The sequence below is a fragment of the Momordica charantia genome (genome assembly GCF_013281855.1).
Source record: "Momordica charantia cultivar OHB3-1 chromosome 3 unlocalized genomic scaffold, Mcharantia_2.0 BLBB01000003.1, whole genome shotgun sequence".
In the NCBI taxonomy this organism is placed as follows: domain Eukaryota; kingdom Viridiplantae; phylum Streptophyta; class Magnoliopsida; order Cucurbitales; family Cucurbitaceae; genus Momordica; species Momordica charantia.
Window position 1 is genome coordinate 16,407,504 of NW_028275161.1, and position 244,498 is coordinate 16,652,001.

At 35.4% G+C, this 244,498-nt stretch overlaps 31 protein-coding genes and 1 non-coding gene across 62 annotated transcripts; 17 read left to right on the forward strand and 15 right to left on the reverse strand.

The window, feature by feature from the left end:
* The first annotated feature begins 2,225 nt into the window (after positions 1-2,225).
* On the forward strand, positions 2,226-5,345 carry LOC111012746 (ras-related protein RABB1c). The gene is made up of 6 exons (XM_022287000.2): positions 2,226-2,481; positions 2,630-2,769; positions 3,499-3,581; positions 4,250-4,454; positions 4,622-4,690; positions 5,002-5,345. The coding sequence occupies exons 1-6, from the start codon at positions 2,436-2,438 to the stop codon at positions 5,092-5,094; spliced, it is 636 nt and encodes a 211-aa protein (XP_022142692.1). The 5' UTR covers positions 2,226-2,435; the 3' UTR covers positions 5,095-5,345.
* A 665-nt stretch (positions 5,346-6,010) lies between these two features.
* LOC111012750 (Tetratricopeptide repeat (TPR)-like superfamily protein) lies at positions 6,011-9,849 on the reverse strand. Of its 8 annotated transcripts, none has more exons than XM_088121673.1 (3): positions 7,175-9,849; positions 6,592-6,743; positions 6,011-6,358 (listed from the first exon to the last, which is right to left on the reverse strand). In XM_088121673.1, exon 1 carries the CDS (start codon positions 9,621-9,623, stop codon positions 7,590-7,592), a length of 2,034 nt encoding a protein of 677 aa, XP_087977799.1. In that variant the 5' UTR covers positions 9,624-9,849; the 3' UTR covers positions 6,011-6,358; positions 6,592-6,743; positions 7,175-7,589. The 8 variants fall into 8 exon arrangements, with proteins under 8 accessions (XP_087977799.1, XP_087977800.1, XP_022142701.1 ...); XM_088121674.1 differs by having other exon boundaries at positions 7,171-9,849; XM_022287009.2 differs by lacking the exon at positions 6,592-6,743.
* A 2,300-nt stretch (positions 9,850-12,149) lies between these two features.
* LOC111012656 (putative galacturonosyltransferase 4) lies at positions 12,150-16,800 on the forward strand. The gene is made up of 10 exons (XM_022286884.2): positions 12,150-12,303; positions 12,392-12,502; positions 12,593-12,627; positions 12,710-12,751; positions 12,865-12,985; positions 13,088-13,257; positions 14,117-14,385; positions 14,618-14,975; positions 15,069-15,644; positions 16,192-16,800. The coding sequence occupies exons 2-10, from the start codon at positions 12,403-12,405 to the stop codon at positions 16,465-16,467; spliced, it is 1,947 nt and encodes a 648-aa protein (XP_022142576.1). The 5' UTR covers positions 12,150-12,303; positions 12,392-12,402; the 3' UTR covers positions 16,468-16,800.
* A 2,229-nt stretch (positions 16,801-19,029) lies between these two features.
* On the forward strand, positions 19,030-32,534 carry LOC111012565 (sodium/hydrogen exchanger 6). 2 transcript variants are annotated; one of them, XM_022286736.2, is made up of 22 exons: positions 19,030-19,353; positions 19,512-19,563; positions 19,671-19,730; positions 19,834-19,858; positions 19,980-20,065; positions 20,168-20,279; positions 24,181-24,243; positions 24,333-24,352; positions 24,429-24,526; positions 25,420-25,448; positions 25,547-25,578; positions 25,698-25,745; positions 25,826-25,886; positions 25,997-26,094; positions 26,199-26,274; positions 26,369-26,388; positions 26,734-26,831; positions 26,932-27,041; positions 28,131-28,220; positions 30,913-31,007; positions 31,096-31,181; positions 32,176-32,534. In XM_022286736.2, exons 1-22 carry the CDS (start codon positions 19,155-19,157, stop codon positions 32,196-32,198), a joined length of 1,581 nt encoding a protein of 526 aa, XP_022142428.1. In that variant the 5' UTR covers positions 19,030-19,154; the 3' UTR covers positions 32,199-32,534. The 2 variants fall into 2 exon arrangements, with proteins under 2 accessions (XP_022142428.1, XP_022142429.1); XM_022286737.2 differs by lacking the exon at positions 19,512-19,563 and having other exon boundaries at positions 19,212-19,353; positions 19,595-19,730.
* Positions 32,535-35,073: 2,539 nt separating this feature from the next.
* LOC111012572 (mediator of RNA polymerase II transcription subunit 11) lies at positions 35,074-38,723 on the forward strand. 2 transcript variants are annotated; one of them, XM_022286749.2, is made up of 4 exons: positions 35,074-35,269; positions 37,373-37,434; positions 37,543-37,659; positions 38,286-38,723. In XM_022286749.2, exons 2-4 carry the CDS (start codon positions 37,381-37,383, stop codon positions 38,469-38,471), a joined length of 357 nt encoding a protein of 118 aa, XP_022142441.1. In that variant the 5' UTR covers positions 35,074-35,269; positions 37,373-37,380; the 3' UTR covers positions 38,472-38,723. The 2 variants fall into 2 exon arrangements, with proteins under 2 accessions (XP_022142441.1, XP_022142440.1); XM_022286748.2 differs by having other exon boundaries at positions 35,075-35,269; positions 37,338-37,434.
* A 6,330-nt stretch (positions 38,724-45,053) lies between these two features.
* On the forward strand, positions 45,054-48,161 carry LOC111012573 (serine/threonine-protein kinase D6PKL2). 2 transcript variants are annotated; one of them, XM_022286751.2, is made up of 3 exons: positions 45,054-45,217; positions 45,843-46,913; positions 47,092-48,161. In XM_022286751.2, exons 2-3 carry the CDS (start codon positions 45,946-45,948, stop codon positions 47,966-47,968), a joined length of 1,845 nt encoding a protein of 614 aa, XP_022142443.1. In that variant the 5' UTR covers positions 45,054-45,217; positions 45,843-45,945; the 3' UTR covers positions 47,969-48,161. The 2 variants fall into 2 exon arrangements, with proteins under 2 accessions (XP_022142443.1, XP_022142442.1); XM_022286750.2 differs by having other exon boundaries at positions 45,848-46,913.
* LOC111012574 (U-box domain-containing protein 33) lies at positions 46,983-49,892 on the reverse strand. Of its 5 annotated transcripts, none has more exons than XM_088121611.1 (5): positions 49,675-49,892; positions 49,125-49,567; positions 48,792-48,910; positions 48,588-48,706; positions 46,983-48,467 (listed from the first exon to the last, which is right to left on the reverse strand). In XM_088121611.1, exons 2-5 carry the CDS (start codon positions 49,495-49,497, stop codon positions 48,221-48,223), a joined length of 858 nt encoding a protein of 285 aa, XP_087977737.1. In that variant the 5' UTR covers positions 49,498-49,567; positions 49,675-49,892; the 3' UTR covers positions 46,983-48,220. The 5 variants fall into 5 exon arrangements, with proteins under 5 accessions (XP_087977737.1, XP_022142444.1, XP_022142446.1 ...); XM_022286752.2 differs by having other exon boundaries at positions 49,659-49,892; XM_022286754.2 differs by having other exon boundaries at positions 48,588-48,697; positions 49,125-49,888.
* A 12,416-nt stretch (positions 49,893-62,308) lies between these two features.
* Positions 62,309-66,917, forward strand: LOC111012577 (Sec14p-like phosphatidylinositol transfer family protein). Its single transcript, XM_088121790.1, has 11 exons — positions 62,309-62,595; positions 62,717-62,745; positions 63,473-63,556; positions 63,637-63,690; positions 63,785-63,862; positions 64,428-64,481; positions 64,588-64,647; positions 64,724-64,819; positions 64,968-65,069; positions 65,316-65,396; positions 66,238-66,917. Exons 1-11 carry the CDS (start codon positions 62,541-62,543, stop codon positions 66,550-66,552), a joined length of 1,008 nt encoding a protein of 335 aa, XP_087977916.1. The 5' UTR covers positions 62,309-62,540; the 3' UTR covers positions 66,553-66,917.
* A 231-nt stretch (positions 66,918-67,148) lies between these two features.
* On the reverse strand, positions 67,149-70,149 carry LOC111012576 (weak chloroplast movement under blue light protein (DUF827)). The gene is made up of 3 exons (XM_022286756.2): positions 69,984-70,149; positions 68,937-69,155; positions 67,149-68,806 (listed from the first exon to the last, which is right to left on the reverse strand). Exons 2-3 carry the CDS (start codon positions 69,111-69,113, stop codon positions 67,295-67,297), a joined length of 1,689 nt encoding a protein of 562 aa, XP_022142448.1. The 5' UTR covers positions 69,114-69,155; positions 69,984-70,149; the 3' UTR covers positions 67,149-67,294.
* Positions 70,150-72,618: 2,469 nt separating this feature from the next.
* Positions 72,619-72,814, forward strand: LOC148212471 (U2 spliceosomal RNA). The gene has a single exon (XR_015790027.1). It is a non-coding gene; the product is annotated as a U2 spliceosomal RNA (small nuclear RNA).
* Positions 72,815-73,848: 1,034 nt separating this feature from the next.
* AACT1 (Thiolase family protein) lies at positions 73,849-81,835 on the reverse strand. 2 transcript variants are annotated; one of them, XM_022286849.2, is made up of 15 exons: positions 81,696-81,835; positions 81,580-81,623; positions 81,379-81,477; positions 81,112-81,285; positions 80,919-81,024; positions 80,062-80,200; positions 79,810-79,887; positions 79,660-79,725; positions 76,986-77,071; positions 76,537-76,636; positions 76,351-76,461; positions 76,218-76,259; positions 75,870-75,956; positions 74,950-75,035; positions 73,849-74,109 (listed from the first exon to the last, which is right to left on the reverse strand). In XM_022286849.2, exons 1-15 carry the CDS (start codon positions 81,770-81,772, stop codon positions 74,070-74,072), a joined length of 1,335 nt encoding a protein of 444 aa, XP_022142541.1. In that variant the 5' UTR covers positions 81,773-81,835; the 3' UTR covers positions 73,849-74,069. The 2 variants fall into 2 exon arrangements, with proteins under 2 accessions (XP_022142541.1, XP_087977747.1); XM_088121621.1 differs by lacking the exon at positions 73,849-74,109 and having other exon boundaries at positions 74,946-75,035.
* A 3,577-nt stretch (positions 81,836-85,412) lies between these two features.
* Positions 85,413-86,358, reverse strand: LOC111012655 (protein C2-DOMAIN ABA-RELATED 11). The gene is made up of 3 exons (XM_022286883.2): positions 86,094-86,358; positions 85,883-85,981; positions 85,413-85,779 (listed from the first exon to the last, which is right to left on the reverse strand). The coding sequence occupies exons 1-3, from the start codon at positions 86,202-86,204 to the stop codon at positions 85,507-85,509; spliced, it is 483 nt and encodes a 160-aa protein (XP_022142575.1). The 5' UTR covers positions 86,205-86,358; the 3' UTR covers positions 85,413-85,506.
* A 1,990-nt stretch (positions 86,359-88,348) lies between these two features.
* On the reverse strand, positions 88,349-109,406 carry LOC111012617 (binding protein). 3 transcript variants are annotated; one of them, XM_022286831.1, is made up of 33 exons: positions 109,078-109,403; positions 107,789-107,992; positions 107,510-107,691; positions 105,250-105,376; positions 104,944-105,162; positions 103,991-104,207; positions 103,474-103,619; positions 103,219-103,364; positions 100,951-101,100; positions 100,798-100,846; positions 100,527-100,718; positions 99,351-99,533; positions 97,356-97,510; positions 97,151-97,277; positions 96,903-97,052; positions 96,754-96,813; positions 96,429-96,565; positions 96,195-96,312; positions 95,880-96,014; positions 95,607-95,803; positions 94,134-94,290; positions 93,856-94,002; positions 92,888-92,980; positions 92,141-92,803; positions 91,894-92,001; positions 91,399-91,478; positions 90,665-90,716; positions 90,451-90,537; positions 90,312-90,349; positions 89,843-89,905; positions 89,609-89,763; positions 88,880-89,322; positions 88,349-88,792 (listed from the first exon to the last, which is right to left on the reverse strand). In XM_022286831.1, exons 1-33 carry the CDS (start codon positions 109,168-109,170, stop codon positions 88,751-88,753), a joined length of 5,115 nt encoding a protein of 1,704 aa, XP_022142523.1. In that variant the 5' UTR covers positions 109,171-109,403; the 3' UTR covers positions 88,349-88,750. The 3 variants fall into 3 exon arrangements, 2 of the variants coding, with proteins under 2 accessions (XP_022142523.1, XP_022142522.1); XM_022286830.1 differs by having other exon boundaries at positions 100,527-100,724; XR_015789714.1 differs by lacking the exons at positions 88,349-88,792; positions 89,843-89,905 and having other exon boundaries at positions 89,182-89,322; positions 89,609-89,792; positions 100,527-100,724; positions 109,078-109,406.
* A 4,845-nt stretch (positions 109,407-114,251) lies between these two features.
* Positions 114,252-122,238, forward strand: TRM10 (tRNA (guanine(9)-N1)-methyltransferase-like protein). 3 transcript variants are annotated; one of them, XM_088121503.1, is made up of 5 exons: positions 114,252-114,636; positions 117,851-117,946; positions 118,433-118,874; positions 121,103-121,462; positions 121,841-122,238. In XM_088121503.1, the coding sequence occupies exons 1-5, from the start codon at positions 114,617-114,619 to the stop codon at positions 122,051-122,053; spliced, it is 1,131 nt and encodes a 376-aa protein (XP_087977629.1). In that variant the 5' UTR covers positions 114,252-114,616; the 3' UTR covers positions 122,054-122,238. The 3 variants fall into 3 exon arrangements, with proteins under 3 accessions (XP_087977629.1, XP_087977628.1, XP_087977630.1); XM_088121502.1 differs by lacking the exon at positions 114,252-114,636 and adding an exon at positions 116,413-116,431; XM_088121504.1 differs by lacking the exon at positions 114,252-114,636 and having other exon boundaries at positions 117,550-117,946; positions 118,017-118,874.
* Positions 122,239-123,516: 1,278 nt separating this feature from the next.
* Positions 123,517-130,336, forward strand: ADA2B (ADA2 2B). The gene is made up of 13 exons (XM_088121505.1): positions 123,517-123,952; positions 124,716-124,771; positions 124,969-125,147; positions 125,498-125,563; positions 125,704-125,829; positions 125,909-125,984; positions 126,385-126,448; positions 126,532-126,590; positions 126,697-126,786; positions 127,363-127,585; positions 127,765-127,975; positions 128,605-128,847; positions 129,848-130,336. The coding sequence occupies exons 1-13, from the start codon at positions 123,903-123,905 to the stop codon at positions 130,037-130,039; spliced, it is 1,635 nt and encodes a 544-aa protein (XP_087977631.1). The 5' UTR covers positions 123,517-123,902; the 3' UTR covers positions 130,040-130,336.
* Positions 130,337-132,468: 2,132 nt separating this feature from the next.
* LOC111012652 (uncharacterized) lies at positions 132,469-133,479 on the forward strand. Its single transcript, XM_022286880.2, has one exon. The coding sequence runs from the start codon at positions 132,663-132,665 to the stop codon at positions 133,302-133,304; it is 642 nt and encodes a 213-aa protein (XP_022142572.1). The 5' UTR covers positions 132,469-132,662; the 3' UTR covers positions 133,305-133,479.
* Positions 133,480-134,327: 848 nt separating this feature from the next.
* LOC111012651 (two-pore potassium channel 1) lies at positions 134,328-137,944 on the forward strand. 3 transcript variants are annotated; one of them, XM_088121360.1, is made up of 4 exons: positions 134,328-136,611; positions 136,756-136,963; positions 137,048-137,093; positions 137,566-137,944. In XM_088121360.1, exons 1-2 carry the CDS (start codon positions 135,728-135,730, stop codon positions 136,895-136,897), a joined length of 1,026 nt encoding a protein of 341 aa, XP_087977486.1. In that variant the 5' UTR covers positions 134,328-135,727; the 3' UTR covers positions 136,898-136,963; positions 137,048-137,093; positions 137,566-137,944. The 3 variants fall into 3 exon arrangements, with proteins under 3 accessions (XP_087977486.1, XP_022142569.1, XP_022142570.1); XM_022286877.2 differs by lacking the exon at positions 137,048-137,093 and having other exon boundaries at positions 134,330-134,890; positions 134,976-136,611; XM_022286878.2 differs by lacking the exon at positions 137,048-137,093 and having other exon boundaries at positions 134,330-134,890; positions 135,222-136,611.
* Positions 137,945-140,958: 3,014 nt separating this feature from the next.
* SVR7 (pentatricopeptide (PPR) repeat-containing protein) lies at positions 140,959-143,341 on the reverse strand. The gene has a single exon (XM_022286821.2). It carries the CDS (start codon positions 143,230-143,232, stop codon positions 141,118-141,120), a length of 2,115 nt encoding a protein of 704 aa, XP_022142513.1. The 5' UTR covers positions 143,233-143,341; the 3' UTR covers positions 140,959-141,117.
* An 836-nt stretch (positions 143,342-144,177) lies between these two features.
* LOC148212472 (Heavy metal transport/detoxification superfamily protein) lies at positions 144,178-145,716 on the reverse strand. Of its 2 annotated transcripts, none has more exons than XM_088121362.1 (3): positions 145,386-145,716; positions 145,190-145,277; positions 144,178-145,099 (listed from the first exon to the last, which is right to left on the reverse strand). In XM_088121362.1, the coding sequence occupies exons 2-3, from the start codon at positions 145,260-145,262 to the stop codon at positions 144,444-144,446; spliced, it is 729 nt and encodes a 242-aa protein (XP_087977488.1). In that variant the 5' UTR covers positions 145,263-145,277; positions 145,386-145,716; the 3' UTR covers positions 144,178-144,443. The 2 variants fall into 2 exon arrangements, with proteins under 2 accessions (XP_087977488.1, XP_087977487.1); XM_088121361.1 differs by having other exon boundaries at positions 145,405-145,715.
* Positions 145,717-153,314: 7,598 nt separating this feature from the next.
* Positions 153,315-154,193, forward strand: LOC148212473 (uncharacterized). The gene has a single exon (XM_088122234.1). It carries the CDS (start codon positions 153,315-153,317, stop codon positions 154,191-154,193), a length of 879 nt encoding a protein of 292 aa, XP_087978360.1.
* Positions 154,194-159,993: 5,800 nt separating this feature from the next.
* On the reverse strand, positions 159,994-161,447 carry LOC111012549 (uncharacterized). The gene is made up of 3 exons (XM_022286718.2): positions 161,275-161,447; positions 161,076-161,163; positions 159,994-160,847 (listed from the first exon to the last, which is right to left on the reverse strand). The coding sequence occupies exons 1-3, from the start codon at positions 161,290-161,292 to the stop codon at positions 160,297-160,299; spliced, it is 657 nt and encodes a 218-aa protein (XP_022142410.1). The 5' UTR covers positions 161,293-161,447; the 3' UTR covers positions 159,994-160,296.
* An 18,139-nt stretch (positions 161,448-179,586) lies between these two features.
* Positions 179,587-184,120, forward strand: OPT3 (oligopeptide transporter). Its single transcript, XM_022286810.2, has 6 exons — positions 179,587-180,292; positions 180,539-180,636; positions 180,820-181,389; positions 182,518-182,773; positions 182,883-183,065; positions 183,165-184,120. The coding sequence occupies exons 1-6, from the start codon at positions 179,783-179,785 to the stop codon at positions 183,777-183,779; spliced, it is 2,232 nt and encodes a 743-aa protein (XP_022142502.1). The 5' UTR covers positions 179,587-179,782; the 3' UTR covers positions 183,780-184,120.
* A 769-nt stretch (positions 184,121-184,889) lies between these two features.
* Positions 184,890-188,238, reverse strand: LOC111012688 (SNF1-related protein kinase regulatory subunit beta-2). Its single transcript, XM_022286922.2, has 4 exons — positions 187,536-188,238; positions 186,750-186,928; positions 186,489-186,651; positions 184,890-185,538 (listed from the first exon to the last, which is right to left on the reverse strand). Exons 1-4 carry the CDS (start codon positions 187,770-187,772, stop codon positions 185,212-185,214), a joined length of 906 nt encoding a protein of 301 aa, XP_022142614.1. The 5' UTR covers positions 187,773-188,238; the 3' UTR covers positions 184,890-185,211.
* A 3,947-nt stretch (positions 188,239-192,185) lies between these two features.
* MTACP3 (mitochondrial acyl carrier protein 3) lies at positions 192,186-197,262 on the forward strand. 7 transcript variants are annotated; one of them, XR_015789811.1, is made up of 5 exons: positions 192,186-192,404; positions 195,097-195,165; positions 195,301-195,508; positions 195,676-196,104; positions 196,339-197,262. XR_015789811.1 is itself a non-coding variant. In XM_088121866.1 (5 exons), exons 2-3 carry the CDS (start codon positions 195,308-195,310, stop codon positions 195,865-195,867), a joined length of 393 nt encoding a protein of 130 aa, XP_087977992.1. In that variant the 5' UTR covers positions 192,186-192,404; positions 195,301-195,307; the 3' UTR covers positions 195,868-195,892; positions 196,084-196,104; positions 196,339-197,262. The 7 variants fall into 7 exon arrangements, 2 of the variants coding, with proteins under 2 accessions (XP_087977992.1, XP_087977993.1); XM_088121866.1 differs by lacking the exon at positions 195,097-195,165 and having other exon boundaries at positions 195,676-195,892; positions 196,084-196,104; XR_015789809.1 differs by lacking the exon at positions 195,097-195,165 and having other exon boundaries at positions 192,187-192,404; positions 196,339-196,678; positions 196,747-197,262.
* Positions 195,985-197,011, reverse strand: LOC111012615 (uncharacterized). The gene is made up of 2 exons (XM_022286823.2): positions 196,738-197,011; positions 195,985-196,634 (listed from the first exon to the last, which is right to left on the reverse strand). The coding sequence occupies exons 1-2, from the start codon at positions 197,009-197,011 to the stop codon at positions 196,288-196,290; spliced, it is 621 nt and encodes a 206-aa protein (XP_022142515.2). The 3' UTR covers positions 195,985-196,287.
* A 12,672-nt stretch (positions 197,263-209,934) lies between the features above and the next one.
* LOC111012550 (Homeodomain-like superfamily protein) lies at positions 209,935-213,238 on the forward strand. The gene is made up of 2 exons (XM_022286719.2): positions 209,935-210,478; positions 211,938-213,238. The coding sequence occupies exons 1-2, from the start codon at positions 209,967-209,969 to the stop codon at positions 212,716-212,718; spliced, it is 1,293 nt and encodes a 430-aa protein (XP_022142411.2). The 5' UTR covers positions 209,935-209,966; the 3' UTR covers positions 212,719-213,238.
* On the reverse strand, positions 210,507-218,519 carry LOC111012663 (uncharacterized). 3 transcript variants are annotated; one of them, XR_015789680.1, is made up of 4 exons: positions 218,324-218,519; positions 217,999-218,158; positions 217,079-217,189; positions 210,507-211,367 (listed from the first exon to the last, which is right to left on the reverse strand). XR_015789680.1 is itself a non-coding variant. In XM_022286892.2 (3 exons), exons 1-3 carry the CDS (start codon positions 218,324-218,326, stop codon positions 217,143-217,145), a joined length of 210 nt encoding a protein of 69 aa, XP_022142584.1. In that variant the 5' UTR covers positions 218,327-218,483; the 3' UTR covers positions 216,878-217,142. The 3 variants fall into 3 exon arrangements, 1 of the variants encoding a protein (XP_022142584.1); XR_002601609.2 differs by lacking the exon at positions 210,507-211,367 and adding an exon at positions 214,022-216,665 and having other exon boundaries at positions 218,324-218,518; XM_022286892.2 differs by lacking the exon at positions 210,507-211,367 and having other exon boundaries at positions 216,878-217,189; positions 218,324-218,483.
* On the forward strand, positions 214,501-216,748 carry LOC111012662 (structural maintenance of chromosomes protein). Its single transcript, XM_022286891.2, has 5 exons — positions 214,501-215,064; positions 215,200-215,418; positions 215,741-215,839; positions 216,080-216,181; positions 216,272-216,748. Exons 1-5 carry the CDS (start codon positions 214,501-214,503, stop codon positions 216,476-216,478), a joined length of 1,191 nt encoding a protein of 396 aa, XP_022142583.2. The 3' UTR covers positions 216,479-216,748.
* A 1,483-nt stretch (positions 218,520-220,002) lies between the features above and the next one.
* On the reverse strand, positions 220,003-225,797 carry NAR1 (ferredoxin hydrogenase). The gene is made up of 12 exons (XM_022286966.2): positions 225,447-225,797; positions 225,128-225,263; positions 224,860-224,930; positions 224,261-224,414; positions 223,871-224,057; positions 222,282-222,408; positions 221,656-221,833; positions 221,512-221,561; positions 221,248-221,419; positions 220,704-220,830; positions 220,478-220,569; positions 220,003-220,359 (listed from the first exon to the last, which is right to left on the reverse strand). The coding sequence occupies exons 2-12, from the start codon at positions 225,251-225,253 to the stop codon at positions 220,207-220,209; spliced, it is 1,437 nt and encodes a 478-aa protein (XP_022142658.1). The 5' UTR covers positions 225,254-225,263; positions 225,447-225,797; the 3' UTR covers positions 220,003-220,206.
* Positions 225,798-226,892: 1,095 nt separating this feature from the next.
* Positions 226,893-229,296, reverse strand: LOC111012747 (CASP-like protein 2B1). The gene is made up of 3 exons (XM_022287001.2): positions 228,604-229,296; positions 228,089-228,221; positions 226,893-227,350 (listed from the first exon to the last, which is right to left on the reverse strand). The coding sequence occupies exons 1-3, from the start codon at positions 228,825-228,827 to the stop codon at positions 227,099-227,101; spliced, it is 609 nt and encodes a 202-aa protein (XP_022142693.1). The 5' UTR covers positions 228,828-229,296; the 3' UTR covers positions 226,893-227,098.
* A 7,331-nt stretch (positions 229,297-236,627) lies between these two features.
* Positions 236,628-238,585, reverse strand: LOC111012685 (PLASMODESMATA CALLOSE-BINDING PROTEIN 5). Its single transcript, XM_022286920.2, has 3 exons — positions 238,425-238,585; positions 237,572-237,823; positions 236,628-236,898 (listed from the first exon to the last, which is right to left on the reverse strand). Exons 1-3 carry the CDS (start codon positions 238,498-238,500, stop codon positions 236,864-236,866), a joined length of 363 nt encoding a protein of 120 aa, XP_022142612.1. The 5' UTR covers positions 238,501-238,585; the 3' UTR covers positions 236,628-236,863.
* A 4,820-nt stretch (positions 238,586-243,405) lies between these two features.
* On the forward strand, positions 243,406-244,093 carry LOC111012637 (NADH-ubiquinone oxidoreductase). Its single transcript, XM_022286860.2, has 2 exons — positions 243,406-243,656; positions 243,748-244,093. Exons 1-2 carry the CDS (start codon positions 243,503-243,505, stop codon positions 243,894-243,896), a joined length of 303 nt encoding a protein of 100 aa, XP_022142552.1. The 5' UTR covers positions 243,406-243,502; the 3' UTR covers positions 243,897-244,093.
* The last annotated feature ends 405 nt before the right edge of the window (positions 244,094-244,498 follow it).

The window sequence follows — 244,498 nt, forward strand, 5'->3', positions numbered from 1 at the left end:
TATAGGCCTATTTTCACGTGTCCTAGTAGGAAAGTAACGTTTGACACACAAAAAAAAAAAGAAAAAAAAAGGACAGTCTGATCAAGTTTTGAATGCCTAATCAAATCTGAAAATATAAATTAAAAAGATTCTATTTTTATCAAAATCATTTTCAAACCTTAAAAAAAACTACACAAAATTACGAGAATTTGTTGGGGGAATTATTGATAATAGATGTAATTGGATTAAAAATCGAGAAAACAAATATCTAAACAATTAGGTCGAGGCACAAGTATCTCGCTCTCTTAAGGAGATTCAAACATACGGTATGTTTTTATTTATCAATCATCGGTGTTCTCTGACATATCTACTCTACGATACAACAACCTAACTGAAAAATCAACTAGAGGTTGAAAGTCTCACAACAAATAACACATTTTTATTCCAATTACTTTTAAAATAGTAAAATAGAGAAGTAGAGAAGAAAAATAGAGAAGATTTTGGTTATAGGTTGTGTTTTGACTTTTGAGAGGTATTTATAGGAATTTTAAATCTAGTAACTTAATATAAAATTATTAAATTTTTAATATCTCATTTTTAAATATATTATTTCAATAATCAATAAGATCATTCCATCCTCAACTCTTGAATTAAATAATAAAAAGAAACTCATAATTAATTACTTAGTAAATATTAAAATGTTACAACCAAATTTTGTTGTTGCGATAAAGAATAAAAAAAAAAAGAAATGTAGGGATTACGTTTATATTAAATTTAAAAGAAAAACAAGTGTAAATATATATATATATGAGGCGGGGAATTGAAAAAGAAAAACGGTGTAGAAAAATAGAAAAAAAGAAGAGGGAAGGATTTCAAAAGGCCCGATAGATTTTAGACATATTAGGTTAAAAATCAAACCAACTAATTATTTAAAAGTGCAATCATTTTGGGTATATAAAAAAGGAAAAGTTTTGGATTCATTGAATTAAATATATTAGAAAATAATCGATTCATATTTATATATAAAAAAAATTGTTTGCAATCATACAAGGACTACAACAGAAAAATAGCATATATTAATACGATAGATTTATACATATTTAGTAGAAGTTGATATATTTTCTTAGTACAACATGTCGAGTGGGAATTCTAACTCACGACCTTTTGATAAGACACAAATACTTTAACTAATTAAGCAGTTAAAGCTACGTTCAGATTGACTAGTAAGAATTGATATACACACGACAACGTTTGAAACCTTTAACTAAATTAGGGTTAACTTATAAGTTTTATCTTTATAGTTTTAAAAGTTTCAATTTCTGGCCAATAACTTATTTAATTGGTCTCTATAATTTAATAAAACTTCACTATTTCCATCCATTTTGGTCAATCACAAATGTCACGTCATTATTAATAATGATGAAATTATATATTATTAAATCTAAAACCAATTACAAATTTACACGTGTCCCAAAATGTAAAAAAATTGAAAAGCAAAAAATGACAATTTCAAATAATGTCACGTATCTTTCTTAGGACATCATATATTAATCAACTTGGATTATACTAAAATTGGGCCCAACATAAAATAAATCCAAAACCTGTTAGATGGTAACTTGGCCCAAAACTCAATATTTCCTTAATAAATGAGTTATCTATAGCCACATGTTGGATTCAAAAGTCATTAACACAAACTCACTAAAGTAATTGAGTCCATGACCCAAACAAACCTCAAATTCAAAGGTTGGGTGAAAAATTACTCAACGTCACACTCACTCAAGTATGGAAAACTATATAGATAAAGGAGTCAGAATTCATGATGAACAAAAAGACTAGAAGATTTAAAGACCTTAAAAGTGCACAACACTAAACTCGAGAACAAATATTCTAAACTTCAAGTCAAATTCACAACAACTTCATGAAGCATATATTTTTAGTTGTAATCTATCATGTTAAAAGTGAACATAGCTCAACAGTAATTGGTACAATTTCAAACTACTAAGAGGTTTTAAGTTCAATCTCACACCTCATATATTATAATTATAATAAAAAGAAAAGTAACCTATCATAAAGTTTTGATTTGTAATTTGACCTTAAATTACTCTTTATACTAAGAAGAAACCTTAAATTACACGAGACGAAATTAAATTATTAGAGTTCGAGATTAGAAGATGAATAAAAAATCACAAAATTGAGTGAAGAATATAGAAGGCTCGAGGAACGATAAAGTGGTGAATAAAGTTTGTATATTTATAGGAATTGCCAGCGAGGCTCCTCCGCCTTCAAAGTCAGAACTCCGAAGAGATCGTAATTGAATCCAACACGCAGCGCCATCGTTGCAACTCTGCAACTCAAACTCCATCTCTACGCTTTCTCTTGCGTTTCCCTTCTTCCTTCCGCCGATTCCCCGTCTCAGCCCAATCCAAGTTCTCTCTCGCCGCGGATCTCCAACCGGAATGTCATACGCCTACCTTTTCAAGTACATAATTATCGGCGACACTGGTACGCCTTTTCGATCTGATTTCGTTTTCAATTATTCATTGATTTTGTGGTGATTGATCTGTCTGTCTCTATGATTCGATGGTGTATGTGACCGCTTCGATTGAATGTTTCTTGCGAGTTTCGTAACTGAATTGTGCGTTTTCTCCAGGAGTTGGAAAATCATGTCTTCTTCTCCAGTTTACGGATAAGAGATTCCAGCCTGTTCATGACTTGACTATTGGTGTGGAATTTGGTGCCAGGATGATCACCATCGACAGCAAACCAATTAAGTTGCAAATTTGGGATACGGTTAGCTATCTATCTCTCTGTCACTCCCTTTGTAGTTTTCTATGGAACTCTCCCGATTTCAGAACTCTAGATTTCAACTGTGCCGCTTATCTATTAAATGACTTGTATTATAGTTTCGTGAATTAGTATTTTGTTTTATGTTAAGATCCATTTAGATGAAATCAATTGTAATAATATTAGAGAGAGAGAGACAAACGTGTGCTCTGCTGCTATAAGCTTGCATCTTAATTCAAGTGAAAGGAGCAAACATAACTTATAGAAACAGGAAACCTCCCTTCGTGATTCCTCTATAGGATCCATATTATACTATGCTATTTGTACCTTTCTTTATACTCGAAACAGTATATCATTGTAAAGTGGTGTGAATTTAAGAACACTATCTATATAAATGTTCTCTAAGCTCAAGTGCTCTGCTTAAGCTTAGAGTACGCGTACATGACATTGGATGCCTATTCTACAGATTAATGGGTATTATTCAAACTTACAATCTGCTTGTCGTGTAATGATTGTCACTATTGAATCAACACCATGTGTTGCTTTTTTCTATATATTATGTTATATATATACGTATATATATATGAGATAATTATGGTACAAAATTTGGTCCTTTCTATTGGTTCATTAGTGTCTATAATTGTTCCTTTGATTTAGATTTGTGGTTTTCTTTAACGTTCCATATCATTTTTGTTTAAGTTTTTCCAATTCTGAAGTTTCCCAAAAATATAACAGGCTGGTCAAGAATCCTTCAGGTCTATTACGAGGTCCTACTATAGAGGGGCTGCTGGTGCATTGCTCGTCTACGACATCACCAGGTCTTGTTACCTCTTGATTCCCTCTTGACTTAATACTACTGTCTAGTTAATAACTTAGCGAGCTATTTTGCACATCATCCTCCCCTATGAGCCATTGGTATGGGAATTATTGTATGAATGATCCTCCAAAGTATAGCCAAGGACACTACTGTTCCTTTTGCAATTCATGATCAATCTTTTTCAGTGCACCTAATTTCCATTCTACAGTCATCTAGAAGTTGCAATATAATTTGTGTCGAGTGAGATTTTGTGAAATCGCTCAGTCACAGGGAAACCATGTATTCATGATAGTGCAAGGCCAAAAAGGTATTGGTTGGTGGAACTGACCAATATGGTAGCCAGATGCCGTGCAGATGATACTCTAGTAGAAGTTTGGGTAGACAGTATATAGTATAAGCATCTTTTTTTGGTGTTTGCTTCTGTTTATTTTTGTCTTATATACTTATGGGATTCTGGGAATAAATTTAGCAAGACTGTACTTCCTAAATGTTGCGATCACTCAGGTTTGACAACAATTCTGACCTGTGCAACCGTGTGAAGGTGTGATTCAACCTTCTAATTTAATTTGATGGATTGGATAAGCTGAAATGGCTATTCGTGGTTTCAAATTCTTGAGCCAATGAATTATAACAGACAACTTACGGTGATGTGGCTATTATACTTTTCAGGAGGGAGACCTTTAATCACTTGGCTAGCTGGCTTGAAGATGCAAGACAGCATGCTAATGCGAACATGACAATAATGCTTATTGGTAATAAGTGTGATCTTGCGCACAGAAGGGCCGTCAGCACAGAGGAAGGGGAGCAGTTCGCAAAGGAACATGGTTTGATTTTTATGGAGGCCTCTGCTAAAACTGCTCAAAATGTTGAGGAGGTGAGAGAATAATCATAAGTATCCTTTCACAAAGTTTTGAATCGGTTACTGGTCATCTCTAAAACATGACATGAAGATACCATTATAACATCCATCTATTCAATATATTATAACCATTTTCAATTTGTGTCCCACAATTTACGTGATGATCAATAACTTTTTAACAGGCATTCATCAAAACTGCTGCAACCATATATAAGAAGATCCAGGATGGAGTGTTTGATGTATCTAATGAGGTATTGCATCATGCCTTAACTTGTACTTTTACCATTACATATTTTCATTTCCTCTTGCATGGTGGTGATGAAACTGCATTTAATTGCACACGGTGTTTTGAGATTCACCTTTGTAAAACCTGAAGTGGTAATGAAAGTTGTCTTGCCGCCAGAATAATTGGACAGTGTTTGCTTGGCCAATGACAACATTTAACCATGTGAATACCTTAAATGACAGAATTTAGATTCTAATGTTCAGTTTGTTTTAACCAATGGATAAACTGCAATAAGATATCTTCTAACCGAAGCCATATTTCATCTTTTATGTGCAGTCATATGGGATAAAAGTTGGATATGGTGGAATCCCAGGGCCATCCGGAGGCAGGGATGGTACTTCTGCTCAAGCTGGGGGTTGTTGCAGTTGAGTCTTGCTGCTCAAATCGAGTACGTCGTTTTACATTCTCTTTAAATTCCTTTGTCAATTACGAGTGTCTCAAGCCCCCCCTCCCCCTCCAAGGAAAAAAAATGGCAAAGAAAAGGAACCCGTTTTAGGTTAATCAGGTATTTGTATAATCATTTGATATGTTGTGCCTTTTTCTTACAATAAGCTGATTGTGTCTTGATCATATTTGATTGTAAAGGTAAATTCATACTAATGCATGATATTTGTGACAAAGTTTCATAGTTTTAATAAGTCGAGTTTATAGAGGTAGAGTTAGCACTTGAATTTGTATAATATTTGTTTGATAGTGTGGTATGTAAAAGGTATATTTTATAAGACTAAATTTATACAACATAAATTTATAGTTCGAAATTAACTAATTCACAAATCGAATATAGACTCAAAATGGGGAACTAACAAATTATTATTATTTATTTTTTTTTTTTGCTTGAACGGTTACAGAATTTTTGTTCCCCCAATACAAATTGGAGTTGCTTAATGCTTATCTTATGAGAGTTAGAGCAATAAATAACTTTAATTTATTAAAATTGAAGGAGCTTATCTCTATGAGAATCAAAGCAACGTAGAATTTTAATTGATTTTTTTAAAAAATAAAATGACTCAAAATGGAAAACCTGTTATATGTGTACTCCATATTTTTTCTCAATAGTTTGAATTTTGACCTTGGTAATTTATGCCTCATCCATTGAGCGTGCTCGAATGGGAGTGTATTCCATGTTTTAAAGACCATTTTTTAATAAAACAAAGAAAATGTTGTATTGCGTTCCAGCATTCCATCCTTAAAAATCCATTGATCTTCGTCGTAACCTAATTTCAGATCTCGAACCAAGTCGATATCAAAAAGAACAGAGAAAAATCTCGAACCAAGCCTCAGGAGCTGAGAAAAATATATATGAGATCATATAATTCATTTTTCCACCTTCAAACTCGAATTGGGTTCACATATTGTCTCAAAGGACAAAATCAAACTTGAAAGGAATGGGCGTACACGATGTGACATCAAGTATGTATGACCTGTGGAAATACACTACAACCATGGCTAGAAAGTATGAACCATTATGTAAAGAATACAGGTGGGTTACAAATCTCTTATTCTGTCATCAACATAAGCAAAACAACTCAGGAAAAAAAAAAGAGTGTAGTTAGAAAGAAGAATTTCAGGGTCACAAATCTCTTATACTACCATCGATCATCTCCACCAGCATTAAATTCCTTGTCAGTCTTCACTGAATGTCAGAACAGAACAGAAACAAATTCCTTGTCAGTCTTCACTGAATGTCAGAACAGAACAGAAACGTATTAGTATTGTTCATTATTTTTCTTTCAAATTTGGAGTATGCCAAAGTAGGAAAAAAATGAATGAGAAAAAAGGCAAAAGATTTAGATTAGCTATTTATTTATTTATTATTTAAACCGAAAATCAAAGCTTATTATAGTTGTAAGAAAGATTTTCACTCACCGTCTAAAAATCCTTACGATATCCAAAATGAATGAGAGTGTGGATTTCAAATCACATTGCTCGAGATCCAATAACATGCAACAACAAAGTCGTGGTAAGGTGGTAACTATAACTATCTTGTAGGGGTGTAAATACTTCCGCTAGAATTTAGCCTGAGAATCACGCATATACAACCAGATTGATACACAATAATCAGTTGGCTCATGAATTGCAATTAATACAAGAAAGACATAGAACAGCTTTCCACTTCTTTTCATAGGGGAGGGAGATAAGGCATCAGCCAAACTCATAGCAGACTAGAGATTCAAAACTCTTCTCATAATGGTCTAAGTATTTACAGAGAAAGTGATAACTATCCAAAGAGTCCCAATTGGGAGCTATAAAATTTCCCTAATGTCTAGGTATTTGGTCAAAATGCATCGTAATTTATTATCATCAATCACTGGCTTATAATTTTGTTCATTTATCATCTCATCCAATCCATTGTATTCTTCTAGCACATAGCATTAACTTATCATAAAAATGAGAGTTTAAATTTGTTGCAAAATTGAGGTTGAAGAAGAGAATTATGTTTCTTACCCACCTTTGGATCTTGAGCTTCTTGATGAGTTTGATCTCTGAGGTTTCCACTCATTGAATTCCATAGACTTCTTTTCAGAATTTCAATAACCCTGAGTTTTGAGTAGTCAAAGCTCTCCCGAATTCTATTGAAATACAAATTCTGCCTCGAGAAGGCTTGCATCAGGCTCTGCAACCAACCGCTTTTAGAAATAGGCACATCGCCCAATGGCTAAGTAAGGGAGACAGCAAAGATTTTAAGTTACTAAAATGAGAGCTTGAACACAAGTTCTTGAAGGATATCTCCAACTAGTTGCTCCTCCTTGGGTTCTAAACCATCAGATCTCGGTAATGAAGAACGTGCAAGTAAAAATGTTGTTCTTCTGCATGTTACCAATAGCCTGGAACTGGAACCAGTTTTTCCTCAAGCATGTTACCGTTTACCAATAGTCCCTGCATGAACATAAGCCAACAAGGAAATGGTGAAATCTATTGGTATCTCTTACAATGATTTCTCTCCTCAAGACTTTTGAAGCAAACTTGAATGCTGAATGGCAGTCACCACATATTCTAATGTTCTTCTTAATCCTAATGGTAAATCCAGGAGGCGTTTTCAACACTGAAAATGCTAATGCTAGCTTCTCACTATGATATTGTAGCTTTACTTCTCTATCCTGCTGGTCCATGAAGAAAAGCACATGGCTTGTGTCTGGCACATACCCAATCTCTCTAATCTTCCCACTAATTTTCTCCCACATCCTCTGGATTTCCTCTCTCATTGGATGTGAATCATCATTTGCCACAAACATATGGACTTCATTCTCAATTTCAACCCAACTACAAGCAGGTTCTTTCTTAACTCCACTTTCTTTCATCATCTTCCTTACATTTGCTGCATCATTCAATCTACCAGCAGAAGCGTAAATATTAGACAACAATACATGAGGACCTGAGTCATGAGGGTCGAGCTCGAAAATCCGTTCGGCAGCATAAACGCCCAGATCCATATTCTTATGCATCCTGCTAGCACCAAGCAAGGCTCCCCAGACAGCTGCGGTAGGTTTGACAGGCATTTCCTTTATGAAGTTGTTGGCTTCATTTAGGCGCCCTGCTCTACCTAGAAGATCAACAACTGTCACATAGTGTGCAATTTGTGGTTCTATCTCGTAGTTCTTCATCAATTCAAAGTAATATTGCCCTTCATCTAGAAGCCCGGAATGGCTACAGGCAGTAAGAACAGAGAGGAAAGTAATTTGATTAGGTTGAACTTTGACCTTCAGCATCTCTTCAAACAGCTGTAAGGCTTCAACCCCCAACCCGTGTTGCGCATATCCGGATATAATCGAGTTCCACGAAACAACATCCTGTTTAACCAACCTCTGGAAAACCTTCTTTGCATCCTTGATGCTGCCTGATTTGGCATACATGTCGATGAGAGTGTTTCCAATGTATGCAATGGGCTGTCCCCCAGACTTTATAACATGGGCATGAACCCATTTCCCCTGCTCCAAAGATCCAGAGCTGGCACAAGCAGAAAAAACGCTCGAGTATGTAAAATGAGTAGGTTCAAGATCCTGTCTTAGCATCTGCCAAAACAGCCTCATCACATGCTCCCCTTCGCCCTTCCGGGCATGACCAGCAATCAGAGCATTCCAAGACACCACGTTTTTCCCAGCCAGCCCGTCAAAAATCGCTTTGGCTTCTCGCATATGCCCGCACCTAGCATACATATCCAGCAGTGAACTTCCCACATGAACATTCACATCGTAGCCATATTTGAGAGAAAATGCGTGAAGTTGCCTGCCATGGTCATCACTGGGGCCAGTTCCAGAAGCCTTCAACAGGCTAGACAAGGTAAACTCGTTTGGCTGGAAGCCCTGATGGAGCATCTGCGGGAACAAAGCCAGAGCCTCAGATGCTAGACCACTCTGAGAAAAGCCACTAATCATCACAGTCCAACTAACCATATCTCTCGTAGGCATTTTATCAAACACGTTCCGTGCCTCCTCGACACTGCCACATTTCGCATACATGTTTAGAATGAAATTCTGAAGAACCAGATCACTCTCGAAACTAGAACCCTGGATGTGGGCGTGAATGACTCTGCCCTGCTTGAGTTTGCGCAAATGGGTGCATTTGTTCAGCATTTTACTGTAAAGGGTTCGGTCGGGTTCTAAAGAACCATGGTTGAGGAGGTCCAGAACGTACAGCCCAGTAGAAGGAGTGGAAGTTTGAGGAGAAATGTGGGTCTTGCGGAGAAGGTCTTCATCTTGGAGGACGCCGTTGAAAGGGGTGGCGGCGACGGCGGCGTTCCACTCTCGGCCTTCCGCCGTATCCGATTCTGAGAAGGCACAAGGAGCCGCCGGACCTGCGCCGTAGTTTGCGGCGAAGAAGAAACATTTTAATGGTTTGAGTTTTGGATCAGAAAACACTAAATTCTTCAGAGAAGACAGAGAAAGTGGTGCAATTTTCATAATCAGGAAACTTCAGGAGGTGCAATTCTTCTCATAATAACGAAACAACTCACAAGCTTGTAGGCCGTAACCAAAATCATAAATTATTCAAGGCTTGATGGCTTATTATGGATGGGGAAATTGCGCAATTTTCAAATTTAAAATTTCTTTCTGTTGAACAAGATGGAAAATTTGACTGTAGAGAAAATCTGGTTTAATGGTCAGAAGAGAAATATACATATATTATTGTGACATGATTATTAATAGGGGGTTCAGGGTTGACTTCCACCCCATTTTTTGACCCTAATATCTTTAAACATTTGTTTATATATATATTGTCTACTTAGGTGAAAAAGTAAAAAAAAAAAAAAAAAAAAAACTTTAAAAAGTTGTTTTTAAAATGGTAGAATAAATCAAAATAAATATAACTATATATATAATTTTCATGGTGACTACAAAATTTTTTATGGTGACTACAAAATTTTTTTTTAAAATTTAAAGTTACTGTAGAATAAATAGTCAAAATAAATATAACTATTTATATTTAAAATTAACCGGCACTTATTTTAGATTAACTCTGGATCTAATCCATAGAATTTTCATTTATTGGAATGCAACCCAACACAAACAAGTTTATAATCCAATCCAAATCGTGGGTTGGATTGAATTGGGTGGGATTGATTGATTTTTTCAAGTCATCAGATTTTTTTAACACTTATAATTATTAACTCAGTGTTATATAATTAGTTAAAACGCATATTTTCGATCAAAATGTCATGAATTCGAATCTCACTCCTATATATTGTATCAAAATTTTTTTCTTTTTTGAAATTTATGGAACCTATCAATTTTAAGGGTTTTTTAAATGATAACAACTAATTAAACACAATCGTGAAATATTAGAGATTTATTGGAAATAGAATGATCTAATAGGTACAAATTTAAAAGTTTAATTTATAACGTTGTAAATACTATTTTGGTCCACCATTAATTAGAAATTTAGCTTTTCGAGACATTTTAGTCTCTATAATTTTAAATTTAACCATTTTGGTCTAATCACTTTCATTTTTATCTCAATTATTTTTATCATATAATTTTAACACTGACACTCTATTTACTAATTTTTTTTAAATATATCCACACATTTATATTAATAAAGTTTTTAAGGTATATAAGTTTCATGTTAAAATTTTACAAACATAGATTATATTGGTCAATTTTTTAAAATACAAATATTAAAATAGACGTTTTGAGAGTACATGTACTCGAATAAAAAAAAATGGAGTGCAAGTGACCAAAATAATATTTAAAATTTTTTATAACCTATTATTTTTATTGTTTTATTCAATTTAACTAGCTTACATCTGAAATTTTGAATGGTAAAAAAAAATTGCAATTAAGCTTAAAAATACACTATTTCACTAGTGGCTTATTCCATTAATGGCATTAAATTATTTAGAAATAAAAAAAATGTGAAAACTGAAAAGTAATGGGACCGAATAATTACTGAATTTAGTGATGAATGACGTGGCATCCCTTTACTCGCTCTTCCTCCTCACGTTTCCATTAATGGCCTTCGCCGACACGATTATACAAAAACAATTATTTCAAAACAAATAAAATATCATTTTCAAAATTCAAATATGTAAACTAATTCACGAAATTAGAAAACAAAAAATCATGATATTTTTTTTCCCTCTTCCTTTTTGCAAAGGCATGATATTTTCTTTATAGGATATACACATTATTAATTTTATTTTATTTCTTTTACATTAAGAGGAAAATCATTTTTTAAAGCCATTTATCAGTACACTTCAACTATATTATTGGACACAAAGGGCTCGAATCTGGATTTTGGATGTCAACACGCAAACCTCTTGCCACTGCACCAACACTCAAAGGTGAAAAAAAAATCGTATTATGAATTGATATTAAAATTGAACTTATAATTTCTTTAGTTTAATAATATGTAGATTTTAATTACTCTCAAATTGCTAGTTTAATGAATTGATATTACATTAGGTTTAAATCATATTATGGTCATATTTTGATATACAAAGTCGTTTTGAATATTGTTTTAATTGTTCTATTAATTTTTATTTTTAAACAAAACATAAATTTAATAGGTATATTTTTAAAAATATACAATACACATATTAGTTTTATTTTATTTTTTAAAATATAACATGATTTTGACTTTTATCCATATATTTCATATGTTATTTGAATATGAATGGAGTATTTTATTGCTGTTTATGTAAATTTTAAATGATTTGTTATATTTAAAAAATACATATTAATATTACAATGTTCACGTAAATAAAATATTATGTTAAGAAGTTATCAACTAAAATAAAATATTTAAAAGTAAATAGTCGATTGATTTATTTATTTGAGGAAGTGCTTTATACCTAAATATATATGTAAGATTTGAAAAAAGAAAAAGAATATTATAAAAATAGAACCAAACCTAAATAATTAAAAGTATAATGTAATCCTCCGTGTGTGTGGCTCCTTATTGTCTTTATTTCTATTTTATCGTTTATCAAAAGAGAAAAAAAAAAAGGAAAAATCAAATTCCATCACTCTCTCTCTCTCAATGTGCCGCATTTTTTCTTCCAAGTGAGAATTTCTTGGTTCAGAAGGAGAAAGAAAAAAAGTTTCTCAATAAAGAAATTGGTGTGGCTATGGTTGATCTACGGTAAGGACCTGAATCGCAATCGCATCGTTTTGAATTACGCCGCCGTCGCCGTCTTCCTCTCATTTCTCTTTTGAAATCTGACCGACAGAGGGAGTGACAATGGTGGTGAGGAATTTGGTGCTGTTTATGCTTTTTGTGACTGTCATTGCTCCGATTCTGCTTTACACTCATCGTCTCGGATCCTTCAATTTCTCCTCCTGTAAGTTCTATGCTCGATTGGATTTGGTGTGGCTTTCTTAGCACTTCGCTACTCATTTTCGCTATTTTTTTTTTTTTTTTACTTCCTCAGCGAGAGGCGAATTCCTGGAAGATTTTTCGAGTTTTGTAAGTGGAATTTTACGATTTTCACTCTACTTTGTTGAATTATCTGAATAACTTATATGCATTGTTATCTTTTCCTTCACAGACTCTAAGTGGTCATTCTGAACACTTGAATATACTTCCTCTTGTAAGTAATTTAGTGTTTTGCTTTCCCATTTCTCCAATTTCAGCTTCCTACTCGGCTTATTTCTGGTTTGAACTTGTAGATCTTTACTTATTTGGTCTTATTTCTTGTATCAGGAATCCTCTAGGACTCTTAAGGAACCCGTTGGAACCGTGTACTCTAACAATATAGCTCATCCAGAACATGATTTGTCCGCTGCCGGGCAGAATTCAACCGATGTCCAAGGCTCAGTTCAAGGTGTTTGTTCAAATCTCTTTTTTTATTTTTTCCTGTTCTTAATTGCAAATTTTATCTATATGTCTCTTGTGCTTATATTTTCTCCAAATCTTATCGTTAAAGATTTGCAATTACTGGAATCGCGGGAGCATATATCTGCTCGCGCACTGTCCACCACGAATGAGAACGTTAGTTCTAGTACAGAGAATCCCATCAGGCAGATCACTGACCAACTTGGGCAGCCGAATCTCAGCAAAGGCATTTCGGTACAATCTGGCACTAATAGTGTGAAGGTAGAAATCTCTACAGAATTCACTTGACAGATGCAGAAATTCCTTTAATACCTTCTTAAAATTAGGCGAAAATATTTTCTCTGTTAAATTTTGGGACCATTTTGGAACTAAGACATCTTCGCTCTCTTAACATTAATAACGCAAATGGGTATGATAATAGAGAATAGTGCTTCCTTTCATCATGTCTTGCATGTTATGAATTGTGGATGGAGAGCGGATTCTTCTTCTTGAATTGTTTTTTTCTTTTTGTTATTAATCAAATTAATTCTCTCGTTTTTTCTCTCTACCTGTTTGTTTTCGCTGGATGATAGTGCAATATCATCGATCAAAATGCAAGGTCTTTAGATTTCTTTAGATAAGTTGATTTTGGTTTGCTAACATGTATATTTCACGATTCTTTGTTCTTGACCAGAATGAGTACGACATATAATAATTTCATATTGTTCCAAGGCCTTAATGACAGACAAAATGTTAATCTAATCTTTACTGGATCAATTTGGCTTTTTATGGATAAAATTTATATAAGGCTGTACCGCTGCAAGTATGCTACTGAGTCAGTTTGCTAGCTTAAGGATTCATGATAGTTTTGCTGTCTCTTGCAAGTTTATGATTTTTGATTTAAATTATTTATTATTTTTTAACTTTACAATCTTACTATTTACTAAATAACTTCGATAGTTATTTGAAGTTATTATAGCTTACAGCTCTTTATGATGGTCTCTGATTTGAGTGGTAACTGCTAGGTTGATGTAATGATTTTCTTTTTAGAGAGAAATATATTCAGCGTGCATGTATACATTTCCGTCTCCAGTATCTTCGTTTTTACTCCGCCCCTTCCTTTCTGTGGCTTGATTTCCAGGAAAGAAAGCGTGAACAACAATCCATGCAATCCACTGACAAGGTTCGCAAGGCAAGAGAATCATCTAAATCAGCAAAAGATGAGGATCAAGTTGCTGCACCAAATGCAAAGGTTCAGTATCTTAAAGATCAACTTGTCCAGGCAAAACTATTTCTTTCCCTTTCAGCCACAAGGAATAGCGTTCACTTTATTAGACAACTACGTCAACGGATGAAAGAAATTCAACGCATTCTAGGGCGTGCAAACAAAGATTCGGAGCTACCTAGGGAGTAAGTGCATTCCTCTGGAGCATGTTATTATATGGCATCTCTCAACATTTTTATATTTCATCTTGTTACCTTTTGACATTCTACATTCATTAAGTTCTCTCTCATTTACCTCCCTCGCAATTTTCGGAATGGAGAGATTATATTATATATATAAATTGTTGGAAGGAAAATATTGCATCTCCCTTTGGAAATTTCTAGCTCCACCTCTAACTACGTACCTTGATGAATGTAGTGCTCAAGAGAAGTTAAAGGCCATGGATGAAACATTGACCAGAGGAAAGCAGATTCAGGATGACTGTGCTTTGATGGTCAAAAAGGTTCGGGCTATGCTCCAGTCCACAGAGGAGCAGCTACGAGTGCACAGGAAGCAAGCATTGTTCTTGTCTCAGTTAACGGCAAAAACACTTCCTAAGGGCCTTCACTGTCTTCCCTTACGCCTGACAACCGAATACTATAGCTTGAATTATTCTCAGCAACCGTTTCCCAGTCAAGAAAAACTAGAAGACTCCAGTCTGTTTCATTATGCATTATTCTCAGATAATGTATTGGCAGCAGCGGTTGTTGTAAATTCGACCATTGCTCATGCAAGGGTATGTATATCTTCTACTCATAAATATAATTGTTCTCTGCTTCTAACTTTGCTATTACATCGAAACTTATTTTATTTCACTGCAATTTGACAGGATGCCTCAAAACATGTTTTCCACATCGTAACCGACCAGCTCAATTATGCTGCAATGAGGATGTGGTTCCTAGTTAATTTGCCTGGTAAAGCAACTATTCAGGTTCAGAGTATTGAGGAATTCTCATGGTTAAATTCAAGTTACAGTCCAGTTCTCAAGCAGTTGGGTTCTCCATCAGCAATAAATTATTACTTCAAAGCTCACAGAACCCATTCTGATTCAAATATGAAGTTCCGGAACCCAAAGTACTTATCCATTCTGAATCATCTCCGGTTTTACTTGCCAGAGATATTCCCAAAACTGAAAAAGGTGCTGTTTTTGGATGATGACATAGTTGTGCAGAAAGATCTTACTGGCCTGTGGTCTCTTGACCTAAAGGGGAATGTAAATGGGGCAGTGGAGACTTGTGGAGAAAGTTTCCATCGTTTTGATAAGTATCTTAACTTCTCAAATGAGCTCATATCAAAGAATTTTGACCCTCGTGCTTGTGGTTGGGCATATGGAATGAATGTATTTGATTTGGAGGAATGGAAGAGGCAGAACATTACTGATGTATATCACAAATGGCAGAAACTCGTAAGTTTTCAAATATTGCTTTATCTTAAACCTTTTTCCTACACAATAAATCCGCTCCCATCTGTCTGCTTAAATTTTATCTTTTGCTTCAAATGCTGGTAACAAGAACTTTCTTTTAACCAAGTTGTTTCGCACTATTGTGGCTTGTTATTTTGTGGATAAGTTGATCAAATTTCATATATGTAAATTCTCCAATCCACTGCACAATTTATGTTTTGTTTCTATTTGAAAATTATGAGAGCGGCATCATAGGAATCATACTTTACTCGATTTTCTTCTCAATTATACGTTTTAGTGATTGTCTTGCCGTGATGATATCCTCTATAGACTCTGGTAGAATTAGAAGATGGATAAATAGAAATGAGTCCAAAGGAAATGTCGCATAGGACACGAAAAACCATTGAACTGTTATACTGTCCGTAAAAGGAGAGTGGTTCTCTTATTCTATTGATATTACAGTATTTCCATGGTCGTTTTTCTGCAAGTCTCAAACTTTACATGGATTCTATCTTAAATTCTAAATGCTTTCCATTTCTTTTTGCACCAGAATCATGACAGACAACTGTGGAAGTTGGGAACCTTGCCGCCTGGTCTTATAACATTTTGGAAGCGCACGCATCCTCTAGATCGATCCTGGCATGTTCTAGGCCTCGGATACAACCCGAACATCAACCAGAAGGAAATTGAACGAGCTGCTGTCATACATTACAATGGAAACATGAAACCCTGGCTGGAGATAGCCATACCCAGGTACCGTAGCTATTGGATGAAGTATGTCGATTTCGACCACGAGTATCTGCGACAGTGCAATATCACCCCATAACAGGCACCTCAAATCTTTCTCCTGGTAGCAACAGAATCATATAGTTCCACAGGTGGCATTCTTTTCCCCCTCCTTTTGTAAATTATTCACTTTTAGGTCAATTCTTTTTGTAGAGATAAGCTTTTGCCATCATATTATCAGTTCTTATATTTTTGCATAATTTGTATTGTGGGTAACTTGGATCTCAGATCAGATCTGGCTCAATATGTAAATGGTTGAGAGTGTTTTGTTTTTCCTTCAAATTTACTGAGTGGTGATAGTGTAAGGATCCTTGAAGGAATTGTAATGTGTACATTAAATTTTAGAAACAAGTAAGGTACTAATTGTGTTTTATTCTGTGACTTGTTTGGCATTTTTATGTGTCATGTGATGATGAATTACTCTAGGGGTCCCCTTCTTTATGTATATTTCATGATTTCTTATCGGTAGAATAATTTGTTTCTCATAAAAAAAAAAGAAAAAAGAAAAAAATAATGGATCTGTTCATGATGCTGAAATGTTCTCAACAGAATTTATATAATTAACTTCCATCAAATTGGTTCACAGTTGTTAATTTTTTTTTTATAATTATTGGATGTGCATTAGAGCTCGGTTAACTAAGAGTTGGTTATCGTTACGTTCTTGTTTATTGTTTATTGTTTTTCATTTCTTCCATTTCAGAAACATAATCATTTGACAATTATTGGTGTTGCTAATTTCTCATTTTTAAAAATGTTTTTAAAATTGTGTATAAATCTTATTAAAAAAAAAGTTCTTCTCTCTTGTTTTCTCATGTTTTTTTCTAAATATAAATAAAAACATTATTTTATAGTTCTTGACTTATAAAATACCTTTTAAGTATTAAAAATAAATATAACATATAAATTTTGGATATTTGATTTGAAAATTATTTTTCATATAAAAGTTTATACATAATAATAAATTGTTACTAAACAGTCTCTCTCCCTTTTTTTTTTTTAATAATAAGAGACCCTGGAGAGATAGAAGTTAGGGCAAGATAAGTTAAGAGATAATAATGTAACGAAGATGATCAATTTACTATCAAAATTTTTGTTGATGTGTAAATGTCGAGGCCAATCGAACTAGATGATCTGAATTTTACCCGATGGGTTATTAATAGGGGAAAGACAAATTCTTGACTCGAACGGCTGGATCGAAGATGAACTGCATAAAGAAAATGTGAGCTAATGCCAGCGAGGTGCCGGCATACACTCTGATGCTTAAGTCGGTGTAAGAGCTGATAAGAAGAACGAGAGATAATTACATAGAAGTGTAGTGAGTTGTGTTGTTGTACCTCAATTGGATTGGATTGGGATCTTCGTAGGAGGAAGATTTATTTCCTTCCAAGCAATATGGTTGGGCTAAGATGTCTACGGTGAAGGTGTGCACACCATGTTGGGTATGACACAAAGGTGGGTAGGGTAGTAGGCCGCCATGACGTGCGCTTCATGTTCTAGCAAAGGTAGATGCGGTGATCACAAAGGAGGAGGGGCACGAGGCCGCTTGGGTCGTGCTCGCTTTGCGCGGAGGTCGCGCTCCTTGCATTGAGAAGGGGCACTGCGGCCAATTGAGGTGCGCTCGCTTGGTGCGGAGAAGGATTGTGCGGAGGTCGCACTCCTTGAGTTGAGAAGGGGCACCGCGGCCAATTAGGTCGCACTCGCTTGGTGCAGAGGAGAGTTGTGCGACCTTGGTGGTGGCGTGTGTATGCCACGTTGGGTGCACAAGTATTGGGTCGATTGGTCGTTGTGGTGGTGTGGTTGCCACGCTTGGGGCGCACAGGTTGGGGCGATGGGCCACGTGGTGGCATGTATGTGCCACGCTTGGTGTGCACAGGTTGGGGCGATGGGCCGCAGTGGTACTTGCCCGTGTAAGACTTTTTCATAACATCCCGACAACTTTTATATTTATTCATGTAAAAAATCGGAGAGGCCTATGTGTTATTCAGATGAGTGATCGTCAAATGAGTGAGCTTGCAATAATGAGTCTCGATACCAGTGTAGTACACCACCTCGCCTAATATTTTCGACAATTAGTTAGTAATCATAAGAGAGGAGAAATGGTAAGCACCTTAGTAGTTCAATGACGATCAAGAAGGACGCATAACGTGCAGTGTGGTAGGATCCACTTACATATGAACTCTAATGGGCCGTTAGGGGATAATCATGATGCGTGGTAGCACCTTTGTCGCATGCCACCTAATCCACTGCACAGATCTTGCAGTAGAATTTGTCGCATTTAACTTGTATGTCTTTGCCAAAATTAATTACGCTCCCTCGATTGATATGTCTGTAGGTAGTTTGGTTCCCACTGCGATTGAGCTTCGCACATTTTTTGTTAGATTTTCACCCTAAACGAAACTTATTATACAAGGGAAAAAAAAGGTTAATGAATATGGGTGCACAATTAATCGACTAAAATTGTAATTAAAAAAAAAGGAAAAAAGAATGAATGTAATTATTTATTGGAGTCGGAATAGATAAATGAAGAGCTGTAGATTTTCGAGGAGCTGACTTTTCAACTCTTGTTGTTGTTGGCAGACTTGGCGTCATCTACAACAATAACAACAATAGAACAAAAATTTATAAAAGAAAAAAAAGAAAAAAAAAGAAAGAACCGATACCGAAGAACAAGCCAGAAAGTTCTGATTCAGCAGACGATCGGCGACAGCATCGGAAGAAAATCCATCCATGGGCATGGAGGACGAAGCACAAATTATGCTCATCTCTCCGGCGGAGCCCAAAAGTAGTCCCGGCAAGGACCAACAAGCCGCCGGAGTTGGCATCCTCCTCCAGATCATGATGCTCGTCCTCTCTTTCGTTCTCGGCCATGTTCTTCGCCGGCATAGACTCTATTTTCTTCCCGAAGCCAGTGCTTCTCTTCTCATCGGTATCTTTTGTTGAATGCATTCAATTAACCCTCCAATTTGTTGTTTGCTCTTCTTGATTTTGGACACAGTTCACGACTTACTGTTGCATTTTCCTATAATTTGCCTTCTTTTATCGCCTCTCCGTTTTCTCCCTTTCCTTTATTCACTTGTGTGTCAGGTTTAATCGTCGGCGGGCTTGCCAACATTTCGAATACTGAAACTAACATCAGGTTCAATTTCTTCCTTCTTTCCATCTCCCAGTGGCGAGGTCTCGTGTGGCCGTTTTGCGAAACGGAAAAATGAGTTAGCCAAGTTTCCTCATGTTGTACTTCTGCAGGGCGTGGTTCAACTTTCACGAGGAATTTTTCTTCCTTTTCCTTTTGCCTCCGATCATATTATATCCTTCACTGTCGTCAAATTTAATTGCAACCCAATTAGGTTATTGTTATTATTATTATTCTTTGGGTTCCCCATTCTGTTTCCTTAACTCTTTTGCTTACTCAGTCAGGATTTAGTCTCTCACCTGTAAGTGCAAACCCTCCTACAAATGCTTCCACGTTTCCCTTTAATTAGGATGAGTTGGTTGAGAATAGTGTTGTTGTCGTGGCCTTATTATGATATTTACTTATTGTTGCTGGTTTTGTAGAAGCCTTTCTTCTCAAACTTTGGGGCAATTGTGACGTTTGCTATCCTGGGAACCTTTATAGCCTCGGTTGTTACGGGTGTTCTTGTGTAAAGCTTTTCTCTTCCCTTTTAATTGCAAAAACTTCGTGTCATGTACACCTTACAATTTTAATTTATCTCACTATAGTGCGGTTGCTCCTTCTGTTGCAGTTACCTCGGGGGCTTAATGTTTCTCATGTACAGGCTTCCTTTTGTCGAATGTCTTATGTTTGGTGCTCTTATTTCGGCAACCGATCCTGTCACTGTCTTGTCCATATTTCAGGTGTTCACATAATGTTTTTTTCCTGATATTTATTTATTTTGAGTAGAACAAACGTGGGGTGAAAATTTGAACCTCTTGACAAGAGACTTGTAGATGCTTTAACTGTTTAGCTATGTACACATAAATCCACTTTTTTTTTCCTTCTATAAAACATGAGATATAAGGATTGTGGAAGACATCGAATTGTATTCACACATGATACAACAATTCTATGAAAAATGATCATACCTGTCAGTCCTCTATCTCTATAGTAATAACAACTCTCTTTTGACGCGTCAATTGGACTAACTTTTTGAAAACTTGTTTGACCTTGAGTGGGTTGATATCTTATCTTTCCAAACTATTCTTCTGGGTCCTAGAATTACTTCAGATCATTGGCTGGTGTGCTTGGATTAAGGTTTTGTTAAGTGGGGTGCTTGCCCATTTAGGTTTGAAAACATGTGGCTCTCTCATCCGTCGTTTAAAGTTTTGATTCCTGAGTGGTGGAGTGTCGAGGTTCCTGGAAGATGGGAAGGTTTTTGTTTTATGAGAAAGCCGAAGTCCCTTAAGGGATTGCTGAAAGAGTGGAATTCCTCGATCTTTGGAGTCATCCGGGTGAGGAAATTAGAGATTTTAGAGAGTTTGACATGTTGGAGGACGAGGGCGTTTCATCGACAGACCTTAGGGAGGAGAGACTGTCCTTGAAAAGTGTCTTTGAAGAGATCCTTCGTAAAGAGGACACAAGTTGGAGATATAAAGCCAAGGTGAGCTGGGTTAAGGAGGGAGACTGTAACTCAAAGTTGTTCCACAACGTGGCTAACGGGAGGAGGAATAAGAATGTTAGTGACCATTTGGTGACCGAGAGTGGGGACGTTTTGAAAGAAGATTTTGAGATAGAAGTTGAGGTGGTTGCTTTTCTGGAGGGGCTGGATTGGAGTCCTATTTCAAATCATGATATGGAAGGCTTGGAGGAGATTAGGAAAGTGGTGTTTGGTTCTAATATTGATAAGTCTCCTAGCCATGGCTAACAGTAGGAGGAATAAGAATGTTATTGATCATTTGGTGACCGAGAATGGGGACGTTTTGAAAGAAGATTCTGAGATAGAAGCTGAGGTGGTTGCATTTTCCTCAAAGTTATACGCCCTTGTGGCTAGTCCTAGACCTTTTCTAAAGGGGCTAGAATGGAGTCCTATTTCAGATCAGGATAGGGAAGGCCTGGAGGAGATTAGAAAAGTGGTGTTTGGTTTTGATATGGATAAGTCTCCTAGCCCCGATGGTTTTTTACCAGAACAATTGGGAAAGGATTAAGGAGAATTTGTTTAAGCTGTTTCGGGAATTTCATGAGAGGGGAGTTTATTGATACGTCCATGAACGAAACTTATGTTTGCTTAATCCCTAAAAAAGATAATGCATCCAAGACCAAAGAGTTTAGTCCTATTAGCTTAGTTACGAGTCTATATAAGATTATTGCCAAAACTTTGGCTGATAGACTTGAGAAAGTCTTGCCAAGTACCATTTATGACTCACAAGGCGCCTTTGTTGTAGGGCGTCAAATTTTGGATCAGGTGCTTATCGCCAATGAGGCTATTGAGGATTATAGGAAAAGGAAGCAGGATGATGTCATCTTTAAGATTGATTTTGAGAAAGCTTACGATCATGTCGATTGGGACTTCTTAGATCAAGTGTTGTGGAGGGAGGGTTTTGGCTTTAAATGGAGATCTTGGATTTGGAACTGTATAAGGTCGGTTAATTTTTTTATCTTGGTTAATGGGAGGCCTAGGGGGAAAATTAAAGCCATTAGGGGTCTGAGTCAAGGAGATCCCCTGTCACTGTTTCTTTTCATCCTTGTGGTGGACATTCTAAGCAAGCTGGTTTCTTCAAGTGTGGATAAGGGGGCTTTGGAGGGCTTTGCTGTGAGAAGGTGGAGGACGAGTTTATCCTACCTTCAGTTTGCTGATGATACTCTCTTCTTTTGTTCGGGGAAGGAAGTTTCTTTTAGCAATCTGAACATCCTTATGTCTTTTTTTGGGGCTATTTTGGGGCTCAAGATTAACAGAGGCAAGAGTTCACTTTTGGGTATTAATTGTGATCCCTCAAAACTTCTCTTTTGGGCCTCCCTGGTAGGATGCGAAGTAGCGGATCTCCCATCTTATTTAGGTCTTCCCTTGGGTCATAATCCTCAGTGTCTTTTCTTTTGGACGATATTGGAGAAGATTCAGAAGTGCCTATCCTTGTGGAAAAAAGCTTTTTTCTCTAAAGGGGGGAGATTAACGCTTATTCAATCGGCGCTAAGTGGGATTTCCTTGTACTACCTCTATCTTTTTAAGGTTCCATTTCAGTTAGTAAAAGTTCGGAGAAAATTATGAGAGACTTCCTTTGGGAAAGGGTGGACAAGGGAGGTGGAGTTCGCTTAATTAATTGGGAGGTTGTTTCCAAATTGTTGGAGGCGGGGGCCTAGGTATCGGGAATCTGAGACTGAGAAATGACACGCTTTTGGCCAAATGGTTGTGGTGGTTCTTTCAAGAGTCTAGTGCCCTGTGGCGTAGGATTATCGTGAGAAAGTATGGGCCGCACCCTTTGGGCCGCAAACGCAGGGCTTAAGGTTAGTGCTAATAACCTCTGGAGGAGAAAAGACTACCTCCCCTGGCTTTCCTTTCTTCTCCTGATTTTTGTCTTGTTCAGTTGGAGATGGTCATGATGTCTACTTCTGAGAAGACCTGACCTCTAGGTGGGTGATAGACCCCTTTATTCATTATTCCCTCGTGTGTATCATTTATCTAACAAGAGGTTACATTCGGTGGCCTTAGTGTTAGATTCAAGGGGGATTGGGTTGTCACTTTCTTTAGGCCTTGGTCGGTATTTGACTGACAGAGAGTCTTGGGAAGCTGCTGAGTTGCTCCTTTTGCTCATAGGTGCTCCTATTTTTCGAGATAGAAAGGATTCTCGTGTTTGGTCCCCTAGTCCATCGAGTGTTTCCCTACTCTTCCCCTCTCTGCCCCGTTGTTTGCCTCGCTTTGGAAAGTGAAATTCCAAAGAAAATTAAGTTTTTCATGTGGCAGGTCATACCTGGGAAAGTTAGCACCTTGGATCGTATTCAAATGAGCTTTCCATTCTGTTTGGGGCCGCAATGGTGTGTTCTTTGGAAGAACGGTTCGGAGGATCTTGATCATCTTTTGTGGCATTGTTCTTTCTCCTAGGGTATTTGGAGCGGTTCTTTGAGATCTTTGAGGTGGCTTGGGTCCGTAATAGGGATTGTAGGACTATGTTGGAGGAAATGCTTTTGTCTTCTCTTTTTCATGAAAAATGGAGTTTTTTGTGGCAAGCTTGTTTCATAGTTATCTTGTGGGGGATTTGGATCGAGAGAAATGATAGAATCTTTAAGGGGGTGGAAAGAGACAAGGAGTCTGTTTGGGATCTCATTAGATTTAATGTCTCTTTATGGGGTTAGTTTCGAAGTCATTTTATAATTATCAGTTGGACTTTATTCTTTGGATTGGACCCTTTCTTTAGTTGGGGTTCTTCTGTGCGGGCTGTTTTTTTTTTTTTTTTTTTTGTATGCCCTGGTTCATTTGCTTTTGTTTTCATTTGTCTCAACGAAAATTTTGGTTTCTCATCAAAAAAGGAAAAAAAAAACTATTCTACCTTTCTTCTCAATCGGAAATGTGTCTTATCTTTTCGAGAAGTAAAAGTCCAACTAGATTCAGAGTTTCCCAGTAAAAATTTTGAGAATATGTATATTCTATGTATCTAAAAATGTACTTGTAAGTTGTAAATACATAAATTATCACTGTATGCTATCAATTGAATTTCATCATGTTTCTGCTTGACGTTTCATTGACTTCATATCCTGACTGTTAAATTTTGTATATAATATATTGTTTTAATCATAAGGTAATTCATCACTGTCATGTTATAATTTTAGGAACTTGGAACAGACGTGAACCTTTATGCTTTGGTGTTTGGAGAATCTGTATTGAATGATGCCGTAAGTTTTCCATATTACAGTAATTTTTGATCTTGGTTGAAGATTGACTCTATTTAATATTTCTGGTTCTTGTGTTGGATAATTGGCAGATGGCAATTTCTTTGTATAGGTATGTGAAGTAGTTGATTGGGTTTTTGCATTTCCTATATTATTGAATTTATTCTAATTAGTGTCATTTTTCACAGAACAATGTCCTTGGTTAGAAGTCATGCTTATTCTGGGAAGAACTTTTTCGTGGTGGTTGTTAGATTTCTTGAGACTTTCGTTGGCTCACTGTCTGCAGGTTATCTCTCATATCTTGTCCTTAAACTATCTTCTTCTGCTCTCTGTACTTCCACATCTCTTATATGCTACAATTTTAGAGAACTCATGAAAGCCGGTACATTAATATCGTTGTGCATCTATTTGGAATTTTGGATACTGATAATAACTCTAGTTTGTTTCAAAGGGAAAAATAACTCTAGTTGATGTAGTGAGAGCTGGCATGTGCTGCTATTAATAGCTTGTTGCAAGTTACTTCAGTGTAGGTTTATGTTCAGTTGGTACTGATTTTTGTTTTTAGTTTATTGGTTTATGAATTAGTTGAGTAGTAACTGTTAAATTAAGAGTTTACTGTTTACTTGAGTTACTTTGTTATGAATTGGTTAAATGGCATCTTGTATAGGGTACTAAGTCTTTGTTCACATGATATCTTTGATTTGGGAAAAAATTTATCCAGTAGTCTTGGAGGAAGGGAGAAGCATGGACAAATAGTCTTCCAACACTTAGGCTCAAATAATTTATTAAACCTACTCCTCATTTCCTTTGAGTATAAGATGGCTTGTTTAATAAAGCAAAGATGTCAATGATTTGGAAACCTTCCAAGACTAGAACTCTCGCAAAACAGGATGCCTTCCAGCGCTAAACAGGCTCGTAATTAGTCTCAACCACAGATCCTCTAGAAAGATCAACTCTCTTGTTGTAGTTAATGAAGACTTTTGATATACCAAAATAACTATCAAAGCATCAGCATTTTTTGAAGGACTATTTTCTTGTACACTTCAAAATTCTCCGGCTGTTTACTGAATGACCTTGTTTTGTAACTTTTTTGACCAATTAATTCAGCTATCTTGATTATTGAATAAATAAGAGGAAGTTCTCAAGGATACTTATCATGTCATGCCTATGGATCTGCAGGTGTTGGAGTTGGATTTACCTCTGCATTGATATCCTTTTATGATCAATGTTCTCTTTGTTGCCTGTAGCTATAGTTTTATTAATATTCCACTTTTCTGATGTCACGTTGAGCCTTAATTCTCAGAACCTTTTTAAGTATGCAGGCTTGGACATTGATAAGTAAGTGCTACACACTTTAAGAGATTGTCGATGACCAAAGTTAACACTTTTTTTAATGAAAATTTACCATAAGGTTCTTTGAATATTCTGAATCTGAATCTACTCGTTGCTTTGTCCAGTCTTCAAAATTTGGAGTGCTGTCTTTTTGTTCTTTTTCCGTATTTCTCGTAAGCAATCTTCTTTCCCCTCTTAAGTTTATTATAGCTACCTTTTACATTGGAGTTTAGTATGAGATGTCTTACTACAGGTACATGCTTGCGGAAGGTTTTGGTTTGTCTGGTATTGTATCAATATTGTTCACAGGAATGGTAAGTAGAGATGACAGTTTTCTTTCCTTCTTTTCTTGTGTTGTAGTTTTATACATCCATACTAGTTGTTGATATATCATATATGTATAATATTCGACGTTCTTTATTAGGTGATGAAGCATTATACATATTCGAACTTATCAGAGTCTTCACAACAATTTGTTGCGGAATTTTTTCACTTGATATCATCTCTGGCAGAGACATTTATGTAAGGAAGACATGACCAATTTTATCTAGCCTTAGTCAGGCATCCTTTATCCACTTGACATTCATAAACTTATTTCATAGTATTTTTTGGTTTTTGTCTTCCAGATTTATATATATGGGCTTAGATATTGCAATGGAGCAACATAGCTGGTCACATGTTGGATTCATTTTTTTCTCGATCGTATCCATATCTTTGTGAACAGTCTACTTTCTCTGTTTTTCTTTCTTAATCTTAATTTCTTGTGGTTCCTTAATCAGCTCTATGCTCGCTTCAGTTATTTATTTGTGTTGCAAGGTATTGCTTCTGATTTTGCTCTCTTATTCGCCAACCTTGGATCATTAAATTGTCGCACTAGTTCGCATCTTTGGAGATACTATTCTCTCTTTTAAGTTTTCAGATGAAGTTCCTTATCTGCATCTTTGCATGATATTCTTATTTGATACAAACCAATTGGATAGCCTTTTTATAATTCATTTAGTTCTAAGTTGAGTTGAGAGGATGGTTTATCCGTCATGTACTTTGGTGTCCCTTTTCTCTATCAATATACTGTTTATAATAAAAAAAATTTATTTCTCGTTCAATTTAGAGGTTCATATTTGTGTGCTTGACTACAGTATTTTGTGTTATATTATTTCTTAGGGCTGCAAATGTCTTTTCTTGTGCATATTTAGTCAACTTAGTTCGACCTGCACATCGAAAAATACCTTCAAAACATCAGAAGGCACTTTGGTATAGTGGTGAGGAGCAATATTTGCTATTCATTTATTTATTTAATGTTGTTCGATGGGATGGGTCCATTATTCAATTATAGTTCTAATGTGTTGAAATGTTGAGTAGGACTTCGTGGGGCTATGGCTTTTGCTCTTGCTCTACAATCGATCCATGATCTTCCAGACGGACACGGGCAGACAATTTTCACTGCAACTACTGCAATAGTTGTTTTGACGGTGGGCAATCCAAGTTTTGTCATTAAGATCAAATTTTGATGAATGATTCTGTGTAACTTCTTTTCAAAAAAATATATTTCACTTTACTTTTTTTTTCTCTCTTTTTGAGTACATATATTTCACTTTACTTAATGGTTATAACTATTAAAACTTGAATTTATCAATCATAGAAACTATTGTGCTACTGTGTCCCACGTCCTTCTTGTTGTAAGGATGACTTAGAGTGTTGCCAATGTTCCTGTATAATGCTGGAGTGCAGTAAATAGCAGCTTAAAATAGATTCAATTATTGTAGATTATTAGCTGGAGAACTGCTAATGCTGAAGTTCCAACATGCGTTTGCCTAAGAAGTGCTTAAGATGATTAACTCAAGGGACCCCATCCATTGGGTACAAAAAGAATGGAGTGGATTGAAGGGCATTTGAGATATTCTGAAAGTTATGAGGGGAATGAGCAGAGGAAGATGGAGAGTTGGCTGGCGAATGGATAAATCTGCAGGCTTTAGGGAGGAGGAAGTTCCCAAAAAATTCAATATTTTCAAGAGATAAGGAAGATGGATTGGTTGAGAGGGGGGTGTTGCCGAAGAACGGATATAAATTTTTTTGACACGATACGCCTGGAGATTAACAAAGAACTTTTATTTGCATTACTTCGCCTTTTTTGATGCAGAACTTTCCATCCATTTCTCTTAAGTAATCAGTTCGTTTTTCTGTGGTAAATTTTTAAACCCTACCTTTCCTAATTTGTCCCTCCCTCAATTTTCATTCCCTTCCAAGAGGAAGAAAAAGGAGATAGAAGGCTCTTGATTTGGCGTTGAGAAAAACAAAAGGGTAGCTTCAAGATTATTTAGTGAAAAAAAATCTAATTAGAAACATTAAACTTAAAACCCATAAGCTGCAATTGGCACCTATCTCTAACCAAGAGGTCACGAGTTTGAATCTTCCACCTCCTTTATTGTACAAAAAAAAAAAAATAGTCCCATAAATATCATATTGTAACTAACCTTCGTCTCCTTGCTGACCTTCCCAATGGACTTATGATGAATCATATTATTCGGTTTTTCTCGTCACTTTCTTTGAAATATTTTCAGGTGTTACTTATTGGAGGTTCAACTGGTACTATGCTAGAAGCTTTACAAGTTGTAGGTGATGGTGATGACCATGAATACTCTTTGACTGAAGTAAGTTGTATGAATTTTGCATTTTTGACTTTTTTTTTTAATTTTAAATTTTTATGTCTTCATTAATGATCTTAGATACACAGTTGTTTTAGTTACATGCATGAACTTTATGGGAAGTAGGTCTTGAACCTGGTTGTGGGTGTATTAGCTTCTTTTTTTCCTTGATAAGAGACAAAAGAAGATATATACTAATAAAACAGCTTGGAAAACAGCCTAAATGTCGGGTATAGAGAAACCTCCGCCTCAAAAACTAATGAGTAATAGTCCTCCAATCATTAATGATCATGAAAAGGCTATAATTACATAATAGTTTTGGATGGTTAGTAGCACAAAAAGAATCAAAACGAGACTTCGAAGATCCTTTGGTTTTGCTCTCTCCACAAGTGCCATAAAAGACCTGTAGCAGCACAACTCAAAGAATTTTGATCTTTCCTTTTAGGTTCCATCCTCTCGAAGCTTCTGCCAACCAATCTTCTATTCTATTGGGGAGACTGAATTGTACACCCACTTCTTTCAGAATAAAAGACCACCCCCCGATGCAAAGGAGAAGTTTAGAATGAGATGGTCTAGAGATTCACCTTCTCTGTGACATAAGCAACACATTGTGGGAGATTGGGAATTTTCTTTCTAACTTATCCATTGTGTTTAAGCATCTGTAGGCCACTCCACAAAAATTGCTCGACCTTCTTAGGAATTTTACACGAGGCTTAGTATAGGAGACCTTACGTTTCTAGGCATAAGAGCTAGCTTTAGGAACACTGATTTGGAGGAAAACAGCCCCGAACTCTCTAGGCTCTAGACCGTTTTATCATTTCCACCTCCCATCACAAAATCATTGATGTGGTTGTATTAATATTAACCTTTGTTTTCATTTGGTATATTGAGGTTTGTGAACAAATTCAGGGAAAATTTTGGGAAACTTCCATTTCATAAAGGATTGGGAAGTAGGTATATTGAGGCTTGTTTGGCCATTCTCAGCGTGATTTCTTATAGGAATGGGAAGTAGGTATGTAACATGGCTTTGTTCTTTTGGCTCAATCTAATATACTTACTGTCTATTCTGAAAGAAGGAAAATTGCAAATGAAAATATTGTATAGGGGTTCTAGCCTAAAGACTTTGATAAGTTCATGAGTGGGTTGCCCATCCAGTTTACTAATTCCAAGTGGGGTGAGAATATTTGGAATGGTGCATTTTGAGAAGGGACAGTAAGAGTTTAAATAAGAGGGGAGCAAGTAAAAAAGGAAGGCTATACATGTACTTGTAACCATGTATTCAAAACCTTACACAGTTTCTGATTTAGTTATACATAGTGGGACCGTGGGAAGAGGACAAAGCATAGTTTAAAAGAGAGAGTTGGAACTTGGGAGGTGTGAAGAGTGTATTTAAGTTTTAAGTTGGTATAATGCTACTGTGATAGGAGAGATTAGCCTCTGAAGTGCCTGTTGATAATTTTATTTCCTGGGAATTAAATTTTTTCTATATTCTTTCTTTTTTGTGATTTGGTCCTATGGGTGTTCAACCCGACAACCATAAGAACTGAGCAACCCAATCCGAGCTGTTGGGTCAAATAAATTCTTGAGTAATTTGGAGTTGAAATTTAAGAGAACCGAATGTTCAAGTTTGTTCTTTGGTTGCAGAGTTTTAGGCTTGGTTCAACTCAAACCGACCCAAACATTGTAAATTTTTTGTTGTATTTGTTTAGTTTGTTCTCTGTGTCGGGAGCAATTTTCACACACACACACACAAATACTTCCCTTCACTTCTAAGCTTGAAAATTTGTAGAAATCAATATTAAATGGGGAGGATTGACAACATAGGGCTTCAGATACGACGTCTTGCTCTCATACCATCTTAAACACGGTTAAATCACCAATGAAGGCTTTTAGGTTCATTGGTGATTTAAAATGTTTAGATGCCTTAGCAATAGTGATGGCACTTGTAATAATGGCCAATAGCCTAGTTTAGTTAGAGTCCTAATGGGCCAAGCAAGGCGTTGTGTTATTCTATGGAGGAATTTTACAATGGTATAGACCAGAAAAGTAACTTCCTACACCAAAGATGGTTAACCAAGTTATTGGGCTTCGAGTTTAATATTGATTGCAAACATGACTTAGAAAATATAGTTGTGAATCCACTTTTTGTTTTCCTATTGAGCTGGGAACTTTGTTGTAACCGTTTCACAGGGAAATTAGTGAAATAAGTGGAGTAGGACATTTCTTTTATGGGTTATAAAAAACGATGGAACAAGGTTGGTGGTACTCTCCATGTGGTCTGTATTTCCTCATTGAAACTGTGTGTTGGGTAATGTTAGGCATCCTATGAAGGTAGATTTAGAGATATGAGTAGGGTAACTAAGGGCATATTGATCATTACCGAAGGAATTTGTGAGTAAGAGGTGGTTATAGATAGAGTGAGAAAGAGAGGTGAAGGCAAGCAATTGTTTAATTGTTTACTTATCTTGGAAATTATCAATACAATTTCTATTTCAATTCTCTAGTTTTTATAATATTTCCTCGGAATGTTCTCTGTTATGTTATTCATGTGCTGGAAACAAGCTGGGGAATGGGTCTGCTGTCTCCCTTTTTCCTTTTTTTTTTTTTTTTTTTTTTTTTGAGGAAGGGTCTCCTGTTGCTACAGTAATAGTTAATGAAACTCAACACCTTTTAACCTTTTGTTTCCTCTTTCTCTCAGAGCACTGATGCTAGCAATGGCTACATTGCTCCTTATAATGATGAAGGGTCATCAAGGAGCAGGATCAAAATGAAGCTTAAGGAGTTTCATGAGAGGTGACATGACATCTAATATCATCCTTTCATTTTTAGACTTCTCTGTTTATTGAATCATCATTAATGAAGCTCTCCCTTTTTTCCTCAGCACTGCATCATTTACAGCTTTGAATAAGAACTACCTGACCCCATTCTTTAAGAGTCGCAGTGGCGATGACGAGGAAGATGACCATAGTAAGAATGACTTGATTCAACTCACTTAGTTTATGGTTCGAACAGTTTGTTACTTTGTGTATGGTTGAGTTTTGATGCACGATGCATCAACGAATTTTTTTGTAGGTTTTTCTTTTTTCAAAACTTCCAATATATGTTTTGTCATTTCCTCTCTTTTTTTCTCTTTTTTTTCCCTTTCATCATGGATAATATTATCATTTTCTTACTTGTTATTTGAAGAATGGCATTTTAAAGATGAAATATTGGAATGACCACATCCTTTGGAGCTGTTAGTTTGCCCAGCTCATTTGGGTGCCTTTTTAAAAATCTTTTGGGGTCTCTTTGGAGAGATATTGTCAGGCAGCGGTGGACGTGTTGTTGTATCCTCCCTTCTAGGATAAGGAAAATTCTCTTCGGCAGTCTTTTTTTCTCGCTATTTTGTGGTATTTGACGGGAGACAAATAGTAGAGTTTTTAGAGCGGCCACTATTTTGTGGTATTTGACTGGAGAGGAATAATAGAGTTTTTAGGTACTGAGACATCTTAGGAGAAGGTTTGAGACATTATTAGATTTAATGCCTCTTTATGTGAATGATTTTCTAAGACATTTTGTAATTATCCGTTTGGTGTTATTTTTTTCGATCGGGTTCCTCTTAGCGGGTAGTTTTTGTATGCCCATACCATCTGCTCATCTCTCTCACTGTGTTGCACATTGATTCCTTCCTCACTTCAATCACATTGATAAAAATTCCACTAGCCAGCTTCAGAAAGCCTTTTTTTTTGGACTTGGTCAACATAGCCATTTTTTTTCCTTGCGGAAAATAGTGGAGAACTTAAAACTGCATGCCCTTTTATCTATCAAGGTTGGAATAATCTGTTTTAGGATCGTAATCGCTGTTAGAACAAATGTTGTACTAGAAATGTCACCAGAAAACACTTCGCGTAGAAAACTTTATCATTATTTAGCTTCATATCGAACTGAACTGACACGATTCTGACGATTCTTCCTTCAATAGGTGCACCAATCCGTGGTTCTTGAAAGCTGGTCTATGGCATGACTAACAATCGTAAAATGTAGTATTGAGAAAGATCATACGAGCTGGAGAACTTTGTGAATACTGTAGGCATCCACCCTGAATCAGCTAGAGGTGAATCGGTCGAGCGTGCAGATTGGAACTGGAAGTTTATCTTTCGACCGAACGATTAAGATAGTAGCGAATTTTTTACATAGCTTCTGTTCTGAACTGAATAAATGAAGTGGAAAGGTTGGCTTTCAATCGAATGATTAAGATGGTAACGAATTCATGACATAGGTTCTGTATCAACCAAGTGGAGAAGTTGGTTTCTTATAGTATAATCGCTGCCTTTGATAACACTTTTTTCTTTTTGGTTCTGGAAAAATAAATATAAATATGTTTGGTAATTATTTTTTCTAAAATTTTAAATTAAGAAAAGTAAATATTGATATGAAAATTAACTTTTTAAATTAAATATTTATTCCTTATGTTAATATTTATTTTCTTAATATTGATATGAAAATTAACTTTTTAAATTAAATATCGCTTAATATTTATTATGCATTTTGTAAGTTAAAAATGATAAATTAATATTTTTATATATGTTTTAAAAAAAACTGAAAATGAGAATGAAAGAAACAAGAAACTTGATTTAGTTTCTTTTCAAAATTTCTCGACATGAATGGTTATTAGGTGCTTATGTTTTTAAAAAACAATAAATACCAAATAGATTCCTAGTTACTTTAGTGTAACACATATTCGACTTCTAGACTTCAAACTTTAGATTCTGAAATGCAATCAGTCCAGAAGACAAAGATTTGTTTTCTTTCTCTCTCTTGGCGTTTGATGATTTGTCGTAGAGTTTGGTTAGGAAGAAATTATTTTAGAGGGTAGAATAATGTAACTGGTAATTTTAACTTATAAAGATATATAAGTTTAAAAATTATATTTCGAGAAATTATTAGAAGAAACTTAAGTTGTGAAGGTTGCATGGCATTAAAACTTAACTTTATCTTTTTGAGTAAATGACTTACTTTTACCTTTTACTGTTCATTCGATGATCAAGAGGAGAGCGGGAGGAGGGAAGGTGGCAAATCTTTGAAAAAAGAACTTTTTACAATGATAATGTATTTAAATTTGAGTTAAAAATGTATTTAAAAGAATAAAAATAATAATAGGATAGTTTTAGAATTAATCACAAAAATAATAAAATGTACGCAAATAAGACATACTTAATTGCATCATACAAGCGAGGTTTTTGAGTATACTTATAGAGGTTTACTGATTCTCTTGATAAATCTCTAGACAAGACAATAATTGATGTCTGAAGCAATCTTATCACTTTGAACGGTTATTAGGATGTGTTGAACTTTTATATTTATAGTATGTGTTGTATACTGGATTCAATCTCTAATCTTTATCCTCTGATTCTTTCCCTCGAACTTGATGTGAAGATTGAAATGCTTGTTCTTGAATTTGGATCGAAGTTATATGTTCTTCAAGTCTTCAAGTGTTCAAAGTCTTCAAGTTGGTCTTCGAATCTTCAAGTCTTCAGAGAGTTTTCAATTTGGTGTGAATTCTCTCAATTCTGAAATTCTGACCTTCCAAAATGAATGAAGTCTCTTCTATTTATAGAGGTTTCCATAGGCTTTGGTGGGCCATCGGGCTTGGGTAATTTTGGGCCAAGCCCAATTCTTTTAAATGGATTTATTTAAATTTAAATATTAATCCACTTTATTTCATAGTAAATTGGGTTTTGGGCCAAGATTGTGAACCAAATCGATTCCAAGCCCAATACCCATATGACCCAATTACATATTTTAATTGTCAAATTATCTTTAATTTTAATTTAGGGTTAATATATAATTAATCCCTAAATAAAATAGATAATGACGTGGCCGTTTATGATTGGCCCAAATCCTTTTCAAAAGATAAGATTATGATAAGATGTACCAGTAAGATAGGGTCCCGCTTGACGTTATCTTAAAGGAATCTTAAAAGGTTGAAATAAAGATGCATAAAATATGCCTATGGACATAATTATTACAAACAAATTACTTGACAAAAGCAAATAAAGATAGATCTGCATTATTTTCAAGTATCTTCTGTCTTGTCGTCGAGAAGATAGTGGTAATGACGTCACCCAATCTCTTTTGATAATTCACACATAATATTCTAGGTTTTTAGTGTGCCTTCTCCTCTTAGGGTTGAAACCACTAAAAACGGTTAAACTCGTGACTTTTATGTTTCTTACCATATTGAATGTGGGAGTGAGAAGCCCAAAAATAAAAGCGTGTGAGAAAAAGAGAAGTAAAAAGAAAAAAAAGAGTTGAAAATCGTACAATGTAGAATTCCAAATCTTTTTATATTTTTTAAAACTAAATATAATTAGATATAGTAATTTTGTAATTAATTAATTTGAACTTTTATTTTGAAAGCTCAGTAATCCGAGTTTAAAAACAAAAATAAATATTTTAAAATTTAAACTAAGTATAAAGATTAAAATAAATAACTTTCAAACAATCATTTTAGTTGATTTACTTTCAATTTTTATTATTTTAATCTATATTTATACTTCTAAAACGTCTAATTTAATTTTGTACGTAAGGTGGCTAATTTGATATATATATTTGTAAAATTTTAACATAAAATTTATACCTAATAAAAACTCTTTAATACAAATTTACGATGACATACTAAAAATATGATATAAAAAAATATTTAAAAATAAAAATAAAGAAAAAAAATAGTCACTTTCTAAAATTCAAATATTAAAATCCACGTCATAGAAATAAAAAAACTAAAATAATCGAAGTTGAAAGTACAATAAAAAATTTTAAAAGTACAAAAAAAAACAAAATCAACCACATTAGAACAATATTTAAACCTCAAAATATTTATTTCAGTTATTTCTGTAAGTTGCAGCCCCCTCTTGTCTCTCAAGTCTTAATACGCCGGATTTCCTCCGCCTCTGCGATTCCCGTCAGCAATCCCTCCACCGTCCTTCACCGCATCAGCTCACCCGCCGCCGCCGCCGTCATTTTCATCTCTCAACCACAGCACGTTGCAGCTCGCCCCACTTGGTTCCTAAATAGTAAGATTCACCATCTCTAATCTTGTAGTTCTTTTCATATCTTTGATTTATGCTTTCTGCAACTCCAATTTCCATTAATGTTGGGAAAGATTAGTTCTCAATTCGGGCTTTTCGACTGGCGAGCTTTTGGAAGATTCATTGTTTGACTGGACTGTTTTAATCATGGCAATATTACCGATTTTCGTTAATTTTATATTTGGGGTTTTGTTCCGTTGGTGTCAATATGTTGATCATCGTAGTGTTTTCTTTTTTTTTTCTCCCTTCTTCAATCTGTAAAGATTAGTTAGATTGAAATGCTCGTAAGTACTGGACAGAAATTAAGACCACCGAATCCGTTCGGTTAAACCCAGTTATAATTTGGAAAATGGTTTGGGTTGGTTTGCAGTTTAACATCATTATTTGGTCTTTCGTATTTGTTAAATCACCATGGAAACTTGACAAATTTAGTCATTTATCAATAAACACCCCTCACATGTAGGCTTGAAAAGTTGCAGTAGTACACGGGTAAACAAGTGGTAATCAATGGGAGGGAATGAAATTACAGTGTTCGAATACAGGTTCTCCCACTCCGATACCCTATTAAATTACTACTAAACCCAACCAAGCTTTGAAGACCCTGACTTCTTATATGATCCTATCATTTATCAATGTTTTTCATATAATTTTTGCAATTGTATGTTCTTAATACTAATGCGGATGGTGTTATCCTCGGACTCTAAACGGGTTGAAAGTTAGAGAATAATGACCATCCTTTAAGATAAACAAGGTAGATGAAGTGATTTAACGATAGAGTAAGAGGGGAGTGTAATTTTAGAAATGGTTACATTTCTGTTAATTATTTGGTCTATTCAGTTAGGTTGTCGAGTCACGTAGCTGACGCGTGTTCATTTTTGAGGTCTACTTATATTCAGCTTGTACATGGCATCTAATGGATGAATACATTTAATCCTTGTCCTCATTTCTCTCCCTTAGTTATATTATATAATAAGAGAAAGACGAGGAAGATGTAATTTTGATGAGTACGAAGGAGGAGGAAAGCATGCTACATGTGCAAGAAGGCTTTCTAAAATTTGTGAATTCTATATGATCTATATTTATTCTTAAATCACGAAGTTAATATGCTTTGTATATATTTGTATATTTATGCTGGTGAAATTAAGGTAGTATGCTAGAAATATGACACTTGGCTTCAAGTACATTGCCATGTGCATATATGAGTTTCAAAACTTTCCCTTGGAGTTGTGTGTTATGTGTCTGTGTGCTACATGCTTATTATTTTGATAGGAACCAGATAATAAGACTTGAAAATTAAAAATACAGCAAGATACAAGTACTTCCAGGCATTGGGACCCTCCTCAAAACTAAACCACTCCAGTATTGCCTACCTTTCATATGCCTAATCTTTCTACTTATAACAATTTAACCATAAAAAATTCCTAATAGACTACCTTGATAATTACCATACAACCCCCTTGCTATCAAGTTCTAACATATTTATGTAGCATCAAATGAAATAGTTCATATGATCAATCCAAGAAGGCAACTGCAATCTTTTTTGTGCTGGAGATGGAGATGCTAAATACCTTTTAGTATAAACAAATTGCTCACTGACTTTTTCTTTTCCAGAGGCGATCTGTTTTTATTTGTTCCATATTTTCTTTCACTTTATTTCTGATTCCTTATTTTACATTTCATTCTCTTCCTTTTCCCTATAAATTTTATCTTCTCGGATGTTCAATCATACCTAAAGACTATGGTTGGATGCGGCTCCTAATTTGGTGTTCTTTCCAAAAGTTTATTTGAATTAAACTGATTAGGAAATGTCGTCAGTCAGGAAACTTAGACTTATATGTCATTATTTTAACAATTTAAGTTTTTAAGAGATCATTAAATTGCTTCTGGCAAAATTGAGGTTTACTCATATGCCATAACATTCAAAGAGTGTTCTTTACATAAATCATATTATTTCATGTCTCAATGGCTTCTTAAGTTTTAAAGTAAGATGCCAACAGTTATGAGGATGCTATTGTAGCTTTCTTTATTGATTATTTAATTTTATTTTGTTCAGAGATTAGTTAGTTTAAAATCCTCCATTTCCAGCAGAGCTCTTGATGGATCCGCTGACCCAAAATACTTCGTTACAACGACTTCAAAATGTGGAGAAGGTTGGAATGACTTTCCATACCTGAAAATTTTTGTTTCTAATTCTTTGCCTGGTCTTTTATTGAAACACTAGATTTCTTTTGACCAACTTTTGCGTTTTTCTCCTGCAGAGAATTGTGAGGGTCTTGGAGCTAGCAGGGGGAGTTATGGAAGAGCTTGCCAACCCTGCTGGTCCAAGAAAGGAATTTGTTAACAATCATTGCAGTGAGTTCATGCAATTCATCAAGGTGAGACCTCTGTTGATTTTTCAAATGTGGATTTGATAACTGAGATTGATATCTCAGCTGGTAATGCTTCAAGGTAGAATTAGATTATCCTGAACATTCGACCATGCATTAGATCGTTCACGGTAACTTGAAATTGTTATGATAAGCTGAAACCCAACCAACTGGTTCACAAAATTGAACTTTGTTTAATTGTTGCTTTTAGAGAATGTTATTATGTTAAATTTAATCCTATTAGCAGTCCAGATGAAATTTGATTACGGAAGGGGCTCTCACTTGTAACTAATTCCTGCACGGAAAAAATAGGGAATGACTGTAGAGAATAATTGAAAGATAATTGTTTTGGGGTTGGTTTGTGTATTTTTAATATTGTTAAAGATGGGGCATCATTGTCATGATTTGGTGTTTCATGAGCGACGATAATATTACCAATTTGAGTTCTAAGTAAGAGTATGTTTTGGGCTATACGTTAAAAACATTTTTCGAAAATTTCAAAAGCACTCATTTTTTCTTGTTGGAAGAAGCCATACTTGTTTCTCTGCCCCTCCTAGTAAAGTAAGTGTTTCCATTTATAACCATATAAATGCACTCCTAGATTCCACCTAAAATCTCTTTGAATTTGAAATCAGGATATCCAAGTTACGTTGCGGGATGAAATCAAAAGTGCATGTGAATACCGTCCATTCGAGAAGTGTGATTATAGTTCAAGGATAACCAATGAACTTTGCTGCAAGAAACTAGAATACATGATCTCAAAGTTGGATGGAATGAAACAAACTATAGATGAATATCAAGTGAAAGTGGAAGATGCTTGAGGCACTTGGATGAATAAGGATAGGAAATTGATAAATCGTGTAACTTGGGGAAGGGATGGCTAGACTATCTTTTTTTTTTTTTTTCCTTCTTCTTATAGTGATCTGTGGTATACTCTGTATTTTCTATAAGTTGTCTTATTGGACGTATTGGTTCTCTCCATCTGTTTAGATCGGGTGCCCGAGTCACCTGGTACTCGTTATTGATTTTGATCTTCAAATTATTGATTATAATTTATATCTACCTTCTAGTTACGGTTTGGAACTACAAATCCTATTCATTAGTGTGGTGGAAGAGGATAACTTTTTCCATTGAGGCAGAAAACCCCCTATAGGAGTGGCAGAGCAAGGCTCTTCTAGTTTGTTAGAGATGACACTATTTTCCTTTTCATTTGCTTAGTTTTGGTGCTTTATCTGTTAGTTCTTCATGTTCTTCAACCATTACGGGTGACCATTGGTCCAAAGAGATTTGGATAAGGTGAGATAGAATGAGTTTAATCCCCATAATAGCTATCTACCTTAGGAATTTATTCCTATGTACTTTCCGACACCAAATGTCATAAGGTCAGGTGGTTGTCCCGTGAGATCAGTCGAGATACGCATAAGCTGGTCTGGATACTCACGTGTGTGTATATATATAAAGGGGCTGATTCTTCTAAGGTTGTGCTTTTTTTCCCCTTCTTTTTTTTTTATTTCTCGAAATTGATGCTATGTGGCTTATGCTAATAGATTTCTATGATTGTGGCTCGTTGTTAAGCTGTGCAACACTATGATCAAGACAGGGTTCGAACTTGAGACCTCAAAGTAGGTGGTATTCCAAGGTCCAAACATTTGCCACTACGCCATCTTTTGGGGATTAAGTTTTGCTCATCACATAGAAGACATTTTAGAGAGATGTTTTTATCATTGAGAAAAAAAGTAGGTAGACACGTAATCTTTGAGAATAATATTCTCCCATTTTCTCTTTCAATTTTTATGTATTTTTTCCCTAAATTTTTTGCAGGCCATGGCTATTTCTTCTCTCTTTCCTAAAAGTTTAAGAACATTCTATACCATATGCCTACATCTTAGGGTGTGAAAAGTTCATTATAGCATTCGCTTACAACTTCCCTTTGAGAGAATATTAGCAACACACTGTATATACATGCACCTTGTCTGGAAGAATTTTTTAGCTTTTGTACCACAACCGTAATGACTTGTATCATCAAGTTTACCTGTGGAGATAAGATTCGACTTTATATTAAAAGTGTAATCAACATCCTTAGGAATAACCTACAACTTGTATTTAGTGCCCAATCGAACATTTCAATTCCTTATTTTTCAATGTCATAATCACTTGTAATGTGTATGAATATATATATAACATGCTTTCATTTGAAGTTACATGGATAGATATGCAACACTATTGCCCACTACCTATCACCACATGGATTGTAACTTATAATTAGATTGTCTCTAGATCGAATCTGTTATCTCGTTATATATTTTGTCACGTGTCCATCGGACATTTTCTATCTATGCTTGGTGTTCCTTTGACAATGGGTATGTAGCATTGGGCTACCTAAATTGAAGGGGGAGAAGGGAAGAATGATGGAAAGAGTGAAAGAGAGGTGGACAGATGGTGTTTAGAACATAGATCTGACCTACTTTTGTCTAATTTTGATTTGAATCTCTACCTATATTTGGGTTAAGTAATAAGTTTGCCATGTTAGCTTGTTTTGTGGTACACATATTTAGTGTTGACATGTCACCTAATTACTTAGTTTAGTTTGCTTTGGATTGTTAATAAGGGCAAACTAGGTTTTAAGTATTATTTTTTTCGACTTTGGTTCATTTTTGTTATTGTACTTTGGGAACATCCGTTCTGGTTCTCCTACTTTTAATTTTTGTTCATTTTAGTTTATGTATGTACTCTCGAAATGTCCACTTTGGTATTTGTATTTTAAAAAAGTAACCATTTTGGTTTACATTAAAATTCTAACACAAATTTTATGTACAATGAAAGGTCTTTAATACAAATTTATGGTCACATTTCAAGAAATTTAGCGAGTGGAGTGATATGCTGAATTTATAATTTAAAGAAATGAGGTAAAAGTGAAAACGAATGGATCAAAATGATCACTTCAAAAGTTAAGTACTAGTACAAGAGATAAAAAATTGTATTTAAATCGGCAAAATACATAGGTTGCGCATGGTAGTAGATTTTTTTGGTTGCCGAAGCAAGCATAGTTCAATGGTAACTGATATATATCTCTAACCAAAAGGTTGTGAGTTTGATTCCCACCCCGCATGTTGAATTATTATTTTTACCTTACTCCTTGTATAGATATTGTATAATCAAACCTTTCACAAAATAAAGATATATTTATATACTAAAGTTTTTCGAAATAAAATCTAGCCAACAAACATAGCTCAACGATTAAAGATACGTTTGCCTGTTTTAGAAAATCATAAATCCCTACTTCGAGTATGGTCTGCACACAAAAGTAAAAGCGAGTAGAAATCTTTTAGATTATATCAAAACTTAAAAGAGAAAGGAGAACCTTTCTGAATACATAAATTTTTGATAAAAGAAAAAATCTAAAAAGGGGAGTTTTGAACCACTTGACAAACATGGAGTAGCAATTAGATTCAATCCTAACTAATTCTTTTAAGCTCATTTTCTTTCTTTTAAATGAGAAGTCAGCATCAGATTGTGACCTCATACAAAAAGGATATGCAATAATAATATTGATAATCACTTTATTTTTCATTTTTCCTTTTCTTTTTGGGGGTAATTGGGACCTCAATACAGCCATGTTCTAATCCCCTTTATGGGTTGTTCACTTGTAAAAAACAGGCTGTTTGTTGGATTGGATTAGCCCACCATGAGAGAAAATTTCAACTCCCTCTCCCTCCCTCCCTCTCCCTCCCTCTCCCTCTCTCTCTCTCTCTCTCTCTCTCTCTCTCTCTCTCTCTCTCTCTCTCTCTCTCTCTCTCTCTCTCTCTCTCTCTCTCATGGGCATGTGATATGGGGTTAAGTGATCCAAATGGGATGCCCTGTCCCATCAACAAGGGGATGAATGGGGGGCCATGGGCCCTCCTTGGCTTGTGTTACACCAACATAACCTACCAATTGGAAGCTTAATCTACAGCTTGACGGGTTAGGACATCTAGAGACAGCACGAGCGATATAAAACGTTTTGTAATTGTTACTGTTTCTTGTTTCTCATTTTTAAGAAATGTTTCGAAATTGTGTACTATTTTGGTAAGAGACGAGTATTTTGTTGATAATATGGAATATACAAAAGCTTGCAGGTCTGGATTACAAGAATGTATTTCAATTAGAGATAAGATCATTCAGATTGTAGCTATTGAAAGGGAATTATACCCACCAAGATCTAACACAATAACTCTATAAAACAAAAACATATGAAGGGAAGAGATGTGCAATTGAAGATCCTATTATGTAATTTTTTTTTTTGAAACAACAAAATCAAAGGCTTGTTTGGCCGTAACGTTTCTGTTTATCGTATCTTATTTTTCATTTTCAATTTGTGAGAAACGTAAGCGTTTGGTGAATATTGGTGTTTCTGGTTTCTCATTTTTAAGAAACGTTTCCGAAACTATATAGAAGTTTTAGAAACGACAAGATCAAAGTACTTGTTTGTCGAACATAATTTTTAACTAATAGAATGCATAATAAATTTACAAAATTTTTACTTTTTAAATTTAAAATTTTAGAGAATAAGAAAGAATAAATAGTTACCAAACATGTTTCTTTTTCTATTTCCAATTAAAAAAGAAAAAAAACCAATGACTAAACATAATTATATATTTATTTATTTAGACAAAGAAAATAAGAAATCAAATACAATAACCAAGAAATCAGAACGTTATCAAACAAACCCGAACCACCAAAATGTCATTGTTGATGATCTTAAATATGGGGAGCCCCCACCCCCACCTAGCTAATTTTTCTATCAATCCTCCATCACTTTGGTTATAATCTGTTTTATTCATTTGGACCACCACCATTTAACACCCACTTTAATTCTCTCTTTCTCTCTCATTTTTGTGTCATCCATTTAATATGTATGTCATCCATCATTGTCACCTACATTTTTACACATTCAATTAATTCTCTTATTTACCCCTTCCATTGTGTAGGGGAATTAGGGGGATTTTGTTTTACATATTTATGAACTTTCCAAAGTGTCTATATTACTCTACTTGTGAAATTTGCATTAAAATACCATTTTAGTTTTATGGTTAATTTTTCATTAATGACAATTTAACCGATCATGAGTTTCGCTTAGCGGTGATAGCACCAACAATCGAAGTCGAGCATACGTACGATGATCTTCATGCGTGAATAGTAAGGCAATAGATGATGATGAAAAAGGACGCCGCATCTGGATAGGTGGGCGAAATGGATGAACGAAGGGTGCTATGCCATGAAATGAAGAATATCCCGAGTCTCGATTTGATCAAAATTTTGATTTTACAGATTCAGAATGAGAAACTGTCATCCCATTCAATCGAATTGGGATGCCCCGTATCTGACATGTCACTTGCTTGTGTAAGACAACAAAATGCGCCTCGAGGTTAAAACGCACCGACATATCAAGATCCATATTCAAATTAGTTTCTTGTCCTGGTTAGAGGCCACTGTATTCGAGCCAACGGGTCCGAAGTAGTTGTCTCTTTCTTTCTATTACGAACGACACGCTTTGCCTGCTCCCTTCCCGTGTCCAGTAGCCCTCCTGTCCAAAGCGAAGAGAAGGCGAAAAAGCATTGTCAGTGTAAATATGATTATCTCGTGAGATTAATTGAAGTTCGCGTATGGGTGGATACTTAAAATAAATCAGTTGAAGGAATTTTTTTTTTACTCTATCACGAAATCAGACACTTGGTCTACTAACATGTAGCTTTGAATACTAGATTGAATAAGCATACGTTTACCAAGTAAAACAATAAAACATGTCTTCGCGTTAAGTTTTTGTTAAAATGTTTTTAATATATTTTTTTTTAAATTTGAAGTTGGTTAAAATAAGATGGCTAAAAGTTTTTAAGAATAAAATGAAAAGCAAAAAAGTTTGAGCCATGTTATCAAAGATTTCACTTATAAACTTGAACATAACTTAAGACGACATATATATTCGAGCAAAGAATCGTAGATTAAAATTCATTTGTCATTCACTTGTGTGAAAATTTGAGAAATTTAAAGAAAACAGTAAAATAAAGAAACACAAGAATTGACGTGGAAAACTCTAAATTAGAAAAAAAAAATCACGACCCACAAGGAAAAAAATCCACTATATGAAAAATTATTACAATCGCATAGATTTCTCCCCCGACCCCAATTACACAAAACACACCCTCAAAATAAGTTCAGTTAATTAGATCTAGTATACTAGACTTAAATTATTTCAATTACGATGATTACAATTCAAGTACATGAGTTCTTTTATAGTAGTTGGAACACAGCTACTCCTTATATATTTTCTACGTGGGACAACTTCTACTACTTGGTGAACATACTCTTTCCTTGTATCTTTCCGATGTGGTACAAACTTCAATTATAATATTTTTGCCAAAATTCAACACTTTTTTTTTTTAAGGAGAAGAAAAGGTACATGTTAAGTATATAAATTTTTGTTTTCTCTAAACAGTAAAATATAAGTACAAACAATCTGAATAAAAAATTAAAGTCAAATAATGAAAGGATGAGGTTACATTAGAAAAGAAAAATCATACCTTCTATCCTTCTTATATTTATATTCTTATTCTCGCCCCCAAAATTTAGGACTTTTAACCCAAAAAAAAAAAAAAGAAGAAGAAGAAGAAGAAGAAAAGGAAAAAAGCCAAGCAAAAAGAAAGTTTCTTCTCTTTTTTTTCCCCTTTAATCTATACATGAGCAAATTGGATAGCTGAACTTTATGCTCTTAGAATGGGATCATGGGGCTTAAATGAAAGTAGAAAGAAATAAATGAATTACAAAAAAAACAAAAAATGTTAAAAAGAAAAACTTTTCATCAAAATAACAATTTAGTTTATGAACTTTTATGAACTTTTGTTTGTGACGAATTAGTTTTTGTACCGTTATATTTTCAAATTAGTAATAATTTAGCCATTAAAATTTAATACGTTATAATTTAGTTCTTGTAGTTTAAAATTTGTAAATACATTTGACCTCTCGTCATTTATACCTCTACTCATATATGTGAAACTCTATTAAATAACAACAAAATTTTTCGCAATAAAAACTAAATCATTCTAAATTAGACATAAAAAAGGAAAAAAGGGATAATGGGTTTAGGAAAGGCAAGGTTTTTATTGGGAGAAAAAGAGAAATTTGGGGGAATGGAAGAGAAAGAGAGTGGTTTTAATGATTTTCACAGAAATGGAGGATTTTGGTTTGTGGGCAATGGCATGGCATGAGTCATGAGAGACAGCTGCTGGACATCAGTCATTTGGTGATTCGGACCCCTTTGGTTCCGTTCCGGGACAAAATACCGATGGAAAATTATTATTCATTTCCAAACCAAAACCCAAAAATTTAAAATAAAATAAAAAGAAAAAAAGAAAAAGAGAAAACTTTGCTTTATAGCTTTGACCCCTCTGCCCTTTTCTCTCCCCTCTTGCTTTCTCTCTCCTTTCCGAGCTCTTTCTACAGTGCTTTTGCTTTCTTCCCCTTTTCCATTGTCAAGCAGCAGCAGCACCAAAAGTGGAAGCCTCTGATTCTCCCCTCCATCCCCTCTAATTTGGTACTCTTTTTGCTCTCTGTTACTCTTGATTTTGCTCTTCAGTTTCTTCTTCTTCTTCTTCTGGTTTTTGCATCTGGGGTTGTGTTTTTTGCTGTCTTGGATCTGTTCCGAGGCTCCACTGGAGAGGCTCAAGGTTTTCTTTTCAAGATCTGGGGTTTCTCTGTTTTGGGTTCTTCTTCTTTTTCTTCAAGCTGTTCTTGGGAAGGGAAGATATGAGTTGGTTCTAGTTTGATTGATTTGAAACTTCCACAGAGACGCTTCTTTTTCTTCTTGTTTATTGGCTAGGGTTCTTGATTAGTGCTCTTCTGTTGCTTTGTCTTTGAATCTTGTGCATCTTTTTGGTTTCTTTTGCTTATTCATTATCAATTGGTAAATTTTCGTCTTCATTTTGCTTTGCAAATGGAGAAAGCTGACATTTTAGGTCTGTTTAGTTGATCTGTAATAGGATTTATCTGAGCTACCATGAGTAATTTTTAGTAGGTTTCATTGTACATATTTCCTAAATCCTTGGAAGCCCTGTTAGATGATGATGATGATGATTTTTTTTCCCTTTTTTTTGTGTGATGATGTTGATTTATGTCATTGGTGATGGATTTTTAAGGTTTGGTTATTGTTTTTTATGAAGTTCAGGACATTATTCTCTGGATGGGAAGACAAAAGACACGAGTAATTGGTCATCAATGAATTGTCTCAAATCCGATTTGTTTTGAAGCTCATTCTTGCCTCTGATGGCGTCGAAAACGGGTTCGAAACCTTCTGCAAAGCAAAATAAGGTGATAGCCGATGTTAAAGCGACCGATGCAAGCGATCTAAGGTCCTTACCTTCACAGGCTTCATTGGAAAACAAACTTGGTTCAGCTCTCTCTGGAGATGTATCAAAAAACTCCATACAGAGATCCTCGAATCGGTCTACCTTGACCGATGTGTCTAGTGCTAAATCTTCGAGTTTGAATCCTAAAGAGTCTATTGAGTCTTGTACTCAGAAAGTGAAAGAAAGTTCCTCAAAGCCTGGCCCGAAGACGATGAAAGAAGGAGATCTTGCTCTTGGTGGGACTCGGGCCGCGGCAGAGGACTCTATAGATCAAGAGAAGAAAACATCAGAATGTGGGAGTGGGAAGGACAGTTCTGTTTCTGCTGCCAAAGTAAGTGATGGGACGAACAGTCTTGCCAAGACCAGTGGAAGTGCAAAAATCAGCGACCGTGTCGAGTTAGTCGAGAGTGGCAAGAGCAGTATGTGTCGAGGAAGCACGAGTAGCGATATCAGTGATGAAAGTACCTGTAGCAGCTTCAGTAGTAGTATCAGTAAGCCTCACAAAGCCAATGACTTGAGATGGGAGGCCATCCAAGCTGTACGTGCGAGGGACGGGTTATTGGGATTAGGCCATTTTAGACTGTTGAAGAGACTGGGTTGCGGGGATATCGGAAGCGTCTACCTGTCGGAGTTGAGTGGCACTAAATGTTATTTCGCAATGAAAGTCATGGACAAAGGGTCTCTAGCAAGTCGGAAGAAGTTGCTTCGCGCTCAGACCGAACGAGAAATATTGCAGTCTCTTGATCATCCATTCCTTCCCACATTGTATACCCATTTCGAAACCGATAAGTTCTCGTGCTTGGTGATGGAGTTCTGCCCCGGAGGAGACTTGCACACTCTAAGGCAGAGACAGCAAGGGAAGCATTTTACCGAACAGGCAGTGAAGTATGTTCACTGCTCTCCAATTTTCTTGAATCTTCTTGTCAATTTTGTTGACTTTCATATGCATCATCATATAATACATTGAGAATGCTAAGAGTAAATTTCAACCTGCAAATGTTTTTGTACTTACATATTTCTTTCCATGCTTAGAAATCATTAAGCTTATGGTATTTTGATGCAGATTTTATGTAGCAGAGGTCCTTCTAGCACTCGAGTATCTTCACATGCTCGGGATCGTATACCGAGACCTTAAGCCTGAAAATGTTCTTGTGAGGGAAGATGGACACATAATGCTTTCGGACTTCGATCTTTCCCTAAGATGTGCTGTTAGTCCGACGTTGGTGAAGGGCTCATGTTCTGAGTCTGAACCCTTGAGAAAGAATCCTGTTTATTGTGTCCAGCCGGCTTGTATCGAACCTTCCTGCATCCAGCCATCTTGTGTAGTTCCCACGACGTGCTTCTCTCCCCGAATCTTTTCTAGCAAGTCGAAGAAGGATAGAAAGCCCAAGACTGAAATAGGAAACCAGGTTACGCCATTGCCAGAGCTCATTGCAGAGCCTACAGAGGCCAGATCAATGTCATTTGTTGGTACACATGAGTATTTGGCACCGGAGATCATAAAGGGTGAAGGTCATGGAAGTGCTGTCGACTGGTGGACTTTCGGAATCTTTTTATACGAACTGTTGTTTGGAAAAACTCCTTTTAAGGGATCTGGGAATCGAGCCACGCTATTTAACGTCGTTGGTCAGCCTTTGCGGTTTCCTGAATCACCAGTTGTAAGTTTTGCTGCTAGGGATCTCATCAGGGGCTTGCTTGTCAAGGAACCACAGCATAGATTAGCTTACAAAAGAGGGGCAACTGAAATCAAGCAACATCCATTTTTTGAAGGTGTCAATTGGGCATTGATACGATGTGCTTCACCACCTGAAGTACCGAAGCCTGTCGAGATCGAGAGGATACCCTCAACAGCACCTCCAGTCAGTGGAAAAGCTGTAATGCCTAGACCTGGTCCTGATTCCAAATCGCCCGATAATTATCTCGAGTTTGATTTCTTTTAGTAATGGTACACATGATGAACGGCGTTCTCAGAAAACAGGTTTGAATCATTCTGCCGAAGTCGAAGTTCAGTTATTGATAGATGGGGTGATGAATTGTACTTGTTTTTGCCTGTCAACAATTTCAATTTTCTCTTTGCATAAGTTATTGTATGTACTTTTTGCCATCTAAAGCTTGAGAATAGTTCACTGGAAACCAAGGGTGTCTGCTAACACAAGGTTAGCAGAAAATAGGAGACATGAAGATGATGGAGTTTAATAGCCAAAACACCTGCACCAAAAGAAACTGTTGTGGCGATATTTTTTCTGCATCCTCTTGATATCGAAATTTTCATTGTCGCTGATGTTCGGAGAGAGGATGTTCGATGATGAAGACGACGACGACTCAATCATTTGGTAGGTAGCTTCCTTTCCTTCACATATGATTTTCACATCACAAAATTCTCCTGCATTCTGCAGTACTTGTCTGGCCAGCGCTCCTCTTTTAGACCTCCATTTTCTTCTAGGTTCCAAATTCACAAATTCAGCAAAGAGAATAATAACATTTATTTGAAGTTTGAACAGTTGGGTTTTGAAACTTATGATTATTTTGCCTTGTTTGGAGAGAGAGAGAAAGAGAGACCTGGTTTTGGTGCTCCCAAGTATCAACTTCCTTATCTGGAAAATGGAAATAAGATCAAGAATTGCCTTGGCCACCATATCACTCTCAATCATCACAGCCTCCACTTTAACCTGTTCAAACTTTGTGAAATTTTGTTGTTAAAACTGGGTCATAAATCAAAAAACTGGAAAATGGAGATGCATTGAACGAAAGTTGAATGTCTACCTCAGCAGCAGAACATGTATCAACAAACTTGCGAAGAAATTCTGTCCTCTTTGCTCTCTCTTCGGCCATGTGCCTCTCCACTAGCCTTGGACTAACTTGGCTCTTCGGAAGCATTCCCACTTGATGATAAACAAAACGGGCAACAATTTTAGTCACCTGAAAGTGATTATTCTCTCCATTTGATAACAAAACAGAGCAAGATCATTCTGCAGATTACTCAAATAGCTTAAAACCAGATTTCTTTCGCATCAAATTCTACTGATTCTCAAGTTCAGGAAGAACCCTAGAAGAAATCTGAGAGAGAGAGAGAGAGAGAGAGAGAAGAGGGCATACGTGGGCTGGGCACGAATCGGATCTCAGGGAAGATGTGCAGAAGATAGACGACAGTGGAGGGCAAAACAGCGAAGTTGAGAGTCCATTTCAAGGCGTCCATACTGGAATCGATGTTATCGCCAATCCCGACGTAAACGCAGTGGTTCGATTTGCGAAAATCGAACGAGAACCAGCTTCCCTCGAACTCGCACTCGCAATCGTCCTCCTGTTTACGATTCGATCGCACCTCAATCCCGAGCTCGATCTCGAACAGCTCGCTCGATCCCCCCTCTTCATTCTCGCTTAAGCTTCGATCGAATTGGAAATTCTCACTCCCGAAGTAGTGCTTCCTCGTCGATCCTTGATCGTCAGAATAAATTCCTCCTCCCATCATGTTCGATTCAAGTTCCGCCTCCACCCAACTTCCTTAATTTCTCAGTTGTTGAGATTCGCATTCCGCAGCCCTAATTATAGAAACAAGAAACAGCGACTATGGAAGGTAGAACAGAAAAGCATGAACAATGACGAGGAAACTGAAATTTCAAATTTGCGTACGATTTTTACAGAATACTTTTTTCATCAAGTCGTCTACTCGATTCTGACGTAAAAGGGTTTGGATTGAACATGAAAGGAGATAATATTATGATCAATAACTTGTTGAATTTGATTTCCTCCATGGGAATTTGGGCGGTTGGTTTTTTATTTTTGACTTTCGTCTTAGGGACTGAGTCAAACCAGAAGGTGTTTGACTCTGCTCTCCTCTGGCGGGCCTGCATGACGCCATCTGGCACCCATTTTTATTTTCCTTTTATATTTTTTCAGATTAAATTTGAATCGAATAACTCATTACAATTTATATTTAATACATCTACGAATTTTCAGTTTTGTGTATATATTAGATTCTTGAGATATATATTTTTAAATATTAAAAGATTTAGTAGATACAAAATTTATAATTATGGAACTTTTATTTAATTTTTTAAAGTTTATAAACCTATTAAATATAATATTGAAAATTAAAAGACTTATAAGATATTTCTTGAACTTTAAATTCTAGACTTATTGTTATTGTTTGTTGAGAATGAGAAATAGTTATATTATTAATTTATATTTAGGTATAATTAATAGTCCGTGACCTACATGAAAATGATAATATGATAATGTAGGTTGATTGTACATTACTCATTGAAATTGAAAAAAAAGATAGGCATTGTTTAAAATTCTAAGAAAAGAAGTAGGATATGAGATTAAAATAAAATTTAAGCTCAAGTAGAATTATTTTGGTCTATATATATGAATTATTTTGGTATATATATATTTTTTGTTCTATTTTGTTGAAAGCTTTTAAAACGTCTATCTTAGTTTTTATTAGCATTGGTATTATTCTAGCATCAATTATTTAATTAATACTTTAACCAATGAAAATGTTGTAAATAGTTTGACAAGTGTCATACATATAATTTCACATAGATATATTAAAATGTTGGCATGGTATTCATTGAGGTAACTTAGGTTAGTTAAAATAGGTATGGAGTAGAGTAAAAATTGATGGTAATAAAAGAATAATGATTATTTGTTCATTCTTTCGAAAAAAAAAATTATTTGTTCATTGTTAGAGATTGAAGCAAACGTTTAAAAAAGGTAAAAAATCAAAATAGAATAAATGCGAGAATTCCTGAGTAAAATGAAATTTAAATTCTTCTTTCTTACTCTTTTTTAATTATTATTTTGATTATTTGTTTTAATAGAAATCTCTCTCTTTGATTATTTATTTTAATAGAAATCTCTCGCCCCATCTCTATTGAAAGAATTCTGGATGTTATTTTCTTCATGGAGCTCATCCTAGATAAATGGGGTACATGAGATAGACGGGGTAGAGAATCCTCGTTTGGGCTCCCTGCAGAGTAGGGGTACGGAACAGCATATTGTATCACCTAAATCGGGACGAGCGTGGTGAATACTTTCTCATCCCCACCCCCATTATATATATATAGAGAGAGAGAGAGAGGGGCTAATGAGTGGATAGAATTAGGCTCGTTCACATCTTTTATAGTTTTTTTTTCCTCTCAGAATTCTCCTATTATATTTTTCCTCATATTTATCCTACTAGGTTCTTCCTTCCCTATATATATGTCCTCGCCTCATTTCTTTTTTGAAATAATTTGTATCATGAATTATGAGACGTTTTTAGAAAATTTAACAATTTCCCTTTTCAAACGAGTACTTCTCATGAAAATTTAACTATTCAAATGAATATTTACTATCGAGAATTAACTTTTAATTTGAAATTTCTTTAAAATAATAAACGATCCATCGGCGCAAAACCCCAACTCCAATCTCCGTAAAATTTCATGGAAATTTTGCAAGAAGAAAAATGATATGGAGCTAGGCAGGGATAGGGACGGGGAAGCCACATCGTTGTCCCCGCCTCACTCCGCCCCGCCCCGATAACACTCTAAGAGTCAGCATTATTCATGATGTGTGTGATGTGTGTGAGAGAGAGAGATTTAAATAATAAGAGTGGAAACATAATATATGGTTAGCATGGTTCATATCGTATATGAAAGGGTTGATAAATGGAATATCCGAATATGTAATTTAGTGGACAATTTTCAACCACAAAAATGTTTTTGAATAATATAATAAAAGTCAATCCAATGATTTCTATTATTCCGACATTAAATGATTTTCAAAACTACAAACTTCCCCTCAATCTTTACAGTTTTTTTTTAGTATTCAATCTTTACAAGGTTAGAACATACTTGGAATATTAGTGTATTTTAATCTTTCAAAATTGTTAACCGGTACGAGTTTACAAAGCTAGAGGTCCTTCTAGGATTCTTGCAAACATTCACAAAAGTGATTAATTTACTAAATAATACCAACCAAAAGTAGGGTTGGAAGGATGAATCACTCTTAGATCATACTTAGAGTCTATGATGGCCACTCCTACATACTAATACGACCCACTCCAGAATTAGCTTGATCGAGACTAATCCAATGAATCGATTTAACATCAAACCTAAAGCAATATTTGAAAGAGACAACATCAAATGTGTTAAGGAACAAAAGTTCTTAATTTCAATATGGATGAATCTTAATAATCTCTATAACAAGAGCATTACAAGTCTTTAAATAGGCCAAAGAGTTTTTCAACAAAGAAATACCAAAAGTCTTTCAAAATGCTAATTAATTCAAATTGAAGAAAATAAGACATGCAATTTAAAACTTAGTTGCACATCGACCTAGAAGCTTAAATGCATCACAAAAAACGTAGAATTGCTTTAAATTGTCTTGGAAATCTAATGTAGGAGTCGTTGCATGTGATGACAACATTTGACAAGCTTTGACTTCAAAAACTTCCCAGAGGCGGTGTAATATGCCAAGGCACCTTGTTCATAATACGGCACACCTTTTTGTCATTCGTGCCCTCTCTCAAAATAGACAACTTTTCTCGTACCATCTATGCCCAATTCTCTTCTTGACTCATTAAAGTAACATTGTAAATAAATTTGGGCTCAAAACTCTTTGTTGGTTCTTGTATATTAGCCAGCTTTTGAAGATGTAGTGTGAAAGCCACTTGAATCTTCTTTGCATTGCTTCCTATAATTGTTCCTTTGTGTACATGTAATTGGTCACGAATGGATTCGTATAAGTGACGAGAGACAACAATATAAGGTAATTTTCTTATCAAGTTCAATCACAGATCTTTATGGATGAGAATCAAAACTATATGTTTATATTTGAGTTTCTATAATCTTCACGATTAACAAGTTGATATCTACTTTGTGGGATGTTTATAGACCCATAATTTTAGTTTTATTTAATATGCCTAATAAACAGGCAACATCAGCCTAGGTTAGGATTTTGCAATATTACTAGCGAGTAGTGTTGATGACAATTAATTATTTTGGTAATAGAAGTGTTACCGGGACTGGGCAGACATTTTCATTGAGAGAGGGATATAAATGTGGTGTGAATGGGTGAATGGGACGAGAGAGACTTGAACTTTGAAAATGTGAAGAAATTGAGACAACGTTGGGATCCCTTAAAAATATTATTTTAGCCTCTGTACTTTCAGTTCCGGTTCATTTTGGTCCATGTATTTTGAAAATATTCATTTTAGTCCTACCATTAAACTGCTCTTAAATAATTAACAGATTGATGATGTGTCATTTCTCCTCAGTTTTTTTTTCAACATAATTTTTTATTCTCCCCTCAGGCTTGCAAACAAATTTTCGGGGATTTCCACGCTCCTCAACGTCGTTTCTCTATCTTCGACTCTGCATCAATTTTGATTTCTTTCGAATCTCCAATTTGTTCAGTTCAGGAAAAAATAATCACCCAGATCTTAAACATTAAACCATCTCATATTTTTGTTCAGTTCTGTTTTCTCCTGGCCGAAGCCACCACATCAATTTGGACTCCTAGATACCGATCCACGAGCAATTGAATGGCTGGAAAGAAAAGGAAGTTCCTGTCGGAGATCACGCGGGAGCACCACTGGACATATCCCTGGAGTTTTAGACCCAAAGTGGTAATCTCCACCATGTGCCCAGGAAATTTCAAAAACACATAGGGAGGCACTGATCCAAGTTTTTCTTTTAATGAAAGTAGAGATTTGAAATAAATCAAATTGTTGTAGAGATGGAAGATAGAGAAACGACGATGGAGAGAGTAGAATTGCAGAAGATGATATTTCGTGAGTCGGGGAGAAGAATGATGCGTTAAAGAAAAAAAAAGTTTTAACAAACCAAACACTGATTCGTTAAATATTTTAAAAATGTAGGGACTAAAATTAATCTTTTAAAAGTAGAATGAACCATTTTAAAAACGTAGGGACTAAAATTAATCTTTTTAACTAGAATGAACCATTTTAAAAACGTAGGGACTAAAATTAATCTTTTAAAAGTAGAGAGACCAAAATAGTATTTTAACCTAAATTTTTTAGAAACAGGTGTTAAATTTCAGTAGACATGTCACACATTTTCATATATCTATGTATTCGATATCGATATGAAAGATGAATCAATATGTTCATAGTATTTATGTTCATGGTATTGTATAAAAGATTGACAAAATATAAAAGAATATCAACAAAATATCATTATATAGTATTAATATTAATAATTCTTAACTAATTAAAAAAGTGTAGAAAGTCTATTTGATCATTTAAATGATTTGTTATGAATTTTAAATTTTATAATTTTTCAAGAAGTATCTATCGACATCTTATCAATATTTGCATCGACATTTTCATAAAATTGAGACATTGACAGTTCTGTCAACGCATTGACATTTAAAATTTTGGTCGTAAAATTGATCGGTTAGTCGAAGAGGTTATTTTTTGCCACTCTAATTGACTAGGATTTTTCGAATTTTTCAAATCTTAATATTCACAGCAAATATTTGTACAACCTTTTCTTGTGTTTGGATGACAATAAAATTATCATTTCTTAGATGCCATGAGACGGCGAAATTGCCTACATTTTTTTGGAGGCAATAAGGTTGATTCGAGAGTTGCTCGATAAAAATCAACATGTGCATAGTTGAGCGGTTAACACATCTTATTCATTCTCCAATTGAATCAATCATCTTCATATTCATGGTGTGTTTGGGAGTGATTTTGACATACTAAAATTACTTTTGTTATTGTCAAAATCACTTCCTTTTCTATGGATCATGTTTGGTAAATTAGAAATTTGATTTTTGAGATATACTTAAATGGTGATTTTGAAAAATCAATTAAACTTAAATCTCTTTTTCAAAATTACTAATTCTACCCTCGCTTCATCTAGAGTATTAAAAAGAAAAGAAGAGGCTTAATAAAAAGTAACTTCCTTAATTTTTACTTTGATTGTCTGAACTTTCATATCATTTCAATTTCACAACCTTCCAATAATAGTTAGTAAAATTATGAGTTGTCAGTATGATTTTGAGGCAAGAATATAATCAATCAAACTTTATTTTATTTCCTTATCAAAAAAATTTCCTTCCCCATACTTCTTTCCTTAAATAAGTATTTTTTCACCAAAAAATTGATATCAATTAATGGCCATATCAGCCTAAGACAACCACCTATTTCTTTACAAAATCAAGACTATAATTTTAAGGAATCTTACTTAAATCAAATCAATCATTATCGAAACTATTCACTTTTAAAGCAATTAAGAAATATTGACTTAAGAAAATAAAATAATAAAAAAAGGTTTTGAACTTAAATACTCTTTTGCCCACTTGAGATTTTTTGCCCATCAAATTGCATGAATTTCTCAACTGCCATTTCCTGAACAAATAACCATCCTTTGAATCTAAATTATATTTAACACAACCAACAGCTTAGTAATAATTGATATATATCTCCAATTTGTGAGTTCGATCTCCCACTCCACATGTATTAAAAATAATCTAAATTATATTTTAATTAGTCTAATATGATGTGGAAATTTAAACTCACTACATTAAAAAGATTTCTTAGTACCGCGACTAATTTTTTTTTTTTTTAGAAAAATACCTCAACTAGTTGAATTATATTTAAATTATTATTATTTTTAATTTCAAACGAAGGACAAATTGACGGTACCAAAAGTTGTTTAGGTTTTGTTTGATATCTACGGAATAAGAATGTAATGGATGAAAATACAAAATAATGCAATGGATCACATGTGATCCATGTCTTTCTTGTTTTTTTGATCAAAAATTTAAAAATACTGGAATAAGATAATGCTTTCGAAAAGTGGATCACATGCAATCCCGAAGTAAGTCATCTACTCATGCACATGCATTTTCATTTGTTCTCCATATGCTCGCACTTTTTTTTCCTTTCTTTTCTTCTCGATCGCTTATTTTGTACTATTGTTGGATTGATGGAGCAAAATCGACGTAAGGATCGCATCGGAATGAAAAATGGTAAAAAATAGTCGAAGAAGCGGAGCGGCATGCCATGGAAGCCAAGGAGGCAAGCACCACTGTGCTGGATGTTGTCATGATGAGGGGCATGCATGAACTTTTCTGTGTTCGTAGTGCCATGACGCTGTATCGACATTATAAATATAGCCGTTTCGCGGTTTTAGATTTTTTTAGCCGAAATTTGGAGTAGATTTACGGCGTTTTAGAGGTAGAGGCTCGAGATTGTTGGCAACATAAGGACAGAGCTAAATCGACATCATTTGGGGTAATTAGATCTTGTTCTATTGTGAGTTTTTCATTCATGTACCTGAGTATAGTGTGTTAGAATATTAGCCAGATGTTTTTGTTGTGATCTCTTAAGGGTGAATATCTGGGAGAGATATTTGTGAACGTTTGTACCAATCTCATATTAGTGAACTTACATTTGAGCTGAAGACTGGATATAACCATTGTTGAACAAATCAGTATAAAATTTTTTGTGTCGTTTTTATTCTTTTCCCTTTAATATCTTATTGTTTGTGATTGGTTTTTGGTTTGCTGAATATAACTATGAAGGGAAATGATTAGATCTTTCATCTTCGTCCAAATGTTAGAATTAATTTATTAATTTTTTTTAGGTGCACAACAATTTATTTGGCAGATAAATTAAAGGTATTTAACAAACATATTAAGTAATTATGTAAAATTATGAGTTTGATAAAAGTTGAAAAGAAAGTATGACCGGTTATAGCATATACCATATCTTCTAGAATCAACCGTTTAAATAGTAACGACTCAATAAATATCTATCAATTTCCACTTTTTCAAATAAAAAAAAAAAGAGAGATAAAGCAACTCATTCCAAATTTGAGGTGTAAAAACTACCAAGACAATTGGTTAAAACATACATCATCAATCTGAAGGATGGAGGTTCGAATCCCGACCTCCACATATTTACATTATATATATATTAAATTTGTTTTACATTAATGAACCAAGATCCAAACATTCACATATTTCTTCAATTGGATCTTAGTTTTCCTCCATGAATAGATCTTGACATAATTGTTTGTGTCACAAACTTTAATAGACTTAGATCTACAAGTAGTAGGTTATAATTTTCTACCCTAACCTATTTTATCTAATATATAAATTAAAATGAAATATATAAATTCAGGCATCATTTTTATTCATGTCTATAATTTAATTTTTTAAAAAAAAAAACAAACTTTGCCTATACTATACACATAGATTTAATGAAATTTTCTTCCTCAAAAGGTATCATTACTCCTCTTATTGGATGCAATTTTTCTTCTCATAATATAGTCCATCATCATTAATTTGTCTAGCTTAGTTTAAGTTGTGATAATAAATTGTACTCTATTATGAGTTGGTTGCCCATGACTAAACTAAAGTCAATAGTTGATAGGAAAAAAATTGAAGTTAGAACAAGTTATTTTCAATGATTTGGTAGGACTACTATAAATATACAAGAAAAACATGTCAAATATGCAGTTTCTATGGTAAATACTAACATATGTACAATAAGAATTTTTCTTTTCTTTTAGTTCGATAATACGTGAGTAGAGATTTGAACTTCTGACCTTTTAATTAATGATATATGTCTTAACTAGTTGAGTTCGACTAAAACTCCTAAATATAAGATTAATAAAATCTCTCATGAGCATAGTGAAGTAAAATAAAATTAGAACTTAAAACTAACCGACAAAAAAAGGAAAAAAATGTCTTTATCGTGTTACTTAATTAAAAAAAAGGTTATTATATGCTTTAGTCTTTAACGTTTGAATATTTTTTCAATTTACCTTCTATATGTTTAAAAAATCTCATATAAATATATTATGTTTTTAATATTTTTCAAGTTAGTTCCCCATCGTTGGTAAATGTTAAACTTCTAATGATAAATTTACAGACGTGGATTGACAGTAACTTTAGAGGGAAAAAAAGGTCATCTAAAAAAGAAAAGTTTCAAATTAACCCTCTCAATTTCTACAAATTTTATAGAAATTTCTAGTTTCTTTTTTTAATCTTGATTGATGATTTTTTAAACTCTCTTCCAAAATTTCTGCCAATTTACTAAGCGTCATGCAATGTAATAATTTATCATCAATCAATTTTTACAACCAATAGCGAGAAACTAAATTGAAAATTTTTAAAACATAAGATACTAAATTGAAACTTCTTAAAAATTGGAAAAAAAAACTCAAATATTAGAACACTAAAACATTTATTTAACCCTAAAAAACAACTTTAAGGGGTAGTTTTTGTTATTATTATAATACTATTAAATATTGTGTCAATACTAAATCATGTTTTTAATAATAAAATTAAAAGTTAAAAGCGATACCTCAAACTCTTTTTAAATATATTGTCAACATGGTATAGTTGATGGGTAAACTACATTTATTTATTATTCAAGTTCAAATTTTCATACCCTATACTAAAAAAATTATTATTAAATTCTACAAAATTAAAAGACCACAAATTAGGAACAACTAGTAATAAAAAAAAATCCAATCAAATAAGTTTAGCACAAGAGGGCTCCACTTTGGAGTTTAGACCCCAAAATTTTCTATCATGAAAACTTTCCAAACCTACCTCAATTAATATATTGACTTTTTGTGCTTTTAAAAAATAATAATAATAATAAATGAATTAGTTATTTTCGAGCCGACAATTCCTAAAAAATTAAAATTATTTTTATAAAGCTATAATTTTGAAGAAAAAAAATTATCGAACTTTTATTGCAAGAAGCATTTAAAAAACTATATTTTAAAGTAGCTCACAAATAATAGGTAATTCTTAGAGAATTTCATTTATTAATCTTGGTCAATTTTAATTTTATATTTTCAATTTCATCTTAATAAGTCCTCAATTCAAGTGGGGATGAAGATGGAGATAATTTTGGTTCATTTTAAGATTGTGTTTCCAAAATGTTTGTTTTAGCCATCTATTTTTAAAATATGATCATTTTGATCTCTTAATTTTAGTTTTTATCACAATTTTAACACGACATTGCCTTCGATATATTTTTTGAAATGTAATTATTATTTTATATTAAACAGTTTATGTTATGTGTAGAATTTGTGTTAAAACTTTACAAATAGGGACCAAAATATTCACTTTTTAAAAGTAGAGAGACAAAAGTGAACCTTTTAAAAGTACTGAGGACTAAAATTGAAAAAATATGAATAGAACCTGGAAGTACATGGATCACAACACAACAGTATTTTAATCTAAAATTTCAAATATTCTATTAATAAAATTTTGTGTGATTCATGGTTCAATTGGCCAATCATATAAATTTAGGATACAGTTCGATAAAATCAATATATATATATATATATTAGAACTAAAAAATGAATTTTGATTGATGTAAAAATATCTTTCAAAATGCAAACAATCTGTGTGGCTGCCGGTCCGAGTTGAAGAGTCAAGAGTCCAAAAACACCTAAATTAAAATCGAATTTGAACACCAAAAATAATAATAATCATAATAAAACAAAGTAAATGATTTGACACGTGTACGGTCTAAATTTATCGGACCACGCCCTCCGCAAACCCCAACGGCTCTCCAAACCCAATCAAATTTTATCACACGTATGACATTTCCAGTAAGTAATAAATTTTATTAAATACTAAAAACAAAGATAGATGACGTATCTATTAATTAATTAATAAACTATAATATATAATAACTATTATATTATTTTCACTCAAATAATAAAAAAAATATTATATTCTCTTTTCCATTAAAAACAAAGGGAAAAGCTATTACGTTGTCCTATCGATTTATTTCATTATCAATCAACAAGTTAGTCTATAATTGACTTTTAAATAGTAAATTATTAACAAAAGTATGGTTTATTTTAATATTCAACATTTTTTTGTTTAGATTCGGTTTCAATTTGATTTTTATGATTTTGAAAGTTTTAGTTGAATTGATAAATCTCATAAATCATTTCTGTTTTTTACCTACCTAAAATTCTATCAAATTTTTTTCTTTTTCTTTAAAAAAAAACATAATTCATAAAAATTGTCACATATTCAATATAGTAATAATTTATAACAATATAGATGCTTTGTAATATTTGACTAAGATATACGAACCAAATTGAAAAATTTCAAAACAACATAGATCAAATTAAAACTAAATCTAAACTATATGAGTTAAATTAAAATTAAACTTAAGTTAAATGGATCAAATTGATAATTTAATCATGAAAATATTAAAAAATGTATTTTAATAAAGAAATAGTATAGTTTTAAAAAGAAAAAAAAAGGTATAAAATTTCACTTCTCATCTAATTTGTCAAAAAGGGAAACAAAAAAGAAAAAAACATGGGCGTCTGAAATCCACGTGGCATATGGGCCCCAAGACGATGACACTTTAAATTCTCTTTTATTTCCCCCTCCTTCTTGACATGCTTGCCGTCTTGATGCTTTTAAAAGATGATAAAAGTCATCATATCTCTACTTTTATTATTATTATTAACTTTTACTTTTTTGGTCGAGCATAGTTTCGATCATAATAATTATCTCAAGTCAAGAGGTTGTGGTTTCGATCTTCCAACCCACATATTGTACTAAATTTTTATTTTTTATTTTTTTGACTTTTTGTATTTAATAGAAATATAAAGAAAATAAAAATATCTCAATTATTATGGATATTCTATTCAACTTCATGTAAATGGCGATTGAAATATTAATAAAATGTAGATTTTGATCGATATTCGAAGTTATAAAAATAAAACATCATGAAAAATATATAAATAAAATAAACATTTCATAAGTTAAGAATAATTAATATTAATAATTTGTCTATATTGACATTTTATTTATAATTTTCATATTTCGTTGATTTTTTTGCAATATCATAGAAATGTTGATTTACCATTCATGTCGATATCGCACCCATGTTGATAGATATTTAATACCATGATTCTAAATTAGATGTCGACAACTTTCTTTTAAGTTACAAATTTCTGTGTCAACATGAACATAGCTCAGCAGTAATTGATACCTACTCGTTTTATGTTTTCTTCTCTTCGTCTCTTCTCTACTTTATCCTAACTTTAATTATTTTAGATTTTGTTTAGGTGTTTGAACACTTATCAATAGAAATATTTTAAGCAAAGCAACCGTGTGTTTCATTGAAATAATTTAAGTTAAAATTTTATTTTGGTCTCTAAACTTTTTTACTTATTTTCTTTTAGTCCTTATATTTTCAAATGTTTAAATATAATCTCTAAATTTTGTATTAATAACCTATTACAACAAGAATCTAAATCTTATTTTTTTATTGCTAAAAACGTGATGAAAGAACTTCTCGAGCCGAGATATATATATATATATTGGCCTCCTTTTTATTTTTGAAATTAAAAAATGTTTAAAATAAACTTATAGGTATACCGTATGTGACAATGACAAATGATCTGACTTTAGTTGGCTAATTCCTATCCACACCCACCCATTTCATCCCTTGAACTCTTACCAATATGAAATCAACTTTAATTAAATTATTGTCTTCATTTTCAATGTAAAAAATTTTGCTTATATATATAAATTTTCTTTTGGAAAAAATATTTTATGTTTCTAAAATATTAGCTAGGGATAACCCACATCCATAGTGTAATTATATATATTAGAAACAAAACGTCAATTTTAAGTTTAATAAAAATAAAATTAATAAAGATTGATGTTTTAAATCTTCATTTTTATTACCATGAAATTGATTATACCAAAATGTGGAGGGTGAGGATTGAACATTTGACCTCAAAAAGGTAATACATCTATCTAGTTATGTTTATGTTTGGATGGAAGATAAAAATTTAATTTTCAAATAGGAAGTTATATATAAAATATTAAAGTATGAATACAAAAGTGTTATTTAATTAATTGTATTTTTATAAGCTACTTAGGAATTTTTCTTTCCTTAATTTGTATTTGCACTCTTAATGGCAAGTAATTTCAATGAGGCTAAATTACTATTTTAATTCGATTGTGTAATTTTCCTATGTCAAATCTAAAAAATGTGTCAGGGAAGAAAATTATTAGTATATAATAATGATGAGATGTATCAAGATATTTAACCCATTATGTGTGTCAATTATATTTAACTACGAAATTTAAAAGACATTGAAGATTTATTATACCTTTTTTAAGAGTTGAGGAATACAAAAAGGAAAAAGAAAAAAAAAATTGTCTTTCTCTCTCTCCTTTGACTACTTTTGGAGAGAGAGAGAGAGACGACTTGGACTTGGAGGTGGAGCTGCCATTATTTTGACCACTCTCCCATGCCTCTCTCTTCGGTGTCTGTCATAAAACCAGACGACGGTATTTGTCCTCTGTATTTAAAATCATGTAAGAAACAGCCACCCAACAATCAATTTTTTCATAAATAATTATTGAAAACGAAGAAAATCGAGAGAAGAACAAACCCCCAAATTTTTTTTTTTTTTTTTTGGGGGTGGGATATAGATATTAGCATTCCTGTTTTTCCTCCTTGATTTTCCCCACAGTAGAGGAAAAATGGGGATCGGTTCTGAGGAGGCGATCCGGCAGCTCCAAGCTTTGATGGATCAGGGTTAGCGCCAAATTTTCTTCTCTTTTCTGTCGCTTCTTCTACTCTAACTTCTTATTTTCTTCGTTGCTTGTGTTTAATTCTTCTCTCTCTCTCTCTTCCCCTTTTTTTCATTTAATGCCAGTTGAGGAGCAATCGAAGTGCACTTTTCAGGTTCGCATTCTCTTCATCCTCTGTTTATTGACTCCGATCTGTGTGTTTTCTGCGAGTTTCAGCTGCTCCATTGTTGCTTTCGTTCTTCTTTTTCTAGTTTTCTTCTTGTTCTTTAAGTGGGTTTCTGGGTTTTGCCCGTAATCCGTTTTACTTCAAGCAAGGGAAGGTTTAGTGTTCATCATGGGGGCTGTGCTTGTTGACCCTACTTTCAATCATTGCTGGGTTGGATTCGTTGATTTGAGAGATCAGCGAGTTAAGAACTGGAAAACATTTAGATGGTTCTGTAAAATGAAAGATAATAAGCTTGTTTGCTGATATGAAATAAGTTTGAAGCTATGTGGTGCGGTGCAGACCTGTCGGCTGGTTCTTTATAGCAATTTGTTGACCTCATTGACATTTGATTTGGGATTGTTTGAGCAACTTATGTAATTGATTATGAGTAGCTTTATTGAGATCGAAAGCATGTTATGTTATCTGGAGCTGTTTAAGTCCCTTTCATCTGAAATATTTGAGGGCCAAAATTGGGGGTTTGGGATTGCTGCCGAGATTGGGACAGTGTGGTCGGTTCTCGTCCGAAAATTATGGGGTGGAACACGAATCATTAATGAATGTGATTTGAATTTCAAAAGGATTTAAGATGCGATTTGCTTTATCTTCTCATATGGAACTCATGAAGCTATTCTACTAGTTATCGACAGCTTATGGAAATCTCTGTGTATGGTTGCAGAATGTTCATCAAGGGTATCTGGCCGAAACCTTGGAGCGATTTCTGAAGGCACGGGACTGGAACATTAGCAAAGCCCACAAAATGGTTAGACATGATTCACTAACATTCCTACAGTACTGATCAGTAGGTTGTGCTCAACTTGATGTACCTTTCTGGTATTGCAGTTGGTAGATTGTTTAAACTGGCGAGTAGACAATGAAATCGACATGATGTTAACAGTAAGTATTTATCCTTCTTAGTTATCAAGCTTTTCGCACATTGTGAGTTGTCCCCGAGTTCTTGCTGTATCCATTCATTGCTCTTCCTCCACAGAAACCCATAATTCCCGTCGATGTTTACAGAGCCGTGCGTGATTCTCAGCTCATAGGACTTTCGGGTTACTCAAGAGAGGTGCATACTACATTTCTTTTAAAGTGTTTTTGAGGTTAAGTCTTGCTAATAGTTAGAGTTATTCAAAACTTAAGAAAATGAAAATGGAAGGGACTATGCTGGAAACTCGATGCAATCTAGCATCTAGGAGAGTATTCTCCAAGAACCAGTAATTGAAACTCTTTGTTAATATCTAAAAGGCCTACCGATATAAGAGATTAACTACTAATCAATTGAACTACTAACAAACTACTAATTAACAAACTCAAACTAAAAGTTATAGTAACTAGTAACTGCTGAGTAAGCTCCCATGGGGCAGCCCCGTTGGCAAAGGCATGCAGCCTCCTACTTAAAGGTCGCATGTTTGAACCTTCAGGTAACTTTAAAAAGAAAAATGCTTGATGCCTCTCAGGTCTTGGCCTTGGGCGAGCGCAGGTGTCCTTCGATACAGGGAAGTGAAGCTTCGGTTTTGGGTCATAAAAAAAAAATAAATAAATAACTACCGAGTACTCTACATCAACACTTTTCTAGCTCTTGCTCTTTCTCTTTTCCTTCACATAAGTAATTTTCCTTTCCTTTCCTCTAGGGCCTACCAGTCTTCGCCATTGGTGTTGGACTCAGCACATTTGATAAAGCATCTGTGAGTATTATTATGGAATATATAGTATTCTGCTGATAAACCATCTTCTGCACATTTAAGAAGTGTTATATATGAGTTTTTTATTCTTCTTTTGTTTCTATTACAGGTTAACTACTATGTGCAGTCACACATTCAAATCAACGAATATCGGGATCGTGTAGTCTTGGTGAGCTTTAGAGTTATGGATATCATCTATGTTTCCTTTCCTTAGGGCACTGTATTGACCTTTATATCCATTGTAGCCTTCTGCGTCGAAAAAATACGGGCGGCCTATCACAACTTGCGTGAAGGTATTAGACATGACCGGTTTAAAGCTGTCAGCACTGAGTCAAATCAAGGTAAAAAGTTTTGAAGTCTAAGGTTCAAAGTTTGTTCTGGATGACGAATCAAAGTTCAACAGAACCTTTTTCACTACCCGATTCATATTTTTGTGGGAACTTCTGAATTCTTTGATATTCAGTTGCTATTGTACTTGAATTTTTGCAGTTATTGACGATCATATCAACGATCGACGACTTGAACTATCCGGAGAAGACGAATACGTATTTCATAGTAAATGTCCCTTACATATTTTCATCTTGTTGGAAGGTAAGTGGATATAGTTGGTCCCTACAATTTTACTTCCCAGTTTTTCACAAAAGGTAGCTCATGTTTATGTGTAATTTGTATCTCCATTTTGCCAAAGCGAGCATAGCTCAGTGGTAATTGAAATATACTTTAAACCAAGAGGTCGTGAGTTCAAATCCCCTCTCTATGTTGTACTAAAAATAGAGAAATTTGTATCTCTATTTTTTTTTTATGGTATTGTTGGTAATATACCTGATTCCCTTGCAGGTAGTTAAGCCTCTGTTGCAGGAGAGGACTAGGAAAAAAGTGCAAGTTTTATCAGGTAGTGGAAGAGATGAACTGCTGAAGGTAAGTTGTTCTGGTTGCTACATGTTTTTTGAAATTGTTAGGGTTTCTTTTGTTAAATTTTAAATTTTTAATCCTTAATATGTGGTTGGGTCACTCGATTTACTTCATCTAATTGAATCCGAACTTGCTAACTGGTTAAATTAATAACCAACAAATAACCCAAAATTCAACAGGAAAAATTCCTAAATTTCAGCCCGCCACAAATACATCAAACAAGAAAATGTTCAAACACAACACAAACGTCAGAGCTCAGTTAAATCAAATGTCAAACACAATAGTAAATAGTCTCCGAACCACAAAAACTAGCACATCGAGCCACAAATCTCCGAAAGACATAGTAACTCAAACTAAGAGAAGGTATTAATTTTACTACTACTTAGTCAAGTTTATAATTTAATTTTAAGAGGTAAAACTTTAAGTTTAATATGATTCACCTAGCTAACTAGGCAGGTAAAAAATGAACAACGCTAAATAGTTTAAACACAACGCTAAATAGTCTCGTCTTATAGACAAAAACTAGCATACATAGCTGCACGTACGGCCTTACTTGAAAAGATCTACTCTATAGGTCGAACCGTGTCCTTGACTACTAAGATAGCAGAACGTATTACTCAACATTTATAAAGGGGTGTATTACTCAACATTTATAAAGGGGTGTCCTCTATCGTCAGCTCGTAACTTGTCAACATACATATAAGGTCCCATCAAGTGTCAAAATTTTGGATAGATTTCATTTTGATGAAAATGAATTGTGTTCGTATTATATACTTCTCGAGTGATCCAATGTCTTTGATTCATTCTTGTTCAATAACAAGGGAGCTGAATTTTATGCTTTATGTAGATAATGGACTATTCATCTCTCCCACACTTCTGCAAAAGAGAAGGCTCTGGATCATCTCGTCATTCACCTAATGGAGCTGAAAATTGCTACTCTCTGGAACATCCCTTTCATCAACAACTCTATAGCTACATCAAGCAGCAATCGATTCAGGAATCTTCACGACCGATCAAGCAAGGATCCGTTCATGTGAATCTACCCGAACCAGCTGCAGAAGGAACTGAGATCGCCAAAACCATCGAGTTAGAATTGCACAAGTACGGGAACGGAAACGGAAACGGATTATCCAACTCGCTAGACAACCTAAAAATATGTTGAATGATGCCTTCTACAACTTGAAGCAACAGAAGCCGACTCTCCATTTCATCAAGATGTTGAAGGCTGCTGAGCTGAAAGTTCATTTTGGAAGCCCTGCCAATGGCATTAAACATGGCTGAAAGTACTACTACTCATTAGCAGTTGGCAATAGTTCCTAGAAATCCACATATCAAAAAATATATTGTATGTAATTTCACATATGGGCTGGCTAAGGAGTTAAGTTCCTTCCTAGCTTGTCCTCTCCTCTACTCACTGTTCTTCAGTCAACTCCTTGCTGCACAGGCCATTTCATTCACTGAAATGTTGCTGTCTACTAAATTTCTAGGCTTCTAATGATATAATAAATACTATCTTCACATCCAAAAGCTTGCTTTGTGTTCTTCTCTTGATTCATTAACATTTTGACAGTCCTCTCTCCTGTTGGTAGCTTCAGAATTGAAAATAGGACATTTCACTGTAATTTTCCACCCATTGTGTTTATTGGGCAGTTGTTTGCAACTTGAGTAGAAAGTGAAAAAGGTTCATTTTTGTTTAGTGGGTTCTCTTTCTTTCTCCCCATTCCTTGAGAATCAAGAATATATTTGCTTGAATTTGCATCAGCTAGGTTCTTTTCATTTTACAGCCATTGAAATGTACAGTTGCTCAAGATTGATGTCCAGTTTTGTTTATATCATTCAACAAGATGCCCTGAGAACAGATTTAACTTTTAGAGTTCTAATCCTACTTTTGTAGCATTTGAATGCTAAATGTAAATATGTCCAGAAGTAACTTGAGGTGGCACATGTTGTTCTTCCTGGCGCCATCGCCGGAGTTCACCTTCGACCACCATTTTTGCAGCGTCTGCCAGTTCTGCATTCTTTAGCGCCGTGTCTGTTGCTGTCTTCATCTCCTCTATCATTTTGCAGGTGGCCTGTAGTTTCATCATCGTTTCACTTTGCCTTGCATTGATCATCTGCAACTCGGCCATGCTGTTTGCCTCCTCCTTGTCTGCTAACATTTTAGATTCTCTGACCTTTCTGCTCAACGATTCGAACTCGTCCACCGTCAGTTTGATCTGCGACGTAGGCTCGGAGGCTGCAGCAGGGTCGGGGGTCGGTTTTACGGCTATATTCTTCATCTTCTCAAGGGCTTCCTTCTCTGCTGCTTTTGCCTCTTCAGCCTCTTTCTGCACAATCTCTAGTTTACTCTCTGCTTCCTCTGCCGCACATCTGCTAGCTTCGGCATCTCGCTTAAGCTGGGCGGCTTCTTGCTTCATCTGTTCGGCTTCTCGCCTTGCAGTTTCAGCTTCAGTCAGCAGTTGTAGGAGCTTCAAAGTCTTCTCTCTTCGTTCATGTAACGTTTTTTCTTCTTCATCAAGTCTGTTATGCAGTTCCTCTCTCTCATTCTTCACATTCTCCAGTTCCAGTCTCAAGGAACAAACTAAGGTTCGGAGAGAGGTTTCTTCTTCAGAAATTTGCTGCAGAGTCTTGGTAGCTTCGTGAAGCTCAGCAGTCACAGCTCTCACAGCATCCATTTCAGAAGCATGGGCCTTCTTCATCTTCTCTTGCAAAACCTCAATCTCTGCAGTTGTTTCTATAAATTTTTCCTCAAGAGATAAGGTCAGTTCAGGATCGATTTCCTTCCGAAGGATCGTCAGATTCCTCTCTGCTTCTTCCTTGGCGGTCTTGTAATCATGGAAACACGCTTCTTTCTCGGCTAGAATCTTAAGCTGCGCGTGCTGTGCTTCCGTGGAAACATCTTTGAGATGTTCGATGGACTCCTGCATTGCGGCGATTTGCTTCGAAAGTTCAACAACCCTATCGCTGTTGAGATTCGCCGATCGTTGAGCCTCGGCGGCGAGCTGGAACGCGGCCAATTTCGATTCCAATGCCGCATCAAAATCCTGGCGGATTTTGGTGAGCTCTTGCTTAGAAGCATCGAGTTCGGCGACGGTGATCGCGTACTCACTTCTCGCGTAGTCCAGCTCCTGTTTCCAAGCGCCATTCCCGCCGCCGCCGAATCCGAGCACCTTCTTTGATTTAGCGACCTCAAGCTTCTTGGCTTGAATCTTTACAGCTTCTGCAGCTTCCATGGCGGATTTCATGGACTCGTTGATGGCACAGAGCTTCGTGGTTAGCTCCTCCTGCGTTCTCTTCGCCCTCTCGAGCTCAGCATTCGCTCTGGATTTTGTGGATTCCGCACTCTGAAGCTGTTGTTTGATCTTGCTGAGCTCCCTCTGTGCCAGCAGAAGCTGCGTTTCTTTTTCCAGTACATTCTGTTCAAATTTAGCCGTCAAAATTGTTAAAAAATAAAACGGTAAAAATAGTCATTTTCTAACCAAAAAAAAATTGAAAGCAATTTTGAAAGTATGGAGACTAAAATAGTATTAAAGGAAATTTTTTTACCTCGGACGAGAGTTGTTTGGTCCTTTTAACGGTCTGTTTGTCCTTAGAAACAGCAACTTCTCCAAATAAACTAACAGCAGCTTTCACAGATTGAAATGGTGCTCTTGTGTCTATTTCTCCCACCTCTCCCTTTGGAGACCCAGACTTCTGCTGATCTTTTATGCGAATGTTCGACATTTTTTCCTAAAAAAGTTATATGTCTCTTCAAAATCTTTTAACCTACAAAGCAAGGAAAAAAAAAACCCATTTTCTATCAAATTTCAATCTCTACCTTAGTCGAGATATGCATAAGCCGATAACGAGATCATATAGTTGGCACACGGTTGTTTCTTTTCGACAAAAATGTAACCATGATATGCGTTTCACATAAATACATCGAGTTGTTTATACCATTCTTCCAAGGAGAACTTAGTCTTGGTTTGACCTTTTTAACTTCATGTCCGATGGGAAGTCGAACGTATACATTTTCTTCCAAAATAGCAAGGGGATAATGTATCTCGATATCTATTTATGTTGTTTCAATATCTAAACATCAAACAACCGATCATATATATATTTTTTTATAACTGTGAGTGTCCATGCCAATTTACGCACGCACCTCGACTAATTTCACAGGATAGCCACCTGAACCTACAATATTTGGTTTCGAGAAACACATAGGAATTAATACTTAAATAGGTAGCCGTTAAGGGATTTGAACTCATTCCCTCTCAATTTAGCCTAGCTCTTTTATACCAATGAGCCACCCATGATGGTTACCAAACAACCGATCATATTTTGCGCTAAACTCAGTGATGTTTTCCGTTTTATATTTTCTTTCTAGTTCCTAATTTTTGGACCACCAAAACCACAGCCCTTTCTCACCACAAAGCTAAGTTGATGTTAGCGAACCATCAAAGTTTTTGATATCATTTGATGTTCATCTAAGTTTCTTCAAGAAATTGAGACGATAATTTAGTGCCTTATTATCTAAACCCTAGATCTAATACATGTAGAACAATGTGCAAATCATGGAAATGGATAAACAAGAGAGAAAGAAAATCTCACCAATATTTAGAGCGATCCAGGTATGGCGATTGTTCACTGCATTGTTCATGAAGAACACACGTCCTTCAGCTTTGGAAAGAGACGGTTGAAGGTAATTAATTATCCCTTAAGATTATTCTCAGCAATCAACAAAACTCTTTAATATTTTAGTGAAGACACCATGGAGAAGCCCAAATCCCCTAAATTTGTCTTTCTTGTTGGATGCTTTGAAGGTGAATATAACAACTAATACCTATTTCTAGCTTAAAACTCAAATGCCTACAACCTCTCCACAACCACTAACTAATTTATGGTTTAAAATGATATATAATTTACAACCAAACATTTTTGGCCAATTCATTTGTGGTTAAATTACCACAAATCCTAAACAATTTTAGCTATGAGCAACCCCTTTAATGCTTGTCTTCTTAATCTATAATGAAGTAAAACTAGAATCAAGAGCATGTTGTATAACTCGAACGGATATGTAGTCAATCTAAGCACAGTTCGATGGGTAGTAAAGCTAAGCATAGCTCGGTTAAGACACTTATTTTCAACTAAAAAAGTCGTGAGTTTGAATCTCAAAGTGGGTGTGGGAACGAAACGCTTCCAAAAGCGACCCTATCGAATTTTCGGCGGTTTCCTAGATTGAAGTAGTCTTTCATCATCCTACCAAATGAAAGAAGTCACTATCAAATAGCGTGACTTTATTAGTTTAGTTTAGTAAAGTCAGGCTCCAAAAAATGAGAGTTAAGCTGTGGTGCACTATGCTCGACAACTCATGCAATTTCTTGGCGCTTCTCATTTCAGTGATTACGAGGTTGCAAAGAGGGAAGTAGGACTCCTATTGAAATGCTTTCCCTCCCTCGAAAGGCAACCAACTTTCAATACGTTTTGTTACGTTACACTGTCATTTTTCCAATATCATTGAATAGCATGGTCTGGAGCTAAGGTAACTTAAGTGGGAGAGCCGTGTTATATGGGTGACATTATTGCACGGTACAGAGAGAGCACTTGTGTATGTGATGTCACATGTTGTACTAAAGAAAAATATCGAATCGATTGATAGTTTATTTAAATTAGAATAATTGTATCTTATTTATTTATTATCATTATTAATATTTCTTTGTATTTCATTCGAGTCGAGGATAAATGACCAAAAGGAGAATGTTTCCAACCTCAATTTAGGCAATACACATACTTTAGGGAATATGCTCTAAAAAAAATATTAACTCGCTAAAGCGAGAATAACTCAGCAGTAATTAAAATATATGAAGAGGATGTCGATCCACACCCCATTTATTGTACTAAAAAAAAAATTACTAAGTTTTACTTTAGCATATGAAAATTTGATAAATGTTTGCGTTAAATATTTAAACAAGTTATTTATTTTTATAGCTACAATAAGCATTGATATAAAATTCTCAATAAATTATGACGACAAAATAAAAACTTATTATATTAAGATAAAAATAGTTTAATTTTTTATTTTTATATGACTAAATGGAGGGTAGATGAGTAATAATTTTCTTTTAAGTGTTTAATTCGGGACTTGAATAATAAAAGTAATGTGACAACATGTATATGTATATATACCCATAGGATAATGTGTAATATATATGTCACACTTATAAAAGCTACCCTTGGAAAAGGATGGCTGCCCTTTCCTACATCGACACTAATATTTTGTAAAACTTTTGTCAAACGATCACTAATACAACAAGCAAAATTATTTTGACAAATACCACACCAAGTAAAACCGACAATCTAAATAGACATAGAACCAAGATTTTAAATGTTGATATCCATAGAAGTGTTGAGGTCTCAATTTTACTAAAATGTTGATCAGAAAAATAAAAATCATAAAAAATATTAGACTTATTAGTCTTTTCACTATTTTTAAATAAGTTAAAATTTCTTATTATTAATATTATGTCTCTAATAGTACTATTTTATTTGTTGATGTATATGCATACATATATCTTTTATTTTGTTGATTTTTTCACAATATAATGAAAATGCCGATTCATCTCTTACGTCGATGTCGAATTTATGAATATAAAAACATCATCATGTGTGTTGGAGGTAAATTTAACAATCGACACATGGACATTCCTAATTAGTTCGGGGTCACCAAAAAGGACAAACAAGACCATCCCTACACACCTGAGAAGGAAATTAAAGCTCCACCGACCTAAGTAATTCAACCTTAGGTCCGACCACCGACTTGGGGGCCCGACAACCGTAACCGTCGGTCAAAACGACTCCAATGACTTTGTATACCTCACATTTCAGATACGTTATTCTGATACGAGAACGACTTGCCATTAACTTAGGTGTCGGAGTGTTTGTTCCTTGTGCAAGTCCTACTGTCTCTAAAGTTGCACATCGACAGTTCGTTCTAGTTAGCTCTGATCGACCAATGATATTTGACGGAATACTGCATCAACGTTGGATGGAAGTTTAATAAGATGCGTAAAACAAAAATTATTAAACTTAAAAAATATGTTAGGAAAAATGTGACCAAAGTCAAGAAAGATAAAATAAATTGGGTTTGTAAGGGAAGAAGACTCCGGGGTTAGTCCCACATCGGTTGGGTGCAGAAACCAGGAGTGAGAAACGACTATAAAAGTGATGGTCGAAAGCGAACCAAATCATACCTTTCTCGGCCTTTTGGCTAAGATCAAGTGTAGTATCTGTTCTTATCAGTTTAATATCTGATACGTGGGCCATCGGCCCACATGATATTAAATTTATTTTTCTAGGGTGAGGGCCCACCACAATAGCTTGCTATTGGGGCTTTCGCGCGTCGCCTAATCGTTGCACTACTGCTTGGGCCTGGCGCACCCCTCCATTTTATAGTCCAAATCATTTTGTGGCCCATTGAATATATTTTTGCCTTTATCGATAAGAATGTTATTGTATTTTTGACTTGATAAATATTAAAAAATAAATATAACAATAAATTTTTCACCTGTTTGAATTCAAAATCTTAGGGAATATCTCTTTCAATATAAAGAAAGAACAAGTTACCAAACGCCGGTAATAATATTCGAAAATTGAATTTTCACATGAAACATTTTTACTTTTTTTTAGTCTCGTGATTTATTCCTTATCATAAAAATTTTTGTTAAATTTCTCATTCATTTAGAGCGATAAACCGTGATTTATTCCTTATCATAAAAATTTTTGTTAAATTTCTCATTCATTTAGAGCGATAAACCGAAAGACCAATTGTGTTTATAAATTAATTACAAAGATTATAAATTACAAAGACAAGATAAAAAAATTTTATAGTCTTTACTAAATTAATAGTAAAGACTAAATTAATACTTAATTTTGATATAAATTAATTACAAAGATTATAAATTACAAAGACAAGATAAAAAAATTTTATAGTCTTTACTAAATTAATAGTAAAGACTAAATTAATACTTAATTTTGATAAAAAATTTTACAGTAAATTGTTACAAATTTTAAACTGTAGGAACTAAATTATTAACAAAAATAAAGTTCAATAACTAAATTGATACTTTAACAAAAGTATAGGACTAAATATGTTTTTTTTGACTAAATATGTTTTTTAACCTAAAATATACATAGTACCAAATTCTACTGCTTTGCTTCATAATTCATGTTGATTCCAATACATCTTAAATGAATAAACGGAAGGCCTCTAATCTAAAAACTTATTAACCAAAATTTGAAAACAAAAAAAAAAGTTTGCTTTTGTATTTCGAAATTGGGTTAAGAAATCAAATATATATTTTTTAAGGTGAGAAACATACCATAGAAATTGTGAGAAAGCGAAGATGAAAAACAAAGTCGTTACTAAATCTGAAATTAAAATTAAAATTAAAATTAAAACTACAGTTAAAACAAGAAATAGAAACTAAGATATTTAATATTACTAGTGAACAGCCTCCACAACTTTATAGATGCACAAGCTTGGGATTCAGAACGAAACCATTTATTACACCAAAAGAACAGACCTTATTTTTGGGTATTAAATATGATGTACTAATTTCTCCTCCTTCCATAAGTGTATAAAATGAGAGATATTACCAAACAGCTATATGTCTTTTGAGAAGACCAATTTGGATTGGATCACAGCTTGGAATGTCGAAGTTTTGTGGCTTTGGCAGGCCTGCAAAATGTAAACTTCACTCATCATTTACCAAAACTTGGGTCCTTTCCATTGAGAAATATAATGTCATCAGAAGAGAGGCAAATCATGAAGCATTTAGTTAATATCTATAAAGCCTTGGAATAACACTTCACAAGGAACAAAATAGTCAAAGTTTCAAAGAGTTCCCTTGTGTTAGACATGAACAAAAGCTACAAAGCTAAAACTTAAAAAGAATCAATTCTACCATCAAAAACAATTTTTAGAACACAAGGATGCAGAAGTACAACCTATAGAACATAATCAACGGATCTTGTTCGAGTAAGGTTGTATTGGAAACAAATATATTTCTGTAATGTTTCCACATGCCTATATTTCTGTAATGTTATAGAACGTTTGTAAACTTGTAAGCTTATGTTGATTCATATATTAGGTATGCAATCCAATCGAAGTCAATGCTGCAAATATATAAGCAGCTTTTTCATAGAAAACATCAAGCTCTAATCCAAAGGAATACGGGATCTCAAATGTTATTGAGCTCGTCATCTTTTAATACATTTATAACCGTCAAGGGTAATAGGGTTACTCTGTAGTTTCATGAGATTAGCTCAAACGCCATACTTATGAAGAAGAAAAGGAGACCACTTCTAATAAGTCATCTACATTAGATAAACCTGCAATGCTATGAAGCTCAATGGCTATTGAAAATGACTTTCACTAGCTTTGTTTTCTATAACCAATCATAGAGAAAAAGTGTTCCATAAAACATCAGGAACTTAAGACAACTTATTAGCTACTAAAATAACAGGATAGTAGATTCTCCAAAAATGGCACATTTCCTTCTAAGTTTAAAGAGCTTACATGAGTTCAAGAACAAGAGCAGAAGCCCCTCCACCACCATTGCAGACAGCACCAATCCCATACTTGCCATTTTTGTGTCTTAGTACCTGTATCAAAATGCTCCTTATGTAAGAATAACTGTAAGATATAGCAAATAGTGAAAAAGGTAAGTATGCTCTCCTCTCCCCCTCTCCCTTTACTGAATCTTCCTGTTTCTGCCGGATTTAGATCATTCTCGGTCCCTTTTTAGCTAGCTGATATCGATTTTATTATAAGTGACTTATAAGCTTAAGATGGAAGTTAGTAGTTGTCAGATTGATGGAAACTTCTTTTGTATATGGGTTGAAAATGATTTATTTAATCTGGAAGATGTTTCGAGACAAGTTCTGGTGCCTCTCCATCCTTTCCAATTTTTGTGGTTTGAACAACATATGGATCGTTTGACCCATTCCCCTGTTCATTCTTGGTTTTCCTTCCAAAATCATGATGCTTTGGATACTTGTCGGCTGCAAAAGTTCAAATCTAATCAATCCTTGTATTTGGAATGGGTGGTTTGGCCAACGACAGGAGGAAGGAAGATTGCAATCATCCCAGCTGGTCCAGAAATGTCGGGGTGGAAAAAATTCTGGTTTATGTTGAAAAACTTCTCAGTTCGTACTGCAGAGGAGCAGATGAGGCTTCAGAAGAATTTAAAAGGAACGGTTAAGGTTGACCTAGCTCGGAAAGATATAGCAATGAGTGGCGGTAAATATTGGTCAAATGCACTCCCTCTTCTAGTAGCAGCATTCTCGGTCTCTCAAGGATTATAGTTATTTAAGCAAACATGACGAGAAATATTGAGAGATAAAAAGAGAACAAGAGATCAAGGAAATTATCTCTAACAACGTAACCAAGATTTGAGCTCCACTACAACCCAATCTGCAGGGAGAGACAGAAATTACCCCCAATAATGTGACCAAAATCCGAGCACCACTACAGCCCAATGGGTGACCCAAAGATACAGCTCCGCCATGAGCATTAACTCTGTCCTGTATTCAACAAGCACAAAATAAAGAAATAAAAAACTAATTTGATTTTCTTTCCATGTATTTATATAAAATGAGACAACAGCATCGGACACTAGTAACAAACTACAGAATGAGCCTACTACTACAGACAAAAGGCTTATGTCCAACAACCTACTTTCATTTTCAGGAACCAGGTTGTTAACCAGACAACAGTGCACAATTAGTTGAACTTTGAAGAATACCAAATGCATGATGAATTTAACAAATGACAAGAGGGCTCACAGGATTAAGACCAAGCAGCTTCTGGTTTGCAAGAGCCACAACCTGACGAGAAAAATTGTAGCAAGTTAACAACAAAATAATGCATGATGAACTATAAAATGCAGTTGTAGTGAATAAGAGCACAAGTTCTTACGGAAAAGGCTTCATTTATTTCATAATAATCAATTTGAGAGGCATGTAAACCAGCATTTGAGATAGCTTTTGGAATTGCAAGGGCTGGAGCCGTTGTAAATAATTCAGGCGCCTGGTAGTCATTTTATCTGTTAGCCACATGATCTTAATCCAAGACGAGAGACAACAACACATAGAACTTAGCTACCTGAGCTGCATCAGCATATCCTTTAATGAAAGCAATTACTTCCAAACCAAGTTCAAGTGCCTTCTTCCCGCTTACCAGCACTAAAGCAGCAGCACCATCACTGTCCAAGATCAAATCATCAAATACAATGCAGCTCATCAACGGGAATGTGGAAAGTAAATTTCTTAGCCTAGGCACTGCACAAATCAATCGCTGGAGAAAATAAACCCATTGACACTACCGTGTCTTCCCAAAACTTTCTGATTTGAGCAAGTTTTTTCTCATGTGCTTAAAAAAGAAAATAAAAATAATAACAAATAAATAAATGAATAACAATGATCCACATTATGCGTTTCTGCATTCAGTCCATCATCTCATGGGGAAAAACCAAAGAACCATAAGTGATCTCTTAAAGTACAAAAAAAAATAATTTGCAGCATATATACAAATACAATTACGGGAGAAAGAACCTTATGATAGAAGCATTTCCAGCAGTAACAGTGCCACCATCCTCTTTAAAACTTGGTCTGAGCTTCCTTAGTTTTGCAGCATCGAACTAGCAAGCCAAGAAAATTGGAAAACAATGAGAATTAGTATTTAGCCAAAAAGGTCCATAATCAGCAAAATGGAAGTTCTCAATATTTCAGAAAACTAGTGATCTTTCCAGAATAGAAAGGTTATTGACAAAAGTTAAGAAAGAACCCTCTCTCTCCCATAATCCACTCTCTTGGATTCATTCTTAGTTTTTTAGCATTAAACTAGCAAGCCACAAGAAAATTGGAAAACAATGAGTAGTATTTAGCCAAAAAGGTCCATAATCAGCAAAATGGAAGTTCTCAATATTTCAGAAAACTAGTGACCTTTCCAGAATAGAAAAGTTATTGACAAAAGTTCAGAAAGAACCCTCACTCTCCCTTAATCCACTCTCTTGGATTCCTTCTACACACAATCTGAATACCTCCTTCCATTTCTACGCTAACATTTTACTCTTCTTTCTGTTCAATCCTGCCTCTCACAACATACTCCTATAACTAAGCAACCGAGTTTTTTTTCCCTCCCTATGAAACAGAAAACTTTCATTAAGATCAAAGCCGAAGGAACCTAAAAGCCAAAGAGACAAGGAGTCCTCTCACCGTAGAGTAGGGATCAAACAAAACACCTCCAATCTAAATTAATGATAAGAGTACGGTAACCAGAAAAAGAATTGTGAAATCACTCCAATTTGAGGCTTTAACATGTACAATCTCACCAAAAATTTACAAGATTTCTATACTTGTTGAAAATCTTGTTGTTGCCCTCCTTCCAATGCAGCCGAAGAACAGCTCTTGAGGAATTTGACTAGAGACTCTAGCTTTACCCAACCACCAACCTAAGAGGATTTCTAGAAGCCAGAAACGAATTTTCCTAGGAGCACACCAAGCCAAACCAAAATTTCGACAAAGGAAATTCCATCCTTTTGAAGCAAAATAAAGTGAATAAACAAATGACTCGTTTGGGTTCTCTTTATTTGACACAAAACAGACTTGAGGCAGCAAAGTCACATGGCCTTTTTTTTCTCTTTTCTGCAATCTATCTTGTGCATCGAGTCTCTTGTAAGCAACATCTAAAGGGAAGTTTCCACCACTCACTAATAGTCCTTTTTTTTCTTTAATTAAAAACAAGCTTTCATTGAGAAAAATAAAAGAAAAATACAAGCCTCGCAAAATTTAAAAAAAGAAAAAAAAACCACCCCTCCAAAAGGAGTCCCAGAACTACCTATGCATAAATGGACTCCAATTCAAAAGAATAACGTCTAATGTAACCAAAGCCCACAAAGAAGGGCTAAACCTAACCATATCTCACATCTTTTCCCAAGATTTCTCAACCCCTCTAAAAATCTATCATTCCTCTCAAGCCAAATCCTCAACAAAATAGCGAAGAAACAAGTCTGCCAAGAGGACTATGGCCTTATCCGGAAAGACGGATTCATGATAACCTCCTCTGTTGACAACAATCTTTGCTACGCACCTCGTGGATCTAGGATCTCAAAAATTGTCACAAAGCTACTCCATAAAAGCTTGTGCGAACGAACAACTCCACAAGAGATGGTCAAGATCCTTCGTTGCCTGTTACGAAGCCTACATCACTACGAGCCCACCCAGCATCAAGGAGGAATGCCTCTAAACGCAATCCAAGGTGTTAACCCTCCCCTGCAAGACCTGTCACACGAATAATTTAAACTTCTTGGGGGATCTTTACCAAAGAGCGAAGAATGAATGGGCCTCAGTTGGGGACGAAGGGACACATAAGATCTTAAATAAAGAACTGCAAGACAAGCCCTCCAAAGGGTTAAGGGTCCAAAAGTGGATGTCCCTCCTCCCTGAAATCACCTTAACATTATCCAAAATCGAAAGAAGGGTTGTCACTTCTGTCGTCTCTCTATCCGACAAAGGACGACAAAAGCCCAAAGAAGGGAGCCTGAAGAACTGGAGGAAGGGATGTAAGAGGCTACCAAATACAACCTCTCATCAATAGACGAGGAAACATAGCACAAAGAGGCTTGTCTCCTATAAGTTATAGCATTCCATAGGATTTTAGAAAAGGCCTTAAACCCACGAATTGAATCCCACTCAAAAGGGTGTGAATGGTACTTGCTTGCAATGATCCTATGCTATAAAGCGTTCGGTCTCATAAAGAAGTCTTCTCTTTAGAAATAGAGTAAATATTAGAAAAGGCTAGTCTAGGAAGGGATCGGCGATATGTTCTCACAAAGTCTGAGATTTTAGTCATTCCCAATTTCAAGCAGACTCCTAGAAACCACTAGTTCTTGTTATTTCATTCCAGGAGCAGTACCCTTTTTTAGCCTCCAATTTGGAAAACCAACTACAATCCTCCATGGCAAATGCTTCGTTCTAATTTCAATTCTCCCTATCAACTAACAACCATCATGAGCTCAATCCCCGTAATTAATTCTCTACAATACCCTCACTACTTTCTATGTGAGAGTTTGATCATTGCTCAACTAGTTGAGATCTATATCCTCGATCAAAAGGTTCAAATCTAACTAAAAAAAAGTGAGAGTATCTATATAATACTGGGTGCTTATCAATTACTTGTATAAAATGAATATTGCAGACCTTTTTACTGTTGTTAGTTACAACTTACCTTTCCCAAGCTTTCATCCTTGTCACAAATTGTGGATGGCTTCCCTCTTCCGGAAGAAACTTTGACCTACAATATCCAAACCATTAGTAGTGTTTGCTTTATAATATAACAGACTTTAGAATGCATTCATAGATGGAATAGCAGCCGTACCGGAGCTATTTCCCATGATAATATACCACTATTTTGTGCAGCAAGTCCTCGCTCAAAGCTCTTAATAGCATATGCATCCTATTGAGGAAGAACAAGAAAACATAAAAGAGAGTTAAAAAATAATAATAATAACATTGATGACATAACTAGTATCTAAAAGAAATTTATGTGCCGACAAAATTGCCAGGTTAAATTGAACCAGTAAAACTTAAATACTAATACTGAGTGAAACTCCCCAATGGTAAACTCTACCTGCTCTTCTCTTGTAATGGAATGCTGGCTAGCACATATCTCAGCACAAACACCCATAGCGAAGTCATTGTAAACATCCCAAAGACCATCTTTAAGCATGCCATCTACGATGGTATCATTTCCAAATCGGGACCCTTTTCTGATCATAACTTTGAGTCAGAATAAAAAGTAGTTATTCCTCTTTGAAATACAAATGCAAGCAATTGCACAGCACAGTGCACTAAACAAGGTTATTGGCTCCAATGAAAGTGGAGAATCAAGTATAACCATTATCTTTAAAGGGTGAATGAAGAGTAGAGTAAATATCACAACAATAGTAAATATTAGTTAAAATAGCAATCAGCAATCCATAAACCAAAACATAACATACATGATACATGCAAAGCATTCATATTAACTCGCTGGACCAAATTGGAGCCACACATAATCAGAATCTATACTCCATGGACAAAAGGCAGAGAATTCTCATTGATTATCTAATCTGTACTCTTCCTTCCAACTATAGCATGAGATATTTACATCAGTTGAAAACAAAATATAGATAATCAGTTAACTAAGTTCCTTCTTTCTTTTTTGTTTTTTTAGTACAGTACGTGGGGTAGTACGTGGGGTAGAAGATCGAACTCACAACCAATGGTTGGAGGTATATTCCAATTACCGTTGAACTATGCTCGCTTTGGCAATTAAGTTCCTTCTTACATTGAAGTAATCATGTTTTCCTTCGTATCCTTGGATTAAACGTCATAAGGGCAGCAGCAAGAAGAAAGGAAGGTTGGCAACCATGGCAACTTCATAATGCTTTTCTAATTGAAAAGAAAAAAAAATTGAATGAAACAAAAGGAAAAAAAAAGGCCAACCTTACTTCTTGGAGATATTTTGGCGCATTAGACATACTTTCCATACCACCAGCAACAACAACATCATTGAGACCTAACTCGATTGTGTGCGCTGCAATCATTGTCGCTATGACAATAAAAAAATGGTGTCACTCATTTTGCAGGCAGTACTCTTAGAGAACAACAAACACACATTTGATGGATGAAGAAACACCTTTCATGCCCGATGCGCAAACTTTATTGATAGTGGTGCAAACAACAGAGTTCGGTATACCAGCGCCCAAGGCAGCTTGCCTAGCAGGAGCTTGCCCCAAATTTGCACTTAGAACATTTCCGAAGAACACCTCTTGCACAAGAGAGGGATCAACATTCGCCCTCTTAAGGGCACCTATACCCATCATAACACTTCAATTGATAACTCAAAACAGGGCAATACGGAGAAAACTTGGGAACTGCAAATTAAGACAGGAAAAAATTATACATTCAATAGCTATGGATCCAAGCTGGGTAGCCGAGAAAGATGAAAGTGAACCAAGGAAGCCACCCATTGGCGTACGGGCAACACCCACAATACAAACATCTGCGCCAACACAAACACCAATCAAAACATTGAGAATTAGTTGATGATTGAAATGAAGTGAACTGGGATCAATGAGAATCAAATAGACGTGAATTGAAGAACCTCGGGGGTTGATAGAATCGGATGAAAGAGGAGCCATGAAGAACCTGTAAAAAGAGAGTATAGTTTCAGTTTACTTACATAAGGAATTCAGAAATGGAGAAGAAAATGGCGGTTACCTGTGAAAACGATCTCGAGACAGAGAGAGCGATGGCAGGTGGTGAAATTTAGAGGGAGAATTGGAGCTAGATGACATGGAAGTTGGGAGAGCGTGGTTATCCAGAGAGTGGCGTGTCCATTACGTATAAATTATAATTAGGGATAAGAGGATTACGCAAATAAGGATTATTGACAAATAATGTATTTCGCTATTTTTTCTTCCTACACAAGATATACATCAATTATCGAGAAACTTGCTTCTTTTTAAGATATTAAATTTTCATCTAATTTTTCTTTAAAATTAAATTACAAAATTAATATAGTTAATTAAAAAAATAATTCCAAAGTAGGGTAGATAACTCGTGTATTACTCGTGCATTTGCTGCGATTTATGTCATAGGGGAATCACGAAAAAATCGTGTCGTGTGTAATACATACGATTTTGTGCGTTTTTGCTTTCATTTTATATTAGTAAGGGCTCAAATTATAAATCATGTTTGGGGTGGTGGTGTATTCCTTCCCATGGTCTACTTACTTGGCTTATGTTACAATTCCTTTTACTGTTTATTCTTTATATATTTACTTATAATTAAAAATATTTTAATTCATTTTTAATTGTATCTAAAAATAGTTAATCTAAATAAGAAACTAAACAAATTATAGCATCATATTATTTCACATTTCATATTTGTAGATATTAATTATTAAAAAGTAGGATTTCACTAAAAATTTGCAACATATAAAAATCTAATTATTTAAACATTTTTTTACATGATTTAAAATGATATTTTTCTTTTCTAAAAAAATATAAAGAGTAAATAAAAAATTACAACAAAGAAATAATTAAAATTAACAATTTTTTTTTTGTTAAAAAAGTATGAAAGAAATATGACTTTGACTAAAAAATTGTTAAGATATAAAACTCTAAATTATTTAGAATAATTTTTTTTACATAACTTAAAATAATATTTTTCTTTTTTAAAAGATATACAGAGTAAATAAAAAATTTACAGTAAAGAAATAGTTAAAATTAACCATTTATTTTTGGTTAAAAAATAGAAAAAAAAAGTGCAGACATGAGGTTTGAACTCGTTTGGCCCAACTTTACACCAATAATAAAACTAACTTATTAAAAATGTAAAATAGTAAAAAATTGTGTACATTGTATGTGATCCCTGCTACTTCAGATCTATGTCTCATATTCTTAAATTGTATATACTCTAATTTTATAATTTCTAATTTTTTATTATTACGTTGAAAGCTACATTATTTTTGTAATTCCTTTTTAAATTATATTATTTATAAGATTAACTTTTATATTTTTATTTCAAAAAAAACTCCTATATTTTACCATTTCTTTTCTAAAATATTTTTAAATTAAACACGCGTATAGTAGAAGTCAATTTAAAAACCATTTTACAGCTGCTTGAGAATACATATTATTTACAAATGAATCTTTATGCTTCATTTTCCCTTCTTTTCTAAAAGAATAAAAATAATTAATGTTTTAAAATAAACTTTTTTAACTTTTGAGGAAATATTCCTTTTAGAAAGAAAAGCAAAAAGTGAGAGGTAAAAAATATATTAGAGAGATAAAAGTTTGGAAAATGAAACAAAATTTGAGAGAGAAATTTCATATCAATATACCTGATTTTCTTTTTTAGATGTTTTAAATTAAGTGTGTTTTTGGGAATAATTTGACCATGGTTGGAATCACTTTTAGTCAAAATCATTACCATTTTAAAATAATTTGTTTGGCAATAATTCTCAAGTGAGTTTGGAAAAATCAAAATAACTTTAAGTGATTTCCAGTCAATTATTTGGAAGGTGATTTTCAAGTGATATTTTTATTAAAAAAATCAATAAACAATTAGTTTTTAAAATGATTATTGTTTTAAATTTTAAAATTGGATTTTTATTTCACCTTAAAATTTGAGAAATAATTTTTTTTTAATTGCTAAAATTTTTGTCACTCCCTACCTTTATCTATTCACTTTAATTTTTGTCTAAAACTTTCATAATGTATCTCTAAATTTTTAGTTTTCATGTAAGTTTATTTATATGTCTAAAATTTTTGCCTCTTGCCTTCTAAGATTTTGTTCCTCTCTCACTTTTCTTTTCTAAAACTTTTGTCAATTTCTTTTTTGAATTTCAAATATTAATTATTAAAAAATCACTTTTAAATTATACAAAAATCACTTAAAAAAGTATGTAACCAAAGATTAAATAATTATATAGTTATCTTTTTCTTTAATTTTTTTTAAATCACTCTACTTAGATTTTATTTTTTGGTTTCACCAAAAACACTAATTTACAGTAAGGAAAGATATTGGCCTTCACTTATATACTCATGAGATTCCTTACCGTCGATGTGACACTTTGATCACATTCACAACACTGCTCTTCCCATTAAGTAGTCAATCAAAACATAGTTTAGTGAATAAGTTATTATATTAGCATTCTTTGATGGTTAGTTCATCGTCTTTACAATCGTTAAACCAAAAATAATAATAAGTAAATGCATGAACTTGTACCAAAGTTTTTTTTTAACCCAATTTTTTGTTTATTAGACCAAAAAAGGATATGCCTTACAAATGGGGTTATCTACCTTTCATCTAGCTGCGATAGCCACAAATCACAAGAGATCGCTAAAATGGTTAAAGAATCAGTGAGTAAGCAATAGAATTTATTTTTTTAGGGCTTTCATCGAAGTATAAAGTTTCATCGTTTCATCACTGCAGAACCGCGTGATTGATCCATCTACGCTATTCCCTAATTGAAGTAAGTTGGAAAGCCTTCAGAGCCTCAGCCCCTACCTTTCTATTTCAAAAAATGAAAGCTGACTAGCAATCGCTCGTTTTTCTTATTAACATGGGATTGGATGTTAATAATGAAAGACAGAACATCTATTAGAAGGCAGGCAATCCCCGGGAAATTCCTATCGATTTCCGATGGATAACAATCCATCTTTCTCGCTTTCGCTCTTTTTCCCAATCAACCGCGAGGGTTCCAAGCATGAGAACGCAAGCGCCGGAATCGAACAAAACGTCTGAACGTCCGAGGACGAAAGAAAAATGCTTTGCGGGGAACTCGTTTCATGTCGGCGTATTCGTGCCGATTAGACGTCGGCCATGAAATCCATCACTATACCGAGCAGATCACGGGCATTCACATCTCGGTCAAACGAAACTATGCGCGATTCGCGAGAGAATCGCCTTCAGCAAGGTATGGCATTCAAGGTCACGATGTCTCTACCTTGATAGTGATCCTTTCAACCCAAGCTTTATTCGACATTCAGTCTCTTCTCTTCGATCTTGCATTGATTCACAACCCTTCTTAGTATCTTTTGATAGATATCCCACATGAAATCCGCAATGAGGATTCCAACCTCCTCGAGACCGTATTGATATTCTAATAAAAGATAGACTTAAAAAAAAGTTTAGGGTTTAGGCTATCCAAACTTGTTTTCTGACAAAAACTAGTTAGATTCTTTGTTCAATATTCTCTTATCTTATATTTTAAATTTCAAATTCAATCATTGTAGACACGTATTGTAATGATTTTAGTTCTTGAAGGTGGACATATCGAACCAATCCACTTGAGTCAGGATCGAATTGATTACTTTTTAACTTTTTTTTTCTCTAGTTTTGAGTCCAATGAATGCGGGGACGGAGGATTACCTTCAACTAAATTTTAAAAAATTAAAAAACAAAAGAAAAGCAAAAAAAAACAAAAAACAAAAAAGTGGTTTCTTATTACTAATACCCTCTCAAATTTCCCCTTTACAAATTTTTGCAGCCCTAACTTTTTTTTTTTCTGAATTTGATCTATTCATTCTTCAAAGTATTTCAGTCTCACTTGAATCTCTCCGGACTTCACTCCACAGAGCCGCAGCCAAACATCTTGCACCACCTCGCCGTCGATGCACCGTATCGTACACTCCTTCGCGAAGCAATCGTCGGCGCCGGGAACCACCTTCCTCAGCTCGCCGGCGGACATTTGCAGAATCTTGCTCAGCCGAGTAGCAAATTGAACATGCTGAAGGTTGATGTATGCGCGTCCCATCTTGTCGTCAGGCTTGAAGAGATCTTTGTCGAACACTTCCTGCGCAAGGATCGGCTTCGATTGTGACAAAATTGGAGGCGGATAGCGAAACAGAGAGATCGATCGACGTCGATCGAGCGAGCGAAATTGGAAAATAACTTACGAAGTTTATGAATCCAGGAGCATCGGAGCCGAGCGTGAAACTGAGTTCTTCGTTCCATACGGGATTCAGGCAACTTCTGATGACTTTTGTTTTCGCTTTCTGTATCGGAAGGAGAATCGCGAGTAAGATGATTATCATCAATGGCGAAAGCAAGTACGAAACGAAATCTGGAAGAAAAGACGACGGCGTTGCGAGATTGAGAATTAATTACCTGCTTCCCCAATTTGACGACGACGTACGGATCGCTACTCCTGAAATCTCGAATCACTAGACTCTTCCCTTGAATTATGACCACTTTCAGCCGTCCCGTAGGCTCCGCCATTGTTTCTGAACTTTGAATCGAGCTTGAAAAATGGAACCAAAGCTCGTCGTCTGGAGATGGATGAACATGAAGAGATTACAGATCTATTTAACACAAAACCAAAACCATACAGGTAAATCAGTATGAATCTAGTTTTTTTTATTTTATTGGCGAACTGAAAGGATGGAAATCCACTCGCCATAGTGATGAAATTCCGCTTATTAGTAACAAAAGAAACAAATTAGATAAACAGAAGCTATTTTTCGGTCAAAATGGAAAAATATAAGTTCAGAGAAGAACTACTGATCCTAAAATTGGTTATCAACCGACGATTCGTGTTCCCTAAACCATAGATTTTCCGTTCTTTTTTTCAAACTAATTTTGATTCACTACTTTATATCATTCCATTACTTTTTTCTTTTTAATAACATTTCATTATTTTGTAGTAGATACTTTTGGTTAAATTAGTTGATGTAATTTCAATATTTTTTTAATTTAAATATCTAGGCTTTAAATTAAGTTTATTTTTGTATTTTTTTTCATAGAACAATACGTTGAGGAGGGGATATCAATTATTTCTAAGCTATGCTCGCTTTGGCATTTGGCAATATGATATAATTATAACAAGGAGAATTTAAATGTCAACTAAAATAACAAACATAAGGAGAAGAAGATGAATTGCAAAATGGAAAAATATTTAATTAATTAACTAATAATTAAACAATATAATTAATAGAGATTCAAGTTTTGAAAATATAATCATCATTAAATTATTGCCAATATTTACGTGAAATGAACATCAGTAAAGTACAAATATAAAATAACGTAACAAATATGGAAGAAATTAAATTAAGGTAATTTGATAACAAAAAATAAAAACAAAAAATCCCCTCTTTTAAACCTAAAAATTTAAAAGTGTAAATAATCTCGATAGGAAAATACCCTCTACAAATAATTTCTGAATAAATAAAAACAGCCCAATCAAACAAACTTACAAAACAAAGTCTTCATTTTAATAGAGTATAAAATCGAAAAATAGTATTGTTAATAATAAGAAAAGAAAATAATTCTTCCTTGATTCCTCTAAATGATTGATACAAGGCTATATAAACAGCAGTCACACAAAGAAGAAACTAAAAAGAAATTCTTGCCTATTAGGATAAAGAAATACTTACCTATTAGAACAATAAAACCCTAACCTAAATAAAATAGGAAACATTTAAAATAAAATAAACTATAATTTAACACTCCCCTCAAGCTGGTGAATGAATATTTTCCATTCCCAACTTGTTAACCAAATGCTCAAAGTTGTTGTTGTTCAATCCTTTTGTAAGAATATCTGCTATTTGATTGTTTGTTGGTACAAATGGACTACATATGAGGCCGCTATCTAACTTCTCTTTTATGAAGTGTCTATCAACTTCAACATGCTTGGTTCTGTCATGTTGAACTGGATTATGTGCAATACTGATGGCAGACTTGTTATCACAATAAAGTTTCATAGGCCCTTCCCATGGAATCTTCAAATCTTCTAAAATAATTTTTATCCACAGTAATTCGCAGATGCTCAATGTCATTGCTCTAAATTCTGCTTTTGAACTTGATCTTGCAACTACATTTTGTTTTTTACTTCTCCAGCATTGATAAAATCACACCAATCTAAGATGATCTGCAAAATAAGATAGTGTAGCAAAAAGTATAACTCTGTAGCGTAACCTAAATAAAATAGGAAACCTTTAAAATAAAATAAACTATAATTTAACAAGTATCCATCTTAATACTCTATTAAAATGAACAGATTTTGTCAATTTTAGTAGATTTTGACACAAAATCAACCTTTAGCAACCTAAAATCATCCTATTGCAGAGCAGGTTTTTTGCAAACAAAAATAATAAAAGCAATAATTTTAAGAAAATATCAATAAAATATATTTTTGTAAAAATTTGAGAAATAAAAAAAATCGTAAAAAACATTTAAATTAACAAATAAACATTTTTCTATTTAAAAATAATTAATATTAATATTAAATATATATTCGTGATATTTTGTTGATATTTTTTATATTGTGTCCATTTTTTTCTTTTTTTTTTTGGTAATAGAATGAAAAATGTCGAACCTATAGATACATTGGACATGTCATATTTAATACTATGATCACTACTACATTAAAATTCAACCATGAATACATTATATATTGTAACATGTATATTGCAACTATACATGTGACACTTTTTAACATATGAATCAGAAAGGTCATATAAAGGCAGTAAAAAAAGAACAAAAGCATTATCATAGGAATATATGCAGAACACCTAATTATCTATCCCCTACTGCAAGATTTCTTAATATTTTGATCCCCTAAACGTGAGAAACTGTGACTGCTATGTTACATTCTACATGTAGCTGCTCTGGAGCAACTGGGTCAGTATAATCTATCTGTCTGTCACATTTTTTTACTGAAATTGGCATCCACTTAGCACCTATGATCTCGATGCCCCACGTCGTAGCCATTGGCCATTCGAAATTATTCGACAACTATACTAGCGACTGAGCAACTTTGTCCCTGTTCATCTCAAGCCTCGTTTTCCCGCTCGATGCTTCCATTTGCTCTGCATTAGATAACAAATTGTGATGTAAGCTTATTGAATTGCTTGAATTGCATTTGCTAACGGTAAGCCTGGTTAGTTGCAACTTACAAGAGGCTCCTCGTCAGATAGTTCCTCAGCCTTGCCTTTCTGCTCCTCTATGGGAGTACTTTGTTCGACTATGGTCCCTTGATTCTTTCCAGAATCGGAGTCGCTGTTATCGTCGTCATCAATGTTCTCTCTCGAACTAGATTCGTCAGCTTCCTTGTCTTCTTTATGAGCTTTTTCATCTCTTGCATTATCAGCATGTTTCTCAGAACTCTCAGGATCCTCATCAAGTTCATCAACAGCAACATCGGGTTTCTCTTCTTCATCATCAACATTAGGTTTATCCTCCTCATCATCAACATCAGGCTTCTCTTCTCCATCGGATTCCTCAATATGATGATCTCCTTCACCACTTCCTCTCGAACCGGACTTAATTTCCCGGTCGGAGTCCTCTCGGTCTGTGAGCTCCTTGTTGAGAGTCTGTGTGTGCTCCCCTTCAGAATCACCTGGGATGTGCACAATGAACTCTCAGAAAACCATGAAACAAATAAAATTCACATTCTTTAAAATGAAAAAACCAACTTTCATTTAGGAATAAATCAAAGAAAATAAGGAAAGCCCACGACAGAAGGAGCACGAGAACATTATGCTTATATGAATACTTGTACAAATTATTTGTTTAAAGTTGAATATGATCATTTCAACGATGAGATGCATAAACTTAACTTTCTTTCATGGTACAAGAATTATATAAAAGAATTTCAACCTTGTGGGAAAGAAAAAGCGTTTTACCTGAGTCCATTTCATCATGTACATTCGACCTTTTGGCAATTCCAGGGTTTGAAATGTCTGAACTCACTTTCTCGCCAGCATCCGAAAACTTGATTTTTGATGCACCATTTTGACCAAGCTTTAAATTTTTCTTTGGGGTCCTTTTTCCTTTCGTTCTGGAACACAGTACAATGTCATCCAAGAGCTATATAACAAAATAGAAAGCAAGCAATATCAGTATAATGGGTCACTCACATTTTAAATGGTTTCTTAATTGAATGCGAACCACCAGAATCTTTATTCTTCAAGCCAAGTTTACTGCAAAATAATATACGTAACATAGAGAAAAAGACGTTGTATGGTACGGGATAGGCAAGAAATGTCAAAACAACATTTGAAATCTGTTCTTGGAGACCAATTGACCCAATGCTTTTATGAGGAAAATTTTGCAATTTTGCAATCCCTTTTTTGTATAGTTAATTGCAGGGCTCCCCTGGTTTCGGGCTTTTCTGGACGGGTTTTATTTGTAACCCTTGTCTTGTTCTTTTGTTCATGTGTTCTCTTTTATTCCTTTCTTAACGGAAGTTTGGTTTCTCATTGGAAAAATAGTAATAATAACCGATTCGAAATCTATTCTTGGGAACCAATGAATCCTAGATCGTCTTTAACATCATCTTAGTTTGGTCTGATAAAAATTGAAAGACTTCTGAGAGGTAGAACTTACACTTCAAAGGAAGGAAGACTCCTTGACAGTTTTAGTTTCTGTAAATATCAAAAAGGAGAGATAAAAAAACCTGTGTTCTCATAAAAGATGGTCCAACAATTTGTGGTAATATGAAAGAGATGGGCTAAAATTCCAATACCTTTGAAGACTTCTGATCACTGCCAATGATCTCCCACCGCTCCTTCTCCAATCTGAGAACTTCAACATCTCCATCATCATATAGAACCTTGTATATTTTCATCATTTAGTGAAACATATTTAGAGGAAAAAAAAATAAGCTTCAAATAATTGGGTGGTCAAGCACCAAGAGAAAAGAAATCAGAGAAATGAGATGGTAAGATAGTGCAGCCTACCACGTGTTTCCTTTTTATTGGGTCATAAGACTTCACTGTGCCTTTATAGAATCTGAAAATTGTAATAATGCAATACGTCAGAAAAGTGGTGTGATAATAATGACTTTATAAAATAAATCGCCAAATAAAACATTATCAGTCATCAAAAGAATCGTCTAGGGGACTGCTGAGATTGTAATAAATCTTCACAGTAAACAATAAAAATGGAATAAAAATATCAATATTAAATGGACTTGAAAATTAATGTGTTTTCTCGTTTCTTTTTCATGCCGCCATCAAAACCAACAAGGAAAGGAAAGGGGAAAAAATCCTTAAGATAAATTCAAGAGGAACATGATGAACGAGGAACCCAGTGGTTTAATTGGAATTATTTTCTTTTTTTAATAAGATAAGAAATTGGGCTTTCATTGAGAGAAAATGAAAGAATATAAGCCTGACAAGAGGGGACCGACCTATAATAAGGGACCCCAATCTAAAAGAATAACAACTAACTCATTGGTATATATTTCTAAATTGAATGCGTTCTTAAGAAGTGCCTTAAATGCTCAAAAGGACACTTTCAATCTAGAAATGCATGAACATTGAAGTTTCATGTAAATTCAAGACTGATGTGCAACTATAAACATGGCAATGAAACGAGGGAAATTTTGTTCAAATGTTGCTTTGCCTCAATAAAAAACACAAACAAGACGAAATTATCCTTTAAGCAAGAGACAAATAAGATAGATACTCACTTTTTATCCATAGGCCACCAAACTTTAATTCTGCATCCGATTAAGTCTTCGATATCATTTTCACCATACTTGAACATGCACTACATTTAGAAACTGTCAGGTCGTGCACCATATAACCTTAGCAAGAAAATGGTAGTATCTTAAATCCCTAAATACACTGTATAGACTTGGTCAAGCTAAGCACTGCAGTTTGATACATAGAAGATTAGTTATCGACACACATGATTAAGACTCAGAAATCAAAGGGTTTTTTAACAACAACCATTCCTCGAAGTCTTTTTTTTTTTTTAAGAAAGTGTCAAGTCTTAATTGGAATACTTTTTGTCTAGGTTTTCAGATGCGGTTTCATCTTAGTTGTTTACTTTGTATCTTTTCAGTTTCTATTGGTTCTTTTTCTTTTTCGCCCCCTTTGGGAGTTCATATATCAATAAAAAGTTTGTTTCTTGTTAAAAAAAAATAGACATCATAGTTCGATTAAAACGCATATCAGCAAACCTTTGCTAATCCTGCGATGCTTCTTCGTTTCCTCTTCTTGATGGCCCCACTTAAGGATTTCAAGTTATTTGTGTTGTTCTTATCAACCTTTTTCAGCACACTAGAATGCTGCAAGTTAGAAAAAATTGGGTGTAAGTTGATCCCAATACTCACGATATTTTAAAAATAATAATAAATAAAACAATGCAAAAGAAATTGTCAGACTAGGGGGAAAAAGATGAAGAAGACAACATAGTTAAGATGCCACCTTGACATCAAGGTCACTGAAATCTTCAAGGTCATTTTCCTGATCAGAATGACTCATGCCTGAGCCTTTGACTTTGGGTTTGGCAGAGAAACCCGTAGCCTTTTTCAAACTTGAGACCAATAACTCTGACTCACTGTTTCCACCAATCTTCTTCTCCTTGGATATATCATCATCAGAACCATGGTTGTTACCCATATCAATTTCACTCGAATCTAGTGGAGAAACTCCTCCTTGAAGTAAGGTGTTTCCTGCACCCGATGAACGTGCCTTTGATCTACTCTTGGGTCTAGCACGACTACGATCAGATGATGACCTTTGATGTTTAGGGACTGGAAGAGATGTTGCATCGCTAGTTTTTCTTTTTCTGCTCTTAGACATTGCATCCACATTTGTTCTCTTGCCAGGTAAGTCTTCATGACCATTGCTTGGTTCATGCTTGCTAGTAATCCCAATGCTACTCAAATTGATTTCCCTCACCATTGTCAAGATATCAACATCATTTTCAGCGGTTTTCTTTTCAACATGTTTCTTCTTGACCTTCTTGTTCCTTTTTTCCCTCCGTCCATGGGATTTTAAACCTTTTATCATTTTTCCAAGAGGCACATCATTACCATCTCTTTCACCTTTATTCTGTACCACATCTGCAGCAGCTTCTGTAGAAACCTGATGTAATGAAAGTAGTGTTAGGATTTAGGAAGCTAAAGTAACATGCAACCATACATATGAATTCATGGTGATAACATATACCGCCTCTGTTGCTTCTAACTTCAGTGACTCAAAGTGAGCCAAAACATTTTCATCAACCAACCACGTTTGTGCTTCACCTTCACTTTCACCAGCCTGGCAAGTACATTTAATCACATCAGCAGACAATTACAAAACCACAATGCATGAACCGAGTGTAAAGCCTCCACTTTTATTTGGAGCAAGAAGGTTGCACTTTTGGATCAGATTTGGATTCCTTGTGTCATTAACATCGGTCATCCAGCATTAGCCATGACTACATTTATTATGAACTAATCCCCAATTCTCAACATTGTTACCATACTTAAGGAGAATATTGTGTATATAATATGAATAAATAAATAGACACATTGCATTTAGATCCACTGTACGTTCTTTTTCTAACAATACCTCGCAATCTAGCACTAGTATTTATATTAATTTAAAAAATAATAATAAGAAACCAGCTTTCATCCAGACAAATGAAAGTATAAAAGGACGGGCCAAGAACAGCTCAAACAACAAAGCAAAATAAAACAAAAGTCAAGTACAGGAGATTGCTCCAATTGTTAAGAATTATAAAAAAAAGATAGTTTTGAAACTCCTGATGAGGTGATCCCAGTGAGAGGCATTGAAATGTGTCGCATTCCTAAACCGGCTTCTCTAAATTTCTAAGAATTCTCTTATTTCTCCCAAGCCAAGTATATACAAAATAGTGATAACCCAATCCCATAAACCCATGCCTACATACCGTGCTTCCTAAAGGTTTGTAGATAGGAAATGACCCAGCAGATTTCCTTTCTCAGCAACAACAAAATAATTTTAAAGAGAACTATAAACTAGAGTCGCCTAGTTTTGTCCATTCTAAACAAAATGGACCAAATATTTTTCTTTCAAATTGATGTAAAAGCACAATACTTTGCAAACTTGTTGAGTAAAGTATACATTAAATCAAATCAGAACAAAAATTTCAGGCAGAAGCTTTAACTTACAACAGATTCATCTCCTTCTTTCTTTTCCTTCGTTTTGTACAGCATGGCAGGCAGAGAAACTGAATCAGTCAATCCTTGAGAATCATCCTCTTTCAGGGCCAATCTCTTCATGATTGACAATCCGAGATCACAAATTGCATATGAATTCTGAGAAACCAAAGATAAGATTATCAGATGTGGTTGTTGTCAGTCCTCTTTCGTTAAAATATTGAAAAAATAAAAGAAAAGAAAAGAGAAATGGGAGAACAGAAGCCAGCAAGACATCTATGTCCCCTAACCTTTGACTTTGCTGCATCAACTATATCTTCACTATTTTTAATACTATGAAAGATGGAAAAAATGGCAGATATATTTTCCTTCTCTTTGGTGGTATTAGCCTCCGACTTGACATCATCATCTTTATGCACTAGAAGAGAAAGAATAAAGTGCAAACGCCTGAAACATACAAAATAAGTCCAAAAAAAGATGATTATTACAAATGTAACTCAATTGTAGACAGATGATTTAAGGAACTAACTTACAAGACACTTTAAATAAGTAACACAAACCCTTGATTCAGGGTTAATACACGTTTATTTAATAGAAAACAAACTTTGTATTGCAGAAAAAATGTAGGCAGAAAGGGGGGAGGGATGTAAGGTGTTGTCTGTGCTCCTAAGTAACTGGAACTTCAAAAAGCTTCTGAATGGTATTTACAGTAGCAGAAGAATGGTTACAAAATAATCCATCAAAGGAACTCAAAATTAGTGGAAAACATCAGATAAATAAGATAAATTTAAAGGAACTTCAATAAGATCAATTGTACCAGAAAATGCCCCCTCGTGTTTTGAAAAATCCTAGCAGTTCTTTTCGAGCATATGTTCCAGAGAGTGCCTAGGAGTGTTCCACCAAAGCACAGACACCTGACCCAAGGGTAGCCCACTACCCACTTCATAAAGAAAAGCCAAAACATCCTTGAGCAAGCACTACTGGAGCCCAAAGGAGGAACCAAAAGAAACCCAAATTTGCAATCAACCCGGCAATGGGTTAACAGGTGATCAATGTCCTCACCAGAAGAATGGGAGTCAACACAATTTTTGAGGGAGCACAGCGTGATGAGGGTTCCTCCTTTTGAGCTTTAATGTTAGTGTGAATAATATTGAGGATGAGAGGCCAAATGAAGGCTTTGACCCTCAGACATTCAGAACTTCCAACAATATATGCTGTTGGCATAGTTCTCTCAAAAATAAATTGCTAAAACCCGTTGGCATATATATAACACAGTACCCGTACTAAAAATTAAAAACATAAAAATAAATAAATATATATATATATATATAACAGTACCCTTGCCCCTTTAGAGAAAAAGTAAGGGCTGTCTTTGTGAAGCTTTGAACCTACATTACAGAACGTGTTGGAGGATTTTCTGGTTCGAGGTATTATTTGGCATCAACCTCCATGGTGAAAATATTCTGCATCGAGATAATTGTCGCCGTTTTATATGGGCCATTTGGATTGAAATGAATTATAGAATCTTTTAATATAGGATTCTCTTCTCAATAGTTGTTGGACCAAATTATTTTTCTGGTTTCCAGATGTTGTAACCTTTCTAAGAGTTATTTGTAACTCCTCTGGCTGCTTCAGAGGATACAATTTCCTGTCTATTTTGTAATCTATGTTTCTCATTAAGATACCGTTTTGTTTTCAACAATATATAAACACGCACACACAACCCCAGAATAAATTTAAGTGATGTTGTGAGATAAGCTTACCTGTATACTAGTTCATATTCTTTGACATCCTTGCATTCATCAACATCTGGACATGTATGATGAGCAAGAGCATGAACCAAGTATGTTATTATGTATTCAGGATAAGCTGTTGTTGAATTTGTTTCGGATTGCATTGACAATTGTCGTGCTTTAGCTTGGTGATGCATTTGAATAATATCAGCCAGATTCTGTTTCTCCTGATAATTCAAATAATACATGAAATTAACAAAAATAATTGAAATTCTTACCATAGGCAATCAGATGTGTAACTACCTCGTCGAACTCAGATGGATTTGAACCAGTTATGTTAAATAAGAATGCACATGCATATTTTGCATCCAACATTCTGTCCTTTATGTATTGATGAACTTTGCTCAAGAATGCTTTCCTAGCTTGAGGAAACGTTATCTGCAAGACACCAGAACGTGCAAAAGGACCAATTAATCTTACATTCACAAACAAACCACTTCTTCAGCATGATAACACCAAGAATAAGTTTCCATACTACCTCATATGAGATGTGACTACATCAAGAAGTTAAAAGATTAAGTATGCACAGTATGAGAGCACAAACTTTGGTGGACTTGCCTCTGATGTTTTTAAGGTTAAGTGAAAGATGTTAATTGGCATCTTGTCATCCCATTGCTTCGACAGTCGAAGAATTGCCTTTGCAGAAGCAAGCTTTAAATGGGCTTTGTCAACTGAACTGTAAAGCAAGAAATACTTTAGTAACTTTGAAGCCTCATACAACATGTGCTTGTTATACAAGGCACTGCTAGACTGTAATGTTTAAAAAAGGTAATTTGATATTGAAATTACTACCTTGATTCAATATCCTGTGATATTTCTCCATGGGCAAGTATGTTACCAAGGATCTCTAGAAGATTGTTGATTTCAAGACGGAGGTGAGCATCCTTAACAGGTAAATAGCTCTTGACCAATGTCTTAATGGCAAATATCTGTTACTTGGGAAAAAGGAATGACCCAGTGAGCAAGGTTTTAAGAGAAAAAAAAAAACAAAATATCAAAAGTTTGTGTTATCTTGTGAAATCCTTGATGGAAATTAACAGTTATCTTCAATCTCCCGAAGGTTGAAGCAATTGTGCTTGTGTGAGAGAGGGAGAAAGAACAACTCAAATTGACAAACCTTTAACAAGCAAAGTTCACTTCTATTCTCCCAAGATGTTTTTGCATTATCTCCCACTTCCTGAAATAGCAGGGTTAGAAATCACAAATCTAATTATCGTCAAGTCATACACAAGGAATAACAGACAGAACCAAGTGAGGGAAGCTTACGGAATTGCATTTGAGAATGTTGTTTCTAATAAACTCTTCAATTTCATTCTCTCTGGTTTCAAAAACAGGCATTGCTGTCTGAGCTATACATCCCAGAGACTGAAGTACAGCAGGCAAATGACTCCTTTCCTCAAGCATGTCCACAAGCCTCTACAAATTTTTTTAAGGAGTTTTAAATGATGCAAGGACATGAGAACATTTCTTTTGAAAAATGATTATAAGTTGCTTCATGAAAAGCTGAAACAAACCTTGTATAGGACAGAAAGTGATTTTAGCCCATCATCTTTTGTTATAGCTGCCAACGCATGTACAGCATACTTGGCCTGTCTTCTAGTACCTTCTAAGCACAGCCGCTCTAGAATCAGGTCTATGGAGCTGGAGATAGATAACAGGAAGATGGGTAATACAAATTCTAGTAACCAAGTTCTAACAGGGCAAGCTCTTCAGCTATACCTTGATGAGACAGCCAGTTGTTCTCGGATTGTACCACCAGCTTTTGCCAAAACATGCAGAATTCCTTCTTTAATTGTCTCATTGTCATCTTTAAGAAAATTGATTAGCTCCTCTTCGGACCCACTGAATAACACAGGACTGAAACGTGCAAGAATCTGTGAAAAATTATACGGGAGAATTTTAATCATAATCTTTTTACGAGAGAAAACAAAGAATAGATCATGGAGGTATATACAAAAGAAGAACAAGATGAAACGTTGTCTTAGAGTGAAAAAAAAGAAGAGAGAGAACAGAATATTATTAAAGGTGATCACAAAAAAAAGTGCAACAAAATCTCAAGAAAGCAAATTTATCTCAAGCCTCGTCTCAATTATCAGATTTGTCTTAAGAAGCAATGTTTTAAAAGGCTAAAGGCGGCCTCGAGGCTTTTTCTCTTGAAAAGGCGAGGCGTAAGCCTCAAGACGGTATGAGGCGTAAGCCTCAATTTTAATTAAAAGAATTAAACAAATCCTAAATTTGTGTGGCCAAGTATTACCAAACATAATAGTTATATAAAATTATCAAAATATCCACCTGTTACTTGTCACTCAAAAAAAATTCTAAAAAAACATCATAACATCACTACTATTATCACCAATAGAACTTACTTATTCTATAAATTGTTGTCTTCAATATTTTTAAAGTCTAGGTAGTAAAAGTAGTAATAGATTGAATTGTTACACTTACAACTCTTGCTTAGGATTCCACAAAAAAAACCTTGATATTTTTTAAGAATTGGAAAAATTAATACTATTCTTGTAATCATTACACGAGGCGTATACTTTAAGCCTCAGTGCGTTTTCAAAGAGGCGTAAGCCTCTTCTATGCGAGGCGTAAGCCTCTTATAGTCCAAAGAAGGCGTAAGACTTGAGGCTAAAAGTTAGAGCCTTGCCTCGAGGCGGGCCTCGAGGCGTAAGCCTCAAAAGCCTTTTAAAACATTGTTAAGAAGTACATTAGTTCCTTTCAACCCAGAGGACCCGACAAAGCATTGCATAGCACCTTGTCAAAGACCTTCATTCAGTCAATACTCCAAAAACATATCCACAGAGCAGACAGTTAAGTATCTTTAAGCAATCCCTAACGAACATTGAACTGTGATAAGGAGGTCATACCCTTCTTTTATATATATATATAAATAAAAAACATATCTACAAAGCAGATAGTTAACTATCTTTAAACAATCCCAAACGAACATTGAACTGTGACAAGGAGGTCGTACCCATTTTTTATATTATATACAAATAAGGAGCTTGTACCATGAAATCACACTTTTTCGACAAGGAACTAAACAACGCTTTTTTAAAGAAGTTAAAAAGAAAATTTGAAGTAATATTCCTCCTCTGTCCATTTCTTTCAACACTTTTCCTTTTGGCCAAGAAACCGACCATGTAGAAGTAGAAGTATACAGCCTCTAGACCGAACACCGCTTCCCCTCCATCTTCTTGCTTATAAGATATATAGATGTGACAGTGTTCTAATATCTAAAGTTGATCTTTCGTGCCCTTCTAATATATTGTTTCAAGTGCTAGCATTCCATGAAGAGGAACTCGGGAACGGACTAAGCCTGTGTACCAGAAATTGCAACGTTCCACTAACAAAACTAATATTCCTAATAACCTTCTAAAAGTCACGATTAATAGAAATAATTTGAAAGGAATCCAGTTTAACATCAAAACTCATGACTCCCCTTATATCGTGAACCAATATAGACAGCTAAGCTAAAGCATGATCTTTGATCCGTTGAAAGAAAAAATATAGCAAATTATTTGAGCACATAATTAGCACAATTTTTAACACATTGAAATAACATTACGCTGATGCCTTAAACACAAACACAATGTGAAATTTTGTCAGAGAGGTTAACCACTAGGCTATAGTACAAGAAAGAAGGCAATGATATCACAGAGATCATGCATCAGATACAAGATGAAAGATAAAGCCATGATGGGTTTTTACCACTAACATAGTCATAGAAGATTTGAGGTCTTGCATGCTGCCAGCAGATTTTTGAATCTCCGCTTCCTGAAGGATTTCTTTTACATGTTCCTTGTTGAAAAGTAAATAGGAACACTTCACAGATAATGAGTTCAAAAAATCATACAAGCGGTGTTTCTCACCCAGTATTTTAAGCAACTCATCCTGAAAGCATAGAAGACAAAGCAAGAGTCTCATTCCAAATCTTTCATTGAAAATCTAAACCAAATGCAGATTCCTCAATATATCTAATAAAGTATATGGAAATTTCAGTTTCAAAATAAGCAACTAAACCCCCCACAAATGCAATTTTTTAGGATAAGTTTGATGAAGAGGCAACATTAACAATTAGAAGGGGTCGAAATTAGTTGGGAGAACCGTGTTTTTGTTTTTCCCACTTGGAGTGCCTTATGTAAGGGTGTCTTCTAATTATGGTCTTTTCATTTGTGCCAGTTGGAAAGGTTTTCTGCAGGCTTTTTCCACACATTTTATTCTTTCAATTAAATTTTTTTTCTTATTAAAAATAAATAAATAATTCAGCCCTTCAAAGAGGCTACAGCAACAATCGCTTTGAAATTGTTGAGGAAAAAATAGGTCATCTTGTAGTTTTCTCCTTTTTAGTACATCTTGTAGTTATCTGATGAGCTTATCTGTGGTATCTTCTCGTATGACTATTTAATTCATTGAAATATTTCTTTAGTGGTCTTTTTATTAAAGACAAATTGAATTAGGTGAAGTAGTGAAAAAATTTTGCACAATGGAATAAATAACCATCAATTAACTCAGCCCTGAGGTAGGGTGAAGAAATAATATAGTAAAACTGTCAAAATAAAAAATATAGGGCAATTGCTACACTCTTTAGCAATCGAAGCTCAAGAGGCATAAAACTCAGCTCACTCACTCCTGAACCTCTTTTAAACACTCCCTCTTATCTTCAAACATAAATCTGTTCCTAGTTTTCCACATCCCTCCAAAATTGAATGAAAGCATCACGTTAGGTTGTTTTGGCTCTAACCTTGGTAATGTGAGCAGTTGATCTTCACAAGAGTATAAGTAATAAATAAAAGGTGGAGATCCAATATACGTTTAAGACCAAATACCACCCATGCTCGGCAAGGAAAGGATGTTTAAATGCCTATATGGTACTTTGTTACTCACCCGCATGTTGCAAGCTTGATGGAAGTTGGTATTTGGATCAACAAGATTACTTAAAATCCTCCAGACATTGGCATCTTTCAATTGATCAAGAATCTGAAAATTTTCCTCAGACTTTGCAGGATCAGCAAATGACCGAGACATAATTCGAAAGCCAAACAGTATTTTCTTCTGGGTCTCAGGAACATCACCATCCTGCATCTTAGACCAATCAACATCTCAGACTCTTCCCATAATTAGAGGATAAAGTTTCATGCATGGAAGATTCACAAACCTGGTTCATCTGCCTAAGAGACAGGTACCTCTGCATCTCTTGCTGTAACCTGCAAAATTCAAGAAGACCACAATGAAAAATCTGTGTATCATCTGTCGTTTACTTAGACGTGCTTACAAACTCACTTGAGGTCTTTGGTCTCAAAATCCATACCTTTGTTTTTGCTCCAGAATCTTCTCGAGAGCCTTTAGTTCAACTTTGTCAAATGTTGAGAAGACTCTGAGCAAATGTTTAACTCTATCCTTCACTGGAAACTCAGATGGGAAAAGTGACCCACAAAGAACAGATTCAATAATATCAGATCTGCAAATCATAATCTAAAAATCAATAACCCGAGATCAAGCTCATCCATGCACTCACACAACACAAAATCAAAAAAATAACGGAGATCCAAAACAGAGGAGAATAGTTGGAAATGTAATGCTTATGGCACCAACAGCTAAAAATATAAAAACAAATTATCTAACATAAAAATAGGTAGCAGTTCCTTCAAACAACTACAAACCACACTTTACTTCAAAAGCTTGAAGCATGCAACAGAGAAAGAGAAATTGATCTCGTTAACCATCACAGTTCGACAAATATACTCTGGTATTATGAAAACAATTCAATAGTTATTATTAGCTGTCTAAAAGATCAGCTAAGGACCTAAAGCAAGACTTGATAATTTATCTGTATGGATTCTTTGGAATCTCATCAAACTAATAATTGAAACCCTTATCATTATGGCAATAGAGTGTAAAACATGTTGATTAACGAGACACAGAAGGACTACTCATAGCCTAGTTTGTTGTATATGGGAATGAACTCATTTTTTTATTTACAAGAAAACAAACAACAAAGACTTAGATTTTTTTCTTTTTTATAAGAAAAACCATGCATTAGAACAAAAGAGGAGCAACAACCTAAGGGTGGGGGCCAAGGAGGCCCTCCCCTAAAGAACTACCACATTACAACTTTCCAATCTTGAGAAATTAAGGTTATCCTACAATTACAAAAGAATCTCCTATGAGAAGGCACCAAGAAGCCGTAGTAATTTGTACATATTCACAAAGTTTTCACAATGGAATAAATAACCATCAATTAACTCAGCCCTGAGGTAGGGTGAAGGAATAATATAGTAAACTCTTTGGTTCCTTTGGTTCCTTCCTATGGTTCCTTTGGTTCCTTCCTTCCAAATACTCCAAATAAGAACTCGACCAGCACAACTCCAAATATTCCAAATAAAAACAAAGACTTAGAGTATGTATTGGTCTCTGAGTACTAGGTCATTTTCCATTTAGACACTAACCTTGAATTACGTGTAGTGTAGGTGTGCTTCAAAGGATTTGAATCATCCATAGTGATTTGCCCAAGGTCGAGTTTGCAAGCTTAGATTGAGGAAGTTGCATTATGACGGTCATTTACTTTGATAAATTGGTTTCTTTGCTGATTTGTGGAATTTATTTTTGAAATTAAATGGAGAGCTTTTTTTTTGGGTACTGATAGCAAGTGGGAGGAGGCTTGAGGTCTACTGCACTTTAAAAACTCTGTTTGGGCTTTTTTTTTTTTTTTTTTTTTAGATAAGAAACAGAGAATTTCATTATCAAAATGAGGATGTAGGAAAGAAAGGGGAAGAGCAAACCCCAACGCCAAAAGTTACAAAAAAGGTTTCCAGTTGGCATTTAGTCTCATAAAACTATAATTACAAAACAATTTATCAATGAGGCACCAAGAAGAGACAAAAGTATGAACAACTTCCCAAGATTGGGCTATAGAATTTTTTCTCCCTTTGAAGATTCTTTGATTCCTCTCATACCAAATCCTCCAGGCCGTTGCAACCACTGCATTACACCAGATAATGAAGACTCTTTTTTTATAAGAGGATCCAACTTAACAACTGAAAGAAGGCCTCTTTACAACTTTGTTTGGGCTCATTCGTTTGATATATTTTGTAATCATCCTTTTTGTTTGATTTCAAGCACAACAATTACGGTTTTTTTTTGTAATTTTTTGTACTTTCTTTATACTCTCATTCGTCTTAATGAAATTTGGTTTCTTTATTTATACTCTCATCCTGTGAATCAAGTTTTCACTATACCAATTAGGGTTGTTTATATAGATTCTGCAAACATGTTGCAACTAATAGATATTGTTATACCAAGTTTCTCAAGCGAATTTAAGATATTTTCTTATCACAGTTTGAAGCTTCTGTTTCTATAACTTCGTAAACTTTTGGTTTCCTACGCATCACAAAACTGGCTCCACTTTTTTTGGTTACTAACATATAAAACACAATGTAATCCATTCAAAGTAGCGTTCCAAAATAATGTTCATCAACACTAAACAATAGTGCTGGAATGGACTACCACATGTTCCTGGAAAATGAAAAGACTGTGTAAATTTGCATCTTGTGTTATAAGACAAATACATTTCACTGACCTGAAATCCTTGTCATAAAAGCATCTCAAAATCCTCCCAGGAATCCAAATGAAATCGTCAGGATTGGATGGTTCAGTAGATGATTTCACAGAATAGACCCTGTATATCTCAGCTAGCCTCTCCATTGTATATTTTTTAACAAGTAGCTGGGATATCCAAAGAATGGGAAGATATATTGAAATTCTTCATGAATAATCAAGATATCAACAACATAAGTTTAAACATCAATAATAACTAGAGAAGATGGCTGCGTACAGATTTATCTCGAAGACGTTCAGCAACCAGCTTTATAGTATCAAGTGGAATTGCATTCAAGGAAAGACATGCCACATCGCAAATTACAGCAACAACTTGTTTTCGGACATTTTCATCAAAGTCCAACAGCCGGTCAGAGAGGGCAGCTATAGAAGGCCAAACCAGATAGAAATCAGCCAAGGCTAACTAAGTAGAAGAATAGTAGAACTTCTATATCTTCCTTACGGCCTTCTTTTTTTTTTAAGAAAAATTAGAAATGGATGTAAATCTTTCCTCCTCGAAACTGCAAATTGTTTGACAAAGTATTAAACTTATAGGTGGAAAATTAGAGGAAGTAATCGAAGAATTGTTCTATGCCAGCAACGGAACTACAACGTAATCTTCCTTATGGTCTTCAAACACTAAATAGTTCTGTAATTATCCATCTTTTTTATTCATCACAACAAAAGAAAGCACCTCATGACCTTTGTCCTTTTTTAAGGGTAAAGAAAGAAAATGTATAAATTATGATACTCACAAATGATTTCAGATGCTTCATCTCTAAGAGGATTTGACAGTAGACAGCTCTTCACGTGCACGAGGACAGACATACGAACCTCAACAATCCTATCTGTCAGTCTTTTCAGAAACTCTGAGAAAACTGGCTGAAAAACTTCAGATATAGAAGAGCCGGGAAGAGAGAACAGATCTCCAACCAATCCCACAGCCTTTAGACGAGTATCCAGCTCATCAGTCTGCAGATATTTTTTGGTATGGATAAGAAGAAAGTAATCAGTAATATAGAATACATATTTAAGTGTGTATGTACAGAAACATATGGCATGAATAAAACCGTCCTCTTTTTTTTCTTTTTTACAAGAAACACAGACTTTTATTAACAATACCATCCTTGTTCAAGGACTAAACACAAAAGTTAATTACAAATATGATAGTCGCTTATTTCACATTTCTGGTGGGTATTTTGTTATTATTCTTGCTCCTTCAGATCTCTCTAACCTCAAAAGTGACTATAAATCATAATAGTGCAAGCATACTGACAAGTGACAAGGGATCTTCACAATCCCTTAAGCTAATGCTAACTGACGAAGGATCTTGAGAGCTAAAAGAAAATAAGAGAGAGGATGTATGCATGGCTTGGGCGAGGGTGAATATTCCACCTCTTAAGAAAGCTTTGAAGGCATGTAAATTACAATACTTTTTTTTATAAGAGTGTAAATTACAATAATTAATATACCATTCCACACATGAGATCGCGGACAGACTTGCTACAAAAGTAATGGTGATCATGTTCAAACTGCCACTAACAGAATAGCAGCTGAATCACATAACTGAAGTCACCAGTAGAGAGTAATTACAAGTAGTTACAATGAGGTACAAAGCAAGCCATTCTGTTCACTCATAATTTTTGGCTACAAAATACTGAAATAAACAGACAAGTGAACTAACAAGAGTCACCAATAGATTAATTACCAGTAACTCTCCTATGAGGTATGGAGCAATTCCTGATAGGATCTGAGGGGCACAGCGATATATGTCATAAATAACTTCATGGTAATCAATCAGATTATACGGTGGTTTGTTATCTCCTGACATTGAAGTTACAAGAAACTGTTTTACGGCAGCTTCAAGTTGTCCAGCTGAATTCTGTATGACATTCATGGCAAGCCTCCTTGCAGCCGAAGAAACATTCTGGAATTCAGATCATGAAGCATCATTTCTGTAACAGTGTAACCACATATTCAGCAAATTTCATTTCCTCGTAAGAAGGCTACTTACACTTTTATTGCGACCTAAAGTAGATAATAGGGTAAATAAGAGTTCCTCTCTGATGTCCTCACTCTCCTCTAAGAGAACAACCATTATAGTTTGCATTGATGAGAGAACACTTTCAGGATGGTCCTCCCTGCATTGGACAATTATAATTAGTTGCATAGAACATATCCTGAAAAGTTGATACATAAAATTTAGCACATACGTTACAACTCTAACAATTTCTATATGCAAATAATATTGACATTTCATTCAAGCTAATTATCTATTGGTCAAAACAGAAAAATCCAGCAACACACAGCAAATGCCGTTAAACCAACCAGACAACAGACAGAGTCAAACAGCAGGAGAATGCATTATAGTTCATTTTTTTGCAACTCTGTGAGCAGCAATATAAAATGATAGGATTCAAAGAAGAATTCTCATTAAGTTTGTTAAATCAGAGAAAGGACAAGCTAACCAAGGATGCTTTCAAAAGGCTCCCAACTGTCCTATACAATCCTCATGTTATACAATGACTATCGTTAGAGTATTTATATTAGTATATTTCATATTATTGTAACATTCTTTATTAATTTGTCCTTTATCGTCCTTTTACATTCCTACGTCAACCTTGTATATTTCTCTATATCTATTCTTTAGTAACGATAAAGGAATCATCAGATTCTCTCACACCTTAGTTTCTACAACTATCATCCTCTTCCTTAGGCTATTTATCTTCTCTCCGATTACTAACTGGTTGACTGCACTCTCTCTCTTACAATACCAACCTACAACTTAATGATCTTTTGGCATTCTTGGATCTTCCCGGTCATGTGAAGTGTGGTATGGGCCTATGGATATCCTATCCCTAAGAATACACCTTGTCCTCAAGGCAAAAGTTATGAAATTGCTCATTAATATAGTGAAAGGTTCTAAAGTTGCATCAGATGAAGGAAGAACTTCCACTGTATTAAAACGTCAACAAATATTGGCGTTATCTGTTTTGTGGACTCCCAAAAGAAACTGTGGTCCCCGTGGTATAAATAGGTCATCAATCAACTATGAGGGCAAAGCAGAAGGGTGTTGATTAGCCCCCAGGGTCTTTCTTAACTGGGAGGCATGGAACATTGGATAAATATGGGCCTCTAGAAGAAGATTTAGTTTACAGACCACCTGCCCACCGGTGCCTACCTTAAAGGGACCATTGAACTTAGGATCGAACTTTATAACGCCTTTTAGCCACAGAATCTGAATGGTTGGAGTTTGAGGTAAACCCAGTTTTCATAAAATTGTACATCATACCATGTAGAGGATGTATAATGTCACATTTCCCAATGTATAATTTCTAAGTCACATTCGTCCAATCATGTCTCCATTTTCACCATTCCAACAAATCGACTTCTCTTATACCACTTTGATAGGATTCAAAGAGAAATGCCAATTATCTGATTCCTATTGAGTATCACTGTCATCCTCACTCTTAGGCCATTTACCTTCTTTCTTCTATGACTAATTGTTGACTGCACACACTCCCTCTCTTCTAATAACAAACTACCCACTCATGCTCCTTACAACATTTTCTTGCACACCTCACGTTTGCCTAATATCCCTAGAATTCTTGGATCTTCTAGGATATGTGAAGTGCCTTGGGGGACTATCATCAGAAAACCTTAGCAATTAAAAAGATGTTTACTCATTAGGTGGATAATTATTTAGCACCAACCAAGAAATAGCAAACTTTTACATGCTATAAGATATATGTACATTTGAAGCTTAACCATGCTAGACACAAATCAACATGCTCATGGAAAAGGTAAGTACAAGAACTCAACTGTATGAATAACACATCATTAAATTAAAACAAGAAAGCCCAAAAACTATGAGATCCTATAGTTCCCATTTTTGTACATTCTTTCTATTTTTACAATTTTTCTTAATATAGCTGTGACGAACGGTGGACAACCAATATAAAAATGTGTACTCAACTACGAACAAGAACAAGGCCTACGTAAACCAAACTTCATATGTAATTTAAAAAGGTATCCAAATGATACCATTTGTGATTATCAACAAGTTTCAGGTTTCCTATAAAAAAAAATGATACCATTATTCAGAAACTGCATATGACATAATTTACATAAAAGCATATATATCAAGTAATCATCACTGGATCAATTGAACCATGTTTTCTCAATGCATACTATGAATAATATCACAATCATTACAAGATGTCCATCAAAGCCAATTTAAATTGAAACTATTAAAACTATCCAATTAAGCAAACCTGGCAACAGCAAGAAATGTGCTGAACATTTCATTGACCAGATCATCACAATCAAGGTCCAACATTACAACACACGACCTATACTTAGCAAGGGTCTCCAAGATGACAACTCTCCTACCAAATGAAGGACCATTAGTATCGTTTAATCCACTAAAAGTGCCCACTATCAGGTGAAATATGTCCTGCAAGCATAGGGACTTAAATTAGACCACAGCACAGTTGAACAAACAAATCAGATTTAAGAAGTATACAATCCCATCCCATCAGTTAGAAAATCACCTTTAATACATCATCGCTATAAGGAGCTTCTGGTGCGGTTATTCGTGTTATTTCACAGATACATGTTGCAACTAGAAGTTTGACATCTCTATCTTGATGTTGAAGCAATTCTGGCTTGATAATAGCATCGATGAAAGGTTGCATTGACTCCAAAATTGAAGGTGACGGGGACTGATCCAACTCAGAAAGATATCCTGCAGCTTGCTGCAGATTGAAAAATAGCAATTGATGGCATACATAAATCATATAGTAATTTAAAAAAAAAAAAACCAGTGTACTTAATAAGTATGATTTTCAAACTTCAGTTCGTAGCATTGCCAAATAGGGACTCTATAAACGTCTGTTCTTAGCAACTAACCGTAAAGCATAGAAGTAGAACTATATTCTTTAGCACTTCATTAGTATATGGACAAGTAGAAAATCTAGAGCAAACGGGGAACACACTCGAATCAGGCATAACTGTGAACATCGTGCATAATGTTTCCAGCAAACGAGCTAATGGTCCCATCGTCCTTACCAACAAGTTTAGTATAGATGTAAGCTCGGAAGAAACTTACATTTACGTGGCTTACTATTGCCTCCAAATACCAAGTAGTGTGTTCAATTATATAGAGAGAGAGTGAGAGAGCAGTTTAAAGAGTTGAGCAAGTTTACGTAAAGTGTACAATAATAAAACAATTCGTAAAATTTTGAAGCCAAACTACTGACTAGATCCTGCATGCATTACAATCCATTAAAAGCCGACAAATTTTCACTCAGAAAACCTAGATCCTACTTAGTCAAAATCCCCGGAGCTTAATGCCAAACTATAAGGTCGAAAGAATAACTATTTGCTAATTGTGCTCGGAGACGGCCAAGAAAAAAAGTCTTCAAGAATAATTCAGGGCATTTATCGGGCATGATCTAGCCCAACGTCCTCAATTGAAGACACAACAAAGAAGAATCTTGACTTCTCACAAATCCCCCATTATAATTCCGGAAAGTACAGAAATTGAAGCCCAGAAGTCGAAAATACCCACTCTTAACGAACGGGAAAAAAAATCAACAAACGAAACAAATGGCTCAGCAAACCATCCCAAATTACAGAAAGGAAACTCGAGCTTCGATTATTCAAGCCAAGACATCCAAATTCCGCAAAACAGAAAGAAACCCACAATTCAAAACACGAGTCTCATCTTACTCCAGTTTCCCAGCTCTCCAAACAGAGGGAAAACGAGCGTGAATTTTGCTCAAAGCTGAACAATTTTGAGAAGCAGAAGAGGAAGTAGCAGAATTAGAGCAATGGGTACCTTCAAAAGCTTAATTAGAGCATCTTTAGAGGCGGGTGGAGTCTCGAGCTTGGATCCCACCTCCCTGAGCTGCTGCTGAAGCTTGTGAGCCATGGCCGGAGTCGGAGAAACGGTAGCGTTCGCAATCTCAGCGCAGCAGAGGGTGTTTCATGGATGGTCAAAAGGGGGAATAGAGGGTTACTCGAACTCTGCAACTCTGAAGCTCTCTCTCTCCTCGCTCTTCTCTCGCTCTTCTCTCTCTCTCTCTCTCTCTCTCTCCCTCTCCCCCCCGCTCTCTTCGCGTCTGTCTCAGTGGCTATCGGGGCAAGACAGGATGCGAAATAAGCTTTCTGAATGTGAACGAAATTTTGACGAAATAGCAAATATCGTGAAGTAAAGCCCGATTAGTTTTTTGCACTTTGGTCCTTTTAGTTCCTTTAATTACTTTTTTAACCCCAAAATCCGCCCTCTCCATTATTGTAATTAAGAAAAATGGGCATTTACAAAGAACAACTATTTTTTCGATTTTTCCCACAACAAAAAAATCAGAAATAGAGAAAAATAAATGATAAATATATAAATGTTTTTTAGTTTGCCATGTAGTCAATTAAAAGTTTTAATTTATATCTGCCGTTTATTTCTTTTTCAATAAGTGGAATAGATATTCAAACTCACAATCTTTTAATGAGACATATATTTTAAGCATTTAAGTTATGATCAGGTTAGTAATTGTTATTAAACTTTCAAATTAATTGACAGTATGATGATGTACGGTTGAAATATACATAATTATTTTTATTCAAACAAAATATAATTTACCCCTCAGATTAAAAGCATCAAATTATATATAATTCTCATTCATAAAATTACAATTTTACTCATTCAAATATTATTTTTTTAGTACATACTCATTAAAACATTGTTGGTTGTTATTAAAAAAAAAGTTGACCCATTAAGATATTTGTAGTCTAATATTGTCAAATAACTCAAACAAATTACTAAATTTCAGCTATGGTAAAATCTAAATTGAAAAAATAAATTAATACGATCAAATTAAAATTATATTAAATATTTTAAAGATTGAGGACTAACTTTAAAAAAAACATTCAGGACTAAAATATATATTTAATCTAAAATAAATATATATTTTTAGATATATCATAAAGTTTTAAACTTAAAAAAATCAAAATGAAACTCGTATTCAAAATATAAAATACGAATATCACACTTTTTCTATATTTGAAAAAAAAAGAGTGAAAATTTGTGATGCTTTTTTAAATACTTATTAAATTTATGCTGTTGAATGAAATTTGTAAAAAGAATGACAGTAAAATTAAAACTTTCAAAATATTAAGGGAAAATTTGAAACTAACACATATACAGAGGGATTTTGTATAATTTATTTTGTTTTTATTTCGTCATTTATTTCAAATCTGTTTCCGACATTTTAAGATAAGGAGGTATAACAAAAATTACTAATGGATAGTTTTTTCTCTTTTCTTTTTCCGTTTTTCTTTTATGAAATAAATTAAAAGATTATAGTAAAATTTAAACTCTTAAAACATGAAACAATATTTAACTCGTCTACTTTTCTTTTTTACACAATAAATATAGATATACGGGATTGGACTTTGAAGGACCATTTATCTGTAATTTTAGATGCCCGAAATTTTAGATGTCCAATCTCTTTAGATAGTTATATTTATTTTTTAGGAAAATTAAATATTTTGATAACTACGTTTGTTCTTAGAATTTATTTTTGGAATGTTATAAATTTATGTAATGTTTCAAAAATATCATTTATAATATATTTATATAATTTATATATTAATTTAATATAATAAATTTGTTTTAATTAATTTAGTGTTTTTTTTTATATTAACTATGTATGTATTAATTTTTATTTATTGGTTAAAATCCATATTAATATAAGACTTTTTTTAGTTATTAATATTAAATATAAATTTTATTTTAACTTTAATATTTTTTCAAAAACAATTATATAATTAATGTGTTATGAGGTGACATTTATTTATCATTTCATCAAATTATATTTTTAAAAAAATAAAAATATAAAATATATGTTGGGTTTTAAGAAAATGTTGTTTTAAAATTAAGATAATAAATGTTATTGATATAATTTTTTCCAAATATTAAAAATAAATTGAGATATTGTATAATTTATTTGAAGTTTATTTTATATGTAAATGTAACAAATAAATACACTTAATTGCATAAAGATATTTATTAGTAAATGAGTACCATTGATCTATTTAAACTATCAAGTTAAAAATAAGGATATAAAAAATTTATGAAAAAAAATATATGAAGAACGAATGACAAAAATGTAAAGAGGAGATGTCCTCGACATGAGAATCTTGAAAACCCATGTTTTAAAAGAACATCTAAATCGAATCAAATGTCTTTCGTATGGGCATCTTAGGATATTCGAGCATCTCGAGATAATCGGACATCTTACATTACCACAAAACAAAGGTGGGAATTCAAATACTCATCTGACGAGAATCTTGAATTCTCACAAAAATGAGTTAGGTCAAATGTTAACTAAACATGTATATTTAAATTAGGGCATCTCGCATAATTTAACAACAAAATAAAAATAATCCAATTATATTTTTTACCCTAATATATTTTTTGTTAGTATATTTTAGCTACGCAATATTTTTTACTCTCGAATTTTCAAATTAAGAAATTATGCCTTCGAAGTACTAGTTGTTGCAAATAAATTGAATGTTATAAATGTGCAACTTGAAACATGCACAGCTTATGAACGAAAAAGGTTGTCTTAATTAATATATTTCGACTATTCAATGGAGTGGTTAAAGTTAAGCATTCGAATTTCTTATTTTAATAATTATACCACAAAATTTTTATTTTAAAAACTTGGAAACATATAGTATTTATATTCATTGCGAAGATGTTATTTTTAATTAAATAACTATAAAATTATAATTAATGGACGAATCAAGATCATGTTCAACGTTTGTTTTTTGATTAACCGACCAATAACACTAGCATGTGACGAATTGAGTGTTGTTTATAAGAGCGGTGCCAAACACTATATAAATGATGCGTAGAAATACAAAGTTAGATAGTTGTTTGTCATATGTCCATAGTTAATTAACTTTGAACCTTAGCAATTTGTTTGATGAATAATGTTAATTAATTGTGCATATAAACAAATCTCATATGTTGGTTGATAATTCTATTCATTATACAATAATGATGATGTTATATGATCAAAGGCAGAAATATTGGACCCAACTCGAACGTAATTCAACTAGGTTTTTATTTTTTATTATTTTTTTAGAAACATAGGTGAACTAGTTAAGATAAATATTATAAAAAAAAAAATCTAAAAGTATTATCTCTTTTAAAGATTTAAAAATATATTTATACCAACCAAGTCTAGTTGGAAGAAAGAAAAACAAAACAAAGAAAAGTCAACCGTGGTTTTTTCTCATCCGTTTACTTGACCTTGAAAATTACATACAAAATGGCCTTCACAATTTCCTTATTCGCATCATCTTCATCTTCTTCGAAGTCAAATCAAACCCCTTCCGATAACTATAAGTCGCCGGAAAAAAGAACACAGAGAGCCACCGACGACGGCGACGGCGACGGCGATGAGATCCTCATATGTGGCCCTCATGGTGATGGCTATGACATTCTTCAGCCTGTTTTATAATTTTAATGGTCGTTGCTATTGTTCTTGCGGCGGCGGCGGCTGCGGGTTCAGTCGAGGGTGGGAGGAGCTGGCTCTGGCTTTTGCGTCTGCAGCTAATGGAGATCACTTGAAGAAGAATCGTAAAGGTTTTTACAGCTTCACCCTAGATATATATGTTTATTTAATTTTCGATTTTTTATCAATTTACATCTCAAATTTAGATATAATCACAATTTTTTACTTTAAAAGTAGTGTTAATGAGATTTTATTCCGATAATCATTTAAAAATTTTGTTCTCTTTGGGTTGAAAAGTTTGTGAATTTGGGAAAGTAGGGTTTTATATTATTTTTTTTATTAGAATTCTTAGGCGAGTCAGTGGAAATTGAACCAGAAATAGAAATTAGGAAAAAATACATTTTTTATCCCTGAAGTTTAGGATATGCGTCAATTTGGTCTTTAAAGTTTCAAAATGAACCTTTTTAGTCTTTGAGATTTTGGTACGTGCGTTAAGTTTCAAAATGAACATTTTTTGTCCCTAAAGTTTGAAAATTTGTTCTGCCCCTGAGTATTCTTTGGCTATTAGTTGACTTAATGGAAAAATGACCTTGGCCACGCCATTTTACCGTTAAGTCAACTAACGGTCAAAAAATACCTAGGGACCATTTAGAACAAATTTTCAAACTTTAAAACCAAAAGTGTTAATTTTAAAACTTAATGATTAAATTGACACCTACCCAAATCTCAAGGACCAAAATGTTCATTTTGAAATTTCAGGGACCAAATTGACACCTACTCTAAACTTCATGGACCAAAAATGTATTTTTCCCTATAAATTATTTATCGGTTAAAACCATATTTGATCACTGTACTTTTGCATTTAGTCCATGAACTTTAATATTATAACGTTTAGTCATTGTACTTTTAAATGGATAACAATTTAGTGAACTTTAGTATGTAACAATTTAGTTCTTAGTTTAAAATTTGTAACAATTTAGTCCCTATGGTAACTTTCTTTTGGCAAAATTAAGTATTGATTTTTATCTTGTAATGATTTACCAAATATGGTTTTCTGTTTTTAAAAACAAAAAACAAAAAAAGGTTATCAAACATATATAGTTTTTATTTTATAAAAACAAAAAACTAAAAACAGGAAAAACCAAAAACAAAAAACTAAAATAGTTATCAAACACGTCCGGAATTAAATCAATTAAATCGTTACTTTTGAAAGTCAAGGATCAAATTGTTAGTTTTGGATCAAAGCATAGAGATCAAATATTTTTTTTAACGTAGATACTCTCTCGATTCATCGTTTTTGGTGTCTCAGAAGAAGGATTTTTTATTCATTAATCTACAAATGTAAAACCCATATATACAGACAGATTATCGGGCTTTTCTGTTATAATGGGCCATGTACAATTGGGCAAGCCCAATTAGTGATTACACTTCGACATAACTAACCCAGAAAAACAATCCAATTTGCTCCTTTCTTCGTGCCCTCAATCCCATTGACATCCGACAAATTTCTTTTAGGATATTGTCTTCTTCCACTTCATTCAATGACCACAACCCTGAAAAACCGACCTTTCAATCGCGATTTGTTTCCCGACCGTGTGGCTCAAATCCGCGGATTTCTTTATCTTTCTTTTCTTACGTGCATTTGTGGGATTAAAGTCATGTGCATCTCCTTGATCTCTCCCTGTAAGGACCCCTTTTACGTAATTTCTTTCCCACTGTGACCTGCAGCGACAATTCGGATGCGAATGGCGGGAATCTGGGAGGACCCCAGTTCGATTGTGTAATGCAATTATGGAATCTGTTGAAGATTAGGGTTTCCAGCTTTGAATCTTCCAGTTTTCGCCGAAGTGGTCGTTTATGCAGCCGATTGATCTCGGGTAAGTTTCTGATGCCATGTGCATGTACGAACAGATTGTTGTTTTGTAAAAGGATTTGGCATTATTGTTCCGACATGTCGTTGTCAGGTAGTGGTTTGCGGGAAATTGGTGGCTTGTTAATGGCGAGTGGTAAGGATTTAGGCAGGTGGAAGCCAGAGAGTGAATGTTGGTTCCTTGGCAATATCTCGAACATCCCTTTTCTTGACTGTTAATTTGTTCTGTTCTAAATAAAGAAAGACAGCTTTCCTGTCTAAATTTTAGCTATGTTCGTGAAGGAATTCTCATGAAAACCTAAACTTTTAAACTCATTTATTATCTGTGTTTATTGTACAGGTCAAACACTGTTTATTTATTGATTTCCCATGAACTTTTGTCAAAATGCCAGAGGAAAATCATTAAGCTAACTGGGGAATTAATGGTACTGCCTATACAAAATCGTCAGGCCTCTTAGTATTTGCTTTCCAGCATTTGATGATAAATGTAGGATTGCTGTTGCTTGCATTGTATTGGTTTAGGTTTCATGTTATGTCCAAGAACACTAATTCTTTTTTGGCGGAATTGGGAAGTGCTTGAAATTGCTTTGGAGCTAATGCTCTCAACATCTCAAATGATAAATAGGCTGTGAAAATTGACGATATTGATCTTGTATAACGTGACTAAGGAGGGTAAGTTTCACCAGTTTTTGCTTGTGGATTAGTATCATTAGATAGAAATTTTTTGTTGGAAAATTGCTGTCTAATGTTAATGACCTCGAAAGTGTGCTGAAACATAATCTCTTCCGAGTTTAAAATCAGCAGTTTTAGCCTCGTTAGGAATAGGATATCTTCATTGATTTTCTGATGGACCTTGGTGATGTTGAGCAATCCTTGCTTCCTAACCTGGCCGATTCTGGTAAGAGGAATGCTCTCCAGAGAAGAAAATCTGCCCGTCGTGGTAGTTTTTCACAATTGGTAGAAAATAACAATCAACCACAAATTTGTGATGAAGTGTCTCATCAATCTACGATTGCTCAACAAATCAGTTTTAGGCAAGTGTTTGCTCTTCCGGCCACTTATTAAAGACTAGATCCAATTCTAAAATTTCCAAGAATGAACTTGTAATTTAACTAAAAATTTTAAATTTAATTCCGTGTCTAATATTTTTCAATTATGCAAATTTTCATTGATGGCTTATGGTAATTAAATATAGAGATCAAATGTGTTTTTTAACCTAATACTCTCCCGATTCATCGTCTAGAAGGATTTGTTATTCATTAATCCATGAGAGGCTATTTTGAAATCTTAATTACATGAATGTCTTTAGGTTTCAAAATTTACACTTTTAGATATTTGCAGTTAGAATTTTATTTTAATACCGTTTCTACCTTATTTATTGTTTTTTATTTTATTATAATTTTTAAATTTTAAAGATTTGAATCCTTAATTTGTAATTATATTCATTTAATTCTTGTGGACCCCATTCAAAATTTCAACCTTAATTCCTCAAATCTCTCATTCAAAAAAGATTTTTTTTCTCTCACCAATTAACAACTAATTTTGTTAAATGAATATTTTTGCTACCGATTCTCTTTCCTCGTTTGCTGCCGAATTTCTCCAGCCACCGTGCAAAGCTGATTTTCTTCACCGTTGTCTTCGTTTCCAAGGTGCAAAGACGTCAGCTGCCAGACCTTCATTTTCCATCTTCAGGGCTTTTATGAACAAGGTATTTATTTCTTTTGCACGTTTCCAACGCCGTTCATTCCCGTCGACATCTTTGCAGGTTTCCAACGCCGTTCATTGTACACCAAATCAACGAGGTATTGATTTCTTCTTCCCCAGACACTTCCAAACCTTCAATTTCCGTCGCTGAATAAACTTTCTGTCGACGTCTTTGGACGTTTCAGACGTCGTGCAACGTGTTCCTCGTCTCCTGTCCCCTTCTGTTTATACCATGGGTAATTAATAGTCTTCTGTTGAGATTGATATATATGGAGATATGTTTTATGTATGTGTACAGAAAATGGAAGTTCAAAACGTCTCACTGTGTTAGTATTCTTGATTATATTCGTGTATATAGGTATATATTGTATATGTGAATATATCTTATATGTGTATACATATATCTTATAGTTCTGTAGAAATGGTCTTCCATACCATTTGTAATTATTAGTCTTCCGTTAAGATTGGTATATATGGGGATATATTTTGTTTATGTGTATAGAAAATTGAAGTTCTAAATGTCTCATATTCTTAGTATTCCCGATTATATTCGTATATATTGTATATGTATGTATATCTTATATGTGTATATATCTTATAGTTGTATACAAGATATAAACGCATATATCCTATAGTAATGTAGAAATGATCCTCCAAAACTGAAGTTTTAAACATCTCATGGATGAAGCGAAAAAAGTTCTTAGATTTTGAATTTGGGAGATTTTTGGACGGGATTTGGAGATATTTTGGGAGGTTATGATTTCAATTTTGGGGAATTTAGAGTTTTGTTTTTAATGTTTTAGTATTTTAATTTGTTTTGGAAAGTATCATTAACCTAAAATTATGGGATCTAAATTATAACCTTCAATTAATCAATTTTGCATATTAAAATGAATTTAAAATGAATTTGTAAATACAAGAGGCTATTTAAGTAATTTATATGATGGGTTGGGGAATTTAGGGTTTTGTTTTTAATGTTTTGGTATTTTAATTTGTTTTGGAAGGTATCATTAATCTAAAATTATGGGATCTAAATTATAACCTTCCAATTAATCAATTTTGCATATTAAAATGAATTTAAAATGAATTTGTAAATACAAGAGACTATTTAAATAATTTATATGATGGGTACCGTCATAAATAAGGTTGATACATGACAAATATATAAATTATATACGTCCCATTAATTAGGATCATTAATTAGGATCTTTAAATAGCCTGCAATTATACAAATGTAAAGCCCTTAGATTATATTATTGGGCTTTTCTCCTATAGTGGGCTACACTTAGTGATTACACTTAACACAACTAACCCAGAAAACCATCCAATTTGCTCCTTTCTTCGTGCCCTCAACTGAGTTTTCCAGTTTCTTCGATCATCACCAACGGCAAATCGCTTCGGAATTGAGCATTTGTAGCACCCCAAAATCCCCAATCAATGGTGCCCTTCTGCTGGGGCACTTAATCTCGCTATTTCTTCGTCTCCTCTAATGATATATGCCAATTGCTGTTGAACAGACACTTGCCCAGCAGTTCGGAAGCTTCGTTTGATTTCCCAAATCAAATGGGTCGCTCTCGGGGAAACTTTCAGTCCGACGAGGATCCCACTCAGAGGTTAACAAATTTCTTCCCTTTTCTTTGTATTTTTATAATTTGTATTGTTTTTGAATGAGAATGTTTGCAGCTGAAGTTTATGAAGATACCCTTTGTGTGTTCGTTCGAGTCTTACAATATTTCCCGGGGAGAAGCAAATTAGTATTTTGGAGTTTATAATGGGGAAATAATATGTATTTGAATAGTTGAGCATTGCGTGAATGGAATGCTTTCTGCATCGATCAGAGTAGCACACCAACCTTGTTTACTTCTACTGTACTATCTACTATTTGGTTTGCTCTTTAAATCTTTGGAAGTTGGTTTCTCATGTATATCCTATGTCTAGTATTTATTTGCTGATGCCAGGCTCGGTTACTTTGGCCTGTTGTGAACCCCATTGGTGACTGTAGATTCATATGCCATGTTCTTTTCTTTGATTTAACCTTTTCGTGAAGTCTTTATAAGTTTTTGAGTCTAAGACATCTTATATCCGATCAATTACCCTAGTGGAGATGGAACTGATACTTGGGAACAAAAAATGGAGGCCGTAGAAAACGACCATGGCGCCAAAATGGATCCCCTTTCCGCCTGCCAACCTCCAGAGCTTCCCCTCTCAAAGAATGCCAGGAAGAAGCTACAGAAGCAACAACGATACGAAGCGAAGAAAGCCGAGAAGAAAGCTCAGGCAAAAGAGCAGAAGAAGAAAGACATAGAGCGAAAGCGAAAGGAATGGGAGGAGATGCTGGCGAGCGTTTCGGAGGAGGAGAGATCGAAACTGATCGAGTCTCGGAGAAGTCTGAGGAAGGAGAGGATGGGGAAGAGGTCGGAGGAGAGGGAGAAGAAGATGGAGAGGCTCAACAGGGCCAAAGATTGTGGCCAGAATATTGTCATCGACCTCGAATTTTCTCACCTCATGACCCCCTCTGAGATCAACAGTCTTGTTCAGCAGGTTTTTCTTCTTACTCAATTGTTTGTGTTGCAATGCAAGTACCCAGCAGTTTTCTTAACTTTTATAATTGTATTAATTATGTCTAGTAGATGGGATCAACGGGTCTTTTTATATGTATATTTCTTCCATATAGCATAGGTTTATTTCGAAAGTTTGATGGTCGAATTATTGTTACGGAAAATTGTGGTAATTCCTAGTTGCTTGAAATGTAGTTTCTATGCCAAATAGCTTGACAAGTGCAGGCTGTTGCAGATACGAAGTTAGCTTCAGTAGTTGATGATGTGAGGATTGATTGTTTCTTAGAAGATCATGAAATGTTACTTTGAGTCAACATAAACGCGCACTCAGTAAACATAATTAATCTGAAAATTTGATTTTCTTTTCTCCCTAACATTTTAGTTTCTTTCTTGCAAGAAACAAAAGACCCTTTCGGTAGCCAAAAGGTTAAACTAAGTTGGATTCTCCCTATATCTTATGATTTGCTGTTTATGCATCAAAATGCCCACAATTTGCTTATAAAGTGTGTTGTTCACATTCTTTATTCTTTCCTTCATGATCTTTATTCAGTTCCCAGCCAAACTCAGTTGGGTACATGGTATACTCATAATCCATCACTTGGAACATATCACAAATTTATTGCTACAATTCTTTGAAACTTCTCCAAAATTTCTTGTTGTAGGTTACCATTTCGAGAGAGAAAATTTCCTGTGGCTGTTTGCAATAAGAAGGCAAACAACACATATAATCCATAATTTTTCTTTCTGAGATGGAGAAGCATATAATCCATAATTTTTTTTCTGAGATGGTTTCTGCTTCTCCTATTAAACCCATCCCACATTTAATTCCAGAAGCATGTGGAAATACGATGTTGATGAGAGGTCCTAGGATACTACTGTGGCTGTTACAAGGAGATACTTTCATTGCAGTCGGGTCAAAATTCCTGAAATCCCTTCAATCAAAGAAAGAAACACAACCTTCTTTGCTCCTTAAATCTGTTCAAACCCTCAACCCCACTAGACCATCTTATGGCTGAAAATAATGATCATGCCAAGGGTTCTCTGGGTGGCACAAGGTTAGGGATTTTTAACCCCACATGGCCATCTTAAGGCGTGTGTGTGCCGGCCTGGCATGCCCTCTCCACTGTTGTCTTTGGGGTAAACCCTTAATTCCCTCCCCATTCTGCAAGAATGATTAGTGTATCTTTTCCTATTAGAGATATTCTCCTCCCAACCAAGTAATCATCACCTGAAATTTTTTGAATAGTTTGGTATTAGATTGCACCGAAGACTGAACCTATAGACTTGGAATAATCACTCAACCACTGTACGGATACCTAGTTGATAGAGAGTGCAAATGAACTATTACTTCCTGATTCATAAAGCCTAGGATGGATGCCTCCATATCTACTATCCACATCGATCTTAAATCAATCAAATGCATGACTAACCCCACCCTTCCATCTAAACTCAAAACCATGGAAATCAATGGAAGGGCGGGAGACAAGAGAATGAAGATTAAGAAGACTAGGATGAGTGCGGGCGTAACAGCAGTCATCCTTTGCAAAATTCAACTTTCTATGTGTATAGTGAAAATGTAAATTTGTAGGTTGAATTTAGCTCTGAATCATATGTTATACTGGACTCCCATTGGGAGACGATGACTGTATTGCACCTAGCCACCTAGATACTTGGTACTTTACTTCTACAGTTATAATAATGTACATGATTAGCTGTTTAACATTCTCATGCCTATTTAATAATAATACACTAAGATGCAACGTTTTTTTGGTATTTTTATTCATACATTAATATTCAAGATTCAGAAACAACAACTATCATTTCGTGAGGTGAGACTTTTTCCTTCTTTTAGACTATTCCTACATCGCTAAGACTTTTTTGAAATACTTCATCATCCCTATTCCTACATCATTTCGCATAGCTCATTTGTTGTTGTCTTTGCATTAAGTGATGGTCATGGTTATGCTTTTTTTTTGGTACGTTGAATAAGGATTTTTTTCAGTTTACAAATTGGATGGATTTGGCAACAAGGGGAGAGGCTACAAAGGATTCACTTCTGACTAGTCTTGCTAAACATTTTTATGTTTTATCCTCATCGGCCTTCATTCTTTCTTTGTTTGTTAACGCTTGATTAACTTTGTAAGAAATGATGCAATGATCATCTCCTACAATGCCAGTTTTTTGAGTATCTTTATTGGGTAAAACCTGCAGATAATGTATTGCTATGCCGTGAATGGAAGATGTTCTTCTCCTGGTCATCTCTGGTTGACTGGGTGCAATGGAGAAATGGAAACCCAACTGCACAGGCTTCCGGGATTCGATAAATGGATCATTGAGAAGGAACACAAATCATACATAGAGACTTTGGAAGATCAGAAGGAGAATTTGGTGTATCTCACAGCAGATGCGGAAACTGTGCTTGACGATCTTGATCTAAAGAAAATATATATTATTGGTGGGTTAGTCGATCGCAACAGATGGAAAGGGATTACCATGAAGAAAGCACAAGAACAGGGAATTCAAACAGCAAAACTTCCAATTGGAAGTTACTTGAAGATGTCTAGCTCTCAGGTATATCTTGGTCTTTACAGGAAAATCACATTTATCCGCATTACATAGGAACTACATTCTCTTGTGCTGGACATATATAAAATGTCAGATCAGAAATCTAAGTCTGAACTCCATTCCTCCTTCCAACAACTGAAACAGTATCATTAATAGATAATGGGGAACGAAAAACAAATAGGAGATGAGGCATGAACCTGCCACAGGGATTACAAAAAGTTCCTCCTAACCAAATTTTGTAGGGGTGTGAGCAGGTCGGTTAGGATCGATTTTTGGGCAAAACCAAGATATCTCAGCCTATCAGCTTAGGATTAAGAATTTACTTCTTATACTTTAGCAACTGTTCTCTGACAACATTTTGGATGTTTTCCATTTTATTTCAAGGTCCTGACTGTGAATCAAGTCTTGGAGATTCTGCTCAAGTATTTGGAAACAAGAGATTGGAAGGCTTCTTTCTTTGAGGTTGTTCCTCAAAGAAAAAGATGTGAGGCTGATTCTAATAGTGACCCTGCTGTAGATGAAGAAAATGGAGAGAAAGATGGCGAGCACGAGACGAAGAAGACGAAGTGTGATGAAATATCTTCAAGTAACCAGTAATCCATATTTTGTGTCGACTCAAACGAAATGTGAGATCGAAATTTATATTTCCGTAGTCTAAATTTTAGGTTCTTGTTAGTTGAAAACATTCGATTTTTTCACCATTTTGAGTTTACGATGCTTACAACACATTGAAAAATGAAGATGAAATTTTCAGAGTAATATGAAATTTTTTTTAGGGCTTATTTATTCTATTTAATTTTAATTTTGATAACTTACAAATTGAGTTAAAGAGGCTACTTGTTTACAGTAGACATAAACAAATAAAATAAAACCCCATATTTTTGCATTTCTTGGGTAATGATATCAAATGAAAAATACACTTTTAAAGCTTGATTTAAGTCTTGGACCTTTGAAGTTTAAAATTCTGACATGTTTATTTTTAAGGTTTTGAAAGATTTTGGGTTTGTAACCTGTTATTGTTGTAGTTAACATAAATATGTAGGGAGGAACCAGATATGAAAAAAAAAAAAATGTAGGGACCAAATTTGAGATTTTTTAAACTTATAAATTGTCCAATTTTTTTTTCTTTTTTTGACAAGTAATTGTCCAATTTTTAAACCTCAAAAGATCAAAGTGTCCCACTTAAAACAATTCTCAAATATAAAATCAATTTCAGTTTCAATAACTATTCAAAATTTGTATAATTTTAATCTTTTGTTATAAAATTTTGAGTGGTTTGAGCCCCTATTTGTAATTTGATATTTTCAGTGTCGGGCTCCAAGTTTAATATATATTTTTTTTATTTTATGGATGGAAGATTTGAATATATATTTTGTTGAAGTTGTCTTAAATTGAAAATTAAATAAAAATAATCAAATTTTAGAATAAATATGAATTGCTTCCATAGCATAGTGGTAGTGTGTTTGCTTCATAAGCGAAGGTCACGAGTTTGATCCTTGCTTGGAGCTATTTTTTTTCAAGAATTTTTTCCCCTAATATAAAGACTTCAAAACTACTAAGGATACATTTATTTATATTCTATTTTCTAACAAATAATATTAAGGTTATAATAAAAACTCTTTAATACAAAATTACAATTATATTTTAAGAAATTTAATAAATGAACTGTTGTTAAAATCCCGATTGAAATAAAATGAGATGAAAATTGAAAATATAGACATTAAAATTAGTATTTTCAAAGGAAAAATACTTGATTTCTTATAGAGACAAATCTCGTCATTACCGTCTTCGAACATTTTACAAGTAAGAAGGATACGTACCAAAATCAATACAAATGATGAGTTGTGAATTATTTAAAGGTGATGCTCCCCTCTAAGTAGCTACAAATTTTTGTTTTGAAATTATAAAGTTCTAAAATGAATCAAATGAACCCAAGGAGTAGTTAAAGTGTTAAACCTAAAATTAACTGATTCTCAAGTCATGGATAAACAGGTGGGGAAAAAAAGAAGAAAGAAAAGAAAAAACAATATTAGAACGAGGAAACAGAATTAAAAGGTAGTTAATTGACCGTAATAGATACTCTCTCAATTCATCGTTTTCGGTGTCTCAGAAGAAGGTTTTCAGAATTCCACTGTCGGAATCGCTTTCCTTCTCCTCTTACAAACACACCCTTTTATCCACACCCCCGACTAACCCAGAAAAACCATCCAATTTGCTCCTTTATTCGTGCCCTCAACTGGGTTTTCCAGTTTCTTCGATCATCACCAACAACAAATCGCTTCGGAATTGAGCATTTGTAGCACCCCAAAATCCCCAATCAATGGTGCCCTTCAGCTGGGGCACTTAATCTCGCTCTTTCTTCGCCTCCTCTAATGATATATGCCAATTGCTGTTGAACAGACACTTGCCCAGCAGTTCGGAAGCTTCGTTTGATTTCCCAAATCAAATGGGTCGCTCTCGGGGAAACTTTCAGTCCGACGAGGATCCCACTCAGAGGTTAACAAATTTCTTCCCTTTTCTGTGTGTTTTTATAATTTGTATTGTTTTTGAATGAGAATGTTTGCAGTTGAAGTTTATGAAGATACCCTTTGTGTGTTCGTTCGAGTCTTACAATATTTCCCGGGAGAAGCAAATTAGTATTTTGGAGTTTATAATGGGGAAATAATATGTATTTGAATAGTTGAGCATTGCGTGAATGGAATGCTTTCTGCATCGATCAGAGTAGCACACCAACCTTGTTTACTTCTACTGTACTATCTACTATTTGGTTTGTTCTTTAAATCTTTGGAAGTTGGTTTCTCAGTATATCCTATGTCTAGTATTTATTTGCTGATGCCAGGCTTGGCTACTTTGGCCTGTTGTGAACCCCATTGGTGATTGTAGATTCCTATGCCATGTTCTTTTCTTTGATTTAACCTTTTCGTGAAGTCTTTACAAGTTTTTGAGTGGAAGACATCTTATATCCAATCAGTGTTTGTTTTCTTGTGTACTATTAATTTTATCATTATGTTTATGTTGATTTATTTCATGTTTTTACGTTTTCAAGATCTATGTTCACATTTGTTTTTAGTTAATAGCAGATATATCATTATTCTTGCCTTCCTTCTCTCCGTTTTCGTTTTGGGTGATTTGTGTGGCTCGTTTCGAGGTGTTTGTCTCTTCGTTTCTACTTCTCTTTCTATCTTCATAAATTTCTTCTTTCTTTTTCTTGGTGCAATATGGTGTGTGTTTACCTGAAATTCCATTTTTTATGTTGCAGATCTAGGAGAAAAAAGAATTCCTCTAGTGGAGATAATTTGGAATCTACAACGCCAGGTGATTTTCTACTCTAATTAGTTGTTTCTGCAAAAAATGGTTATGCTGGTTCTTCCTGTACCTTGTTTCCTTCCACCTAATAAGACTTGATTTTTATCTACAAGTCTACCGTATGTAATCAAAATCTTGTTTACTCTTGCTTTGAATTTTTTATTTGTCTCACATTTTTTTTTCCTTTAAATTATTTTGGGAGAAAGGTCAAGGAACGAGTGAAGGGAAAAAGGCATTATACCACTGCAATTATTGCATTAAAGACATTACAGGGAAAATTCGCATCAAATGTGCCATGTGCCCTGACTTTGATCTTTGTATTGAGTGCTTTTCTGTTGGAGCTGAGCTGACACCTCATAAAAGCAATCACCCATACAGGGTTATGGTAAGCAAGGCCCGTAGTAGATTGAATTCTCTGAAGTATGATAAGCTTATTTTTAATGACGTAGTTGCATGGGAGATTGGGTTATTGATAGAGCAATTAGATGCAACTGAGTTTTGTTTAAAGTGAAAGCTGGTTTAACCTGAGACTGAGGTTTTGGAGATTTTCTCTAATTGGAAGTTACCTCTATTGGTTTCTCTCTGAGTAGAATTATGTTCTAAGTTGAAACAAATGATGCACTTAAACAACACATCGTAGCTTCTACAGAAGTTTGGAAACATTATAGTTACTGCTGAATTTCAGTTGAACCCTAAATGCAAATGCTTTTCTTGAACGTGTCTTCATTTTGATAGGATAATTTATCTTTCCCACTCATTTGCCCAGACTGGAATGCAGATGATGAAATACTACTTCTAGAGGTATACATTTTTTTCCTCTAAATTTCCCTTACAGAGCTCTCCTAAAATCATGTGTCAGCTTCATATCAAGGTGGATAGGGTATGTGTGCTAACTTCCCTGCATTTTCTTATCGCCTGTATATTTTCTTTTCATAATTTAGGGGATTGAGATGTATGGCTTCTGGAATTGGACTGAAGTTGCTGAGCATGTGGGAACGAAGAGTAAAGAACAATGCATAGAACATTATTCAAGTGTATATATGAACTCCCCATATTTTCCTCTACCGGTATAAGATTCTTAGCAAGTTTGGTTCTTCTAGAACTTTGGCTTTTCTTTCAAGAAATGAACTTTTGGATTTTTCTCAGGACATGTCTCATGTTGTTGGAAAAAATAGAAAGGAGCTCCTTGCCATGGCTAAAGGGCATGGTGAAGACAAGAAAGGTTTGTCATTTGTGAGACGTTCCTCATGTTTTTATGAGCTACATTGGCAATTCAGTAGCCAAGAAACATCCTGTAATGCTATGAAATATAGAAGTATCTTGAAAAAACCATAATATTGTAAAAAATGTGTATCTGCAGTGTTAATTAGGGTCCTACTATTTAGAGATGATACGGTACACAAATGTATCTTGGAAGATAACTGATTTTTGTCGGTCTTCCTTGGTAAAACTGACAAATGTTTTTTCTGATTCTTGAGAAACAATCTACAGTCTGATGGGTTGAAGGAGTAATTGTTAACTGATGCAGAAGTTCTTATAGCTTCATTCTTGTGCTTTATTCTAGATGATCCTGGTATTGTTCTGATGATGCAGCTGATGATTAATTTCTTCTAATGCTGCAGGGTTTTCAATGCTTGGAGAGCTTACTTTGAAGGAAGAGTCCCCATTTTCTCCTTCAAGAGTGAAGTATATCAATATTTACTTTAAATGACTTTGTTCTCTTTTCTTCGTTTCCCTACCTTCACATCAATATTTCCTTTTATTCTCAGAGTTGAAGATACACATAAAGTAGATCCTTCTGGCCGTTTATCATCAAGCTCTACGTCGGGTGAGGCATTTTATGTTTATTCTTGTTGATTGACTATGAATGTATATTACCATGTTTAATTGGGGAAGGTGATCCTTGGATGCTTTGCCTGTAAATTTTATTGCAGAAGATGGCAGCTTCAATATGGCCGCCACCACCGCTAACAAGAAAGCATCAAATACAAATCAAGTTAAAGATAGCCTCGTTAAGGTGGAAGGTATAGTACAGATATGAATTCTTTAGGTTGCAATTGGATGTTGATGAATTTATATTTCTAAATCCTAATTGATCTTAAACCTTATCCTTTTACAGGAAGCTTGTATAAACTATTCATTATTGATTTCCATCGTAGTACATACTAGCTCTCTAAATCTATAGCCAATGCTTTCTTTTTATACTGTTTTCTTAGATAGGAGTCATGTAAAATTATACTTTGTTCCTACTGAAGGGGATTGGATAGCAATATATGTTGTCTTTCTTCCCACTCGACATTGTTACTTTCTCTAGGTTGCCTGGTTAAACTTTTCCATCTGAATCGAACGTGACCTATGGAACTGCCCTATTGTTGTTTCTGGATAAATTTTGGTCAGAGTACGTCATGATGAAACTTAATAGATTACTGGATATCTTCTTCCCTTTCCGTCTTTCTCTCTTCCAGCTCATGATCTTATGGAAGCAAATGGAAGACGATAATATTAGTCACGCCCTTATTTATATTTCTTCAAATACTTGCATCTTCGTTTTAGAGGTCCTAAAATGTTGAAGCTTAATATGTATTATGATGCAATGGCAGATATTAAAACAGACCGGAATTTTAAAGGGAAGAAACCTAATTTGCCAGCAAATAAGGGTCCTTCTTTATTGGAGCTGAGTGGTTACAACGAAAAGCGACAGGAGTTTGATCCAGAGTATGATAATGAAGCTGAGCAACTGCTAGCGGAAATGGAATTTAAGGATGCTGATGGTGAGGATGAGCGTGAGCTGAAAATGAGAGTGTTGCGTATATACTCAAAGAGGTACTAGTCTGTAAAATTTTGGTAGATGCATTTTCATGAATAGAATTAGTGTAACTAGATGCCTTTTATGTTGGCTTTAAATGCTTATTAGCAAAACCATCCATCAAAACTTGTTTACTTTTCCATTGCATCTCAAATACATGTTCTCTAAATCTTATGGTGATGTAACTGTTTTGCAGGCTAGATGAGAGGAAGCGGAGAAAGGATTTTATACTACAAAGAAATTTACTTTATCCAAGTCATTTCGAAAAGGAATTATCGGCCGAAGAGAGGGCAATATGTCGTCAGTATGATGTCTTCATGCGTTTTCATTCGAAGGAAGAACATGAAGAATTGCTTCAAACAGTCGTTGCAGAGCACCGAACCTTGAAAAGAATTCAAGAACTTAAGGTTTGAAAACTTGTTTTTTATTATGTAGATGTATGTTAGATTCTTGTTCCGAATTTCCTTGATATTTGAGGAACTTTGATCTGCTAGGGCCCATTTAAAAACGATTTCGATTTTTGTTTTCTGTTTTTGAAATCTTTGTTTACTTTCTCTCATTTTCTTGGGTATGTTTTTCACCTTCTTCTTAAACAATACATTTGAATTCTTAGTCAAATTTAAAAAACAAAAAATGAGTTTTTAAAAACTATGTTTTTTCTTCTTAGTTTTCAATATTTAGTTTAGATTTTGAAAAATAAAATGTAGTTTTCAATATTTAGTTTAGATTTTGAAAAATAAAATGTTTCCAAAAAAGTAGATAATAAAACAAATAAACACATAGGTAGAAGTAATGAAACCAGCTTAATTTTTAGAAATATAAAATAAGAAACAAAATGGTATGGGCCTATATTACTGAAAGGGGAAATGAGATAAATTAAGTCTTGTTTTGTTGCTTTTTGACCCATTTTGTGGGAGAAGGGAGAAAGATAATGGAGGTGCAGTGCAATTATATTTGCAAGATTCAGTGTTGCTGTATCTTTTCAAAAGATCTCATTAAACCTTATGTCTTATTAGATCTACATATGATTGTGCAGGAAGCAAGAGCTGCTGGCTGCCGTACAGCGAACGAAGCAGAGATCTTTCTAGATAAGAAAAGGAAAAGAGAATCTGAAGAAACCGATTGTAGAGTGAAAGAAGGTACTCTTACGGGTCCTGGCAGTCAGGGGAATTCAATCATGTTCATGCCTTCAGAGTCTGCTAGCAAGGATCCAAATTCACGACCAGCCAACGATTTCGATACATTGGGATTCAATCACGCGGATTTGCTTTCTGACGCTGTAAGTGCATTCTCTGCTTACTTGTTAATCTCCAGACATTTTAAGAGTAAACCACCGTGTAAGAAACAACTCTGCAGGCATCATTTAATGTGGGTGTACCATTAGTCATTTCATTCAAAGAAACCATCTTTAAAGAGCTCTTATGATCTAAAATCTCAACTATCTACCTGAGTCTACCCCACGTATTTGTCGGGATTGATCGGAGCCAAAATATAGAAAAAACTAAAGAGAACCTGGTTCTATCGATGTCGTGGGACAAAGTCCTCACACTTCTGGGAAAATCTCTGGGCCTTCCCTTGGAATTAAACTGCTAGTCTCTACACTGCTATATTAAAATGTAGCTCCACAACCAAATCTAACTGTAACCTAATAAGCAAATGGAATTAGAAACCTTAATGAATAGGAGTGTAAACCCAACTAAGGTACCGACTCTGTCCAATTTTGGACAGCCTTTTAACTTTTATCAGTCAGTGCACATCCGAAATTGGAGTCGATTCGAGAATTACAAAATAGTATCTGTCACTTAAAAGCTCATGCGACAGATTTTCAGAAGTAACAAGTAATACTCGGGAAAAACAGAGAGACGAGAAAATTATTCTTGTGGGATGTTCTGTTATCATTGATATTATAATCATCATCTCTGAACCATTCATGTACATCTGTAAAAAGTGTCTTTAAATGCAAAATAACTTCAGTTTGCAACATATTTAAACCTAGAAACACACAAAGACAGTCCCCAATCTTAGGAAAATATTAGACTTGCTATAAAACTGTAAGCTACCCAAGGAGTGTTAGTATCATTCCGATTCGTCCACTCGACAATTCAATCTGAATAAGTAGTTTAACTGGGTGGGCATGCTGATCGAACAACAGCTATCGTAGACTCTCTGACGGGACCTGAAAATATTTGTGTGGTGTTCTTGGGGGATCTTGGTTCATGTTTCTCTATATATGCTAGACTTTTTACTGATGCAGTCTGGAATTTTTACTGGGTTGGCAGGAAAAAAGACTCTGCAGTGAAATCAGACTAACTCCACCTCTTTACCTAAAGATGGAAGAAGTTTTATCAGTAGAGATTTTCAATGGCAACGTGACCAAGAAATCTGATGCCCATCACTTGTTCAAGATTGACCCAATCAAAATTGACAGAATCTATGAGATGCTCATAAAAAAGGGGATTGCTCAGCCTTGATATTGTTTCATTCCATCCTTCATCTTCATTGCTGCTCCATTTTCCCTTTCTTTTTCTTTTTGTAGCTTAATTATTCACCCTTTATGAAATGGAAGGGAGGTTAGAAATTTAGTTATCTCTTTGAAATGTGTTAGTAGCTCACCAGTATTCATAGTACAATAGAATGTAATATGAATAAATTGTGTTATATTTAAGGTTTAAATCCAAGTCCCTATAGTCTGTAAACTGTTAGATAGGGTTTTTTGTTGGATCTTTCTAATTTCTTAATTTTATACCTATCTGAGTCATTGTAATTAATTGTTCATCACTCATTTAACAGAAATTTGAATATGCTTTTAGGCTGACATCTAACATTGTTTCAAACATTTGTCTGATATGATTAACAGTAATAAAAAATTTATAAAAGATTAACGGTAAAGATTAATGAAAAGTTTACGGATTAGTTAACTAACCTATATGATTAATAGATATTTTTTTAATTATTGGAATAATATATTATTAGACTACGATGTGATAGATCTCAGTTGTCAACTTGAAGTATCTTCACCTCACATGTCGAACTAAAAAAATGTAAATGGTTTGGAAACAAAAAGGAGGATATTTAAGGCTCGTTTGGTAAGTTCCTGTTTTTTGTCTCTCTCTCTGTTTTTTTTTTAAAACGTTCTTATAAATTTTGGAAATAACCAAAACAAGTTTCTTTCTTTTTGTTCCCATTTTAAATTTGTTCCAAATCCTAAGTAAAAAAATTGTTGTATCATACTTGAATTTATGGATATTAGAGCCATGCAATTCATTTTTCTTTATTAAAATGAAGAAATAGAAACAAGAAATAAAAGCGTTATCAAACGAACCTTTATAGTCGCTCTTGTTTTTTTTTATTTCATCAATTTTAATAAAGAAAAATAGAATTGCATGACCCCAACCCCAACACCCATGGATATAAGAATGATAAACCGCCAAGGATGTGTGTCCAGTGAAACCTATGCCCCTCTAGGGCTGCTTTCGTAATTACCAAATATTGACACGTGTTACAAATTTGGCGATGTTGAGGAAACGGACACTAAAGAGGGACCAAATTATAATTTCATTTCTAAAGTTTCGGTGTGTATATATATATTATATTATATAATATAATACCAAAAAAATTCATTCTATATCCCTAACTTTCATCGGTTAAATCAATTAATTTGTTAGATAGAGTTTGCTTGAAAATAGTTGAGGCATAATTCTTACATATGTCTAGATTTTTTTTTTTAGTACAATATATAGGGTGGGGATGGTACTTACATTTTTTTAGTTGAAGATATATGTCAATTATCATTGAGCTAGGCTCGCTTTGACATGTGTAGACTTCTTTAAATGCAAGATTATTAATGATCGACCATATTGATGAAAGTTGTTACCCACCAACCTAAAAAAGTCTTTAATGTGTGGTCAAAATCATGCAATTTCAAACGAAACCCTAGTAGAGAGTGTAAATTAATTCTCATCATTTCGGTTATTGTTATATTATATTTTCCCACTTAACAATTGGTTTACCCAGTACTCCCTCCAACTTTATCGTGCCTTTGAATATACATGCTCACATTAACATGTTAGTATACATCAAAGAAGCTACGTTTTTAATTACCTTTTTGACGCATAAATTTGGCCTATCGAAATGGAAAAAACTTCATGAACTCCTATGTGGTCTAGTAGCATATAGACAAGTGTATCATATAGAAATTATACAAAATTAAAAAAAAATTCACTTGTTTATATGCTATTAGACATGCATGAATTCAGGAGGAGCTCCTCCTGAATCTTCAGAGGGAAGTTTTATCCTATCGAAATTATCAAATTTGTACAAAGGATTTGAAGAAACCTACAAAATAGAAAGATATTACACTGACGTGAGATTTTGTAGCTTGATTATGAGTATTTTTCCTCCAAATAATATAGAAAATTTAAAGTCATTAGGATATCTTTCGATTGGAATTCAAATTTTTAAGGACGTATAAGATTTATTAGATGAAAGAAATTCAAATTAGAAAAATGAGAGATTTTTAAAATCCATAACATAGCTCACGTCAATCAACGATACAAAACAACATAAAAGAAGTATCGTTATTTTCTTTCTGATAGATTCCAATCTCCAAGTTTAAGCAATGATTGTGACCTTTTAAGTGAGAGCAATAATGGAACAGATTTGTGTTGGTACCTTATTCTTTTTTCATGGCATCAGAAGAGAAGAAAATGATATGACTTTGAGGCTCATTTCGTGGAGAAAACAACAAAAACAAAACCCCTAAAAAACCCTAATTTCCATTTCATCACAAAGCTACACGTGTCCTCTTCTCCCTCACTTTCATTGCAACACAACACCAGAAGCTTCGAGCCCCCTCCCTTTTTGTCTCCATTCCCCAAAAATAACCTCTTCCCTCCCCTGCCTCCCCTCTGTTCACAGGCCCATTTTCGTCATTTCTCCACCCCTCAAACCATGGCCATGGCAGAGCTTTCAAGGACCACTATAAAAGGAACCAGAACATGGGAATCTCAAACACTTCACAAACAAAACCAAAATCAAAATCAAAATCTCCCCTTTTCCATAAAAAAGCTGTCATTTTTGTGATTCCCTTTGAGAATGGAAGAACACCCACAAGCCAAAGATTTGGATTCAAGTGAAAGTTTGAATCTTGATGGGATGTGCAGAACAAATTGGAGCAGCAAAGTGCAGAGGTTGAAAGGGATGGTGAAGTTTGTAGTGTCAGTTTGTGTGTTTTGTTTGGTTGTTGCCTTGTTTTTGTCCCTCTTCTCTCTCTTCCCCCATTCCTTCACTCTCTATTTCTCCCTCTTCTCTCTCCTCAACCATGCCTTGGACAGAAACTACATGTTCTTGCTCTGCAATGGAATCCTCCTTCTCCTTGCCACCTCTCCTCTGCAACATTCTAATTCCATTCCCCACCATCACTATGAGCTTCGAGAAGAAGAAAAAGAGGAGGAGGTGGAGGATGACGATGATGACACATCAGCAATTCATTCTGCTGACCTGGCAGCTGTGGGGCCCACCAGCCCCATTATTGAAGAAGAAGATGATGAAGGGTGTTTTACAGATGAGGTGGAAGAAGAGGAAGAAGAAGAAGAAGGGAAGAGGAGTGAAGAATTGGAGGTGGTGGTGAGTACAGAAGAGTTGAACAAGAAAATTGAAGAGTTTATAAGGAAGATGAAGGAGGAAATGAGGATTCAAGCAGCAGCAGCAGCTCAAACTCAGCTTGTTGCAGTGTAATCATGATGTGGATTGAATTAAATATGTAAAGCATATGCCCAATCTAATGAATAATATAAACTAAGAAGTCTTTGATATAGGTATGTGTTTTTTGGTCCAACTTCTTCCGATCTTTGAGAAAAATTGATCAACAGATTATAATTCAAGGAACACAAGTGAGCTGCATGTCTTTTCATATTCTCTCTTTCTTTTTTTTTTTTCCTCTGAAATGATATTGTTCATTTTGAGTATAACTTTTACGACTTTAAAAGTGGAGATAATTGTTCTCGTTTATATACCCACTACCTCATATATAAATCTATAATTTTCTCTTATTTAGTCCAGTCCATATGAGATGGTTCGCACTCTCAAAAATCCTCTCCTCGAACAAAAATATCATCGAACCTCTCTTCAAATGGTCAAGTCCTCACGAATTTCCTTATTTAACCTATGGGACTTTGATTGCATTCCCAACCGTATTAGTTTACCCTACTCAGTGAGCCTACTCAGTGAGCGTGATTTTCTCAACTTTTCTTTGATGATAATAATAGCATACTTTCTTTTAGGTACTTGAACTAACTTCCAAACTTTTTTTTAATGTATATTGATATATCTTTAATAATATCATTCGAGATGCTAAATGATAAGAATGTTAAAGAATAATTTAATTGGGATATATCAAGTGTATGGATATATATGTATACATATTTTTTGACTTCCGGACACAGAAACCGTGCCAAACACCTATGCATAGCAAGTGTATATATTGATTTTTATGACCAAATTAAATGTATAAATTGCATAAGTAAGATAATTAAATATACATATATGTATATATAAGAGGTGTTTGCAAATGGTAATTTTTTGTTTACCAATAATAGTGTAATTGTTGTCTTGGTCTCCTAATTGTTGGCGGAAAAAAAATCAATTACCTTTTTTATTTAAAAAAAATCAATTACTTTAAAAAGAGACTTTTTTTTTTTTATAAAAAAAAAGAGACTTAACAGTACAAAGCACATAAATTTCTTCCCTTGCTTAACACCGCACAGCAAAATGAAGTACTTAACGATTGTACTTCAAACAGCAACAACAAAAAGGGGGAAAAACAGTAAACCCTAGAAGTGGAATTGGATTTTCTTTGCTTCGACAATTACAACACGAATTACTATGTTTTTTTTTTTCTTTTTTTTCTCTTTTCCTCCCCTAATCATTCAGCCCATTGACATCCGACAAATTTCTTTTCGGATCTTGTCTTCTTCCACTTCATTCAATGACCACAACCCTGAAAAACCGACCTTTCAATCCCGATTTGTTTCCCCGACCGTGTGGCTCAAATCCGCGGATTTCTTTATCTTTCTTTTCTTACGTGCATTTGTGGGATTAAAGTCATGTGCATCTCCTTGATCTCTCCCTGTAAGGACCCCTTTTACGTAATTTCTTTCCCACTGTGACCTGCAGCGACAATTCGGATGCGAATGGCGGGAATCTGGGAGGACCCCAGTTCGATTGTGTAATGCAATTATGGAATCTGTTGAAGATTAGGGTTTCCAGCTTTGAATCTTCCAGTTTTCGCCGAAGTGGTCGTTTATGCAGCCGATTGATCTCGGGTAAATTTCTGATGCCATGTGCATGTACGAACAGATTGTTGTTGTAAAAGGATTTGGCATTATTGTTCCGACATGTCGTTGTCAGGTAGTGGTTTGCGGGATATTGGTGGCTTGTTAATGGCGAGTGGTAAGGATTTAGGCAGGTGGAAGCCAGAGAGTGAATGTTGGTTCCTTGGCAATATCTCGAACATCCCTTTTCTTGACTGTTAATTTGTTCTGTTCTAAATAAAGAAAGACAGCTTTCCTGTCTAAATTTTAGCTATGTTCGTGAAGGAATTCTCATGAAAACCTAAGCTTTTAAACTCATTTATTATCTGTGTTTATTGTACAGGTCAAACACTGTTTATTTATTGATTTCCCATGAACTTTTGTCAAAATGCCAGAGGAAAATCATTAAGCTAACTGGGGAATTAATGGTACTGCCTATACAAAATCGTCAGGCCTCTTAGTATTTGCTTTCCAGCATTTGATGATAAATGTAGGATTGCTGTTGCTTGCATTGTATTGGTTTAGGTTTCATGTTATGTCCAAGAACACTAATTCTTTTTTGGCGGAATTGGGAAGTGCTTGAAATTGCTTTGGAGCTAATGCTCTCAACATCTCAAATGATAAATAGGCTGTGAAAATTGACGATATTGATCTTGTATAACGTGACTAAGGAGGGTAAGTTTCACCAGTTTTTGCTTGTGGATTAGTATCATTAGATAGAAATTTTTTGTTGGAAAATTGCTGTCTAATGTTAATGACCTCGAAAGTGTGCTGAAACATAATCTCTTCCGAGTTTAAAATCAGCAGTTTTAGCCTCGTTAGGAATAGGATATCTTCATTGATTTTCTGATGGACCTTGGTGATGTTGAGCAATCCTTGCTTCCTAACCTGGCCGATTCTGGTAAGAGGAATGCTCTCCAGAGAAGAAAATCTGCCCGTAGTGGTAGTTTTTCACAATTGGTAGAAAATAACAATCAACCACAAATTTGTGATGAAGTGTCTCATCAATCTACGATTGCTCAACAAATCAGTTTTAGGCAAGTGTTTGTTCTTCTGGCCACTTATTTGGGAGGAGGCACACTTTGTTTCTTCCTCGTTCAGGATCAGATCAGCGGCAAGAAAACAAACGGAATTGTTGACGCCCTTTACTTTTGTGTTGTGACAATGACCACTGTTGGATATGGAGATCTTGTTCCTAGTAGCTTAGTTGCAAAACTACTTGCATGTGCTTATGTATTCACTGGAATGACTCTTGGTGGGATGATTCTTAGCAAGGCAGCCGATTACATTGTGGAAAAGCAGGAAATCCTTCTGGTTAAAACTATGTACATGAGGAACAATATTAGCTCCAGTGAGATCGTTCAAGAATCTGAGGCTCACAAACTGAAATACAAATTCATAATGACCGGAATCCTCCTTTGGGCTCTCATAGTTGTTGGAACTCTTTTCTTAACTGCGGTTGAGAAACTAGAGTTCATGGATGCCTTTTATTGCGTTTGTTCCACAATCACTACTCTTGGCTATGGGGATGAGAGCTTCTCTACCTCAGCTGGTCGTGTTTTTGCTGTAATTTGGATATTGAGCAGTACCATCTGCTTAGCTCAGTTCTTTCTGTACCTTGCAGAATTACGCACTGAAAGGAGACAGAAATCACTGGTGAATTGGGTTCTCAACCGAAACCTCACACACTTGGATCTTGAAGAAGCAGACCTTGATCATGATAAAGTAGTAAGGTAAGCGTGATTTGCCTGTCATATTCTCTCTTATCCTTGAATTCCACTGGGTTTCTTTCCTGTTACTAATGTCCTAACAATGACTAATTCTGTTTGATTCAATTCTTGGATGTATTATGGCTTCTTGGCCATCTGCTTTATCAGTGCTGCAGAATTTGTTCTATATAAGCTGAAGGAAATGGGGAAGATCTGTCAGGAAGATATTTCACCTATACTTGACACCTTTAAGAAGCTTGACATTGATCAATCTGGATCTTTGACAGAAGCTGATTTAGTAACTTCATAGTCGTTATGCTGCGGAATAACACCTAGCTATTATTAGATCATAAACTCTTGTAGAGCATCAAATGAGGTAATCCTTGCTCCTTAATTTGTCCACTCTCTTAGATTCATTGATATCAATCCAGATTAGTAATATTATACCCATCATTTTTAGATTGTTATGACATATTTGGCCATGCTTCACCAAATTGAATGGAAAGGTATTTGTCGGTTCGATTGATTCTTTGCTTCATAATGATTCGACCTGTGTAAACCATGATTTCAACAAGTTTTAAAATGTGGATGATACTTGATCTCTATTTCCCGTGATTCTATAGATCAGAATCCAAGTATCTACACTTATGGTTGACATCTATACAAAACTCAAAAGTGTTTCACATCTGACTATAAATCTCATTTGCATGATTAAATTTTTTAAGTGATCATTGATCTGAAATATCCTTAACCATTAGGATTCAGACAGAATATGTCAAGAAGTGCATGCATAATGACATTCTGATTCTATTTGCAGACCATTTTTGGCATTGAACTTACATGTTGGGTTTATCACACCTAAATTCATTGGTAGCTGTAATATACAAAGTGAATAGATGTAGACAATTTTTGAGTCTCCATTGTCTAGACTTCGACTGTGACGAATGATCTCTTATTGGTACCTATATTGGTTTTCAGCATATTCAGGCCGTCCTGCAACATAATCTAGAATCCCTTCACCCGCCCTTACACCGTGAACTTCAATTCCAACTGGGAAACTGCCTCCAAAGGCAATCATTGCCACCAAGAGTACGGCTGTGGAGACAAAGAGTGGCCAAAAGAATGCTAGAATGCTTAGGAACCGCGGGGCTGCATATACAAACAATGATATAACCACAGAAACTGCTGCTACAACAGTTATTTGGTCTCTGTGTTGGAGAACCTTTGTTTGAATGTCCATGGAGAAAGAAAGAGAGAGGAGAAATGGCTATGAGAGATGATGCCTATGAGTCTCTTCTTTCATTGTAAGATGATATTTATAAGTAAATAATATTAATATTGTTGATGGGTTTCAAAAGTTCTCAAGATTTGCTTGGTTGATCAGCTTCTTATTTTTCCCAAGTTTGCGATCGTTTATTGTTGCTGGCAAATTACAGAAACGCCCTTGCATAGCTTGCAGATATTTTGATGTGAGTTGAAGGGAGGAGGGTTAATCAGTCATAAAACAAGAGACAAAAGGAAACGTTAGGACAAGGATGCTTGATCAGATTCGGTTGTCCATTTGCTTGATTGGTCGGTTGTCCATTTGTTCATTTGGATTTCAGAGTAAAATTGAGGAAAAGAATGGCATCTTTTCTTGTTCTCATCCATTGTTCAATCAAAGAACAATTTATAGTTTATAAACAATTTGATTCTTCTGCTTTTGGAGTTAAAGCATATATCATGAAGGGATTGACAATAATAATGGGTTTTCCATTGATGTCAAGTTTCAATCATAATATATGACCTTTTCCCAATCAAATCTCACATTTACCATTGGAATTGTATGGCTCTAGATCACTTGACAATGTGGCTTGTCAAGATTAATGTGATGAAATTCTTTCTTTTTTATATAAAGAATTTTAAAAGTTATTGAAATTAGAGAAATTTCTTTTAAGAAAGAAGAATGGGTCGAGGCTTCAGGGCAGGTGTGTGCACCCTTTGGTATAGGAGAACAAAGCTCCAATTCCCAATTATCACATAAATAAATAAAGAAGAATATATATATATATATATAAAAGATGCTCTCATGAAATCTTAAAAACCTACTAATTAAAGAGTGCATCAAAAACTTTTTGGATTCTCCCAGCATGGTATTCTAAGACTCCTGGATCTCTTGCATTCCTATAACATCAAATAAACACAATAATCTGTGTATCCAAGATGTTTGAGTAATGGTAAAATAAACACAAAAATCTATCCATCTAATGAGAATCCATAATTACTGCAAACAAACACGCCTTGAATTTCTACTCAATCTCCATCCCCATAAGCTATACAAGTTTTCCCTGGACCCAATTCAAAAATCTTGTTCCTCCGAAATGACAGACAACGACGGCCGCCATTTTTTACACCGTCTGCGGGGGCCTGTATAACTCAACAATCTTTGCCGACACTGAAACTTCTTTGCATTTGCCAACAGCAACTTAAACTGTTCCTTAGTTACCACAATTTTCACCTTCCTTGCTCCTCCCCCATCCGAGTAGGTTATCTTTGAGGAAACCAGAAGATTTTCGAGCTCTTTCAGGCATGGAACAACATTTTGAACCTCCCCAATTTGGGGGCTGACTTTGGTTGGCAAAGTAAAAGCATGGAGAAGAGGGTCATTACCATTTTCAGTAGCAGGATCGACTGTTGTAGCCGCCCGAGTGGCTTTTCCGAGCCCTCTTACCTTCTTCGATGGAGACTGACTGCAAGGCAAGACGATGCAGTTTCCCATATTTGTTAATGAATGGAGAAGAAATGGAAGTCTAACGAATATATATAGCATGTGGTGTTGAGATGATGTTCCCTTGCAAGGCATCAGAACGTGCCAGCCATTACACTGCTTCTTCACGACCTGTTTGTATATAATAATATGCATAGCCAACGACTTCAACTGGGAAATAGAGATAAGAAATTATAAGATAGTACCATGTTATGTGCACTACTATCACAGAGTTCAGACTGGAAAATTATAAAACTTCTAATAATCGAAGTCAATGGCTTTGACATTTTGTTTTTGGACTGCCCAATACATCCTTGGCATTCACAAAGTCAGAAAAAACAAAAGGAAAACAGAAGAAGAGATTGGCTGTCTCTTCAGGCTTGGAAGGCATGACTCAGACAGGTCAAATATATTGTATTGACTTATTATTTTAGTATTTTTTGTGAGGAGAAAGTGACATTCCTTGGAGTTCTTTGAAAATTTTGATAATATTATATGAATTTAAAAGTCAACCTACTGCTCACCATACAAGTTTATTGGGAAGGAATGAGGATAGTCTGCATGAACCATTCTGGTTCCAACTTGAGTATAGTATCTCCATTTAGTTCTCAGAAGGGGCAGCTATCAGTAACAACAGTTTAGATCAAGGGGGAAAAGACACAACAAATATGGAACTTACAGATGCATTTCGAGCCTTGAAACAGAGATCTAAGACATTAGTAAGTTTGATTGTTACCTTGATAGCAGGTTCTTGAGAGTTGAGTCAAGCGCCAGAACTAGGTAGTCCCGTGGCAATGTGTTCCGTATTTTTCACAACTTTGGGAGATTTCAATTGCTTGGCCCCCCTAGCACAGCATTATTCTTGGTGCCTCCTGTTAGTCTTCTCCGTCTCTTCTTGCTTCTTCAATCTGACCCCTCCATCAGGGCACTTGGGTCTTCTCTATCTCGTGTCCTCTGATCTTCTTCCACCATTGGCGATCGCAATTGCACTGGTTGAAACCTACTATCCATCTTTCCTCTTGATGTGCCCGAGATAGTTAAAGCTCAATACCAAATTGTTAGGACTCGAGCCTAATTTATAAATATTACAATCAGCTTTTCGAGAGACCTGTACTCTTCTTAATCTTAAAGGAATATCCAACTCAACGCTCTGGTAACAAAATAGTCCAACTTCTCTTCCCATTCCACTCATTACTTATCCCCTACCCTTACGTAACAAAATTTTATCATCTGTTACCACAAAATTGGGCCCCACACACGTGCACCCACAAAACATTCCCTCCCCAAAATACAAAATCCCACACACATGCACCCACAAAAATTCCCTCCCCAAAATACAAAATGACTTTTGTAATTCCCACAACACAAACATACGTAAACTTGATGTGTCACCTTGCATTTGTATCATCTCACTTTAGCTGGATGATAATGGAACTCTAGCATGCTTTTTCAGATGTCTACTGATATGAAAAATTAATCTTGCACTGATTAGAAAGGATGAAAGTTGAGAGTGCGAACCAAGGACAACAAAATAATCATAAAAAGTTGGCGTTAAGCAAGAAAGTAAAGTGTTAGAGCATCAATCTGAAATTCCAAGGAACTATAATACAACAGAAGCACAACGATTGCAGAACTCTCCATTGCATCCTTTAGCATTAGATTCTCTTTCAAGAAATATATGGCCGATTAAAGGCAAAGAAAAGGGGAAAAAGGATATAAATGACTTCAGATACTATGGATCAAACTAAATATAAGTTCATGAATTGAGGGACCTCAAGAACAACCTATGCTGCAACTAATTCAGGAGAACCTCTAGATTCCAACCATGATTTTGCAGCCACTTTAGTTGTCAAAAACCACCCGACCTTTTCTGGAGCCTCATGGAATGGAGCATTTAATTCCTTCAAATGTGACTCAAAGACACTCGCCAAACCTTTATCAGAATACTTGTGTTTTCCATGTCCAGTATTTATTCCAAGTAATGGTGGAAGTTCCTCCCCAGATTCAAGCACCTTTGTTAAGTCATTTATCCAAACGTGTAATGCAGTGAGAGCAGCCCCAAGAGAAAGACCCTTAAGATGTAGAGACCACTGAGTTGGAGACGTGGACTGCAAACCTGTGTATATCTGAAGCGTAAGCCCCAAATCCAGGAGCTCGCATGCCTTCTCTAAAAGATCTAAATTCACACAGAGATCAATTAAGCAATTGCAATAGGCTTTTCTCACATCAGCACTAACAACACTAAGTAGTTCTGAGGCTTCAGTTCTGAGGTCTCCTTCCTTGTCTTGTTCCCCTAGCAAAAGCTTAACCACATAACCGAGTTTCGAGTTAGCTCTCTCAACACAATCAATCAGCTTACTAAGTTCCTCTTTTGGTGTTTGGGTGATTACATTGAGAAGACAGCCACAGAATCGATCATCTGGAGTTAAACCCAGCTCTACCAGTCGATCGAATGTTCTCACAACATCATCAACGCGTTTGCCTTTCCCATAACACTGGATTAGTGAAGTCAAGACAAAGATATTAGGGTCAAAACCGGCTTCCATCATCTCGTTCAACATTTCCTCCGCCTCTGATACTTTTCCACTGCAGGAATATATGGTAATCATGGAAGAAAAAGTCCAACTGTCAGGTGAGCATGCCCCAGAGCTCTTCATGTCTTCAAAAATTTCAACAGCTTCATTAACGTAGCCAACATCAGCACACATAGCTAAAAGTGTGTTGTAGAGAATTACATTTAACTGCAATCCTTTTTCCTTCATCTCCTTGTACACAAGGAGGGCATCCTCACCATATCTGGCCCTCCCATAGGCACGTAAAAGCGAAGCATAAGTTGCCCAGCTTGGTGAAAACCCGTTTTTAATCATCTCTTTGTAAATGGTCTTGATCTGCCAGGGTCTTTTAGCCCTACCCATAGCATCCAGCAAGCTGTTATATATAACCAAGTTAGGCTTGATGCCTATAGCCTTCATTTCTTCATACACATTCAAGCACCCATCATAGTTCCCAGCCACTCCATGAATTTTGATCAATGTCGAGAATGTCGCAGGATCAATACGCCAGTTTTCAGTTCTTGCACGATCATACAAGCTGAAAGCCATGTCAACATTACCAGCCCGCCCGTAGGCATCAATCATCGCAGAGTAAGTGACATCATCAGGATTACAGTCAAAACTTGGCATCTTTTCAAACCACTCAACAGCCTTATTTGGCAACGAACACAACCTAGCACAACTAATTACTGTAGAAAATGTCACGTTATCAGGCTTAACTCCTCTCTTAAGCATTTCGTCGAACAGTTTCTCTGCACCTTCCATATCTCTCGACTTCCTAAGCACCTTCAGCGTTACATTGTAAAGAATCGCCTTTTTACTTGATTTCAACACCTTCTGAAACATCTGAAGAGCAAGCAACGCAGTACTGGAATTCGACATGTTATTCAGCACCGCAACAGCGTCCTGTTCTAAAATGTTACTACCCATCCCCTTCAACACATCAGCAACATCTTCCTCACATGGATTACAAGAGTCCAAAGACTCCGAAATTCTCGTAAGAGAAGCATACCTGGCTTCGTAAGATTGGTTGCGGAGTTTCGAAGCTCTGGGGCTTCTGGGATTGACCCAGACGGAGCTTTTGGACGAGGAATTAGATTTCCCATCCGGGTATTTCGAGCTTTCATCCTGAGTGGGAATTGGATTTTGGGCTTCTTGAGCAGCGTATTCCTGTAAGGAGACATTGGTTATCCGGAGACATGTTTTTGAGTGGTGAGGTGTGGGATTGAGCTTGAAACGGTGAGAAGACTTGCGTAGAGTTATTCTGTGTTGAGAGTTTAAAGAATTGGAGAGAGGATGGTGGTCGGAGAAGAAGGTGGACGGTGAATGGCAGAGCTGGAAAGCCATTCCGGTGCCTCTCCGATGAGTTCTTCTCTCCGGTTGAGTCGCTCGTCCGCCTTATCGGCTGGCCTTTTTGTCAGACAAAAATCTCCCGGAGCAAAATTTGTATGGACACGTTGATATTTCACATATTTATTTTATGCTTAAATAATTTCTAATTATTTTAAAATATTCTAATTACTGCTTAGGTATAGACCATTAAATTAACAAAGATTTTTAAATTTTAACTAATTATTTTATTTTATTCTCTAAACTTTTTAATATTCTATTTTAGTTTTAAAGTTTAGTTCTTAATTTTGCCCAAAAATTTATTGGGATAAATACCATTTTGGATCCTTTAAGATTAAAGACAAATTTTATTTACTCCTTAAATTTTAAAATCTTATACTTTCTGACATTAAAGTTTTTATAATGCTTCATTTTAAATTTTGGGATGGTTTTATCTCTCTCTAATATCTCTCTCCTCCTTCCCTAATTCATAAATCGTTGTCATTTTAATATATTTTGAATCTTTAATATATTATGACAGTTAGGACTTCATTAAAACAAATCAATACATAAATTATGGGATTGTATTTTAATCAATACAATTTTTAAAACCTAAACCCATTTAGAAATTAAATACCAAACCCTATCATATGTGCTTTCAAACACTTGACCCTATAGACATTTATTAATTAGGTATAGGCTATATATTTTGGTAAATAACTTTTTTTACGATACCTGTAAAATAATTTATTGAACTATTAGCAAAAATAAGAATAAAAAAATAAATAATACAACCAAAGCAACATAATCTAACTCACATAATTTATTGAACTATTAGCAAAAATAAGAAAAAAAGAATTAATACCATCAAAGCAACATAATCTAGCTCACATTTAATACATGAGTGGTGATAAACAATTTGATTTATTGAACCTATCAATTTGGACCAAGCATTCGACCAGATTTTTCAAATCGTTGATATATATATATTTTTTACACTCGAACATTATTCAAAATTTACTTGATTACACAAACGTTCAACATATTTTGACATATTAGAGTATACACTTATACACAAAACTAATAATGAAACATTAAAACATAACAATGGAATTATTATTATTTGTTAGGCCATCCAAGCCTCCAACTAACTCCCTTCAACACCCTTATTATCCTAACCATGAGATGCACGTAAACACGAATCACCACCATTCACCGACTGCCACCTGTCACATGACACTGCATCCAGCTGCATTTTCTTCATTAAGATACTCACAGTGGCTGACGTAACAGGGCCTCCCTCCGCCGTAACTGTCGTAAATGGGCCTTCCAGAAGCGCACCCATCACAACATGGGCCGGGCCTACCGTACCCTTGATAACATGGGCCCCCACCAATCCCATCGTAGCACTGTCTACAGCACGTCCCGAACGGGTACGCCGGCGGGTACCCGGGAACCGGCACGCATATGTTCACCGGAACCGGGTCGGCTTGGACCGGAATGGGAATCGGCGCGGGAGCCGGTGTCGGTACCGGTGCAGGCGCTGGCTTCGCCGGCGGAGGTGGGTCCTTGGGCTTCGGAGGGTCGGCCGGTTTCGCCGGCGGAGGAGGGTCTTTGGGTTTCGCCGGCGGAGGAGGGTCTTTGGGTTTCGCCGGCGGAGGTGGGTCTTTCGGTTTCTGCGGCGGAGGATCGGCCGGTTTCGCCGGCGGAGGATCGGGCTTCTTTTGCGGAGGGGGCTTGGGTTTTTCAGGCTCTTTGATCTCAATGCTCTTAATAACCCCACACCCTTTACAGCAAATTTTATCTCTCAGCTTCTCAGGATTGCAACAAAGCACTTTGATAATCACAGCGTTCGATTTTTCATCATAAATCTGGTCTCGAATTTCTCTTGCCCAGAAACAATCATCAACTCAGAATCAGATGCCATTTTTTCAAAAACCAACAGAGAGAAAGGAAAACAAAAAAAAGAACTCACGAGGGAATTTGGAGAGAACTTTCTTGACTTTCTTATAGCATCGATCGCACTGCAAATCCACTTTCAGCACCATGATCGCTTCCTTCAACTGTAATTACAAAACAAAGACAAGAAAACAAAAAAAACCCAAATCCAGCATAAGCGATGGAACAGAAGAAAATCAAAATGGGTAGTGCTACGAGAATGAGAAGAGAACCAGAGCAATGCGAAGAAACCTTGTGATGGTCCGCCATGGAAGGAGATGGAGAACGTCGGCTGCTGTAATGAGAGGAGAAAAGTTAGAGAGAGAGAGAGAGGGGGGGGGGGGGGGGGAAAGAGGGTAATGAATTAGACGCAAATGGCATCTGAATCAGAGGGGAGAGAGCGATCCAAAAACGTAAGCATCATTAATAATTGTCGTTATAGAGATTGGAAGAGGGATGATGAATTTGAGATGAAGATGGGATTTGGGATTTGGGATTTGGGAATTGGGATTTTGGGATTTGTGATTGCGGGCTCTTTAATCCAACATGTGCTCAACTTCGACTTTGCCCCACTCACCTTCCCATCCGTTTTTCATCACAATCAACCAAAAATGGGGGAAAATTCTTCTAACTTAAGCAACTTTTAGGACCATCATCTCTCAGGATTTCACAACTTTAGGTTTATAGGAATGTGATTCCGATTCTATTTCTTGTTTCATATGTAGGATGTAAATTTGATTCACGATCTATATATGCTTTAACTAGATGAATAGTAGATTAAGTGTGTTGATGTTGTTTTCCGTTGAGCTCACAGGTCGATCACGTGCTACTCCGACGCCCAAGTTAATTGTGAGCTCGAGCTGTCTAAATCGTTCTCAGAGGAAATAACGTACCTGCTCAATGGTAGGAGTGTCCCTTTTATAGGTGGGCGGGGGAGACAAGATCGTTAGGTGGTTACGACATGCGGTTACGGCTGTCGGGCCTCCAGGTCGGATTCCTCATATGTGCGAATGAGCTTTCTTTTACCTCAGCTAGATATGGATCAGCTCGTCGGGTCCCGATGGTCCATTTTTCGCTATATGGTTACTCCAAGTTGAGTTGATAGTCACACGTGTCAATTCTGATTTTGACCACCAACAAAGTGAATGTTAGTTTAGTGGACATAAGATAAGCACAGAATTACAAAAATTTAGAGACTTATTCGACACAAAATTTAAAATTTAGAGATTTGGAAAATTTTTACCGACACTAATTATTAGACACTTTATAAACAACTTGGTCTTATGATTTCAAACTCATGATATTTTGGTGGGAGATAAATGCATTAATCAAGTGAGCTTAGCTCAAATTAGCATGGTTGGTAAACTTTCAATTTAGTCTCTTTAGATTTACAAACGGTATCTAAACAATTTTTTGTCCACCTATAAATACACCAATTTTCCTCTACTTCTTTTCATTTAAATGTAAACCCTAACACAGGTAGTTGATATAAAAAAAACATATCACTAAATTGAGAAGACTTGTAATGATTGATCAAATTATAGGGATTACATTAAAAATTTTGAAGTGAGAAACTTACCTTGAAAATCAAATTAACCAAACTTATACCAAAGGAGACAAATTCATGTTTTTGTATTAATTAAATAGTGTAGAGTGAAATAGAATTATGAGGAATTCCTTTTAAAAAATAAATAAAATAAAAAATAAAAGAAATGATGAGGGATGGCCCACGCAGTACCAGACTGAAAGCGCAGACGTTCCTCCACCCCTAATACTTCTTTTCACATCACTCGCGCATCAGGTTCACCAAAAGCAAACCTTTTTTTTTTTCTTTTCTTTATGCTTTTTTCTTCTCTCTCTTCTTTAGAAAAAATAGAACTCGTAATTTTGAGTGATTTTTTTTATGTTACATTTCATACAAATTTTTGTAAGTTTGTTATCACAACGAGTGTGAATAATTAAATCATATTTTGATGCGAACGCCTTTGTTGACACGAGAAATTATTTTTCGGAATACGGTGGATTCAATCTCCCATCTTTATCTTCTAATTCTTTCTCTTAAACTTGATGTAAAGATTAATTTTGGGTCCAACTTAATCCTTTAAATGAATTTAAATTTAAATATTAATCCACCTAATCATGGTTATTTGAGTTTTTGGGAAGCAAATTGATTGCGGGTCCAATTCTCCATATGATCCAATTAAACCAATTAAATTCAACCCAGAGGTCCCGAGAGACATGTGACATATTTTAATCGTCAATTTATCTTTAATTTTAATTTACGGTTAATATATAATTAATTCATAAATAAAATAAATAGTGATGTAGTCGTTTATGATTGACAAAAAATTTTGGTTCTACACCCCTTTCAAATCATTTTTATAGCATAATTTTTAATTTTTAAAATTTTACCGCTAAAGGAGAATTTACCCAACAAGCACGAGCTCAAGAAAAAATAATTTTGCACTTGGGCCAGAAGAAAGCAACCCAAAGTAGGTGGGCAGCACAGCCAGGCGTATATCGCGACCAGACGTATAATAGGATTGTGCGCGTAGCGCAGCCGCGGTCTTGTCCATAGCACGACCTTGTGTGTAGCACGGCCATCGGTGGTCCTTGCCTGTCCATCCACCATTTGCTCTGACTACCACATCTCCTATGAATAGAAAGAGCTCATAACCTTCCAACGTACACTATTTTCTTTTAAGCCACTCTTTACTTTTCTCCTTTTAAGCTCATATATTGACTTAAGCATCAGAGTATAATAGACCGACACCATGTCGACATCCACTCACCTTTTCTTTGTGTAGGTCGCCTTCGCCTTAACTTCTGTAGCCAAGATGTCCGGTAGACTATCAACTTCCTTAGTCTTCAAAACAGTACGATCTCGTCCTTCCTGACATGACCCGCCCTAAACACCTACTAACTATAGGACAAGTCGTGCCGACTACAGACCCTCAACCATCTACCAAGTCTATAGTCAATTTTTTTTTTAATTTCTAAAACTAATTTAGATTGTTTTTCAACATATAAAACATAAAGTGTAACATAATTAATTTCAAAAATAACTATTCGACCACGACTTCTAAACATGTTGTATGACCACAAAAGGTACAATTGTTCCAGTATAAGTCATTCTAGATGTAGATACAAAATGATATGCGAATTCTGAGACGGTGAGTGGCAGAAACTGGTCGGCTATCTCTATGAAACTCAGGTGCAGCCTGGAGGAGAAAAACAATGATAAACAGTGAGCTAGGAAGCTCAGTGAGTGACATTTTAATAAGTAAATAATTTCGTAAAACTTCTTCCATAAAAAAAAACTAAAAACTGAGATTTAAACTCTTATAACAAACTTTTCTAAATTGAAATAATAAGCTTTCTCAGCAAAACTTCATATACTCTCTAAAAAAACACATTTTAAATACATATCAAATATCTTCTTTCCAACCTAAAACAGATTAAAGAAACTCAACACCATATATGTATCCACATTCTATTCTGGTCTACTAGCGCAGAGTAATCTCAATGCGTACAGCAGAATAATTCTATTTCTGGTCCACTGTCATAGAGTAATCTCAATATACATAGTAAAATATTTCTCTCAACGCGCGGAGTAAAATGGTCCCAAAGACCTTCTATTTCTGGGTATACTATAAAAACATATTCACATAGCATACGAGTAATCACCTGGATACAATAATATGGTGGTTTGAAAACGATTCTCAGAAAATTCTTAATCTCATAAACAGTTCTAAAAATTCTTTTTTTTTTCTTTCTAAGAACATTTCTTTCTCAAATCACTTCTAAACATATTTCTTTCTAATCATATTTAGTAAACACAACAGTTTCTCAAAAATTCATAAACATTTCTATGTTCTCAGAAGCATTCATAAATTCTCAGCAAACTCAATTTCTCAGCAGAAATAATCAAACATACGTAATATATTTTTTCTTGAAGTTCTATAATAGATATCTTAAAAAATTAGTAAATTAATCACTCGTAAATCCTATGAACAAGGTGAATTTGGTTGGTATGCTGCTCCAATTCCTGTATGACCTGAAATATCGATTCAAAACCAATTTAACTCACTTAATTCCAATTTCAACATAACTTAATTCAAATTTTAATCCTAATAACTTCAAGATAATCCTATTATCCAATTCCCTCACTCTCTCTCCATTAAGAACTCACTACTTTTCCTTCTTACGAGTGGGTCCCACCAAACCCATTCAATTTCTCTTTCTCACACCCCATATCACGCAAATATACTCTTTCCTTTTATATTTTTTTTTTATCTTATTTTATCAATTATCTCTCTCCTTGATTTCTTTCTCTCTCTTCAACACCAACCCCCACCACTCCACTCTCTCTCCTCCTTTCTTTCTCCCATGGAGCTCTTCAACGTTTCCTCCATAAAATCCAACCAAAACATACATCCTTTGTAAAATCGAACCCCACAAGTTTACCATTCCTTCTCAGTCAAGAACAGCAGGAGTTTCCCGTTCATTGAATACCCATAGAACTCAAACTTCTCATGACATTTTTCACAAAACCCATAAATACAAACCTTACCTTCAATTTCTTCTCCTTTCCCCGCTTTCTTCTATTCTCCTTGCTCCCTTTCTTTTCTGTTCTCTTTTTTTTTTCCTTCGTTTTCTCCCCTTTCCCTTTCCTATTCTTTTTTTTCTTGAAAACGTCACACACACACCAACCTCACACTACATACTGCGTCCCTTTTTTTCTTTTCAAAAGACCAAAATACCCTTCCAATTAAGATTCCAAATTTTTTTCCTTTTTTTTTTACTGAAAAATTACAATACTGCCATTACACTTCCCCTGTCCCAGCCTGTTGGATCACGACTTCTCCTAGTTAGACCCAACCTCTCCTCGATTTCTCATTGATCGGTCCACTCGGATTATATGGTTCGTTTGACCCCGACCTCCAATCCGACCAGGTTCCCAAAAATTGCATCAACAGGAATAAACTTAAATATTTTTTCCAACGTCCAAACAAAACAAAGAAATTTAATTATATTCATTTATTATTATTCTTTTGTTTTAAACCGGATAAATAATTTAAAATGATTTTTCGTATTTAGAACCATAGAATTTTGAATCATTGTTTTGAATACGTGAAATATGGAGAGTTAAAATTTAAACATTTTTTTAAAAATAATTTTGTAAGTATGGTAATTAATTAAGGGTTAAATTACAAGTTTAGTCTCAAAATTGTGTCATAGACTTATAAATTTTTGCTAGCATGAGTTTAATTCACTTGTTATACTAAAAAAATAGTTGCATTCCATGTGACTTGAAACCAAAAGTACGAAGGATATTCCTTAAAGTCCCAAGCCACCAATTCTTAAAATACATGTTTAATAAACCACTTCATTTTAAAAATTATGTAACACAGTCTATTGCATATTTATTTATTTTTTGGATCTATAGGTTCTTAGTCTATTGCATATTTTTTTAAAATTCGAAACCTATTAAACATAAACTTGGTAAATTAGGGACCTATCAATTAGAAAATTTAACCTGTTTTTGTTTTTCTGGTCTAAGTAAGACAATGCATTTGACATATCTTTTAGTTTAAACACCCTTTTAAAAATAAAAAGAAAACAAAATTTTTTTTCTTCCAACACTTTTTTATAAAAGAAAAAATAGTTTAATTAAAATACTTGTATGTTTAATTACATTTTCTAAAAATGTGTTTATTCCCAATTGTTTGGTTTGTATACCACATCTTAGAGTAGTTCAATTATCATGGAGTGATTTTAAGATAGATTTTTTTAGCTGTTTATATCATTTTGTTTTTAGTTTTCTTGTTTTTACAAATTATGTTTGTTTCTGATTTCTATTGAAATATATTTCAATTCTTTGTCAAATTTCAAAAACAAAATTTTGAAAACTACTTTTTTTAGAATTTTTTTTTGGCTATTTATAGAAACTATATAACAAGACAAATGAACGTACAGATCAAAGTAATATTTCTAAACTTAATTTTCAAAAATAAAAATAAAAAATAAAATAGTTATCACAAGCTTCTGAATAATTTTTCGAAAAAGTATAGGGTCGTACTTAATAAATGATTGAATAAGATAAATCAAATTATTGAAATAAACTAGGATAAAATACACTTTTAGTCTTGAAGTAAAGTGAAAGTTTACTCCTTGCACTTTGAAAAATAGTTTTAAAAGGTCTTTGGGTTAAACTTTCGTTAGTTATACCACCGGAATGCTGACGTGACACCGATAAGTTGTATATTTATTATTTTTAAATTATATGATTTTTTTTTTCATTTTTATCTTCTCTTCCTCTCTCTTCCCTTTCCTTCTTCTCCGGACCATTGAAAACAACTAGTTCGCTTCACTCTCCAACAATTCCTTCCCCGAATTCACTTCCTTTCCACTAAACTCCTTCTCTTTTGTTATGCAATGGAAACCGAAAGTCGAGGTACAGGTGAAGATTGGAAGGCAGCCACTGGGCTGCGATGGGCTCGGTCCCGACCCGTTGCACGGCCCACGACCCTCCAGCGGCCCTTCGTCTTCGATCCACGGTTTCGCCCAGGCCCGCCAACGAAATTAGAGTTAGCTACCTATGGAATGTTCTGGAACAACCTGGCGACTATAAGTAGCGATCCAACCTTAGAGGTAAGGGCATCTAAAACTAGCTATATTCACATTATCCTCCTGCTAACTTAAGCATCGGAGCCCGTGTGACTAGTGTCGCACCGGTTTAGATCATCTGGTTTTGCAGGTACGAGTCCCGGATCAACAAGTTTGGTAGGTGCGACGAGGAGAACCGGAGGACCGAAATCCACGCATCAACAATTGGCGCCGTCTGTGGGAAAGACTTAAAGCATCCAGTTGAGCAACATGACACCAGAGAGGAGTCCACGACGCTCTGATGATGACTGCTCTGCCAAGAGGAGGCTGAACTTGGGCGACCCCCAGGTTGGAGGACCCGAGGATGGGACCAGCCAGCCAAACCAAGAGCGTCAGGAGGGGTTGCCCGAGGTGCAGGCATTAACGACCCCTGAGCCATTCCAAAAGCAGTTCGCGGTCTTGGAAGACAAGGTAGAGGGCATGCTTCAACGCATGACCCAAGTCCTTCGACAATTCGAGCGACAGGAGTCCGACGAAGTGCCCCTTGTCAGAGACCCGAAAAAGGGGAAGGGCCCAGCGGAAAGCGATACCGAGGAGTCAACGAACAGTGTAGGGAGCAAGTTGCGGATAGGTGGAAATACCAGGCGACGAACCCGAATTTTCGATCCTCGAAAGACGAAAAAGCAACATAAATCCCCGGCACCAAATGGGGGCAAGAGCGACCATGATGACAGAAACTCTGAACCGATAAGTCTCGACAAAGGCAAATCGGCAGATCGGCCAGAGTCCTCGGAGAAGCGACATAGCCACAAGGAGAAGGGATTCGACCTCGAAGAACTACTGAATCAAGCCGACTCACCGTTCACGGAGGAAATCATGAGAGAAAAGGTCCCTCCAAAATTCAAGCTACCCACGGTGAAGCAATTCGACGGGACGACCGACCCAGTGGACCATCTAGATGCTTATCGGGAATGGATGGATATCTACGGAGTGTCGGAAGCGGTCAGGTGCCGAGTATTCTCGACTACTTTAAACGGGTCGGCCAGAATATGGTTTCGACAATTAAAACGAAGGTCGATCTCGAGTTTCAAGAGCTTGGCCAGAGTATTCGTGACCCAGTTTGTAGGGGGGCGGTGTCGGAGCCGACCCGTGGCTTATCTCTTAACCATTAAGCAGAGGACGACAGAGAGTCTACGCGACTATGTAGCCCGGTTCAACGAGGAGAAGCTGCAGGTAGAAGGCCTTACAGACGCTGTATCTCTGCTGGCCTTCATGTCCGGCGTCAGGGATGAACATTTGTCATTCTCGTTCGGAAAGAGAACACCGAACACCTTCTCGGAGGCGCTAAGCCGAGCTCAGAGGTACATGAGCGCTGGTGAGTTCTTTTACTCAAAAAGGAACCTGACGGAAAGCGAACCGACCCAAAGAGGGAGAGGTCGGGAGATAAACCGCAGGGGTCGAGATGGGAGAAGAGGGATCAGAGTAGCCAGAAAGATCCACCCCGAAAATTTGAAAAGTATACCCCGACCACCGTTGCAATCGAGCAAGTGCTGATGGAGATCAAAGACCAAAGATTGCTTAAATGGCCGGAGAGGATGAAGGCCCCGTCAGCTAAGCGCAGCAAAGGCAGGTATTGTCTTTTCCACAGGGATCACGGCCATGCAACTCAGGATTGTTTTGATCTCAAGGAAGAGGTGGAAGGACTAATCCGAAGGGGCTACCTCAAGGAGTATGTAGAGGAACCTAAAGCGACCCAGAACGGCGAAAGCGACAAGTCTCCCGCAAGAGAGATTCGAACTATAATGGGGGGCCCCATAGAAAGAGAATCCGGGAGAAAAAGGAAAGCAGATGTGCGTGAAGCTAGGACGAGTCGCGAGCAAAATGAGGTCTACCACGCGTATACTACAAACCGGCCGGTGACAATTGAATTTTCGGAAGACGAAGCAACTCACCTCCTTCACCCTCATTACGATGCACTTGTTATCACGTTGAAGATAGCAAATGTTAAAGTACATCGAGTCTTGGTGGATGGGGGCAGCTCGGCGGATATCCGCTCCTGGACAGCCTATAAAGCTATAGATCTAGGAGAAAAGGTGCTCAAGAGTAGTTCGGCACCACTGGTAAGATTTGGGGGAGAACGGGTCATCCCCGAAGGGAGGATAAAGTTGCCAGTAACATTCGGAAGTGGGTCGAAGAGTGTCACCAAGATGGTGGACTTTCTGGTCGTTAACTACACATCCTCCTACAACGCAATACTGAGAAGACCGACGATGCATATGCTCAGAGCAATACCATCCACATATCACCAATCCATGAAGTTCCCAACACCGGGTGGGGTAGGAGAAATTAAAGGAGAACAACGAGTGTCACGAGAATGCTACTATACCTCAACGAGGGACAACGACAGAACTTCTACTAAGGGGGGCTGTTGACCTTTTATTTCTTCCTTCAAATATGGTTGTTTTATACTTTTAACAAGATTTCTAATTATAATTCCTTTTGTTTAATAAAGTACCCATTTATTTGATTCTCTGTCAACTGTATCTCTTAAATCCAAAACGAGATACCAAGAGACTTTTTGATAAAATACTTTGTCTCGTCTACAAGCATACTCTCAAAGGATATCGACAATACAATTGAGAGTAGGGGGCAACAGGTACCGACTACGGCTACTCAACGACGTAAGCTTGGTAAATCCAATCCTACACGGTGACGGTAAAACCAACTATACAGAGCAGGCCGAGCAGGGCTCGGGGCCGACCACTGCTCGGGACAGACCACTGCTCGGGTCCGACCATCACTCGACGCTGATCATGTGCGACGAAGCATGAATCTACTTTAATCGACATGTTTGGAAAGAACAATTAAACAATCTCAACACGGTCAAACCAGAAGCGGGTCAATTGGCCTAGCACGGTTAAAACATGAGATGGAGTAAAAATACAAAAAGCAACAGCGGGTGTAAAACCATTGGCTATGACCAACGAGTTAGAAACCTACGAAAAGAAAGCAACAAAACTCCATCAGGGTTGGAGCCGTAAGCCAGTAAGTGACTGGTAAGAGGGTTAATTGATGATTCCAAAGAAAAGAATACAAGCAACATAGCGACAAGATAGATCACTACAAAAGCTGTACTCCCAATGAGATCGAAAGCATCACACTGAGAGCAGGGGGCAACTGTTATGCAATGGAAATCGAAAGTCGAGGTACAGGTGAAGATCGGAAGGAAGCCACTGGGCTGCGATTGGCTCGGTCCCGACCCGAGGCTCGGTCCCGACCCGAGGCTCGGTCCCGACCCGTGGCTCGGCCCCGACCCGTTGCACGACCCACGGCCCTCCAGCGGCCCTTCGTCTTTGATCCACGGTTTCGCCCAGGCCCGCCAACGAAATTAGGGTTAGCTACCTATGGAATGTTCTGGAACAACCTGGCAACTATAAGTAGCGATCCAGCCTTAGACGTAAGGGCATCTAAAACTAGCTACATTTCACATTATCCTCCTGCTAACTTAAGCATCGGAGCCCGTGTGACTAGTGTCGCACCGGTTTAGATCATCTGGTTTTGCAGGTACTAGTCCCGGATCAACAAGTTTGGTAGGTGCGAGGAGGAGAACCGGAGGACCGAAATCCACGCATCAACATCTTTCTTCACCGACTTTGATGCAGAACCAATCAGAGCTCCGTCGTTTGGGTTCCGGAGGCGATTGCTGCTTGTTAGAATTCATATAAATGAATTAAATTTACTCAACCCATCAGCTTAAGTTTTTGGGTTGAGTGGTAGTTTGTTCATTCTTAAGATGATATCAGAGCATGATAATAACAATACCAAATCTTTGTTGTTGGTATATGTTTTTATTGTTAAAATACATCCAAAAAATCTATGTGGATACGACTTTGTTACGTACTACAACCGACGAATCGTCGACACAGTTGTGTGGATGCAACACGTACCGGAAAGGTATGAAGTTGGACTAATTTGGAAACACTGGGCAATGCGAAGAACCTCGGGGGTGACTGCAATGTGCAGAAATCTCACTCACCGACCTAAGTGACGAGCAAACACTCGAACATCCTCACGTTTGGGGTCGACGTCGGGAACTTCTACTGGTTCTGGAGCCACCGGGTTCTGAATGACCTCCCTCTTACGGTTAAAAAAGTGGTTAACCATCTTCAATAAATCCATCCATCTCGTCGAGACGAAAAACGTGTCTCAACTACAATTGTCATATAGGCCTGAGTCGAACATCCAATTGCTTCAATTTAAATTATTTTGAGGAGAAAAAAAATCGTAGGCTAACGTCGTCGAAGAGGTTCGATGGGAGCAGACTCGTAATCGTGTAGATGCCTTGTTACATAATGGAAGAGACAAATTTCGAGTTAAATAAAAATGTTATTTTTGTTATCTTAATAAAAGTAAGAAATGGTATATAGTAACTAAATGACATTTTTAATTATCTCATACAAATTAATATTTACATATATAAATAAAGATCAACAATAACTTTTTGAAAATTGAGAAAATTAAAAAATGAAAGAAAAAAAGAATTAAAAAAATAGGGTGCAAAAAGTTAGGACTAGAGTATAAATAAACAAATAAACAAAAATAGGTATTTAATTAGAAGAGAGAGAACGGCAGCAAGAAAGCACATCAAATTTGTTTTCTTTGCCTATAAGAACTTTTTTGGGACTTTTTTCAATTTAGATAGTTTCAACCTCTCATCGTGTAAAAAAAAAAAAGTTAGCCTCTCATATTTTAATAAATTTTAATTTAATCCCTTAGGCCTCACCATCGATATATTAAAATTGGTCGATAATAAACTTACTTGATATAATAATGAGTGAATTAATAAAAATTCATAAGATAAAAATATTAGAAAACTCGAAGTTTTTACCGGTTTCTTAGAAATTTAGATAATAAATTATAAACTTTTATCTCTTAAATGATCTTTTACCTCTCTAAATCTAAAATTTTTTTAAGTATGGTACTTTATAAGTTTATCATGAGTCAATTTTAACATCTAAGGTGAGAGACTAAATTGAAATATTAAAATATAAATGACTAAATTGAAATTGAAACTTTTTAAATAGTAGGTTCTGAATTTAAAAATAAAACTAATTTTAATATTTAATGTTAAAATGTTAAAATTTAGCCGAAGTTTTCTCATTTTCATGGGGTAGCATGTGTATTAAAAATAATTCTGCTTTTTTTTTTTGGGCGTTAAAATGGCCCAAAGGTGGTTAAGAAAATGACTTAAAAAGGCCACTGATGTTTTGAGAGAATTTGGAAATGTTTTCTTTTTAGTTTAAAAAGATGGAACAATCAAACTTTAAAATGGTCACACGTGTTTTTATCCCTTGAGTGTTGGCAAAAATATTCAGTACATATATACTTTCAAAATTTTAAAATAAATTAAATTCATGAAACTTTTATGATAAATACAATTTTAATGTAAATTTTGGAATTATAATAAAATCCAAAAAAGAATTTAAAAGAATAAGGAAAATCTAACTTATGCAACTTAAAAGATATTAATTAGTTTAAGTTCAGCAAAACGAGTATATAGGTTAGTGATAATTGACATGTATTTTCAACCATGAGACTATGAGTTCGATTTCTCGTCCTTACTTATCGTACTTTAAAAAAAAAGTTTACGTTCGATGGCGTGCATATGCGATGTCAATCGCCTAAATTTTTGTTTTTGATTAATAAATGATTGGATAAGAAAGATTAAATAAATTAATGGATAGTTATTTTTTAGTCATTTAAATTTTTAAAAAAATTAATTTTTTCTCCCTATTTACCCATTCAATTAACAACCTATCAAAGTAGATAGCTCAATTTTGCACTCGATTAAATCACATATGAAAATTTCATCAAAATGTTTTTTATTTATTAAAATTGGGAGTCAACTTGCACCATCTCATCTAAATTTCAAGAAATTGATTACTATATATCTATGCAATTTATTTATTAGAATAAACAAAATTTCAAAACCGATAAATTTAATTGAACATTCTTAAAGTTTGAAGAGGGAATATAAATACTATCTTAGTACAAAGACAAATATATAATTTTAACTTAAATATTATTGTTTGTTTCAAGGTTGTGGGTGGAAATGGATCTAGAGAAAAAGGGAGATCCAAAACTTTACCAAAAAGATAAAATAAAAATAATAAAAGTAAATAATAATAATTAAAAAATGATTGGGTGTGACAAATGCTATAACCTTTTTGAAGCCTTAAGCAATCCTTCATTCATTAATTATTGACCAACTTTTCTTCTCTCTCTCTCTTTTTGGTTTGCATTTAAGAAGCTTATTCATAAACTAATGACCTTTTTAAGTGCTCTTTTGTTAATATTAATAAAATAATGTAAAAAGCAAAGCATTTTTTAACTATTAAAGGGTCTTATTTTATAAATAACTAATAATTTTAAGTACGTGTATTTAAATTCATTTCTGGTATTGAAACTTTCGATGTTTATTTTATTTTAATCTTTAGAAATTCAAACAAAATATAAATTCACGACGAATTAAGGACCTTAAGAACAACTTATGCTGCAACTAATTCAGGTGAACTTCCGATCCAACCATGATTTTAAGCTTTAGAGATTCAAACTAAATATAAGTTCATGGATTAAGCTCTTCACGTCTTCAAAAATTTCAACAGCTTCGTATATAAATTGCCAACTTGGTGAAAAACCGTTTTTAATCATCTCTTTGTGAATGGTCTTGATGTGTTAGGGTCTCTTAGCCCTACCCCTAGCATCCAACAAGCTGCTCTATATATAACCAAGTTAGGCTTGATGCCTATAGCCTTCATTTCTTCACACATTCAAGCACCATTCATAGTTCACAGCCACTCCATTAATTTTGATCAATGTCGAGAATGTCGCATGATCAATATGCTAGTTTTCGATTCTTGCACGATACAACTTGAAAGCCATGTCAACATTACCAGCCCGCCCAGCGACGTGAATCATCGCATACTTCTATTGGCAAGGAGTCTATCGAGTATGTTCATGATGTAGATTCTCTAAAGCAAGTGTGAGATATACCTGAAAGGTTATTCATTCAGAAAACACAACGAGTTGCAAGTGTGAGATACACTTGAAAGGTTGTTCACTCAGAAAACACGACGACGACGTTCCAGTATTTGAAGAATGTAAACTTGTAGGAAAAATTCAAGGTAATTTGTCAATTTCAGAATATTTTCTGAAAGTTAAAACTTTGTGTTATGAAATTTTAAAATTGGACAAGGAGGAGCCCGTTAGTGATGCTTGTTTGCGTTGGTATCTTTTTCATGGATTGCGAAAGGAGTTTATGTCAGTTTATTTATTCCATACAAGATTGGGTAAACCAACATTTCTATCATTGAGTTGGAAAATTTGCTATCAAAGGAGAAATCTCAGTGAAACAAATACTTTACTTGGTGATCATAATAAGAAATCTTCCCTCGAGGTTGAAGGTATTCTTTATACAAAAGACAAAAGTAGAAAGAAATTATGTTTCTGAATGCTCTTCAGATGATGGCAAGCGCATAAATAAAAGGCAGTCCAAAGGTAATTCTAAATGATGCTTTAGGTGTGGAAAACCGAGACATATCAAACATGATTATCGGGTGAATGTGGTATGTTGTCGATGTGGGAAACCATGCCATATTAAACAAAATTGTCGAGTGAAACTTAAAAAAGCAGAAACAAGATGTTGTACAGGAAATTAACAAGTCTGAAAGATTCAATTGGAAACATGGTTAATCAATTGAAATTGTTGATCAACCCATTAATTATTTTATTGATGCTTCTTTTGATGAGGATTGGTCTGTTGGTCATGGTTGTTTTCATCCAAACTATTGGAGATTTTTCTCTTCTCTATGATGTTTGTACTCATCACGGACGAAGATCTAATGTGGCGGCTAATAATTCCTCTCTCCTGATGTGGTTACATGTCAATGTTGAAAATTGTGAATTGCGTTTTTGTTGCCCGTAAAGATGACTGTCATGGTCCAAATTTGAAGGAGAATTTTGTTTGAGTCTCTCATGTTGCTGATGTTGGGTGTCTTTCTGGAAACAAGTTGAATTGTGGTAGAAATTCTGTTAATTCTTGTGCTGAAGATAATACAAGAATTAGCAAAATTTCTTATAGATGTATTTGTTGCTGGACTAACATTTGTTCTTCTGGTTGGATTATTGTTTTTCTACAAGGGTAACTATAAAGGCTACACGTGCAGAGTCATGTAATTTAAATTATTTAAATTTAATAATTAGTTTATACATTTTATTTTTGTAAAAGAATATTAAAATTCAACCAACTTTAATAAAGTCAGTTTAACAAAATACAAAACACACTTATTAAACCTAGAAACACCAACAGACTTAACAAATTCAAACTTAATAAATCTATTTCTGCACCAACCAAACACAGACTTAATAAACTAAAGGTTTAACAAACCCAACTTAATAAACCAGCAAAACATCCAACCGATCACCCCTAAGTTTACCCGTAAACACGAATGACCACCACTCACAGACTGCCACCTGTCACATGACACTGCATCCAGCTGCATTTTTTTCATTAAGATGCTCAGAGTAGCTGACGTAACAGGGCCCCCCTCCGCCGCAACTGTTATAAATGGGCCTTCCAGAAGCGCAGCCATCACAACATGGGCCGGGCCTACCGTACCCTTGATAACATGGGCCGCAACCAATCCCTTCGTAGCACCGTCTACAGCCCGTCCCAAACGGGTACGCCAGCGGGTACCCGAGAACCGGGTCGGATTGGACCGGAGTGAGAATCTGCGGCGGAGCCGGTGTTAGTGCAGCCGCTGGCTTCCCCGCCGGAGGTTGTGGGTGTTTTTGCTTCGTAGGGTTGGCGGGTTTCGCTGCCGGAGGAGAGTCTTTTGATCTCTCCGGCGGAGGATCGGTTTGTTTTTGCGGAGGGGGCTTGGGTTTTTCAGGCTCTTTGATCTCAATGCTCTTAATAACCCCACGCCCTTTGCAGCAAATATTATCTCTCAACTTCTCAGGATTGCAACAAACCACTTTGATAATCACAGCGTTCAATTTTTCATCATAAATCCGGTCTCGAATTTCTGCGGCTCAAAAACACGTTTTCATTTCTCCTTTCCGTTTCAACATACTTTTCAATAAAGGAGAATAGAACTGTATGTCGACACTCATATGAAAATGCGAAGAATCTTAAATTTTTATACAATTTTGAGATTGTTTCTAAAAAAAATATTTCTTAATAGGATTGGAGACCAGAATAATAAGTAAAGAGAACATTACCAAGAAGAATAAGGGAAGAAAAAAAAACTCACGATGGAATTTGGAGAGAACTTTCCTGACTTTATTATAGCATCGATGGCACTGCAAATCCACTGTCAGCACCATGATAGCATCCTTCGACTGTAAGTACACCAAAACAAAAAAGAGGAAAAAAAAACCCAAATGAAGCATAAGCGATGGAGCAGAAGGAAATCAAAAAATGGGAAGAGAAACAGAGTAATGCGAAGGGACCTTGTGATTGTCCGCCATGGAAGGAGATGGAGAAAAGTTAGAGAGAGAGAGAGAGAGAGGGGAAATGAGAATTATAAGCTGCTAGGTCGGTGAATTTTGAGTTGAGAGAAAAAACTTCGGCTGCCAATCCGTGCGCGATAAGTTTAATTTTCTTGTCGGATGCACAAAGAAAAATTGAATTAATTTTCGATCATAGCTTGAAAAGATGAGTGATAAACAAAGATTTATAATAGGTATGATCAATTTTTCCTCGATGAATTTTGATAGACTATTATTATAGTTCAAAATACTTAAATGAAGATTGGATCCAGATCAGTGAGTCAAAAGAGCCACATGTCATCCTTTTTCCTTTTTTTCCTCCCGTCTCTTCTTTATAACACATCATTTATAGATATATTTATTACCAATATTTATTTGTTAAATTATAAAAGAATAAAATTAATTCTAAAATGGGGAATTCAATTCTCGCTTTAGACATGAGCAGGAACATGAAAATGAAAGATCGAAGAGAACAATATGTGCAAATTTCCTTGCATGGTCTCGATCTCGTTGGGTGGTACTCCTCTCCATGAATGTTGACTTTTTTCTAAAGATAGAGAGAAAAAAATTATATATATATGCTTTTGCTCCAAGAAACTCTCTAAACATTACCTCGGGAGAAAAAAAGTTAGGACTAGAGTATAAATAAATAAATAAATAATTTAATTATGAAGAGAGAGAGAATGGCAGCAACTTGCACTTCGAAATGTCCTCTTGTTCACACATCGGTGAAAAGCACATCAACTTTGTTTTATTTGCCTATAAGATTTTTTTTCGGACTTTTTTTTTCAATTTAAATAATTTCAGCCTCTCATCGTGTAAAAAAAAAAAAACAAATCAAAACTTAAAGTCTCTCATATTTTAATAAATTAAAATTGAGAGATAACAAACTTACAAGAATTAATAAAATATTATAAGATAAAAATATTATAAAAAAAACTCGACGTTTCTAATAATTTCTTAGAATTTAGAAAATAAATTAAAAACTTTATTCACTAAATTTACACAAATATAATTAGTATTATGTCTTATGAGTGGATGATTATATTAGAAAATGTTAAAATATAATTGATTAAATTGAAACCTTTTAAACTATTAGATCTAAATTAAAAAGGAAAATACTTAAACATTAAAGATTTTAATCTTTAACGAAGTTTTCTTATTTTCATGTTGTAGCATGTATAGTAAAACTTAAAAATAATGCAAGTTTTTCTTTTCTTTCAATTTTCAAATGGCCCAAAGATTAGACCGTTGATAATTTTTAGAGAATTTACAGAATTTAGAAACCCTTTGTTATTTTTAATTTAAAAAGATCAAACCGTCAAACCTTAAAATGATCCTATATGTCTTTATCCATTGAACGTTGGTAAAAATATTCAATATATATCGTACATTATTCCTTAGATACTCTCAATGAAACTATTATGATAAATAGAATTAATTTTAATGTAAAATTTGGAATTATAGTAAAATAAATGTAAAATAAAATTTAAAAAAAGGAATTTAAAAGAAAAAAAATCTAGCTTAAGCAACTTAAGATATTAATTAGTTTTAGTAGGAGAGAATTGTGAGCCAAATTGGAACTGCACGATGCGCGCATTTATTTGATGTCGCCGAAATTTTTATTTCTAATTAATAAATTATTGGATAAGGAAGATTAAATAAATTAAGGATAAAATCATTTAAGTTTTAAAATAAATCATTTTTGTCTCAAAATTTCAAAATCTTACCATTTTGCCTCAATTTTGAAATATATGAAATTAATGAGATGGATAATTATCAGATCTATTTATTTTCCAATTAATCTTTCGTGGACAAGTCCTCTATTGTCATCTTGAAGGTGGATGGTTCGATCTTCTACCTGACTAAATCACAGGATCTCATACAAAATTTCATCAAAATATTTTTTTATTTGTTGAAATTTGGTGTCAATTCGAACCATCGTCTAAATTTCAAGAAATTAATTGTCATATATCTCTGTAATTTATCTATAAGAATAAGCAAAATTCAAAATAATAAATTTAATTGAATTTTTTTAAAGTTTCAAGAGGGAATATAAATACTATGTTATAACCTATGTGTACAAAGACAAATTATATAATTTAACTTAAATATTATTGTTGTTTCAAGGTTGGTGGGTGGAAATGGATCCGGAGAAAAAGGAAGACCCAAAACTTTGCCAAAAAATTAAAGTAATAAGAATATATTTTTTTTTTGAAACAATTAAAATAATAATAATAATAAAAGTAAGTAATAATAATTAAAAAAATGATTGGGTGTGACAAAGGCTACCACCTTTTTTGTTACATTTAAGAAGCCAATGTTATTCATAAACTAATGACCCTTTTAATGTGCTTTTTCTAAAAAAAATTGTTTAATGTATTCTTAATAAAATAATGTAAAAAGCAAAGCATTTTTTAAACTACTAAAGGGTCTTATTTTATAAATAATTAATAATTTTAGGTACAGTGTGTTTAATTTCATTTGTGGTACTGAAACTTTCATGTTTATTTTATTTTGATCTGTAGAGATTTAAACTAAGTATAAGTTCATGAATTATATTTAATCATCTTCTCGCTGAAATTCGTGCAATTTTTGTTCGCGGTCCAGTTTATCAAAATTCGTGTTCATTCTGATTCTCTTGTCACGGTCTAGCTTATCAAAAATCAATCTTCTCCCTTAGATCCGGAAGGTGTTTGGCTCCACGATATCAATCTGCTAACCAATATTCTCCATGGTTTCGACGCCGATCATGTCCTTCGAGAGTTCAACTGGTCGGCCGATTGGTTAGCAAAACAGAGTGTTGGTACCAAGGTTTCTTGTTCTTGACTTGGAAATTTTCCCCCCACGATCCATTTCCTTACCCATCAAGAAATGTTATCTTCTGTAGTTCATGTGATCAGTTGAAGTTCCTTTTTCCCTGTATATATATATATATAAAAGTTCATGAATTAAGCTGTTCATGTCTTCAAAAATTTCAACAGCTCCATTAAAGTAGCCAACATTAGGGCACATAACTAAAAGTGTGTTGAAGAGAGTTACATTTAACTTCAATCATTTTTCCTTCCTTTCCTTGTATACAATGAGGGCATCCTCTCACTATATCTAGCCCTCCTTGTCACGGAAAATTGACATATATAATCCAAAAACGTTTTCACTTTATTCGAATGACTCAACTTTTGTAACTTAATAAATGCATTTTTGAAATTGTAAGGCAGATGAGAGAACTATTATAAGAAATCGATGAATATAACCCAAAAAAGTTTTCAATTTGCTCAATTGACCTACCTTTTTAATACTTAGGTTTCAACCTAATAAATGTTTTTTTGAAATGTCAGATGAAATGACTGTTAATGTCCCTTATCATTTTCTTTCTTTACCTCTTCTCTTGTTTTTCGGTTATCTTTCTCTTCTCATTTTGTTCGCTTTCGATTTTCGTCACTTTCTTCTTATTCGAATGGGGACTCAGATACAACTTTAATCTAGGATGATTTTTTTTTTATTTGGGTTCATTGAAATTAAAATGGACATAAATCTCGGACTTGAAGCCATATACATAAATCTCGAACTTGAATCCATAATGTATAAATCTCGACCCCCAAGATTTTTTTTTTAAATTTGGGTTGGTTGAAATTAAATGGATAAATATTGAGCTTGAATATTGCCTAAGATTCATGCAAACTCGAGTGAGTTTGAAGAAAACTTGCCCAAGATTCATGTAAAACTTGAGCAAGTTTAAATGAATCTTGGGCAAGTTTTTTCGAACTCCCCAAATTTTACATGAATCCTATTTAATTTCAATGAACCCAAATTAAAAAAAAGAAAATCTAGGGAACGAAATTTATGCAATATAGATTCAAGTTCAAGATTTATGCTTATATTATCCTGCATTAAAGTTATAACTCAATCTCCATTTGAATTCGAAGAAAGTGATGAAAATCGAAATCGAAAAAAAAAAAACAGAGAAGAGAAAGAAAACTGAAAAACAAAGAAAAGAAAGAGAAAAAAAATGAGAATGTACATAATAGTCAACAAATTGATGGAGTTGACCGGTAAAAGTTTCCTGTTTGCTCGAATAACCTACTTTTTAAAAATATATTTTTTGACTTACGAGTTTAAACAAAAAAAATCAACTCTATCGTTTTTTCCCCTAAATCCTACGCACGAGAATATTTTTTCAACAAATTTTTAAATGAAAAATCTATCAAAAAGTAAAATTTACAACACAGATGAAAATTACAACATTTTGTAAAGTACAACTTGATACGCATTTTCAAGTTCAAAGTTTAAAATTGATATTTTTCTATTAGGTTTATATTCCTTTGTGCTTTTGAGGTAAAATCTTGGATCTGCTTGCGACGAGTTCACTCAATTGTATACATTGTACGTGATTTAGCTAACCTACTTTTGGAATTATTTTCAAACTACCACATTTTTTGTTTTTTTTTTTAATTACATTATTCTAAAAAAAAAATCCAAATTTTAGAGTTGAAAAAGATGTTTCAAAATAACTATATTTTGAAAGCGAAATGGGCCAAGGCTTGTGTTCTAGCAACTCGAAAGTTGGGCCATTTGACCAAAGAGTTTTTTTTTTTTTTTTTGACTAAAATGAACCGCTAATCTCATACAGAACCAAACTCGAAAAACTGTGAGCAATTAGATTATATTATTAGATTATGTAATTTGAAATAGACTTAAATTTAGATTAGTTTATTTGAATTAAGTTTTATTTCCTATTATGATTTGGGTTTATCTTTAAATTAGTCTTTTATTTATACTTTACTAGTATCAGTAGGTCATTCAATTTTGCATTTATCAAACAATTATATTTAGTGAAACCATAATCATTTCGGCATATTCTCTCAATTTTATCATTCCTCTAAATTCACACTTATACCTTATATTAATGTGAGCTAACATCCCAGAGGAAGGTTTTTATAAAATTAACATAAATGCAGCAGTCAATTAAAAAATAAAAATAATACCTTTAAGATTTCAATTTCTTTTTTAGTTCAACAAATATGAGGCGAAGATTTAAATCTCGAACGGATTCAAAAGTAATTGCGGCTCAACGTAGACTTAAACTCTCATAAGTCATAAGGCATGATTGCTTCAAGGTTGAGAATTCCAAATCAGAGTTTTTTTCTTTTCTTTTTAAATAATAATAATTTTTATTTTTATTTTTATTTTAAAGATGTATATAAATTGAGTTGGGCCTAAGTTAGTGAGTTGGAAGAAAGAGCCCAACCACATGGCCCGTTCCTATCTCATTAGTCATTTATAAATCTTCTAAAGAAAGAGGAATATAATCCAAATTCCAACCCAAATTTTCTGTAACGCCCAATATTTTTTGGTAATGATAATTTGAATATTTATTAATTGCTAAATTATTATCGTATAGATAGTTACTATCAATTAAGATTTTGTTGTACTCTCATATTATATTAAATCATCAATCAACCCAAAAATTTAAGTAAATGAGTTACCGTAATAATTATTTACATATATCTTAATACTTTTTCTAATCATACTAATCTGATCTCCTCTAGTGTCAATTTATCTATGTACCCTCCTCTACCTCTCGTGCATCACATGTACATATATGGAGGGAGAAAGTGTGTGTTATTCCTCCGGAGCAAGCCATAATATATATATATATAAATAGAGAAGTCAGTTTGAAATTGGATTCTAAATAGGAAAAAGAGATAAAAAAAAAAACAAAGCATAGCACAAGCATACAAACAGAGAAGTCAAGCAAAGGAGTGTGCTTTACCACTCATAGTGCTCATCTCACAACATGGCAGTGAAAAATACACATACCCACTATACACTTTCTTTCTCTTTTCTTTTTTTTTTTCTTTTTAATTTCACAGAACTGATGTTATATTACTTACGTTATATCCTTATAATCGAGACTCGTTATCTGGGTCGAGAAACACTATTACCAACTTAAAGTTTGAACTTAATTGAGATTTCAAGGTAGATGGTATCACAAGGGTCCCAAACGCTTGCCACGGCAAATCTCACGAGACTATCCACCAAAAATTTTTAAGCCCCTCCCTTCAAAAAATGTTGAAGAAAAAAGAAAAAAAGGAAAAGGAAAACTCTCACAACCCCTATTTGACAGCCACTTGGATTCTTGACCCATCTTTGCCACTGGTTTGCCTTGGATATATCCTCTTCTTCCTTCCCAAATATCTCCCTCACACCCACCCACTCCAAGATGACCTCTATATCTATCTATTACTATAAAGTCTATATCACTGTGTCACTAAGTCTTATAGGACACGACAAATAGTGGTTTGTGACGATCTATTTTATAATGTGATTTGTGGTTGAGACCTATAAAAATAAGATCGTGTGATTGGAGAGAACGGAAGTAAATCATTAATGTGGCATGCACTTGAAGGTGAATTCGATGGATAATTGTTTGAGAAAAAACGCCTTAGAAATAAAGAAAGATGCAGTAGTGATTATTTACTTAAATGCAAGACCCTAATCTCACATGATCCGTTAGAAGTGATCTAGAAAAGTATCGGTATAAAAATAATTAAAAGGACAACAACTTAGCTTAAGTCCAAAGCAACCTAATATCATAATACTGTGAAAATAAATATATGTTACACGATCCAAAATCAAAGAGGGACGATTAAATTAAAAATCTATTCTCGTATATGACTTAATTACAACAAAATAAGCTTTAACCTTACATGTATTTTAAAAGAAAGTACTTGGCTTGATATAGAGCTCTGGGGACAAGGTCTGATAATAATGGTGACCCCAAAAAGAGGTGCAATTGGGGTCCAATTTAAGTACATAAGGACCACCATAGCACTTGAGCTTAATGATTTAGGCATTTGAAGGACTCGAAAGAAAAAAAAATGTCAAATGTTGAGAATCCGAACAAAGTCTCACACGTCATCTATCGGAGTGTCGAGAAGACTTTAGTTGTGTATAAGTAAAGATAGTATCTCCATTTTTGGTGTAATTTTTTTTTTTTTGGAAAAGCTAATTAAATACATCCATGAGTGATTTTATGATCTTGTACTTCTCAATTCTTAATCTTGTAGAAATTTTATTTTTATCATTAATGTATTAAATTTTTCAAGTAAGTTACTTTGTAGAAAAATATGTGTTAAAATAAAGTTGATGTGTCATTACAGTATTGTTTTGTAGACGATAAAACGAGTATAGCTCAACGATAATTGTCGTATACCTCCAACCAAAAAGTGGTGAGTTCGAATTCCCTCCCCAACATATTGTACTAAAAAAAGTATTGTTTTGCATGTCGCTTATTAGAAGAAATATAATTTGTTGATAGGATGTTGAATTTTGCTCATGGGCAAATTTCATTTCATGTTGTCAAGAAGGATTTGAATGACATATACCTATATCTAGATGTTAATTGAAATAGTAATTTGTTAACAATAATTCTTTTTTTTTTTTTTTTGGAAAGGCTTAATTCAGGATTTTTTTTTGGAAGGCTTAAATGAGAACTTTTTTAATAAATTAAGACTTTTAAAAAGATTAAATTAGACCAAACTAATTAAAAAGTCACCTAAAAGAATAAGAATTATTGAATATATTTAGTTAAAATTTTATGTGAAGTCAAGTCTGAAAGCAAACATGAATTGGCTATAGCTATACTAATTAAGATATATATATTCTCAACTAAAAGATCGGAGGTTCGAATCTCCATCTATGTATATTGTTGAACTAAAAAAAGTTTCAAATCAGACAATATCATTGCAGTGACACATAAATCGAACAATAACCATTTTATATTTTATTTTGTAGTTTAAGAAATTAAGCTCATGAGCACTATTTCTACCTACTTTTTTTTTCCTTCCATATAAAGAATGCCCCTCAGGGAGATCAGAATGAAGATTTAAATCTGTGAAAGAAGACACTAGCTATTAAAAAATAATAACCATAAAATACGATTACCAAATTACCCCTAGAATTGATGCAAGAGGTGACATGTGGACCTAGGATTGAAAAATCTTCCATTATTTATTATATAGTTTGGAATTGACATGACTCGCCAATTAATTAGTTGCATGACTGAGTACTCAGTAAAAAAAAACGACTTCAATTTTCATCAAAATTAATTTATCTTATTAGTCACTATCATGACTTTATATGGCCTGGTTTTGGTGCGAAGCAGCTGTTGATGGCTCTTCATAACTTGCTCCCATGGCATGCATGTGCCTGCATGCGCATGCCCTTTTGCCCAAATGGCAACTCCAATCAATAGGGTCTCCTCCTTCACCCACTTTGCCTCATTTAGAGATATCAAAAATCTTCGCGGGGTCGATCGGGAGCTCGTAGATTCCCTCCTCAAGTGAAGCGGGAATCTTTATTTGAAATAGGGCATTGGGTTGGAAATGATGAAAAGGACAAGGTGAAGGAGAAGACACGTCTTTTCCTTACCCTTAATCTTTTTAATCATGATTAATGTAACTATGTAAGAGTAATGGTGTGGTAAAAAATAAGAGCCGGCTAAAAATATTGACAAATATGATACAATTTAAGTGGAACTCAAATAATATATATATATATATATATATATATATATATATATATTTTTTTTTTTTTGCATGTTCTCAATCTATCGGTAATAAACATCTATTAGTATATATTATCGAGAGAAGTAAATCAGTGATAGTTGTCTATCAATAATAAAAATCTACTTATAAAATTGTCATATTCTTGTCGAATCTCTCATTCCTCCTTAGCTATATTTCTATTTACTACCTTTTTACCATTTTTATTGAATATTTTTAGAGTTTAAACATTTAAATTAGTGAATAAATTAAATATTAATCTTTGTCCTAGAGAAAAGAAATAGTAATTTTAGTATATTTAATAATATTTAGCTATTTTTTAAATGAAAAAAAATATATGAAACTCGAAGAGTTTTTCTTTTGAGGGGACCCTTGATCTCTTAAATCAAAATTACTTTTCATACCTCAATTTTCTCAATCAAAGAATTGAGCGATTGAGCATTTGCATTAGAAGACAAGATTAAGAGAAAGAGGAGGGAGAGAGATTTGTAGAAATCAATCAATACTTTTTCATTCAAATTAGTTAGTTAAAAATAAGATAATTTAAGGAAATTAATATTATTTTTAAATATCTATTTTTTTTAGTAGTTAGGATGATTTAGTCTCTACCACATTATTCTCCTCAACGAAAATTGTGTCTACTTCTTCTTTAGATGTCGGAGGTTGAGACCCTTATATCCTAAATTTGTTGTAATAAAAAAGAAGTTTCTATCCCTCGTAAAATTGAATTATTGACGTGACGATACATTAAAAGAACATAGATTGGCTGAAGTGGTTATCGAATGAGTGTAATATTAAGTGGTAGAATAAAAACAACTATTATACTAGTATAGTCGTTATATTCTGGACATTTAAGAATTAAAATAAAAATTTTAAGTCAAATTAGTAAATTTTTAATAATCTGAATAAAATACAAAATAAGATTTAAATAAAAAAAATATAAAAAGAGTCCAACCAAGAGGCATTGTTGTTTTTAAATGAAGAATGTTATATATATTATATACTAAACCAAAAAAGTGATGATCACATGAAAGGGAAGGGACGAACTTTTTATGGTATACACAATATAAAAATACTGGAAAAAGAAAATATATTATTCATTTTTGCAAAGAGACAAAAAAAAAATATATTAAATTGTAACAATAATGTTATTCAGATTTAATTGGGAGGTCAATGGCGGCTTAGAGTCAGAGTCAATGGTGTGGGACCCATTACTATTGGAATTAGAAAAGGGACTCGGATAGAAATGTCGATGTCTCAAATTTAAAAAATATATTGATGGATGTTGGAGACAAATTATCACCTTTATGATTTGTTAGACATCCAAAGCTATCTTCATAGTGATGAGCAGAAGAATCAACCGAGTCTTTCGAATTGATTCAAGTTTTAATAGCTCTGCAGAAGCTAAGCCAAACAACATATCATTGTCTGGCTGATTTGATACAAAAGGCAACTAGGATATTCTCTAACAAGACGTCGCGTTTCCCTTGGTCAGAGAGTCGTTAGAACACTGTCAAAAGTTCTATTGAAGCTCACCTCTATCAATAGAGATTCGTGCATCGAGATATTACCTCTCGAATATAGATCGAACAATGTAGGACTATAACCCAACAATACGTATATTAGTAGTTGTTCCACGTATTTAGTTCATAATTGTATTGTTTTTCAAGTACAATAAGTCGGGTGGAGATATTCGAAGTCATGATTTCTTAGTCAGATACATGTGTCACTTGTTACTGAACTAAATTTATGTTGCAAGTTTATAATTCTAATTAGCTTAAAAGACCTCATTTGGAAGTCACACTTGAACCTATGATTGATTAGCAAATTGTGAGTTAATATACATGTTTAACGTAAAATTAATTATTATTAGATGATATATATATATATATATATATGAAAATGGTGTAAAAGTGAAGATGCGCTCCTTAATATGTAGAATAAAAAAAAAGATAAAGAAGTATTTAGTACATTTTAAATCAAATTTTTATGTTGAATTTTTTTTTTGAGTCATAAAATTTGTCAGGTATTTATGAGCCAAATGGAAGTATGACGTTTCATTTCCCCAACTATATGACCCATCAAGTGAGAAAATCATAGTAATTAATTAGATGAAAAGAAATTAATCCACAAAAAGTTTTGTCAATTGTCGATTTTCTATTTTCTATTAATGGTAAAAATAAATAAATAAAAAGCGAGTTTATTGGGACTCTTAGCATAATAGAAAAACACTTTTAACAAAAAAAATGATAATGGACATTTACTCATCCCCCAATCTTGATCGGAAGTTCAAACTCTCGTACTCCAATTTATTGTTACAAAAAACTTCAGAAAATGTTTATAGAAAAAAAAAAACTTTTAGTCAAAATCTATATTTTAAAAAACCATCCAAACTCTAATATTTTTAGCTAATTAAAAATATTTTCCAAAATATTTTTCAATTATTAAAAATTCTAAACACACTTAACCTTTTTTTTTAGAAAAAACATTTAATTTCCTAAAGAAGTCAAATGTAAAAGCATTTCTTTGAAAAAGCGTTTCGATTTTCAAACTAACTCTAATATTCTTCTCTTAAATGCATTTATTATTGATTCTGAATTTAAGGAAAGACAATTAATCTATTTAAAAGGTACGATAAGGAAAAAAAAAATCGCCAACACTTTAGATGGTGGCATGACACGTGGCCAATTTCAATTGATAATAGCGAGTGCGTCATATTACCTTTTTATCTCATTGGCAAAAATAGTCAACTAATTAATGAAACCACGCCACGTGGATTCCACCGGAGCTGTCCTTTACGCGGAAAACACACACCAAACACGAGGCTCTTGTCCACGTGGCCGCCAGCATGTCGGATGGTAACGGTGACGTTTCCTCAATGAACGCGGTCGAAAGGGGAAGACCAATGGGTTGTGGACGACGTCAAAGCGCCGTCGGGTTGACGTCAGCTAATGGTGGGACATGCGTGTCCGAGGTGGAGGGGTCGAACGGAAGGCGCGTGTGGATGCGATTTGGCATTTGTTTAGAACGAGAGAGCGCGTGGGGGACGCGATTTTTGGTGTGTCAGTCACACGCGACCAATGGTAGATAATTTTATAATTTACCTTTTCTTGAGGATCCGTATCAAAACGTACAATTTCGAGGTCCGCGTTTTGCACAAAAGTAAATTTAATTAAATTAAATTTTCAGTGTTCAAATTCATTATTTCCAAAACTCACCATTTAAATATGGAAATTGTGACGTTGTATTGGTAGTGGTACCTTTCTTTTTCTCTTAAAATATTTACAAAAATTTATATATATTTTTTTTTTTAAATAATATTTTAGTGTTAGTATTTTTTACTTTGATTCATTCTAGTCTCTATGCTTTCAACTTTTGTTTATTTTATCCTTTATACTTTTGATAGTCCATTTTGGTCTACATGCTTTGAAAAAGTGACAATTTTGGTTCTCGTACTTTCGACTTTGGTACATTGTGATTCTTCTACTTTCAATTTTTGTTTATTTTAGTTCTTGTACTTTTGATACGTACATTTTAATTCATGTACTTTGAAAAAGTGATAATTTTAGTTCATTGATTTTTATTTTTGTCACATTTATTTTCATCACAATTTTAGTACGACACTTTACTTACTAAATTTCTCAAAATTTGACTATAAATTTGTATTAAAGAGTTTTCACTATATATAAAATTTGTGTTAAAATTTTTAAATTAAGAATTAAATTGGTCATTTTTTGAAAATACATAAAAAGATTAAAATTAAAATGAACAAAATTGGAAAATATACCTATACCAAAATAGTATTCAAATTTATTTTTTAAACAAAAATTAATATTTTTATTTCTTTAATTCATAAACTTTGAAATATTTCAACTTCTCCTTTTAGGAATAAAAAGATTTCAATTATGTTAGCATAATAAAATTAGAGTTAAGTTTGAAAATATAATAAATATGTCATTAGTATTGTCACTTATGAATTTATAATATCGATGTGACACACTAATCATGTCGAGTGATACTTCGATATGATGTAACATAAAGAAATATGTCAATTAGATAAAATAAAAGTATATGTATTTTGGAACTTAATTGGCGAGAATGATGTCTAAAATGGATTATCATTTAGTTTACTTATTACTAAAATGATTAATTATTGGTTAGAAAAATGATTAATTATTAATAGGACGGGAGAGGAATAGGAATATTAAATTTAGGGATGGTATTGAAAAGCATGTGAGGATGAATTTCAACCTCCAAATGTTGGAAAAAATGACACTTGTTTCCCTTTCACTAGGTCCACTCCACAAGTTCCTTTAATCCGAATCTTCTATTTTTGCTTTTATTTTTTCTCTTAAAAATTAAATCATTTCTAGCCCTAATTAGTTTAGCCATTAAAAAAAAAAACTAATTAGCCTAAAACTTTCATTTAAGATTTAGATTATATCATCTCTACCGACGTGTTTGTAAAATAATAATAATAAATGGTAGCATTTTCATCTGTCTAATCTAGATTTATCATCTTTTCAAGTTGAAGTCTTTATGTCGATAATATATTTATATTTATCATTTTTTTAATACTATATGTAGAGGTGGGGATTTGAACTCACGGTAGGTAAGTACCTGATTCAATTGAACTATATTCAAGTTGACATTGTTATGTTTATTATTTTATCCTTCATATTTCATATTTTTAACCTGACGCCCATTTTAAATTATATACAAATTTTAGATCCAAAAGATCTGGTTTGTTATCTTCATTTACCTCAAATGCACTCTTGGAAAAGCAAATAGCGAAGTAAGATGATGGTAATAAAACGTATTAAACAAAACAAAAGAAAAAATTTCAAACCAAGGGAAATAAATGAAAAATTAAGGCAAAAAATGCTACTAAACATGAATCTCTATCCAACAATTCTACAATATTTTCTACGTTTTTTCCCTTAGGGTGATATTCAACTTAGTAACTTCCAATTAATTAGGGTATATTCTCATTCTATATATTTAAATTGTAATAATAATTTTATTAAAAAACTTTATTTTATAAATACTTAATTCCCAACGAATCATATATTTTCATGATGGCACCTTGAGAAACAAAAATCAGTACTACTGTTTTGTCGTACTCTCTCAAATCACTAATTCAACCGCTAAAACTTCTTAAGCTGACACCATATCAATATCTTGACACTTTCAAACTACTCTTTGTATTGCAAACGAGATGTAATCGAGACTTCTAATATTTTCCAATTTATGCACCAAATACGTGAAAGTTCATATAAGTGTCTATTGCTTCAATACTATGGGCTCCTTACAAAATGGGAGCTATATTTCTCCAAAGATTTGGTTCCTACTTTTGGAGATTCTTGATGCCATGAACTTGAAAACATTCTGTTTTTGGCATATATTATTATTTATCCTAACTTTTTTTTTCTTCCCATGTAAATATTTGACTCCTTGCCCATATGAAAAATCGCCTCAACTTTTCAATATTCCAAACATCACTCCCCACTTTGCCAATTATTTGGTTGTTTTGTATATTTATAAGATATTGTCAATGCCAACTTTTTTTTACCATTAATAAAACTAAATTAACTATAATTAATTATGATTAAAACAATCAAATATAAAACAGACATTGTTGTTTTTACTTTAGGTTTAACTTTATAACGCCACGAAAATTTGATAGGGGTTAATAATATTTTAATCAATTGAGTTAGGTTTAAATTAGTCCTGTGTTGCAAACTGAATTTGAGTTTTAACTAAAATAATTCATTTCTCAATATTATTGTTATATTTTCCTCAATTTCTCTTTCATCACTATTCTTGATAGGATTTTTTTATTTTTTATATCTAAAATTTCAAAATTTTCCTATCTCCACTTTTGTCAGAGTAAAATTGTACATGAACTTTACAGAAGTCTCACATCTGAAGTGGAATTTTCTTTATTTCTTATAATATTCTTATGTACTTCATCAACAAAATATACGAAGGAAAACTTTCATCAATATATTAACATTTTGAAATATTTACTATGAAAGATATATTCATGACCAAAGAAATTAAACTCCCGAACCATTCTTGTTGGTACTAAATTCTCTAGATTTCAATAGTTTACCTAAGCTAGTATGCTCCATTAAATATGAATAAGAAAACAAATTTTATCCTTAGGTCATACAAGGACTAGTGCTGGCCGGTGGAATGATCAACAAGACAGTTATTATGAGTCCGGTAATGTTTCTGTTTTCTTGTTTATGTTTCTTACTTTTTAATAAAGAAAAATAAAATCGCATTGACCTCAACACCCACAGAATAAAAAATGTCAAAACAATATTTTTATTTATATTTCGAAACAAAACTAAAAACGAAAAACGAAAACAAGAAACAAGATCAGACTTCCATTTCGACTTTCATTCACTCAAAACTGATCCACTTCCATATTTCGACTTTCCTTAAGCGAGATCAGGCTTTTTCCAACTGTTCAATTGCCCCCTCGCAAAGTTTTTCTGAATTTTGAATGGTTTTCAAGATCCTCTATTTTCGATTATCTAATAAATCACTTAATGAAAGCAGATTGTCTTTCCATTCATTTCAAAACTTCGACATCCCTTCCCGAACCAAACATGAATCTTTCGTTAATAAGACTAGGCCTTATATACTTCAAATATATAGCGATCTCAAAGTTGTTATAGAAAGAAAGAGTAATCATTTGACAGTTAACTATATGGTCCTACCTACAAATAAATGATATGGTGCCAAGGAACAAGTCATCTCTTGATTTGCCAAGGACAAGAGATGTTTTATGGCTGATCTCTCATCTTGGTCAAGGGTAGAGATCAGCAGGCGAAGAAATTGCTAGCTTCTCACTTTTAAGTACAAAAGGAGCACCACATCTTTAAATGAGAGCTTCTTACTATATACTCTTTATTCTACAAGCTAAAAAGAGAAACCTATCCTATTCGACCCAGTTTAATTTGCTCGATCATCCTTACCTTACTCTTCTAGGAAAAGAGCATTACATGCTTTTCGAGCCTAGTATACTTATTCTATGTCCAAAAAAAGATAAAAATAATCGTGTTGATCTTATGGTATACTCATCATCCTACCTTTATTCTTCTATAAAAGGACATCTACATACTCAGTCTAGACAATTTGCGTATAACTCAGTAGATAAGATATATATTACCATCTTAGAGGTTGATTGCTCGATTCTCCACCCTCACAATAGTTGAACTAAAAAAAACTGACACATGCCCTATAAAATATGATAAACTCATCTTAAATTTTACCTTACTACACTATAAACCCCCCAAAAAAAAATCATTGTCATATATATATATATATATATATATATATATATATATATATATATATATATATATATCAATGGTGTTAAAATCATCCAAGTTCTAAAACATAAAGTTGTATCTAACATCATTTTTAGTACAATAATAATTAACCATTGGTCTTAGATTTTATGTAATTAGCCCTAAACTTTAATATATAGAAAAGTTACTATATTTTAAAACCAAATTGGAAAAATGACCCACAAACAAAATGACAAAGTCGCAAAAAATTCGATTTCAAACAACAAATACTCTTAAAATCAAGTCATAAGGATACCCAAAAACTAACTATAAAATTTTCCTAAATCAACCCTAAAAAGGTCTAAACCTAGTTTAAAAAAACATCACAAAAACTAATATTTTCTAGTTCGTCAATGTTACAAAAATAAAAGTTGGCAGTGTCATTTGATAACTATTTCGTCTTTTTTTTATTTTTAAAATTATGCATGTTTTTGTACAATTTTATTGGTAAGTTTTTCACTCCATTTAAAACATAAATTTTTAGTCAAATTTCAAAAACTAAAATAAATTTAAATAATTATTTTTAAAAATATTTATAAAAACTATATAACTAACCAAGATGTATGTTGTTTGACTTGACCTATAACTCTTTATTCCGACCTATTTGACCCTATGGCCACTGTTATTTAGATAGCATCCATAACACAAAAGAACGTAATGAAAGTAAGATTTCTAAGTTTAGCTTTTAAAAATAGAAAATAAAAAATAAAACGATTAATAGAGAATATTTATTCTACCCCTCATTTAAATTTAAGGTTTATTTCAATAGAATTTCAAAATTAATTTAAAGATCCTGATAAAAGACGAGAATTACAAAAATAGCACAAAAAATTTATGTATTTATATTTATAGCATTAGGTTTAAAATTATAAAAAATAAAAAAGCATATTTTAAAAAAAATAAAAAGTAGTAATATTTTTATTAAATACATTTATCTTATGAAATTTGGTACAATTTCTCAAAAAATAATTAAAACAAAAAGCGATGAGCGAGCAACGAGCCAACGACGATTGTCAGATTGAGAGCCTACTTTTCAAACACCGTAGACCAATGGAAAGGACCTCCTTGTCCTTTGTAATCATTTTGTAATTAGGGTTGACGAGGAGGGCATTTTCGTCGGATCATCCCCTCATTTCTCTATTTCATACTTTTGATTTTTATTTAATTAATATTTAATGGGAAATAATTATTCTGAAATGTATCGTTAAGAGAGAAAAAAGAATGAAAATTATCATTTTTACTGGTTACTATATCAGTCATTCAAGGGATATTAAACATTTTTCTACCTATGTTATTTTAAAAATTGTAGAAAATAATAATTATATAATCCATTTCATAGAGTATACCAAATGTAGGACGTGCCTTTAATCACAAGGAACGTAATTGATACTGTATTTTATTTTGTTCTCTAAATTTTCAAATGTTATATTTTAATCTCTCAACTTTCAGATATTTTATTATAATCTTTTATGAAAAACCATTATAATTAGCTCTTGCAATTCTTTTTTTTATTAACAATTAAAAAAATCAACTACTTTGAAAACTGACACTTATTGTATCGATTTAGTTTTAGTTTTTGTCTATATAATATTTGCTCATCGAATAAATGAACAAAAGATGTATATGCATATGGTATACAAAATAAAACCATTGACGGCAAAGACTGAATTGGTCTTACAAGTAAAATTCAAGAACTAAAATAGAATGGGTAAAATAAAAATTGTCATAGACTGAAACACGATTTTATGAAAAACTATTGAACTTATAAGAGGCTACCCACCTTTCAAGAAATTTAAACGTCAAATTATAAGTTTGGTTTTTTCGTACAACAAATATGACGATGAGAGATTAAACCTCCAACATTTAGAAAAAAAACGTGATATCTTAACCTTTGAGCAATATTCACATTGACTATAAGTTTTCATTCCGTTTTCAAAATTGCTTCTATTTAATTATCATATTAAAAAATAAATAAATCATTGAAGTTTTAGATTTGTATTTAATTCTCATATTTTAATGGTTCAACATTCAATTTTATATTTACTATAATCGAGTGCTACCTATAATCAACTCACTACGTAATTTTTAAATAATACAATTAGCCTTTCATATAAGTATATTAGATTGATGGAATTTTTTAGACTTCGTGGTCGAAGATAAATATCTTAATTAATTGAATTATATTTTAAATTTTGTTTAAAATTAAAACTTGTAATTAAAAGAAAAAAGGGGGAATACAGCAATAATTTAAGTTCCATATGAGAGAGATAATTGATAAATAATTTTGAGGGGTTGGGAAAAATCCAAAATTCCCTTATAAATACTCAACATCTCTTCACTGACATTTCTCAATCAAAGCTCTTGACTTGCTTACTACTTGTTCTTGCAAGCATCCTTCTCCTTCTTCTTCTTCCACTCCCATCACTGATAAGTAAAGAAAAATCCCAATTCCCAGTTCCCAAAATCTCCTGATTCCAACTCCAAATCACAGCGACGAAACAGAACCTCCTCTGTCTCCTCATCAACAACCTAATTCCAATGTCCTCGAAGAACCCGCCGCCCCCGGAATCCGGCGCCGACAAGCCCAATGGAGATCTGGCGGCGGAGGAGGACCGGTGCCCGGTGGAGGAGGTGGCTCTGGTCGTGCCGGAGACCGACGACCCGTCTCTCCCGGTGATGACTTTCCGGTCATGGGTTCTGGGTCTGGCCTGCTGTTGCCTCCTCATTTTCCTCAACACTTTCTTCACTTACCGCTCTCAGCCGCTCGCCATCTCCGCCATTCTTATGCAGATCGCCGTCCTCCCAATTGGGCGCTTCATGGCCTCCACTCTCCCAAAACGGGACTTCCATTTGTTCCGATGGAAGTTCAGTTTGAACCCCGGCCCTTTCAACATGAAGGAGCATGTAATCATCACCATTTTTGCTAACTGCGGCATCTCCTACGGCGGCGGCGACGCCTACTCCATCGGCGCCATTACTGTCATGAAGGCTTATTACAAACAGAGCATTAGTTTCCTCTTGGCCCTTCTCATCGTTTTGACTACCCAGGTTCCAACCCCCTCCGCTTTTCGCCCTTTTCCCCCAATTTGTTGATTTTACAGTCGTTTTCTTGATTATTCCATCTTTTTTCCCAAAAGGGGTCAGCAAAAAGAGGACTAATTTGATTAAACAATCACTGAAAGTCCAAAAGTTACTCTCTTTTGAGTCTGTCTAATAAGACCCAGATGGATAAGATCTACACCCTTTTCTTATATTCTCCTGTTTGGTTCAAATTTTATGTTTGAATCGGTGTAGGTTTTGGGCTATGGATGGGCGGGGATGCTCAGAAGGTACTTGGTGGATCCTGTTGAAATGTGGTGGCCTGCAAATCTGGCCCAGGTTTCTCTGTTTAGGTATTCGCCTTCAAAAGCTTCATCATTTTACAGATTTAGCAGCTTTATATCTCCATAAATGGACCCATTTGATTGTTTGATTCTAATCTAAGCAAAAGATGAAAATGGGTCTGTCTAATTTCATCAAATTCAGTGTTTGTTCATTCCAATTCATTTTTTGCTCTGTTTTTGCCCCTGTTTCAGAGCTCTCCATGAGCGAGAGAACAAATCAAAAGGGATGACGAGGATGAAATTCTTCCTAATCGCCATGGGAGCGAGCTTCATCTACTACGCTTTTCCAGGTTACTTGTTCCAAATCCTGTCGTTCTTCTCGTGGGTGTGTTGGGTTTGGCCTCACAGCATCACGGCCCAGCAAATCGGGTCGAGCCAAAGTGGGCTCGGGCTCGGTGCCTTCACCTTCGATTGGGCTGGCATCTCGGCTTACCATGGAAGCCCACTCGTGTCCCCTTGGTTCTCGATCCTCAATGTGGGAGCTGGGTTTGTGATGTTCATTTATATAATCGTCCCTGTTTGTTACTGGAAGTTCAACACCTTCGACGCTCGCAAATTCCCCATCTTCTCCAATCAGCTCTTCACCAGAACCGGCCAGAAGTACGATACCACCAAGATTCTGACGCCGGAGTTTGATCTGAATGTTGCTGCTTATGATAGCTATGGGAAGCTGTATCTTAGCCCTCTTTTTGCCCTCTCCATTGGATCTGGTTTTGCTAGGTTTACTGCTACTCTCACCCATGTCGCCCTCTTCCATGGCCGGTATGCTCTCTTTTCTTGTTGTTCTCTGTATTTTTTATTTGAATCTGCCATACTTTGTTGCTTTAGGTTCGGTTGTTTCACTTAAGAACACTTCCCAAATAAAATAGTGTTTCACTTAAAAACACTTTTGAAAAACACATCCCAAACTCACTCCTGGCTAGAGAATCACAATTTGAAGTTTGATGCAGTTGAAACTTTTTAGAATTTAGGGATTAAATAGATAGGACCGAAAAGTTTAGGAACTAAATCTATGTCCTTGTATATTTTCGATAGTTTTGGCCTTTCATTTCCATTTTTATCTCATTTTTTATATCATAGTTTTAACAACTCACTAGATTTTTTTTGAAAGTTCAAGGACCAAAAGAGATATTTTGAAAGTAAAAGAACTATAATAAACCAAAAAAAAAAAAAGTAGGGTTTGAAAGTAGCAAAATAAAAAAGTAGATTACAGAGACCAAAGATAGTATTTAAATGTATTTTATTTCATGATTGTCTGAGTGCAAAGCAGAGACAAATGGGATGGGGGAAGTGTGGAAAGGGAGAATGAATATGAGAGAGAGAGAGAGAGAGGAGAGAAAAAAAGTGCAAAAAAAAGAAAGGTGGGTCCTGATAGAGGGGAATAGGAATGTCATTCTCTAATCTTGGATGAGAAGAATATCATTCCTTTTCAAACTAGAAATGATTTTTTTTATTTTTTTTATTTTGGGATGGGACAGAAAATAAAATAATACTTCATCTAGGGGAATCAACCCATGTTACATGTTTTTTTCGAGTTCAAAGTACAAAACATGTGGGGTGAGAATTCAAATTTTCGATTGAGGATAGATTTGGCCTATGTTACATGGTTCTATAACTTTTATGTTCCTTTTGAGTTGCAATCTTTCTTGAATTCTTATTAAATATTTGTTATCCTAAATTCCTCATGTCTGATGTAGAAGAATTATATGATAACTTTGCTTCACTTTCTAACAGCAAAAGATGAACAATTTAAGAATCTTTCTAGCTTTAGATGATAGTCAGAAGACTTTTCACTTCATCAGACAAACTAAAATTTGGGGGTTTTTTTTTTTTTTCCATGATCAAGGTTGAGTTCCTAAAGTGATGATTGTGCTCTTTTAATTCTTTTAGGGAGATATGGAAGCAAAGCAGGGCAGCAATCAAGAGTGCGAAACTGGACATTCATGCCAAGCTGATGCAAAGCTACAAACAAGTGCCAGAATGGTGGTTCCTGATCTTATTGTTTGGTAGCATTGCGCTGTCACTTCTGATGTCATTCGTGTGGAAAGACGACGTGCAACTCCCGTGGTGGGGGATGCTATTTGCCTTTGCTATGGCTTGGATTGTTACCCTCCCAATTGGGGTAATTCAAGCAACAACCAACCAGGTAATCGAATGGGAATTAGTAGTAGTCTTAGTGCTCGTCTCTCTTGGTTTAGCTTCTCTTGAGCATATTCTGAAACGAAATACTAATATGCATATGGAATCTTATGCAGCAACCTGGATATGATATTATAGCACAGTTCATTATTGGTTATATTCTTCCTGGAAAGCCAATTGCAAATTTGCTCTTCAAGATCTATGGGAGGATTAGTACAGTTCATGCTCTGTCTTTCTTATCTGATCTTAAACTTGGCCATTATATGAAAATCCCACCAAGATGCATGTACACTGCCCAGGTGATCTTTGTTTCCCAACTTCAATTTTCATTATTTTTCTCTTTTTGAGAATCTATGAGCATAAGTTTGATTGGTTGTTTCTGTTTTCTGTTTCCTCAGTTAGTCGGGACTCTGGTTGCCGGGACGGTAAACCTAGCGGTCGCTTGGTGGATGTTAGACAGTATAGAGAACATCTGTGATGTTGATGCTCTCCACCCTGATAGCCCGTGGACCTGTCCAAAATACCGAGTCACATTTGATGCTTCTGTCATCTGGGGACTGATCGGACCGAGGCGGTTGTTTGGACCAGGGGGGCTGTATCGCAACTTGGTGTGGCTATTCCTCATCGGAGCTGTCCTCCCAGTCCCCATTTGGGCGTTGAGCAAAGCGTTCCCTGAAAAGAAATGGATTCCGCTGATAAACATCCCCGTTATATCCTATGGCTTTGCAGGGATGCCACCAGCAACTCCTACAAACATAGCGAGCTGGCTCATCACTGGAACGATTTTCAACTACTTCGTCTTCCGATACCACAAGCGTTGGTGGCAGAAGTACAACTACGTCCTCTCGGCCGCACTCGATGCTGGGACAGCTTTCATGGGTGTGCTGCTCTTCTTTGCGCTGCAGAATGAGGGCCATAACCTGAGGTGGTGGGGGTCGCAACCAGATCACTGCCCTCTGGCAAAGTGTCCAACCGCTCCCGGGATCGTCGTTAAAGGATGTCCAGTATTCTGATCTTGGATATGCAAGAAAAGGGTGGAGGCAACGACGAGGGCAAAACTGATGTCGAATGTGACGATGTTACAGAGCTAAACAACTGAGTTAGTTCAGATTCTTGGTTGGCTGTAAATGCTAGTTAATTGTAATGAGAGGTTCAAGTGATTTGGGTAAGCCCTTATATGATGGCATCATGTTGAATACAAGTTATGCTACAGCTTTTTTACTTTGAGTATGCAAGTGAAGTGGAGGGAGCAAAGCAGAAAATAAGAAGCAAAAGTTTTTTCTTCTTTTTCCCTCCAACTCCAAGCGTACTAAAGAAAATTCATAAAAATAAAATTTCATATGTTTTATTTCAATTGAATTTCTATAATTTAGAAGTTCCCCCATTAAACTCAAGAAAAAGAACGAAGTTTCATCACATCATCATTTATAAATATTTCATTTTTAGTTTCGAGGAATTTTATTTGCTTACTGTGTTTGAACTTAGTTTAGTGAGTTAGATAAACTTAGTTTAGTGATTAAGATATCTAACTCCTTTTCTTGAGGTGAGAGGTTCGATCTCCAATCTTCATAATTGTTGTATTAAAAAAATGTTACAATTTAACTTTCACTCTTAGAAATAATATTGAATATTTGAAAAATCTCATTTATGATCGGCATAGATGTCAAGATGGCTGCCTTGGTCTAAGGCGCCAGTTTCAGGTATTGGTCCGAATGGGCATGGGTTCAAATCCGACAATTTTTATTTCTCATTCTCAAAAGTGAATTAAACTTTGATTTAAATAACAAATCACAATCTAAGATAGAGCAATGGATAACACATATACCGCCGTAAAATTTTCTTAAGTTTCAAAACCATGATAAAAGATTTTTTCTAAATCTTATAAAAAGAAAGAAAATCCAAGAGAAGAAAAAGAAAATTTTTCAGTACTTCGACTACAACATGTTGGGGAGAGATTCGAACTCAGAACCTCTGGATTAGAGATATATCCAATTACCGCTGAACTATGTTCACTTTGGCCATGGTATTTGAAACTTTATCCTATGGAAGAAGGATTACTAAATGCGTCTAGAGGAGGATTTTATTTAAGGGGTATGATTAGTTGACAAATTAGATTTGTGTAATTTAAGAAATCAAAGACCATGTTTATTACGAGGATCCATAGATTTACTAATCTCATGAGCTACATAAATCTCGAGTTACATAAGCACAAGACAACCGAAGCTTCCGAATCTCGGGCTTAAAAAACTCAAACCGGTTAAAACCGTGAACCAAATATCTCCAAAATGTGAGTCAACTAAGGGAGAGCAAATCTAACCAAGGTGGCAGGGTGAGTTTCAGTGGTTTGAAGCACAAACTTGGTTTACCATACAATATACATCTTCCTCAGCTAACCTGATCTATAAAGCCTAGAAAGTTGCAGGGTTCATAAGAAAGGTAAAAAATTTACCTCTGAAAAGACTTGTAGAGCACGACGGTAACATACTTGGCTAGAAACCGATGCGTAGTACCAAGTGCCACAATTGACGGGCCACTCTTCCCTCTCTGCATGTAAAGATGATTCAATATGACATGTTGTGGCCTCGACAAATCGTGTGGAATCTCCATGTACGATGAAGGCGAATTAAGCAGAGTCCTCTGTAGGTGTGGGGGAACCAAAGGCGGTTCTTTCGCGTAGTCATCGGATCCAAGCAGCACATTGTTGTAGCTCGAGTCCGGTGACTGAGGAGGCTCGAAGCTAGAGATGCTTTCAATATCTTCAGGCACGTTATCCTGCATAGTTGATGAATGAATGACATCAGATCCCAGGTGCCAATACCCATTAAAACCGATTTGAAGTAAAACGTAACCGTGAATATCCGAGCGTTGAATTGACAATGGAAATGTTTGATGATAATCATTGTATAGAAGCAATGAGAAATCCAACAAGCATTGTATGAAAAATGGAGATTTAGAAAAGAGAAGACCATACAAAAGTCAATGTGGAGTTGTTGAAATTTGGAGATATGTAAACTAGAAGAGGCAAAGACTGTGGCAACAAGCCATTTTCTACAAGCTAAAGTATCTTTTCAACCATAAAGTGATAGGACAGGACCATGGGCTGGGCGGAGGCCGAAAATTTGGAAGAGAAAAAGTTGTATATTTTAACTTTTTGTAGATATAATCTTCTAATTCCAAAAACTTTATAATCACAACTTTTGTATAATTTCTTAATCTAAGGCGAACCGAGAGTGTCCCTCCTCCCTTCTTCCCTCCACCCCTAGACAGGACTAGCCCCTCTACTCCCTTAATCCGTCGTTTATGAAAGAAGAAAAAAGAAAGAACTTATGAACCTTATACTTGAGCTTATATTCTGGAATAAGGGTTCGGATCGGATCAGATCGAAACAACTGTTTCACAATAAAAAGAGGTAGGCTTTGATCAAGCATACTATGAAGAGCAAATAACACAAATGGCACAGAGACAAGTGGTGAGGATAGTAACAGTAAGAATGAAGAACAAGTGGAAAATAAGAAGAAAGAGCAGATGATATACAAAGATAGATTGTCTATGTAGATGGACCCTTTTATTGTTAGTTAAACCAACCAAGTTTCTGGCCACCATAGATTAAAAATATTAAATCGGCCTATAGGGGTATTCGATGGTTGTTCACGACAACACCAGTTTCTCTCCAAGTCGATTAACTTCATGCCTTTCCTTTCATATCCTACATTACAAATTACCTGCAAATCCAAAACATTGTAAGCATTGCCAGCGTTGTCTTGGGCCCAAGGCAACTCCGGAGCATACCTCCATTGTCCATCTATTAGAAACCTATATTGATAAACCCCAGCAGGAAGCACTTTCATTATAGTGAAGTCTTTCCCCGATCTCTGCAAGGGCATTCTGGTTAATGAGGTACAACTAGTATCAGATATTCTGGCAGCAGATCAGAAATGATAATCGATTGTTCGAGATGGTACAGAAAGAGAAGAGAAGAAAACCTTGTTTTCCAAAGATCCCATGATCCCTCAACAGCAACTTCTTTGCCACCATAACTCCATGTAATCATGGTTGGAACGCTTGGTTCATTGCACGTTCCTTCATAACCAAACGAATTTGGCATTCGGTAGTCGCTGGGAATGAGCATTTCATCCGGTTTCCGTAGAGGAGTGAGTGGAACCTGGAGTTTAAAATGTAAAAGAAGCATGCTAGCAAATAATTAATACAAAATGATAGTAAACAACAACCCATCCTTGGATCCCCACCCCTCACAATCAACAACCAACCAACCAAAAAAGAAACCACAACAGGGGACCATTTCAATCAAAAACGGAAACCAAAAACAAAATGGTTAGAGAATAAGGCCTTAAAGTTTGACAAATGCTAAGTTACATTATCTCTTGGAAGTGAGCAAATACTTGTCAGCTGAGCCAGCAGCAAGAAACAACCATTATATAAAGTTAAAGCAAAATCAACTGCCTTAAACCACAAACTTCTGGATGTAGAAAAAATGGGTAAAGTCCTTCAATTAGCCCCCAATAAAGAAAAGGTTAAATCAAAAACTTCTCTCACTAAATCTCTATAATCAAACTTGAAGTTCAGAAACCAACATTCATCCATTGCTACACAAGAAACATCTAAAACAAGTCATTTCAATCTCCAAATGCTAATTCAAAATTGAAGACTCGAAGTGATATATTAGTTCAAAATTCATTCACTGGCAATTGGCTACAAAGAAACTAAAAGGAACTCCTCAAGAGAGAGAGAGAGAGAGAGCGAGAGCTTACTTGAGGAGTGAATATCAATGGCGAGCGGGTGGCCGCGGGGCTATGAGGAGGGGACTGGCCGCTCACTAACTTTGAACAAACACCTTGCGGGTGGTAGCCAATATGAGCCCCATCAGCCACAGCAACGCCCTCATGAACAATTACACCATCTTCTCCTACTTCTCCTTCTACTTCTTCTTCTTCTTCAGACCCAGATGGGGTATCGTCTTCATACTCTCTCCCATTCACGTTTCCCATTTATTTATCAATATAAAACGTAACCCAAAACCCTTCACCAGAAGAAAAGGGCACAAAAACGAAAACCCAATTGCAGAATCTCAAAATCAAATCAGAGCAAGATCAAAGAGAAACCCAGTAAAGAAAAATAGCTCAACAGAACACCATTGTTGGAGGAAAATTGCATAAATCCCTTTTTCTTCTTTAACGAAGTGCTAAAAGAATCAGAGCTCGAAAAGTGCTAAAATAACCCGACGACTTGGGAAGATCCAGAGGTGGCCCAAAGGTCCTCACGTCATCATTTACAAAGGGATTTCAATAGTTTGGAAACATATTTTCTTACTTACAACAGTAGCCATGGAGATGAACGTCGCCTCTCCCCTTCTCTCTCTCTCTCTCTCTATTTCTGCCTTGCTTCCATTGATTTGATTTCAATGGACGGTGGAGGCCAGTGATGGGGCCTCTACACCAACTCCATTACTGAGTGTGTTTTTGTGGTCAGATGCTTGTAATTTTATGAATTCAGTTCAGGGTTCACCCCACACGAGTACAAAAGTGAAAATTTATGGGAAAAGCAGTGAAATTTGATTTTGTTTTCTTGCATTTCTCTCTCTCTCTCTCTACTTGAAGCAAGATCATCATTGAAATTGGGACTAATTAAAAAATTATTGTACTACTAGATCTTTTATGAGTATTAAAATAAACATTTGAGAAAGATTATATGTTTGGTTTTTTTTTTTTTTAATTTAGTTTGTATTATTACTCGAAAAGTTTTAATTTAGTATTTATGTTTTAACTCTTTCTAAAATTATACCCTTTTTATAATTTTAATATTTGGTTAAAATATTAAAGAGTGTTTTTTGCAAATGAAAATGAACGATTGAGCTCTAAAAATTTTCTATAATCAATCTTAATAAATTTTAAAATCAAATAGAAGTAATTAAGGTACTTTTGTGACTAAACATTTAATTAGTTTCTTCCAATAATGCTTACAAGCTTAAAATTTTAGAGAGAAATTAAGTCACCAAAAAGTATTTTAATTTATCCAAACTTCTAAAAAAAATTGGCATAAATTCTTACTTTTACTAGTGATTTTAATTTCTCTTACCATTTCTTCAACTTACTTAATAGGGTGCCTGGTAAATTTATTACCAACCACGTTTAATATCCACTCACGAATAATATATAATTAAAAATAGTTAAAATACAAATACCCAATTGAAAATTCTTAAACATAAATATGATCCAAGATTATAGACTAAAATATAGATTTAACTTTATAAGCCACAGCGAACCTATCAAGAAGACAAAAGATTAAAAGTCTTAAATGTCTAACACTCAATTGAATATCATTAGATTTTTTTTTTAATTCAACGATTAATAGAGGGGAAATCGAACTATCAACTTTTAAAATAATAATAATTATCTTTATGTACCAATAAAAAACTTAAAAAAGGACTATTAAATTATAGTAAACTAAAATGCACCTATTAAATTAAAAAAAAAAAGAGAGAAAAGAGAAAAAAAAAAACAAGAGAGAGACTTTGGAATTATTATTTTCATAAAAAGTAATCATGCACCAAACAAGAAAATGAGTTCTCAACGATTTTACCATTATTCATTAAAAGATCATATATTCGATCAATATTTTACATATAATTTTTTTTAATTTGAAAACTATTTTTTTTAATTTAAAATTCACTCAATATTTGTTTCCAGACATTATACTTCACTTGTTCTAGAAAATTTCATGCCTCGAAATAATTAGTTTTAAATTATATTTTAAAAAACAATTATTTGATCTGTTTATTTTATATTTTATCTCATTTTTAATAATAATATTAATACTGCACTACAATTAATAAAAAAAATTAAAATACTTTCCTAGGTCTATATTTGAGATTTTTCATTATCTATAGATTTGTTATGTGGTGAGATTTTGCAAATAATGACCCAAACCATCACTTTTTAAAGTCCGAGTTTCACAATTTATATTCTAAAAATATATGGAAATAATTAAAAAAAATGTATAATGATTGAAATAGACAAAGGTTTAAAATATAATGATCAAAATAAACGTTTTAAAAATATAAAAACTAAACTAGATTAAAGCTAAAATCATAAGACTTAAACTAAATAAATAATTAATAATAACATTTGAAAGTAGTTATGAAACATTTTCTTACTAAATTTTAATTTTTTAAAAATGAAGAAAATATAATTTTATTATTATTTTTTTGGGCAATAGTTCAAAATGATTATTGTATTGTCCAACAAATCTGTGGGCCACTGCAACCCCTTGTTTCCACCTCTGGGATTATATATATATATATATATATATATATATATTCAGTAACTTTTGATTTTGGTACTTTTATAAAATTATATATTATAACTTTATAAATATTTTTTTATTTGAGATATTTAAAGAAGGCAAAATAGAATGAATTTTAAATCTAAACTCTCAATAATTTTTTTCCTAATCCATAAAAAAACTCATTTTCAACACCAGTACAACACGCGGGAGTAAAATTCAAACTCACAATCTTTTAATCGAAGATAGGTGTCTTAACAAATTGAGATATGTTCATGTTGGTTTCACCCAGATAGTATAAACTGAATACATAACTAATTTAAAGACAATTTCATCAACCTGCAAGTATTATCTCAACATTTATTAGTCTAAAGTCAAGTTGAACAGGAGCATAACTGAATTAATTAAGACATATATTCTCAGTTATAAGATCGTGGGTTTGAATTAATCTAAACGACATAACAATAAACTCATGTATCGATTCTTTTTTTTTTTTTTTAACCATGAACATAATTCAATGATTGAAGTATTGAAAACATCTTTCGGTGTTGTAGCTTTGAATCCTTATCCTTACCCTTATTTTTAAAAGTAAAAGCAAATGACAATTTAATCCCAAGATAATCTAAGAGAATATTGGTACTCCTTATAATTTATAAATCAATAGGTTGACAAGAATTTACTTTTTCTTATCTATACTTTTATAGATTTTTATTGTTTTTTTTTCTAGTACTATAGATTTTTATTGTTATTTTTAATATGAACTTTAAGTAAAAATATACCATACTTTTCAATCCCGTCTAGTTAAATCTTAGACTTACCTTTTGCAAAACAAAAAAAAAATAAAAAAATAAAAAAATAAATAATAAATAATAAATAATAAATCTTAGACTTAAGTAAACAACAATTTGTATCTTCTATAGACTTCTATTGGAAGAATGGTGAAAAACTAATTTTAGATGTGCTAAAATAGATTATAAATAGAGGCATGTTACGAAAACAATGAAGTCTTTAAAGAAAAAGAAATATATTTGTTGACATTGGTGAGTTTTGATTAATTTTATGTTTTTTTACCTATCTTAAAAAGGTATTTGTATTCTTAGTCAAATTCTAAATTTTAAAAACTAATTTTTGAAAATTATTTTTTTTAGTCTTCAATATTTTAGTTAGATTTTGAACACATAGTAAAACAAATAAATACATGAATGAGAATAGTATTTATAAGCTTAATTTTCAAAATCAAAATAGATGATTATACAACGGAGCCTTTTAATCTTTAATCTTTGATATTGTGATTGATTTATAGAATTGAGATTTTGGACATTACACTCTCTCGTTAAACCTTGATTTTCATGGAAATTAATGAGATTTGGGGATAATCATTTTTTCTAACTCTTATCTAAATATAAGCTTTCATTGGATGAAATTGAAAGTTTAAAGTAAAAAAATTTTATGACTCATCGTGACATCATGTTTCTATTTTTACTTAATAGAAAATTTAATAGAAGGGTTGTTTTAAAATTTTTAGAATGCCAACTTGAATATAACTTAATTTGTTAAGGTGCCTATTTCCGACTAAAATGGTCATGATAAGGTTTAAATCTTTGCTCATATTAGTTTCCATACTTTCAATCTTTGTTCATTTTCCAAAAGGGCTGCCATCCGATGGGTACACGAAAGTGACGAAGTTGCTTAGACTACAGAACCATGCCTTTTTTTATAGGAAAATCTACCCGCCCCGAGGAAAAATATGTGTCCAAGAAGGTTATGTAAATTAGGATCTTTAAGCCCTCACCTAGCACCTATTAGTTCGATCAACTTACGGAGCCTTATACTCTTAAACGTCTATTTTGGTCTCTATATTTCTAAAAGTGAACAATTTGATATTTATTTGTAAAATTTTAATGCAAATTATACAAAATAAAACAATTCGAGACAAACTCATGACTATATTTTAAGAAATTTAGTGAGTGAAGTATTATGTTAAAATTACGATAAAAAATAGATAAAAATAAAAATCAAAGGACAAAAATACACTGACCAAAATTAATGTTTGGAAAATATATCAATCAAAATAAACCAAACCAAAAGGAAAATGAATAAATAAAAGAAAAAAGAAAACCTATCTTTGTTACTATTGGGCCATTGATGAATTCTTGAGCCGGCCTCAGATTCGAGTCTTCTGCGAGCTCCAAAAAGTTCGAATCTGCTCATCGAGTTCTTGAATTGAGATGACGACGGTATAAGAATCGCAGTCCAAGCTCCGGTCTCAAAGTTTCCAGGTGCTTTTTCCGGCAATTCACTCAGAATTCTTCCACCATCTTACACTCTCTGCTACTCTCGTGAGTAAATATCTTTCCGCTTTCCGCCTTTTTGTCTTTTCATGCCTTACTTTTACGCCAATTTCCCTCTTTCTTGCTTCTTGGATGGCGATTGTACAGCTGCGTCGTCTTCTAGTTTGCTACTATGCCAATTTTTCCCACGTTAAAACTGGTTGGTTGGTTTGTGTGAATGATGGGCGAGATTTGTTGAAGGAATCTGGGTGTTAGATTAGATGCTTTGTTTATTTGGAGAATGTGTTTGGCTTTTTAGGTTGCCGATTTCGTCCTACTGCTTGTTCTGTTTTATGTTTTCATTGATTCCATCCGTGGTTTCTCTGTTCCTTTCTAGCAGCGCGCAGTGTACAGTAACTGAGCCTTGGCCATAGAGTTTGGTTCTGAAACTTCTAGAAAAGGTTATAATCAATGGGTCAAGTGATTGAAAGTTACATATGGTTCTTCTATGAACGCTCCCATGGGGCGGCCTTGGTGGTAATGGTGATAAGGGAGGGAGTTTTGGATTGGAGTTAAGCCCGAGGTCTTGGGTTCATAGTCTTTGGGCCTCTTAAGTGAAATGTTGAGTTTCATAACAATTTCGTTTTAGAAATTATACTCAGATTCTTCACAATTTCTTTCGCATGTTTATCACTTGAATGTTTCGTATGTTTATCACTTCAACACATTTGAACTATTAGAAATTTCAAGAGTGAAAACAAGTTAAATTTTTTTTTTTTTTTTAAATTTCAAAAGTTGGCTTAAATTTTGAAAACATTTTAGAAAAGTAGATAAAAAAAAACATGGGTAAAAGTAGTGTTCATAAGCTTAATTTTTAAAAGCAGAAAATAAATAACAAAATTGTTACCAAATAGTGTCTTAATGAGAGAAAACTATTATCTAGGATATTGCAAAGTCTCTCCAGTCCAGTGCAGTACTGCTAGATACCAGGATATCAAAAGAAAAGAAAATGGTCGACTAATTGTTCTACGAACAAAACGTTGCAAACAAATTCTTTTAGATAAGAAACCGAGCTTTCATTTGAGAGAAATGAAAAAATATGCAAGGACATACAAAAAAAATAGCTAGACAAAAGAACACCCCTAGAGAAAAGGCCTCAAATCCAAAAGAATCCTCCTCTGGAAAAAACATTAAAGCATTCCTAATGCACTCGAATTGCTGAAGCCTATCTCTGGTTGGTTCTTAACCTGTTTCTTCTTGCCAGCCAATAAATTAATCAATGCCTGGAGATAGCACTAAAAAACCAAAGAAAGTGCCTTAAAGTAACTATGGAACTCCTTGTTTATGTATAGCATTCAAGGGTTCCACTAAGGAACCTTGGTATAGATTTGATGACCAAGAAAAAGAACCAAATGCGGCTGGAAAATAAACCCTTCTGTTGGTTCTGCTTGAACAAGATTAGGAACACATCTGTGCACATATTTGAGATTTAAGATTGCTGATAAATGCTAGCTATTGTAGTTAATTAGCAGCTAGGGACAGCTGGGGGCTAACGAACATGGACTCATAACAGTGGAAATGAACATGATATAAGATGGACAAAATAACCGTAGAAAAGAATTAGGACATGAACACAGTTTAGGTGTCTTTTACCGATTTGAATTTTTACATTTTTAATTTAATATATGAGATAAAGATAAAAAAAAAAAATACACAACAAGAAGTTAAAAGAACTACTTACATATTTCTGATAATACAATGTTTTATAACAAGTGTTTTGAAGAAAATCCAAATGAAACAAAAATTTTCTTAAATACTTTGGAAAGCTGAGTTCTAAATAGTTTCTTTTAGATGATCCTTGGAATCATCACTTTGTTAGTGCTATAGTCAAAAAGTTGACGGGGGTAAGTGATTTTATGGCAATGAATACGTAGTTTTTAAAATCAAATTTTTATATTAATTTTTGCTTATGTGGTAGCACAAACAAGTTGCCGCTTTATTTCATCTCTTTTTCCATTTTGTTCAATATGTTATAGACTTCCGAAGTAATTTGTCTCTCCTGGAGGATGCCCTGTCCCTTTCAACTTTGTACATTAATCTTTATTTTATAGTAAAATATATTCTTGTTTCTTATTGAGAACATTATCATTCTTTTAAATGCTATTTAGCCTACAATGCAATGCCTAGTGTAGGACGTCCTGGCAATTCATTTTACATAGCCTCCTACGAACTTTTCTCTTACCCATTTACCTACTGTTTTAATTTCCTTATTTAAATTTTTTCCATTTTGGTTGATGACTTCAGTCTCTGTACCTATCTTGTTATGAATGGGAAGTCGTTCCTTTTCGATCAATTCAAATTGTCATGCATTCTAGTTGTATATGACCTTAAATTTCTTGATTTTACTAACAAATTTGTGGCCAGCTGTTTATAGAGCTTGGTATCTTTTAGCTTTCTGGCGCAAACATAGATTTGATTGTATAGCATTTTTCTAATGAAATTCATTTCCCTCCTCGTTGAGCACATAATTTTATCTCGATCTTCCTTGAAACTTGCTGATAATGCGATTGGTTAATATTTGAAAAGTTATCATGATTAGATTTTTGGTACGACAAAACAACTTTCATTCTTCCTATTGTATGTAATTATCCCCGTGGAAGTTACTACACATTATTTTCAATAGGAATGTATGTATTTCCTTTCAAGGGCTCTGGTATTGTAATGTGTTTCAGTAATTTCTTGAAGTTGCATGTTTGGTCAGGCGGTTAGCTTGTGATTAGTCAAGGTGCGTGCAAGCTGGCCCGGACACACGGATTTCAAAAAAAAAAAAGTTAGGATCTTGATAATAAGTCCCTCCACAAACTCATTTTGTCTGCATGCCTGTCTATTATTTTCAAAACTTTTCAATTCTTTGTTACCTGAACTGATGATTGGAATTGGAACTTGTTCATTTGAGCTCCTATAGACAAAAAATGCAAAGCATCAGTAATTCAATCCTGAAGCACATGAGGATCAGAATACCTAATACTACGACATGGTTGTTTATGAAGGATGAGACTGTAATGGAGAAGCTGACTCACCATTTGTGCACGTCAAAAGGTACAAGCTCTGATCAAATAGTAGACCGAGTGATTGGATTGGTTAAGAAGTTCGATAGAATTGATGCCTCAAAGGTACTTAGTCCAAGGCCATCCTACAACTTATCTTTGAACTTTTATATCACTTTTCGGGATTTTTGTAGATTCTCATATTTATCCTATCCTGTTAAATGCAAAAGTGTATATTTGTCCTCTTAATAGAAAATAGTTCTTACTGTTGAATGTTGTGTTGAGCCGAGCAGGTTACTGAAACGGCTGATTTTCAGAAGGATTTGAGCCTGGACAGCTTGGACAGGGTGGAGCTTGTTATGGCTTTCGAACAAGAATTCTCCATCGAAATCCCAGATGAAAAGGCAGATAAGCTCACCTGCTGTGCCGATGTAGCACGATACATAACTTCTAAAGTTGAGGAAGAGAGAGAGGAGAACCAATAAGCAGTTTCTCGTCATTTATCATCGTGTAACGCCCATTAGCTAATGTCTTTTTGGTTGTCATATTGCCTAATCTTTTTGTGTTGGGATTAGATTATCTGTCATGCTATGCAATGATAGTTAAAGAACATATGATCTCTTTGGCTCCTAACTGTTTTTTTGATGAATACAATTGCAACCTTGTGACTACATTCAACTGTGGAATATGACACAATGCAGTCAAAGCATCCATCGTGTATGGTATGATATAAATTTTTGTATTACATTATCTAGAGGTGTTAATACACATAAACAATACATATTTATGCAAGCTCGATTTATCGATCTGGCTACGAGCCAATAACTCATTGTTGTGACTTCAGCGCCATCTACATGAGCCATGTATGGTCTGCACCAAATTCATTCACTTGACTAGGTTTCTGTCTACCATAAGGTCTGTTTGTCACCACTTCCCTTGTTTATACAACCTTGCAGGGGTCGAGATGTCCGGTGCTGCAGCTTGAGAGCGCCAGAAGTATATGTACGGATGCCACCTCCAAACGATGACAATTGCAGCTGCTCCCGACCAGCGAAATGAGCAGGTCGGCAGCGTGCGTTCTTCGGAGTCTGAAGAATCTTGATTGAACAAACCTTTTCAAAGCTGCGTGTTGCATGAAGATGGGATGGAATATCAATAATGAAGTCTCCAAATTCATCAGTGACTCCATGTGCCCAATCAGAAGATTTGCTATTTCTTCCGTTGTTGTGGCAGCTCACACCCACCATGGCACCTGCAGAGTGATTGATTTGGTTTGAATAAAATCATCAGAAAAAGGTAAGAAAACAAGCGTGATTTCAGAAGTACTTTTTAAAAGCTGCAATATATGATAGTACCTGAAATAGGCCATGAATGAAGTTGAGGTTCATCACCATGCAAACAAGCTTCACAAAGAACAGAGCCTGTGACCAGAACTGTGGACAGTCTCTCCTCACCATATCCAGCCATCTGCCTCCAATCATCTCGACTCAAAAGGTCGGATACTGGGGTATCACCTTCTGCAGATTCTACTACCACTGGAAATCCATGGCCGAGCAGGAGGAAGAAGAAGAAGAAACTAAACCAAAATGGCTTGACAGAGTCATGGAATCTGCAAAATCTGGTCATCATCTTCTTGCTTTGTCTGTGGGGAGCTGAACTTTATCAATATGATCACACAAATCAATCGACACCATTTGAGAGACAGATTATTAGTTTATATAATGCATCCCATAGGAGATGACTTGTAGTTTCTCCCTATGCTGAATTTACAGAAATACCCTTTTTGGATTTGACGTTGACTTATATGTTGAAGTGAGGATTCCAACCTCTAATTTTTCGATCGATGATATATAATGTAATCAATTAAGTTATGTACAGTACAGATTGGTGACAGTTCCTCTCTATATTAGAATTTCCCCTCTCTTAGGTAGGCCATTACCAAACGAAAAAGATAGTTTTCTTTGACTAATGTCAAATTACACGAGGATGCTCTATTGAGAAGAGAGGAATTTGACCTGCCTTATCTTCTATAAAGTAATGAAAAATAAAGATGAAAAATAAAATTGATTGAGATATATCTTTGACCCTCTTGATAGTGTTGTGGGTGGAAAAACAATTGGGAGAGGACTAGAAAAATGGGGGGAATGGGCAAAAGGGTCTTTTCACTCATGTGTACATGAGGAAGTTGGTAGTTGGATTGGGAAGTTGAAAGTAGGTCAATATCCAACATACTATTTGTCACCTTAACATCAAAGAGAGAGAGAGAATTGTGAAGTTGGTGTACCAAGCTTTAAGAAAGAAAATGAATTAAAATTATGGTAGAAGAGCACCACAAGGTTTCCTATCTACATCCAAAAATTCAAGGCTACCTCAACTATATATGATATATATCTCAACTTAAGGCTAAGAAATTTTCTTCTTTATTTTCAAAAATTCCCTTGGTGGTTTAACTACGCATTAAGAGATGTGGCAGCCCATGCAAGAAATAGAGAGGTGAGAACAGCAAATAAATCTTATAACGGTTGGATAACGGGTGTCTCTATAATTCTAGAATGGTATAACATTGTTCATTTTAAATTTACCTAAAAGATTTGAGAAGGTGACTGCACTCCAACAATCCTCCTCTCAGAAAAAGGACCATTGAATTTCTCTTCAAGTAGTTATTTATCTATCCACTACCGGTTTAGATATTTGCAACTTGGAAGAATCTAGCTAAAAAAAATTAAAGAATATAAAAGTTCATTTTTTACTTCTATGTTTATAATTAAGTGGGACAAACTTCACCTTCAAATTATGATATCCAACTTAAATAAATATTAATATATTTAGTTAGTTGAGCTTCTAATTTTTTGAAAATTTTGTTAACTATGGATATTTTCTTTTTTGTAGTTATTTGATTTTGTGATTAGGTTTAAATATTTTTCGGTTGAGTTTTGGACAATTTTAGGTTTCATTTCAAGTGTTTTTGTCAGTTGAAATTGTGATTTATTTACTGGTTCATGAACCATCTGATTTTATTTTGAGAAAAATAATTACAATGTTTAATTTGTTAAATTAAAATGGAAGATGTAAATTGACTTACTAGAGTAGAAAAAGTATGTCTTTAATAAACTCTTTCAAAGAGTCATTCGTACAGTTGTGACACACTCCTTCGTTATTAGAAAATGAAAGAAAACCAAAAGAGTTTACGTAAGTTTTATTTTCGAGTTCAACAACATATTGAAATGGAGATGGAGCTGATCGTGGGATATATTATTTAATTGTATTCTTTGTGTTACTTTCAAGGTATTCATGCAATTATGAAATGAAAAGCATGTAAGAGCAAATAATTTACTTTGACCTGAAGGAATGTTTAAGCAAAGTAACAACGAATAAATTGTCAAAGTCGTGTTTTTTTTTCTCTAAAGGTGTTTATGCAAAGATGTGCACAACAGTGTGTTCCTGGTTGTAGCTCGAACCCGGCCTCCGGACCGACCTGACCACTTGGGCGGACCTGCACAAAAAGGTGAGCACTCCGACGATCAAGTCAGTATAGGTCGGATTCCAAGTCTAGTTCGAAGCCAGAAATCATCGTACCTGATCGGGGAGTGAGGTCCCCTACTTATGGGTGGTGGTCCCGCTAATCTAGCGACTGTTACATTCGGTAATCTCGGGACCGACGGTTACATCCGGTAATCTCGGGACCGACGGTTACGCCCGATAATCACGCCGCAGACAGCTGCGCATCTCGGCCCATACCGAACTCCCCGGTGGGTCGGACCTGGGCCAGGCTCACCTCGGCCTTCACACTTGGCATTTGTCGGCGTTGGTGGCGGCCATCTCGGCCTTCCGAGCTGGGCATGATTCATGAGTCATCTTGGAGCACCAATAGGGGTCTTCCACGTGTCCAGAGTATTCTCTTCCCCAAACATTGGCCCTCTCTTTGTCTGGTCCGATCTCGACCTGGCAGAGAAGTTCATTCGACTTGCTTTGGACACGTGGCGACTTCCTATTCGTGGGAAAATACAACCGTCGCGGAAGATTTATCGTCGGAATATTCAAATATTCCGACGCTTCGGATCTCAGAGAGAATCCCAGCCGCTCGTTGATTACACGTGTACGGTGGGGAAATCCTTCCGACGGGCTATAAATGCCCCCAATCCTTCAGATCATACCTTACGTTCCTTGAATTCTTGGAGTTCGATCTGAAGGCAGCTCGAACCCTTGGTAGGTCGGTCTCTTCCCTCTCTCTTTCGAACATAATTGCCATGTCGTCCTCTATTAGCACGTAGGTTAGAGTCCGAGCTCGAGGAGATAGAAAACTTTAGAATCTCTGATGACGGGGAGGATAGCGACGCCTCCACTTCAGGTCAGGGTTTGGAATACCCTTCTAGGATACCTGAGCACTACCTCGGATCCCTTCGTAGGGGGTTCACTATCCCTGAGAACATCCTCATCAGGCTTCCGGAGGAGGGGGAGAGAGCTGACCATCCTCCAGAGGGATGGGTCACTCTCTACTTCAAAATGTTTGAGTACGGCCTCAGACTTCCCCTTCACCCTTTTGTCCAAGAATTTCTCTTCCGGACTGGGTTGGCTCCGGCTCAAGTGGCCCCCAATGGGTGGGGTGTCATTTTCGCTTTGGCCATCCTCTTTTGGCTTCGAGCTCGGGATAGTAAGGAGGCCGAGCTGTTGGACGTAGACCAGCTCCCACGTGCTTCGAGGCGAAAAGGATAGCTAAGAAGCCTGGTCGGTTCTATATGTGCGCAAGGAAAGGCACAGGCGGTATAGTTAAGGGGCCGACCTTCATCAAGGGATGGGTGAGGAAGTGGTTCTACGCTTCGGGGGAATGGCTCGCAAAGGACGAGTCAGGTCGTTCCTTCTTTGACGTCCCCACTAGGTTTGGGAACCTAGGTACGGAGTAGTTCTTACTTTTCGTAATTTTCTTCTGTCATTCAGGTCTAACTCGGATTTTGTCTTCGTGCAGTTTCAATCCGACCAGTCCCCAAGCTTACGCAGGCCTCCTTCGATACTCTGAAATACTACAAGGAGCGCTTTCCGAGGGGTAGGAAGGTCGGAACTCTGGTGACTGACGAACTGCTGCTTGAGTCCGGGCTGCTAGATTACAACCCTGCAGTTCGTCCCATCGAATCCTCAAGGCCGAACTCTGAACTTGGTATGCCGAACTTGCCTTCCCCATTTTTCCTCTAACCTTGTGTTGACCCTTGTTTTTATCTTGTAGCCATGGTTTGCGGATTTGCAAGCGGCGTGGAGCGCAAGTCTAAGGGCCGAGCCCATGCTCTTGAGGCTGCCCAGAGTTCGAAACCTCCCACCCCTGCCGTGGTAGGGCCTGCCTCGGAAGATCCAGCCCCGGTGATCGAGCTGGAGTCTTCTGGGGGTCCCTCGAGGCAGAAGCGCCCTAGGGTCAGACCGAGGCGGTGGACGCCCAGACCGAGGCGGCGGACGCCCCGCCTTTGGGAGATGAGGCGAGGGAGGAAGCCCCTCTAAAGCGAAGAAGGAAGAAAAAGAAGGCGATCTCTCCCTCGGAGGTCGGAGCTTGCAGGGTCTTGTCTGCAGGTTGGGCTGATCGGGTGGACGATCCTGCGGCCAGGATGGGCGGGACGTCCGATGTGACGGCGCGGTTCAGAATTGAGCCGTCAAGTCTCGGGGTGAGGGAGCAGGTGACCCGCATCTCAGCTGCGAGTTTGGACCGCTGCCTAAGGAGGGCGTCCAAATTTGTGAGCGCCCCTGGGTCCGTTTTGCAGAGGACCATTGACTACGCCGCCGAGGTAAGACTAGTGCCCCATTTTTTGCTTGATTTCGCCCAACAGGTAGTTCGATCTAACTTTTTCCTTGTACCATTTCTCAGGCGTTTGTTGCTTCCATTCAATCGGCTCTGGTTATAAAGGCCGAGCTGGATGGGAGGGAAGCTTTGGCAGCGAGGGAGAAAGAGGAGTTCTCCGCTGCCGTAGAGGACCAGGTCGACTCCACTCAGGAGGGCGCTCCCCCAGCAGGCTCTTAGGCGACCATCCTTCACGAGGCTTTTCGCTGTTCTCCCTCCCTTTTCTTTTTGTTTGTAAGTGTCAGAGCAGAGCTGCAAGGTCTATAAGCCTTGGCTCTGCTCTTCATTCAATAAAGAGACTCTCATTCGCTTCTACTTTGTTGTTAGTGACCTCTTTTCTTTGCTTTCCCTTTGAACTGCAGCTAATGTCACATCGCACCTCTTTACTTTTGAGGTCGCGCCTTTAATTAAAATAATTTGAAAGTTTGAGTTTGAATCTCTTAATGTTCAACACGTTGCACCAACTCTGGATTTTTAACATTTCACCCTTAACTTAAAAGGTAAAAAGGCTAAAATCCGTAGCTATTCTTCATATCGTTCCTCGTATCCTTGGGCTTCGAAGGATTGAATTTGAACCAACGGCTGGAATGCGAACGCGTGGGAGTCCGTGGCCCCCATTTAATTTCTGGTCGAACTCGAAAGCATGAAATTAAATCATCACACTTATTCCGATCATAATGCTTTTGGAACAGTCGTTACAAATTCATTGAAAACCCTTTTGGCATTTCAAGGATAATAACGCTTCAGGTGTTCCGCGTTCCACGGGTGCGCGAGGACATCTCCTTTCAGATCGGCCAATACATACGTCCCAGGTCGGACTATGCCCTTGATCTCAAATGGGCCTTCCCAGGCCGGATCAAGGGCACCCACATGCGTTTGGACCCTCCTTAAGACTAGATGTCCGACCTGAAAGGCCCGAGGTCGAACGCGGGCATTGTAATGTCTGGCCATCCTGCCCTGATATTCTGCCAGGCGTAGCTGGGCCATTGTTCTTCTTTCTTCCAACAAGTCGAGGTTGAGGAGCAGCTCTTCCTCATTTGTCGAAGGCTCGTAATGCTCTACTCTGTCAGATGGCATGCCGATCTCAATCGGGACTACAGCTTCAGAGCCGAAGGCCAGGGAGAACGGGGTCTCACCCGTCGACCCCCTTTGGGTGGTCCGGTACGACCATAGAACTTCTGGTAGCTCCTCGGCCCACCTGCCTTTCTTGGAGTCCAGTCTAAGTTTGATGCCTCGCTTGATGATCTTGTTGACCGCCTCCACCTGCCCATTTGCTTGCGGATGTGCGGGGGACGAGCTGAGATGACTTATGCCAAATTTGCTGCAAAAGTCTTTGAACTTGGCGTTGTCAAACTGCTTCCCATTGTCTGTCACTATGGCCTGTGGTATACCAAAGCGACATATGATATTCGTCCATACGAAGGACGTGACCCTGGATTCCGTTATGTGGGAGAGCGCTTCGGCCTCGGCCCACTTGGTGAAGTAATCCACAGCAACCACAGCGAACTTGGTCTGGCCCTTGCCCAAAGGGAAATGACCAATGATATCTACCCCCCACTGCGCGAATGGCCACGGGGCCGAGATGGGGGTGAGCAGCTCGGGAGGTTGGTGGATTATGGTTCCGTAGCGTTGGCAATTGTCGCAAGTTCTAACGAACTTCTTGGCGTCCTGGCTGAGGGTTGGCCAATAGTATCCTTGTCGGATCACTTTGGTTGACAGCGACCGGACGCCTGAGTGATTGCCGCACACTCCTTCGTGGATCTCTCTGAGGACGTACAGGCCCTCTTCAGGGGTTAGGCATCTCAACAGAGGCAGGGAAAAGCCACGTCGGTACAATGCCCCATCTCGGACCACGAACCGAGCTGCCCGTCTTGCCAACTTTCTGCGCTCCTTGGGGTCTTGTGGTGAGTTGCCTCTACTGAAGTCCGCGATCGGGTCCATCCATGAGGGTTCTGGAGCGCCGATCTCCATCAGATCTGGCTCTAAGATCGAGGGTTTATCTAGGATCTCGACGGGGACCGACCTGGCCAGGTCGGTCTCGTACGCCGATGCTAACTTGGCCAAGGCGTCAGCATTAGAATTTTCTGCCCGCGGAATCCGGCTTACTTCGTAAGTTCGAAACTGGGCGAGGTGTGATCTGACCTTGCCCAAATACCTCTCCATTCGGGTGTCTTTGGCTTGGTATTCGTCCTTGATCTGGCTCACAACCAGCTGAGAGTCACTGAAGACCTTAACACAAGAGGCCCCCAATGCTTGAGCGACTCGCAGGCCGGCAATAAATGCTTCATACTCAGCCTCGTTGTTAGAAGTCCGGAAGCTGAACCGCAAGGCGTACTCAAATCGTTCACCCCCTGGTCCGAGCAAGAGGACCCCGGCTCCGCACCCCTTCTCATTGGAGGATCTGTCGACATAGACTGTCCAAGGCAGGTCAGACCCGCTCAGCTCGGAAGGTGGTGTGAGCTCGGCTATGAAATCTGTCGCTGCTTGCCTTTTCAACGCAATTCTGGGTTCGAACTGGATGTCGTACTCACTTAGCTCTATTGCCCACTTCATTAGGCGTCCGGAAGCTTCCGGCTTGTGGAAGATACTCTTAAGGGGCAAGTTAGTGAGCACCACCACCGTATGGGCTTGGAAGTATGGTCTAAGTCGTCGGGCCGAGGTGACCAAAGCGAGAGCCAACTTCTCCATCTGAGGGTATCTAGTCTCGGCTTCGGTCATAGCCTTGCTTGTGTAGTAGACCGGGTTTTGCCGCGCTTCCTCTTGCCTGATTAGGGCCGAGCTGACGGCACTGTCAGACACTGCTAGGTACAATTGGAGTTTGTCCCCCGACATAGGCTTGGCAAGCAAGGGTGCCGAACAGAGGTAGTTCTTCAATTGCTGAAACGCTTGCTCGCACTCCGCCGTCCATTCAAACGGCCCTTTCTTTCGTAAGACCTTGAAGAAAGGGAGGCACTTGTCCGTTGACCTTGAAACAAACCGGTTCAGGGCCGCAATCCTGCCATTGAGGCACTGAAGCTGTTTCACCGTTTTAGGTGCCTCCATCTCGATCACGGCTTTAATCTTTTCGGGGTTGGCCTCGATTCCCCGGTTGTTTACCATGAAGCCAAGGAATTTTCCCGAGGAGACTCCAAAGGCACACTTAACACGGTTGAGCTTCATTTGATATGCCCTCAGAACCTCGAAGGCTTCGGCCAGGTCGGAGAGATGCGACTTAGACTGCTTGCTCTTGACAAGCATGTCGTCCACATACACTTCCATATTCCGGCTGATCTGCTTGGCGAACATTTTGTTCACCATTATCTGGTAGGTCGCTCCTGCGTTCTTTAACCCGAAGGGCATGACCTCGTAGCAGTACAGACCTTGGTCTGTTATGAAAGCGGTATGACCTTCATCTGGGACATGCATCTTGATTCGGTTGTACCCAGAGTAGGCGTCCATGAAAGTGAGCAGTTCGTGCCCAGCTGTGGCGTCCACGAGCTGATCAATCCTCGGCAGTGGGAACCAATCTTTCGGGCATGCCTTATTTAAGTTCGTAAAGTCTACGCACATTCTCCACTTGCCGTTAGATTTTTTAACTAATACAACATTGGAGAGCCACTCGGGATACGAAATTTCTCTTATGTATTCAGCTTTCAAAAGTTTGTTAACTTCCTCAACAATTACATCACTCCTCTCCTTGTTCATAGGTCTTCTCTTTTGTTTCACAGGTCGGAATGATGGATCTATGCTGAGGCGATGCGTCATAATTCGCGGGTCAATGCCAGGCATGTCCTCATGGGACCACGCAAAGACGTCCGAGTTGGATCTGAGGAAGTGGATTAGCTCCTCTCTGTCGGTGGCCCCCAGCTTGGTTCCTATGCTTACCTGCTTCTCGGGACTAAGCAGAGGAACAAGCTCGAGCTCCTCAGTGGGCGCGGCAAACTCCATCCTCGGCAGGTCGGCCTCGAACTCGAGCGTCCCATCCCTGAGAGTTTCGAGGGCGCAGACCGATGGGCCTTTGAGTGCGGCGGCATAACACTCCCTCGAAGCGGTTTGTTCTCCTCGGACCGTGCCCACGCCATTGGGGGTGGGATACTTCAAAACTTGATGAAGTGTTGAAGGAATGGCCCGAAATGAGTGGATGATGGGTCTCCCAAAGATGGCGTTATAGGCCGACCTACCGTCAACTACCACGAACTCGGCCATTTGAGTGATCCGGGTTTGGTTCTGCCCCAGCGTGACCGGCAAGTCGATGCAACCCTCTGGGATGACCGATTCTCCAGAGAACCCAACCAGCGGCGTCGGGCTTCTCTTTAATTGCGACCTCGTCCAGCCCAAGGCGAGGTAGGTCGGTAAGGACAGGATGTTAGCGGATGCTCCCCCGTCTACCAGCACTCTCCTAACCACCACATGATCAATCAAGGGAGCAATCACAAGGGCATCATTGTGGGGCAGGTGGACCTCCTCCAAGTCTGCACCGTCGAAGGTGATTGGGCAGGTCGGCCCCTGCTCTCTGATGATGCACACCTCGCGTCTGGCTGCACGGGCTAACTCCTTTCTTTTATGTCCGGATTGACCCCCGCTTGGCCCTCCAAAAATGGTATTGATGACCGCAGGTCGGTCGGTGCGTCGAGGTGGCGTCCTTGGTCCCGGGCTTTCCCACAAACTTCTTGAAGTAGCTGTCTTGAATTAGATCTTCAATTTGGCGCATCAATTCCCAGCAGTCCGACGTGTTGTGGCCGTGCTCCCGATGGAAGCGGCAACACTTGTCCTTGCTGCGCCTCTCCGGGGCTCCCCGAAGTTTCTCCGGACGCTTGAGTAGTTTTTCCATTCCAGAATCCTCGATGTTCGTTAGGATCTCGGAAATTGGAATCATGGTTGGGGTGAAGCGCTCGTAAGGTCGGCTCCTGGTAGGTCTGTTCTCCGCCCTTCGATACTCAGCTCGGCCGCTGGAGAAGGATCCTTTGTCCTTGGACTTGGGATCTACCCTTTCATCTTTTCCACTTCTGCCCCGGCTGATCTTTCGTTCAGGTCGGCCGGTTTTGGTTCGGAGGAGCTCCTGTCCATCGATGACTTTCTTCGCCTTCTGGAGCACCTCGGCGAAGGTGGCCGGGGCCTCCTCTCCAAGTTTCACCGTGAGGGCCTCATCGGCTAGACCGGTGAGGAAATAGCACATGGTCGAGTCATCGGAGCAGTGTGCGACCTTCAACTGCTCCTCCTGGAATCTGGTGACATACTCCCGCAGCGTCTCCCCCTTCTTCTGCCTGATGGTGGCGAGATGGGTCGCTGTCTTTTTGTCGTAGTACCGAGAAGAGAACTGGGCGAGGAACTTTCTTCTCAGCTGAGAGTAGGTCGAGATCGACCTGGCTGGCAGTCTCCGGTACCATAATCGCGCGCTGCCAGTAAGCGCGATCTGAAAGGTGCGGCATTTGATTGCGTCTGATGCCGCTTGGAAGTCCATGAGGCCTTCAAAGACTTCAACATAGTCCTTGGGGTCCTTCGTCCCGTCATAAGACTTCACGGTAGGAGCTTTGAACTTCGGAGGGATTGGTGCTTCCAAAACGTCCGAGGTGAAAGACGATTCTCCCAAGTCGCGCATCGTTCAATGAATCGTCTTTCTGCTCACATTTGGCCTTTAAGGCCTCCACTTGAGCATCGAGCTCCCCCCTCAGCTGGTCGAACTCCTCCCTTGTGATCATCCCTGCGGGGTTGTGAGAGGATTCAGCCTGCTGGTTGGAGCTCCTGTGGGAGCGGGACGACGACTGCTCTTTCTGTTGAGATGCTCGCGGAGGTCTCCCCTCTGGCGAGTGTACCCCTCACTCTCGTTGTCTTCGGGACGTTCCTCCTCGGCTGGGCCGAGGTGGGAACCCCTTTGCTCGCGTACGTCCATGCGCGTCGCCCGATTTTCAGATCGGGACCCTGCGCCTGCAGCTAGCACCATTTCGTTATACATTGCCTCCATGGAGCGCATTTGTGTGCGCATTGCCTCCATCTCTCTCTGGAGCGCATCAAAATTCTCGCTTGTTGGAGCCGGGGCTTGACCCCGGGCGCCCTTCTTAGAGGTCCCACCTCGACCACGGGTGGCCTTGGACGTCTTCGGGTGTGCAGGCGGTAGGGCAGGCGCGGTGATTCGTGCCGACCTGCGGAGGGGTTCCGCTGCTAGGCCGTCGTGACCTTGCCCCTCTACCGCCGCTGCTCCGACCTCCCTCTGGTGGGCATCGCTGGCAGCTAGAGTCCTTCGATCCGTCGTATTGGTCGAATTCGCTGGTTGAACCATGTTCGCTCGCGTGTTGGTTTAAAGGAATTGGGATGACTTAGATTGTCAGTCGTTCCCCACAGACGGCGCCAAATGTTTATGCAAAGATGTGCACAACAGTGTGTTCCTGGTTGTAGCTCGAACCCGGCCTCCGGACCGACCTGACCACTTGGGCGGACCTGCACAAAAAGGTGAGCACTCCGACGATCAAGTCAGTATAGGTCGGATTCCAAGTCTAGTTCGAAGCCAGAAATCATCGTACCTGATCGGGGAGTGAGGTCCCCTATTTATGGGTGGTGGTCCCGCTAATCTAGCGACTGTTACATTCGGTAATCTTGGGACCGACGGTTACGCCCGATAATCACGCCGCAGACAGCTGCGCATCTCGGCCCATACCGAGCTCCCCGGTGGGTCGGACCTGGGCCAGGCTCACCTCGACCCTCACACTTGGCATTTGTCGGCGTTGGTGGCGGCCATCTCGGCCTTCCGAGCTGGGCATGATTCATGAGTCATCTTGGAGCACCAATAGGAGTCTTCCACGTGTCCAGAGTATTCCCTTCCCCAAACAAAAGGAAATGTGAATTCATATCGAATATTTTTTTTGCTTGATTTTTTAAGGGATGGCGATATTTTGGTTGGGACGTAGTATTAAGAATGTACAGAAAAAACTCGACAATCCTATGAACCAACAAACCTAATCGGATTAGATGAAGCCTCAGAATGGGTTGGGTTGTGATTTTTCCAACAAATTTAAAATGCAAAATGCTTAATTTAAATATATATATTTTTTATAAATTTTATATTTTTATAAAGTTTTTAAAAATATACAAGATACTTTCCAAAATTATATATTTATTACCCCATTTTTTTAATATAACAAATGAGGTGAAAATTGGAACTCACAATTTTTTGAAGGGAGACAAGTGCCTAAACTAATTAAGCTATGTTCAAGTTGACATTAGATGAATATTTAATACCTTGTATATCCCTGACTATAGAGATAATGTTTTAGAAACTTATTTACACAAATACCTAAAGTTTTCTAATTTTAGATTTTTAGATTTCTGCAGGATTTTATTTTAATATCGATTTTACCCTGCATTTAATTTATTGTAGTTATTTATTTTTTTTTAATATAAAAGATTTAATTCCATAAATTGTTATCATAATCCTTTAATTATTGTGGGTCCCATACAAATTTTCAACACTAACCCCTTAATTCATATTTATTCTCTTGATTTACCAATATTATTAATTACAAATATATCCAAATCATTTTCTCTCCTTTTGTAATTTTCCATTGTCGGATTTCCCCTTAATTCACTACTGGAACATTATAAATTATATCCGACTAAACTTTTTGAGTTATAAGATATATCCGGATATAAACTGAATTCCATATAAACTTCGATATCCTACAATTATCTTCAAATCACTCACAACTATCTCATTTAGTTAATACTCTAATTCAAACTAGTTAATAGTTACAACTAAATAATTTTAACTATTTCTATATATTTTTAAAATATACCAAACTCAACTCGGTATAAGAAATCAAACTCACTATAATATATATCCTCATATATACAATAGTTCACACGGAATAAAAAATCGAAAACAATCGTTGGAGACTACTTGGACATGAAATGAACATTGAAAGGGTTTAACAGTGAAAAAAAAAGATTTTCAACATTTTACAAATTTGAGAGAGAAAACTATTAGGATATATTGGAATGCAAACCTTTCGATTGGGATAAACGGAGACAAACTGCTTCGACGACAGAGAAAAACGAAGGCGGGGATCGGAGACGAAGGAGCGGACGGAAACGGAATGATGGAGGAAGAATAATGGTTTACAGATTGCTCGACGATGAAGAAGAATGGAGACGGTGGCATGATAAGAAGAATGGATACGACGGTCGGAGAAGAAGACACCCAGACGGTGGCCGGAGAAGAAGGAATGCAATTTTTTCGAAAATGGATGATTTTGGGGATTTTTTAGATTTTGGTATTTTTTCTTTTGGAAAGTATAATTAAGCAAATTTTAAACGGTAATCTCCCAATTTACCAATTTTGGATTTTAAAAATTATTTAATATTGATGTGTAGATACAAAAACAAAAAGATATACTAGTAATTTGTGTGATGGATACATCTCAAATATGATTGTTTTACGATAAAAGTGTAAATTCTATACATTTCAATCATTTTATATAATTATGATTTCTAAATAAACCATCAATATACTAATCTCTTTTAGCTATATATATTTTCATATTTAGCCCATAACCATCTATTCTCAAATACTTCGGATCGGGTCCATAGCATTATTGGCCGACCCAAACATGAATGACCCGAGCCCATTTCCCAAGTAAGCCTGAGGGGATACAGAAATAATTAATGAAAAATACGAAGGGTAACGTCGTAATTACGTACCCTTCCATTTAACCTTTTTACTTCCATTTACTTAGCGCGTTTCACCCACCGAAGACCCTCACCGCCGCAAAATTTTACCACTCCGAACCGCCGCTAATGGACCTCTTCACCGCCGATCACCGGATTCCGAGCTCCGACGAGTTCCCGCAGCACGTGGCTCCATTTCCGGACCCCACGGACCTCCTCTACGCCGCTCCGTCGGCTGTATTTCCCCCGGTCGATATCATCGCCCACTGTCCGAACCCTCCGCCGCCGCCGCAGAAGCTCCGTCCAATCCGCTGCAACGGCAGGTCGCCGGCGGGTTCTCAGGCCGAGAACATCTTCGACGGAGCCCTTAGAAACTTCCAAAGCGTAGCGTCGTCGCCTGAGGGTGGATTTACTGGTGATCAGCTCTGTGTGGCTAATATTGACCCGAGCGAGTACTTCAATTCCTCGGCGAAAGACGATAAGCCCGAGCATGCCGCCAAGGATAATGGCGGCTTCGGCGATATCATCGGAAGCAGTTATTTCTCGGAGGAGGAGATGAAGAACGGCGGTTCAGGTGCAGTTATCGCTGCGGAGAATTTGAGCCGGAGCCGTGAAGGACCTCAATTAGACGAAGATTCTTGGTGAGTTTGAACTCCGAACATCACCTCATAAATTGGGGTTTTTGTCCATTCAGTTGAACTGTTAAATTTTATTTACTTGGATTATTGTTTATCTTTTTTGAGTTGTTGGGTGGTGCTTAGAAATTATTTTATGATGGTAAATTCTGAATTCTTATGGGAAAGTGAGAAGATTAAAGAAAAAGCTTCTCTCTAAAGTGATCCTTATATAATATGAAAAAGAAATTGTCCTTTCAGTTTGGTGGTTTCCTAGGGCTCTCTTCATTCAAGTTCTGTCTTTCTTTTTCTTTCCTTTTTTTTTTTAACTCTCAAAAGAACAAGATATTCCCAAAAATCCCAATTGGCATGCATTAATAAGAAACAGAGAGTAATTACAAAACCCTTTTAGAGATTGCTCCAATTTGACGTGACAAAATGACAAGGTCAACAAAGTCATAAAAGATTCTTCTTTTTTCTCTCCTTTTTAAAAGTTCCCATCACTAGCAATCATCATATTGTACCAGAAAAACTAGCTTTCCTTTTGAAACTGTGGCCAAGGAAAGAGGTTGTTCCAAGAACTGGATTTGTACAGAGGAGTTCAGAGCTTGTGCGAGAATTAGATGGTGATTAGATGTTCCTTTAAACAGACAATGAGGGCGAGAAAACGACACGAAACTAAGATGACAATTGGAAAGAAGAGGTGAAGGAAACAATAAGCATTATACTATACACTAACCTCATCTGTATTGTATTGGATCTAATATCTAGAAGTGCAAGAATCTGTTTCTGAGTACTGAACTGGTAGGTTTCCGATTCTTGAAAAACGAAATCTTGTGAATCCTTTGTTCCTGTAGGAGCATTTTCTGAACAAGTAGTATGATCAGTCATGGTTTTTTCTTTTTGTTGTTGTCACCTGCCAATAAAGTAGCAATCGATTAGGGATAGAGTGCATAGAACGGGAAGTTTTTAAACCGATATGACGGTTTCTTGTCATTGCAGCCATTCCAGACTTTTTAGCAAGGCATTGGAAGTCATTCCATCTTTAGAAAATTTTGCTTTATATTCTCCATTTTACACCCCACCCCCCTCCCCCCCTTTCACACCATTTGATAGAGTAACATTACCATTCTATAGTTAAGCTCATAAACAATATTATTCCATAGCTGATTTACTCTACCTTTTCATTTTCCCCAATATCAGAGTTATAAAGTCTCAACTTGTGAAAATTCCTTCTCATGGCTGCTTGCTCTATTATTGAAAGTGAGCCTAACGCAAGTTGTTATGCAATTCCTTACCTTTTATTGTCTAATGTAATAATATAATATATGAACAGCAGCATATATATGATCATGACTGAAGTGTTTTGGGAGCGAAAATAAGTAGAAAACACAACAGGTTATGTAGATAGATATATATAGTTAAGCATAATATTGAGTGATTTGAACTCTTCTGAAATGGAACTATTTGGTCGCTTTGATTCCAGCTCGACTTCGGATGGTGGTGATGACATTGTAAGCACAAAAAAAACTTTAAATCACAAGAGAAAGAGAACGACGAGGTCGCTTGAGGTTTTTGTGGAAAATTTGGTAATGAAGGTAATGGATAAACAGGAGCAGATGCATAAACAGTTGATAGATATGATAGAAAAGAAGGAGAAAGAGAGAACAGTCAGAGAAGAAGCCTGGAAGCAGAGGGAGATCGAAAGAATCAGAAGGGATGAGGAGTTAAGAGCCCAAGAAACAACTCGCAGTTTAGCGGTTATTTCCCTGATCCAAAATTTGCTGGGCCATGAAATTCAAATCTCCGCACCAGTTGAAAACCAATGTACAGAAGATGATGGAGGTGAAAGCAGCATTCAGAAGGAACTAAAAGGTGATTCAAGTAGTAGGAGATGGCCTCAGGCTGAAGTACAATCCTTGATATCTCTACGAACGTCACTGGAACATAAATTTCGTGCTACAGGCTCGAAAGGATCTATTTGGGAGGAGATATCAGTTGAGATGAATAAGATCGGTTTCAACCGCTCAGCAAAGAAGTGCAAAGAAAAATGGGAAAATATGAACAAATATTTCAAGAGGACAGTTGGAACTGGGAAGGCTAATTTTGCAAATGGTAAGACATGTCCATACTTTCAAGAATTAGATGTTCTTTACAGAAATGGTGTGGTGAATACTGCAGCTGTCTTTGATAATACAAATTCTGAAAATAAGCCCAAGGCTGAAAAAAGTATAGATCTTCTCCATGAGAATGAGGCCTTCATATAAAAAGGAGACCTTGGACATGATACAATTTTAAAGAGGCACATGTACACTACAGATTCCTTCGGTCGGGTTTTTAGCAGCCGAGATTCCTGATAATGCAGTTTCGTAAGTTCACCCTCAGTCCATTCATGGATGCTTGCTCGATCCCCGTGGATGTTGATGTTTCGGACAATTGTGCTCCTACGATAACGCTACCAAATGCCAACTTTTCAGTTGAACATTAGCAGGAAATGGAACTCTTGGATCAAAGTCTCTGACCTAATGATGCATGGTGGTTGAAGACAGACATATCATATATTCTTCTCATGGATTTGTTTAGATTTGCTACTTATGTTCACTGGTTAATTCAATCAGTTAGTTTGTAACCAGAACCGAGTTGATATTGGTCCTCTGTTTTCTTTGATTGATGTCATTTCATGACATCTACCGATTTGTTGATGAGGTTTCTACTTGTAGTTGTAATTTGAAAAGTCATTACAGTATTTGTTGATTTTTGTTTGAGATAAATTATTACTCCCTTAAATTATTATTATTGTATTCTTAAACATTTAAAATCATTATAATGCTAGTTTCAATTATTGTAATGCTAATTGCAATTGTTGAAACCCATTTTTTCTATGAATATAGTGGAGAAAGTTGCAAAATATTCACTCATTGAGCAAGGTTCAATTTTAGTAAAGTTGTTATCTTGCATGGGTTAAAATTGTAGATTTCATGGGTTAACTATGCTTGGTGAGTATGCCAAGGAAATCAGATACTAGAAATTCAACTTAAATGTAAATAGATTTCCTCATACTTGGGCTTAAATGTAAATAATTCGTCATACTTTAAAGACGGGCTAAAACTTCGGAATAAGCCTTTTCGAGTTGTTTGGAGAATCAACATACTTATATGGTCTAGCATCCTTCTCCATTGCCTCGGATGAACATGAATATAGATGTATGCTGAGAACGTAGTAAATAGACTAGAATCGGGGTGATTCTTAGATATCAATGTGGTGATTTAAAAGTAAGAATGACTAGGATTTACTCAACTACTGATTGTTGAATGTCTTGCGATAAAGAAAGAACTTCTATTAGTAAGTCATTTAGGCATCCAACAAATTTCTGTTCAATTTCAATCACAAATGGAGAGTTGATTGCTAAATGAGACAACAATCGTGGAAGACATTAGAGCTCTCGTTTGTTGTTCAGAAAGAATTACTTTCATGGATGTAAATTGTAATACAAACAAGTTTACTCACAATATGGTGGCGAAAACTATGAAGGAAGCTTTAAAAAAATTAAATAATAATAAAAAAAACTAATTGATGAAAGAAATACTGATTTCAATTAATATTTCTACAAAATCCACAGTTCAATAATTCCATTGCATCAAATATCCAATAATAGAGAAGTGAAATTAATTTCCACGTATATCTATATTAAAAAAAAAGTTTAATTCATCCCCCTTTAAAAATCCAGCTGTAAATTGGACTTTCTTAACAAAAAGTCCTTTTGAAACAAAAGCATCACATTAAAAACGTCACCATTTCATCTCAGTTTTCCCGCCAATAAAAACCCTACGATTATTTGAATTCAGACAGCGCCGAACACAGAGCTGCCAGAAGCTGCCACGTGTCTACCCTTTTTCAAAAACCAATCTCTTCTCTCCATCTTCTCCAATTCAAAAAAAAAAAAAAAAAACCTAAAAATGTGCTGAACTGAATCAAACGCTCCAAAATCCAAGTTCTTCGAAGCTCTGTTAATTGATTATCTTCCTCAAACAATCTCCAGCTTTCCATCCATGGCGTCCGTCATCAAGCCCTCTTCGCGCTACAGTTCCTACGATGTGCGCTCTTCTACTTCCTCCCATTTCTCCGACCCCTCTACTTCCTCCGAGTTCAAGCTCAAATCTCCCATGGCGGCGAATTCGTCGTCTTCGTCTTCGCGCGCTCTTGTCAAGAGCAAGGCGTCTGATCTGGCTAGAGCTAAATCGAAGCCGTCGGATCAGAACCTGACGGCGATGGTGAAGAAATTCATGGAGAAACGCTCGGCTTCGAAGCCGAAGACGGCGAAGCACGCGACGGGGTTGGTGATTCCGTCGGATTTGATTGCGGAGGACTTGAAGAAGACGGCTAGGAAGGGGACCAACTTCGGTGGGCTGCATAAGAAGCTGTTCGGGAAGGGGAGTGCCGCGGTGGAGAAGAAGGAGAAGAAGGAGGAGGTGAAGGCGTTGACGGAGGTGAAAGGGAATACGAGGACATTGGCGATGGTGCTGAGGAGCGAAAGAGAGCTTTTGAGTTTGAATAAGGAGCAGGAGTTGGAGATCACTGAGCTCAAATTAGTTCTCGAGGAGAAGTACAGAGAGGTGATAATACAGATTACGTTTTTTGGTACTTTTCATGATTGGGTTTGAACATTTCTATAGCTGGGTTTTGAGTGTTTTGTTTAGATGAAGAATAAACCAACACGGTTGCTTGTTGTTGCTTGTTGTTGTTAACAGATCGAGAAGCTGAAGGATTTATGTTTGAAGCAAAGAGAAGAAATAAAGTCATTGAAGAATGCAATATTGTTCCCAGATGTTATGAATTCTCAGCTTCAAGAGATGCTTGAAAAGCAGGACTCAGAGTTGAAGCAAGCCAAACAAATCATCCCTACTCTACAAAAGCAGGTCACCACTCTCACTGGCCAGCTTCATTCCCTCGCCGAGGACCTTGCCGAGGTACGGAAAAAATTCGTATTATTTTCAAGGATATATCTGCAAATGTAACTTTCTATTAACAAACATTCTTCAAAAGCATCAGTAGTGAAACCTGGGAAATGGGAAGACTCTGTTTGGATGATCACCAAGGACTTTGTCGAACCGATTAAACCCAGCTCAGCTCTAGCCTTTGAAACCTTTCATTTCTTTGATTTGAACTATGAAATTACTGCTTAAGTTAACACAGCCTCTAATGAAATTTGGACTTTCCGTGATATGTTCCTGGCTTTCTCTGTGGCGATTGATTTAGCTGATAGCACAACTAGCATTTTCTTTTGAGCAGGTGAAGGCAGATAAATATTCAGGAAAGGCCTGGTTGCAAAATAATAGCAGTTCTCCTCACACACCAACATATGATGATGAGGATGCTTCCAACTCTTTGGTAAGCACAAAAGATATCCTTCAATTGTCATGTCTCATCTTTTAAATGTTTATACATATCGATCATTCGATCCTATAAGAAAAGCTTGGGAGTATGGCTTAATTTCTCCTGAAAATAAAAGTTCAGGAAGATGACAAGGAGCGTCCCGATAATTAAAATCATCTGGGACCTAGCTTTACCAGAGCATAGTTATTTATCTACTAGATGCAGAATCACTCATCCAAAATTTATGTAACTCAGGAGTTCAGTGCCTGTGATCCAACATCCCCTGGGAGTCCAGATGACTTTTTGCTGAAGGATGTGAATCCCTGTCTAACACCCTATTATGCAACTAAATCCAAGGTATAACTGCCTATTTCCGCTGTTTATTCAGAGTGTACTCCTAATCAAGCCTGAGTTTAGCGAACTAATGAACTCGGCTCATCCGGACAGGAGTTTGAGGCGATGGGATACGATTCTCCACGAGATGAAATATTATCCCACAACAGAAAGGAATCTGGTTTTGAATCTTGTTCCAGGAAATTGTCCAGAAGTTCTGATTGCAGGCAGAAGTCCAACGAAACAAACACTACAAGAACTGCCCGAAGATCCGATGAAGCCAAATACATGTACGGAAAGCCAATGCATAAGTTTTACTGAACCTCGTCATATTCTTCCAGTTCAGGTTCACATTCTTGATTCTTCTACATAATTATTTGTACCTTGTCACCTATTGTCACTGTATGAACCATAGTTGTTTATGTTGGATCCCGAACCAACCAACTGAAGCTCTGATGCCAACCAGTCTTCTTTTGAGCTTAAGGGAGTAATACTTTGGGTGTACATGCTACATTTAAAAAGCTCATCAATAATAGTAAATAAGAGTCACATGATGGCTGAGGAATTGGCAGTACAAATTACTATTTTACATTCAAGCTTTATCACCAAAGTTTCTTTTCTTAGTTCAAGCGGGAGCGGGGTCGGGGATTTGAACTCCCGACCTTATGATTGATGATATATGCTTTGACCAAGTTGGTAAGCTATATCTCCAAAGTAAAATTTAGAAGGAATGAACTGTTTCCTTTTAGCAACTGAACCAAGAACTAATTGTCATCCAAGAGTGTGCCATTTACAAATATACTATACTACACATGTTTTCTAGAAAACGATTTATGCGCAATTGTACAAGTCGGGAAGGGATTTGTTTGTTAGGTAAATCATTCAGGCTTTAACTTACATTCTACTAAACATGGTACTTACAAAGTAAGTCATGGCATTGAGTGGGCTGCCATACCATACAAAACTGAGTTTCCAGTATCAGGTCTCATGCCATCCCCCCACTTGTTGCAGTTCTAATTATCTGAAACAGGACTGTCACAAGAGGGAAATGAGAAAAAAAAATGTTTATTTCTGATTGTTTATTCTTAATTTCGTTTTTATCTTTTAAGAGTTTGATGGGTAACATTTCTGTTTTTTATTTTCTATTTCTCATTTTTTGTTTTCTTTTTAAATTAAAAAAATAAAATTGTGTTTAGTAACTATTTTCTTACTTTGAAAAAAGATACCATTGTTTGTTGTTTCTCAAATTTTAAATTTTTGAGAATCAATTCTTTAAATTAATTATTTAATTATTTTCTGTATGCTAATATCTATTATGAATTTTGTTAGTAAAAATGATAAAATAATATTTTTATTAAGGGATTTGAAAAAATTGAAAATTTTTTGATTTTGTTCTTTTCAAAATTTCTATATAATATTTTGACCACGTTCTTTTTATATAAAAAATTAGAAACAAAAATAATTATTAAACGTTCATGTTTCTGGAAAATTGAAAATGAAAGATAAGAAACAGAAAAATTGAAACGGAAAGGTGTTTTAAAAATCTGAAGTTCACCCTTAATGTATCAAAACTTCTCAATTATGTCATTTCCTAAAAAAAAAAAAAAGGTTAAGAATTCATTCAACTAGGTTCTTATTAACATATTTGATTTGGAAAAGTATGCAACACAATACTTGCGTAGGTTGAGTGGCAAACTTTTAACGAGAGAGTGAGAGTGGAATTCTGTGTGAAACTCAAAATTTTGATACTAAACCAGAGAAAAACGAGCATGAAGATGAAGCAGGAAGTGGAAACCATGAGAAATTAGAAGAAGAAGAAGAAGAAGAGGAAGAAAGCGTACATGATCCGATAACGACGAAGAGGAAAAACCCTAGAAGAATGGGACCAACGGGGTAGTCGTATCCCTTCTTGGACGAGGCTTGCTCTGGAACTAATCCCCTTTTGCTGATATTCTTCTCGAACTTGGCAACTTTCCTCTCCGCTACACGCTTCGAAGTGGTCTGCCCAATTTCAATTTCACATGCCAATTCAAGACCAGGAGTTACGTTGGAAATTTAGGGATGCTCGGCTCGTAGGAAGCGGCGATTAGAGGAAGAACAAGAACGATCTAGCAGAGAAATAAAAAAAAAAAAAAAAAAAGAGAGAGAGAAGAAAGTTGAAGTTACCATGATTGAAAGAGAGAGGAGTTTGATTTTCGTAATCCGTGCGGTGATGAACCGAAATCAGCTCAGAGCTCTGGATGATGGAGACGAAACCTAGCTTCCATTTTTTCTTTTCCTTATTATTTATTATTATTTTCCTTTGGATTAGTCATATTAAACTATATATTCCTAAATTTGAAAAAGTTTATATTACAACGGTTGAATGCTTGTAGCTGTATTATGAGACTGTACCTTTTTTTACTTAAGTTAAGAAAACTCTCAGATATTTCTGAGAAATTTCTTCTTTTGAAATTTGAGGGACTCAAGTTGGGGCACGGCCCATTGTACGAACTCGATTCTTGATGCATGAAATGTGTTGGATTTGTAAGATTTGTATGTGAGGATCCAATCTTTTGGATCATTTTCAGGTTCAAGGACTTTAGATGACTTAAGGTAACTTACTGAGCTTTTCTAAAGTTGAATTTTTATTAATTTTATTTTTTTATTATTATTATTTTAGTAAGGGATTAACTTCCGACCTCGAGAGAATGAGTATCTACCCACTAAGTTATGCTCCTATTGACTTTTCTATAGTTAAAATCATGTGAGGAAGACAGCAAAATAAAATAATAAAAAAGAAAAATACATGCAACATAATATTTTTTTAATAGCATATTAAATTACTCAGGAAAATTATATTGCTTTATTTTGTCCAATTATCCATGTTATGTCCTATAAATCAGCTCAATTTGTTTGATAGACATGTAAGTCGTATTTAGTTTAAAAAAAAGCTTCAAAAATTAAAATTAATAAATTTAATTCGAACTCTTTAAATATATATATAATTTTTTTTTTGAATGTAGTGTCCTAATTAAATGTGATTGAAAAAAAAGTGAGATAAGAAATAGAATGTATGAACCAAAACAAATACTTTTTAAAAATATAGGAACCAAATTAGGTCTTTTGATAAAATTATAGGAACTAAAACAGGTAAAATTTGAAAATACAAAGACAACATTTTATACTTAAAAGTATAAGAATCAAAATAAACGAGAATTCGAGACCTCCAATCAGACATTGTGCTTCTTCAGAGAAGAATTTAATAACACTGCATAGAAGTAATTTAAATCCTTTACTATTACTTCTATTATTTCAGTTTAATCCCTCCACTTGATCCAAATGCTCCAAGATAAAATCGTTTAACAACTACTTTGATAATTGAAAATAAAGTTAACACCAACTAAAAGGGACCAGTGAAACGAGAGAAATTACAAAAGAACTTCAACTTCGTATCCAACGGTTATTAAGGAGCATGCAAAATTTCGAACCTACTTTCAAGACTCAATAGAAAATAGCCACATTGTGGTGACCTCATTCAACCATTTAAAACAGAATGTTCTCTCGGTATGTAACCTTCCACCAAACGACATTAATATCTTCTTAGGGAAAAAGAATCACAAGGAAATACACAGATTATTAAAAATTTAACAAGAAAAAGCAAAATAACAACCTATTATTTTCCTTCTATCTTACAACATAGATACAGATCATGTACATGATGAAGACTGGCAGAGCAGAGGCCTACTATGGTGAGAGGGAAGAAGAACAAAATGAACTATATATCAAAGTGTTAAATCCTACTATCAAAATTGGGCATTTTCTTTCCAGAAGTGAAGCACAGAGTGAGGTGATCACAGCAACCATAAGGGGCAAAGTGATTATTATGATTCATCTAATTTTTTTGTCTCTTCCTCTCTACCGATTGGGACTCGAACTTGAGACTTGTGGCATGGACTGAAACTCAGCTCATCCACTAAGCCGACAAGCTACGGGCTCATTCGGTATGATTCATCTAATTTTCAACTTTTGTTTTAGAAAAAACTATAAGTTAGGAGTGGCACTTTGTTTTACCAGTTGTGGAGTTGGGCGGTAATGCTTTTTACCACTGGGTGGTATTCAGTGTGCATATGCTTCTTTGCCTTCTCTGAACCTGGCTGCTCCAGCCACTCCTTGTATATATCTTTCACCACTGGGTTCTCAAAAGGATCTCTAATTAAAACCTGCAACATAGAAAGCCAGCCAGCCCGCCCGACCGAATGAATTATATATACAAGAAGCTCAATTGAAGGATATTGATTCTTGCAATTGCAATAAAGGGAAGGAAGCATATGCACTTACATTTTCCTGATAAGCAGCTTCTAATAACTCGATCAAATCCTTGGGAGATTGTCCAGGCTTTGGTTTAATTTGGCCCCCTCCATTCAGACAACCTGTTTAACAATAATGTTTTCCAGTTTACAAGATATAGATTTCATCTCTTGAAAAAGCTAGATCAATATACCATACAGATAACTTAGTTTAACCATGGTTGTTCAGATTCTTAAGCAGATAGTCTAGTAGTTACCTGAAGGGCAAGCCATGATCTCCAGAAAATGGTAATCGCATTTTCCTGTTTTGATTTTTCGGACAACATTTTGCAGGTTTCGGAATCCATAGCATAGTGCAAACTTCAACAAAGTCTTCCCTTCCACCTACATTATATATACAGGGGCAGACACATGCATGAGATAACAATTCATTAGCAGGGACTAAAAGGAGGAAAAAAAAAAGATCAAGAAGCATATTCCGCACTGCTACTATAATTGTGAAAATGAGAGAGATCCAACAGTGCAAGTTCAACGATGCATAACTAGTGGAACATTTTTAGATCAATAGCTGCCAGATTAAATATTAACCAATAACCAATAATCTAACTCAAAATAATTAGACAAGAAATTTACATTACTAATGGAAGGGGGAAAGAAGCAAACTCTCCGGCAAAACTGGAGTTTAGGTTTTCATCAAACTCATCCAATTCTTGGAATATAACAATATCGAATCACTGACAAGCCCCTAAGTGCCTGAGGGTTTAGTATGTATAAAAACATTTCATAAAAATATTAGCTTACCTCTAGTGTGAGCTCCTGAAAATCTGAGTTTCGGATGGATTTGAATTCCAAAGGGACTTCACTTTCGTTTCCAAAGAGTATCTTCGCAGCATGCCGAAAAATGGTTTCTGCATAACCACCAGAACTTCCACGAACTCCAAAAAGCTGCCCTTCTTCATTTACATTTGTCAGCCTGCAAGAAAATAGCCAAGCATGACATCCTTAGATAAATTAAATGACTAAACTGCAAATGCAGGAAGGCTTAATAAAGTCATTTAGTCTTACATTCTATCCAAGGGGGATTCTTCTAGACTATTAAAGTCCACCTCTTTCAACTGCAAGTATTGACGAACAGAAAGAAAATGTTTATGAGAAGCCAAAACTAAAAGAAATAGTAACAACAAACCAGAACATGAGACAAAGCTGAACCTGCATCAATTCTAGAACTTCACCAGATGTCAATACTGAATCTACTTCTGTGATTCTGTAGGCCTCATTCTCCCGAGTTTTGTTGACTGAGTCCAACTGAAAAACAAAGTCCTCCCTGGCTGCCTCCAGTTTCTTGTCATAACAGGGCATCACAGTAACATGGTACACATCGTCTGATCTGTCAAATTAACATGAACCATAAATTTCAAAACAGGAAAAAAGGAAGGGGGAAATTGATCGAGATCTAGACTATTCAAGTGCAACCCTTAGGTGATTACAAAGAAACTATGTCTCTATGGCTTTCTAAAAGGAACTTGGAAGCATTGTTCAAGCCTTGGAAGAGCCAGATATAACTATTCCATACCATATCCTTCTTGATAGGTGACTATATAATAATACTATAAGTATAAATACAAGGCAAAATACCAATATCAATGTGAACAATCTAATTTGTCCTGCTTTTCTTGCTGTTCCTAAGTAAATCTATTTGTGCCATAAATACCATTATTTTATCAGCCAAACTCTAACTCCTAAACTCCACCGTAAATAACTCAGCTTTGCATACTGTCGCAATTTCCAAACATCAGAAAGATAAGGAATAATAAAAGAAAAAACAATGTAACTACCTAATACCCAATTTTTGGCATATATGATGCTTAATTATTGATCCAATCATTTGCTGAGGACTCTTCACTGATGATATGTAAGGCAAAATGTAGGATCCATGTTGCTTCTCAGCATAGCATATCCATCCTGAAATTGGAACAGATGTGTGGGTTTGAGAAGAAAAGATAGTTGACATGCAACAAGGAGGTAAATGTCGATGTCAACAAAAATAAAAATAAATAAAAAAAAATACTGATATAATACCAAAAAAAAAACCATGAAATTTCATTAACTCATAAAAATTATTTAAATTAATAAATTAAAATTTATCACTTCAAGTCATGGTAATGGTACCCATATTTCTTGGCATTTCATTAACATTTCCACCAAATTTAAATATAAAGGTATCATCTTTATTCCTTTGAATCATGTGCACATATAATGTATGGAGTAGGGGACCTTATCAAATCATATGGGACCGAATTAAACCCAGTCAGTCTAAGTCCCAAAATTGGTGAATGGGGGCTTTCACAAGTTAAAAACAGACCAAAAATTAGGATTTAGGAGTCACTTTCAAGTGATCTGGCCATATCAAACATATTTTTACAAAGTTTTATGACAAGAGAACAACATTAACTTGCAATTAATCAAGATGTCTTGAATAGCTGAGTTTGGGAAAAACAGTGCTATTTGCTTAAGAACAACAACCAACTAGCTCCCTGGGTCCAAAGAAAAGGAAGAAAAACAGCTGATCCTGAGGAACTTTTCGTCCTGTCTCTGCAGTCTATATATCCTCCCTCCATCTTAAAATACTGATGGTCATGATAGGCATCCCTCAGATACACTTACTCAAGAAGATCTAGTAATGGGGGGATGGGGGAGAAAGCGCAATGTAAGGACGTCAGAGAATTGGTTAGTAGGTGTGATGACGTAGCACCCTGTAATTACCTAAGGGTTAAGAAGAGTGTTTATAATCAGAGAGCGGGCAACTGTTTTAGGGAGAGAAAGGAAGATCTCGAATTCTTCCCAATAGCACTCCGTTCATGATATGTTTATGAATTGCACGTAACTCTTCAGGATGAATATCCCACATGGGGATTTACACTATTCTTATCGTAGGTATTCAAAGATTACCTTTTCTCCTCTAACAGATTACAAAATTATGGGTGTTGAAAAATTCTTGTTCCTATTTTCATTGCTTGCAAAATGCCATTTTGTTTCTCCCGCTGACCAAAATCTACAATACACCATTTTTCTTGTTGCCATCCGAGCAAAACCATCTATAGTCAGATTGGTTTGCCTAACATATGATGTCGCACACTAACAGTTTTTAGTGGCTGAAAACTTAGGAAGTTAAAAATTTTAACTGTCAAACCAACCCAAACCTTTTTTTTTCTATATACGTAAAGGACTCATAGTCAGAACAACCCAACCTGACCAATTTACAACACCAATTAAAGAGGAGAGACGGAATTATCCCTACTAACTTAATGGTACCAGAAAAGAAAAGAGGAGTCCTCCACAAAGATACCAGATATTTTGGAAAAGAAAGAGTGGGTTTGCATAATTATCATTAAAATTACAGTAGCTAAATGACCAAAAACTATACCTGGGCAAGCTGATGAGATCATAGGAATGGATGATTTGCATTTTTCTTCATTTTCTGACTGGCTTTGTCTATACCTTGCTATGAACTCATTACAAGCTTCAATTAAGGTTAAATCTCTACTGCAACTTGTATCAAATATAGCTTTTACTCCAATGGACTTAAAAAATGTCGTGAGTTTCTTAAAAACCTGACACATGTCAAACACTTCATGTAGTTAGTTGCCCTAATAGATAAAACATTTCAAACATTGCAAGGACATAAATACAACTTCAAAAGTCACCAAGTTCTACTATAAGATTTGCCTTGTGGCTCTTGTCCTCTCAAAAAGAATATACGCAAAAAAACTCATTACAATCATGGGAAATGATATATCACAAATTCAAATTTTACCTTCAGTGGGGAGATGCCAAAATGGACAGCAAGTGAGGCTCTGGATTGGGGAGATAATGAGACAATTACAACCTTTCTTTTATTAATGTTTGAAATAAATTCATCCAGACTTTGCTTCTCCAGCATGACAGTCTCTGCTGATGTTACACAACCACTACAAGGGAAAAGAAAACGTTTCAGACAAAACCTAGGCCTGTTACACTTTATCACAAGGGAAAGGATGAGAAGTACAAGGCAAAATAGAGAGCAATAACTCATGGAACTATATTCAATTAGAATATCCCAACTGAATATGGTGGAATCAGTGAGTTCCCAAATTCAGTTTTTCCAAACAATCTGATAAGTGGTTCATCAGAACTTGACAGCTTTTCAAATACTTCACCTTATATCCAAAACGTTTCAGAGGTTCCTTTGGTTTTGTTATCCAAAAATTCATAGAGTACAAGCAAGTTATATCAACGGAAACAGTATACAAAGGGGGAAAAACATACAAAAACGAAAATAATTCAGAGTTCATTTTAAAATTTTGCATAACCAACAAACCCAATTTGATCCTTCAAGAAAAATTTCACAATAGAGATTGTCGTAGTTATAGATACCTGCATGCTAAGCAATCCTTCAGTGAAATTTTAACTGGTTCTGCTTTCAATTGCTTCCTAGAAGCCGAAACCTAAATAATATACGCAGAAACAAAAACGACAAATCAACTAATAGAAAACTTCTAAAAGAATGACTCATTTTTACGCGTGCTTCTTCCTAATGATTACTTAAATTAGGGAAGAAATCAAAATCAACGCAAATAACCATAAAAAACGATACCGAGAGCAGCAACTTTGGCAACAACAGGTATTCAAATCGAAGAAATACCTCAACTTTATCCGGCTTCGTGGTTGTAGCTTTCAGCCCTTTGAGAGAAACTATACAAGCCTGGGAAGGCGCTATGAAATCATTCAGATCCCCTATCCTCAAAGTTGCCGAGAACTTCTCAGACATCTCCTAATTTCTAAATTCCAAATCAAGAGACAAAAAATAAATGAAACAGCAACTGATAGGTACAAAAATCAAAATTTCTCCAATACGACCAGCAAAACCCCCAAAAATTTAGGGTTTCGGAGAACCCAAAAGCCTTAAAAAGAAGACGAATAAGAACAAACCCATGCCGACCAATCAGAGTCGGTGATTTTACCAGAAACTTGGAACAGCGTAAGCGCGAAGAAGCCTATAGGAGGATAGTTTTAAGGAAATCGGAGAAAGCGAAGAAGACGGCGGATGCGAACCCAGTACGGCCAACCGATCGGAGAACGGCTGGTCGGCGGTCAACCGGTGAGTGTGGCGGCAAAGGCACGTGCCGGGCACGGTCCACGGACGAGGAGAAACGGCGAAAAGGGAAGAAAAGAGAGAATTAGGCCATGGAAATGGGGGTGAAACAGAGCGGTGGTGGTACCCAGAAGTCGCTTCACGACGATCGGATTGGCTGTGTCGTGTAGTAGAATGGCAGCCAAATGGCTCCAGAATCAGCGGAGAATCTTTTTGGTTTTACACCATTTTTTGGAAATAAGGAAAAATAAAATGTCTCAATATGGAAAACTGTAAAGTAAACAGTTCTCATTTTATCTATTTTAATACTTGAATTTATTTTTTTGTAATCGTTAGATTTTAGATTAAAAAATTAAATATTATTTCTTTTTTAGTTCAAAGATTGTCTTAATCAATTGAATTATACTCTGATTAATGATCATTCAGATAGTAACCAATTCCTGAAAATGGTGTAAAAGTGATAAGATTTGGTTATATTTTGTTCTCTCTCGACAATGAAGCTTATTCCATCGTCTTACTGACCGACCTTTAGTGAAAATAATGTTTCAAAAATTTAATTTTTAAAAATAAAAAACAAAATCGTTAATGAAAGGGACTTAAATACTTTGTGATATTTTTTTTGGTTAAATATATCAAATGACTTTTTGGAGGGACCTTCAATACTTGTCATTCTCAGTTTAATCCTACTATTTTGAAATTCTAAATTTTATTTTAAATAAATTAAAAATTATCAATCATTTTTTTAAAGGATATTTGTTAAAATTTATTAATAAAAAAGTTTTTATTTCTTTTAAGTTATATTTTTTGTTTGTTCTATTATATTCTACATGAAAATATATTTACTTTAAAAAAAATATCAACAAATATTTAAAGTCACAACATTAGTTTAAATGTTAAATTTATATTAATTAATATAAAATTGATAAGGATAGTTAACATTTTTCTAAAGGAGGGACTAAATGGAATTTTTAAAATTTTAAAAACTATATATAATTTTAAACCATCGATTTTTTAATAGGAATAGCTACTTTGAATCAAATAACCAATCATTGAAATTAATACCTATGTCTGATCAAAAGATTAGAGTTCAAATCCTCTCACCTTTATTGTACTAAAAATAAAAATACAAGATAGATAAATAGATGCCGAAGTAAAACTAGAGGGGTAAACTTTATGTTATATATTTGAAATATTGTAGGTAAATGTCTCATTTTAATATAATGATTAGGTACCCAATCTGATAATTCAACCATCTTTAATTTAAAATTTGATGTTCATACACCAGTCAATATTTCATTCTTGGAAGTCTACTAAATTCTCACAAATTAAAGTGGAAACATTTTATTCATCAACTTACAAATTTATTTCTGAACAGATGCACCATAGTTTTTCCACAGAATAAAACTTAAACATACACTTTTTTTTATCAGAATAACAGAAAATTGTTACATTTTCCTCCTCACTCAAGCTGCAGTGAGATCAGGCTATGGAGTTTGAAGCTTATCAATGAACTCGAAAAGCCTACCTTCTGGAGCTGCCCTTGCTCTTGCCTCCGCTGTACAGGCGGAAGAGACTGAAAGCCGAAATGCAAGACAGCGCCACCATGCTCAGGCTGACCACGACCGCGCTTGCCAGTCCCTCCCCAACTTGGTTGCAGAACTTCTTGTACAGATCGCATATCTTCATCCACTGCAACTCAGGCTGCCCCAGCTTCCCGAACACCGCCGATTGGGCGGCCGCTGCCACTGCTGCCACTGTAACATATGCCATTATCTGCACAAATGACTGCCCTTGTCAAACTGGAGCAGAATGGTCGTTATGTTTTTAAAAGTTTCAACCTCGTCCTTTATTTAAAATTTGACATCTTTGCCAAGAAAACTTGTTTATGAATATGATAGATAGGCTTCATGTGTGACATTGTACTTTAATAATAAACAAGTATTTATGCCTGAGTACTAAGATATTATTTACAACCATATAACAACAAATGATACAATTAAACCACAAATAACTAATTCGTGATACTTTTAATTAAAAGTAAGGGCATTTGATTTTGAATACTTGGAGTAAAAAATATGTTGATTTAACCAAAACAAAAAGACAAGAAGTAAAAATGTAAGGACAAAAGGCAAGGTAGAAAGATAAGCAGATGCTGAAGTGCACAAGAACATTTATTGTAGGCCACATAAATTCTTGTACGAAGAGGTTGGTAGAACCAAAGTTCATTGGGAGAGTGCATTTATTACTTTTTATGGCCATAACACTAGTGATTTTTCCCTTTGGTCCATGATAATAGAATCCTCAGACAATATAAACCAAACTCATGAATCAATTCATCCATAGCCAGAATCAAAGGTTACTCGCAGCAGCAGAAGGGAAAAGAATCAATAAAAAGAAGATAAAGAACATTATCTATGTGTTAAATGGTCAACCAGTTTCTTCAATGAAATTAGCAAAAAAATGCTGTCAAATTTGGATCTGCAGAGGGGGTTTCCCAGGTCTGAAATGTACCTGATCGCCAGAGAAAATGATCCAAGCTAAAGGCTTGCTGAAGAGCACATTTCCCCTCACCATGCTAACCACACATCGTAGCCCTTGGACCAGAGAGTAAGCTGCAGCTACTCCATTTGCTACCACCAAAAACCTGTGTTATATCATAGTGTCAGAGAAGCTGTGTCATGAGAGGAGGTGCTATGTTCAACCTCTGTAATAAATTTTGTGCTAATTTTTCAAGTGTAAAAGTGAAAGGAGTGTTAAGAACATGTTTACGATAACCCATCGGTTTAAAATTGCTAAGCTTTTGCTTTAGCAGAAGTTTAATTAGGAAAACGAAAACCAAACAAAAACAAAAGACCCAGTAACTGTTAGCGCGTAGGACCAATATTCAACTCAAAAAGCTTGTAGCAGTTTAATATGTCGGACCAAAATCCGACCAAGTACAGAAACAAAATACCCAGTAACTGTTAAGGTTCAACAAACACAGAGAGACAGAGAGAGAGAGAGAGAGGCAGGGACAGAGAGATTACACAAGAGCTTTCATGTCTGTGAATTTGGCCCTCTTTCGAATGGCAAAGATATCTCTAACTTCAGTATCAGTCCCCACAAGAACAGCAGCAAGAACTCCAAGGCCACATATCACAAACCTCAACACCAACTCAACCACCCTCATCCTCTTATCAACCACCTTCAAATTCGAGCTATGGTACACAGGGACATTCCCAGGGCTAATACCAACGCCAGAGTAGCTCATTTTCTTTCCTCCAAACACCCAAATCAAGAAAGAGAAGCAAGAACTTAAAAGAAGCAACTCAATTTTCAGTCAGGCAATTAATCAAACACTTGTGGGGCATGCACCAGGGGGACCTTCTTATAACCCTCCGCGCCAGCCAGGCAGCCAGGGCCAATTAATCAGTTGACATCGACGGGTAAAAATTCAGTAATATTCAATTTGAAATTTGCGAAGATCCAGTGGTGGGAAAATTCTGAGGGTGCGATTAATTACCAGACAAGTGGCGAATACAGAGATTCTAGCGGCTTGCAAGGTTTACAGAAAAGCGTACCTCACGCCGAGAATTAAAAGCTGCCATTAATGGAGTCTGATCCCAGTCTGGTTTGGCATTCAATGACTCTACTAGGAGCTATTAATTAGTATTTGGGTAATGAACCTTAAAATTAATGATTTTTTTCTTCTTTTTCTTTCCGTTTCTCTCTTTTTTTCTACGAAGAAGTTTTTGTAGTCCCAAGAAAGTGAGGCGTCAGATAAGGTGGGGACAACCAATGTTCTTAAATTCGTCAATTAACTAATAATTTGGTGAATTTATAAAGACGGTACAATTTTTGTCTAGAGTTTGAAGAAATGGAAGAAAAAAATGGTACTTAATTAAAAATAATATAAAATTATTAAATATCCAACCTATTGTTGTGACCGCGTAGAACTATTTTTCAAAGATTGGGATCAAATTGTCGTTTAGGGACAAAAATGTATTTTATCATTTTCTTTTTTTACCTAAGCAAAATTCGATTCCTTAAAGTTCACTCAAAATTTTCAAGGTTCAAATCCTCTCCTTCACTTAACTCCAAAAAGTAGAAGTCAATTTTTTTTTTGATAAATTACCTTTATGGTCTAGCGACCCTCAAACATTGCCCCGCTGTCCCACTAGACCTTACTTCGTCGATTCTCTTTCTCTCATCTTCTTCCTCTTCAACCAGATCCAATCTCTCATTGTTATGTAGATAGAATAAAGTAACCGAGTTTATGGTAACATACTAGTTCTTGTCATGTAAATAGAAAAACATGTCATATATTTAATATGGTAGCATCTTGTAATCGTAGGGACAATTTAAATCTAACTAAATTAAAGGGAAACATTGAAACTTTTAAAACTATGAAAGACAAAATTGAAACTAAACTCAAATCATAGGTATCAAATTGAGATTTTTACTAAATTGAAACTATGCCTAGACCAAATTTATTAACTTTTTTTTAAATAGTTTTTTTTTATCATACTTATTTGATTTTGTGTTAGATTTGAATATTTTCATATTTGAATTTGGACACTTTTGTATATTAATTTAACATGATTTATCACTCTGGGGCATGTGATGAATTTTCTAATTTATATTTGAGATTGTTTTAATTTTATTATTCATATTTAAAATTAAATTTGAGAAAGTATTTTCTTTTAATCAACTCACGACGAGTGATGTTAGATAAATGACTTAACTAATTCAAGTTCAAGTGCACTCGATTTGAGTAAGTTAAATTTAGGGATAAAAATGATTTTATATTCATCAAATGGCATTAATTTTGGTCGGTCCTGATAAATTTTGTTATCTTTTTTTCTTTTTCCTTTTCTTGCCCACGTAGTATATTAGTATAATGTTTTTATTAAATATAAAACAATAACTTTAAATATTCTAAATTTATACATGGAAAACAAAATTATAAATTTATCTTTTTATAAGATCGCCAAATACAATTTTTTTTTTCTATAAACAGATACATTTTCTTCTATAAATGAACCCACTTATAAAAATGCATAAAATTGAGTTACATATTTTACTAGAGTTAAAAAGTTCAATCTCAAAATTATTATTAATATGACTGAGATGTATGAACACATCACAAAAAAAGGAAAGAAGAAAAAGAAGAAAGAAAATTACAAAAGTAGGAAAGTGCAATATTTGGAAAAGTGGATTATATTTGGTTGGTGAAGAAAAAGGGGGTATCCATTTGTAGGACAAAATGATTAAAATTTGGGATAATTTATAGGCATTTTCACATTGTTGTATTATAGTTATGGTATGCTGCGGTGGTGGTAGGGACATGGTGCAGTAGGTGATCGAAGTGACTCAATTGGTCAAGTTAGGATGGTGTGATGTCGTGCTTACGTTATGTTGACCATGGTCAACCTATGAGTCATCATGGACCATATATGTCATTAAGTCGTGTCTCCTATTCTGACCGTTTTAAGTTAGAAATTAGGTTTACGAACCGAGAAGCATTTATTAATTATGACTTCATTTGGACAAAACAAAAAATTGAGTTGATACATGCAGAGATGAAAACTATAGGGTAGTATTTTGTTTAACTTTTCGTGGGGTCATATTGATCTAAAGGGAATAAGACTCTCTTGGCCTATTATTTTCCAAATATAGGACAAAACGTGCATAAGTACACTCTTCTAACTTCTACTTTGAATGATTTTGATGTTTTTCATAAGAAAGTTGCATACCCAGTGGAAGGCACTATCTAGAAGCTAGGTAGGTGGGTTTTTCTTACGTTTTTTTTTTCCAAAGCACACAAAAAGTTATTCATATTCGATTGGATTTTGGATCCAGCCCTATTGAATTGTGTTGTGAAAAATGCAGCCTACACTTAAAAGGATTAGATAAAATAATCTAAAACTTCTGAGTAACAAGAATGATAAATAAAGATTAGGGAGAAGAAAATTAAACGCCGGATTTATACTGGTTCACCCAGTGTAGGCTACGTCCAGTTCTCTACTGCCGTTGCAGGTTCTACTAAAATGTCAGGAATAATCTCCCAAGAGTTTACAAGTCCATTACAATAATTTCTCTCAGTTTTCCCTTACACAGAAAACACTCACGAATCACTCTACAAGCCTTTCAGACTCTAGAATGGATACACAAGTATTTAGCTCTCAAACTCTCTCTTCTTGGAGAATTTCTCACGACTCTCTATTTGTGCATACCAATCAAATGACCCATCTATCTCTATTTATAATAGATGGTATGACAAAAACTAAAAGGTAATGGGAAAATAAAAAAACCCAAACTAAATAGGACAAGGAAAAATTTAAATGGACCTTTTTCTTATAGGAAAGAGATTTTCTCTTTGAGTTGGCTCCATAATCCCAACAATCTCCCACTTGGAGACAAAGCAAGCAATATGTCTCCTCTGCAACGGTAGCGACTCCTCTCTAGTCGTGGAGAAGTCCAACTGAAGTTGCACACAGCTTCAGTTTATCAACAGGGACGACCTTGGTAAACATATCCACTGGATTCTGACAACTTGGAACCTTTTCAAGCAACAACATTCCATATTCCAAAACTGATATGATAAAATGATATCTTATCTGTATGTGTTTTGTTCTCGAATGAAACACTGAATTATTTGCTAAATGAATAGCGCTCTGACTGTCACAATGCAAAGTTCATTTTCTCAATCTCAAGCCAAGTTCTTCCAAGAAGGATTGAAGCCACATCATTTCTTTGCTTGCTTCAGTAACTGGAACGTACTCAGCTTCTGTAGTAGAAAGTGCTACTATCTTCTGAGTTTGGAGACCCAGCTAATCACAGTATTACCCAGCGTAAAAACATACTTGGTAGTACTCTTTATGTCATCTGTATCCCCTGTCATATCTGCATCTACATATCCCTGCAATTTAAAATCTGATTTTTAAAGTGTATATTATAATCAGTCGTTTTCCTCTAGTATCTAAATATCCACTTCACAGCCTCCTAATGTTGCTTCCCTGGGTTACTCATATATCTGCTGACAACTTCTACTGCATGTGCAATATCAGGCCTTGTGCAAACCATGACATACATTAAGCTTCCGATAGCTGAAGCATATGACACTTTAGCCATATAATCTCTTTCCTACTCAATAGTCGGTGAGTGCTCTTTAGATAATTTTAAATAACTAGCTAAAAGAGTACTCACAAGTTTTTCATTTCCCATGTTAAACTTGTTCAATACTTTATTAACATATTCTTTCTGTGACAGTGTCAAAATACCATATTTTCTCTCTATCCTCATCCCTAGGATTTGTTTGACAGCTCCCAAATTTTTCATGTCAAATTCTTTACATGATTCAGCATTTATCTTCAAAATTTCTTCTTTGTTTGGTCCTGCTATCAACATGTCATCAACATATAGTAATAAAATGATGAATGAGTTACCCTGAGTTCTTATATAACAACAATGATTTGCCTGACATCTATGAAATCCACTGCTGCACATAAAACTGTCAAACTTCTTATACCATTGTCTAGGTGTCTGTTTGAGACCATACAGACTTCTCTGAAGTTTGCATACCATTTTCTCTTGCCCTTGTACTGTAAATCCATATGGCTACACCATGTAAATTTCTTCCTCCAAATCACCGTGAAGAAAAACTGTTTTTACATCCATTTGTTCAAGGAACAAATCTTTTTTTGCCACTATCGATAGAACAGTCCTAATGGTAGTTAGTTTAACTACGGGAGAGAAAATCTCATTAAAGTCAATACCTTCCTTTTGTTGAAAGTCTTTGACTACAAGCCTTGCCTTGTACCTTTTGCTGCCGTCGGGCTCCTATTTGATTTTATATACCTATTTATTCTGAAAAGTTTTCTTACCTCTTGGTAACTCAGCAAATTGCATGTCTGATTAATCATTAGAGAATTCATTTCTTTTATTTCCAATTGAACTGCCTCTTCATAACATTCAGGTTCACCTCTGTCAGTTAGTAAAATGTAATTCAATGTAAGGGAATACCTCTGTGGTGGTCTGATTGTTTTGTTAGATCTTCTTACTATTGGTGGTGGTGTTCTCTGAACCTGATCAGTTTCCACAACTGGTTTATTAGATTCCACAACCTGTTCATCAAATCCTGCAACTGTTTCTTCAGGAGTAATTGTATTCTAATCTTCAGTCCTGTTGTTTTAGTCTCAACCGCAGGAGGACTTATATACTGAGTCTTCTCAGTGCTTCCATCTAACTCTGTCTTTCTTGAATCAACTTTATTTTTGTCTTTGTATAAGACTTTCTCATTGAAGATCACGTTCTTGCTTCTAATAATCTTCTTGTTTTGGTCATCCCAAAATCTGTAACCTATCACAGCTCCACCATACCCAATAAAGAAACATTTCTTGGATTTGGCATCCAATTTATTCCTGTCTGCAACATCAATGTGAAGGTAAGATACACATCCAAAAACCTTTAGATGGGAAAGGTTTACCTGTTTGCCAGTCCAGACTTTTTCAGGTAATTTGAAGTTTAGTGATGTGGTCGGGCTCCTATTGATCAGATAGGTTGCACAATTGATTGCCTCTGCCCAAAACATCTTAGGCAATTCTTCATATATTCTCATGCTCCTAGCACGCTCATTCAGCATCCTGTTCATTCTCTCCGCCACACCGTTATGCTGTGGTGTCCCTGGAAGAGTCTTTACCATCACAATTCTACTGTCTTCACAATATTTCTTGAATTCCCTACTAACATACTCACCACCATTATCTGATCTCAAGCTTTTGATTTTCAGGCCTGTCTCATTCTTTACCATAGTCTTCCATGTTTTGAAAACAGAAAACACATCAGACGTATGTTTAGTAAAATAAGTCCATACCTTCTTGCTTGAGTCGTCTATCAAAGTTACATAATATCTGGAACCTCCAATGGAAGAAACTTCATAAGGCCCCCACACATCAGTGTGAACCAACTCCAATTTTGTAGACTTTGGCGTTGAACCTGTCTTTGAGAAACTGACATGACTCTGTTTCCCAAATATGCGTCATTCGCATAATTTGTGCTCCACTGCCTTAAGTTCTTCTAGCTTCCCTGTAGAGTGAAGAATTTTCATACCTTTTTCACTCATATGTCCCAGCCTACTGTGCCATAATTGGGTCTGACTCGAATGATCTACAACAACTATCATATCTTTGTCGTTGTCGTTGACATACAAAGTTCCTAACTTTCTTCCTTGAATGATCACCATGGAACCCTTTGTAACTTTCCAGTTTCCTTGACCGAAGGATATTTCACATCCTTCATTATCCAGTTTCCCCACGGAAATCAGGTTCTTCATCATATTCTGAACGTGACGTACCTTGCGAATCTTCCAAACTGAACCATTCGCCATTTTTAAATTAACATCACTAATCTCAATGATGTCCAAAGGCTCTTCATCAGCAAGATACACCTTTCCATGATTTCCTGCAACATAATTCTCAAGAATGTCACGTTGTCCAGTTGTATGAAAAGACGCACCTGAATCCACCACTCATGTGTTATGAGCGCCCTCAACTGCAAGAACTAGAGCATCATGTATTTCTTCAGCTTTTTTCCCCTCAGCTTTCTTTGGGGCTTTGCAGTTCCTCCTCAGATGTCTTGTTTCACCACAATTCCAACATTCTAGTCTGCTGTTTCTAGACTTGCTTCTGTTGTTTCTTGACTTTCCACGTTTTTCGTGGTCTCTGTTATTATTTCTTCCTCTGTCCACATTTAATGCTATACCAGAAGTAAGGCAATACCAGAATCCTTTTTGCGAATCTCCTCTCCAAGAGTTGCATCTCTGACATCTGCGAATTTCAATTTCTCTTTTCCACAAGAATTTGAAATAGCTGCCTTCATAGGCTCCCAAATGTAAGGTAAGGATCTCAACAACAAGATAACATTTAATTCATGTGTAAATGTTAAATCCACAACAACCAGTTTGTTAATCAACGTATCAAATTTATTTATATGGGCAGCCACAGATGTACCTTCATTCATCTTCAAATTAAAAAATTTAGTTGCGAGATACACCTTGTTATTTACCGAGGGCTTCTCATATATGTTAGACAGTGCATTCATCAACCCATTGCGGTAGTCTCCTTAGCTACGAATGCTCTGCACATTTTTTGTTAATGTTAGGCGAATCGAACCCAACACCTTCCTGTCCAACTTTTTCCATTTGGCTTCTTCAATGTCATCCGGCTTCTTGTCTAATGGCAATTCCAATTCCTTGGAATGTAAATAATCTACTATCTTATTCTTCCAAAAATCAGTTCCATAAAAAATAACCAATTTATCTTCTCCAGTCATCGTTCTTCAACCTTGGACTCTGATACCAATTGTTGTGAAAAATGCAGCCTACACTTAAAAGGATTAGATAAAATAATCTAAAATTTCTAAGTAACAAGAACGATAAATATAGATTAGGGAGAATAAAATTAAACGCCGGATTTATACTGGTTCACTCGGGCTACGTCCAGTTCTCTGCTACCGTTGCAGGTTCTATTAAAATGTTAGGAAGAATCTTCCAATAGTTTACAAGCCCCTTACAATGATTTCTCTCAGATTCCCTCACACAGAAAACGCTCACGAATTACTCTACAAGCCTTTCAGACTCTCGAACGGATACATGAGTATTTAGCTCTCGAACTCTCTCTTCTTGGAGAATTTATCACGACTCTCTATTTGTGCACACCAATCAAATGACCCATCTATCTCTATTTATAATAGATGGTATGACAAAAACTAAAAGGGAATGGGAAAATAAAAAAAACCTCAAACTAAATAGGACAACGAAAAATTTAAATGAACATTTTCCTTATAGGAAAAAGATTTTCTCCATGGTTTGGCTTGTCAAAATTTTATTTTATTTGTCTACCTATTTTAACAGATTTCTTATGAAAATAAATTTGGATTGATCTCTTTGTTAGTTTTTCTATTGGACTACTTTACAATATAGTTATAATTGACATTTGCAGTTATCCTTGAAATCAATTTCTCAAACTCTATCAAATATCAAAACATCGTACGTATATCATGACTCGTTAGATTTGATCGATTTGTCGAGAAATAAAAATTCGACACCAATAATTCATTGATTACGAAAAAGGATTTTGAAGCTACTTAAAAATTGAAGGGGAAACATGCTCTTCTTCTTCTTCTTTTTTTAACATGCTTTCACACATACCAAAGTACAAGAACATGGATATTGGAACTGGAAAAAAATGTTTGAGAAGTCAAAATTATAACTAGAGAAGCCAAGTTGATGATATGAAGATCCCTCCTTCAAGGCACATACTCAAACTTGCATGAGCCATGACCTGCCATGGAAAGAAACATTGTTAGAGCCACTAAAACACGTGACAAAACTAACTAATCGGAGACGACGAAAATAGGATAGACAATTCCAGCAGTCAAGAAATTGTTGCTAATTTTGCAACATCGATCTATTAATATTCATGGGGTTTCATCTCAAAAAATCATGACTCTTTGGTTCATCGATCTTGGCCGGATCCCCCTTTTTTTAATGGATGCTCGTTTAAGCTTTTGGGCTCTGATACCATATTAATATTCATAGGGTTACATCTCAAAACCAATTGATAATGAGAGGAATAACTCATGTCTATTATAAACCTTTGTTAAGTCCATTTTCTTTTCAACGTGGGATCCTTAACACGGTCGTATAAATTGTTGCATTAGAGAAAAATAAACGATGCAATATAGGTGCCTATGACAGTGGTTTTCAAGATGTACTTCCAGCGGTTTTACAAACGGTTGTTATATCTCTGCTAACACTGGTTGTGCCAGCGGTTTGTGAACCATTGCGAAAAGTATTGCAACGATTAAAAACCACTACTATAGCTCAATATAACCACCGTAAAAGATCCATTTTCTTCTAGTCGATCAGAATGGGCACTATAAATTGATTATCAAACGAGAGCGTGGGGCTGGGGGATCGGATGTCGGGTGGGTGACGAGTAATTAAGTACTTACTAGGATCAAGGGCAGTGACCATGGCAGCTGAGTTGAAGTAGCAAGTGGCTCCCTTGTGCTTGAACTTTTGGTAGTAAGTGTTGAAGGCATAGGAAGCATGGTCCCTCACAGTGTTGGGGTAAAAACAAGGCTGTTTCACTTGAATCTTTCTGCAATCTGCCCCTCCTTTCCCACAAGCCCAATCAAGTGCTCTTTGTAGCTCATCATCGGGTACTTGTTCATCCGCTATGCACCACTCCTCTAATTGCCCCTCTGAAAAAGCATCGTTATTTGTTAACGTTCTCGTTTTTCTTGTAAGAAACTAATTCTATGAACAAACTTTTATATGGTTTGTTATGTTATTGGTCTATTTTTATTGCATTTCCTAGATAAGTACTAGATCCTCAAATATATTTTTTCAACTTAAAAGAGGAATTATATCATAAAGACAGTAGGAGCTCGCCCTGGTCCCTAGTAACCAATGTGTATGTAAAGTCTTGTTTTTTTAAAAAAAAAAAAATAAGGCCTTTAAAAGACAAATAAATAAAAATTAATCATCCCAACACAATTAATTTTTTGCTTTTGATATAAACAAGAGAGAAAAATAGAGATTGATATATCAAACCATTCCCCCATAAAACAATAATAACATGATTTCACATCGAAGAGATTAAGGCATCTAATAAGGGCTTGTATAAGATATATAAACTACCTTATAATCTCATGAATCTTGATAAGAAAAACAAGAGAACACTAGCTAGAATCAAAGTTAAAAGAACATAAGAAATGCTAAAAACTAGTTATCAAACACGTTTTTGTTCGAACTAGAGGTAAGAAAACATAACGTTATTGAAGACGGAAGTTAATTAGTTACCTAATCTTTGTGGGGCTATGATGAAAAGCAGCAACAAAGAGAGCTGAAGAATGATGAGCCGAGGAGGAGAAGACATTTTGTGGGATTTTACTGGTTTTTTTCCTGCTAGATCTCAATGGCCATATTTGAACAGAGATTTGGGGTATAAGAAATGGCTGGATTTCACAGCCTTCGAGAAAGTTAAGATTCTTCACTCGACAAAGCATTCATTTTCTTCAATCTTACGTTAAAAAATTCGACCTTTTTTTTCCCTCTCAATGTAAGAGTGCTTGTTGAACACTCTTTGCTAATTAATAAGTGCATTACTTTGGGACTATTATCATATAATAATGATTTCATATTTTAAAAGTGCAAGATCCCATAACCGTTGTAATTAATTTAATCATTAGGTAGGATTATGCAAATATTAGTATTAATATTACATCAAATTAATAAAAAGAGTATCATTTAATGAAGTTTCCTTTGGTTTCAAAGAACAAAAAAAAAGAAGTATCATTTGTTGCTGACACGTGACCCATAACTCAAGTGCACTAAATGACATTCACTTATTTTTTTTCTTTTTTTTTTTTCTAAATCAGATGTTCAAAATCTCATACCCGACCCGATTGCACTGAAAAAAGAAAGAGTATGTTTTTATCTTAGATTTGATTTGCACAAAGATTACACAAAAATCAACCATCAATGTTTTTCTTTTCTATGGGTAGAAATAATCGACATCTAATATACTCATGGTGGAGAGGTTAATTTACTCTAGAGCTCTCTAATTAAACTTGAATGGAAGTATTGGATTGGAAATAGAACCAAGATATAAATCAACACAACACTATGATTTTCCAAGGTAAAAGAGTTCCCTATCCATTTGAAAAAAATAAAATAAATAGAAACATAGTTCCAATAAAGGGAACCCTGGAACCGTATTCTTCGCCAATTTGAGTTTTACTCAAGTCTCAAATAAAATTAAGGAATGGTTTGTGGATTACGAACCATTATAATGGTTGAACCTAATAACATAGCAATTGCGACAATCTAAGAAGTAATAAGTACTTAGGCATGTACTTGGAAACCTCTCATTTGCCAATATAAATGTGGTCAATTTCCGCACTAGATCGATCTATTATACCTTTTTTGTGTGTTGATAGAATATAATACTTTATTAAATATATTATTGGAATATTCTTAAATTTTACTATTATTATTATTTTTGGGAAGAGAGTTAAATTTTATTATATGATTGATTTTTTAATTATTCTTGAATGAAAAGATTAGTTGTTTATGATAATGATGGGTTAGGGGTTTTAATAATCTTTTGAATGATAGGTCACATGCTCAACACTTTAGATTAGCTTTTGGAGTTTGAATGAAATAGTTATGGGAAGAGATGAATCAAAGTGAGTGAATGTAATTTTTTAAAGTTATTGTATAAAGTGGGAGGTGCCCTCGTGACCTCAAAACCAAATTAAAGGAACTTAATTTAATTTAAATGTGATGATTGTGGCAAAACAATATGTCACGAGTGACATTACTTTATTTGAATGCATTAGACATGCACTTGCATTTGAGTTTCCTTAGTTTCTTTTTGTTCTAAAATAGTTATCATCTTGGGTAGAATTTGGACTTGATGTTAAGAAAACCAGATTTTAATTGTAACTCCTTAACTATGTTCGTGTTGGTATAATATTATCAATTCTAGATTATATTTTCATATAGTGGATATATATTTTAACTTGGGTAAAAAGATGTCATATGATTAAATTATTCAGCTCTAGTTACGGTGAATATATGGCTCAAGTTTAGACATTGAGTACATACCACTTTCATTCTACATCATAAATTTCGTATATATGGGATTAAGTTTAGGGTATTGATCGAAAGTCTTGATATATCTTAGGAGGTGAAATTACTGATCCATCTTGTCCATATTTATTTTACATAATATTATTATTCAACTTAATTTGCCTTTTTATGTCCAATAGAGATGAGACTTCTCTGGTTGGGTTTTATTGATTTCTTTCCCCGAATAGTCATCCCTCCATTGAGTTTAAATTTTATGACATTGAAGATGGATGGACATACTTTTATTTAAACTAATTTTAATAATACTGGTTTGAAACATATTAAATCTATATCATTGCTGGAAACTTATTCCAAAAATAATGTTTTTGAAATAATTATTCCTCCATTTGGTCATCTCTTGTAGAGGTGACCACACAATTTTCAGTATTTGGTCATCGACCACCATGTGGCGGAAGAGTTTCAAAATCATTATATTTGGAATAAGTTTCAATTAATCATCGTATATTATATATTTAATATGTTTAAAACGAGCATTATTTTGTAAATAAGTTTGAAAATAAGCATTATTTTTTTTAAAAATTCCTATTTTAGTTTATAGACTTTCAAAATGTCTATTTTAATCTTGGTGTACTCTTAATCTTGGTTCATTTTAATCCGTCTACTTTAAAACGTGACCATTTTGATCAATTCATTTTCATTTTTATCTTTTTTATTTTTCCGTTGGAGGTTATTCATCACCTACCATCTACTTTCGGCCGGCTTATCTTAGGTACGAGCCGACCTATGAAGAATGCTCATGGGCGCGAAGGCAATGAAAGCGTTTTTCGACAAAACACGCCACATTTTACGAACTGTTGGGTGACCGTTAGAGTACTGTCATAAGTCTTGTCAGACTTCATCCCTATAAATAGATATGTCTGCCACCCAAACAAGGTACACGAATCTACTGATCTCACTTTGAGTATTAGATCAGACTGAGATTGACTTTCTCGTCGGAGTAACCTTGTCTTGCAGGTACCTCGGACATCAACTTCTCCCTTCTGAGCTTCGCGGATTCCAACCTTGATCAATTTTAGGATCAAATATCACAATATACTCACTAAATGTCTTGAAAATGTAGTCATGAATTTGTTTAAGGTTTCTCATTGTGTATATAAACTTTGTTAAAATTTTGCAAATAAGAATAAAAATAGTTACTTACTTTTTAAAAATAGGTCGAAACAAACACTTTAAGAGCAAAGAGACTAAGTTGAACAAAATTTGAAAGTAAATAAATCAAAATAGACGTCTTTTAAAATACAATGACCAAAACTAATCATATCCCGAATTACACCGACAAGTTTTTAAAGCAATAAGCAAAAGAAAGTTTTTTTCCACTCTCTTTCTCGTGTGTAACCTACTCTCTAACAAAACATTAGTCCAAAAAAACAAAAAACACACAACACACTTATAAAAACACCAACACTTCTCCTCATATCTTCCCACGAACAATCTCTCCATCAATCCACCCCTCAAAATCTCTCAAATGGGCATCACAAGAATTGTCGTCCTCCTTTATCTGCTGTCGAGCCTCTGTCAAGCAGCGACATTAACGTCGTCGTCCCATAGCTCGAACCCGAACCGCACCGATCTCGAAGCTGCCATCGAAGACATGAGGGCCAAATCCTTCTACGGCTTTGCCATCCTTCTCCAAATGCTGAATGCCACCACGCAGCTGGCCCTGCGGGACATCACCTTCTTCATCCCCCGCGATGCTCAGCTCTCGAACATCTCGATCGCCGTGGGGCGCCTCGAGGCGTTCGTGTTCAGCCATTTCATCGCAATGCCGCTGCAGTTCTCCGACCTGATACGCTTTCCAACGGGATCCATGGTCCCCTCGGGCGTGCACAACAGGATGATCAGAGTGCATAACCATGGACGAGCACACTTTCTTGTGAACAATGCTGAAGTCACTGTTCCTAATGTTTGTGCTACTCACACTGTTAAGTGCCATGGAGTTAATAGGGTCATTGATTATGGCCATGCTAATTTAGCTTCTTAATTACTAATTGTTATCTCATATCAGGATTCATGGTTAGCTACTTCTTCTAGCCTTTGGGTTTAGGCCAAAATTGGTTTCTCATTTTTGTTATTGGAATAAAGTTCAATGAAATTATCAACGGGCGTGTACTTCTCTCTTTCTATTTGTATTTGTATTCTCGAGATCATCTATCTCTAACCACCATTGAAATTTTTTACAAGTTGGAAAGGCAGTGGTAGAGACAACTTTTCTATTTTGAAAAAATTAAGGATGTGTCAAATTTTGAGCGGTAGTTAACGTGAAGGTGCTGCCAAAAAATCATGAATTAGATAGTGTTTATTAATGCATGTGTATTCCAATTGTTAAGAAAGCTGTCATTTTGATTTTTTTTTTTTGGAATGGAAACAATTTATCAAAAATTACATATGTTGTGAAATATTTAGGTTTTTTTTATTTTATTTTATAATTAATTTTTTGTTAGTACAGGGTGTGAGGATTCGAACTTACAACCTTTAAATCGGAGATAGGTACTTTAACTAGTTTTTTTTCCTGACCTTTTAAATTCGCCCCCCTCGTATAATCAATTTAAAATTAAAAAATATATATGTTTTTTTAATACACCAAAAAACAAAACAACACAAACTTAAAAAAGAGAATTCAGACATTCAAAGAAATAGGATAGAAGTTAACTCAGTCGGTGAATCCTCCATCTACACTCGACTCTCCTGATGAAGAAGGGCTCTCCGAGCAAGAAGATGAGCTACAACATTTCTATTCTTTTTTGTTATACTCATATTTTATATTAAGCATATATCGTGCTCCTCTACTTAAATAAATTTTTAATATTCAAAGGGTGACTACTCGATTAAAACCAATTTACTATCTAAAAGATAATTTGAAACTTTTAGAAACACCATGGACGAAATGGTAAAATTACACAAATATTAAGGGTGAAATTATATATTTAATTTTTCTACTTTACCTCGTAAAACTTTCAACAATTTCCCTTATACTTTGCCAAAAAATAAAAATAATAATAATTTCTCTAAATAAAAGTCGTTTATATAGTGGGCCGTGGCCTGTGGTCAGTCCAACTATTTTGGGACGGCCCATGAAATGCACTGGACTTTGATCATCAAGGCCCACATCGCCCATTCATCAGTCCGCAATCGCTCACTGGTTCCGTCTGCAGCGAGTCGGCGAGCGAGTTTTTGCAGAGATCGAGAGCCGGCGGAGATCAGTTTTCAGCACCGGAGAAGACAAGATGAACACCGACATTACAGCTTCAACCAAGCCGGAGTACCCAGTAATAGATCGGAACCCTCCATTCACCAAAGTCGTCGGCAATTTCGACACTCTCGATTACCTTCGTTTCGTCACCATCACCGGCGTTTCCGTCACCGTCGGATATCTCTCCGGTACCAATCCCTTCTTCCTTCCCTTTCCTTCTTTGTCCCCTTCTATTCCGTTGCTCATCTGGAAATCTGTTCTCTGTGTTCGCGTTTTTAGGGATTAAGCCGGGGATTAGGGGGCCGTCAATGGTGACCGGCGGCCTAATTGGGCTGATGGGAGGATTCATGTACGCGTATCAGAACTCGGCCGGTCGGCTTATGGGTTTTTTCCCCAACGAAGGCGAGGTAGCTCGTTACAAGAAATAAGATTATGCATTTTAGGGTTTTTTTTTCTCCCTCTTCTTTTTGCTTTGTGGTTCTGAAATTTGAGTTCCATTTGTGGACGGTTTCATAATGTTCAACTGATTGCGACCGGTTGTGTCAATAATCAAATTGTAACTTTATTTTTCTTTTTCTGAGTTACTCATTTTCGTTTAAATGAAAAACTTTCAGACTTCACATAATTTCTTTTGCTATTTTTCCTTTTGGAGGAATGAATCAAAATTAACATATACTTGTTGCTTGTGCTGTTTGTAAGTTCAATTTTATTTTTAGTTCAGTTGGTAAACGAGTCCCTTCAGATTGTACTTTCCCAGAGTTTTCAGCATCTTAACTGGAAAAAAAAATGGCAGCTTTAAGAAGGAGAAGAATGTTCTTCATGATTGTATCAGAACAGTACATTAATGCCAATGAAATCATAAAACCTTACTTGAACACTCGATTATGATCGTTTTTACTGGATCTTTCATGCTTCTTTTCGTTTCGAAAGCATTTTTTAATGTTCTGATTAATTGACTGTCAGCCTCAGGTGGTACTTTCTTTCCTTAGCATTAATAGGCAGATTTTGCTCTTTCTGACGTTGCTGTGAC

Excerpts from the sequence above, each read along its gene's own strand:
- LOC111012655 (XM_022286883.2), bottom strand. The coding sequence starts at position 86,204 with ATGGCGGAGCCTACGGGACGGCTGAAAGTGGTCATAATTCAAGGGAAG. Across the intron at positions 85,982-86,093 it reads TCGTCAAATTGGGGAAGCAG|AAAGCGAAAACAAAAGTCAT; the intron begins GTAATTAATTCT and ends CTTCCGATACAG. Across the intron at positions 85,780-85,882 it reads CTCCTGGATTCATAAACTTC|GAAGTGTTCGACAAAGATCT; the intron begins GTAAGTTATTTT and ends ATCCTTGCGCAG.
- LOC111012688 (XM_022286922.2), bottom strand. The coding sequence starts at position 187,772 with ATGGGAAACGTGAATGGGAGAGAGTATGAAGACGATACCCCATCTGGG. Across the intron at positions 186,652-186,749 it reads TGGGATCTTTGGAAAACAAG|AATGCCCTTGCAGAGATCGG; the intron begins GTTTTCTTCTCT and ends CTCATTAACCAG. Across the intron at positions 185,539-186,488 it reads ACAATGTTTTGGATTTGCAG|GATAACGTGCCTGAAGATAT; the intron begins GTAATTTGTAAT and ends TCAACTATGCAG.
- TRM10 (XM_088121503.1), top strand. The coding sequence starts at position 114,617 with ATGCAGCCGATTGATCTCGG. Across the intron at positions 117,947-118,432 it reads GACGAGGATCCCACTCAGAG|TGGAGATGGAACTGATACTT; the intron begins GTTAACAAATTT and ends CAATTACCCTAG. Across the intron at positions 118,875-121,102 it reads TCAACAGTCTTGTTCAGCAG|ATAATGTATTGCTATGCCGT; the intron begins GTTTTTCTTCTT and ends TAAAACCTGCAG.
- LOC111012750 (XM_022287009.2), bottom strand. The coding sequence starts at position 9,623 with ATGAAAATTGCACCACTTTCTCTGTCTTCTCTGAAGAATTTAGTGTTT.
- LOC111012577 (XM_088121790.1), top strand. The coding sequence starts at position 62,541 with ATGGGGATCGGTTCTGAGGAGGCGATCCGGCAGCTCCAAGCTTTGATG. Across the intron at positions 63,557-63,636 it reads TTAGCAAAGCCCACAAAATG|TTGGTAGATTGTTTAAACTG; the intron begins GTTAGACATGAT and ends CTGGTATTGCAG. Across the intron at positions 64,482-64,587 it reads GCACATTTGATAAAGCATCT|GTTAACTACTATGTGCAGTC; the intron begins GTGAGTATTATT and ends TTTCTATTACAG.
- LOC111012746 (XM_022287000.2), top strand. The coding sequence starts at position 2,436 with ATGTCATACGCCTACCTTTTCAAGTACATAATTATCGGCGACACTG. Across the intron at positions 2,482-2,629 it reads CATAATTATCGGCGACACTG|GAGTTGGAAAATCATGTCTT; the intron begins GTACGCCTTTTC and ends CGTTTTCTCCAG. Across the intron at positions 4,691-5,001 it reads TGTTTGATGTATCTAATGAG|TCATATGGGATAAAAGTTGG; the intron begins GTATTGCATCAT and ends TTTTATGTGCAG.
- LOC148212473 (XM_088122234.1), top strand. The coding sequence starts at position 153,315 with ATGGAGATCAAAGACCAAAGATTGCTTAAATGGCCGGAGAGGATGAAG.
- LOC111012615 (XM_022286823.2), bottom strand. The coding sequence starts at position 197,011 with ATGATGACCAGATTTTGCAGATTCCATGACTCTGTCAAGCCATTTTGG. Across the intron at positions 196,635-196,737 it reads TCATTCATGGCCTATTTCAG|GTGCCATGGTGGGTGTGAGC; the intron begins GTACTATCATAT and ends ATCACTCTGCAG.
- LOC111012651 (XM_088121360.1), top strand. The coding sequence starts at position 135,728 with ATGGACCTTGGTGATGTTGAGCAATCCTTGCTTCCTAACCTGGCCGAT. Across the intron at positions 136,612-136,755 it reads GATCATGATAAAGTAGTAAG|TGCTGCAGAATTTGTTCTAT; the intron begins GTAAGCGTGATT and ends CTGCTTTATCAG.
- NAR1 (XM_022286966.2), bottom strand. The coding sequence starts at position 225,253 with ATGTCTGAGAAGTTCTCGGCAACTTTGAGGATAGGGGATCTGAATGAT. Across the intron at positions 224,058-224,260 it reads TTGGCATCTCCCCACTGAAG|GTTTTTAAGAAACTCACGAC; the intron begins GTAAAATTTGAA and ends GACATGTGTCAG. Across the intron at positions 222,409-223,870 it reads GATCTCATCAGCTTGCCCAG|GATGGATATGCTATGCTGAG; the intron begins GTATAGTTTTTG and ends TTCCAATTTCAG.
- LOC111012617 (XM_022286830.1), bottom strand. The coding sequence starts at position 109,170 with ATGGCTCACAAGCTTCAGCAGCAGCTCAGGGAGGTGGGATCCAAGCTC. Across the intron at positions 100,847-100,950 it reads ATTCTGGAGCAAAAACAAAG|GTTACAGCAAGAGATGCAGA; the intron begins GTATGGATTTTG and ends TGAATTTTGCAG. Across the intron at positions 89,764-89,842 it reads ATTAAGAAACCATTTAAAAT|AACGAAAGGAAAAAGGACCC; the intron begins GTGAGTGACCCA and ends ACTGTGTTCCAG.
- LOC111012574 (XM_088121611.1), bottom strand. The coding sequence starts at position 49,497 with ATGATGGGAGGAGGAATTTATTCTGACGATCAAGGATCGACGAGGAAG. Across the intron at positions 48,911-49,124 it reads CCGATTCGTGCCCAGCCCAC|TGGGAATGCTTCCGAAGAGC; the intron begins GTATGCCCTCTT and ends TTTATCATCAAG. Across the intron at positions 48,468-48,587 it reads CTTGGGAGCACCAAAACCAG|AAGAAAATGGAGGTCTAAAA; the intron begins GTCTCTCTTTCT and ends TTTGGAACCTAG.
- AACT1 (XM_022286849.2), bottom strand. The coding sequence starts at position 81,772 with ATGTCATCTAGCTCCAATTCTCCCTCTAAATTTCACCACCTGCCATCG. Across the intron at positions 81,478-81,579 it reads CGATTCTATCAACCCCCGAG|ATGTTTGTATTGTGGGTGTT; the intron begins GTTCTTCAATTC and ends GTGTTGGCGCAG. Across the intron at positions 81,025-81,111 it reads TTGCGCATCGGGCATGAAAG|CGACAATGATTGCAGCGCAC; the intron begins GTGTTTCTTCAT and ends TTATTGTCATAG.
- LOC111012662 (XM_022286891.2), top strand. The coding sequence starts at position 214,501 with ATGGCGTCCGTCATCAAGCCCTCTTCGCGCTACAGTTCCTACGATGTG. Across the intron at positions 215,840-216,079 it reads AGGATGCTTCCAACTCTTTG|GAGTTCAGTGCCTGTGATCC; the intron begins GTAAGCACAAAA and ends TATGTAACTCAG. Across the intron at positions 216,182-216,271 it reads ATTATGCAACTAAATCCAAG|GAGTTTGAGGCGATGGGATA; the intron begins GTATAACTGCCT and ends TCATCCGGACAG.
- LOC111012576 (XM_022286756.2), bottom strand. The coding sequence starts at position 69,113 with ATGTCGAACATTCGCATAAAAGATCAGCAGAAGTCTGGGTCTCCAAAG. Across the intron at positions 68,807-68,936 it reads CCAAACAACTCTCGTCCGAG|AATGTACTGGAAAAAGAAAC; the intron begins GTAAAAAAATTT and ends AAATTTGAACAG.
- SVR7 (XM_022286821.2), bottom strand. The coding sequence starts at position 143,232 with ATGGCTTTCCAGCTCTGCCATTCACCGTCCACCTTCTTCTCCGACCAC.
- LOC111012637 (XM_022286860.2), top strand. The coding sequence starts at position 243,503 with ATGAACACCGACATTACAGCTTCAACCAAGCCGGAGTACCCAGTAATA. Across the intron at positions 243,657-243,747 it reads CACCGTCGGATATCTCTCCG|GGATTAAGCCGGGGATTAGG; the intron begins GTACCAATCCCT and ends TCGCGTTTTTAG.
- LOC111012549 (XM_022286718.2), bottom strand. Across the intron at positions 160,848-161,075 it reads AGTTCTCTCCAAATTCCATC|AAATTCGAGACCGGATTTAT; the intron begins GTGAGTTTTTTT and ends TTTGAGCCGCAG.
- LOC111012685 (XM_022286920.2), bottom strand. The coding sequence starts at position 238,500 with ATGTCTTCTCCTCCTCGGCTCATCATTCTTCAGCTCTCTTTGTTGCTG. Across the intron at positions 237,824-238,424 it reads CATAGCCCCACAAAGATTAG|AGGGGCAATTAGAGGAGTGG; the intron begins GTAACTAATTAA and ends ATGCTTTTTCAG. Across the intron at positions 236,899-237,571 it reads GGTCACTGCCCTTGATCCTA|GTCATGGCTCATGCAAGTTT; the intron begins GTAAGTACTTAA and ends TTTCCATGGCAG.
- LOC111012573 (XM_022286751.2), top strand. The coding sequence starts at position 45,946 with ATGGCGTCGAAAACGGGTTCGAAACCTTCTGCAAAGCAAAATAAGGTG. Across the intron at positions 46,914-47,091 it reads TTTACCGAACAGGCAGTGAA|ATTTTATGTAGCAGAGGTCC; the intron begins GTATGTTCACTG and ends ATTTTGATGCAG.
- LOC111012550 (XM_022286719.2), top strand. The coding sequence starts at position 209,967 with ATGGACCTCTTCACCGCCGATCACCGGATTCCGAGCTCCGACGAGTTC. Across the intron at positions 210,479-211,937 it reads CAATTAGACGAAGATTCTTG|CTCGACTTCGGATGGTGGTG; the intron begins GTGAGTTTGAAC and ends CTTTGATTCCAG.
- LOC111012656 (XM_022286884.2), top strand. The coding sequence starts at position 12,403 with ATGGTGGTGAGGAATTTGGTGCTGTTTATGCTTTTTGTGACTGTCATT. Across the intron at positions 12,503-12,592 it reads ATCCTTCAATTTCTCCTCCT|CGAGAGGCGAATTCCTGGAA; the intron begins GTAAGTTCTATG and ends TTACTTCCTCAG. Across the intron at positions 15,645-16,191 it reads ATCACAAATGGCAGAAACTC|AATCATGACAGACAACTGTG; the intron begins GTAAGTTTTCAA and ends TTTTTGCACCAG.
- ADA2B (XM_088121505.1), top strand. The coding sequence starts at position 123,903 with ATGGGTCGCTCTCGGGGAAACTTTCAGTCCGACGAGGATCCCACTCAG. Across the intron at positions 123,953-124,715 it reads GACGAGGATCCCACTCAGAG|ATCTAGGAGAAAAAAGAATT; the intron begins GTTAACAAATTT and ends TTTATGTTGCAG. Across the intron at positions 126,787-127,362 it reads TAGCCTCGTTAAGGTGGAAG|ATATTAAAACAGACCGGAAT; the intron begins GTATAGTACAGA and ends ATGCAATGGCAG.
- LOC111012663 (XM_022286892.2), bottom strand. Across the intron at positions 217,190-217,998 it reads CTTCGTCGTTATCGGATCAT|TCCTGTTTCAGATAATTAGA; the intron begins GTACGCTTTCTT and ends CTCTTGTGACAG.
- LOC148212472 (XM_088121361.1), bottom strand. Across the intron at positions 145,100-145,189 it reads AGTTCTCTCCAAATTCCCTC|AAATTCGAGACCAGATTTAT; the intron begins GTGAGTTCTTTT and ends TCTGGGCAAGAG.
- LOC111012652 (XM_022286880.2), top strand. The coding sequence starts at position 132,663 with ATGGAAGAACACCCACAAGCCAAAGATTTGGATTCAAGTGAAAGTTTG.
- OPT3 (XM_022286810.2), top strand. The coding sequence starts at position 179,783 with ATGTCCTCGAAGAACCCGCCGCCCCCGGAATCCGGCGCCGACAAGCCC. Across the intron at positions 180,293-180,538 it reads TCATCGTTTTGACTACCCAG|GTTTTGGGCTATGGATGGGC; the intron begins GTTCCAACCCCC and ends GAATCGGTGTAG. Across the intron at positions 182,774-182,882 it reads TTCAAGCAACAACCAACCAG|CAACCTGGATATGATATTAT; the intron begins GTAATCGAATGG and ends AATCTTATGCAG.
- LOC111012572 (XM_022286749.2), top strand. The coding sequence starts at position 37,381 with ATGGATCCGCTGACCCAAAATACTTCGTTACAACGACTTCAAAATGTG. Across the intron at positions 37,435-37,542 it reads GACTTCAAAATGTGGAGAAG|AGAATTGTGAGGGTCTTGGA; the intron begins GTTGGAATGACT and ends TTTCTCCTGCAG. Across the intron at positions 37,660-38,285 it reads AGTTCATGCAATTCATCAAG|GATATCCAAGTTACGTTGCG; the intron begins GTGAGACCTCTG and ends ATTTGAAATCAG.
- LOC111012565 (XM_022286736.2), top strand. The coding sequence starts at position 19,155 with ATGGGCATGGAGGACGAAGCACAAATTATGCTCATCTCTCCGGCGGAG. Across the intron at positions 19,731-19,833 it reads CTTTTGCCTCCGATCATATT|TCAGTCAGGATTTAGTCTCT; the intron begins ATATCCTTCACT and ends TCTTTTGCTTAC. Across the intron at positions 26,275-26,368 it reads GATTCATTTTTTTCTCGATC|TTATTTATTTGTGTTGCAAG; the intron begins GTATCCATATCT and ends TGCTCGCTTCAG.
- MTACP3 (XM_088121866.1), top strand. The coding sequence starts at position 195,308 with ATGCAAAGCATCAGTAATTCAATCCTGAAGCACATGAGGATCAGAATA. Across the intron at positions 195,509-195,675 it reads ATAGAATTGATGCCTCAAAG|GTTACTGAAACGGCTGATTT; the intron begins GTACTTAGTCCA and ends TGAGCCGAGCAG.
- LOC111012747 (XM_022287001.2), bottom strand. The coding sequence starts at position 228,827 with ATGAGCTACTCTGGCGTTGGTATTAGCCCTGGGAATGTCCCTGTGTAC. Across the intron at positions 228,222-228,603 it reads ACAGACATGAAAGCTCTTGT|GTTTTTGGTGGTAGCAAATG; the intron begins GTAATCTCTCTG and ends GATATAACACAG. Across the intron at positions 227,351-228,088 it reads TCATTTTCTCTGGCGATCAG|ATAATGGCATATGTTACAGT; the intron begins GTACATTTCAGA and ends TCATTTGTGCAG.